Source organism: Drosophila pseudoobscura, chromosome X (assembly GCF_009870125.1).
Source record: "Drosophila pseudoobscura strain MV-25-SWS-2005 chromosome X, UCI_Dpse_MV25, whole genome shotgun sequence".
In the NCBI taxonomy this organism is placed as follows: domain Eukaryota; kingdom Metazoa; phylum Arthropoda; class Insecta; order Diptera; family Drosophilidae; genus Drosophila; species Drosophila pseudoobscura.
This window is the reverse complement of record NC_046683.1, coordinates 56,779,251-57,049,295: the sequence shown is the minus strand read 5'-3', so window position 1 is coordinate 57,049,295 and position 270,045 is coordinate 56,779,251. Positions and strand designations below refer to the sequence as shown.

Below are 270,045 nucleotides of genomic sequence, written 5' to 3'. Positions count from 1 at the left end.
CCCCAGCGCCAGCTCTCCTCTTTCGCCTTAGAACAGGATATACCATACTCCACATATTTCCAATACGATACTTTACGATACCTTTCATTCCATTTCCACAACTTTGGAGCCTTGACAGAGGCCTTTGCCACCGCTTTCGCAGAGAGACCTTAGAGGGAGCGTTTAGCAAAACAGAAAGAAACACAAAAAAAAAAAGAAAAAACAGTGGCAAGGGCAGTTGATATCCGTCCATCGCATAGCCTCAGCCCAGTGAAATCTGAAATCTGAAATCTGGCCTGAAATCAGCCTCAAAACTGAATGCTCGAAACCGCAGTCAGTTGAAGGTTTCCATATCTTGTAGATACGAGTATATGTTTTTTGTAGTTTTCGCATGCATACTCCGTTCGGGGATACGTACGAGCATGTACGTATTAATTGTAAATAATTTGCAAGCTTGTTATTTCTTGATAGTTTTCGGACGCGGATTATAATTTGATTGAGCTACCGAAAAATTAAACGAGGCACGAGTCCGGGGTCTCCACTTTGCCACTCTGCCACTCTTCAGTGCCACCGCTGTCTTTTCGAACAGTTTTGACAGCTGCACGTCACTCGACAGACACCATAATATATTATTTTTTTGTTTATGTTTTTTAATTTATATTATTTATTAAGTTATTCATGTTGAGCGTAGCCAATGGATTTGCCAAAATGTTTTGTTCGTTTAAGCGAAAAAGAATGCTAATAAACGTCTCGGCCTCTCGTTCAACGACCGATAAGCAATGCGACATTGGTCATCCCCCCCTACCCACCTACCCACCTACCCACCTATAGCCTCTAATTTTCCACTCTTTAGATCATTTAACACCTGCGATTATTGGTAATTAGAGTTGTCATAAAATCTAGCAAAGATTTATAGCATTTTTGGAATGTTAATTATGGAAAATTGGCAAGAAATCGAGTGGCTAAAAGGGTATAACAGTTGGACAGCAGGAGAGGCCAGGCCTATCATTTCTATGACTCACCTGTATTACACTTGGATATCTAGATAGTACCGTTTATTTTGCCATGATGCACGAGATCTCCATAGGTGGCGCTGCTTTGTTTACATTTTGTTCTCTTCACACACACACACAGTGATACCGACACCGCGAACCGAGCCGCAAACCACGTGCCAAAAAAGAAAACAAGGCAGCTCTTGGCATTAACGAGATCGAGGGCGTTCCGCTTCCGTTTTTTCGTGCTTTTTTCCACCGAAATAACTTCACTTCACCTTCGCACATTGAGACAGAGCTTTGCCCGCCATTTTCCTGTTTTCTATTATTTTCTGCCTTTGGGAACATATTTGCATGCCCAATACTTTTCACACGCCTGCGCGACCATTGCCCGATGTTTTTGCATCACTTTTCCGCTTTTCACGGGGAAAAAATCACAAAAGAACGCGGAGCTGATTTCCAAATGAACGCATCGATTGCGGGGGCGGAGAGAAAATGAAGTAATGTGCAAGAGCGGAAGCTCGGCCTAAAGCTTACTCTCTTTATGATGCTCTCTTTGGTACCCTTGTCATTTGTTCTCATTTGCTGCAGCGGGAGAGGATCTTTACTATATTGCTGTCCTTTTCTGTTTCTACTTCAGCGCTTGCATCGTGTGTGGATTGTTTATCCTTTCCGCTCCTCTCTCTCTCTCTCTCGCTATTATTGCTTAAGCAAAGAGCGCACGTTGCATTCCTGGATTTCTTCCAGTAGTCCACAGTTTCCCACAAATCCCTGCCACATTCCAAGGCATATTTTTTCCCTCTTGTCTAATCATGACTTTTGCACTTGGGTTTGGTTTTATCTTTTCTCCCCCGATCCCCCTGCGACCCATTCGATCCGTTCGAGCCATTCGAGCCATGCAAAATGTCAGCTTAGACACCGTTAGAGCGAGTAGTAACTGTAATTAAAGCCTGAGACAGAGCCCGAGCCAGAGCTTAAGAGCTGGACAGAAAACCCCTCAGCGACTAGCAGCCGCGCGGGTAAGTCGCTGCCAAGGCTGGCGGATGGCGAGGCGGCGGCTGGCCCGTGGTTTTGGCATTTGTCAAGCGATCAAATGCTGCCTCCTCCCCCACCCCTCCCACCTCGCCTGAGACCCCAGGCCTCGTCGGATCTGGCATTAATTCTGCCCACCGCCCCTCCCTCCTGCAAAGCGTAGGGGAAAATATTATTTTTAATTTGCATTTCAGCCAAGGTTCTTTTCTGAGCTCTGATCCACTTTCCTGTCTTTCTGTCCATTGTGTTGTGGCGGCCAGGCAGGGAGGCACTGACTGGTGGGGACTGGGGCTAAATACAACAATATTTTGGCTAGAAATTAACAGGCAATTCGCAGCTGAATGCTAAACAGAGCCGTTTAAGCCGGGTCTTAAGCTGCAAAGCGATGGCGGGGGCCGGGGTACGGGGGACGGGGGACGTGGCACAGCCGTTGGCCTGGAAAATCTGCCTCGTCATGGGGCAAACAAAAACAGAACTGACCATCGGCAATACAATACGAGTCTCGGCTATGCGATAATCAATAAAAAATAAAGGTTTCTTTTTTTTTGGATTTTTTGTGGCGAGATGTCGCAGGGCAGTGGCGGGGAGTGCAGGGGAGGGGGATACAGATAGCACAGCAGCGTTGATTCGATTCGTGGGGGAGTTCCCAATGTTTCGTATTTATCAGATGGTATTCCGAACGGAACGTTAATTCCCAGTTGATGAAATGTGAATTGATGCCTGGGGTGGTGCCATTGATTTATGGGTTATTTGTGGGCAGCGAGTGGGGGGGGGGAGTAGTATTAACTGTTATACAGATTTCGGAAATCGTATTAAATATTGTATCTTTTCCCCTATGGTATATCTATAATCGTTTAACATTGTATGGTTTTTATTATATATTTTTTCATCATTTCTCAGGGTGTGTTGTATCTGTTATTATTGGTATACTCCTCCTGCCTTCACTTACCCTTTTATTACGCCTTTTATATATGTTATACGAGGATTGTATAACAAGATCCCCTGCAATGGCATCTGCATTCGATAACTGAAGCATTTTCCATCGTTTAAACCATTTCAAACACATTCAAATCCCCATTGAAATCAAGTTCATTGCCCCAATACTCTCTCATACAGCCATCTCTCTCTAACTCATTGGCATACTCTTCCCCCCTCTCTCCTGCTCGTCGCTTTCTCATGCATGAGTCATTCATAAAAATCCAAGCTCCAACAACACGTTTTATCCCCCTCCCACCATTGGAACAGGTGTCGTTGACTTCAGCCGCCACCGAAATATGTGTCAAGGTCGCCACTCAAGCTCTCTCTCTCTCTCCCTCTCTCTCTTTTTAACTATCTATCTTTATCCATCTCTTCTCTTTTGTGTACGTGCTAAAAGGCAGCAGACTTACCGAAAAAAACCAAAAAAAAAAGAAACACCCAAACAAAAAAAAAACCTATTTCACAATTTCCAGCAAAAAGTTGATCAGACTTTTGGAGATATTTGTATATGTATGGCCCCCATGGCAGCCCCGCATGTGGGAGAGGAACAATTAAATGTGCATTACACAATTGGAGTTGGTTGGCGCCTAGATTCCAGCAAATGGGAACAGAAAAAGAGGGAGAGAAAAGGCCACGGAATGAAATGGAAACTATTGTGACCTTGATATTGAAACTGCAGCGCCTCTGCCGGCGTTGCAGCTGCGGCGCGGCCGTGGCTGTAGCTTTCGCAGCACAGCTGTTCCCACTCTCCTGTGCCTACTGTTCCCACTCTCCTGTGTCTACTGTTCCCACTCTCCTGTAGCTACTGTTCCCACTCTGCAGGAGTCGCTTGCTGCTCTACACAATCCATGGTGCCCACTTCTAGAACTGTTCCCCACTCTTGTTCTCACAGCACTGTTCCCACTTTCTCAACACTGCTGATCCCAGTCCTAGATTCACTCTGCACTGCTGATCGCTGCTCCTAGCACTCTCCGCTCTCCCTCTCTGCACTCCTGTTCCTCTCTTCTCACTACTGTACTCTCTCAGCCCAATCAAACTTTTGGCATTAACCGCAAAAGTTCAGCATCAAACTAAAGCACCAAAAAAAAAGCGCCATAGAAATTAAACACCTTTATACCCGCCGCCCGCCGCACACCGCTACACCCCTCTCCTTGTACGAGTATCTATCTATGCTCTCTGCAGCACTACTCTCTGTCTCTATCTCTGCCTGTGTGTCTCTGTGTGTGTGTGTGTGCAAACAATGTTTAATGTACAATTTTTTGTTTAATACTTGAGGCATGGGGCGGCCGCAGTCGCCGTCATTCACCGCACAGCCGCAACGGAGTGTGCACGCGTCAGCAGAGCAAAGAGCAGATCAGAGCAGAGCAAAGAGCAGATCAGAAAAAGCACTCAACAGTTGCGTTCAATTTGGCTCAGCCGTTCCACAGCAGCTACCTTATAGCTACCATATTTCCATTTCCATATCCAGTATATCCGCCAAAAGCTTCGAATCTGAATCCGAGTTTTCCGAACAAGTTTTCCAGTGAATGCGAAAATTGATCATTTCCAAAATTCAAGATTCAAGTTGTGGCAGAAGTTGAAAAATTGTCGAAATTCAAAATTTTTTTTGCATTGCGCGTGAAAGAAATCGAAAACACACCCAAAAAAAAAAGTGACACACTTCAAAAGTTACAAATAATTGTAAAATAACGAACGGAATATCCACTGATAACCTTCAAAACTAAGCCCAAAAAAAACTTGTAAATAAACGCAAAGTAGACTCAAAAGTGAAACAAAGACAAGACGAAAGACGAAAAGCGAAAGAGTGGAAGGAAAAAGTACTCTAATTGAAATTCGATCGAGTGGAACTATTGCCATCCCAGCCACCCACGTGTGTACTCCTTGTAGATAGTCATCTCCCTTACGCTCATTGGGTCAACCATGGATGCGCCCAAGCAGGTAAATGACAACAAATTTATATTTATAGTGCATACCCCTGCCTCCGAAAACCACATTCAATGGTTAAATGTTGTTGTAGTTGCTGCAACTACCACAACAACAAGCTAACTTGGCTAAAAGAGACAACCAAAACAAAATAGCAACAACAGCAACAAAAGTGCGTGACAAGTCGGTCTCTCTTTTAGCCACAAAAACACGAAAGAAATGCGAGTTCCGAGAGCCGCAGCTTTAGATACTCTTGAATATCGATCTTTGATTATTTTCGTGACTGATATTTATCGATTATCCTTTTTTATTTCTATCGACAAAACGAAAAAGCCCATGCCCATCCAAAATTAAGCTAAGAAGGCAAGTTTTGGGTTCCGTAGCTTGGGATAGTCTTTGATCTTTGATCGTTTTGAGACACATTTCCAAAGAGAATATAAAAAAGTACATAGAACTATGGTTTGATGACTATATGTCTACCACAAAGACTTCTTCTTTGGAGGAGAACTTTCTCTAATGCTACTCTTAAATTGTATTTTACCAGGTGTTGAGGGATCCCTCCATCTGTCCAAAATCAAAGTACTCCCAGCTCAAGAGTATAGCCAGTACATATTGCCACGCCCCTTGGCCCATTAATGCCATGCCACACACCGCAGCAACACAAACCCGAAACGTGTTTACAATCTTGAGTTGTTTTTGTTGTGTGCTGTGTCCCCTTTTTTTTTATTGAAGTTGGTTTTATTTTGCTGCTGTTGGATGTGTCGTACGACTTTGCCAATTGCAAATTTTCCCAACCCCCATCATTCATCATAATCATCGCCCACCTCCACCCCCCCCCCCTGCCGCCCCCGTGACATAAAGCACTAATCTTATAATATATATATATATATATAGTGGGGACAGCCGATTGATCAACAAATGAATTGGAATTTATTGCTGAAATCGCGATTTAAAGTCGGGATTTTCCTTTGATATGCCACAAAAAATACACAAAAAAAAACTGATTTGGTTTCATTTTGATTGCAGCAATGCGCAGACGCAGACGCACAGTTTTTTGGAGGAATTTGAACGGGAAAATAGTTTAAGAGTTTTTTGGGGGAGATAATTAGGGTTTTGTCTCAAGAATTTCAAAGGAAAAACAGTTGAACAAGTTTTCTGAATCATTTACAGTAGGGGGCTATAACTAGGGGGTTCTTTAAAGAATTTAGTGGAATTTATTTCAAAAACTATTTCCTCACCAGTCCAGACTTTATGGTTTTTTTTTTAACCAGAAATTAACTCAATGCCCGCGCAAAAAAAAAAAACGAAAACCACTTTGTTCTTTTGTTAAGATTGATTTTGTAACAAGTTGAGAGTCAAAGAGCTTTAATTTATGCCCTGCTAAATGTTATTGCACTTTGTTCAGCCAAAAACGTGCCAAAGAATTAAAATACACACACACACACACACACTGACACAGAGATACTCGTACACTTCAAACACTCACATAGATACAGAAATTGCATTCGGTTATTAAAATTGTTTAAGAGAACACATAACAATTTTTTGGTTTTGGTTTTGGTTTTTTCGGCGGCTGCCTTCAATGCAAACTTTAATTGCATTCAATTTTGTTTTGCTGTTTGATAACCTTGTGCACAAAAAAAGAAAAAAAAAGGCCAAAGTAAATGCTAAATGTTGGCCAATTTCTGTTCAGGCATGCAATTTGCTTTAATAGCAAATTGGATGACGTTTCAATGGGAAATTTGTTTGGGGGGGGAAAATTCCATAAGAGTTTCGGTGCGACACGTGTCGCCAGAAGTCGAAACTCAATCAGGTTGATCGCATTCCCAGAGCCAGGCCAGAGCCAGCGTCAGAGCCAGATCAGACACTTCTCCCTTCACTTTGTCGATCTGGCACTTGAGATTTGACAATATCATACACGACAGCCGACAGACAGAAGCAGAAGCAGCGACACAAAACACCCACGAGATTCCGAGCCTCAGAAGCAGAGCCTCATAAGAATGGGGAAGCAGCCGAAATGAAGCATCCAATTTGGTAGCGAATCCACAAAAATATATGTATACTAAATACACACAAATTTATTATTGTGTAACGAGATACACAAATAAACATTTTGAAGAGGCTGGCTCCTTTTTTGTGCGGCCTGATCTTTAAAGCGGATAATGACTGGAAACCGAAACGGATTTGGAATTGGCATTCGCTCACTCGCTCATTCGATTGCGCATACGACCCGTCTGCCGGTTCTTCTGGCTTTTCACTTTCGAAAAAGATCAATTAAAATATCATTTGAGGCAGGAGGATGAAACACGATGTAAACTTGCGGGGATACGATCTGCGATGATGAAAACATCCATGCCATCTACAATAAATATCATCCAAATGATGGATCAGTCTGTTCTGCTTATTTCCAAGAAGGTAAATGTGGAAATGATCTAAGAACGATCCGGAAAGATGCAAATAATCCTCACACTTGAAGCGCTTTATGGGAATATTGAAAGCAGTCTGAAGTTTAAGCCTTTTTAATTGGATCCCATTCACGAGAGAGGGAGATCTGCATATGGCACATGCCATGCCACACACGATACCGACACCCGTTAATTTCCCATGCAAATCCCTGTCGCAAGGTGTCCGCCAAGAATGTATTCCCATTCGATCCCAGCATGAAGGGGGGCGCAGCCATAGAGATATGTGCATATTTATGGGGGAGCGGTAATAAAAAGAAGAAAGAACAAAAAAAAAAAAACGCTTCCACGTGCCATCGATGAGTCGTTCTGCCTCTCCTTCATTAATGCGCGAAATGTGTTAACTAATTAATAATAGAAATTAAGAATTTAGCTTGGAAGGAAAAGCAAAAACAATGCCCAACAAAATTGATATTAATTAGAAGTTCATTGTGTTCAGAGGAGGATCGGTTATAGCTTTAACTTTTTTGTGGACCATCGGAGCAGCCAATTTGGCACCAAGCATGACTCAAAATTGGTCGGCGAGTTCCCCTTTGATCAAGATCCCATCAGCAAAAAGGTTTCGCCGCCGCTGATCGTGCGATCGGGTGACGGTGACCTGACCCAGGCCTGGGATCGCTTTGGATTGGATTCCCATCTGCACTGATTTATTAGAATTTCCAATGAGGCTGGTCTTCCTCCCCCCCCCCCATCGCATGCTACTCATCTCTGCTTGTGCAATCCCCGCACCCACACACCCTTTCAACGCCGCTTTCAAACAAAGTTCAGAGCATGCAATTCTCAGACTTGACTTCTTGGCTGTTAAATAAAAACCGTTTTCGTAAGCCACTTTTGGCCATGTGAATGCTGAATGCCGGTGGCGAACAACAGGCGATGTAGCGACGTGTAACGACGACGGCATACACTTGGAGAAAATCTGTAGAAAACCTGCAAGAGGCAAGTGTTAAAAAAAGTTTGAATTCAAATTTGAATTTGAAAAACGGTAAGTAATCGATTCGGGTGCAAATCGATACATAGAAAAAGAAATGAGAAGGAGTAGCTATTTGATAGGAACCATATCCTGTGGCGCTCTTCTAACATACACCGATCTCTGCTGATTTGAATTTAAATTTGAAAAAACGATAAGAAGACAATCGATAGGCAGCAAATGAGCATATTCGGAGGAGTAGCTGTATGATACCAGCCAGAGCGAGAGGACTGTAACTACAGCGGCATATCCTGTGGCACTTTTCTAACATGAATCGATCCTTATCGATCTCTAGCGCCTTTTTTTAAATTTCTCTCACTGCAAAAGCCGCAAAAAAGCGGAGATTTTGTTTTGTTGTTTAGTTGGCCCGCACTTGAGGTTGAGTTATTACACGGGTTTCTGTCTCCATCTCACCTGCGCACCCGGTGCCCCTCCCTTGCCGACTCTCTGTTGTTGTCTCTTTTATGTGTGTCGCCGCCGTCACACTCTGGCCCCCTCTGCTCTGCGCTCTGCTCTGCCTCCTCCCTCGCTCATTTGTTTGCTTTTCTGTTATGAAACGGAAATTGTGTCAAGGTCAAATTTGCATGAGCACGCTAAGCAGCAGCTGATGGGAAAGAGGGGAGGCAGACAGACAGTGACGGACAGTGGGGCCGGCCTCTCAGCTGTTCTTTGAGAGCGAGAGCGAGAGAGAGAGGGCGAGAGCGAGAGCGTTGCTTTGCAAATAAGTTAACCTCACTTTAGTGCTTGCTTTTTCTGCCGTCCCCATATGATATTCCAATCAGAGAAACTGTCTAAGTAAATGGAAATTAATGTACAAGTACTACAAGGGGTGAAAACTATGCAAATATCTCTAGAGAGAGGTATGGGTATGGGTATGGCCCCCTCTTTAGTGGGCTGATATACATGTAATATTTGCCGACTCCAAAAGTCGGACTCCGATCGAGGCGGGCATTTCCCATGTCAGCCTTAATGACACGTCGTTTAGTGTTGACTTTTTGTTTTATATATTTAGCCAGACGAATGTGTGAATAATTATGCAAGTGCACTGCGGGCACAGGCGCAGGGCGGGGGTACTGGAGGGAGGGCCCGAAAGCCTAACCATTAATTAGCTAATGAAAAGTAAATGATAATTAAAACAGCTAACGAATTGATGTAAGACCCCAGATAAAGACAGTTGTAAAGCGAAAAGATAAAAAACAAAAAACAATTAAATTTAAAAACAAAAAACCAAAAATAGTGGTGGAGATGGAGATTAGGGATCGTTAGGATTTGAGAGCTAAGCCCACCCATAGCATAGTCAGTAAAAATCCGGCAAGACTTATTAGGAAATCTGTGATGCATAGAATCCATTGATTCTCGACCTCCAGCTAAGAATCCACTCAACATTTCCCACTCGAATCTCTCTCTAAGACTTCCTCGTTGCTCAGTTTTTCTTATGAAGCCCCCCACTTCAAATTACATTCCCCAGTGATGGTGCACTTCCTGGAGAGCTGCACAGCTCTCTGCATATCAAATTATGCAATTCAAGTCTCAAGCCTTCTCTTGCTTATGGAATCTCCAATAAGAACTTCCTCTATGCCGAGGCTTGTTCAAGTGAAATCATTCTCTAATTATCCGATCTACTGCCATATGGATCTATGCAACGATGCATCATCATCTGCCTTTCACACACACACAACATTCCCGGATGATGAGCACCGCATAAAGAACAACAACAAATGATGAAATGTTTAACAAATGATACTCTTGTATTATTAATAATCTCTGATTATCCAACAACGGCCCGGTCCGGCCCGGCCCCTTCCCTCCCGTTTTTTTTTTGGTTTTTTTCGAAAGGCCTGTGTATAATTCTCGACCTCCCACGATCGTATCTCCAGCTGGACAAACAAATTGTTTGTTTTCGTCTTGTTGATATCATTAATTTTAGCAAACAAAACCCAAAAGGAAGTTGATGCTGAAACTGATTCATGGATTGAAATTCATATAACACCCATTAAATGGCGGCTACAAAAATAAATAGAATGGCCAGAGGTGCGTCATACAATGGGAATACTGTGTATTTTAAGGAGATCTTGTTACAATTTTCCAAAAAAGACTTTCCCAAGGCATAGGCATAGCCACAGCTATTCCATCCAGAACATTCCCCAGGTAGACAGACAGACAGACACTTCCACTCTGCCACTTTTGGGGGCTAATAAATTGTGTTGTCGCCCGCACTCTAAATACCATAAAATTAGTCATAATTCAGACAAAGCCGAAATCCGAAAGCTAAACAACAAAATGCCCAATTAATAGATCACTATCGGAGAGCGGTGAACGGTGGCAACAGCTGCTGTATAACGCTGGATGCCGGACGGAATGGCCAAGCGAATGTTTGGGGTCCCATAAAAAATTCGCTGTTGGCAACAAGAAATACATAAATACTCGTACATATGTAAAACAGAAGAAATTAGACACGAAATGGCAGTAGAATAGGTGAATGGTGGTTTTATAGAGTTCAGAACAAAGGATTTCAAGGCTTAAATCCTTAACAGCAGGCACTTTGCAGAGAACTGTAGAGCATATAACAGCTTATGTTCTGTTATACGTACAAATACCATTCTCAAAACAGTTGTACCCATAAATTGGTATCCCACCGAAAAACCCGCGCGCTAATAGCATCGATAAATCGCTCAATCCAGATATGCAAATGCAAAAATTCAGGCACCAGCCAGCAAGCAGGCAAACAAATTGTGCGATAGCCAAAAGCTAATTGGAAATTCCTGCAGGCAATGGGAGCCCAAAAAAGTGAAGGCAACAACTGCCACAAGCAGCAGGCAACCACAGAAAGAACTGCAACAGAAGCAGCGCCAGCACCAGCACCAGCAGCAGCAGTGGGCGACAACAAGTAGGCACCAGGTCCGGGAACGCAGCCGGATACACATACAATATGTATGTACGATTATACCATATATTGACAGGCCATACTTAGAACCCTGGAACCAACGACTGCCCGAATGGCTGATGAAATGCCAAACGGAATGGTCATAAGCCCCAGAGACACTATGACATTAATCTCTTGTGCAGACAGGCACATCTTTTGGGCCAGGCCAATACATTTGCATGGAATATCTCCGCATGCAGCGAATGGCAGGGCCCCAGACACACTCCTCCACTCCACAGTTCATTGGCGTCGTGTGACAAGCCCACCAAGCAGCTGCAGAGGCAGCGACGCCATCACCAGCAGCAGAAGGGGCCGATCAGAGCAGACCAAGACAAGACGGTGACACACAGACGAGGCCCAAGTCTGGTTTCGGGCCTCCATCACACACCCAATGCCAGAGGTACCGGCAGAAACACGAAAGGAGGGCTAGCTGAGGAGACGAAGCTTTTGATACCCTTTCAGATGGATTGTTCCTGTATAAAATGAAGAAATGACGGGAGCGACCTGGTTATGTTTGAATTTAAATTTGAATTTGAAAAACGATACAAAATCGATGATTACACTTGCAGATGCATATCGATATAGACACAAAGAGACAGCCAAAGCGTTGAAGCGGAGAAGCATGGCGAAAGGAGGGAGAGTGAGCGAGACCACTATAGAGAACACACAAACACACCATAGGGAATATCCTGTACTCTTGTAATGTTTACCAAGAATTATATATAGGGTCAATGTGTTACAAACAATCGCTGAAAATCGGAGTACCATTAGCGAAAAGTGCCCTCACTCTCTTTTCGACTTCTCTTTTGGCCTCCAGTCATTTACTGTTAACGCTGCCTCTGCTGCTGCGCTGCCGCTGCTCTGCTACTGCTGCAGCTTGACCTTCGAAATGAGATGCCAGACAAAAAGCTGCCTGATATGATGAAGGGAAAAAACTTTCCAGGGAATGAAATTTCAAAGCCAGTTCGTTGCCTAAATCTTTTGTTTGAATCAAAGTCGAAGTCTAGACAAATTTATGAGGCGAGACAATGCGATGGGAATTGGGACTGGGACTGGGGCTGAAGCTGGATCTGGAGATGGGGAAGGGGGCGTGACCCAGCATGACGCTGGCCTTTACAATAGAGTCATCAGCCCTGATCGGTGCTCGTACCCGTGCCCCACTCAACCTCTCCTGAGACAGAGACTTTCGACTGTTATACTTAATGGGCTGGACGCAAAAACCAGACAGAAATTTTTGCTAAAAATAACAAAATGGGCCGCAATTACCGGCAGAAAACAAAAACAAAAAAACCGATGATGTTAAAAAAAGAAATAACCCACGCGACCAGCAAACAATCAAGCAGGCAGCAGGCAGCAGGCATCAAGCATCAGCAAGCAGTAGAATGAACGAACGCCCCAGAGGCGGGGAGCAATTTGTGTTTGTGAGATGTGGGAAACACTCGAAATTACCAAAAATTTGAGGCGGCTGTCGAAATAATATAATAATACATACACAGAACAGAAGAGAACCCCAAGAACCCGGCACCCGGATTCATTATTTATGGCTTTTATTGCTGGCTCTTTCTTGTTTTTTGCTTGTGTATATTTAATATTTATTGATTTCGCTGCTGGAGACAGCCGCAGACGGGCATTCATCACGTGCGTCATTTAACAGTTCAATTGATTTGAATACTCCTCGTACGAGTGTTATTTATAGACTTTCGACTTTTAGGAATACTCTATCTATCTATAGATCCCCTCTGCAGTAATTATGCCCCAAGGGCTCGCCGTTCCCTGTACGTGGAAAGGTTTATCAATTAAAAAAAAAACCAAAACCACAGACTAAATCTATCTATCCTTGGCTCCGAAACATGACTCATGTTCTTGAATGCAGGAAATTTATGGGATTACTTAATAGCTCTCTATATTGGCTTTCTCTTTCCCTTTAGTGGTCTCTTTCTCTCTCTCGCTCTTTCTCTTTCTTTTTAACCGGTCTTCTAATTGGTCCGCGCAAAAACCGAAAAGCGGATATATGTATCTTTATAAACCGAAAGCATTTTGTACTTTCCAATTTATAACAAACAAAATTCCACATTTCAAACCTCGAAATCCGGTTCTACTTCAAGTTCTGTCTGGGGTATGTGTATGTGTCTGTTCGCTCCACCAGTAATTTGTTACAATTTATTCCGGACTCTTGGCTAGTAGCGGACGGGGACCGAGGACGGAACTCCCCCCCGTCGCACAGTGCGAATAATTTTTTGCACAATTTGTATTGTTCCGAAATGACAGTAATTTATGATATTAATTGGTAATTAATTAAGTAAAGCATAAGATCGCATGACATGCCCTGCCTCTAGTCACCCACCCACATACGATGTGTAGAAACGTTGATGATCTGATGATATGATGATATTTCTTATCCCCAAAGTCATCTTCCTTTGGCCTCCACCCCAAAAGCAACCATTCATTAATTAGTTTTAGGTTTTCAAACATTGTTCCACTCCCCCAACTCTTTTTTTTGTTTCTACGGTTTGTTAAACACTGACTCTTGAGATACGTTTTATCTAATTAATGACCCACGAGAATTAACAACTAAACGGGGGGTCTGTCAGATGTTTAGCTTTTGAACTAGAGATGGTCTCGCGAAATATTGAAACAAAACTCTTTACAAAATATACATTTATTCATAGAAAGAACTTACATTTTTGTTATAGATTTACGTCTGAATATCAACGAAAAAAAAAGACTAAGATAAATGCTTAAAGGTAATACTTGAGGCACTCACATTAGAAGAGATTTAAATCTTCCAAAATTTAAATTTTCGATAGAAATGGGAGCCGAAAGGTTCTCATTTAAGTGTCGTGCGTGTCACGCCCTCGTCTCACGCTTTCGTCTCTATCAGAAAACAGAGCAAAACAATAAAACACTGGCGCGTGGCAAATAAAACATTCGAGAACCCCAAAGGCAAGACAGCAAATTAGTGCCACAAATTAGTGGAGGGAAACCATTAAAGAATTGCTTAGCACTTTACAGATCCGAATCCTAGGCAATCCAACAATTTATGAGCCACTGATCGAAACGAGTTCGGCAAATTGAATCAGATCAATGACCCAGAGAAGAACTACTGGGAATCCAGAGACGAGACCACACCCGATAGTGCCCGGCCAGATGGGTGGGGAAATTCCAGAAAGATCCAACGATCCAACGATAATCCAGGGGGAGGGGAAAATGGTTAACAAATTAGCTCGAAAATCGAATCGAAGTAAATTTTGAATAATTACCTCAATCTTTTGACTGCAGATTGCTCCTTCGCCTGCCCCTTTTGATCAATTTCGTGTATCGCTTTCACTAAACAAATTGTTATTAACATATTGGAAATATTTAAAGTTGTGGGTTTTTTTTTGTGGTTTTTTCTTTTGTTGTATAAATGTTTTATGTTATACACATAATATTTATTTATTTCTCTGCGTTTGTTGATGGTTGTGTTGTGGTGTAGTTTTGTGTGTGTGTTTGTGTTTGTGTGGGTGTGTGTTTGAAGAATGAAGGAAAAGAGGAGCAGAAGCAATCGATCTTGTTGCAGAAGAATGTAGAGTGTTTGTGGAAGGAGTAGATGCAGTAGATGTTGTGGATTGAAGATGTAGAAGCAGTAAATGTGGTGGAATAGTGAAAGATTTACACATTTCAAGAGTGTGAATCATGCGAATATTACAACTAATTGAATTTGCACTTGGAAAAGTCCATCTCGGGATGCTGCAGTCGGAATCTGCGAATGAACAAACGAAACATCAATAAGAATAAACTAAACCATTATTTGAGTACACACTTTTCAAGGATATCCTGCTTCTTGCGATCTTCGCTGGTGGGCAGACCCATCTCCTTCTGGCGCTGATCGAACATCATCTTCTCGACCATGCTGCGCGTCTCCCCATCCAAGTCGGAGAGTTTCGATGGCTCTGGATTGATCTTGCGCGTGGATATCTCTGGATCGGTAGTGACCAGACGGTTCCACCAGTTCATCTTGTTGATTTTGTCCAGGGTGATGAGCACCGTTTTGCTGTCCTGCAGCACCCACAGGGACTCCTCCTGCTTCACCTCGCCGCTGAGCTCGCCATCGATGATCGGCTCCTGGCCCTTGAGGCCCACCTTTAGGGTCTTCTTGCCAATGCTGACCACCAGATCGCGGGCACGCAGAGCGAATGTCACGTTGAAGGGGATCTTGAGCTGTAATTCGAAAGAGATTGGAGATCGGTGAATGGGTGGGGGTTAATGATGCGGCACAAAGTGGAGTATACATTCAGATCTTTGCGTAACCCTGCTTCGAGTGTTTTTGTTTTTGTGGAGACAGAGATGGAGACAGAGTTGGAGATGGAGATGGAGATTAATGATCAGAGATTGGATCTGTGTGCACAGAGATTCTTTGCTTTGGTCAGTACTCAACCTTGGATGGGCTAATAATGCTCTATAAATAACTCTCGACTCGACTGCAGGCGGCAGAGGCACGTCTCTGCTGTATCGCAGCTGCAAGATCTGTTTTGTGCCCTTCACCAGATCCGAGTCTTGGGGCCAGAGGCTGCTGCTCTGCTCCCTTTGTCTCAAGGACTGTAACTGGAACGGGAATCTAGTTTAACGGCCAGTTTCAAGGACGTACAGCGGTTCTTACGAACAGGATCCGGTTGACGCTTGACGGCTGCCGAAGGAATGCCGTTCGACAGGTTGCATGGCATGGCATGGCATGGCTGTGCCTGCCCGCCTGCAGATGGATTTATGCCGCTTCTGGCCAAGTTCAAAGCAATTACACTGGCGTCTAGAATTATGTGCCACGGCTGGCAATTAATTATAACTCCCCCTCCGCCTCCCCCACCCCCTTGGTGCACACATACATACATATATTAACACCTTTCCCATTGGCCCCGCTCAGCCGCCGCTCGCAGCATAATTAAAGCCCAGAGTTATTATTCGACAACCACTGTGCAATCAATTAGCGATTCTCATGTGGCAGAAACAATGTGTGTGTAGTGGCCCCATCGGCTAAGGTAAACCTTTAATTTAAATCTCACGATGCGGCATTCAACCAAGGACGCATACGCTCCATCGCCATCGCCATCTGTCCGTCCGTCTGTGTGGGCAGTGGAGCCAAGGCAGCCACACAGCAACAGCACGCTGCCCGTGTCAACAGAAGCTCCACCAGCGACTCCGAATGTGGGTTGCATCTTCATCACAAATCATATACAAAAAATGTGTCAAAAGCTGAAACTGAAGCGGATGTCAATTGGAAAAAACTCTGAATTGTACACGGATGTGAGGCAGAACGAGCCAAGCCGAGCCAAGCCAAGCCAAGCCACCAAGAACCACATCTGGATGTGGAAGCCAGACGCGTGTGGGCATGACAAACACACACAGGGAGGGAGCCAGAGCAGCTGGCAACCAACTGTCGTGTCTAAATTTTGATTGATTTGCCCGCGAATTGGGGCACGAATGATCAACGTATTAGAAAAGGCATTGCACAACACTGAATCCAAACGATACAAGGAATCCTGAAGGCGACACTATCGATACATGGCAATCGATTGCAGCAGATCCTAGAACTTATTTGGAGGTAATTAAATTTATTCACATCTCGATGGCAATGGCATGGCTTTCTATTCTGCACAGCTGAAGGTTATGCAAATGGCAATTCATACAATTCTATGCTCGAAACTAGGAAATTTACACAAATCACCAGACAAGAGGGAGACACAGCCACGCCACGCCACGCCACACACACACATACATAATGGCGGCCATTAAATGCACAAAAACACACACATACATATGCAAATGCTGTTGATCTGTGAACATGATGCGGCTAAAAAACTAAAAGAAAAAAAAACCAACAATAGTCGTTAAAGAGGGGCACCGCAGAGGTAAGAATAGAGTTGAAGAGCCACAGGCTGGCACAGCCCCGTCAAAGTCAGAGTTCGGTTTTGAGTTCAGAAAAGGTGTCGTGAATGAATTAATGAATAATAACGAAATATTGATGACTGTCAATGCTGCGGAGACTGCTGTGTCTTGTCTTGTCTTGGCTTGTCTGCTGTGACGACGACACACGAGACATGGCACATGGCACACTTATGGCCCGGGCCAGGTGAGAGCGAAAGAGAGACGGCGAGCAGACGAAATGTCTGACAGTTGGCAATTTTATGCAAATTCTCCAGCACACACTCCCCCTCTCTCGCTCTCACTCTCTCTCTCTCTCTCTTGCTAATCAATCATTCACCATAAGCAGAGAAGCTGCACTAATTCGGTCTCTCTCTCTCTCTCTCTCTCTATCACTCCTCTTCCTCCTGTGTGTGTGTGTGTGTGTGCCTCTGTGTCTGTAAAGTGAAAGAGATCTGTCGGCTCGGCCTGCTGCCGTTTTAACTGTTTTTAACTTCTTCTTCTGCCATGCCATTGATTAATTCTATAAAATTTGCAAAACATTTCATTTTCTTTAAATAGTATACATCGATCTAGTCGAGAGTATAATTTATGCTAAAAGATGCGATGCGGTGCCAGGCACCACCGAAAAAAACGATCTCCAACAAAAGTAGCGTTCGAAACACACCATCAAAACCAATAGCGGCAGCACCAGCAACAGCAAAAAACAGAAAACCATTTAAGAAACAACAAGAAAGGAATCGGATGAGTGGTGACAACGATTTAGATACCCTTGCAGATGTGTCTTTTCTACGATATGATCTGGATTCATATAAAATTCGCTGGAATAAGTGCATATCAGATCGATCATTCGGTGGTGTTCTATTTCTGCCAGCGGGAACAGGAAAGGGGCCTGTCTGTGTCTCCTGCTGTGCTTTGCCAAAACATCGAATCCAAGAAATCCCAACTACCCCTCGGAAGGGTATACCAAACAAAACTAGCTTCAATAGAGTCAAGTATGCGGAGTGCCCATGCCCCATGCCATGATGTGTGTATGTGTTCGATTGGAGTGCTTTGTATTCGATAATGTTATCAGACAAAACAGCTGAGACGAGACTCAGGCCGCCGCTGCCGCCGCCGCCTCGAGGCGAGTCAAGCCCCAGTAGAAGGCCAGGGCATACCTCATTAAAAGCGGCTTAAACTTGAGCTTATTTGTGGGCCAGAAGTGGAGTAGATAGAGACACAGACAGCACAGCGTGGCAAATTATTGCTGGTTTGCTCCGAAGTCTGATTAGAACGTTCTCCAACAGACCCACGAAAACTACATATGTTGTTCCTATTGGGAACGCCACAAACTTTGATCCGCTCCCGTACCACCACGTCACCTCTCCATCCCTGCCCGCAATGAGAGCGGAGATCTCTTAAGAGTGTATACAATAGAATCCGTATTGACATTTGCATGGCACAGGCATCAGGTAGCCGTCTAAGCGGATTACAAAACAAAACGATGTTCGATATTCATCCGGTTAACCTAGTCCATTTTTGTTTGTTTGTGGGGGGGATATCCCAAAACAAACGATCATCATTGTCGATTAATTTAGATTCAAGATCTTAGATCTTGCTAGAACCGAAAGTCGCATCTTCATGAGCTAAATAAATTACAGAGAAGAAATCTTCTCCGCAACGCATCTAAAGGTCGACACAATTTATAGATCTTCCCAGATCTTAGAATAAATCAACAAAGGTGGTAGATTGCCTTTTGGAAAACTTCTAGATAATCCTGCCATCCCCTATACAATATATTGTGCAAGTTCTGGGAGTGATCCGATCTGCCTTATTGATAGATCTCTCTGGAACTTCCCTAACTTATACAAAACTGTCAAGATCTCTAATCAGGAAACCAAAAAAAGAAGAAAAAAAAAGCGAAAACGGATCTCTAAAGCGGTTCATTTACCCAGGGTTCTTTGTGAGGTTCTACTCTTTGTTCTGGGGCTTTGTTGTGTGGGGTCCGCCATTCTGTTTGAACCCCACCAAAGTTGACTCTTTTTTGTGTGTGTCTGTGTGTGATTTATAGGAGAAACCCATTAAAGCGTTTTATAAGCTAAACAGGTGTGAAACGGACAAATAAAAGATCACTTTTCGTTTATATAACCTGCAATTAGAGGCTGTGGCATCCAACACACACACAAATACAAATACAAATATATATGTGCACATATCTAAACTTATGGCCGATACGTAACGCGTGATGAGGTATCAATAAGACATTTAGAATTTCCGCCTGGTATGAGTCAGGCCTCTAGGAATTTTTGCATCCGAGCGAAGGAGCTAATCGGAGCCCCTGAAGGCAGAAGAATCACAAAAGAATCCGTGAAATTGTTTGCATTGTTAAAAGCGTTTTCCATACGAAGAATTATACTAAACATTTAATAGAGGCAATCAACAGATATAGTCAGAGAGACCGAACCCCGGAGGGCCCAACGAAAAAGTCATAAGCGTGGCATACGTCAACGGCAGCCATCCATGGCCCGAAGGGATTTCCCCGTTTTGAGCGATTCCCATCAATATTTTTAGATATTTCTCTAATCCCGATTGTTGTCACCCAAAATGGAACAGAAATCGCCATCGAAACGAATATCGAATCGCGTCGCGTCGCGCCGCGTCGCGTCGCCTCGTAAGATCCGTGCGAGCGTCACTTTGGAGTCCGGACTATTGCTATTTTGCATGCTTAATTATATGCATAAAAAGATCTTTGTTTATTTGTTTTTGGATCTTTTTTGGTTGCTTGGTTGGTTCGTTGGTTGGTTGGTTGGTTTTTTTCCTGATGCGATGTGAATGTTGTTGATTCTATTCAGGGGGAATGGTTCCGAATGGTTCTGCGATCTATAGCAAGTGTTTTTTTTTTGTTTGGGGTCTCACCAGCCTCTCGCTTTTGAGTGCCGCCCGTCCCTCAATCTTCCGTTCAAGTGATCTCCATCTCCATCTCCACATCTCCGTGAGCTTCTCCCGTAAGCGCTTCACCTCTATCGATTCTCGTTTAGTGGAGAGTACATTGGCCGCTCCAATGGTTCGCTGGTCTGATGGTCCGCTGGCAACCTGGTAACTGGCCGTGTCAGGTAATCTTTGTCAACGCGGCTGATTAAAGCGACAGACGGCAGCACTTCACTCATACACTCTCGCATCGCCTCGCACCGCATCGCACCGCAAAACCGAAAGCCCAATCAAAAAGCAAGCGTTTGGTTTGCTTTGGTTCGGGAACAGGCGGCAGGCCACTCACTTGTCTCACTTAAAAGGTGATAACAAGATGCTCGACAGAGCAAAAAAACCAAGCAACACAGCATACAAAAAAAAAAAAAAACAGCACACCATTTCGTAAAGATTCAGTAGAATCTGTTTTGCCTTTCGAGAAGCTCCCTCTCCCCAACAACAGATGACAGATGGGGTCTCGGATCTGGGATCTCGGTTCGGATCTTAAGTCAACAAAAGTGGCGTCAGGTCGGTGTAATGGGGATTTTTGGGGAATTTATTTGTTTGTTCAAGCAATTCTCCTAAGGGATTATTAGTTTAATGATATTATGACAACTAATTAGATATGGATCTAGAAAAATACACAAACTTTGAGGAGTTTTACGGGGGGAAACCAGGATTTCCTTTCAAAATTAAAACCTGGTTCCCAGCCATCTCTTAAAAGCCAGAAGAAGGAGAAAGATCGTATTACCCATAATTCATCGATAAAGATTTTTGCAGTTTTGGGAATGGGAATGGATTCCCATTACCAGAATCTTTGAATGCGTTGATATGCGGCTTTTGTTCTGTCCATTGACGTTAATACGCTCTTTCTGAGAATACAAAATTAGCCAAAAATAGACCCAGCTCATGAAATGTTGCTTAAATATGAAATAACCATATAAATAATAGCCATGATATTTATAAGACCATATCTGTCGTTGATTTAATAACACAAATGGTATCCAATATGGTGTCTGAGTATCCATCATACAGATATGATATGATAATGAGCCATGAACAAACGGTACTACAGCGAATGGGTGTGGTGGATCGTGTCGGTCAAGGTTTGCCCTTAATTAAGTTAACATTAAATTAGAATTATGAACATTTGTGTGTTTGGGGTCGGGGCTGGGGTTTTCCCATAATCAAAATTGGATTTCGGAACGGATCTAGAAAACGACGCCCACACACAGCCCAAAAACCCAAGAAGAGCCCTTCAAAAGAAGAACAAGGCAAAGGAGAATACAAAAACGGATTGCAGGTTAATGAGTATCAGCAAAACAACCACAAAACAAAAATAAAAACAAAAAGGGCAGAGGCAGATACCGATACAGAGAAATGAAAGTAGGCAAAGAACAACCTGATGAGCAGGCAGATCAAATGATCAAATGCTCAAACATTCAAACATCAAAGCCAAAACCCGAAACGAATCGAGAGGAAAGAGCTGCCAATCGACTAGAAATGTACGAAGTGTATGGGATGGATAAATATAGCCCCCCCCACAGAACGACAACGACGACGACATGTTATGACATGCAAAATCCGGCAAGAAAGTCGCCGGATACAGAGGCAGAGCCCAGAGCCCAGAGCCCGAGCCACAGTCAGAGCTTTGCGCAACGCCGACAGAAGCAGCGACAGAGACAGCGCCAGCGACAGCGACGCCAAAAGCTTTGCTTCGCTGCTGCGAGACGGCCAGGCCTGCCAAGTGGGACTTCATTTCGATTCTAAAAGCCGTTAAGATCGGTTCTGTTTGCGGTACGCGCGCCACGCCACAAACCCCAAAGAAGAAAAATAAGAAGAAGAAGGAGAATAAGAGGCAGAAGATCCGAGAAACGAGATCGTGACTGAGATAAGGAGAAGCGAACGAACAGCCAAACGGTTTCCCCAAACAGCAGCTGCTGCCGAATGTCAGCTGAGTGTTTCGCGAGCCTCACATCATCGTAAATTAAGCATTTAAAAATATCATAAAAGATATATTTAATTAGAGAACCAGACACCGCATACACACACTGCACCGCACCGCACCGCAGCGCAACGAAACGCAAAGCGAGAGACAGACTGACAATCAGAGCAAGACTCTGCTTAAAAATACCTGAGATTGTGATACTAATTAAATATTTTTTGTGGTGTGTGATAAATTGTTGTAACAATAAAACAAATAACCACAACTTAAAACACAACAAATTAATATAAAAAGTAAGTAAAGCAAAGCGTCCACAAAACGCAACACACAGCACATTGTGTGTGAACACAAATATCCCAATCACAACAATCCCAATACCAATCACAAACAAACAAAAAAACTGGCAAATCAAGTTGAATAAATAAATTGTGTGATAAGACTTCCGCATGCCTAAATAATATTTACAATAAATAAAACGCAAGAAGCATCGCCGAGACACAAATTTATGGAACTTCTGTTCTTTGTAAGCCCACAAAAGCACAGCACACACAAAAAACACACAAAACACAAGGCACACACACAAAAATTAAGCCCGTCAAACAAAAGACGCAGGCCACAAACTTGAATTGCAACTTTTGTGTGTTGGCAAATTGATTTTTGGATAACTTTTGCGCTCCACAGAATTAGAATTAATTGCAACAATTAAAGCAGAAACCATTTAAAGAGAAAGGCTGGAACAAAGGCAAACACCAAACTGTCCCCACCCGTCATCCCAAAAAAACAGCAACAACAACTAAAAGAATTAATACCTAATAAATAAATATAAAACCAGGCTTTTAAGCAAACCAGAGGTCCATAAATTTCAAACAAGTTGGTTGGCAAATGCAAACGAAGAGACGAAGACAACTCGAAAGTTCAGTTTTTGCTTTTTGTTTTTCGTAGTCGTCTTCTTTTATGTAAAGAGAGGAAGCGGCAAAGACTGACGAGAGGAGGAGAGCGTGTGTGCGTACGTTTGGGGAAGACTTAAAAGTGTAGCAGGCAAAAAAAGTTCTAGCGGTAAATTAAGTGCAAAGCCGAAGTAGTGCCGATGTCTTGGGGAGAGAGTGAAGGAGCAGAGATGAGTTTTCCTCTCAATGACAATCTCCTTCTCTCATTCACTCCCACCAAAGCACCTGTCATTCCACAAGGCACTCTCTGTTGTTTGTCTTTTTCATTCACTCCCATTCGAAGCTCACACAAATACTAAACCGATTCTATATTGCTCTCCCTTTCTTCCAGATGCAGGACTATTGGCACATTCCACGCGCCTCGCTGGCCTCCTCCAGCAGCTCGGCCATCAGTTCGGCCAGCTCCTCAAAGTCATCAAACAAATCGAATTCCAATCCCCCCACACTGGCAAACCGGAGTCAGCATCAGCAGCAGCAGCAGAACAGCAGCAGCAGCAGCGGGAAGACTACAAGTGCGACAAGTGCTGCCGTGACCGCTGCGGCGGCGGCAGCAGTGCTGGCAGCAGCCAAACGGGGATCGCGCAGCTCTCAGGGCTCCAGTGACAGCAACAACAGCACGCGGGTGAGTAAGAGGGTGCCCCCACGCAGGCGGATACACGAGCCGTGTGACTCACGTCGAAACATTCTCTTCTACATATAGAGCGCTGCTTCCGGCTCACTGCTGCTGACGGCAGCGAATCTGGAGCGCTTCGCGGAGATCCACAAGAAGCAGGAGCGGCACAACAAGATGTTGATGAACAGCACGTCGCCAACCTCCTCCTCATCGGCCAACTACAATGCGAATCTGGCTTTGGCCAGCAACGGCAGCACTCCTGGAAAGGATGCGGTGATTGCCATCGATGGCCACGATGGAGCAGAAGCGGATCCAAATTTGCATTATATTAAAACCAAAGACCTCGACACCGTGTCCATTGCCAGCTCCATGCACTTTACGATGGTCAATGGCGACAACGGACCTCCAAAGAAGCCCAAGCGGGGACTCTGCGATCGCGGACGCCAGGTCACAGTGCTGATTGTCAGCATGAGCACCATCTTTATGCTGCTCATCATGGGCATGGTCTATGCGCTAGAGAGTGAGTTCTATCTAAGGACTTCGACCTAAACTGGATGTTAATCTTTCCATTTCCCTTTGCAGTGCGCGCCCGAGACATGCCGAAGAGCTAATGGGGGGAAGGCGGGCTCTGTCTATCTACGAGAGTATCCAACTCCTCCACTGGCTAGCAAATTAGTTTATTATTTATTGTATTGTATTCTGCTATGTTTTGAGCCACCCCAATTATTTTTTTGTTATTGTGTCGTCTTTGAGCTAGTTGTGTAAGCTATTTATTAAACAATTTTTTTTTGGAGAGTCAGTTGAAGCTCGGAAAATCGTATCGGAAAATGTTTTACCCCTGTGGCACGCACACACACATACACGATGCTAGTATTAAGACAGAGAAATATGCAAACAAATGGAAGCATGGATGTAATTTTTTTTCTGGTTAGCAATTAAGCTATTTATCCCTGTGATATGTTTAATAAAGTGAATTTTCTAATTGTAAAACGGTTGGCCCTTTCACGCACCTGCCGCAAGAGGTCAATGACTGGAGAACCGAACGGTAGCCCCTAGCAACGCCTCAAACCATGACAACAGCCCGCACTGGGTCAACAACAGCGGAACAACGGAAGGGGGACGGGCGAAAATATTTTCTCGGACTCACCTCAACCTCCTGCAGGGTCTGTGTCCACATGTACTTTTCCAGGGTGCAGCCGTTGCCGGCGTTGGGCTGGAGTTTGCCCACCTCCGCCTTCTCCGATTCATCGTCCACTTTTTCTATGGGCTTGGAAATGTCGTCGAGATTCAAAGTGGCAGCACCGCCGGCAGAGTCCCCACTGGTTTTGTCGAGCAGCTGCTGGCGTTTTCTAGAAGACAAAACCATACACGATGTTAGTAGGAAATCTGAATCAGAAGCCAGAGGCAATCTCCGTACTTATCCTCCTCCTCTTTGATAATGGCAGCTGCTTCCTCATCGGAAATATCACAAATTTTGTTATCATCGATTTCCTTTTGACGTGCCTCGCGTTCCACGCGCTCTTTCTCGTCCTTGATGCGTTTGGTAGCCTCGCGGGCCTTGAGTTTTTGAGTGTGTTCCTCGATTGCGACTGACGACTCCTTGCGGAAAGTGTCCAGGAGGAGTTTCTCCCATTCCGACTGCTTGGCGCCTGTGAAGAAGTCGGTCTTGCGACGCAAAAAGCTGGCCAATGTATGGAGGAACTGCAAAAGAACAATGCCACAATGGTTAAAACAAAGAATAAAGCAAGTCACAAAGAGATGTTCCATGGGAGGAACTGTTCTTACATCGGGCACGCCGCCGCGATGCTTCTCTGCCACAGCCAGTAAAATGGTGTCAAAAGTTCCCTCTTCGGCAGACATTGCGCTAGTTATATTCTTTACTTTTGTAACAAGTTAAATTCGTTTGATTTCTAGATGTTTCGTATTTGCTTCTGCCGGCACATGTGTTTTTCTCGGACGTATCGATAAAATATACTGTCGACCCTCAGAAATATACCAAAATATACCATCTCAATTTAAAAATATACCGTAAGTAATAAAGCGTTTGTTCCTTCTTTTCTGGCTTAACTAACCATGCAGTTTATAGAATTCTCAATACAACGAATATGTTTCAAGCGAACTTTGTGCAAGCGGCCCCTCGGTCTTCAGCTCCGGGTTTTAATTCACTCGACTCTATGGGCAAAATAGCATTCAGCTTTTGACAGCGCAGTACTGTTTCACAGCATCGTGCTCGCAATATATACGAAATTACAAAGTTAGCAGCACTGTTCCTGTTCCGCATCACCCAGTTTCATGGCGGCCAGCTAAGCGGTAAGCGGAAACTTTAAATGATTTTTATTTTCTGTATCATTTGTTTTGATGAAATGTGAGGGTCCGGAAGGAATCCTCTTTTTACTTTAATAGAACCGGCCAAGCGAACTCGAACCTCGATTCGAACGGTATGGATTTCGAATGGTTTAGAAATTGCGGAAAATCAGCCCGGAAACCGTGTTTGATGAACTTAACAGTATAACAGGACAACAGTACATACCCAGGGGGGAGCTTTCAAGGTATAGTAGGCAAAAGGGCATTGATCAACCTAATCAAACCTAATTTTATAAACAATGCAATAAAAGGAGCCCCTTAAAATTAGCCAATCTTATAGAATTTTGATTCATCAATCGAATAAAACTATATGTTTGGCGCTGGGGATCCCAATTAGCTAGTAACATTAGACCGAATATCAAAATGGAGGAAACTGATTTTGATCAGTATATTTATGGTATATTTTGAAAATATTTATCGGTATATTTGACCGATAAGTCCGCGAAAAACTGCCCACCACCTCCCTCCATTCGAAAGCACGGCCTGGCCGCCCCAACGTATGCCTCACAAATGTATCCAAAATCTCACATAGTTCGGGTCCTTTGAAGTGAACGGAGCGAAAAAATAAATCAAATCCAGTCAAAGTTGAAGTTGAAGTGCTAAAAGCAAAAATCTAAAATTTCCAAACTTTTTTGTTGCGTGAAAAAGCACAAAGTTCTGATACCAGTGTAGTGTTGAAGGAGAAAAAATTAAAAACAGTTTTATCTGCAGTTAAAAGTAAATGAGAAAAGAGTTTTGTGTCTAATCTTTTTCGTGGCCGCGCTGTTGCAGAAAAAGAGTAATTTTTAACTAATTCACTCACACACACGCACACAGTAATATAATTGGGGAAGTGGAAAAACGCAATACGGAAAGAGAGATAAGCGTAGGAGTTGCTCTGCAAAAATCAATACATTTTACATACCTATAGACTCACACACACACACGCAGTCATACTCCTCTGCACGTATACTCAAAAGCTGGAGCGCGGGAAGAAGAAGAAGCAGAAGCACAAGAGCAGGAAGAAGTAAAAAAGCATGCTTACTCTCGCAAACAAGAACAATATATCTTAACAACAGTGGAGTGCAAAAAATTAGAAACGCTTCATGGCGATGCTTACAAGTTATGATACTTGATTGATTGATTAGGTTAACTTTATTGATTGGAAATCAATTTTATATTTATGGTGCTTCCATTCACAAATTGAAATCAGACTGCACTTATTCGAATGGCCGGCACTGTGGCTTTCTTCGCCGCCTGCCGCAAACTTCTCGCTCTTGTCGTTCTCGAAGTTCTACTGTGTATGTGAATGTGTATGTTTGCCGACACACACAAAGCTCTCCTACCCCTACCCCCGTCGCCTGGTTTGTCGATGACTATTTTATGGCCTGTGCTTCAGTCGGAATCTCGTTTCGCTATTTCCACTCCTCCTCCGCCCCTCTCCCAGCGCGCCCTCTATCTGGTGCTCCACTGCAGACCACAGCAGCTGCTTCTCTTGCTCCGCTTCAAGGTCAGTATAAGGTTAGGGCTCTGCTCTTCCTGCTCTCGTCAGAGCGAGATATTCGGTGATGAAGGAGATGGAGATGAAGGAAGGGACCATGGCAGTGATTTCTGTACAGTGGGCTCCATCTCCATGGCAAAAAAGTTGGCTACAAAAGAGAATGCCACAATAAGTGCACCAACAAAGTGCCACAAATTGCTTCCTTAATGGAGGTGGTATCAAATTTAATGACTGCCTCTATGTTTGCATTTCCTTTGCTCGGGATTTTAGTTCTAGCCAAGGTATATTCAATTGAAGGTCGGGCAGTCGGAGAAAGTGCTCTAGAGTGAAAGCGAGCCTGCCTTACCTTCACGTTAATATCCCTTTCGGTTTTGGCCGTCTACGTCACTGCCCTTTGACATTTACACATTGCTGCTCTCTGCGTCAGCTTCCGAGTGTGAGAGTGCTCTCTCCCACCCTCTTACATAACAGTTATGTAATCAGCAGCTTCCACACTTTTGCCACTCTGTGAGGGCCTTTTCTCTCGTCGATTGCCCTTCAATTTAAAGGATAACATGCTGTGCTTTGTCTTATTGTCCTTTTCTGTTATCCCAAGAGCTGGGCAAGCACCTCCAAAGGATTCTAGAAGGCTTAGCAGCAGACAATAGAGACGCGGGAGACTCAGGAGACTGACACTCGAAACGAGATGGCGGAAGATAGAGCTGGCAAAGAAAGTGTGAGCCTAAGCCTAAGCCCTCTCTTGCTGTTAAGTAAGAGCAAAGCTCTCCGTAAGCTCATCCGTCAGCGAAGCGAATGCACAACATTCTCCTTTCGTCGCATTCTTGGCACATTTTTCATGCCATTACATTCCTAATTGAAATCTGATACGAATTGTCGTGTGGTTCTCGGTGGCGCCGCAGGTTGTTGCGGTTTACCGGTTCAGTGATTTTCCAATTGCGTCGCAGTCCCAAAGAGAATGGGCGAGTGGGTGGGGCAGTAGGGCGGGTCGATCGTGGCAGCAATTACGATAACAAAATGTTGCTTCGGGGCCCAGACTTTGCTGATCAATTCCAGAATTGAAGTTACATTTTGATTGATTCTCTATCGCTAGGATTACCCATCGTTTGCCTGATAAGCCCCGATAGAGAGTCGAGTCCCGAGGTCTCTCCTACAAACAGGTAGCACTCAGACCTCGAGACCAGGTACCTGACTCAGACAGGCAGAAGGGGCTCCCCACAACCACTCCCCTTTCTAATTTACTTTGGATTGTTATTGCTATTGTTGCCCCGCGCACACACAACTGTATTTACATAAGGGAAGGTAGGGGCTATCCGAGGGTAGGGGCGGGGCATTCGCAATCTACCCCAAAAGTGCAACGCCAACGCGTTGTCTGTCTCCCTCTTGCACTCCGCCTCCCATCTGGAGGCAGCTTTCATTGGAAACTAATGCAAATTGCGACGTTGCTTGTTTATGGGCTGGCAACTGTACCTCGGCTCTTAATTGGCGGGGGGGAGCATGGCGCACCTTCTGCCGTAAATAGCAAACAGCTGCGATATCTAATATCGGAGCAAGGGTAGGGTATCATCAGGTATCATCATCACCATATGCCCTCCCCCATCCGTTTGTTTGGATGGATGCATGAGCCATGCATAAACCAGAAAAACAATGTTCCTCAAGTTTCTAAGTTTCAGTCTATCGTTAAGCAAACAGATCAATGAAAGATATAAATAAGCTATTTTATTTCATCACTGGAATGTGTGGATCTTGTATTTATCATCACTGAAACTCTAAGACTGTGAAACATAAGAGGTTAATGCTAATTGTTGGATTATTAGCACTTTTGTAGAAACATATAGAACTTTGGACCGAGCTTCAACCTTAATTAGCCAACAAACGTTTTCTCTACAGTGCGTTTCGGCATGCTAAGGCAACAAAAATGATTAAATTTCTATGATCTTTGAATACACTCCAGTATTCATTTCAAGATCCCTTTTAACATTCATCCCATCGCTGTGTGGGCCCACTGTGCGAGTAGTTCTAGATAAAAAAATATATTAAAAAATAGTTCAACGTGTAATTCCAAAGCGCAATAAAAAGCAAACCACAACGAGACCACAAGGCGATGAAGGGGGTACAGATTCCACAATTAAACAAACAACAAAAAATAGCCAACCCAATGGCGATAATGAACACAAATTGTTACTATTTTTAAACAACCTTTTTCCCTGGCTAATTGAGGCGGATTCCCTTGCGGATTTCCCCCCCTCGGTTGGCCATAAACAAAGTGATATGGGGACCCATAAAATAGGTCTCTCTCGGCCACTTGAAGCACCCCGAGTCCCGAGTCCGGTCCCCGATAAGCAGGAGAAGTAGAAGTCGGGTCAGATAGTGGCATTTCCCGGACGATAGCCGGCCCTAAATTAGATCATAAATCGCTGAAATACAACCTTTTAACAGCGGAAGGAGCTACTGGTTCTATTTATATGGGGCAGGGATTTCCATTCAGGGTCTAATGCTAATGGCTTTTATATTGGTTAGAGGCTGACACCCATTAGGACCGTTGATGATTATCCTTGAATAATTGCCCTTTGACATGCCCCAAACAAACATTAACCTACCGCACGCAATGTTTCTCTTTATTTACCTATTTCGGGGTTATTGAAACTTGTTGCCATTCTTGTTTACATTAATAATTTATATTATACGCATATCTCTGCATACAGATATCTATTCCATCCCCCGATGTAGAGATGTAGATGTGGGCCACACGCGGCTGCCGCGTTTTCGGACTTTGCACCAAACGCCATGGAAGTGGTGGCCTCTTCCTCTCTCTCTATATACCTATACATATATACATTTGTATATTCCCCTCTATCTGTGTGTATCTCTCTCTGTTCTCCGATATACATACATATTCTCAGGTTGAAAGTCTGCAGACTTGTTTGCCATATGTACAATATTGGATTTCTTTGCTTTATTTTCTCGCCGCTTCAGTGGAAGTCCAAATATTTATTTTGACTCTCGAGCTGAGTCTAGATTCTACAAATTCTGGATTTCTGAAGAACAGGGTGTCCGATGTCTTCTCTCTGAGAAGACTGCATTAAATAAACAAACTAAAATTCCTATGGGAATATATGCTCTTAACGTCATCTATAGATAAAGTGAAATATGTATAATATTCCGGTATGAAAATAGAACGGTTTTTGTGACGCACTTGGTAGAGTTATGCAAGGAGAACCGAACTGAGGCTGAATGAAGGAAAATATCAGTCCAAGTGATTGATAGAGGATTATACGAGTATGCATATGATGTGAAAAGATACTTTTGGGGGTTTCTGTATCCATCTGTTTATCCATCAAAAGATTCCGCTATGATCTTTCAGATTTATCTACTGTTTTTGGCTACTTTTCGCTACCCTTTACTAGCCCCTAAAAATCCACAAAGATATCTGGTTTTGTTCAAGTCACGATTATGATGCTATAAAGCTAACAAAAGTTGGTCTATTTTTTGGGAGGCATTGGTTATCTTTTCATAAATCTTGCTGCCAGGTTCCAGACACTTGAATTTTGGTCAAAACTTTCCACTGTGCCTGGGATTCGCGATCTCAATCTTTCGGCTACGTCACGTTCCATGTTTCCCATAGGAGAGTTCTTATCGGTGTTTCAGGAGGGAGGGCATCATTACGCATTCACCCAGAAATCGATGCGTATTTATAGCACTTTCCTCTCCCAATCACGCATGCAAATCGTGAATAATGCTCCCCCCAATGGAACACCGATAATCACTACGAATAAACCCCCACCCCACCCCCCTGGTATGGGATTGCATGAAAGTTCAGTGTGCCATTAGATTCTTGGCTGGGCCGCTCGTGTCGTGAATGAATCTTATCTAAGGTCTGGGTGAGTCGGTGCGGGGGGGCGCCAGCGGTGAGACGCCAAAGATTATTAACAAATAGAGAACACACAATATTGAAAGAGAATTTCGGCCTGCCCCTTGCCGCTGCCTCAGTTGCAGACACTCGTTCGGCACATGTTAAACGCCTGATACCGAAAGAGCCACCAAAAACAAGAAAAGAGTCTAACAAAAAGTCAAGAAACCGATTTAGAGAGAGAGAGAGAGATTGATCGACACTGGCGATATCTCTTACTTATTTGTATTGATAAGTATCGATTTACGGTAACTGAGTGATCGATAAGAATCGATTATGAAATTGAAAACGAAGTAAACGGACACACCTGTTTGTGGATTCCATTTCTAAGATCAAATCAGAAACCACCTGCTTCAACTGGTATTATTTGAGAAGTGGAGTGCTGAGTGCAGCCCAACTCTATCCTCTACCCCGACCGATTCCAGAAAGAGAGGACTACTGCCAGAGCAGGAATGTGTCACCGTCGAAGATCGAGATTGTGGCATGACGTCGCAGTCAACCGCCTGATAGATTCCATTCCCATCGCCTCTCCGCGCCGCTAGCGGGGACTTTGAACCAAACATATGTACATACATATATAACTCGTAGTAGTAGCCGTCGTCGTTTGCCGTCTGCGGAGCACAATAGAAAGTCTTTGATAAGGAGAGGGGAAGTGATTTCCTATGAGCCCGGCCTCGGTCCGGTCCCTCTGGTGGACCCCATGAACTTGGCCGCTTATCGCCGCGCACCTTTTGATTGATTAATTTATGTTCTCCAAATTAAAGCAATCGAACTATTAAATCGCCGGCCAGTGGTTCCTGGGAAAAAGATTGCAAGCAAAAATTTAATTATGCCACTGAAAAGAAAAAAAGAAAGCAAGATCTGAAGAATTGATGGAAAATTTCTGGCAGAAATCTGGCACAAATGATTTTATCTTTTCTAATGGAGATTCTATTTTAAGAAGAGCCCGCAAGGAGAACGGCGAGCATCTATATTCCAAAAATATATACATATGCATAGATCATTTCAAATGCATTTTTTTTTCTGGTCAACAGTTGAAGGACCCCATAGAGAGATATGTAAAGGAAAAACATTCTTCCATGGGCGACGACAACGGGTGACAGTGAATTATTGAAAGCAGATCTTTGGTTTAACCAAAAAAACACGAAATGCTGCACACAAAAAACAAGAATATCTAAAATTATAATCCTAAAACAAAGACGATTCTGGTGGCGATGCTGTGCTTCAGGGGTGTCGTTAAAATATTCTCGAAAAACAGAATTAATTTTGTTGTTCATTTCGAATATTTGAAATTGTTATTTCTCAATTGAATCTTGTTGTTGTTGTTGTTGTTGTTGTACTCGTATGCATATTGTAAATCGCATTTTAAAGCATACGATCGAGGGAAGGGAATTTGTTTATAACGACTCGTCGTTCTGTGACGCCATTCGATATGTATTCCCTACAATAATATACAAATATGACAAATATTTCCACAACTGCAATTGAAATTTGATAACGTAGAACGTTCAGCGATTGCGGCAGTCAGTGGCTCCCTTCGTTCCTTGCTCGATAAAACCGCCATGTAAATATCGAACGATTTTTCTCATTACGTTGTCGAGAGCATTTCAAGGTCTCACCCCTCTCCTCTGGAGGGGCAATCGATTGTTTAATCAATCTGTCAATCAATTGTAAAGACCGATCGTCGAACTGTCTATTTAGGAAGCAATTTAGCTAAGCCTTTCAGGTGGAGTGCCTCTTAGAGGGACAGAGACAGAGAGAGAGAGAAAGGGTTCGAGTGGTAGATTGTGTTTTAGTGGAAAATAAATATTTTTGTGATAAGAATTGCATTACATGCAACCGATTGGAAATTAAATCATGCTTTGATTTCTTAGGCCAGCGTCAGAGGAAGAGGAACGAATACAGCAAGAGCTGGAACAACCGTAGGAGAGAGCGATCAAGGTGTGTGTTGTTGCAGGGTGAGGTAATGCTGGCAAGGCGCTCTCCGCCACAAATGCACATACATTGGAGTGTCTATTGGGAGAGCGCTGCCTGCCAGGACCACTCCCCCACTCTCTCTTCTGCCTTGCGCTCTCTTTGCGTAGCGGACTTGGCGGAGAGCAAGTACATCTGCACTGAATCAGAGCTGTGCGTGAGAGTGGAGTCATCTCTCTCTCTTCATTTTGCACTCTTTCCTTGTCGCGCGTTCTTTAAATTGCCTCACCCCACAGCGCATGCACCTTGCACTGATCTGAGATGGGGGTTCGTTGGGGCGCTGCTGCTCGCTCCCCGTTTCATTCGCTTGTGAGCAGCCGTCAGTGTCGCGTGTGCCCCCCCAGAAAGCGTCTTGCGCGAAAAAGTCAAAAACTTACAAAACTTTGAGGCAAGAAAAAAAGACTACAACAGAACAAGAATCTCTGTGTTTGTGTGTGTGTGTGTGTGTGCGAAAATAGTGCAAAAGGGAGACGAGAACGCGCAAAAAGTGCAACACCAGCAGCGGCGGCGGCGGCAAAAAAAAAAAAGAAAACATCATTAAACAACATTTTTTTCTCTTTTTTTTACAGCAAAAAAACAGAAATAACTGTTTGTTCTCTAACTGTGAAATAAACACGAAACTATCTTAAACCAAAACAATAAATAAAAATAATAATAATAATAATAGTAATAATTAAACGCCAAGCGACAAGCAAGAAGAATTTTTAGCAAGTGCAAAGGGTATATAATCGTATAATGGCACCAATAACCACTGACAATTGCGAATTTGAATGTGAATCCTCTGTTGAAACATCCATCGGTACCACCATCGAGAACTCTGTTGCCGTGTCCGCTGGTAGTGGCAGTGGCAGCAACACTCACGCGTCGCGCACCAACGAACAATCGAATGAAGTGTATTTGAGCGAAGGTCAGGAGCACGAGCAGGAGCAGGAGGATGTCCCGCTGGAGCAGATGCCCTGGGAGGCACCTGGCAAACAGGGACTCTACGATCCCCAGAACGAGCACGAGGCCTGCGGCGTTGGCTTCATTGTGGCCATCGATGGCAAACGCTCTCACAAGGTGGGCAGCAGTCGACAGACCCCCCCCCGGACAAGGACCATCCACCATCTCTAATTGTTCTCCGATTTTGTACGATCCTCAGATTCTACGTGATGCCCAGACCCTCTCAGAACGGATGAATCATCGTGGGGCCTGCGCCTGCGACAATGACACTGGCGACGGTGCTGGCGTCTTGGCCTCCATTCCCCATGGACTCTATGCCAAGGCTTTGTAAGTTCCATATAGCACCTACCATTTATACAGTATGCATGCAGTATTTAGTATAGAATACATACATATGTATACATACATACATACATATATGCCGGTTTGTTCATCTATGGCGCCGCCTGATTGCCATTGATGAATGGCTTACACGATATCGCTGCGATCTCGTGCGCGAAATACGAAAATAGCTCAAAGCTGTCTCTCTCTTCCCCTCCCTCTCTCTCTCCCTCTCTCTCTCTCATGTCACTTGCCGCCGTCTGTCACAGGTAATACTCTTCATAGACAAGGGTATATCAGTGATTTTTGGGGTTCGGATAGAACTGACCTACAAAATAGGAAGAAAAGTATTCATTTGCTTTGGGCTAGCGCCCTCTAGTGCCACAGATTTAAAAAGTATTACCTGGTATCTTGGGGTCGAGTGACGTGTGCGCAATGGAAATGGCATTTTATGTAGGTCTTATCGTAGGGTTACATTTTTCCATTGTTGAGACTTAATCCTGGGTTGATCTTATCTTTATGCCGCAATTACTGCTCCCTATTCTATCTTTTATTACCTCTAATGCAGGATTATGGCTAGAAATAGTATGGAATTCTACCGACAGAATGCAACCATTTATTGGAGGCTTATGAAAGAGTCCACACATGACAGTTTTATGTGACTTATGACTGCCTTCAGCTACTGAATTTATAGAACTCTCGGATTCCCAAGAATTACACTCAATGAAGGGCATACAAGCTTCCCCTTTATCTTTCCCTTGAATATTTCCATTTCTTTACGGGTACATTGGCTTTCGATAGTACTGTAACGGACAGACAGACAGCATCAGTCGACAGTCGGCAGTCGGCAGTCGAGCACGTCAAAAATAGTTTGCTGAAACGATGTGGTTCCCCCCCAATGGACCCACAGAAAACAGAGACCGAGACCCAACCATGGTCATGTATGAGATATATGTATATACATACAGCAGTCATACATACATCTGCTCTCTGCTCCCTCTCTCATCCGATGTACATTCTGTTTTCTGATTTCTGTTTATTTTGTCAGCATTTTTGGCACGGTTTGTGTTTTCGTCACGCATTGCCCAGAATCCGGCATCTACATATACATATGTCGGTATATAACCCTACTATATATGTGTGTACATTGATGTGTCCGCAATATTTTGGATATAATGTTTTCTAGGCAATACAACAGTTGTGGGTGTGTGAGGGGAGGGGAGAGTCCAGAGGCCATTACTTCTGTCAAATTATTCCATTAAACTATTATATTTTATTATATTATTTGGAGGCAAGCAATGGAAAAGTACAACATGGTCCCCGAACCACTTATACGAGTGGAGGAGATGTTGTGCATAGTAATGAGAGAGAGAGAGAGAGTGAGAGGGGACGGGGGTTCTATAAGCAATTTGTGAATTTCAGCAGATCATTATACGGGTAATTTGCATAGAGGTTAATCTAATTGAAGGTACATACAAATACATACAAATATGTACACATTTAGGAAGGTAATTTAAATTGGTCATTATTCATTCATAAAATTAAATATCCAACCTGTTTTTAACTTCTTAACCATCCTAAGTACAGCAAACACCTTTTGCAAAAATCTATATCCAAGCTGGATTGAATTGAGTCGCGTCGCGTCGCTCCATAACCCCTCCTAATAAATATGACACTGTCCGAATGATTTACAAATGTGCTAATCTATTGAACAAATTCGCAACTATTTGCCATTAAATTAGTGATACAGCTGTCAGAACATACATATGTACATACATACATACATATATATAGATTATTATGTGTCCAGTCGATTAAATCGCGTAATGTCGCACGACAGGCCATAAATCTAGTTTAATTAGCGATCATTCTAGGGTATTCGGAGACTCTGAGAGGGGTTTTCGGGGCACGCAATTCCCTACAGACGGGCACGTGTTAAGTGATATGAGATTTGGTTTGAATTTCAAGTTCAAGGAACGCAGGCAGACTAATTGTGAAATTGTGAAATTATAAGCGGCATGTTCTCCCCTCCACCGCATCCGCTGGAAGAGTTGCTGCGTCTAAATGTTCTCCTATCTCGCTCCCCCCCCCCCAAGAGAGAGGAGCTCCGGCTGATTCTGAATGCTGCGACGTAATAAGAACGAGATCGAATCGAAGCCCCGTCTGTCTATCGGGGTCTACATACATATACGTAAACGCGATCTTTAAGTCTATAGAATGCATGTCTCTGAATGACAAACAGGTGGTGGGCAGGGGACTGGCAGACGGACGGGCTGACTGACTGACTGACAGCTAATGATGCTGAGATGATCGTCACTTAAAACTCAATGGATTGCATCAGGTATTGGTGGCATATGGCGCGATGAATGGAACGACGAACGACGACTGAACGACTGAACGAAAGCGCCTCAGATTCAATTACACGAATGGAAAATGGAAATCTGACTCTGGGGTGCACTTTTATGGCGCATGAAGCGACACTACAATCAAAATCATTTCTACCCCTTAATTGCGAACACATTTTCCTCTGGCTCATTTTCAGGTCCAAGGAGGGCATAACACTGCCCGATCTTGGGGACTATGCCACGGGTATTTTCTACTTGGACGAGGCCCAGCATTCGGCTGCCGAAAAGGAGTTCAATGACTTGGCCCAGAGCCTGGGTCTGGAGGTGATTGCCTGGCGCACGGTGCCGTCCAGTCAGCAGGCCATTGGCGTGGTGGCACGCAAATCGGAGCCACTGTCGCGGCAGGTTTTCGTCCGTCGTCCCGAGGGCAGTGATGAGAAGGACTTCCAGCGCAAGGTGTTTGTCCTGAGGAAGCGGGCCAGTCATGAGCTGGCCAAGCAGGGCAGACGCTTCTACATTTGTTCGCTGTCGGATCGCACGGTGGTCTACAAGGGTCTGTTCACCTCGGATCAGCTGTGGGACTACTACACTGACCTCAAGAATCCCGAGTTCGAGACCTATCTGGCGCTGGTGCACACGCGCTTCTCCACCAACACTTTTCCCAGCTGGGAGCGTGCCCATCCGCTGAGGGTGCTGGCCCACAACGGGGAGATCAACACGCTGCGCGGCAACGTGAATCTGATGAAGGCCCGCGAGGGTGTGATGGAGTCGGAGGCGTTCGGGGAACAGCTGAAGAAACTCTATCCGGTGGTGGAGCCCAATCTCTCGGACTCGGGCTCCTTTGACTGTGTCCTGGAGTTCATTACGATGGCCAGCGATAGATCGCTGCCAGAGTCCGTGATGACCATGGTCCCAGAGGCGTGGCAGAACGACAAGACGATGCCGCAGGAGAAGCGTGACTTCTACCAGTGGGCCGCCTGTGTGATGGAGCCCTGGGATGGACCCGCTCTCATCAGCTTCACCGATGGCCGCTACATTGGCGCCGTGCTGGACAGGAACGGGCTGCGTCCGTCGCGCTTCTATGTGACCAAAGAGAACGTCCTCGTGATGGCCTCTGAGGTGGGCGTCTACGATGTGGATCCCTCGCAGGTGACGCTGAAGAGCCGACTCAAGCCCGGCCGCATGCTGCTGGTGGACACCAAGGAGAAGAAGCTCATCCAGGACATTGAACTGAAGCAGCACATCTCCAAGTCGCGTCCCCACTCCGAATGGCTGCAGCAGAAGGTGAGTGAGGGCCACACGGCCACACACACACGCAAACAGGGTAGACTATCCAATCCACCTCTCCTCCCATGCACTCCTCCTCCCACTAATCATCTCCAGACGACACAAACATCGCCCAGACACGACACACGAAACTTTCGGCTCATCTAAAATTGTATTTTGTCTAAATTTGTCCTCATTTCTCTCTCACGCTTTCAATGTGAATATGAAATATCAATGAATGAATATCAACGAATATTCAATCCTCCCCCAAAATCTACTTACAAATGTTAAATGTATTTGTGTGGTGGGGACTAATACTAACGCAGATGGTGAGTCCACAAATGGTGTTTGCCCCTTGGTCCTAGTGCCCGTAGTTGTTGTCCTTAGGACTTTTCGTTGATTTTGTTGCTCTGTTGCTTTCTCGTTGTTTGAGTTTTCGATCACAGGACTATAAAATATACCAAGAACAAATAATGAATACCAAATAATGAATACAACGATTGCAGAACTCTTTTCTACTTATGATTTATGATACATTCAGGGTATTTCACACGCTACTTGCAGAAGATTTCATCGTTTCTTTCTGCATTGCGAAGAAACGAAGGAAAAAACGATCAAATCGAATGTAAATCCCGTGTAGAAAATAAAAAAAAAACGATGAAATCTATTGTATATTGCGTTTTATTGAACGTCTCGAAAAATCGATAAAGTCTGCTGCACATTGCGTGCGAAGTACTTGAATACTTCATGGATTTTGTACGCAATGCCTAAGATTCTTTCTAGTTTTGTTTTCTTGGAAATTTTATAGTCGTTGATTTTCATTCCATGCATGCGCCTAAGAGGACTCCTAAGACCCAACTCTAATTCGATTTCCTTCCTTCGAAAATAGATCACTTTGGACGAGATACGCAATGCCAATATGTTGAATGCTCTTCCAGTGGAGGATCTCTCCTTGTTGCCTGCTTCCCAGCGTGGGATCTTCGATCCACGGCTGTCGCTTTTCGGCTACACCACAGAGACGGTGAACATGCTACTGATTCCCATGTTTAAGAACAAGTAAGTAAAGGATATAACCACTTTTTCCACATCTAAACCCTCTTTCTCTCTCTCTCTCTCTCTCTCTCTATCTCTCTCGTGTATACAGAAAGGAGGCTCTTGGCTCTATGGGCAATGATTCCCCACTGGCCTGTCTCTCCAACTTCCAGCCCGTGGCCTATGAATACTTCAAGCAGTTGTTCGCCCAAGTGACCAATCCCCCGATCGATCCATTCCGCGAGAAGGTGGTCATGTCCATGCAGTGCCCCCTGGGGCCGGAGGCCAATCTCCTGCAGCCCTCCGCCCAGCAGGTGCATCGCATTTGGCTAACCAATCCCATACTGAGCATTCCAGACACCCAGCTCCTGAAGCGGAACACGCATCGCGGCTGGAAGACCAAGGTCCTGGACATTACATTCCAGTTCAGCGACGGCGTCCCGGGGTACCTCGAGTGCATCGAGCGCGTCTGTCGCGAGGGCTACAATGCCGCCCAAGCGGGCTACCAATTGATCGTGATCTCCGATCGAAATGCCGGCTCCAACGGCATGACTGCCGTCTCGGCTCTGCTCGCTCTGGGGGCACTGCACCATCATCTGATTGAGACGCTGCAGCGCATGAAGGTCGGCATTATAGTGGAGACAGCGGAGGCCCGTGAGGTGCATCACATTTGCGTGCTCCTCGGCTACGGCGCCGATGCCATTTGCCCCTATTTGGCCTTTGAGCTGGCGCAGGCTCTGCGCGATGATGGAGTCATCGGGCACGAGGTCACGGACAAACAGATCTACGCGGCCTATGCCCAGGCCATCGACACGGGCATCGCCAAGGTCATGGCCAAAATGGGCATCAGCACACTGCAATCGTACAAGAGCGCCCAGATCTTTGAGGCCGTGGGCTTGGGCATCGATCTGGTGGCCAAATGCTTCCGCGGCACTCAGTCCCGCATCGGTGGCGTCACCCTTGAGATCCTCGCCAAGGAGGGACTCGAACGCTATCAGCTGACGTACTGCAAGATCTCGCCGGACACACGGATCCTGCGTAATCCCGGACACTACCACTGGCGCCATGGCGGCGAGGCGCACATCAATGAGCCCTCGTCCATCGGAAGCCTCCAGGAGGCGGCTGTCAGCAAGAATCTGGATGCCTTTGAGGCCTTCAAGAAGACCACCCTGGACAGCGTGAAGAAGTGCGCCCTGCGCGGTCAGCTTGAGTTCGTCAGCGATCGCCAGAAGATTGATTTGTCGGAAGTGGAGCCCGCCAGCGAGATTGTGAAGCGGTAGGAAGGGGATAGGGAATAACTCTTAGAGCAGAAATCAATGGTGTATTCCTTTTTAGCTTTGCCACTGGTGCCATGAGCTTTGGCAGCATCTCTCTGGAGGCCCATCAGACCCTGGCCGTCACCATGAATCGCATAGGTGGCAAGAGCAACACGGGCGAGGGCGGCGAAGACTCTGATCGTTATTTGAGTAAGTATTTTCGGGGTGTCATTGCCCTGAAGCAGAGCTAATCTTTCCCTCCGATTAACCTGCAGACCAGGATCCCAATCATAGCCGCCGTTCGGCCATCAAGCAGGTGGCATCGGGACGCTTTGGTGTGACCGCCTCGTATCTGGCAAATGCCGATGATCTGCAGATCAAAATGGCCCAAGGCGCCAAGCCCGGCGAGGGCGGAGAGCTGCCTGGCTATAAGGTGACCAAAGATATAGCCAAGACCCGTAAATCGGTGCCAGGAGTGGGCTTGATCTCTCCACCGCCCCACCACGACATCTATTCGATTGAGGATCTGGCCGAGTTGATCTACGATCTAAAGTGTTCCAATCCGAATGCCAGAATCAGCGTGAAGCTCGTATCGGAGGTGGGCGTGGGCGTGGTGGCGTCGGGAGTTGCCAAAGTGAGTTGTAGCCCCACTGCTGGAAGAGATCTCTTCTATATCTTTCTTGTATTTTAGGGCAAAGCCGAACATATTGTAATCTCTGGCCACGATGGCGGCACTGGTGCCAGCTCCTGGACGGGCATTAAGAATGCAGGCATGCCCTGGGAACTGGGCATTGCAGAGACTCATCAAGTTCTGGTTTTGAATAATCTACGATCACGGTAAGTCATCGACCAGGAGAGCTGGCTACCGAGCAGATCTCTAGTGATCCCCTCCCGCCGCTCTCCCTCTGTTGCTATTCTACTAATCATGAAACAAAACCCATTACTGAAAGTGTGCCTGGTTTGGTGGTTATCCCCCCAGCGATGACAGCGTTGGAAACAGCGTAATCAGAATCAGAGCACATGCTCTTTACGAAGAGAAAGCAAGAAAGAGAGAGAGAGAGATATCCGATATGTACGAACGAGTATATGTGATCTAATGATCGATTGATTCCTCGTCAAATGTGGGCGATGAGGAGTACACGAATCATTGATAGAAAACAGAAACACTCCAGTAAACGGAAAAGATAGATTGAACTCTAAGCAAATCCAAAGAGAAATGGCAACCAAAAAAAGAGAAAAAGAAAACGCTGAGAGATGTATGTATGTTGATCTTTTAATTATTGAAATGGATATTGATCTGAAGAAGAAGCTCCTGGCGATAGATTGACGGAAAGCCTTTATTTTGATCCTCTTGAGTCTCTTTTGCTGGTTTTTCGCTGGAAATCGTTCGTTGAAAGAAATATACGATCCAATGCGTTCCAATTCACTCACTCACTCACTCACTCGTTCGCTCAATCGCTCACTTCGTGTCACGATCGTCGCTGTGTGCTCCATTCGTAATTTCTTCTCATTAAATTAAAACTTGCGCTGTTTTGTTTGCTAACATTGCGTTCCTTTTTATGTCGTGTCTTCCCTACTCTCAAACGGTCTGGTCTGGACTCCTTCCTGTGATCCTTCTGCTGTTGCTGCTGCTGCTGCTCCTTCTGCAGTGTGATTGTCCAAGCGGATGGACAGCTGCGCACAGGCTTTGATGTGGTCGTGGCCGCCCTTCTAGGTGCTGATGAATTCGGCTTCAGCACAGCGCCTTTGATTGTGATGGGTGAGTAGAACGGAAGGATCTAAATCCACCAATCCCCAACAAGAGACTAATCTATCGAATCTACATTTCCCCAAAGGTTGCACCATGATGCGTAAATGTCATTTGAATACCTGCCCCGTGGGCATTGCCACACAAGATCCAGAGCTGCGCAAGAAATTCACTGGCAAACCCGAACATGTCATCAACTTTTTCTTTATGCTGGCAGAAGATGTAAGCTCACGGATTGCGGAATCCCCTCCCATAGAAGGCTAATCTTTCTCTTTCGTAGATTCGCAAAATCATGGCCAATTTGGGCATAAGCAAGTTCCAAGATCTGATTGGACGTACAGATCTGTTGCGTATGGCTAGTCAGCGGGATGCCAAGGCCAGTAATTTGGATCTAAAGCTGCTCTTGCAGCCTGCGCTGCAGCTCCGTCCAGGCACCAACATTGTGGGTGGCTCTGTGAAGCAGGATTTCCAGCTGGAGAAACGCATGGACAACGAACTGATTGCCAAGGCGCAGCAGATCTTCAATGGATCCGATGACAACGTCACCGTCAAGATGCGCATCCACAACGAAGCTCGCGCATTTGGCTCCACTCTCAGCTATCATATTGCTTGGTGGGTACATCTTAGATCCCTTGACTAGATCTTGGATAATCCTAACACTTGTTTTTCCCTTCATTTTTAGCAAATATGGTGAAGCTGGCTTGCCAGCTGGCAAGAGCATTGACATCTTCCTCGAGGGCTCCGCTGGCCAGAGCTTCTGCGCCTTCCTCGCTCGCGGCGTGAATGTGACCCTGAAGGGCGATGCCAACGATTATGTGGGCAAGGGGCTGTGCGGTGGCAATGTGGTCATCTCCCCCCAGGACACGGCCACCTTTGAGTCCCACTTGAATGTGATTGTGGGCAATGTATGCCTCTATGGCGCCACCGAGGGCACAGCATTCTTCCGTGGCATTGCCGCCGAGCGTTTCTGTGTACGAAATTCGGGCGTCACCGCCGTCGTCGAGGGTGTGGGCGACCATGGATGCGAGTACATGACTGGTGGACTCGTGGTGATCTTGGGCCTCACCGGACGCAACTTTGCGGCTGGCATGTCGGGTGGCATTGCCTATGTCTATGATATTGATGGCTCCTTCAAGCCCAAGGTGAATCCGGAGAGTGTGGAGCTGCTGCCGCTGGAGATTGCAGAGGACGTGCAGATTGTGAAGAAACTGCTGGCGGATTTCATTGAGAAAACAGGATCCAAGGTGGCCAAGGAGTTGCTGGACAACTGGGCCGCATCGCAGGCAAAGTTCGTGAAGGTTTTCCCGTACGAATACCAGAAGGCTCTGCAGGACATGGCCGAGCAACAGGCGGTGGAGCAGCCCCTGAAGGCAGCGGTGGCCATCGAGAATGGCAATGGCAAGCACGAGCCGCACATCAAGGACATCGAGGAGGCCATTCAGGATGTGGCGCTGGAGCAGAAGCGTGCCGATCGTGTTCTGGACAAGACGCGCGGCTTTGTCAAGTACAAGCGGGAGACGGCACCGTATCGGGATGCCGCCGATCGACAGAAGGACTGGAACGAGGTCTATAACTTCCCGCATGTCCGCAAGAACCTCAAAGTGCAGGCCGCTCGCTGCATGGAGTGCGGCGTCCCCTTCTGTCAGTCCAACTCCACAGGCTGTCCCCTGGGCAACATCATACCCAAGTGGAACGACCTGATCTTCCATGGCGAGTGGCAGGAGGCACTGCGCCAGCTGCTGCAGACGAACAACTTCCCCGAATTTACGGGACGCGTCTGCCCGGCTCCCTGCGAGGGCTCCTGTGTCCTCGGAATCTCGGAGCCGGCGGTGACGATCAAGAACATCGAATGCGCCATCATCGATCATGCCTTCGAGCAGGGCTGGATCAAGGCGGAGATCCCAGAGGTGCGCACCGGCAAGCGGGTGGCCATCGTGGGCTCCGGTCCCTCGGGTCTGGCGGCCTCTCAGCAGCTGAATCGGGCGGGACACTTTGTGACCGTCTTCGAGCGCAACGATCGTGTGGGCGGCCTGCTCCAGTATGGCATTCCCACCATGAAGCTGTCCAAGGAGGTGGTGAAGCGTCGCGTGGACCTCATGGCCGACGAAGGCATCGAATTCCGCACCAATGTGCATGTGGGCAAGGACCTCAAGGCCGAGCAGCTGCTAAAGGAGTAAGTGATCCACCTGACAGCACATATAGGAATCCGCCTCTAATCTTTAATGGTTTCCTCTGTAGATACGATGCTGTCTTGTTAACCACTGGATCCACATGGCCCCGTGATCTGCCGCTGGCCAATCGTGACCTGAAGGGAATCCACTTTGCCATGGAGTTCCTCGAGGCGCAGCAGAAGAAACAGCTGGGCGGCAAGCAGGACATAATCTCTGCCGCCGGCAAGGATGTGATCATCATTGGCGGTGGCGATACTGGCTGCGATTGCATTGCCACATCGCTGCGGCAGGGCGCCAAGAGCATCACCAGCTTTGAGATTCTCCCAGAGCCGCCACTGAAGCGGGCCGAGGACAATCCCTGGCCCCAGTGGCCCAAAGTATTCCGCGTCGACTACGGCCACGAGGAGGTGAAGCTCAAGTGGGGCAAGGATCCGCGTCAGTATTGCACCACCACCAAGGAGTTTATCGGTGAGAACGGGCACATCAAGGGCGTCAACACCGTCGAGGTCGAGTGGACCAAGACGGAGACGGGCCAGTGGCGCATGCAGGAGGTGGCCGGCTCTGAGAAGTACTTTGCGGCCGATCTAATACTCCTGGCCATGGGCTTCCTGGGACCCGAGAAGACAGTGTCCTCCGAGCTGGGCCTCGAGCTGGATCCGCGTGGCAACATCAAGGCCTCCAATGGACAGTATGGTACCTCCAATGCCAAGGTCTTTGCTGCGGGCGGTATGTTCTCTGGGACTCTCAATGAAGGATGTTCTTTGATTTTCTACCTTTTTTTGTTTTATAGACTGCCGGCGTGGACAGTCGCTGGTCGTCTGGGCCATCACCGAGGGTCGCCAAGCAGCTCGCCAAGTGGATTCCTATCTAACCGGTCGCATCAGCGGACTGCCAGGAGCCGGCGGCGTCATCAGGACCTCCTAAGAAGGAGCTCCAGCACTGGCAGTCAATATCAAGTTTTGTGTGCGTGCATCGTCCCTTAGCCTAGAGAGAAATTCTATACCGATTGCAATTTGTGATTTTTATTTTCGCGATTTTAGTTTAGTTAACACTAAAAACAACAACAAAAAGACTTGAGTTTTTTACACACCAAACCAAAAAACGAAAACGATCGCCGTTTCGATTTAGTTTTATTTTTTGTAATTTTCTGGCTGGGGAAAAGGTAGAGTTTTCTTTTCTTTTCTTGTAATGAGAGAGAGAGAGAGAGAGAGATGTGCCCTCCATAGGACGATGATGCTAATGATGCGGCAGGAGTCAATTAAGCGTGCAAAACTATTGAAATGAAATGAGATTGAATGTCAATCGAAATCCAGAACCTACATATATCGAATATCCAACAAAAATATAAGGACAATAACTAGAAATTTACCGTTATCGTTATGAAAATGAGAAAAACTAAAAAAACAAAAATGTTAGAGAATGCATTATTTTTCAATGTTGTTTGAGTTATGTTGCCTGTTCGTAGAAATTGGTATGCTGATCTCCAACCTCCATCAATATAAAATATACAGACAGTCCGGACCGACAGAAAATTTCGATAAAAACAAGTGTATTAAGCCCGATATCGTGACGCATTTTTGTAGATGTTGTTTGTGCGTGTTTTGAACTACAACTACAACCCGAGACCCTTAAACGCAGAAGTACCTAAGTGGATCAAGTAAATGTTGAAAAGTGTCCTCTTTGGCAGTTATATGGAAATACCACTATTTATAAAAATATATACAAATATATATATATAACCCATCTTGTATACCCCCCATATATATACAGCTATATATGAATATATTTATGTGCAAGCATTTGAAGAAATAAATATTCAAACTATTGAAAGTATTCATTTTATTCATAAAAGTGATCAATTCAAACAATTACTACACGTTCAAATTTTCAAATTCAACTGTTTTTATTGGCATTTGCTAACCATACAGTATAATGAAGGTATATTTACGGTATTTTGGTATATAATAAGGAAATACATATACATAAAGTTCGTTTTTATTACAGTATATTTTGAAAAATAGAAGGTATAATTAATCGATAGCAGCGACGAAAAACTGAGTCGTGATTTTTAATGGGCTACCCTAAAAAGGGTATGGACAAAAACAGCCAAGGTAACCTGAAAAGTTCGTACGAACCCCACCTCTCGTGTGAGGACGGTCAGATGACAACATACCTCGAAGACAAAATCGGCAAGGTATATTGAGCAAGTGGGGTGTGTTTTAGCTTGCATACGTTTTCTGGGCCGTGGTGCCTGTTGTCCACACCCTCTTTTTCCTTCCATTAGGTAGCACATTTGTAGTAACTGTGTAGAGTGTTTATAAAAAAAACCAAAAAGATCAAGTATTTAAAATATGCCAGTTAAGTAGAAAATTGATTAATTAATCGAATAAAACTATGTGGGCAGGGCTGAAGGGCCTATCTAGCTAGTAATATTCGACGGAATATCAAAAACGAGGAATATTTATAATAGAACTGGAATTCGTCAGTATATTTAAGGTGTCTTTTGAAATGAGACGGTATATTTCTGAGGGTCGGACCGTATTTCATCGATAAATCCACGGTCACACTGAGCACTGCGCCTGCACGCGTGTTTTTCTTGTAATTTGCGTGGAAATTTTATTGTGAAAAAAGTCCAAAAACACCCACAATATGGCGAACTTTGATCTTACACGCATCAACTGTCAATACCTGGACAGGCATCTAACTTTCCCGCTGCTGGAATTCTTGTGTGGCAAGGAGGTTAGAAAATTTTTGCGGTGCCGTGTCACCAGCGCCGCAGCGCAGCGAACCGGCCGTACTGGGGTCGTGGATTGAATATGCATAACTAATGGATAATGTATTTTTGCAGATCTACAATCAGCAGGAACTGTTGGAGTACATCCTGGAGACGGTGAACAAGACGAACATGATTGATTACACGATGGACACGCGCAAGCGTCTCAATCTGAGCCAAGAGATGCCCGATGAGCTGGTGCAGCGGAAGGCAGAGGTACTGGCTACGCTCAAGCAGCTGCAGAACGAGGTGGCGCCCATCATGAAGGCCACCGACATTCTCAAGAACGGCGAGAGCATGAAGGACTCCAAGACCTTTGTGAATGCCCTGCAAAAGGACTACAACTTCAAGGTGGAGCATCTGGAGAGTGCCTACAAGCTGGCCAAGTACCTGTACGAGTGTGGCAACTACCAGGAGTCCACATCGTACTTGTACTTTTGTCTGATTGTGATGTCGCCCAATGACAAGGTGGATCAATCACTTGTAATATATCCAGCCGAAAATTCTAATTTAATCCATGTGTTTGCAGAACTACCTGAATGTGTTGTGGGGCAAGTTGGCGGCCGAGATTCTGACCCTCAACTGGAACACGGCTCTGGAGGATCTGACGCGCCTGCGCGACTACATTGACAGTGCCAATTTCTCCACCATCCAGGCCCTGCAGCAGCGCACCTGGTTGATCCACTGGTCCGTCCTGGTTTTCTTCAACCACCCGAAGGGCCGTGATCTGATTATCGAGATGTTTTTGTACAAGCCTCTGTATCTGAATGCTATTCAGACCATGTGCCCGCACATTATGCGCTATCTGGCTACCGCCGTTGTGATCAATCGCACCCGTCGCAACGCCCTCAAGGATCTGATCAAGGTTATCCAGCAGGAGTCGTACACATACCGTGACCCCATCACCGAGTTCCTCGAGTGTCTGTACGTAAACTTTGACTTCGAGGGCGCTCGCCTGAAGCTGCACGAGTGCCAGACAGTAATCCTCAACGATTTCTTCATTGTGGCCTGCCTAAATGAGTTTGTGGAGGATGCCCGTCTAATGATCTTCGAAACGTTCTGCCGCATCCACCAGTGCATCACCATCAGCATGCTGGCCGACAAGCTGAACATGAAGCCCAATGAGGCCGAGTGCTGGATTGTCAACCTTATACGCAACGCCCGTCTGAATGCCAAGATCGACTCGAAGCTGGGGCATGTGGTGATGGGGACACAGCCGCTGAGCCCCTACCAGCAGCTAGTGGAGAAGATTGACTCGCTGTCAATGCGGTCGGAGCATTTGGCCGGTCTGATTGAGAGGAAGAGCAAACAAAACAATAAAGAATCGATCGACTCTTGGAAGTACTACTAGAAACACATAAGCTAAGCAAAACTTTTGTATCCCCCTCCCTCCCCCCGCATAGATTACAATGATTTCGTGTAATCGAGCGAATAAACCAACATCTCCCCATTCGCAATTCTCACGCGGATTATCTTTTATGATCTTTCTATGCTTTGTACTCGACGTCGAATCTAATTTTATTTCCAATGGAATCTATTAAGTTATACGAAAACAATACCAAGGCGGGAATTTTCAATTTCACTAGCCTACACAGAATACAAACACTTTTTAGTCCTATAAATAATAGCTGGTTTGTACGGGCGAGGTGGCGTTGGCGGTTGCGGCAGCGGATCACACGATTAATTGCTACCGCGACTTATGTTTGACCACAAGCCACGACCGTACGGGCAGATCCTGCAGATAGACGATCCACTTGTGCACCACCAGTACCCAGATGATGCCATACACCACACAGAAGAACGACTCCAGATAGTAGCCATCGAAAGTAATCTCGCAATTGCCGTGTGACGATTCACAGCTCTATAAGGAGTGAGGGAGGGCACTAGATTAGTTGAAAAATACCACAGAAGGTGGGTAGAGTCTTCTCGTACCTGTTGCTCATCCTTATTGAGGCACGTATTATCCGTATTGGTGGTGCACTGTTTCCATGTGAGCACGTCCACCAGCCAGAGCACCACCGTGTTGGGCCAATTGCCGCCCAGATTGCACAGCGTGTTGAGGAATGTCATGTATGTGCCACCCACAGCGGGGTCCGAGATCTTTGCAAAGAATGCCATGGCCGCCACGAACATTGAGTACAGGAATACCTGATAGCAGGCATACAGGGCGATCAGAAGGACATAATAGTACACTGGGACATGCCCTTTCTGCACCATAAAAGGTGTGGCGTAGGCGAAAATTGTCGCCACGGCGGCCAGAAGAATTCGATATGGAATGGCCTTCAGATACACATCCATGGGACGCGGGCCGTTGGTGTAGCGACCCATCACCAGAGGCAGGACGAGCTGAAGGGGAATGAGGGGGATGGCCAGCAGAGCCAGCTGATCCTTGGGCACCCCGGCATCGATGAGCTTCAGACTGGTGACCGCATCCGATGCGGAGAAGGTTACCTTAACGGTGAGCAGAATGGCGGCTAGGATCTGCACTGGTCGCATCTTCACCATGTCCCAGAGGATCTTGTAGCTCTGACGAATGTTCAGCTCATGCTCCTCCGTGTAGCGAGATTCCGTATGGGCATCTTCAATGTCATTCTCCTTCTTGAAGATTGCCACCAGAGTGGTGGCCACCACAAAGACAATACCCCAGAACCAGAGGAAGCGTGGTAACGTGATCATGCCCTCGTTCAGGGGCACATCCCTCATGTACTTGTTGCAAAAGTCCTTCGATTCGAGGGCAATGAACACCACATATCCAAGGAAGTAGCCGGCTGTTTGGCCGACACTGTTGCAGGTGGAGGCGTAGCCTACATTGCAGCGCTTCAGCATAGTCAGAGCCCAGCCGTCCACAGCGATGTCCTGGGTGGCAGCCAGGAAATTGAGCAGGAAGAAGAGCAGCGACAGCAGCGCCACATTCGGCTCCACACCATCGCCGCCCAGCCAACGATCCACGTAGTAGGAAAGGAACATCATGAATCCGCCAAGCAGATACTGCACCGGCACCAGCCACGATTTGCGGCGCCCGAATCTCCGGACGTAAAGCGAGTCCACGATGGGGGCCCACAGTAGCTTCAAGCTGAACGGCCAGTAGGCGAAGGAGAACTCCGCCTGCTGCTTGTAGCTGGCTCCCCGGTTCTGCAGCAGCATGGGAATGGCGGCTATCAGGCCGATGGGTATGCCCTGCAGTATATACAGGAACAGCAGGATGGCTATGTTCCGTCTGTCGCCGCGTATGTCCGGCGTTCCCTCGTCCTTCTCCACCAGCCTTTCCTTCGGGTGGTAGCTCTGTACATCGCCCGCACTGCCACCCTGGGGCCGCCGCCGTGCTGTGGACATATTGGAAGTCTGCCAAAAGGTGTACCAAACTGATTTCAATCTAGATAATGCATGCACATGTCGCCTCACCTGTTTCTAATCTTTCAGGTCCACGTCAGTGCAATGCCGAAGCTCTCTAAATCACAAACAAGTAAGTATTTTTGCTTATGCCTTGCCTATGCTTCTAGCTAATAAATTTCGATTGATTCTCACTGAATTACTCATTCATTTTCGGTGTCAGTTAATTTAACAATTTTTATAGGTCGTGGCGTTTGTTGATGTTGCAGTGCTGCAGTCTGACCGCGTTAAAATATACCGTCCGACCCTTAGAAATATACCGTCTCATTTTAAAAATATACCTTAAATATACTGACGAATTCCAGTTCTATTTTACATATTCCTCGTTTTTGATATTCCGAGGAATATTATTAGCTAGATAGAACATTTGACCATGCCCACATAATTTTATACGATTGATGAATCAATTCTATACATGATTGGCCTATTCGAAATACTTGCTTTTATTGGATTTTGACTAAAACAAGGCATAAACAAAATAGTTCAACAAAAAAAAACAGTGTTAAGATAGCAAGGTGTATTAATATAAGGTAACGTGTACAAGGTGAACAGTGTGTGCACTCCAATGGTTATCCTTTTTTAGAGGATAATCGATTTTCGATAAAAACCTTTACTGGTCTTTTGAATATAGTTAATCACATAAATTTCGAACTCAAATCAAATTTGAATATATAAATTGCTAGTTAACTTTAAATTGTTGAACTTTATTTCTGTTGGCTTACAATATACATAATTCAAAATGTTTTAGGCCCACATACGAATGAAATGTGGGAAAATTGGTTTTACATGAATAGAATTCACCATTTTATAAATTCTTACAATGTTTGTGTTTTCTTTTTTGTTTTTTCTTCACTTAACCTTAACTGGAACCGAGAGCGAAAGTAGAAAAACATTCAATTTCTTAAACAGTAGCGATTTTTTGTTGTAGTTAAATATTCGTGTATGTCCCGCCTAGGAATTCTTCCGATATTATTAACTTTTTGAGAGAGATTTTGATCAAATAGTAGAACATACAGATACATATTAACCATATACATATATATTCCATATATGTATGTGTATATATAGTAGATGAGGCGACTTGGAGTCGCTCCAGGGGGAAGGAGGCTTACAGTTTAGGGATTTTCTTTATCTTATTAGCTTTCGTTTCAAATTTCATTTCATAATTGGGTTTTCCTTTCTTTAAACTGGTTGCTTGCATGCATGCATGCGTGTGTGGGAGTGGGTGTGTGTGTGTGTGTGTGGGAGCGAATATATATATGTGTGTGTGTGAGTGAGTGTGAGAGAGAGGGAAAATAAGTCATGACAATAATTGGAGTAACGGTGGAGCAAGGAGCCATCCAAATCCGATCCGATCCCATCCCGTCTCTGTCTACTACTCCTTGTATGTGGAAGTGTCCATGGGGCTGGCCGGTTGGATGAAGGCCGTGGCCGCAGCACTGGGCTGGTTGGTGGGCGTAAAGGCCGACAGCGAGGAGTTGCTGCTGCTGTTGACCAGATTGCCGCCGGACGAGTTATTCAAGCTGATATTCATCAAATTGGACGACGAGGACGAGGCACTGGACGCCATCTGGCTGTTCAACGACAGCAATCCTCCGCCGCCAGCCAGAAAGGTGGAGCTGACGCCCCCGCCGCCCCCTGATGATGGCTGGGCGCCCAAACTTAGTCGTTCACTGTTCGAGAGAAAGCCGCCAGCAGCGTTCCCGGCCGATGATGCATTTGGCCCCAGCATGCCCATCAGGGGATTTGTGGTGGTCAGCACATTGGGTGCGGAAGTGTTCAGGCCCAGCATGGGCGTTGGCAGTGCTGGCTTAATGAACCGCTCGCTGGCCCTTCGATTCTGCGAAAGAAAAGAGTCAGAGAATTAAAAAAATGAAATCCACTTCAAACTGTGTTGCACTTACCACTAGCTGGCCGCAGGCATAGCAACGGTTCTGACCCGCTGTGCCCGGACTAAGAGGCCGACTGCTCGAGGGGCTGTGGGAGACGGGACTGCTGATGGTGCGCTGTCGCTGGGCATTCACTGCCGAGGCCGCAGAGTTGCCGGCCATCAGGCTTTCGTTGTAGAAGCGCTCCTCATCCATTTCGAGCGAGGACTCCGACTCGGAGAGGTGCCGACAGAGGGCTTCACGGCGCTCCACCTCCTGCTTGAGCTTGCGCTGGAGACGGGCGTTCTCCTCACGTATAGACTTCTCCTCCTGGGCGAACTGCTGCATTTTGATTGTGGTCTCCTTCTGGGCGGCAGCGAAATTGTCGCGCAGACGCAGCACTTCCGATCGCAGCGCCTTGATGTGGGAGCTCAGATGGGTGGCGGTGTCCCCGCCATTGGCATTGATGGTGATATCACGTGGTGTGGTCGGATCCGACACCGGCTGATCGAGCTTGATCTGCAGCGAGCGCTTCTCGGTCTCCAGCTTGTCCATGCGCTTCCACAGCTTGTTGACAAGCGCCTCCTGCTCCTGCTCGAGGGTATTCTCCAGCTCGACCATTTCGCGGCGCAGCTGCTCCAGATTGGTCTGCTTGTTGTCCGTCTCCGCCTGGAGTTTCTCTATCTTGCGCATCAGCTTGTTTACGAGGCATTCCTGCTCCTGCTCGAGAGTCTGCTCCAGCTTGCACTTCTCCTGGCGCAGCTGGTCCAGTTTACGCGAGAGATCGTTGGTGAGGCACTCCTCCTCGCGCTCATAGTGATGGGCGAGGGTCTCCTTTTCCTTCTTTAGAGCTTGGATCTTCTTCAGCAGCGTGTTTGAGATGTACTCCTCCTCCTGCTCGGCTTTGGCTTGCTGCAGGAAAGGAAACATTTCATTAGCGATATATGTTGGGTAGTATGGGAGCGGTAAGGTACTAACAATTATGACCGAGGCTTGCTTCAGGCATCGATTCTCCTCCTGCACTACCTTGCACTTGGTCTTGAACGTGTCCAGCTCCGCTTTCAGCACTCTAAATGTGGTGATTAATCTGGGTAAACTGAGAAGGATTTATGGGGCTACTCACTTGTTCTGTTGGGTGAGCGACTCGATGCGCTTCTGGAGCTGCTCCCTCGAGACTGGGCTGGGAGGCAGCATGGTGCCGCCATCCAACGAGCTCTCCGACTCACAAGGACTCTCCATTTCCTGCAAAATATAGAGAACTGGCCAACCAGAGGCCAGGCCTGACGTCAGAGGTGGTGGCTAGCGTTCGGATCTCATTAAAAAATTAAGCATATGCAATTACAAGAAATAATGTATGCGTTTATTCAGTTCTGTTTCTTTTTGCTCTGATATATATTTCGCTTTTGTTCTTTATTCTCCTCGACGCTGTCGTTGTGGTCGTGGTTGTGGGTGCAAACAAAGAACTGGGGACGACGCTGCCACTGCCACTGCTACTGCCCATTGCCTCTGGCTGTTGGCCCTGATCGAAATTGTTTAACCTTCACTTGTGATTTGTGCATCTGCTGTGCGGATTGCCTCTCTTGATGCAACATTTCGGAAATCGATAGAAGGGCAAGGTCGGGCCATAGTTCAGGCAGCGTATGCGAGAATCTGCGGCAGCATGTGGGGCACCCCTCCTCTGCTACTGCTACTACTCTCCATAATCTATGCGACGCCGGCAGCAAAAAAAAGCATAAACGATCCTACCCCTATACGCTTTCGCTTTCATTTTGGATAGCTATGTATATTTGTTCTTGCGTTGTTTTTTTATTACCTGGCTTTTGTTGGGCGCTGCGCTGGTGACGCCGTTGCTTCGCTTTGCCTTAAAAGACTTTGCCGTCGTTGCCCCCTCCTGCTTCCCCTTCTGCTTCCACTGCTGCTGCTGCCGACTGCTGCTGCTGCCTCACGGTGGTGCCTGCCAGGGCGATGCGATTGTGGGGCCAGGGGTTTTTGCGGCTTTCAAACTCGGTGCGCAAAACTAATTTCAACCTTTACTCTCTCCGGAGTTGGAGCCGTTTATCTAGGGCTTGCACAGAACATAATTTAAAAAAAAAAGTGAATCAAAATTGCGAAAAATTGCTTCCACAGTGCAGAAATGTGACCGTATACGTGACAAATACCAACAACAACAAAAAGCGCTAGCATTGCAAAGCCGCGAATTCCGCCATATATGGAGCTGCCAACTGGGTCTTATTGTAAATCGTGACGGCGATTCGTGTGATTTTTGTTATAATATTGAATGAATTAAATTTAATGTGGAAGAGTCCCGGCAGTCACAACTATCTTTCATCAATGAATTAAATTTCATTATTAAAGGGATATTAAAGAAAATAAGGTGTAGAAACTTCCAGCGCAGGTTTTTATTGAGTATTCGGTGGATTGCATTCAATTCAATTCAATCTTGGCGCGCAATTTACAGTATACAATAAATATAGCCTTCGGTATATTTTTGGTGTATTTCATACATTTTTTGGTATAGAATGGTATATACATATCATATACATATGTATGTACGTATTTCTCGGAGGTATATTAATTCAAAACCAATATAAGAAATAGATCTAAGACTAAAAATATTTCAGGTCAAAGTCAATGAGAAAAAATCAGTTTCGATAATTTTGAGCGGGAAAACAATGCTCTTCCAAAATGCCCAGGAAAGTGCCCGAAGGAAAGAGTGACGACGATGCATGTAATGATTAGTGCAAATGATTATCTGTTTTATATTATTAAAAGCAAAAAGTGACAGCTTTGAAAGCAGAATTTTAATATTAATTTAAAAAAATAGGGTAGAAAAAATATCCATACGCCATAAATATGTAGTACAAATGTACCAATTACGTTGTTACCGTGTAGTTGCCATGTACAAATTGAAAATTTTTGAACCCTATTTTTTAAACCCTTTTTTTTAAACCATCCAATAAAAGGGAATACTTAGCCATTTCATACAATTGATTAGATTGTCGGTTGTGCTGAGGGTCTAGTAATAGCTGGTTATACTAAAGCGAATATCAAAATCAAAAAAATAACAATTATTCGATAATACGGTCACACTGTTCAACACGTGCAGCGCGTAAACAGCCAAATAATTACATTTTCTTTAGTTTAACCGCTGTAACAATGGCCGACGACGCCGGCCAGGACAAGCGCAAGCAGCACCGCGCCCGCCAATCCGGCGTGAAGGCGGACAAGAAGAAGGTAAAGGCCAAACTAGACTCAAATCAAAAGGAACCCGAGCTGACGGCCAGGCAGCGGAATCCCAAGGCTTTTGCCATCAATTCGGCTCAGCGTGCAGAGCGAAACTTTCGACGCAAGGAGGATCTTACCGCCAAGAAACAGCACATACCTGTGGTGGACCAGACGCCCGATGAGCCGCCGCCGGTGCTGATTGCCGTCGTGGGTCCCCCAAAGGTGGGCAAGACGACGGTGATCAAGGACCTAATCAAGACCTTCACCCGCACCAATGTGACCGAGATCAAGGGTCCAATCACCATTGTGACCTCGAAGAAGCGACGAATAACCCTGCTGGAGTGCAACAACGACGTGAACTCGATGATCGATGTGGCCAAGTGCGCGGATCTGGTGTTGCTCCTCTGCGACGCCAGCTACGGCTTCGAGATGGAGATCTTCGAGTTCCTCAACATATGCCAGGTGCACGGCATGCCCAAGATCATGGGCGTGCTCACCCACCTGGACATGATCAAGAATCCCAAGCAGCTGCGCAAGCGCAAGAAGGAGCTGAAGCACCGCTTCTGGACGGAGGTGTATGATGGGGCCAAGCTCTTCTACCTCTCCGGCTTGCTGCACGGCGAGTATCTGCGTAACGAGATTAAGAACCTGGGCCGCTTCATATCCGTAATGAAGTTCCGACCGCTGCAGTGGCGCGGGGCCCACAGCTACCTGCTGGTGGACCGCATGGAGGATGTCACCAATACGGATCAGGTGCGCCGCAATCCCAAATGCGACCGCGAGGTGGTGCTCTATGGCTATGTGCGCGGAGTGCCGCTGAAGCAGGAGCATATGGTGCACATTGCCGGGCTGGGGGATGCACGCATCGATGAGCTGAGCGTGATACCCGATCCCTGTCCCCTGCCTGGCACCGAAAAAAAACGCAGTCTACTGGAGAAGGAACGTCTCCTGTACGCACCCATGTCGGGTGTGGGTGGCATTGTCTACGACAAGGATGCCGTCTACATTGAGCTGCAGGGCTCGCATTCGCACTCGCACAAGGAGAAGAGTGCCGAGGCCACCGAGCAGGAGGAGCTGGTCAACAAGCTGATCGACAAGAAAGCCACCATGGACCAGCAGATGGAGCAGCAGGAATTCCGCCTCTTCTCCGATGGTGCACCCATCAAATCGAAGGATTTCCGCAGCGATGACGAAGCGGCAGAAAGCAGCGACAGCGAAGACGACGAGGGCGAAGATTCCGGCCTGGAGGCAGCTGCCTCTGATGATGAGGAGGAGGAAGAATTTGATTCCAATGATTGGCGCGGCGAGAACAGCGATGAAGATGAGGATGCGGACGGGCAGGCAGCAGACAGTGAAGATGGCTCCTCTGGCGATGAAGAGTATCAGAGCCTGGGCAATATCCCGACTGGCTCCGAAACGGAGGACGATGAGGAGGCCCGCGTTCTGGCCAGCAACATGAGCTGGAAAACGAATTTGGCCCAAAAGGCACGCGATGCCTTCCTGCAGCGTCACTCGGAGTCCAAGAATCTGATGCGCCTCGTCTATGGCGTCTACAATCAGAGCGAGAGGAGCAGAGAGGACCAGGGAGACCAGGAGGATGCTAACGACTCCGATGAAGAGCTGGGCGGACTGTTCCGAGTGGCCGCCAAGAAGCAAAGTGAACAGCTAAAGGACAAAGACATACGGGACAAGGAAGAGCGCTGCTTCTTTGAGTATCAGGGTGGTAAGGGGGTAGACATTATTCCACGTTGAAAACCTATTTAAATGGCAACTATTTCCCTTTTTTCAGATGCCACTCGGGATTGGCTGAGCGAGGACAACAAGCTGCTGATCAAGAACTGCTTCGTGACAGGCAAATGGAAGGCCTCCGAGGATGCAGAGAACCTGCTCAAGATGGACGACATGAGCGATGCCGACAGCGAGGTGTACGGTGACTTTGAGGATCTTGAAACCGGTGAGCAGCATAGCGGCAAGCCCAAGAGCAAGCCAGAGGATGCAGACGACTCCGATAAGGAGGAAGCCAAGCCACAGGAATCCTCGGCCAGCGGCAAGCGAAAGATGACTCGCGTGGAGGAGGAAAACCTAACAAAGGCTGATCTGATGGCCAAGAAACTGAAGCTGAAGGCAAAATTCGATGCGGAGTACGACAACACGGGGGAGAAGGGCGGCGAGGAGGAGACTGGCCGCATCACCGGCGATCACTCCTTTTACGAGGACCTCAAGGCGGATGCCCAGAAACAGAGCGAGCTAAACAAGAGCGAATTCGCGCACCTGGACAACGAGTTTCGCATCCAGATCGAGGGCTATCGGCCCGGGCTGTATGTCCGGCTGGGCTTTAAAACAATTCCAGCGGAATTTGTGGAGCACTTCGATGCCAGCTACCCGGTGTTGGTGGGTGCCCTCAACATGACCGAGGAGAATGTGGGCTATGTCAACTGTAAGGTGAAGAAGCATCGCTGGTACAAGAAGATTCTCAAGACGGGAGATCCGCTCATCGTTTCGATGGGTTGGCGCCGCTTCCAGACGGTCGCCATTTACGCCAAGGTGGAGGATAACTTCCGGCATCGCTATCTGAAGTACACGCCCAATCATGTCACCTGCAGCATGACCTTCTGGGGTCCGATCACGCCTCAGAATACGGGGTTCCTGGCCCTGCAGACGGTGCGTCAGGATCAGGATGAGATGAAGCGGTTGGGCTTCCGGATTGCCGCCACGGGGTGTGTCACCGAGCTGGACAAGTCCTCGCAGATCATGAAGAAGCTCAAGCTGGTGGGACATCCGTTCAAGATCTACAAGAAGACCGCTTTTGTCAAGGACATGTTCAATTCCTCGCTGGAAGTGGCCAAGTTCGAGGGAGCCAAAATCAAGACGGTCTCCGGCATTCGAGGACAGATCAAGAAGGCCCACCACACGCCCGAAGGCTCCTACAGAGCCACCTTTGAGGACAAGATCCTGCTGAGCGATATTGTGTTTTGCCGCACCTGGTTTCGGGTGGAGGTTCCTCGGTTCTATGCCCCCATCACGTCTCTGCTGCTGCCGCCGGAGCAGAAGAGCCACTGGCAGGGAATGAAGACCCTGGGAACACTAAAGCGTGAGCGCGCCCTACAGAACGAGGCCCAGCTGGACAGCATGTACAAAGAGATCACACGCAAGGAGAAGATCTTCCGTCCCCTGACTATACCTAAGGCACTGCAGCGCGCCCTTCCCTACAAGGACAAGCCCAAGATGGCGCCGGAACACGCTAAAAAGTCGCTGGAGCGAGTGGCGGTCATCAACTCGCCGTACGAGCAGAAGGTGGCCAAAATGATGAAAATGATCACGACGAACTACAAGGACAAGAAGAATAGGGATCGCCTGGAAACCCGGGAGCGAATGAAGAAGTTCCGCGAGAAGAAGAAATCCGAGGAGGCATCCAAGATGAAGCGCCAGAAGGAGCTGCGCAAGAAAGTCTCCAGGGCCATCAGTAAAGTGCGCGGCAAGCAGACAAAATGAGATCCAACAAAATATAAAGTTGTAAAGAACGAAACACAGAGACATTTGGTTCACAATTTACACTGGCCGACTGGAGCAGCTGCAGCAACTGGTGACTACGCCCAGAGGACTGTCTAGTACAGCGTCGGCTGCTGCAGCTGCTCCAGCGGCAGGCGCAATGCAAAAATTTATTCTAAAAAATATACATGTAACTCAACACCGCTTGGGTAACTAACTGGAACTCGAAACTAAATTAACTGAGGGGTATGTGTGTGTGTGGGTGTGTGTCTGTTGTTTTTTAATCTTGGCTCTTGTTATCGTCGATGGTCTTGAAGGCAGCGAGCAAGGCATGCTTGCGACTGCCGCTCAAGTGATTACTGGAGGCCGCCCCTGTAGCAATGCTGTTGCGCTTCTTCATCTGTGGATCGTCGCGCATATTGTTGCCCGAGGCCTGGCGGCAGAAGGTCTTCAGGAAGCTCTCGCGCTCCTTGTAGTCGTCCGATATCTGTTTGCGTAGGCTAGACACGCTCTCCTTGACGCGCGGTGCACGTGCACTTTCCTGAACAATAGATAGAGTTTGAGGATGAGAACTAGCTGGGATTAGCTTAGGGAGGGTTAGGGTTTATGCTCACATCATCTTCGCTGCCAATTGAATTCTTGCCCTCGGCGAACTCGTCCTCTTCCAGCATATCGTCCAACATGTCGTCGGGAGTGTCCTTCGGGTCCAAGTACGACCCGTACTCCACAAGACTAATCTCATTCGCATTCTCTTCGGCATCATTTTCAGGATCATTGTCGTCGTCATCTACTGCACATATCTTGGACATCATGGCGTAAGTATCTTCCTCCTCATCGTTCTCCAAGGCGTTCTCGAATTCATCATCATAGTCGAAATCCAAGGACTTCAATGGCGACTGCTTTCCCTTCTGCTGGCGTCCCTCGGCAGACGAGGTCTTGGACATGCTTCCAGCCTGCTCACGGCGCTTGATTGACGATCCGCCAGTTTTCATACTACCATTCTTGACACCCATTACAGCTCCTGTTCCCGCACCAGCTCCGGCTCGCAATCGATTGTTGGATGGTTTGCCTATCAGTGGAGACTTGCTCAGCGGAGACTTGCTCAGCGGAGACTTGCTCTGGGCCGACACCAGATGGCTCAGGGTGGAGCGAGTGCTCGATGTGGCGCCCAATTTGGATGGACTGGTTGCTGGGGGCAGCGTCAGTTTGGACAAGCCGACGCCAGCTTTAGCCCGCACTCCTGGAAATTTGATGGGTTGCTCCTTGGTAGGAGTCCCTGGCGCACTCTTGGGGCCAACCTCGTTGTCGTCCTTCTCAAAGTCGTACAGGGATTCCGACTCTAGGACATCTGTGAGGGCGTGGAATTCGCTGTGGTTGTTCTTCTCAATGGCCTTGTCCAGCATTTCCAGCGATTTCTCCAGCTTGTCAATCTTGTCCGGCTCCTCGACTACTCCACTTAATTTGGTGCGACGCCCGGAGGACATGGGATTGACCTTATCAGTGCCGAGCTGTGTGGGTGTGATCCCAGATGACCAGATGAGACAATGATCTATAGAAATGCTGAATTGTTGGACTCACTGTGTACTCCTCCAGCTTGCGGTAGCCACTGATCTCGAGCCTGGACTTCTCCAGTTTGAGCATCAGCTCCTTGGACTTTTTCTGTTCGTTGAGCAGCTGCTGGCGGAAGTTCTTCGATTCCAGCTGCACCTTGCGCGCCATTAGCTTAATGTCGTTGTCCTTTTCCTCTATGCGCTGCTCCAGGGAACGCACCTTCTCTTGCAGCTTCTGGCGTTCATCGAGGTTCCTTTAAGACACATGACACATAAATCAAAGATAGAAAAAAGTGCTCAAAGCGAAACAGACTCGCAGTGCACCCTACCTGTCCTTGTTGAGTTGGCTGTAGTGCTTGTTTTGGTCACTCAGCGTTAGTATGAGGGCCTCCTTCTGCTTTAACTTTTGCTCGAGATCCTTGTTGTTGGCCTGCAGATTGCGGTGCTTGGTCTGCCAGACACGCAGTTCCTCCGCATGCGAGTGCAGCAGCTGCGGCAGCTCTGCATTGTTTGATTCGTATTTGTTTAAAGCCGAGGTCTGCCTCTTGTGGAGTGTGCGCAGCATGCGATTCTCGTGTGCTAGATTGGCAATCTCTGTGTGGGCATCAGCTAGCTGATTTTGAAACGTCTTCGCTCGCAAATTACGCGCGGACATCACGCGCTGGTGGATCTCACTGTTGTTGGCCACCATCGAGGGCTGGCGGATGCCAGAGTTCTTCATACCCCCGCGTGGGTTCGGCTTGCGCTGGTAGACGTGGCTGGCCGACTCCCGGGAGCTGGCCGAGAACAAGCTCTCGCAGCTCTTTGCCGAAGAACTGCAACACCACGAAATAGAGGAGTGTGGAGGAGAGTGTAGGGTGTCGTCTTTACTCACGCCATCTGTTTTTCTGCCGACTGCCGGCGTGCTGATTTAACCGAAAATTCCGGCTTGCGCGGTGATACCATTTAATGCCTGTGCAGCACTCTCAAGAGATGTACCGATGGATTCAGCGATTGATGGTTCCTGTTGATTTATTTGTTTAATGCTATACGTATTTATTTTTTTGTGGGAAGTTGGCAAGCCGGTTCGAGACGATGTTTAAATGTTTCTGAAAACTGACCGCTTGCTGCTGTGGTTACGAATGTAATGATTGTTTATTGTTTGTTTCGAGTCTCGACGCCTAGATTGCTGTGCTGTTTGAGGGCCGGGCCTACTTTGGTCGGGCCTTGGAAGTGGTTGTCATGGCAAGGCAAGGCAAGGCAGGGTGGCTGCTTATCGATGGGCATCGATGAGTGAGTAGCCATCCCAGGATTTAAAGAATCATTTATCTAAAATTTTAAATTGAAAACAAACTCATTATATTTTGTGTTCCATTCAAATTGAAAACAAATTAAACATTTTCCGTTATTTTTCGAGTTATTTACAGGCAGGCGTGCTGCCAGCTCGCTAAAATACCAAATTAGTGCCACCATTTAAAAACGAGTTGGCAGTTCCACCGAATCGGAGGCGCTTTCTTTTTCAATGAATTTTCTTTAATTGCTCCATTTATTCGAGATTCAAGTGAAATCGATCAATGCAATTACTCGCATCCGGAAGTATTACGGCATATGCAACGTGCCCGCATTGAAGTGAGTGCCCGTACATTGCATCACCACCCAAAAAATGTCAATTAAGTGAACATCTGTGTCGTGATTCTCTTTTTAGTAGGCCCGAATCGAAAATTGGCTCTTGCTCGTAGGCGCCCCCACAAGGACGCAGACAGACAGATTGAGCACAAGCGCATTAGGGCGACCATCTGACGTCATTGTGCGGAAAATTCTTTGGCAAAATGATCCACGTCGGCGAAAACTCATGGAACCTGCGCATATTCATCACGGATCTATCGCTGGAGCGCACTATGCGCGTGCGCGGGGATCAGCATATCGGGGGCATAATGCTGCAGCTTGTGGACCCAGAGAATCCCAAGGACTGGTCCGACCATGCCCTGTGGTGGCCCGCCAGGAACATTTGGCTTAACCGGACACGCGCTACGCTGGATCAGTGCGGCGTCCAGGCGGACAGCCTGCTCCACTTCACCCCCATGCACAAGATTCTGCGGGTGCAGCTGCCGGACCTGCGGTATTTGGACTGTCGCGTGGACTATTCCGTGAAAACCTTTGCTGCTGTGGTTAATCTCTGCAAGCAGCTGGAGATCCGTTACCCGGAGGAGCTGTCGCTCTGTAAGCCCCTGGAGGCGGAGCATCTGAAAAAGAACTTCGCTCAGGTGCCGCATCAGAAGCGGGTGCCCATCGCTGAGCCAGATGGCACCACATATCTGCACCCTGCTGCGGACACCAACTCGTTTGTGCCCATCAATGCCGCCTTCCATGCGGATGGAGGAAGCACTGGCAGCCTGGACAAGCCCTCCGCACCGGGCATGTTCTTTTGCGCCCCACTATCGCCGCACAATCACAGCCGACGCTCGCCTATGGCCTCGCCATCGCCTGGAACATGGAAGCAGAGTCAGATTGGCTATGCCACGTACGATTCTTCCTCCTCAAGTTTGGGGGATTTCCAGGAGAACTTGGCCAGCTCTCCACCGACGCCCTGTGCCGATGTGCGAGCCCAATTACTGCGTCCCAAGTCGCTGGTGGAGAAGGCGCGCCTCAATGTCGGCTGGCTGGACTCTTCGCTGTCCATAATGGAGCAGGGCATACGCGAGTACGACACGCTGCGCCTGCGCTTCAAGTACTTTACCTTCTTTGACCTGAATCCCAAATACGATCAGGTGCGCATCAACCAGCTGTACGAGCAGGCCAAGTGGAGCATTCTGAACGAGGAGCTGGACTGCACCGAGGAGGAGAGTCTGATGTTTGCCGCCCTGCAGTTTCAGGTCAACCATCACGTGGATGCCTTGCCCACGAGTGCCGTCGACTCGGGCATAGAGACGTCCAGCCAGGAAAACGATGACGATGAAATAGATTCGGCCCTCAAGGAGCTGCAGATCACACTGGAGGGACCGAATGCCGGTGGCGACGCTCTAAATATCACTCGCATTCCGGAACTGTCGGATTATTTGCGTTATCTGAAGCCACAGCGCTTCACGCTGAGGGGTTTTAAGCGTTACTTCTTCACTTACCGGGATCTACATTTGCATCTTTACAAGAGTGCCGAGGAGTCCCGACGCCAGGCCCCAGCCATCAGCATCAATTTGAAGGGATGCGAGGTCACACCGGACGTCAACCTGTCACAGGGGAAGTATGCCATACGTCTGGAGGTTTCCCCGGAGGGCAGAAACGGTCCCAACACCGAGGTCTGGGTGCGCTGTGAGAACGAGCAGCAGTATGCGAAATGGATGGCTGCCTGTCGCCTGGCGGCCAAGGGCCGCTCGCTGGCCGACAGCTCATATGAGAGTGAGGTAGATAGCATACTCTCGCTGCTACAGATGCAGCGCCCGGTGCATGGCGTGCATGTGAACATTGATCCACGCTCCGTCGAGCCGGTGGACTATCTATCCCCCAAAATGAATCGGAAGCTGTCCGGCAAGGCTGTGCAGCGTATACTGGAGGCCCATGCCAATGTGAGGGAGCTGAATCTGCTCGAGTCGAAGCTGAAGTACATACAGGCCTGGCAGTCTCTGCCGGACTTTGGCGTCACTCTCTTTATCATCAAGTTTGACGGCCACAAGAAGGAGGAGCTGCTGGGAGTGGCCCAGAATCGAATTATGCGCATGGACCTGAGCTCTGGGGATCACATCAAGACCTGGCGCTACAACAACATGAAGGCCTGGAATGTCAACTGGAACATCAAGTGCATGATGATTCAGTTCCAAGACGAGAATGTGGTCTTCTCTTGTCACTCGGCGGACTGCAAGGTTGTCCATGAGTTTATTGGCGGCTACATTTTTATGTCGATGCGCTCCAAGGACAATAACCAAACCCTGAATGAGGAACTCTTCCACAAACTCACAGGTGGTTGGTCATAGACGAGTGTTGTGTTCATTGTTTGCTGGTGTTTTTTTTTTGTATAAAAAGCAAACTATTATTGTTGTCAAGTGGCCATATGGTGTGCCCTATTCTTAACGTTTAAGCTACTTTCGGTCCGCGCCTAAACAACTGATAGACTCACAATTTCAATGCAATACATGTATGTACGTTTTTCTTAATGTTTAATTCGTTTTAAACTAATCTTGTTGATGATTTTTAACCAAAAAATATCGCTTGCCAAAGGCTCTTTAGCCTTCCTAACTCTAAACAGACTTAACCGTGGCCTTAGCAATGTTTTTGTATAACTAACTTTTAAGAAAATAAATAAAATAAAACCTTATAATTTAAAAAAAATTTGGCGCTCATTGTGGTTAATCGATTACTTATCGAAAGGTACCTGCTGCCAGAGGTGCAATATTCTTAAAGTAGTCTGGCGCCATCTGTTGAAGGGCTCGCGACAATTTGTTGTTGTGGAAACGAATTTTGCCCGGTCGGAAAATATATTTTTACTCTCTATACTATAGTTTGATACATTTTACTAAATTGATAGTTGTCTTATTTACGTTTTAATGTTTGAATGTGCTCGATGCGCCACTGAGGTTCCATCAGCAAAGAATCAGAAGAGAAGCAAATGACGCGCTCGGCCTACGATGTGCAACGGGACTTTGGGCTAAGCAGCGCCCTGCGCTCGGAAATCATTTGGGACTCGTACGTACATAGGATTATGCAATTGCACAGAAAATCTTAATTACTCATGCTCTCCGCATTCCCCAAAGACTAGCCCCAGATCAGGCTGAAGTGCTAAAGCAGAAGATCGAAAATCTGATCCTAGATAATGAGGCAACAAACAGCAGGAAGGTGGCAAAGCAACGCGAGCAACTGTTCCGAAATGTGTGGCTACAGCGGAAGTACACGAACCGCAATCTGCTCTCGGCCATTATCTACGTGCTGGTCACGCCCGAAATGGATGCAGAGCTGGCCCTGCAGTCCACCACCTATAGCTGCCATCCTGTATTCCGCACCCGCAAGTGCATAAAGGGCGAAAACAGCGAGGAATGTTGCATGATCTTTATCGACGAACACGGCCGGGTCTATGCCAATTGGGAGAAGTATGTCTTCGGAAATACTCTGCCCAAGGGTATGATGATAGCTCCAAGTCGTGGCATTTATACCATCACCAACGACGAGGATGCCGAAGTTCAGCTAATGGTGTATCCCACGCCAGCGTCTGGAGCGCGGCACAGAATCCTCAATGTCGGCGACAAGGTAGCCACTGTTGGTAGCCTTGTAGCAAGTGTCCCCGTGGCTGCCGCCTTGGCGGTTCCCGTAGGCGGACCCATCATTCTGGCCGCCACTGCTGTGGGCGTTGCAACGGCAGCCTATAGTACCTTGCGCTCGGCCAACCGCCTTTACGATCGTGTGCGGCATGGTCAGTCCACTTCCATCACGGACAGTGAAGCTCGGGGCCAATGGCTAGGCGTGGCCGGGGGTGTGGTCGGCCTGGGAGCCACAGGAGCTACCCGACTTATGTCCAGAGTGGCCGCAGCGGGCACCGAAGTGAACTGTGCCGCTCAGTTCGCCGTGAAGGGCATCAATGTGTCTTCTATTGTCATATCCGGCACGGGTGTGGCCAACGGTGTGTACGACCTATATTTGGTGAGTTGCTTGCAGTCGCGATGCCATTGGATATTTAAGTGCAGTTTCTTGTTGCATTTTGCAGAAAGTTGGCGACGATCAGACCTTGTCTAAACTGGATATTCTGCAGATTGCCTCGAGCCTGGTTATATTCACGCATTCCATTAACAATCTCCGCATAGCTTCCAAGGTGAGCAATAGACCAACATTGATGCGCGCGCTGCGCAATCAAACCAGGTAAGAAATACAAACCACATCCTTTTTTGATCACTGTTATAGAGTTCGATTATCTTGCAGAAAAGTCGTTAGGCAAATCTCGCAAGAGTCCATAAAGCTGCATAACGGCTCCGACAGCGGAAAGTTTGACATTGTGCGCACCTTTAATGATATACCCTTTAAGGAGGCCTTGCTCAGCTTGCACAAGATCAATGCGCATCTTTCGCAAGGAGCTTCTATGGTCGGTGCCCTGGGCGCCACTGTGCTGCCCAATTTTGTGAGCCTGGGCAGTGGGGGACAGATGCGCCTGAATCTGGAAATGCTGGGCACTCAATTTGGCAGTAAGTTTGTGGAGCACATCAGCAGTCTGGGCAACCTCACGGACGTGCTAGACGCTTTGGCCCGATACTTTAGCGATAAGGCGGTGCAGCTTTTTATGGAAATGACGCGTACCTTTGTGGAACAGAATATCGACTCGATTGACCGCACTCTGAACACGTTCGTTTCCACGGAGACGGTGCTCTATCGGATATTAATGCACTGCGTGCACACCTATGATGATTTTGCTGTGGATTTCCTTGAGCGTCATCGCCAGGACATCTTGGACGTAATCTCCAAGTACTTTCACTCCCTGCAGCCGCTCGACGAGGGGAACTGCAGCAAATATGAATGTGCCGTCTGCAGGGGAACGTACTATATAAGTGCTTTGTGATTCCTTAAATTGTTCAGGTATTTGTCTGTCTGTAAATGGAAATGTGATCATTAGATGAGTTTCAAACTTATGGCGTTCACTGTACAAGTGCCTTGTGAGATGCGAATAATTGCATTAAAAATGGTGTCCTTTTTTTTAATGTCATTCTATATTTTGGTCTTAAAAATTAAATATAAATCTATTTAAATGTACAAATACTGTGGCAAGAATTTTGGCCCTTCCAACGGTGGGGAAGTATAAGGTACCGAACTCTATAAGAGTTAGCGCGTCTTGTAGTCGGGTGGGTGTATAATCTAATCTAGGCAATGGACGGAGTGAGGCCATGGAGAAGAAGAACTAGCAGAAGAACTCCTCGTTGCAGCTGTTTAAGCAGCAGTAGGAGATGTTGTTGTACGAGCTGCTGGCATGATCCCGCTTGAAGCGCTCCTTCTTTTCGTGATGGATCTTCTTGGGCTTGTAGCGTGGCACCACATCCAGCTCGCTGAGACGGCGGTAATGGTCACGATTCACTTTCAGATAGCCACCCATGGGATAGTTACTCCGGGTGATGTAATGATGCTTGTCGTGCAGTTTGCCGTCTGTGAACAGTGAACAAAAATGGGAAACATTGTGTGAGAAAAGTGATCTTGAACTTGTGCCTTGAAAACGGTTAAGTTTTGCATCGGAACTGCTTTATGCAAATGCCCGAGCATTGCCGACAGGCCGTCTACAAATTTAAACGTGTTTTTGCCAGTTCCGAATGCAATTGTCGGGTTGACTGACTCTCTGACCTTATTCAGTCAATAATCTGATTTATCTGACTTATACTTACATCCCAGGCGATTCAGATGGTGATGGCTGTACTCTATAGACCGCTTGTCCCGCCGTGCAGCTTCGTCCTGCTGAAATAGATGCTCGCAGGCCTCCATCGCGACCGTCTTCATCTTCTCCATGGAGCAAAAGCTGCCCGAGGACTCCTTCAGCAGACAGAATACGCTGATCACCAGCAGTGTCCACCGGCACAGATTGAACTGCAAGAGAAAAAGACACCTTTGAGTGTATGGTGCAAAATTAAATCCCAAACGGCCTCCGCCGCCTAATTATAAATCGGATGACGCTGCAGCTCCAGCCGCTCAGAGATTTGTTATTTAAGTGTTACAACATCTGTATCTGTATCTCTGGATCAGGGATCGGGGACCGCATCTGGATGAACCACTTTGGGCTGACGACAGCTGGGATGTGGTGACGTCTCACTGCTGCCGCCTCCCCTGCGACAGCTTATGCGACCCATAAAGTGGGTCAAAAGCTCGGCTCAGTCCTAAACATAAACTGGAGCGCATTTGCAAGTCGTCTCAGCCAAATGGTAAATTTTAATTGCCGCTTTTAATGACCGAAGCTTCCCTGATATTACAAAGAGATGAAATGGAAATTATGTAATACGTACGCCCCGTCAGGTAGGCATTTCCGCATTTTGCGGTGACAATTTGTTTATACCAATCGGAATCATCTGGCGCATTATGCTTGGAGGAACCCCGGGAGGGGCAGAACAAAAGCGCATTCGCGAATTTTGATATTTTTAGCTGAATTATTTACACATTTGCACACACCCACTTTTCTCGATAATTAAGATATGTGTTTAATAAATATGTGAGAAGGTTGGATTAGAAAAATTTAGGGACAGGACTCAAATTCAACGGTCACAACTAATTTAATTAAAATGTATTCTGGCTCTACAATCCCCCATTTTTTGAAAAAATTTCGCTTACCTTTGCATTCATGATTGGTTGATTTATAAATAGTTATTCCTTTTTTGATATATCACAGCCCTTCCTTCGGTAGGGGGCACAATACGTATACGTATTATTTGTCGAGCAAAGGAAAGATCGCACAACGAACTTTTTTTACTGGCGTGTTCTCTGATCGTACAAACCCGACCACCGACCGTCACCTGATAAGCAACGAGCTCACAATGCACGCTCGATCCGAAGCCGAGCGGCATTTATATATAAATACGAGTATAAATACGGACCCGCGCCCCCGGGGGGGGTTGAGGTTCTCGACGCTGCTCTTGAGTAAGGGTGAGAGTAAGAGCAGTCGGCTGCGGCTGCGGTTGCGGCTGCGCACTCGGATGCGCTCTTTACCGTGACTCCTCCATCTCTGCCATCACGCGAAGACCATCACTGCTCAACTTCTTCAGCATGTATTTTATTCCAACATAATTCGATAATTCGACGAAACCTCATCTACACACAATATGTGCCATAATTGGTCACATGCCGATAAAGATATAGGAAACAGCTTACTGTCTAATCTATCACCTTGAGTCTGTAATGGAGGGGGGAGGTAGCTGTTGTGACATGCAGGTGGTGGTGAAAGTTTCCCTCTGGCATATCTAAGGCCTTGTTGCTAGGGGATTTCCACTCGTCGCGCCTCTCAATTTTTGCGATTGTCCACACTTGGTTCATAGATTTACATTTAAAGATGTGGAAATCCATAAAATCCATATAAGAACTAATTTCGAATATTCTTGTTAATCTTTATCAAAGTTAAGTGCAGCTGCAGCTGCTGAAATCTTAAGTAATATAGATTATTACAAAATGATTTCATCTGTATGTAAATTTCAAAGAACTATTCTTCTGTGGAATTGAGGAACCAATATTCAAATATATTCATTCTGCAATTCCAAGAACTTCCCTCGACTGCGTAAAAATCAACATTCATTTTTTGCAGTGCATTCTGGAGATCATACTAGGTGAATGATCACTCGTGCTCATTCTCCTACAGTTACTTCATTGTAGAAAAGAAGCAAAGTAGCAGCCGAGCAGAGCGGAGCGAGAAGCACTTTCAATGTCACTCTCACTCTCGTACGCATGCGTAATGGCATGCACTTCAGATTTCGCTCAGCTGGCTTCGGCGCGCTCTCTTGCGCTGGTGCTCGTGCTCACTTTCCGTTGCCGTTGTAGCATCAATGGATTGACGTTATACTGACATTGATCATTTAACTGTTGTTCCCAGTCCGAGCGTCATCGGGAACGCATCGCGTCGCGCTTTCGTCGTCGTTTGACTTTATTTTAGGTCTTCACCTCACTTGCATCCAAATCGAGGGAGGGGTGCGTTCATAATTGCTGTTTCGTTATAATTTTTGGGTTCATTCTTTTGGTACTCGTATTTTTAGCTGGTCTCTCGGTCAATGTACACTTTCGGCCGAGTTTTTTATGGCGCTCGCCCGATCGATGCAGTCGTGCTCGTGTCCGTGTCCGTGCCTGTCGTTGCATTTCTCGCATGCGGAAACGTTCTCCGGCCCTCGCGTCGTATACGCAACGCTGAGTCGCAATTGCATTTCTCCGCCTAGCCTCACGTATGAATACGCTGCCGCGCCTCGCGCCGTGTCCTTCGGAATGTGCATTTTTTCCCGCTGTCTCTACTGTCACTTAATCGAGCTAACGGTAAAGGCACGTTCGTCTCGAAATTTTGAGGCTAGCCGAGAATGTGCAAAACTTGTGGAGGGAGGAATGTGGTCGAATAGTTTGGCCTTTGGCTAAAGTATGCATTTCATTAGTTTTATGTTGTTGTATTTTAAATCTGTCCAGCAGCTCTTCTCATTCATAAATACAATTTCACAACCTGATTTCAGAAGCCGCCAGAAAACGCCACCGGCACTTGCGCACCATGTCAACGATCTCCAAGCAGCCTACATGCTTGGGCATACCTGGGCACGCACCCCGCCTGTCTCCCCCCATCATCATTTGCCGTTGCCCAACAGCCGAAATTTAAGAATACGAATTCCAAAACTGGTTCTCGTTCTAATACTCGTAGAGATAGCCATCGCCGGTGCCGAATCTGATTCCGATATTCGTGCAGTCTAGACGAGCATTGGCTTGGTCCTTCCTTGGCAACAAGAAATGAAAAGGGAATGTCGCTTCGTATTCCGAGAAGGGGAAGCATCAGAGGTTCAGTTCAGGAATGGGGACTGGGACTGCGACCTGGAAGGGACAGAGCAGAGCAGAGAAGAGAAGACCCAAGCGTGTGAGCTAGTGTTTTTGTTTTGATGCTGATGGCCTGTTCTTTGAACTGAGGGCGAAAGTGGTGCGTCACGTCATCTTCAGTGTCGTGTCTGACTTTGCCGGCGGCTTTGGCTTTGGCTTCGGCTTCGCCTTCTTCGCAGAGATTGTCGTTCACCTTTGCTATCTTCCTTTTTTCCTTTTGTGTGGCATGCGAAGAAGGGTTTCTCAGTGCACATGAGTTCAAAAAACTTTGGCATTTCCTTAGGAAACGATCGTGTTTCAAATTAGAAACCCTTTCCAGGGATCGCAACCGATGGTGGGGGCTATTAAATACTCTTTCACAAACAAATCCACAAATATGGTCAACTGGGGCCTGAGTGTGGGGAGTCACTCTGAGTCAGCACGAATACTACGATTGGTTGAGTCATGACTAATGCCGAATTTATTAGCATAGCAACATAAATGAATAGGCCTCCAGCACAGCCTCAGTGACATTCTTCATTTGAAAGCGAAACGGATAAATACAGTGCTTTTTGTTCCCGCTAGGGACCGCAATAAACCCTGTAGCGCCACCTGTTCGGGCTGCAGCTGTAAACACAATCAGCTGTTTGCCTCATAATAAATAATTTTTGTACAAAATGTTAGCCGTAAGAAAAACACGAGTTTTCGGCAACCTAAGCTGGTCCCGTTGGAGGAGCGATGCAGCGAAAGCCACCACAGATTCCGCCTCAACATTGGGAGATGCAAATAAACGCCAGCAGCTCCTCAACGAGCTGGCAGAGCCAATGGACCAAAAACGCCGGCCGGCCATCGATCCCAAGGAGACAAGTGTGATGCTGTTCCCTGGCCAGGGAACCCAGTATGTGGGCATGGCCAAGGATCTGTTGCGGTTTCCGGGTGCACGGCATATATTTGAATTGGCCAACCAAGTGCTGAACTATGATCTGCTGAAGATCTGCTTGGAGGGACCACGTGAGAAGCTGAATCGCACGGAGCATGCACAGCTGGCTGTGATGGTGTCTTCACTGGCAGCGCTGGAGCAGCTGCGCGAAGAGCGACCCCATGCCATTGAGAACTGCGTAGCAGCTGCTGGCTTCAGTCTGGGCGAGATCACTGCCCTGGTCTACGCCGGAGCGATGCCTTTTGATAAGGCCGTGAAGCTTGTCCAAGTGCGGGCCACAGCAATGCAGGCTGCCTGTGATCGGGCAGCGGGAGCCATGGCCATGATCTTGTATGGACCGGATACGAATCTGGGCGAAGCCTGCGCCAAGGCCCAACAATGGTGTCTGGACCGAGGAGTGGAGTCGCCCTACTGCGGCATAGCCAACTACATGTACCCGCACTGCAAGGTCGTCGCCGGCAATGTGGAGGCTCTGGAGTTTCTCGAAAAGAATGCCAAGGCTCTGAAGATACGTCGCATGAAGCGCCTGGCTGTCAGCGGTGCATTCCACACTCCTCTCATGCAGACCGCTGTCGAACCGTTCACCAAGGCGCTTAAGTCGCTGAGTCTGCAGGATCCCATCATCCGAGTCTACTCGAATGTGGACGGCAAGCCATACCGGAATGCCAGGAACATTCTAGTCCAGCTGCCAAAGCAAATCGTCCGGCCCGTTAAGTGGGAGCAGACACTCCACGAGATGTACGAACGGAAGCAGGGCGCCGACTTTCCGCGCACCTTCGAGTGTGGTCCCGGCAAAGGTCTGCTCCAGGTGCTTGAGAAAGTCAATGCCAAGGCCGCACAGTCCTGCCTAAATGTTTCAGCATAAATAAGATTCGAATCATCTTTTTATAAAAATGTATTTTCTTTGCTAGCGGAAACAGAAAAAAAAAGTTTAAATAGATCTTAACTTTTGTCATCTCTGGTGCGCATTCGATGGGCAAATGCGGCACCCTTGTTCTTGCGGAAGCTCTCAAAGGGATCGTTCAGATTATTGCCGACACCCTGATGGAAACAGAAATCATTGATTAGTTATTCGAGGGTTTTTAGACGGTTAGCCAGGTTTCCCTTCTTTGTACCTTGTACATGTCGCGACGATCGCGCACTTCGCCGCCCGAGATGGGCGCATCTATACCCTGATTCTTTGAGCCCAAGCCAGTTCCGGTGCCCGCCCATCCCATTTTCATCAGCATTTGATGGCCTTTATTAGTCTCCTCAATGAACTCCTGCGGCTTGGGAAAGTTGCTTCCCCTGAAAGTCACAGAAGAATAAACTAAAAATAAGGAAATGCAACTAAGGATGGGAATCATCTTACAAGAAGCTCGGAGGTGTTGGGGATCTGTCCCTATCCACACGCCTTGAATTGTTGTTGCCATTGTTGCTATTGGAATTATTGCGTTCAGCACGATTCTCACGGTTGCTGCCGCTGCTATTGCTATTGCTGTTGTTTTCACGTTCATGCCGCGGAGATCGGTTGCGACCTTTCCGACCGCTGGCACCGTTTCCGCCCCCAGTACGATTGCGGTGCGGTGGTGGCGTTAACGTCCGCTCCACTGAGCGGGAGCTCGACCGTGAGCGGGTCCTTTCACGACGCGGAGGTGTATGCACTGGGGAGCGACTGCGACTCTGTGAACTAGATAAGAAAATTCAAGAGAATCGATCGTATTCTATAATGACTTAAATCTAGAGGTATATTTGCGAATAACCAACCGATAGCATCGCTTATTGCCTTTCTTGGGCTGTGGCTTCTCGAGCACAATGGGACTGGGCGAGCGTGACTTTTCCCTTATGCCTTCCTTGATGTCTTCTTCCTTCTTCTTGCGCGCCCCGTTTTTCACCTTGTAGTACTCGTACAGGCCTAGCTTCTCCCAACCCTCACTGGAAGACGAAAGCATAATGAATCCCATGTCTAAGAGTCTAAGTGTACAGCACTTACTTATCCCTTGGCCGATCGTGGGAAGGCGCCGCATAGAAAGCATTCAGTGCATTCGTCAGGCGCTCGCTTTGCGGCGCCGGTGCTGGAACCCGTATGTCCGCTGGATCCAGTGACTTGTAGTTGTAGTCCTCCAGCCGTATGAGGGGAACCATTAGAGCGGCGGGCAAGTCGTAATAAGGCGCTGTGGGTATCTGTGGCTCGGCCAGAACGGCAGGATCTATCATTTCACCTTCACCTTGCTGATGCTGCAGGAGTTGGCCATCTTCCAAATGGTGCTTTTGCTCCGCATGAATGTCATCCGGATGTTGTGTGATAACCGCTCGAATAGCTGCGTTTAGCGCATCCAAATCCACTGCATTTGGATCGACATTTCCTTGGGCTTGTCGCAAACTTTGTGGATATCCGGTTAGTTGTTGCTGCTGCTGCTGGAGCTGTGGGATTTGATGCTGAAGCTGTTGTGGTATTTGCTGCTGAAGTTGTTGTGGATTTTGCTGGGGCTCGTCGGGATGCCGCTGCTGTTGATGCTGCAGCTGCATCACAGCCTGAATGGCTGCATTGAGCACGCCCAGATCAACGGGAGGCTCATTATTAGCTCCCTGTCCGGGCATTTGTCCATACTGCTGTTGTTGTTGCTGCTGCTGCTGTTGCTGCTGTAGGGCCGCTGCCACCTGTCCATGCAAGTGCATAGGCCCTGCAAAGCCTGGCGGCGGCTTCGACATGTCCGGAATGAAAAAGTTTGGTCCCCGTGGATCTCCGAAATGATTACCCGACTGCTGGGGCAGTTGTTGTTGTTGCTGCTGCTGGTGGAAATTGGCACCTGCATATATGTTGTTACCAGCTTGAGGATGCGGTGCCTCATTCGGTGGTGGCGTATTCATGTGTTCATGCTCTCCGGGCATGATTAACCGATGGGACATTAACGATGGTATGTTCTTCTGTGGCGTTCCGGCGACCTGTTGTTGAAGGAGCTGATGTTGCTGTTGTACCTTTTGTGCTGCCATCAGTTGTTGTTCGAGCTGCTGCCTTTGTGGCTCAAATTGTGCAATTTGCTGGCTGGCATGTTGGATAAATATCTGATGCTGTTTTTGGTAGCTAAAAAGGAGACATCGAAAGGTTTGAAAATTACACTTCAAACCATTCTGGGGGATGTACTCACTTGTCAAGGGTGGCCTTGGTGTTTTGTGTGAACTTGGCTGCTATATCGTGATGGGAGTTCTGCAGATTTGTTTTGTACTCCTGCATGGACGAGTCTGGCGATTGCAGCTTCGAGATGACGCAAGCATCAAAAAACTTTGCCTTGGACTCCCACAGGGACAGCAGCTTGGCGAGCTTCTGGCGCTGATCCATGCTTGCGACTATAGGGGAAAAGGTGAAAGTTAATATTCAAATTAAAAACGAATAATCTTTATTATACATACTTAGATCTGCGCTGCAGAACATCGGTATGACGACGTTCTCTAGGCTGTTCTTCAAGTCGTTGATGTTTTTGCGCATGCTGTAAATATATCGTGACGCTTAAACAACATATATCCTGGCGATGACACACACACATGTCTCATGTCAACGGTCCAGTGGGTGTCTGTATCAGTATCTGTATATGTGTCTGCCGTCTGTCGTCTAGCCCCGTCCCTTTCGGTTCCGTCCTGTCCAGCCGCTGTGTAAGCTAAGTAACAAAGCTGAATTGTGGCTCTCTGTTGCTTGGCTCTCACAGTTTTGGGTGTGTTTAACATACTTAAGGTTGATTGGGCGAACTTACCAATGGTGGAGTATATCATTAACTAAATATATAAGATGCAATTTTTGCTGAAACGTTGAACCATTGACCAAAGCCCTAAAAATAAATTAACAAACGAAAAACATATTTTTCTAGTTTTCTGTATGCACAACAACATTTTCCAAAATGATTTTGTTGTGCATGTATTGTGAATATTGTTGTGTTAGTCTGGGTCCTTTTTTTTTGTATTATTTCTTCTTTTTTGGTTTTGTTTTCTCTTGTTTTACTGATGATTGGGGTCTGGTGTGTGTTAAAGATAAGCTTCCTTAAATAAAATGATATATGGGTGGGGAGGTTGGTTTGTTTTCTGTGTGTGCTATTGTGTGTGGTGTGTGTTGGCCTAACTATGGTCTAGAATTCCAGATCAGATCTCATAACTATCATCGAATCATAATCATAATCATAATCATAAGCAACGAATCAATCTCGAGGCTCTCTGGGGGAGTCTCTCGCAATCGCTCGCTCAATTGAATCGATCATCTTTTGTCTCGTTAATATTTTCACTCGTTGAAAGAAAGAAACACAATTTCATTAATACATGTGGAGGATCATTAATTATATAAACTGAGGCATACTTCTTTAAAAGATATTGTAAAACGACATTGATTTTTGCGCTGTCGGTTGAATGCTGTAAAATCCAGTTCTTGCCTAAAATTGCAATATCAAACAGGTTACTCATATTGTCATTGTCACTGGGCATTAATAAGTTAATAATTTATAAAAAACATACATATATCAAATATTTAAATTGATTAAAAATTTCTTTGTATGGATCATTAAGTGTGTGTCTGTGTGTACGTGTGTGCATATGGAGCATACATTTTCGCTAGCTTATCATCTATGAAAAATATCAGTAATGGAGAATCTAATTGCATGCGGGCCGAGCTGCCGGAGCCGCCTGGCCACCGCACACTCATATTTACCTGCGGAGATGCTGTCCTTGGTGCATGCATCGATGATCGGCTGCAGGACTCCATCGAAATCACGAAGAACAATCCCCTGCTCGCCGGCCAGCTGCTCCAGTTGTGCCGTCTGCGCAGTCGCGATTGCCTCCTCGATCTGCTTCGTCTTTTGTGACATCAGCGCCTATAGGGTTTCATTTGGTTGGTGGTGTTGCGATTTTAGTTCGAATTCGTAGGTTTGGTATCAGTTTGGACATATTTTTGTTTTGTTTTGTTTATTGTTTTTTTGGGCACACAAAGGTATATTTTTGCGGTTCGACAAGGAAACGATAGTTTCGTTTTAAACAAATTTGAATTTGGGTGTTTTTTTATATATTGTTTTTTTGTCAGTTGGTATGAAGAGTATTTTTTATTATTTTTTTTTTGTTTATGTTTCAAAAAATATACAATAAAGCAAAAATTAATGTAGCATTGTAGATTGTAGATTGTTAATTCAATAGTTAAATCAAAATGAAAACAATATAGAGAATGTATTTGAGTAAAGCTGAAAGAACACTGGAACGCATCCACACTTGCAGAATAAATACAGAGAGGGGAGATCGATAGAGACCGAAACAGTGACAGTAAAGGTATAAGAAAGTAAGCAGCCCACAAGTTGATGAAGTTCGCCGGAAAACGAAGGAAACATACGGACGGTATAGCCAAACACTTCACAGAGCTTCAAATGATCAAACGACTTTTCGGGCTATCCTTTACAAAAGTTAATAAAAACTTCGGAAACTTTACAAAAGAGACCGTCATATAAGTCATGCCATTGCCATACTCGTATGTTAGGAAGCAATATTGAGAGATCTCATCTCCAAAGAGGTAATAAATCATTTAATATTGAGGATCCGTATCTGGGACTCAGACTCAGACTTTTGAAAAACAAGTGAGATTGATTGGCTGTGAATTACAGTAGGGAAGCAGTGTACCCTTCCGTACACACTCTGTACGTTCTGATCTCTTTGAAAAATGCTTGCAACAATACATACATATATATATATATAGATCTCTGGCCCACTACCAGACCGCATTATCAATGTTAATTTACCGTATGCTGTGCAGAGAGATTCGCTTCAGATTGCTTGATTTGCTCCCGCAGTGTGTTCTGCTGCATCTTGATGGCATCCAGTTGGGCCGTCAGGTTCAGGGTAAGTGGCGGGCCGTTGGCTGGCTGATTTTTTGTCGGCGTTCCGGGTCCGGCATTGTTCGGCGGCCATAAATGCGGTGATTGTTGCTGCTGTTGTTGCATCTTGTCTTGTGCGTTCTCGTGCAGATTGTTTGGAGCGGGCGGGTGCTGTTGCTGGTTATTTGGTGGAGCGTAGTGGGAAGGTGGTTGTGCCTGCTGCATCGGCGGCGGATGTTGAAGATAGTGTCCGGACGCTGGGCCCCCTGGCAGTTGTAATGGAACGCCTTGTTGCTTCAGCACTGGGAAACGGCAATCGTCAGAACGTCGACTACTAAAAAAGAGGCTCTCTCCACTCACATGCTTGCTCGGCTGCTACACGAAATTGATAATAGTTTGCAAACTCGCCTCCGTACAGGAACTCAAATTTTGGGTTGTTTTGCTGCTTTTGTTTGGTGATTGCTTCGAACTCGGGCCCATTGCGCGCTACGAACTCGGCCAGTTTATCTATTATATTGCGTAAATTGGCATCTGAAAGAAGGCAATTTTGTATATAAAATGTGAGCTGAGCCCATAAATCACTAGACGGGCGTGTGTGTGTGTGTGTGCTAGAACTCGTCTGACTGGGCGCCGTGTGATCCCCCCATCCGACCGGCGAGCCTCTTCAGGCCAGTATTTACCTCTTGGCGGCTGTCCATCCATCTTGTTGCAGTTTTTACTATCAAACTTTCTTGCAAATGACTAAATTCATTACTTCTTGCGTTTTTTCAGCGGCACTTTTCACCTAGATCTTCTTCTTGTTTTGTTGCAATTTGCGACGCCATGTTTACAATCGATGGTCGACTATCGATACTATCGTACAGAAATATAGATATCACCACTACTTTTTTCTCAATGGAAACACTAAAAACAATGAAAGTATATCGATATATTGACCAGCTCTAGAATGGGACTCATGCTGTTGCTACCCATGCCCGATTCAAAGAGAGCGAAAAAGAGAGCCTTAACCGATTTGAAGAGAGCAGTTCTGCCATCGATACTATCGACTGGATGCATAGTAATATCGATATCACCACTACCTTTTTTGGGCAATAGAAACACTAAAAACAACGTAAACAAATGCCTCGAGTGTAAAATTAGTTGAAGAGTCTTTTTTCAATGTAGCGGAATCTGCACACTTGTGGGTAAATGATGTAACCTAAAGATCGGCATGTCAAATCAATCTTGTAAACGTGGAATCCCTCACATTGCGTGGCAGTAATCTACGCGGCAAGCGCAGCACATAACTCTGTGATACAGACACAATCTTCGACTGAACAGAATGGGTGACGGTCAAGCCGGAAGCGTTATCAACATCAACGGGAGTGCGAGTGGGCAGCAGGCTCCGACATCGAATTCTCCGACCTTGACGAGAAAGTCGTCATCATCGGAGCTTCCGCCGGAATTGCGGATCCTGTGCTTTGATCTGACACACTACAATCAAACAACGCAGTTTCTGCTAAGCTGTGCGGGCGTCTTTATACTCTACATCCTATATGGGTATCTGCAGGAACTCATTTTCACGGTAGAGGGATTCAAGCCTTTTGGCTGGTTCCTCACGCTCGTCCAGTTCGGCTACTACATTGGCTTCGGCTTGGTGGAACGCCGCCTGGAGGCCTACAGATCGGGTCGACGTTCATTGTGGAACGTTGAGCCGGCGCCACGTTGCATTCCCATGAAAACCTACCTAGTTCTGGCTGCTCTAACCCTGGGCACCATGGGCCTGTCCAACTCGAGCCTGGGCTACCTCAACTATCCCACCCAAGTGATCTTCAAGTGCTGCAAGCTAATTCCAGTGCTTGTGGGCAGCATCCTTATACAGGGCAAGCGATATGGCCCGCTGGACTTTGCGGCCGCCTCCTGCATGTGCATCGGTCTGGCATGGTTCACCCTGGCCGATTCCCAGATGACGCCCAACTTTAATCTTCTGGGAGTTGCTATGATTTCGGGAGCTCTGCTGTGTGATGCGGCGATCGGCAATGTCCAGGAGAAGGCCATGAAAGAGCACAAGGCTCCTAGCAGCGAGGTGGTCTTCTATTCGTACGGATTGGGTTTCGTTTATCTGTTTGTAATCATGCTGGTCACGGGAAACTTTTTCAGTGGATTCGCCTTCTGCTTGGAGGTCAGTATAAGGCGTCTTCACTACTACATCATATACTATTATTATATCAATCGTTTCAGCATCCCCTTCAAACCTTCGGTTACGGGTTCCTGTTCAGCCTGTCCGGCTACTTGGGCATACAATTTGTATTGGCGCTGGTAAGAAGCAGCGGTGCGCCTATAGCTGCCACCGTGACAACCGCACGAAAGGCTGTGACCATCGCTTTTTCCTTTGTGCTCTTCAGCAAACCCTTCACTGTGCAGTGAGTAGCATTGAATATTCTGGTTTTCTCCCTACTCATCATATTTCTTCATCCAGATATCTTTGGTCTGGTCTGATAGTTGTGCTCGGCATCTATCTTAACGTCTACAGCAAAAAGAACAAACTGACGTTTGCGGACATCCGTTCCAGGTTTAAGCAATTCGGCTTCAGGCTAGCACGGTCACCAAGTCGAAAATTCCTCGTCGAAGTATAATTTGAATACCAAAAATATGCACTAGTTTTTAGTCAAACCGGAACAACGGCTTTCTATAAGAAAGCTATGTACTACAATTACTTAATTATATACTATACAAATCAGCTTCTAGTTTAATTAATCTCTATCTATCCATGTCCAACTCCATTACGCGCTTGAACAGATCCTGCCGTTCCTTGGCAGATTCCACTTGTCCCATCACGCGATCCAGGAACTGCTTCTGATGCTTGATGATAAACTTGTTGCACTGTATGATTGTGGCGCCAATGTATAGAGTGCGGAACTTGGCTCGCACGTCGCCTATCTGAAACTTCAAAGTGTGGGGCCATGTTTCAAATAATTTGATTTTTTACTTACCAGAGTAATCAGCGGCAGCATGCTCGACACGAAACGCTGGCCACGATGCAGACAGCGTATAATGGCTATTTTGGTGCGTTCATTGCAATATTTTACACGAAATCCATGCTCTATAATGCCGAGTCCGTAGACGCCATAGTATTTCTCCACATTCTGCAGCAGGCACTTGGCTAGACTGTGATCGTTCAGACGGAGGGTCTGCGTGGGTGTATAGGGCACAATTTGCACCGCTATGTATCTGGTTGAGTAAAATACCTTTATTGAAAGCCATCTTTATTTGTTTAATACATTTATTTACCTATTTTTGATTCGAACCATGCCGTCTTGCCACTTATCGATAAAATATACCGTCCGACCCTCAGAAATATTCCGAAACATACCGTCTAATTTACAAAATATACCGTAAATATACTTACGAATTCAAGTTCTATTTTACATATTCCTCGTTTTTGATATTCCGAGGATTATTACTAACTTTATAGAACATTTAGCCATCCACATAATTTTACCCAATTAATGAATCTACTTTCTACTTACCGGTATTCTTAATACTTGCTTTTATTGGATTTCTATATAACGTTAAAAATGAAATTTAATAGATTGATGAAATGGCGCTGCCAGACATGCTAAAATACAAAGTATCGTTGCATACGAATAATTCGTAAACAAATATTTTTTAACTATCTCGACGACCTACCTATCTCCGGTGTTTGACTATGAACTAAATGCAGCCACTATCAAAGTAAAGTACGTCACCTATCTGTAAATCTCGTTTATCAACAAGTTTTTAACGTTATCAGTGGTAATATGTATACATATAGTATTAGTTGCTTTCTAGTGATTAACCTCACTGCAATCGTTCGATGCCCACAGGGTTTATTCTTCCGCCGATCTATTATTTTTTGTGAATAGATTTTTTTAAAATGCTCCGTTTGACGAGAGCTGCCAGACAGCTGAAAAACGATATTAATCGAGCATATGGAACTGCGATCTTCAGAGCGAGAGAGGAGGTTCGGTTACATTTAAATATTTGAATGAAAACTAGAGCCGCTGTTTCGATTGTTGTTTGTTGAAGAGTGACTTGTAAGGTGTGTTTCTGGGTTGTTGGGCCGACGCACACAACTTAACTAATTTGCATGTGTTGATAAACACACACCTTTGCGGAAGTAAAACAAGAGCAAAACACGACTTTAGCGTTGGCCTGTTTGGAAACAATCAGGTGTGCTTTTTAATACAAATCCGGCTTCAGATTGATATTTTTGTCAAAATGTTTTGCCAAAAGGGCTGGAAGGGTGGCAAAGGGCATCTCAGTCAAGTTTTCCAGCTGTTAAGCTTCTTTACTGTGCAAGATCTTTACAAACCGGTAAATGGTCCCGAGACGCGTCTCCATATAAACAACTACACAGACATCTTCCTACATTCATAAGTATAAACGATTTTGTAGCTTCCAGCGTTCGCATATCAAATTTGTTATCAGTTTGCGGTCGACTGTCGTCGGGTTCGGTTTTGTGCAATCCATTAATATAACATTTATTTGACCGCAAAGGTAATTGAAAGCAGCTGGAAAGGCAGCAAGAAAATGTCCAAACAGACGCAGTCGTCGTACTTTGTGGGTGTAGACGTGGGCACGGGCAGTGCAAGGGCGGCTCTGGTGGCAGCCAATGGCCGGGTGGTGGAACAGGCGGTGCAAGAGATCAAGACGTGGACGCCGGAGCCCGACTACTACGAGCAATCGACCGAAGACATTTGGTCTGCAATCTGTAAGGTTGTCAAGGTAATAAAGGCGCCTCATTTGATAACCTTTGGCAGAGATTAGATTAACCTAACCTATCCCGATTTTACAGCATGTCATTGCTGGTGTCAAAAAGTCACAAGTCAAGGGCATTGGCTTCGATGCCACCTGCTCCTTGGTCGTCCTGGGCCTGAACGGATTACCGCTGACAGTCAGCAAGTCTGGTGAGGAGGAGCGGAATGTCATTCTCTGGATGGATCATCGGGCCGATAAGGAGACGGCAGAGATCAATGCCAAGAAGCACCCTCTGCTGCAGTACGTTGGGGGCCAGGTCTCCCTCGAGATGGAGGTGCCAAAACTTCTGTGGCTAAAACGGAATCTGTCCAAGACTTTTGGCAGCATCTGGCGAGTCTTCGATCTGCCCGATTTTCTGACCTGGCGTGCTACTGGCGTGGACACCCGATCCCTCTGCTCGGTTGTCTGCAAGTGGAACTATGACGCTGCGGCCAATAGCTGGAATGAGGAGTTCCTCTGTGGCGCGGGACTGCAAGAGTTGACTTCAAATAATTTTGAAAAGCTCGGCAGCGATGTCCAGCCGCCTGGCAAGCGCGTGGGCAAGGGCCTCTCTGCCTGCGCTGCCGAGGATCTGGGCTTGTCTGTGGGAACTGTGGTCAGCACTTCGCTGATCGATGCCCATGCCGGAGCCCTGGGTATGTTTGGCTGCCGTGCTGGTAGCTCTGAAGATGCCGACGATGTGCAGGGGAAAATGGCCCTGATAGCTGGAACCTCCACCTGCCACATGAGCATCACTCGAGAGGCCTGCTTTGCCAAAGGCATTTGGGGTCCCTACCAGGACGCCATTATACCTGGATACTTCCTTAACGAAGGCGGCCAGAGCATTGCCGGTCATCTGCTGGATCATGTGCTGAAGTCTCACGAATCCTACGTCGAACTCAAGGAATCGCTGGGGGCAGATAAGTATGTATGAGTACATTATGTTAAAAGTTAATCAATTATAATTCCATGATATCTTGCAGAAATATTTACCAGCATCTGAATCAGCTTTTGCCTGAGCTGGCAGCTGCCCGTGGCCTTAGCGAAGTGGGTTGTCTCACCCAGGATGTGCACGTCTGGCCGGATCTGCACGGTAATCGTTCGCCCGTGGCCGATCCCACACTGCGAGGCATAGTAGGTGGCCTAGAATCTGGAGTTGATCATACAGTTAACACATCGTAATGCCAATTGGTTCTTCACAGATCACGGGCCTGGATATGACTCGTGGAATCGAATCTCTGGCCATAAAATATCTGTCCTACATTCAAGCCCTGGCTGTAAGTACTATCCGGTACGCGAAAAGCTTAATAATATTTTAGTTTTTTGGAGTGTGTAACAGCCAGAAGAAAGGATTTCCGACCCCATAAAATACACATATATATTCTTGATCAGCATCAATTGCCGAGTCGATATAGCTATCTTTGTCTGTCTGTCTTGTGTGATATCTAGATATCAGAGACTATAAGGGATAGATCAGTTAAATTTTGTGTGCAGACCCCTGTGATATTACACTGTTACAAGTTGGTGTCCAGATTTTGCAACGTCCTAAAGAGCGAAGTCTGTGGCACACACAATTTTGATGACACGAGAAAACCGATAGCGCAGAACCACAGAGAATGATCACACCTATCATATCATTATTAAAGCTAAAAGGATGTTGGTGTGAAAGAGATAGAAACAGATGTATTCAGGTGTTGGTGTGAAAAGTGAAACAGAGAGAGACAGATATAGCGGAATAAAAAACAGTGGAGGAAAAATGGAAACAGATAAAAAGTCATAATAAAATAATGCATTAGGTGAAGAGAGGATAAACGAAGTGCAAAAATTAGCATTAGAAAATAACCACTACTAGTTCCACTCTTTCTCTCTATGTTTTTCCCACCTCTTATTACAAAAGCGAGCAAAATTCAAAGAGTCCGCGATGAGATTCGAAAGTTTAAATTTGTCACTTTAAAGAACAGCGATACCAAAAGGGAGACATAGAGAGAGTTCCAGCGGAAACGTATAATTACGTATGCAAAATATTGTATAAGTTACGTAAATCAAAAGCTCACATATGTATATTCCGCCTAAGTACCGGGTATAAAAGTAGAGAGGCGGACCTTGCCGTGGCTCACAACGTTCCTGCTCTTCTAATACAATATTTTGTTTCAGTACGGAACGCGTCACATCATCGAAAACCTATACCAGCACAAGCGGGCACCGTTCCAAACGCTCCTGTTCTGTGGCGGTCTGGCCAAGAATCCGCTGTACGTGCAATGCCATGCCGACATCTGCAACTTGCCCGCTCTGATACCGGATGAACAGGAAATGGTTTTGGTGGGAGCTGCTGCCCTTGGAGCTGCAGCCGCTGGCCACTTTGATAGTGTCGAGGTGAGTGGCACAAATATCCTACCCAATGTGTCAACAAAATAAGGTTCTCCATTTCTACAGAGTGCCTCGAAAGCCATGGGTGGCACTGGGCAGTTAATGGAGCCTAATAGCCAGACTTTGGAGTTTCACAATCGCAAGTACAAGGTGTTTCTTCGACTGCTGGAGCATCAGCGGCAGTACAGGAGCATTATGAACGGAGAGGATCGTTAAAATTTGTCAACACTATAATAATTTGTAATATATGCTTTACATTGCATAGGTACACGTGATTTCTGATTTTTGTCTGTATGTCTAAGCGATGAAGGCCGCGGATCTGGACACGATTTTGCCGCGACACACGGGGCAGTGAGTGGCAATGTGGGGAGAGCAGTCCTCGCATAGACACACATGGCCACAGGGCAGTAAAATTATCTGAAAGACAATGTCGCAATGTTATTGATTATGATGTAAATGTTATTACAGAGTTTTCTGTATTGCATCCACGTACCTCTTTGGGATTTGTTACGCAGACAACGCATAGCTGATCTTCGGATAGTGTGAGGGGACGACTGCGGCTACGGCGTTCGCGACGCTCTGTTTCCAGGCGGTTGTGTATTCTTGCCTCCTCTTTCTGCTGCTTTTTCTTGCGATATATTTTCCTTGCTATGAGGCCGATTAGGAAAGCTGATACGGCGCCACAAAAAGCAATCTTTAATCTGAAGTGTGATTAAAGTGTGTGTTAAAGATGTAAGTCAATTGAGGTTGCGTTCGACTTACATCCATGTCCATTTGGCGTCCTCAAACCGCTTAATGAGGGAAGATTTTGTGGCGGTGGTCAGAAATAGTCCTCCTTCCGGTGAAGGTTGCATACGCAATGAGTTTCCATCCAGCTCTAGCTTTCCGATGGCTGTCAGGAAGCTGCCCTCGCGCAGAACTTCCTCCGTGGTCTGGATGCCTTTTTGTCGTACGCCACTGAAGAATCCGAAGATGTGGTCAAAGGCGGAGAGTGTAGAGGGCTCGTAGCTGTCGTAGACAACGTCCACATCAAGAACAGCTGCGTTCAGGACATCCAAAATCTCCACGCCATGCTCTTGACTGCGCAACTCGAAGGGCATCTCGTTGGTAGATTTATGCAGAAGCTTGCACTGTTCCATCCACAAGCCGGAAAAGCCACGGGATATCCGGTGCTCGTGGAGCTTCACAATCTGCAGCACTCCGCTGACACTGGGAACCAGCGAGCTGCGCAGGGGCACGCCAATGGGCGTGACAGTACCCCGGATCACCGCATATGGTATACTTTTGGTCTGTTGCCGTTCAACAATGGATTTGAGATCTCCATCGATGTTGTATTGCGGTGCAGTCTACGTAATACCAATGAAAACAGCTGTTTCTGATGACAAAAACGTGCTCCTACCTTTAATAGTCCTGCAACCCTCTTGTTGTACATATATTCACGTACGCAGATGCCTAAAATAATTAAATCGACGCCGAGAGCAACAGATTCGTTTAGAATATCCATTTTTGGATATATTTTTTACTTGACTTTAATATTCGGTGTAATACTACTAGCTAGCTAAGATCCAAGCACTGAACACATAATTTGATAAGATAAATGAATCAATTTTTTACAATATTCTGATATTTTGACTTATTCTTTATTGGATAATTTATTTGATATGGTTTTGTCAACAAAAATGCATAAAATTAATATTACCAACCAGATGCTACACGTTTTGTTACATGGCAACTACATATTTTTGTAATTATCCACAGAGTAGCTTGAAAAATATATCGGTATTTTTGTGTGATAATGGCCACATGACATTAAACTCTGCAAACTAATTATCTGCAAAAACGGAGATATTTTGGAAAGCATATTTTAGGAAAGCAATTTTGCTGCCAGCCAGTACAATATAACGGTATTCTTTGGCTTGCCTTTTGCCGAAGTAGGTTTCTCTCGCTTCGTTTTCCGGTCGTCTGGTTATTTGCCAAATCATCAGTTGAAGAACTGAGCTACTTTGAGCCTAGTACTCCGATCCGAAAAAAAAGTTTGCTAGCAGGAAAGTGTCACCAGGTGTGAATTCTGTATGGTTACACTGTTGAGTCTTCTGTGTTTTGTTAATAAATTGACCTGAAGTCTACAGTCTAATGTCATGTTACCATTATCAACAGTATTTTGAAAAAATATCAGTATTTTTTTGTGATAGGCGGAATGATTTTTGCCGTTGCTTACCTTTTTTTAAAGTAATAGAAATTATGGAAAATATAAACAAAAAAGAACCCACTAGAAGAAATACATGACAAAACATTACATTTATTATTAAAAATAACCTTACTTGATATATCGATTTTTCGATACATGCAATCGACTTGATCAGCTGAGAAGAGTAGTGAGCGCCCATTTCCAAACCAAACCACATTGTAGGCTATGACAACTAAACTCTACCAATTTTCTTCAGAAAAGGAGAACTTTTCTCAAGTTTTGTAAAAATAAAGTACGAAGACTAGCAACTGTAACTCATATCAGTTTTAATCATTGCACGGTGATAATGGATTGGATTACGTGTAAGTACTTAATGCTATGCTATTCTTAACAACCATATTCCACCATTCAGGGCTTGCCAATAATATTGTCGATTGTGAATAACGTCGTCTTTGATCGGCTGTTGGCTGCTGTTGTTCCGGTGCCAGGTGCTGGAGCTGTATTGCTGGGCATCAGATGTTGGAGCCCCTTAAATGCATCGCTTAGTCCTGGGAGCCGGTGGTTGTGGGTCGGCGTGAAGGCGCTCGGGGAATGTAATTCATCGTGCAGGGCCGATGCACTATCCGGGATGTTCTGAGCTGTCTTGCTGGAGCTGGAGCACGGACTGTCCGTGGATGCATCGCCATCCACCTCGGCGTCGACGTCTGCGTTGGATTCTCTAACCACCGTGGAAGCGCCTGGAAGTTGGCGCACCCCACTTGCCTCGCCATTAAACAGGCTATTGAAGCCAAGGGATACGGATAAGTACTGACGGTGCAGATCCGTGATGCGATCCGAGTAGTTCGGCCTCTCGTTGCAGAAGATATCAAAGTCGTTCAGCGAGTCGCTGGGCGATCTGATTTCCGCCGTACTGCTGCCATCCGTAGCATCCTGACGGAATCAATAAATCAATTTGATTACTTTATCCAGCATCTTCTGCAGCTTCTCCTCTTACCTTGCCCGCATCCCGTTCATAGCGACTGGCGTTGGTGCAATGCCTCTGCCTCCGGGTCCGACGTCGACGGTAGTTACCCTGCTCGAACATGTCCGAGGCGGAGGCATCCAGCATCCAGTAGCTGCCCTTTCCGGCGCTATCATTGTCATCGATGGTGTTCTTGTCTCGCGGCACCTTCACAAAGCAGTCGTTCAGCGATAGATTATGTCGGATGGAGTTCTGCCAGCCCTGTTTGTTATCCCGATAGTAGGGGAATCTAAAAGAATCGAAAATAAAGATAAATAATCAATAATTAATAGTCAATCTATGCAAAACAGCCTTCAAGTTAATAAAATTTAATTTAAATAAGAAATTTAAACTGAAAACTAGATAAAATTCTTAGTAATCTTGATTAAGTTATCCAAAATTGACAATAAATATTGGGAAACCGATCTTTACTGCTCTGTTCTGATATGACGCGATTTATTTTGACTTTTGCGAGCATGTTTTAATTCGGAACCCTTATTTTTAATGTACCAGATTTCTTATAAGAAATAATTATTTTATGGCAAAGATCACACAGAGATAATTTAAATAAATATCTACGTTAATTTTACGTGTAATCCTTTCAGATATTTACCCAATTTTGAACATGATATAGTAGGCTAATGAATGTATGGCTGTTCTTAATTAAACTCGGAAAATTATGTTCAATATTTCACCGCTAAAGTCCCAGATTATGCCAATGCTTTTTCAACTGTTTTGAAATGCGTTTTAACATACAAATGTACATTTTATTTTTATACAGACTATATATTTGTCTATTTAAATTATATATAAAACTGGAATGCTGGCATTGTTTATTTTCGCATTATTGACTTAGACGACTGCCAACTAAAAGATTTCGAATGTTCATGATAAAGGAACTTGAACTCTTTTATAAATGAAACATTTAGTATAGCCAAGGAATTTGGGCAAAGAAATCAATCTTTCCCACAAATGTAGTAACTTAAGCAGTTTAAAAAAGAACAGATCGATGGGACTGCTTTTTATAGATATCCTAAAGTACATTGTTTGAACTTACTTATCCACTAAAGTACATTGTTTGAACTTACTTATCCATGATAAACTTGTAGATGCCGCTGAGGGTCAAACGCTGATTGGGTGCACTGCTAATGGCCATCGCGATGAGAGCAATGTAGGAGAACGGTGGCTTTTCCGGCCGATGGGTGTTGTGCAGGAAGGATATGGGCAGAGTCCAGATATTATTGTGCAGAGCTAGGAAGTTGTCGATGCCCTGGTAGTAAAAGGCCGATGGGAACGAGCTACACATGAGACTATCCATCCCGACGGCACTTGTGCCAAGTGGATTGGCACTGGTCCGAAGATACTCGGGATTGGCCAGCAGAGAGTTGACCAGGTCCTCGTTATCAGGCAAAACCGAACCATTCGAATAGCATGATGGTAACATTTTTGAAGGAACTCCTTATAACTTTGGCTTAGTAAAAAAAAAAAACTTTCTTTACTTCACTATTAGTACTTTTATTGGATCACTATGAGGACTTTCTTTGCGTCCTTTGGACAACGACCACACTTCACTTTTGTATTGATTTTGTCTAGGATCTTTGTCCCGCTTTTCAGCCCCATACAAAAAAAAATCCAAGTTTTATGCGATGCGATGCGAGCGCGACTATTCGTTGCGTCAGCCAAGAAGTCCGATCGACAAATGAATGGACTTTGTGGGCTGGCTACGGATACGTAGAGCTACGTAGATCTCACTTGTAATTCCTCAGCGAGAGTCTGTCGGTGTGTGTGTTTGGGGAACACCGTATTGGACTATAAATACGTACTATATCCACACATGTTCGAGTTCCTAGAAAGAACGAGGGAGAGAGAAGAAGTCTCGGGTCGAGCAGCAGTTGGGGGTGTTCAATCATGACTTAAGGGAAGACTTTATGAGACCAAAGTTCGTTCACTGCCCATTTACACATTTTATTGCATTCCCGTTTTAGCAGTATTCCATTGATAGATTTTTACCATTAGTTAGACCTAGCGATGGTTATTACTAACAGTTATTATTAACAGTTATATATTTTTCAGCTACTATCTCTTTCATATCCATGGCCTGCTGCAGTCATCTGTTTGGCTGATCTTCGGATGTGGGCGGTTCTCACAGCGATTCTCCTGCTCGTTCCATGTTTATTTATGGAGAGATATTCACAGCGAGATTCGTTTCTCATTTGCCTGAATTTTCCGCTGTGGGAGGAGCCAAGATCTCATTCAGTGTGTGTGTGTGTGTCTGAATGTTTTCAATGTGTTTACAATTATATGGAAAATATGATTTTTCAACAAATGAAAATTCAGCACGCTCACACACATGACGAAGTGCGTTTTTATTGGATTTGTTAAGGCGACTAGATGAAGGGCTACCTCTACAAAATGTTAGCCAATATCAAGACATATGTTGTGCAATTTTTGACGTTTACATTAAAGGATATTAAAATATCTTCAAACGTGCAATAAAGGAAGGAGAATTTTATGTTTTCTTTAAGCTATGAGGTCTTCTATGAGTCATCTATCAATGACTTGCATCAAAACTATCAGACATCCGTAAAGTTTTCTGTAGAGTAAGAGATTTTCTACCACTTTGCAACCATCCAATATGCTTAAGCTTCTTTAAGTTCCATTTAAAACAAACATATGAAGTATCTCAAAGAGTGCCCAAACTCAATTGGTTTGTAAACATTAAACTGGAAATCATGGCAAACATTATTCTAATCAAAATATTTCCTAAGAAGTACTTTAAATACTACACCCGATTACAGCTGCTGTCTCGCGGAAGAACCAGATAATGACAGGAGAGAGATTGGTTTATCTCCACACAGCCTCCTGACATTGCTATCTGGTAGAATTTCCTTTCCAATTTTTACGACTTCTCAGAGAGAGAAAGCAAAGAGGAGAGTAAACGCAGTGTAGTCAAGTACGCAATTTTTGAAACGAAAGTCTTGGTCTATATCTTGAAAGGTCGTAAAATAATTGTGTATACATTTCAAACAGGACTACGATCGATTTTTACGATTGTTCTGTTCTCAAGTAGAAAGCAGAGATCATTTGAAAGAAATAAAAACAAAATACTCGTACCACATACGGAATACTGAAAGACCAATTGAAGTTGTAGCAGCAACAGTTCCGTTCCCACATGTGTGGAAGATGCCACAAAGGATTTTTCACGCTCTCTCTCGCTTTATTCAAATTTTACGATCGCTTACCGCTGGAAAAATGGGTCATAAAACAATGGGTTATCCTACGAGTATGCCCCCGACTGATCCTCCTCCCAGTCACCGGGCCAGAGTCGCTAGACAACCCACTCCTCCGCCCTGAGGGCCACACATTGGAGAGATGTCGCTGGTCCCGGCTCGGATCGGATCGGCTCGGTTCGGCTCGACTATGTTTTGGTTGATTATTTTTAGATCTATGCTGGGAATAGTATTGGAAACAAATATTGTTTTTTATGGCTCAGCTCAGATCGTTTCTGAATCAGTGTGGAACGCGAAAAACCAAAGACAAAACAACAAGAGTCTGAAATAACAGTGTTTTCGTTTTCGTTTTCGTTTTGGTTTTCCATTTTCCTTTTGACGGATCGGTCGTGTTAAGCCATAAAACACCGCTAGTCTTGTTTGTTTAGTTCCCGTGGCCCAACCGCAACTTAATCGTTATAGTTATAGTTTAGTGCGTGACTACTTCTGCTCTGTGGGTCTCTTGATTTATGGGGTGACTCCCCCGGATCACATCGCATCACATCACATCTGCATAGGATATACATATGTCGGGGGGCAATCAACACCTTGTCAAAATTTGATTTGCTCACTCGACACTCGCGGTCGGAGCACATCTCATCTTATCCCATCTCATTCCATCTCCGTTTCCATCTCCAGATCAAAGACAACAAATCATCGATCAGCACGGATTTGTGGCTGTGCTCAACAACAGGCGATTTGTCAAAATTGAATGGGGTCCCGTGCCACGGTCCCCATCCAGCGCATCCTCTCTCTCCCCCATCGACACGAACATTAACATCTAGTAGAGCCTATTTATAAGCGCCGTAAAATGCAGCACCGGGTCCGGGCTATTAGGTGCGTGTTGTTGTTTGACAACAAATACAAGGACCGCACCGAACCGCTCTCGTCGCCAGCGCTTTTCTCATCTCCGCTGTGCGTTCGTTACACATCATTGACAGCAAATTATCCACATTACCTGAATTGTCAGACCGGTCGCCCATTAGCCATTACGGCGGTGTGAACGTGACCTTTGGTGGCCATTAAATGGCACACTTTGAGTCCAATGGAGCAGCGCAACGCAGCGCATTCGGTTGTACCCGGACTGCGTCCCGGAATCGGAAATTTATGCGATTCTTGACACTAGTTGCGTGGCACCATAGTCCCAGTCTCAGTCTTGGCTACTGCCGCTGCTGCCCCTGCCGCATGGATGATGTTTAGTTTCGAGCTGGAAGCCGAGACGATTCCGAGACGATTTCTATATCGTATGGCAAATGAAATGCGTGAGCAATAATGTGGTTGTTGACCTGTGAAGCGGGAGGGTTTTCTTCCCCACCAAGTTATTTGTTGGTAACAGGTGCTGGACTCTGAGGCAATCAGAGGAGCAATGTTTACCGAGCAGTAAGTTTGTGCAACCAATATAATATTGTGGGGGCAGTGGTGCCCCGTAAAGTATGCAGCGGGGCTTAGTTATTCTTGAGACTCCACCCAAACACCTAAGAAAAGGTAGCCACAGGCTCTGGAGCAGGAGCAGTTTTATAATGACTTCCAGGACTTTCTGAGGTAGCCATTTCCAAGACCGTTTTGATTTGTTTTCATTTTTGCCATACCCCTTTACTGATTTTATCGTTTCCTAGGTTCAGGGCTGATCGATAATCAGCGATAATTAGCACGCAGTAAGCTTGAAAATTATTTATCGGTTCGCGCAGCCGGCAGCTCATTTGCACTTGAAGAAAAAAGCGTATAAATTCAGTAATAATTCCATCTTTCTTGTTATATTCCCACTTCAAAGAGAGCAATGTGTGCAGTACTCAAAAGTATAAACTTTCGTGTGGCCCCCAAACTGCGGGAATCTCATAGATTATTGCTTCGTATTACTCATATTGATTTCCAGCCCAAAAACAAAAAGAAAGAAAAGGAGGAAAAAAGAGCATTGCAGGCCACTCGCAGGGCATCCGAAGGGCAGCGGATGTGTTCACCCTCTCTCCGGGGCGGATCATCCATACATACGTACAAAATACTCGTAAACCAGGCACTCACCGTGATTGCTTTCGTAGCCGGCGATGCCGAATGAATCAAGTGAAAATGTGAATGAATTTCGCACGTTTTAAGTGCCAAATTATCGGGTGCTCAGGGGCGGAAAGGAATATCAAACAGTTTTGCTGCACAGGTTTAAAAACAATAAACTTTCAACAATCGGCAGCAAGGCAGCAAGGCAGAAATCCAGAGGCAATCGTGTATTTGTTGCGGGTATGTTTGTTTATTTGTTTAAATTTAGAATATCGACCACATTAAAATAGCAACAGCTTCAAAAGCCTCTCAAGTGGCACCCCGGCCCCCGTTAGAGGAAGAGAGCCATTAAACAGATTTTCAAGATGTATTATGGCCAAGAAGCATTGTTAACTCTGTACCGCATCCATCCCATCCGCATCCACCTTTGCCACACAGCAACGCAGCCAACACAACCAACACTCCCGTCCAGGCCAGGCCACGCCAGGCCAGGCCACAATGCTCGGTTGACCCCGCGGGTAATTTGCACTTCAAAGAGAGAGCGAGCCATGCAATCTGTTTATGCCATCAAGTGGGCCAGCTGGTGGGCCCCTGAAGATCTATGGCATTTATGAGTAACGGAGTAACGCGAGCGGTGGGGAGGGGAGCGAAGCAGGGGGCCAGAATGGGCCCTGGGAATACAAGAGTGCCATGTGCTAATGAGGCGGTAATTCGGTTCGACTCGATTCGAATTCCCCCAATGTCTGCCACTGTTACTGCCCCAATGGCTGCCTCCCGCACCTAATTATCGCACATTATTGGCGCAGTAAGTGAAATAATCTGTGGCGAGAAGTCATGGCAACTCCTCTGGTGGCCGGAGTAGTAGTCAGGACTGTCGTGTCTGTCTACGCTCCTGACATGCCATCATCGATCCTTGTCGTAAGCTAAAGCAGCTGTCAAATCTCCAGTTGACAGCCACTTTCATTTCGATGCATTATTAAAATACGGCAGCGGCAACATCCAGACACCATCCTCCACAACGTCCTTGTCCCCAAGCGACCCAACTCACCTCAACCCAACCCCCATCCCCCAACAGACCACGCCACGCCACATCCATGCCACATTCATCCCACACTGACACCGCAGAGCAGCGCAGCGTAGCCCAGGTGAGCCGTGGCAAAAGCCAAAGCCCGTCGCAGACATCTTGGCGACTGTCGGAGAGAACTCTTGTTTATTTTCCATGGGAAAGTCAGACATGGGGCCATGGCGGCTTCTGCCGCTACTGTTGCTGCTGTTGCTGCTGCTGCTGCTGTTGCACTTGGCAATCGACTGCTTCTGCTGCTTCTGTTTATGTGTGTTGTGTGTTTGTATGTAAATACCAAGTACGCAAAACTTCATGCAGTGCCCCATGCTCCATGCCCCAGAGTCTTCTACATGCCCAAGTCCGGAACACACGCATCGCGTCAGCAGCGGCGCAACAAAGGCACGTGTAAACAACCGGAGCTAGGCCCCCCGCTCCACCCCACTGGAAGGCAACTTCTTCCCTCTCTCCCTTCCCATAAGTGACGATATAACAAGAATGCGATGCAGAGGCACTTGTTGCCACATCGAAGTTTCGATACCCTCCAGGCGATCGAAAAGCAGAAACCAGAAAAGAACAAAGATTAACTCTCTTGAGAGAAGATTCAATTTGGTGGCAAAACTTGTGGTTAAACCGATAAGCCCCTCCCGTTGTTGCTGTCCCTTTCAGGCACTCTCTCTCCTTGCATAGTGTTTATCTTTCATCTCTCATCCTTTTAACAGTTCAATGGTGAGAAGCAGCAGGAGCTAAGCTCAAAGGAAACCAAAGGGAGAGCGCATGCTACGGCATTTACTGTTGCTATCCCTTACTGGCGCTCTCTTACGTAAACTCCTCTCTGATTAAGCAAAGCTGGAGAGCACAGGCACAGGTGGAGAGTAGGATCGTGAGAAAATTAACTGTTAGAGCTGTTTAAGTGCTATTTAGCTATCCCTTTCACACTTCAATAGCACTTACCTGCAGTTGTAGAGCGAGGTAGCAGATCTCCTACGCTAAATGTCAGAGCTCACCACAATCTCTCCACGCCCGCTTTGGTGCAGAGTGCATTATAAAAAGGGCATGTACGTATGAATATTTTTTATACGGAATGCAGGCCGTCAAGGCGTGGCGCGGCAGACAGAGTGGCGTCAAAAGTTGCCCGAGTCGGGGGCTGGGTGTCGGAAGGCTGTGCCTGCGCCCCTATATGTATGTGTGTGAGTGTATTTGTGTGTGCCTGTGCCTGCCCCGGGAGGCTGGCTGTTATGAAAACAACGGCAGCCAAAAACCACTTGGCACGGACCGCACCTCGTTGTAGGACCCGACCCAATGGTAAATGCTCGACAGTTTGATATGCGGTTTGGCAGAGCCAGCAAAATATCAGTTTTCCATTGCAGAACAGGACCACTAGCAGCAGGAACACCAGCAAGGAGCTTTTCACTTGCTGATTTAATTTTCCATGGCCGACTTTTGGCCAGGCCCCGGCTTTGGCTCAGGTTGGTAGCATGCGGAGGCGTGCGGAGGCGTGGGTGGTCCAGTGGCCAGAGGAAAAACTCGTCAAATGTTTACAAGCAAATATGCCACATCATCAGAGGCAAAGAGAGACGCAGAGGGGGAGAGGGGAACTACCGTTGGATGCAGTAGGGGTGGTGTGCTCTTTAACTGCGCTTCTCTGGGAATTTGTAGTTTCCCCTCTCTCAGTCGCACTCTCTCTCTAGTCAGAATCTTGTTAAGCCACGACCTGCGGGGGAGTGAGCAGGAGGATTGGGTTTTGGGAGGCCAGAGAGAAAGAGAGGGAGAGAGAGCGAGACAATAAGTTGGAATTCGCTTTGATCTTTTCGCACTTTTAAATGTTTGAGAAATCTTTGTAAAAGGCATGAATCGGATTTCGGAGAACCAATAAAAAATTAATGGCAGGCAGTCTGTTACTGTTGCGGCTGCCACTGTGGCAGAAACAGCAGCAGCAGCAGCAGTAGCGGCTGCGGCTGTTATTTGTTTTTTAAATTTTCTGTTTGATAAAGCGCACCACAAACAAAATGGGTGGCAAAAAGCGAATTTCCCCCCAAAATCGAGAAAAGAAATAAATATATGTACGGCTGTGCAACTAGTTCAATGGAAACGCTGCTGCTGCTGCGGCCGCGGCTGCTGCCATCTCCTTCTGCTTCTCTCTCCCGCCCCCTCGCGCTGTCTCTTTCGCTCCCTGATTTACATTTGATTCGATTGGAAGGCGGAAATCTTTGGCAATTGCAGATTAATGCCCTGACAGCTGCCTGGCTGCCTGACTGCCTGGCTCCTGGATCGGGGCCCAGCTCCCGTTGCCTTCTCAGGTGTCAGGATACTTTGCGCTGATTAGATAAACATTTTGGGGAAATGTGTTAAGCCTTGTTTGGCTTTTGTTTTTGCCCCATCCCACGGGGGAGGCGGAGTGGGGCTATGTGCGGGCTGCCTTTAAAGCCAACTTTCTGCGGGCCAAGACAGCGGCCCAGCGCAAATGGCATTTTTATTGAGCCATTAAAATTTTCGTTTCGTTTCGTTTCGTTTCTTGGATTCGATGCCTAGTCGGAGTCGTGGGGGGATGTCTTCGTGTACGTAGATGGCGATATCTGGCGGCCAGGACATCGTTGTACCCCCGCTGATGCTGCTGCTGCTGCTATTCCCCTCTAACATTTTGATTAACGTGCTCCTGATGCTCGTTATACCCGGTACTTGAAGAGCATAAAGGGTATGTGCTCTGCATGGATGGGAGCTGGAACTTTGAAGGTATGGGAGTACCATTTGGCAAGCATATAGCCAGGATCATTATCTATATGTCCAACAAAAAACACTGCAATCGGTTAGTTAATACAGCCACTGTAAGACTTATGTATGTATGTAAAACTTATTAGCGGGTATCCCATAGTCGAAGTCTCGACCATAGCTTTCTTACTTGTTTTTTTATGGGGATGGTTTCTTTTTTCCTTTTTGCGTGCCCGCAAATATCCCACCTAAGGGGATAAAGTTGTGAAATATTTTGGGATTTGCGCGACTTAGGAGCTGTCCCATTCCCATTGCCACTTCAGGGCCCCGTCCCCAATACCTTTCGCGTGGCTAAAACGCTGTAGGTGATTAGGCAACAATCCATATTTCTTGCGGCCAGCGATCGTTCCCGTTCCACACCAGAAATAGCCAACAACTGCGACCATTTTTTCGGTCACTGGCGCTAAAGATTTATGTACATATTTGTTCTTGGGTTTTTGGGAATTTGCCTCATTAGCTGCATCCCTTGTCTTGGCCCCCAGACCTAAATCTAAACCCCATACCACACCACACCACACCACACCAAACAGCCGCACCCCCTCGCCCAAACACCCATCACACCTGGGGGCGTGTGCGTGTGCTTATCACATGAATGTCATTACGCACCTCTACCTTCGGCCCCCCATCTCCAACTCCATCTCCATCTCCAGCTATAACTTTGTGCCCCCACCCCCATCCGCGTCCCTGCATAAAAGTGCGAATGTGAATCCGAATGGGAATACGTGAGTTCTGCAAGTTATGTGCGCGTAAGTGAATGAAATTACCGTAAGGCATTTAACCAATGCAAGAAAGACTCTCGGAATAGATACATAAATGACAATGCCACGAGCAGGGAGTACGGACTACGGACTACGGACTGCGGAATACAGGGAACGGGAGCAGGGAGAGCTGAAGCTGAATTCGAGGCTGAAGGGATATATCTCCAGCCACAAAACGTTTAAAGACGAGCGTCTCCTCAGCACTTGGTATAAAAATTGTGCTGCTGCCTCCTCCTCCTCCACCTCCACCTCTACCACCTCCTACTCCTCTTATTCTAGACGCCATCCAAAACCTTGACTGGTTGTCTCTCTCTCTATATCTCTCCATCTCTCCCTCACTCTTTCCCATCCCCTTCCCCTTCCCCGTCTCTCCCTCTCTCTCTTGCTATACGGCGTAAGGCGCGCTTATCGTTTTGACAGGAATATCTGCGCTTTCTAAATGCCGACGCCGTCGTTTATGACGCTGACTGCTGCGCTTACGATTGAGTCTGCCACAGCCGCAGCCACAGCCACACCAGAGCCGCACATCTCTGCCATCGCCTGCTCTCCATCTGAGGAACGAACCTTCTTTTGTCGCAGCATTTGCCGTGCGCCGTAAAAACGTGCTGTGCCTGGTTGTTACTTTAATGGCTTTTACTCCCCACGAATCCCGGAGTCGTCAGGCGAATTATGGAAGCTGCCGTCGCCGTCGCCACTGCCACTGCCAGCGCCATCGCCACCGCCACCGCCGTCGCCGACTGGGATCCCTGGCTTCGTCCTGGCTTTGTTTTTCAGCACTTTCGCGTGCCTGCGTGTGTATTTAATAGTCTGTGGTTTGACATTGACTGCCTGGCCCTACTATATACTCGTACACACGGCTATACGGGTATATACAGATATGCCCGGAATTATATACACATAAAGTGCTCTGCATTAATGCGCCGCTCAAGTTGTAAGCCGTGCGAAAGGGCTGAAAGGCTGGCGATGATTTCGTGCCCAGCGAGATCCACCTGCCTCCGTACCCCCGTACCCCCGTGCCCCCGTGCCGCCTACCCCCACCATATCCACACAGCCAGCGATTCGATTATCGTGTCAAATTTTAATTACTCAAATTACAGCGCGGCTCTTTATGCCCCCGATTTACTTTCTCTAATGCTCTCAGACTCTCACCTCCCCCACCCTCCCCGTTAATGTATATCTCTCAGAGAGTTGTCAACGCTGTCAGAGAATGTCTTTTGGTCATTAAACATCCGGACTGGTCGAGGCGGGGATTTGTGGGGACATTTTAAAGCCTGCTAAATAAGTGAAACAATTGACCCGAGGGTGAATATTTGCCCCTCCAGGGATGCCAGGCAGCTCCCGACTGGAGAAGCTGGGAAGTTCCTTAGATTTCGATGGAAATTGTAAACCATGTTGTGGGAAGTGGTTACGGCACCCGCAGCTTTAAGGTTTATTCTGCTATAAAAGCGGGTTGTATTATTAATATATCCATAATTATGCAAAATATCTTGTTATTTAGTTTTATGTATAACCCGAAAAGTTATCACTCAAGCAAAATACCTGCAGAGATAACAAACAGTAGTCTTAGGAATAGAACACACACAAATTTTGGAAAGATAAATTCTAATTTAAGCTAAAGAATTCACAAAAACTACAAAAATCTTTGAAGAAGTGGAGTATTTTCCACTAAATCCCCGTTTTATTCGGGCCCACTTTATATAACGGAATTTATATCAGATCCATTGATCAGCTTTCGAATAGATGTGTAGGGGTAATATACTTTAAGATCATATTTTACATAGAATCGACAGTAATCGACCATAAATATTAAGTTTAATCAAATTTAAAGACATTTGTTTAACCATTTCTTATCATTTTTATAAATATGGCACTTCTCTTATCTTTTTCGCTAATGCATTTTGTGGGTGGAGAGGAAGAGGACCTTTCCTTTTTCTGCCAAGTTCATCAATTCGCCGGCAATTTGACACGCAGCTCGGGGTCTATTAACCAAAGCGAGCCATGGCAAAAAGGATTTGCCCGGCAAGGCAACCAGTAGCCAAAAAATATCTCTGTCTATCCATCTTTGGTTTAAAATCTGGTGGAAAAAAACGAGAGGATGAGGCTAAAGCGGACGAGCCTGAGGAGGTGGCTGGGGGAAGGGGGGATGGGATGGATGGCAGTAGAAGCGACGACTTAGGCCGCGTTAGTCCTTTAATATGCCAAGATTGACGTCGATTATGCATTAATAGGACACGCACTATAAATAACGCGCCTCTGGGCGTCTCCTTCCCTCTCTCGCCCTCTCTCTCTCTCTATGCATTGTCGTGCCGTGACGTCTGAGGGGCCTAATGAACGGTTTTTTGAGCATACGTTCCACGTTGCCGCCGCCCCAGGGAGTGAGCGGGAGCGTGACAGATAGAGAGTGCCGTTGGTGGCGCTTCGAATTCCGCATCCCGCTTCGAATTTTGCGCTGACATTGATTGATTATAAATCGGCATACATTGCAAATCCAAAGAGAACACAATAACTGCTCTGCTTATCCTTTGTGTGGTGTGGTTCTTGTGCTGCTCCTGCCTCTCCTGCTGCTGCTGCTGCTGCTTTTGCGGTTGCCTTTGTTTGGTCTGTGACAGCTTTTAATCTAGCACGAGGCGACGGAAACATCACCACGCCACACCACCAACAACAATGATATAGGGCTGCTAAAGTGCCTGGGACTCGAGCATATTTGAAAATCACTTTAGTTCATATTTCGGACACACACATTGAGCCAGGGACCCTGAAAGCCTGTGAGCCTGAGACCTTAGCCAGTTGTCATTCGAGAGAGAAGTCCAATCCAGTCCGTTTCTGATGCTGGTGCTGATGCTGATGCTGATGCTGGTCCAGGGCGTTAATGATGCGGTTTTTGGTCAGCCGCAGTCTCTATCTATTCCATCCTCAGACCTTCATTGACTGCCGTACACGCAATTTACATAATGGCCATCGCCTCCTAGATGTGGAATGCAGGAGTGGGATTGGGATTGGTAGTGGGAGTGGAGCGGAACGTAGGAGGCTTTCAACAACAACAACAAAAACAAAAATAACAACAGCAATGAAGCCCCCAGTTGATGGCACGTTTTTGATTTCAATTGCTATTGCCAGTAGTTTCACTTGACTTTATGTCCACTCCTGCTCCTCCTCCTGCTCCTGCTCCCGCTTCCGCTCCTGTCCTCTGCGCTCGGGTGCTCCTTTTTGGATGTCTGGCCTATATAGGTTGCTTGGCGCCATTTTATGTACGTAGCAAAACAAAAGTTATGGCCCGATTTTCCCTATCTATCGCCTATGTCTTCCTCTCACATTCCCCACTCCCACACTCCCACACAGAGTGCCACAATGCCACATTGTTTTTGGGTTGGGGGCGTTCTGGTAACAAGTGGGACATTTGCCAGTTTGTCTTGTTGTTGATGTTGTTGGCAGCAATAAAACTGAGAAAGAATCGTTGACGCCACCCTTTTTTTTTGGTTGCGTTGGTCCTTTGCCTGGTCTAAAAGTTACGTTACGCATCTACGAGTAATAGGAAATCGGCATAAGTAGATGTGTACACAATCCAATTCGTAGTTTCTCTTATCCAGCCCGTCCCCTTGGCTCTATGATAATTTTAAGCAAGCGAAAGCGAAGCAGGATCCGCAAACAGAGACAATTACGTGGCGCTTTCCCGGCCAGGACAATCCTGATGATGGGAAATGTAGAGGTCTAAGAGGATATACACGCACGCAGCTCAGGACTCAGGACTCAGCTCCTCAGCTATGGCAAATTAATAGCGAATACACACACACACCACACACACACACATGTGCTCGTAAAATGTAATGTCATAAGTGCTGCGCTGAACCTAAAACATTCCGCTTAACGCGGGTCCCCATCCCCACCCACTCAGCATCCTAGCAATAGGCAAGAAATACAGTGATACAGCGCAGAGATTCGACCAAAAGATACCCGCTGTGTAGTCTATGTCATGAAGATAGCACTTTTCTTCTGTTGATTCCTCTCATGAAGTGTACTTAAAGCTGGTATTTTTTCTATATCGGGATAAATACATAACTCTACCGAGTTTTCTTTCTGCCAACTAGCTGGGTGGATAGAAAATACCCCTGGTACCCCTTTCTAGAACATACCCCTGGTACTCCAGGACTTACGAGGTACAAAATGTTGCTTCCACTTTGGCTTCTACTCGTATCTTGAGGATTTGCCATTTTCCGGGGCGGGGGTAAAATATTCGGATTAGTTATGCTGTTGGTCTGCCCCGGGCAGTGTCTGCCCGGCTTCCTCTTCCTCCAAACGGGGGAGGGTGGCTCTTGTTCCCTTTGTGACCAAGATGAAGACCAGAAGAAGGACCAGGACCAGGACCAGGACTATAACTAATTCCATGGTTATGTATTGTAGTTTTCCTGGCCTTTCCTGGCGCTTAACTGCAGCATTCATTGCTCACAAATTGGCAGGGAGAGCCGGCGGCTTCTATTCTGCAGTTCTCCTTGAATAACTGTTGCTTGCTGGGGAGGATGGCAGGATTCCAGGTTGCGTAGGAGGATTCCCCGGTTGTTCAGTCAGTTAGTGGCTTATTTGCTAGCGAAAAATATCCTGTTCCAGCTTCCGTAGCGCACAAGGAGCACGCTTGGAGGGAGGCTCAGTGGCAGGGACTAGGGATCCATCTAGTTCATAGATTTATCTAAAATAAGTGAACCATCTAATTGTTCAATAAGTTCATCGTTGGCCCCCGGCTCTCAAGGAGAAGGCGGAAGGCCCTGCGAATCCTGGGGACACGAAGACCCACAATTCTTGTTGCTTGTTTAGAATATCCAGGGAATGAATAGCCAGCTTAGGCAAATGGAATCTGCACCTCACCCCAGCCCCAGCCCAAGCCCAAGCCCAAGCCCCAGCGACAGCCACAGCCCCAGTCCTACTGCCAGCAGCAGCCGCAGGCTCCATCCTCCAGTGGTGCTTAAACCCAAAATTAGGGGTGGTTCCAAGGAGTGTGTTTCGGTGTGTGGGTGAGTGGGGAGCGAGTGTGTCTGGGCCTTCTTACGGGCCATAAAATTTAAAAGCGAGCAAAGCATTTTAGCTCTGGTGCAATTTATTAGGCCGGCTCATCGCGGCGCATTTTGTGCCTTTGCGTAACAATTGCCTTCATCTGTTGATAAATCCTTGGCCTGGCACCAAGTAAATTGAAAATATACCCCCGCCCTAGGACCTCGTCCCATTTCTAGACCCAATCCGATACCAATCCCACATCTCCACCATCACCACCACCCTCCAAAGGTGGACTCTGGTGTTGGATGTGCAGCGACCTGTGTCGCAGTTCTAATTATCCACGCACATGTCTCTGGCAACCATCGCATCGGCCGCCGTTGAGCCTCAGACCGAATCAGAGTATGGGCTTTAAGCGAACCTTAAGGACATGGCAAGGACAAAGAGCTGGAGCTGTAAATGAAGCTGGTAACGGTAGCGCTTCCGTTTCTGCTGCTGCTTTTGCCTTTTATGCAACTGCATTGGCCACCCGCTGGCTGCCGGAGCGGCACTGGCATTCAAAACAGCAGCCAACTCTGCCCACCAGCTGTGCCGCTGCTGCCTCCGTATCCGAAAGTGGCGTGAAAGTTATGAATTTTAAACATTTTCTGCCAAGGAACTGAAACCAGGAGCCGAACGGTGCAGAGGAGAACGCCCCTGCAGCAGCAGCAGCCACATCCATATATCAGCTCCGTGTCTTCGTGGCGACTGCAGATTTATAGCGTACCCAGAATCACCAATTGTCGGTGAATCCTCCTTCTGTACTCCACATTGAAGGCGCAGTTCGCAAAAAATTGAAAGATATATTTATCAAAATTAAGTGTTGTATGAAAAATCTGTCTTGTCTTTGTCTTTTAAAATGGAATGACATTCCCTAGGATGCTGCGCTATTGTTGCGCCATACGTCCACATCTGTTTGGAGGCACTTGCGGTACTTGTAGTTGACCAGGCCAATGGAATACATGGGATTGGCCGCCTTGTAAAAGTGCAATCCGCGTCCGATTTTAATTATATAGCCGTTGCTCAGACTGTAAGCACAGGAAAAATATTATTAATAGAAAGATTAGATAGCTGCAATATATTGATGACGCAAGGGACTCGTATCGGTTAACGGAGACTCACTAAATTCTTCGATCGTGCAACGTGTCTTCATATTTTATGGAGACAACGATGTACCTTCGCTCCAGGTCGGCTCTTATCTGTCCCAGGTTAGTCTTTTGCTGATCGGGATTCTTTGGATCCGAGTACTCTTTGGTAATCAAACGGAAATACTTCAAGTTTTTGCAGTTTGTGATGGCCAGCTCCAGGAAGCGTATGAGGTTTTGATACTGTCAAAGATCAATCGAATTAATCTCTGTCCTCCCTGGGTGAATAGTTTGGTTACCTGATAGTTTTGCGTCATGTAGGGCTCCTCGAGCAGGATCTCAATGGTCTTGTCGTCCATGTATTTGCCAAAGATCTGATCGTAGTCGTAGCCCGTGTCGTTCTCCTCGATCGATATGTGGTCCACCACCTGGCCCAGCATGAGCTTGCCATTGACGCGGGCCTTGATGGCGTCCGCCCGATCTATGTACTCCTTGATGCGGAGCACGAACGCCTTGCGCTTATTCTCATCTGGTTCAGTCTCCACGAACGACATGAGCTGCGTGATGCCATCTTGGTAAAGCGTCTGCGCCTCCAGTATTCGTCCGATCTGATCGCATTCCACAGCGCGTATCAGTTGTTCTTTGGCTTTCAGTGCGCCGCTCATCTTTGCACTTCACGTGGGGAAGGTTCTTTTAAGTGGATATTGGTTCACCGGTGGCTTAAAATTCAAATTAGTATAAAAGTACACAGCCGCGAAATAGAACATATAAACAAAAAAAGATGCAACAGGCAAGTACCAGCTGTTCGAGCAGGGTTGCTAAGTCAGCGACGGACTAGGGCTGTCAGATGCGTCGCTGCCGCTTGACCGTTGGCGTTTGAATTTGTCCGGGCGTGGTCTTTCGTTCGCCCATAAATATTTAGTTTTTTCGGTTTATGCTGATGTGGCTTACGAGCAATTTACCTGAAAGCGAAAGCGAATGCGTTTATCGCCAAATGCCAGACATGGCAGGCACATCGAACCAAACCAAATTCAATTTCACTAAGCCAAATATTAATTTATTTGTGTTTTCGTTTCTAGCTCTTTCTTCCCTTCTCCCTTTCTCTCTTCATCAAAGGTGACCAATCGAATCGTAACCAAGGAAAGAACCGAAAACGTTTCGTGTAATTTGGAGTGGTTGGGTTGCCGGAGCTGGAGGTGGAGGTGGAGTGGCCCGGGGGGTTGGGTGTTGGCTCGGGATGGATGGCTTTTGGGTATCCTGGCTGCGGCAGACCCATCCTTATTCCCGTATTTTTATTTATGTCATAAATTTTAAGCCATTGGGAGCTGTGCGAACGAGAGCGTGACGTCAGCTTATAGTTCACATTTTTGGGGCTTAAATTTTTCGCATTTTGAATGCGAATTAAGCAGAAAGTAAAGTCATTTTAGGTGATTCGACATAAAACTTTCCCCGACCCGACCCGACCTGACCCGACCTCACCCCGCAGCATATTCAATGATTTGTTTGTTTTATGTGCTATTAATACTTGGTTCGGTTCCTACTGGTTCACGGAACTGATCTTGTCGAGAAGGCATTGCATACTTTCGGGCTCCCCGTTGAAATACCAGCAAGCGATTTAAATTTAAATTGAAATTCAAGCTCCCATCCCCCCTTGAAACACTTCAGAAAATCGTGTTTAATTTGTAAATTAGAGCACTTTAAGTGAAACGAAAGTGACCTTGCTGGGGCGAAATAAGTCCTGCCAGAGAGCTTTTCAAGTGCCACGCTGGACTAACTTTTTGTTTGGAATTAGTGGAATTGTATCTTGTAAAACACCAACTCAAGTGGGCTAAGGCTCAAAGCCGTTCTCAAGCAGCAAGCAGCTTCAGGCCTAAGAGCGGAGCTCTTCCACATGTCACCCAATAATGCGCTGTGATGTGCGAAGCCACTTGCCATCGGAGAGTGGCCAGGGATTGGGATGGTGATGGTGATGGTCCACTGAATGGATGGGGAATATGTGTGTCGGTGGAAGATGTGGAATGGCATCCGAATCGGTTGCTGGGGGCAGTGGTTAGCTCATATTACGGGTATCTTGGCGCCAGCTTTTTATCGACGATTATTTTCTTTAACTGTGTGAGTGCGTGTGTGTTTGATTGTTGTTCTTGTTGGTATTTTGCCTTTTCGTTCAATATTTGCTTGCTGTTGCTATTACTGCTGCTGCTTCTTTTGTACTCTTTTCGGAGGGTAATACGATTTTCCAGTTGCTGTTTGTCATGCACAAACTTTAGCATATTCTACTCTTTAAACGAAACGTTTCGTTTGGAATATCATATCGTTAGGCCTGCTAGGCGTTGTAGGCAAAAACTTGTATAATTTTAGAATGTAATTAAGACAAGTCTAAGAAACTGCCGTCTTTTTTTGCTTCTAGACTAACTATATTATATAGTTATCGTATCTATGATTGATCGAAAAGCAATCTGGTGATGAGCGCTCGACCTTCAAGGATATCTATTGCTTCGGCCATGAAGCTATCCCATAATTCTTGTTGTTTTTCTACTTCTTGGGCTTCTGGTTCTTCTCCAGCTCCTGCTCGTTGGTTCATTCTGCTTTCTGACTCTCTCTGTGTTGCTTCCTTTTTTTCCGCCACTTTTGCAGCCTTTCTCGTTGATTTTTATTTGTTTCTCTTTCAATTTATTTTGCCATTTCGTTTTCCTTTCTGCTGTCATTGCTGTTGCTGTTTCTCCTGTTTGTTGCTGTTGCCATTTTCATCGCTTTTATTACAAACACACACACATAGACACATAGACACATGTGGAGCAGCTCCCCAACATTGTGTGTCCTTCACAGTGCGTGTTTGTCAGTCTATGCTACTGTTCGTGTGGCTGTGTGTGTGTGTGTCTGGTTGTGGGTGGAGATGTGGGGGAGAATCTGTTTGTTTGCTGCTAAATGTGCGCTCAGCCCGCCACTCATTTATGTCGTCGATGTGCCACAGCCGCTGTCACCCTCTGCACCCATCAGAACCAAACCGAACCGAACCGAACCCAACCCAACCCCCTGCTGATGCCACTGCCACAACACATCGTAGTCCCATACCGTCCCGTCCCATCCCATCCCATCCCCACCCAGCGGCACGTTCGTTAACGTTCAGTTTTCCACTTGATGCTATTTATGTTTGCTTCCATTTTTCAAGAAGGATCAAAATTTATATTGGCTAAAAAGTCCCTCGAGAGCTTTCAGCGCGCTTTCAGCTCCGCGCACACATTTACAGATGTAACAAATTGTAACACAATCGTAACTGTTTGCTCTGGGGTCGGGTCTGGTCTGGGTTCCGGGGCCGGGGCCGGGGCCGGGGCCGGGGTCCGGGGTCGTCCGATGGGTTGCCTCAAATCATAACCTCATGAACTTTTCGCCTCGTACGGTAAGTGGCCGCCATGCCACTGCCACTGCCTGTCCGCTGTCCCCCCGTTCTATATATGTATGTGTCCCCTGTATATAGCCTCTCCATTCTTATCCACAGAATTGAGAGATGCCAAGCAATTGAATTGAGCTGCAATTGTTTTGATTTCTGGCCCAGGGCTTTCCGTTTCATCTTCCCCAACCTCCCCTTTCCCCACCCCCCAGCCACTTTTCCTATGAGTATGAGTATATATGTATTATGACTTTTCGTATTTATCGCCTGGTGCTCCATATACGTCCAGCCTCCTGCCTCCTGCCTCATAGCTCCTGCCCCTTCGTGCTCTCGTCAAGTGTGGCAAAAATGTAATAAACAATTCGAGATGCTTTATTGCTGCAGCAACTCAATTTATATGGCTGGCCTGGTCCTAGTCCTAGTCCTGCTCCCGGCTTCTAGTCTTTTGGTTCCTTGATCCTGTTTCCACCTCCAGGCTGTCCTGCCAGCCAGCCAGCTCTATTCTTCTCCTGCCTCCTGCCGCCTGTCTGCTATTGTTGTGCGTCAGTTTCCATATTAAGCACACAAATTGATGATGTTAACAATGACGATACAAGAATGGACTGCTCTGCTCTGCTCTGCTCTGCTCTACTCTACTCTGCTCCATGACATGACTGGCCAAAAGTTGAAGTTTTTGGCGTTTTGGCGGCCAACCGGAACAGCGCATGGGCCAACTGAAATGGAAACTGCCAGCGAAATGGGGGAAACCAACTATCGTTAGCCATAATTCCCAAACACACGCGAATATTGGATGCCTAAGGCATCGTCAAGGAATTGAACACAGTTTAATGGCGGGGCCTACTATAACCAAGAAGAATATCCTCGAAAAATACCCCTCAAATTGTTAAGTAACATCCACAAGACATATTTTCATTTCTTAGAACAAAGAAATATATTTATTTTTTTATATACATATATATTTCCAGCATAGACCTGAAGGCCTTGTTGCTTTGTGCTGTAGGAAAAATCTTGGGCTACCATTTTATAAATAAATAAATAGAACCAAAAATGTCCCATCTTAAAGATATTTGTTATCTTGTAAAAATATTCAATGATTAGCACTAAGGCCAAATTACTTTCCTCCCAAACAACTTTCACAGGATATTGGCTTCAAATAAGTTGTTGTGTCCGTCAAATGAAGATGTCCAACATTTAGGGCTAGTCGCCACTGTCTTCCTCTGTCCGGCACTGCACGAATATACTATATGAACATATCTACATATATAGATATATGCACACGAAAGCGTGGCCAAAAATGGCTTTAATGTTTTCACATTTGCTTTGTTGGCTTTGATGGAAGCGAAATTCAGAGCCACCCAGTCAATCCCCCAGGCTCTGAGAGCCTTTCCCCTGCCACTGGCTCGACAAATCAATTGAAAACTGACAGTTGTGACTAAACGGCGCATATTTCCCTGACATCTGTGTGGGGGACTGTGTCTGTCTCTCAATCCATGCCATACCATACCATATCTTCTCCATATGTGCGGGCGAGTATCCTTGCTACTCTGCTCTTCTCCAGTCTCCAGTCTCCCCACTCCTGTCTCATACATATTTCTGTATTGGATTTCAGTCCATTACGCGTCGTTCGAGTTTCGGGAATTGGATATCGGCTTTTATACTATATATATTCGTATTGTATGAATGGGGGCCCTGTTGCCTGTTCTGTTCTGTTCTGTTTCTGGTTCTGGTTCTGGCTCTGCTTCTGTGTGGCTCCTCTGTTTGTGTTCCGTTTGTGCATTAACGAAACTCACGCACGCCAGCAGAAGGCAGAAGGCAGGGAAAATGTCAGGGGCTTGATTTATCCTGTCCAACTCCAGTGCTGCGTGTTTGGCCACAATCAATCGATTGCCGCCATCGCCATAGCCCATCCATGGCCCATCACCGCTTGGCTGTTTGTAACTGTCGCTCAGGGCGTGCCTATGCTCGGAACAGGACGGGATGGGACCGACTACGGACTACGTTCTATGGACTACGTTCTATGGACTACAGACTACCGACTGCCGACTGGCGACTGACTAACTGACTGACAGACCCGGCCCCAGAATGCGGCAAAGGCAACAGCTGAGCGAGCGCACAGGGCGATAATTAAAATCGGGTGCTACGCGCCCCGTAATTAGTTGCACAGGTCGAAAAACGCTAAACGTTCAACGCTCCATTCCCCATTCGCCACAGAAGCCTGCCCCGAGGCGGCGTCCACTTCCTATCTCTATCTGTATCTCCCTGTCTGTCCATTTTTATGGACATGTGCGTAAGCGATCCGTGCGAAAAATGGGCGCTTCGCAGCAATTACCTTCAATGCGATGAAGAAGAAGGTAGCTCCAACCGAATATGTAGATGCCACACTGGCGATAAGCCGCACTTCCAGCTCCACTTCCGACTGTGCACGCCTACGCACCTTTTGCTGTCATGCAAATCAGTTTGCGGGGAGTCCAATCCAATCCAATCCAAGTCCTATCCCCGACCTCATCCCCATCCCCATTCCCACCCACATTTCTAGCACGCTCTAGCACACGTATGCGTGGCACCCGCTAAATAACGAGAATTCAGACAGCACCGGCAGCGATACCTATCTGTTAGAGATGAGCAGCCCTTGGAGTGGTATCGATAGTTGCTCCTCAAGCCAGAGTTGGAGAAGAATGGCAAAGAAAGATGACGTATGAGTGTCATTCTTGAGCTAGTCAAAGATCCCTAAATATTCTTTATGTTGGCCAAGCGCTAGTACTTAGACTGATTAAAATCAAGCACTATATCTTTGTAAGAGTGTCCTTGTACCTGCCATTCCTATATGTATATGTAGGTAGCTTCGTCTAATTGATTGCATTTCTTACTAATTATCATCATTTGGAACGAACCCTTTGGTACTTTCAAAGTTAACAAATTCCATTAGACCACCAGGTCTTTTATCTTCCGTCACGGGTATTCGTATTTCGTGTGATATTTGGCGCCAGCTCTCTGCGAATGTAGCCCCGGACCAGGTCCAGGTCCAGGTCTTGGTCCTGGTCAGGTGGTGTGGTGTGGTGTGGTGCAGTGGGGTGCGGTGCGGTGGGGTGCGGTGGTGCCGGAACCGGTCGAAGTTTATCATTGCGTTGCGAAATGCGAATCGGAACATCCGTTTCTAAATGCCAGGCATTTGCCGTGCACTCTCTTTGTGTGGGCCCCCGTCATGGCTTTTTAATGGGGTTAGGACCTGCAATTGTCCATACATATGACGATGGACGGGGTTCGCCGCTAAATTGAAATTGACCAGAGCCGTGAAGATAGAGAAAGAATGAGAAGAGTGCCAGGGACACGGCTCGCCTTCGCTTCGCCTGCGCCATTGCCATCGCCGTAGCCATCGCCTTCGAGCTTATATAACGTCCGGGGCTTATGTAATTTCAGCGTCACTTTCGAGATTTATAAATTTTCGTTGGTTTCTCTTTTCTGGTTCTGGTTCTGGTTTTTTTTGCGGGCTGCCTTTCTTTTTTCCCCCGTTTTGTATCTCATTCCCAGAGAGAGAGAGCTGCTTTCGCATTAAGCCAGCTGGACGACGTTTCATTACCAAAAGTGGGGGCGAGGCGGCAGAAAGCAGCAGAAAGCCCGAATGGAGCTGCGAAAGTATGCAATGTGAACAAATGGATAGGAAGAAATCAACGTTAAAATAAATGACACTAAAACTGGAGACACTCACTTTGTTTCCCTGTCGCTCCTCTATCTGGTGGCCCTGTGCCTCTGCCTCTGCCTCTTCCTCTCGTTCTGGCCATGTCTCTCTTTCCTTTCTGCTCATTTAGCCTGTTGTTGGGTGTTTTTCTTTTTTTGTTTTTCCTGCTCTTCAATTGGCTATTAAGCAAATTGATTCAGTTAAATTTATCTTAATGCAATCTTCACTCGCCCCCACAAAATCCTCAACATTCCAGCTCCCAGCTCCCAACTCCCACACTCCCTGTACAGATAGTGCATAATTTGAAGGGCATAGTAAACAAGCCAACAATTCACGCGCAACAACGGCTCGAGATACTCGCACTCGTACTCGTAGTCGTAGTCGTACACTTGTAGATACAGATACATCTGGAGGCTCACAGTCCGACACATGACAGCGATGGCAGAGAAAAAAAAGGAAAGGAAAGGAATGGAATGGAAGGGAAGGGAAAGGCAAGCAAAGTAGCGGAAAGGAAAGAATCCAGGCTGAAAACCCAATCCCATTGTCATTGCCCGAACCCTATTCCCATTCAAGAGACCCCCAATTGAGAGCCAGCCCGTCATGGAGAAGGAGAAGGGGAAGGGGAAGGGGAAGGAGGAGAACGTGGAGGACGTCGGACGACCACCAGGACTCCCATAAAGCGCTCGAAGCGTGAAGAACAAGGGTGAATGTGGAAAGTTACAGAAAAAAAGCATTAGAAAATATATCTGGCATGGCTTAAAAAGCGCGCTGTTGATTGTTTTGCTGGATAACGGCCACGACTCTGCCATGCTACTACTCCGTGGTATTCCTTCTCCCATCACCATTCCCCATTCCCCATTCTCCACTCCCACTCCCGAAAACAAACCCTGTTGCCCTGTTTTGGCCGCTTGTGGGTCGGGGGGGCTATTTTGATTTCGTTGTCGCCGTCATCCGCCTATGATGGAATCGCCCCGAAGGGCTGCTCTGTCTTCCATCCACCTACTCCCACACTGCCAATGCGACTGCCACTGCCACTGCCACTGCCACTAGGGGGCGAAAACTATCTCGACTCGCGTTGCGTATGTGTGCTACTGGGCAATCTCTAAGCCGTATAAATATGCCATCGTCTGAGGACAATCTACTAAAACCATCAGATTCGACTCGGCCCGGCCCGGCCCCAGCCCGGCCCAACCCAACCCAGGCCCCACACCAGAATCAAGGCCCAAATCCAGGCCTCGCCTTCGTGCCATTGATCGGCCTATAAACAGAATTTTTTCCACTGCTTTGTTATTGCCCCATAGGCAAATCATATAAATTATGCTCAATTTTTTCCTTTTGGCTTTTAATAAGCATAAAAACTTATGATATGTGAAAATATGCGCAACAAACAACAACAGCGAAGCAGCAGAAGCAGCAGCAGCAGTGGGAAAGAAGAGCTGTGGGGAGCTGTGGGGAGCATGAGGAGGAGCATGGGGTATATCATCCATGAGGCTGTTTATGTTTGAAAATTGTTTACTCTCTTGTTTTTGGCTCCCGGTTACAGCCACAGTTGGGCATGGAACTTACGTATTTGGCTGACAACAGCTTGCCAGAAGGGGTTCTATCGCATCCACACATCCACACATCCATACTCGTACATCTAACCTCCAACGTGTCACATTTCCCCCGGGGAGTGTTTTTCCCCGGTTCAAAGTGTACTCAAAGTTGAATTTAACTTTGATTTGAGGGGCTCTTCAGATTTGTTTGTAGTTATTGTTGAGAAATGATTTTGAAGGTAAACTGAAACCTTTACCAATCTAATAGCGATCTGAAGGCAGTTGTCGCCGTTTCTGAAGTATCTGTTGGCATCACTGGCTGAAGAAAATGTACCTCTTCCGTCGGCAGCGATTAGGCGATAACTTTCGCAGAGACCGCGAGGAGACGCTGCAGCTAAAGAAAAAGGAAATCCTTTGGCTGCAGTGCAGCTTCAGTTATTGCTGCTTTCAGTTGATTGTCAATGGAATGTTAAAAATACACACCCACAGCCACGCCCACTCCCACTCCCACTCCCACTTGCACTCCCTTTCGTTACGTGGAAGTGTAACTCCAATTACTTTTTGCCGGGGAAAATACTGAGCTTCCGTTCCGTTGATTCGCACAAACGAAATTGCATTGAATGGAGCCCGCAGAGTCTGCAGCTGACAGTGGTCCCTGTCCCCTGTCCCCTGTCCCGTGTCCTGTCGGAGAAGTCCCTGCCCCCAACCAATTGAAATCAAACGCACTTTCGTATAAGTTTTTTTTTTGTCAGATTTTTATTTTTTTATTCACTATGTTTGTTTTTTCATTTACTACGCAAGTTGTTTGCATCGTCGCACTTTTCATTTGGTTTTTCTTTTTCTTCGTTTTTTCTTCGTTTTTTCTTTTATTTTTGTTTTGGTTTTTGTTTTTTGTCATGTATAAATTTGTCATGTGTTATGAAAATATAATATACTTATGTACGTTTATGTTAGATGTTTTACAGAATGCTTGGCTCCATTGTTGTTTTTGTTTGTGTGTCGTATGTGTATGGGGGTTTTTTTCATTTTTTCGTTAGTAACTATGCATTGATTAGCCATTTCGCCTGGTATTTCGAGTGCTTCGATTGTTTCCAGTGTTTGGGTGTGTGGGTGTGCTGTGTGTGTGTGGGTGTGGGTGTGTGGATTATACAAATCAATTGGTTAAGTACAAAATATATCGTATATAAGGTGTTTATATGCATATATAGTATGTACCTATGTGTATGTATCGTATATTGTACGCACTTGTCGAGTACTTGTCGCACTTGAATGGAAACCACGCAATCAAACTGAAGACTTTTTGGTAAATTCTAGATTCCACTCTCATCGTTTATCGATCATCGATCATTCTTCCTCGATCACCTTCTCCGGTTAATTAGCTGCTCGATTTTTTCAACAACTTATCATAAAAACTACTGAAAAACATGAAACGATTCGCTTTCTTTGTAATTGGAAATTGACCATTTGGTAAAATTGACTTTCGAGGGCAGAGGCCCCTGGCAAATGTCGTAACCGATTCGACAGTGACGGACAGTGCCAGGACCTCCTATGTTATGTGTGTGTCTGTGTTGTGTGTTCTTTGTGTGTCTGCATGATGCACATGAATGTCATATACATTATGCATGTCATTTATAATTTAGAATGTATTGTATATATCGCATAATAAACGCATTTTTGCTCATGTGTGTATGATGTATAGTATTGTATATACTTGTATTGATAGCTTTATATATATATCAATGTATATATTCGATTATTAATCGATACAATGCAATAAAATACATAATTATGTGTGTGTGTGTTTCTTGTGTGTTCGTTTGTGTCTGTCTGCTGTTGTAGTTCTAGGTACAGAATTCTTTGCTTGCTCTCTAATGTGCTGTGTTCTTGTTTTAGTCATAGTCTAATCGTAAGCTTAAATTTATGTCTCGCTTTTGTCTCATTTTAATAATAATTTGCAACTCTACTTTTCTACAATTCTACAGTTGTCTGTCTGTCTGTGTGTGTGTGTGTGTGTGTTTAGTGCTCTAAATACAGGATAAAATGATTTATTTTCTACGCAGTAACTCTTTCAACTATGTATCGTATCGACTGTGTCTGCGTCTGTGTCTGCGTCTGTATCTGTATCTGCATCTGTGTGGTGTGTATTTCTGCAGTATAGTCGATCAAAATAGGTTTTGTATATACGTATCTATCGCAACAATGCACCTATGCAAAAACATAAGATGAGTTTTTGTTCATTGGTTTTTCGGTTTTTCATTCAGTTTTTTTCGGTTTTTTGGGTTTTCATTTTCATTTTCGTTTTCGTTGTATAAAGTACATCAATTGGTCTCGTCAAGCAGCACAAAAGTTGCGATAACAATATATGCAAAAAACAACTCTACCGTTAATATATGTATCTGTATATCGATAACTAATAATCGTTAAATCGTTCAATTCATCGTATGCCAGCTAAATCCAAAATCCCTACGGCTTTTAATTAATTCTTAGTAATTGTTTATTTTTCCCTTCTTCTTCTTCTTATTTTTTTTTTGGTTTGCTCTCTTGCATATTTTCATTCGTTTTCTCTGTAAACTAGGTATATACTCGTATATATATATATAAGTATATATATATAGATTCTTTATTATGCTATAGTGTATAGTGCCATAAATGTTCGGGGTTTCGCTTACTTATCGCAATAATATAACGAATTCCAAATATTTACTCATAGATACATGCGATTTAATACTTTTGAGTTACCTTAATGCTCTATTGCTTCTGCTTTTGCTTTTGTTGCTGTTTCTGTTGTATTGCTTTTATCGTTAATTCTGTTTTTTTTTGTTTTTGTTTTTTTTATTCGTTTCGCCTTCTCTATTATTATACCATACCATATACAATAGCTGTAAATAAGTTTTGCTTCCTCGTATTGCTCTCCATTTCCGATTCATAATATATGCTATATATTTTCAAAGTGTTAAGTCTTTCATTTTTGTTCTTGCTGTTTATTCGTTGTTTCTGCTTTTGGTTGTTTGATTTTTCAATTTTTCGAATAGTCGATTTTTCGAATTTCTTATTAGTTTATGTTCAATTCTTGAATTATTAGTGTTAACGTGCCAAGTCTTTTTAATTTGTTTTGCTTTTGTTTTTGCTAATAGTTAATCATTGTTTTTGGTTGCCCAATTATTTATACATTGCTTTTTTTTTGTGTGAGCGAGTGTGTGGGTGTGTGTATGTGTGTGTTCGAGTATTGGATAAATAAATAAATAAATCACGCGGAATGCAAATTAAATTTTCGAATCAAATGCTCACTGCATCACCCTAACGTTAGTGATTTCCCCCTGCTCCCGCCGCCCACCGCCCGCCGCCCACCGCCCATTGCCTTCTTCGCTTCTGTGTGGAATGAGTTGTGGACCCTGTGGACACAGTGTGGGCCACGTGCTGACTGACGCAGTGCTGGACCAGTGTTGGCATGGCAATGGCACCGCTCCTCTCTCCTCTCCTCTCGCGTTCCTCTTCTCTTTCCCCTTACCATTCTCTCGTGCTCTCTCATTCATGGTGCTGTTCCTCTTTTTATTACATTTCCCCTTTGTTCGAGTACGCCTAACGAGCGCTCGTTAAACTGCATTGACACAAAAAAGGACAGCACAACATTGTGTTGCTGCCGCCCAGCGTGGCAGAGGCAGAGCCAGCAGCAGCAGCAGAGGCAGAGGCAGAGGCGGAGGCGGAATGGGGCGTAGGGTTGTCAGCAACAGTAACAGCAACAGCAATAGCAACAGATAATGGAAACAATGGATCATGAACCTAATGCCACAAATACTGAACAATTTCAACAATTGCATTTCCAGGTTGCGCTCTGGTTCCGATTACGTACGAGTATGTACAGTTGTGCCTGATGTCTCAGTGGGTGTGTGGTGTGGTGTTCTGTGTCTGTGTGTGTGCTAAATACTATGCTAAAAATGTATCAACTTTAACAATTTCCTTTTGTATAACAGTACATCATGATCCTGGAGAGAACCCATAACATGCGTTTGTGTGTGTGTGTGTGTGTGTGTGCGTATGTGCGTGATTGGACAACTGAAACGGGTTTCGCTTTCATTCTTCTCCATACTCCCCCATACTCGATAGCCAAAATTTGGATTAAAGCTTTTCCAAATGGATGTGTATTCGTAAATACCTATGTATATTTATACTCGTATTTTGTATGTATTTGTATTTTGTATACTATTTAGCTTTAGTTAAAAATCCCAAAATATTCCTCTTCTGCTCCCCGGCTTGCACTCGACTCCCCTAAGTGTTATACTCTATGTATGTATATCTTTTACCACTACGTTTTATTGCTTTTCGATACACGTTATGCTATGTATAGTTTCTGGATCTCAATATGAATTTGATTTCTCGTTATTTTCCAATATCCTTTGAGCAAAATTAATGAATCTCGTGTGTGTGTGTCTGTCAGTTGTGTGGGTGTGTGTGTGGGCTATCACAATATTCGAATTGCTTTGGGTTCATCTTTCATCTTCTCTTCTTACGGCTGTATTTCCATCTAAAATCACTCAGCACAATAATTGTTGAAGAAATAATCAAAATGCACAAGAAACAAATACACACAGAGTCCAGAAAAATCAGGGAAACTATATTCAAAGCATATTGAGAATTAGTTTATAAATAAAAAACATTGTTTTGCATGTAAAGTGTAAGCATATAATATGTATTGTATATTTCTTTAACTTTATATTTTTGTTTTAATCTTTTGTATATTCGTGGTTTTGGGTTTTGGGTTTACCTTTCGTTTATAGTACAAGTGTGTGCTGCGATTGCTAATTGTAAGTAGTTTCAACCTTACAGTATATGTACTAAGACTAATAATCGATTAACTCGTTTGCTTGTTAAGCTAAGTTATTGCTTTCCTTTCATTTCCTTTCCTTCAATTTCCATTTCCGTTTCTTTTCTTTTCTCGACTCGCGCTCTATACAATTGTTATACAAAATTTTTAAAATTTAATATTATTGCCGGACTTCAATTCAATTTCAATTCAACATTCTCATAATGCAAATTTCATAAATATTCATTATATTGTTTCCATTTCAATTTCGATTTCAATTTCAACTTCAATTTTTGCTTTTCATTTTCATCGATTACCAAAAAAAAAAAAATAAATAGATCATAAATAATAGGCTACTATTCCTAAGTAACTAGGTATATGTATATTAAATATAGTTAATTGTAATTTTAATTGAAATAATTGTAGTTTGTTTTGCGTTTTGCATGGGGTTCGTTTTTGAGTATTGCTTTGGTACTTTAGCCGATTTCGATTTCGATTCGATTCGATTAATATTATTGCTTAAAAGGGTTGTTGCCACCTCTCGCATCTCCCTCGTCTTTGTCCTCCTCCTCCTCCTCCTCCACCTCCTCCTAATCATTCTCCACCTTCTTCGTATTCCTCGTCCAATCAACAGTATAAAAATAATTTCGTGATTATATACTAGTTTAACTTACGCGTACATATCTGAATACTATACCCTATAAGTGTATATATGTATGTATATGTATATGCTTTGTAAATATTACGCAACTACATACGTATTCTAGATGTATGTATATATATATATATATGTATATATATATAGATTTCTATCGTCCTCCTTCCCCGCTTAGACATACCAACAACTGGGTTTGGTTTGTTTTCGGCTCTGGGTCGCTCTAAACTTGGCTACAACTATGGCTACAAAATGTTCGTTGCACTTCGTTATTCCCCCACTTCGTCTTCATCATTGAGATCGGTTGCTGAAGCTGATTTCAGTTGATTATATAATGTGTGTGTGTGTGTGTGTGTATATAAATGTATGAATGTAAAATGTAAATGAATTAAGTTCTAATATTTACAGAATTTGTGCAGCGATTTGTTATTCGTTATTTATGATGTGTGTGTGTGTGTGTGTGTGTGTGTATAAGTGTGTTTGTGTGGGTGAGCTTGTGTGGGTATGAGTGTATGTATGAACGAATGAATAAGTGATGGAATGGAATGGAATGATGGAATGATCGAATGAAACGTATATTGAGTTACAGTTACATAATGTTGGGTTAAGTAATATCGTACTAGGTCGGTTAAGTTGTTGAAAAGTGCAAAGTATTATTCACGCATGGACGAAGTGTACTGTTAAATGCTTGAGATTGAGACTAGATCACACTCGATACTCGGTATTCGATACTCGATATATTCGCTTCTGTTATTGAGAGGGGCGCTCTTAATGCGATCGAATACGATACGATTCTTTGGTCTTGGTCGCTGGCTGTACTCCTAATTGGGCCTCTAACTGAATGCAATGTTCTTTACTTTTATAACTTGGTTCGAAAACAGGGAACTGGGAACTGGAAACTGGCTTTGGTTTTGGTTTCGTTTTTTTGGTTCGTTCAATCGATATAATCAATCGATAGAAATGATAGGTTTTTGGTTTTGCTGTTGGACAGCGACTAGATGTTCACTTAAATCGTGAGTATTCTCTATAATAAATAATTGTGTTCCCCCCTGTTTCTCCTTGTGGGGTCTTGGAATGCTAATTGACTAAAACGTATGCTCGTTGGATATAAATGGAGCCTTTCCGGGCAACTGGGAAACTGTGGGAACCCCTTAAACTGGGGAAAATGAAAAGTCAGCCCAAAAGTCAGAAATCCCCTCCTCTGCCATGCTCTTCTAGCCTTAAATGAGATCGCAATGAACTAATGGGTTCGGGGGACAGGGGACGGGGAGGGACGTTACCTATATGTATATTTATGTGTTAACGTGATGATGCTTTCTACAAGGGTTAATATGAGGGTGACGGAGCCGGCTCGCATTCGGAAAACCCTAATGTCGAACCGATTCCAATACCTGGCTAATATTGCTTTGCGTTTCGTTAGTTTTGTATTCAATTTTTGATTAATTTGTTTGTAAGTTGTTTTGTGTCGTTGTTAATATCGAATCTAAAAATCTTTGAGTGCTTAAATGTCCGGCTACTGCCCGTTCAGTTGCTCTTAGTTTTGGTGACTTAGTTTAAAATTGTTTGTTTGGTAGGTAGCCCCCCACCGAGTGGGGCCACCACTCGTAATATCTGCTTATAGATAGGCTGCCCTTAAGACCTAATTCGTTGTTTGAGAAACATTGCATTTGCTTTTGTAATTCGTTGCATTAATTTTAATCACTTCGTCTTCGTCACGTTGTCGATTAAGGAGTTAGAGTTAGTGTTTAGCTTTAGAGTTAGAGTTAGATTTAGATTTAGAGAGATAGAGAGATATTTTCCTCGAGCTATAGCTACAGTTAGATTTAGGGTTAGGGCTAGGGCTAGGGTTAGGGTTTGGGCTAGGGAGTGTTCTTGGAGAGTTATAGACTTAGAGAGAGAGAGAGAGAGAGAGAGAGTGTGAGAGAGAGAGAGAGAGTTTTGGAGATTAAAAACTTGCTTTTGCATCAGCTACAGATTATATAGTACACTCTATATAGTATATAGATATATCAGTATATACCAGTATATATGTATGCTTTGGTAAGTAGTAGTTTGGATAGATTAGATAGCTGCGCTCTGGCATAGAATTACTTAGTTTTGTTCAGGTTTACGGAATGCATTCGGTATAGCACCTCATACACAAGGCTCTCTGTGTGTGTGTGTGTATTCGTGTGTGTGTATTCGTGTGTGTCGTGTATATATATATATATATTTGTATATATATATGGAATGTGGGGCTAGGAATGTTCAACTCTTCAATGCTTTACTTTCTAAGAAGAACCAGATTGGATTGGTTAGGTGTTTGCTTTTGTTTGTTTTTGTTTGTTTGTTTGTTGGTTTTTTTGTTCGATTTCTTGTCGTTTTGCTGCCTAACGTGTCTAATGCGATTTTCTACAGTCTCTGTGTTACTCTACTACACTTTGCTTTTGGACGTATTGTGATGTATGCATCGTATTCGTATTCTATAAAAAAAACTGCTATCGGTTAGCCTAGTTGTAAATGGTAACGGTAACTTTAACATTAACGGTAAATTAACTAACCAGCACTGCAGCCCTGCAGTCCTGCAGTCCTGCAATCCTGCAATCCTGCAGCTCTGCCATCCTGCAGCCATTACTGCAACTTACTCAACATTACATTCCCGCATTACATGGCGTAGGTGTTGCCACCCAGTCCCGATCCTGCCCCGCCATTGGGGCACTCCACTTTGACGCGCTCGAGGAACTCGTGCGGGGGCGAGGAGGCCATGCTGGCGCCACTCTCGCTGTTGCTGTCGCCGCCGTGGCCGTGCAGCGACATGGCCATCATCAGCTCTTCCTCGTCCTTGAGGCAGGCCGACTCCAGGTGCTTGTTGAGGTACGACTTGAGCGCAAACGTCTTGTGGCAGCGCTTGCACTCGAAGTTCTTGTCGACGGAGTGCGTCTGCATGTGGGCGCGGAGGTTGGAGCGATCCGCGAAGGCCTTGCCGCAGTGCGCACAGCCGTACGGCTTCTCGCCGGTGTGGGAGCGCAGATGGCCCTGGAGCAGCCAGGGGCGCGAGAAGAGCTTGCCGCAGACGCCGCAGCTGTGCGAGAGCTTGTGCGTCAGCACGTGCATGGCCAGGGCCGGCATGGACACGTACGCCTTGCCGCAAGTGTGGCACTTCTTGGCCGACTGCGAGTCCAGGGAGCGGTGCGTCTGCTTGTGGCGCGACAGGTTGCTTGATGTGGCGTACTGCTTGCCGCACTCGGAGCAGGTGTACTTGGTCTTCTGCTGGTCCTGCACCACCACGGCGGCCGGATCTGCCACATGCTTCCGCTTGGAGCGGCCGTCGCTCACGAAGAAGGCCTCGTAGGTGTAGGCCACCGTCTTGGCCGCCTGCGTGCCGCCCGCCTCCCCGTCCACCGACCCGCCGTCGCAGTCCTGGTTCGTGTTGGTCGTGTTGCTGTTCTCGTTTTGCACGCTGCTGCCACTGCCACTGCCGCTGCAGCTGAGGATGCTCCCGTGGCTGCTGCTGGCCGGGCTGCTGGGCATCGCGTGCTGGGAGCTGGCACTCGAGGCGTTGCTCGAGGGGCGTTGTTCGTTCACCGCGCTGGCTGCAGCAGCCAATTCGGCAATCGATGACGTGCTCCGTAGATGCGCATGCGCCTCGAAGGACGCGGAGTGGGAGTGGTTGTGGACCAGAGCGTGCTGCTGCTGCTGCTGCTGCTGCAGGGGCAAGTGATGCGAATGCTGTTGATGATGCTGTTGATGCTGTTGATGCTGCTGCTGTTGCTGTTGCTGCTGCTGCAGCTGGTGTGGCTGCGTGGGCGGATGGAAGGCGGTCGAGGCGCTCAGGTCCAATATGGCATGGGCCGCGTGCAGGTCCTCCTCGGCCGGGATCCGCTTGCGGTAGCCATGCGTCGGCTTGTCGTCCAGCGAGTACGGCCGGTAAATGTCCTTCTTCTTGGGGGGCAGCGACAGTGTGGCTCCCGTGCTGCTGAAGCACTTGCGCTCACTCGATGTCTGGCCGGTTTCCATCTTGATGTGCGGACTGTAGCGGTCCACCATCCGATCGCCAGCGCCGCTGGGCGAGCACGAGGGCGACGATGTGGTGGACGACGGCGGTGTCTGGTACGAGGCCAGATGCTGATCTCCGGCGGGACTGCTTCCGTTGCCGGAGGCGGCTGCCACCAGGGCTGTGGCCGCGGCACGGATGACGGTGATCTCGCTCTCCATTCGGGGCAGGTACGCGGTGTAGTGCAGCGGGGACAGTTCGCGGGTGTAGCCTGCAAAACGCGAGACGAAAGAGAGATGGATGTGGGTTAGTCTTCTGTGGGGTGTGCTAGAAATGTGCAACAGTTAGACAGAAAGAGAAGCTCACTGTTAGGGTGATCGGGTATCGGGTCCCCAAAGGTATGCTATAAATATTGCTATTAATCAAAGGACGGTTTTCTTGGATTTTTCTACTATTTCTTCTTCCATCAATGGAATTCTGGATGGAATTCGAATAATTCTGTACTATTTTGTGGCGTTGTGTTTGTTTTGAATACATTTTTGAAGGATTCTATGATGTAGAAACGACTCTCGTTCTTTACTCATTTGAAATCACATAATTTATCTTTGTTTTACTCTCATGACCTTTCTCCAATTGCCGAGTGGCGAAAGTTAAGCCCGAAAAGGAACGTGAATTACCTTGGGCTCCCCTTGAAGTGTGGCCTGCCGCCCGGACGGGAATGGGAATCACAAACAGCATTGAGTGACAACAAAGGCAATTAAATGGATTCTGAATTGTTTCGCAATCGAACAATGGTCGCATCAATGACAGCGATTACGTGCTTTCCCCGTGGCATGCTACGCCCGCACCCCGCACCGAGCAACCCACAGGCCACCCATCGGTCGCTCACTCTCTTTTATTTGGGAGAAAGTTTCCTGCGGCAAACTTACCGTTGTAAACATTGCTGGCCACTCGCGTCGCCGCCTCCGGCGAGTGGGGTGGCGGACTCGGCGCCGTGGTGCCCGCCGTGGGGGAGCTTGGACCCCAGCACTTGGCCGATGTCGTGGTTGTTGCTGTCACTGTTGCTGTTGTGCTCTCGTTGCTGTTGTTGCTATTGCTGCTGTTGCTGCTGTTGCTGTTATTTGTGGCTTCTGCGGCGGTGGCTCCTGCTGCTGTTGCTGCTACTGAGGCAATGGTTGTGCGTTGTTTTTCCAACTTGGTCAGAAATTTATCGCCTACAACATCGATCTCCTCGTCATCGTCGAGGGTGGAGCGACGCGATTTGAGATGCGACAGATCTTCATCTCTGGAAGTAGTCGATGTATTTGTGGCATTTTGCTGCTGCTGCTGCTGATGCTGCTGCTGCTGCTGTTGCTGCGGCTGTTGTGTATTGTCCTCGGACCGATCCAGCCAGGGATAGGCCTTCCATTTCTTCGCTATCAGGCAACGCGGCATCTTGGCTAACGGAAGCGGTAGGGGTAAAGCTGAAGGCAGGGGCAGGGGCAGAAGCAGAGGCAGCGGCAAAGGCAGCTGTGAGGCTGAGGCTTGGTGTAGGCTGCTGGAGGAGCGTTGGATGTCGGATCAGGTCGATCCAGAGCGGTAGTAAAGTGCTGAAGCGAGATTCGATTTTCGAACGAGCAAAGACCGTCTGAGGGGTATTCGTTTGTGGCAAAGCGGAAAGGAAACGTTGCTGATTTTATTTCGCAAGAACTGATGACGCATGTGAAAATAGATTTGGCTCGCCGAAAGTATCTTAGAGATTTACTTGTACAGGTTGTCGGGACTGGGCATACTGCCGTCTCTCGTCTCTTCTCCCGTTTGTTCCTCCTTTTAGTGGGTTCGCATTTTATGGATTGCTTTTCTGCTTTCTGTTTCGTTTCTTTAGATTTGGTTCACGTTTTACGGGTTCGCTTGGGTTTCTTGGGTTTGGTTTTGCAGTTGCTTTTGTTTCTGTTTCTGTTGGTTAGGATTCCTCGGATTTCACAGCCTCTTTACATATTTCTGCGCTTGATTTGTTGCCAGACCTGGGACCCAGACCCGTATCCGTCATTAAGTTGGAGTTGAAGTTGAAGTTGGAGCCACGTTTTGGGTCAATCCTCGGCACTGCTGCTCTCCTATACACGGACCCGGGGACACAGACACTTTCACGTACACGGACACGTACACGGACACGGACACGGACACGTTCGCGTTGGCTGCGTGTGGCTTATCGATTTTTACATTTGCGTTTACGTTTACGTTTGTTTTTACACGAAATGGACTCAAAACATAACGGTTTCGTATGGCTGCGGGGTGGTGTCCTCTCTTTTGTGGGGAATATTCTCCGATTTGGGTCTGACCTGCGAGTATATATCCTTCGGATATGGCTTATTTGTAGCTCTTTTGTGGCTCGCTTGTTGGTTGTTTGGTTTTTTTTTGTTGTTGGGAAACAATTTGAAAAAAAAACTTTATCGAGTCAAAAAAAATGTTTATACAGAAAGTATAGCTTTAGTTGTAGTTGTAGTTTTAGTTGCAGTTGTAGTTGTAGGCTTAGTGGTAAAGGTTAAGTGAGGTTGACGCGAGTTGAGAATAGTTAAGTTTTTATTATTGTTGTTGTTGTTGGTAGTGAAAAAATTGATTTAGGAGAAAATATAATATTATATAAGATAGAGAAGAAATGCGAACGAACCGAATGCTTGAATGCTTATGAGCACCAACTGAACGAAACCGCGCTTATAAGGGTTGTCCGAATGGGGCGGCAAGGCCGTTTTCAGCTACACCCGCCGCAAATGTTGCCGTGTTGCCGACTTAATGTTGCTGCAAATCGTCCAGATGTTGCTGGCAGCATACACTGAACGAAGGCCCGAAGCGCCGCTTCTAAGGGTGCCGAACGACACGAAGCCGCAGCGAGAGAGCGGAACGGAATGGCAGAGCAGTGGAACACAAAAACACAGCCCCTAAAATGCCAACCCCCAAGAATGGAACCGTAGCTGTTGCTATTGCTGTTGCTTGTCGGCAGGGCAGTGGCACACGTTGGAAATTATTCAATTTCTGTAAAATCTATATGAAATGTACTGAAATTTCATTGAAGCACTACCATCAAGGCGTGCTGTCATCCTCTATGGGTCTTGGAGCTACATTTTCAATGAAAATCAGAGTCTTTAAGCTCGTTATATTCGGCATATTTGACGGTGTAGAGCCTCCCTGGGCGACACGGCAACAATCAGGAAGTGTTTCATTGACCAAACGTTCCCCATTTCGTTTCCATTTCGTAATTGTTGCGCCTCTCTCTGGCGCTCCTTGTCTCAGGACATACCTGAATTGGCTCATGGCTCTTTTGGCTCGGGGCTCGGGCCTCTTGCCCCTCCCCTCCTGCTCCTGCTGCTGCTGCTGCTCCCTTTTGTTATTGAGCATTACAGGGTGGATTTTCGCAACAGCCTGCCCCGCCGTCTCGTCGCGTCGCTCACAGAATGTGGCAGTTGTGCCGAGTTAATTGCTGTTGCATTGCATTTGTTGCTCCGTTCTGATTTTCAACAAATTGCCAGCGACGGCGACGCCTGGGGAGGGGGAAGCAACAGTCCTGGGTCCTTGGTCGTTGGTCCTTGGCTCTAACTCAGTTAGTACAAGATAAACAGCAAACTAACTCCTGTCGCTCTATGTCCCTGCAACGCCCTGCTGCCATGCCCTTCCCCCCCGTGTCCTCCACATCCTCCATATCCTCCATGCCCTCTATGTCAGCTTGGCTCTCCACTGGGCATGAATAAGTGGTTTACTTTCTGGATCAAAGGTCGGGATGTGGACTCAAATCGGTCTATGATTAATTGCAGACCGGACAGAGTCCGTTTTGATTGACAGCTGGATGTGTCATATGTCACACTCAGAAAAATGAATGCTTTCCAATTTCGAGCCACGATTCCTGTCCAAATATTTACAGTAAAAGTTTTTAAAGATTTCGGTCAAGTAAAAAACAGGACATACCCGTATGCATATAAGTGGGAGATTCGATAGAGTAAAATACGGCAGTCCCGTCGTTATACGGCATATAACTTCCATATACGTATCCATAGCCATATCTGAAGAATGTAAATATGTACATACTATATACATACGCGTACTCGTATGTATGTATTGGTACATAATCTGTTCAACCTCGTAGTAAGACTCCACACACAACAACAGACTAATTAATTAAAGTGGAGTTTTGGATTGGCAGAAGGGCTATGAGGGCCATGAGGGGCGTAAGGGGCGCAAGGGGAGTCGCACAAGCGGGTCTGCATAATTAGACACTTAAATTACAAAGTTCTTAACCTTTTAATTAGCCAGAGACAACAGACAATTTGTCTGCTCCGACTAACTTTCGCAGCGTAACAGAAATATCCAACAGACAGCTTCTGCAGTGTGGATGAGGTTTCAGGACTTTAAATTCCATATTTTTTTATGGGAATTTCGTTTGGGTTTTCTATGGTATCCCCGCTCCGAGGGGCCTTCCGTTTGCTGCTCCCCTTCCCGGAATCGTGACAGATGCAACCTCTTTTATACGGTTTCGCTGTTTAAACAGTTTCGAATTTGGAATTTTGAATTTGGAGGAAAGCCAAGAAGTGCCCTGCAACCAATCTATCTACGAGTATCTACGAGTATATCTATCCATCCATCTAGCGGACATGACAGTCGACTGGTGGACTGGTCGACTGGTCGACTGTAGGGTCAGGGCCATAAGGACCTCTTCGGGCATTCCTTGAAAATTAATGTCTGTATGTAAATATGAATGCTAATGTAACGTATAGGCCATCTGTGGAATTCGACTGCACTAATTACAACAAAGAATGGGGTTCGGCACCTCCCCTCCCCCCCTAGAAATGGAAATGGAAGCCCTACGTATGCGCTTGGGCGTTCAGGCCCTGCGCCCTGGGTAGGTCCTTGTCACTTTGAGAAAACCACTCGCACGGCACACGGCCTCCTTCTAAATGGTAATCTGCTTTCCCTGCCAACGGCCAACAGACTTGAAGGCGAATGTGGAACAAGATGCGCTTTACACAACCCACAACGAAATTGTTGCGCTTCGTTAGCCGCACTCCTCCACCCAGGACCCAGAACCCAGAACCCAGGACCCAGGGCCGATCCTTAGATCGCCGTTGGCCACGCGCACTCGCTGCCGCTGCGACTGCCGCTGCCACTGCCGCTGCTGGCGTTGCAGATGTGGAGGCAGTGAGGCGATTCAAGCTCTGGCCATAGAGCATTCCATATAGCGTATAGCATATGGCTTTGGCTGCCGAATTGGAACTTACTCGTAGACACGCGTCACGACAGGAAAGCAACGACCAAATTATGCAGCCGGCAGCAGCAGCAGCAGGAGCAGGAGCAGGAGCAGGGCCGCATGGGCGGACAGAGGGAGGCGCTCACCTGGAACAAGGACAATATGGTTAATGCAGCGACAGCGCCTTTCCTGTTTCATGTTTTACGAGTAGTTCTGCATACTATGTGGTGTGTACTACCCAGCGTAGCTATTAGTCTTTGTTTATACCTTTTTTATACCCTTCCCGGGGGTGCTATAGCTGCGCCCAGAGTTTAACGACATTAAAGAGCAAAGTACCGCCCACGGTAGAGAGGACTTTTCTTCTTGATCAGTATTAATCCAAGCGATAGACATAGGTACATATATCTCCACAAAATCCATCAGTGAATATTCATTAATATCTGATATTCCCTTAAAAATTAATAAAAAACACAAGGGCTACAAGGGCATTTGGGGTTTCGGTCTGTTAAAGCTGGTCGGTCCTCACGGGGTAGTGCTTTTTTTGTTAGTTTATTTTGCTTTTAGGGGGGTGCACCGGGGGGAGCACTAAGAGGCTAAGCAAAGGTGCACCGCAGCCCCGTTGCGGGGATGCAGTTGAGCGCGTTTGCGAGCGTGCAAAAAGCAGCAGCCGCACCAGGACCAGGACGAGGAGCTGTAGCAGGAGCAGGAGCAGGAAATGCTCTACAAGTGCTGCAGCTGGCCCAGCTGTTGGCTGTTATGGCTTTTCCTTGGTGATTTTGGGGTGCACCATGCCATACCCCACACCCCCACACTCCCATACTCCCACTCCCACTCCCATCACACTCCCATACGTACAGACATGCATGCAGTCCCTATTTGGCTTGTCAGCTTGCCAAAGGCTATTTGGCGTTGCCTAGCGCTGGCTCAAACTACGACTATTACGGGCTCCCACTCTCCGTTGGCTCTCTGTCCGTCTCTTTCTATATAACTCACTCCATCTCTCTCTCACATGAAGTGTGACGCTCGCGTGGCACGGAAGTGACGGCGGCAGCTGTAGCCGAACTATAACCAGAAACTGTTGATCCTTTCCTCTGCCTCGCCCTGCCGCCTGCCCAACAGCACCCAACAGAACAGAACAGAACAGAACTCAAAGGCAAAGGCAGGAGGCAGGAGGCATTAGGCATGAGGCATGAGGCATGCGGCAGAGCCCAAGCGAGCCAGGTGTCGGTGTCTGGCATGCTCATTCCGTTTTCCATTCATTCAATGATGTATTAAAGTGGAAACAGCACGGGTGTACGGGTGTACGGGTGCACGAGTACCAGACAGAGTCTGGGTCCGAGTCTGATTCTGAATTGTAGCTGTACTCTCTGCCCGAGAGCATACGGAACATCCTGTGAAGTCTGCAGATCCAGAGATTAAGGGTTAAATTTGGGAATATACTCGCATCGAGCTGGGGAAATATGAAGCATAGAACTATCTACGGATGTACAACTATTCAAACAGAATCTGGGAAAGATGGACCATGAAATATTGAATCACTTTAATTGAATTAGAGCAATCCTTAGCAATCCTGCCCCATGTCCTGCAGTATGTTCGGCTGTAGTTTATGGCAACATAAACCAATCAGCTTCTGCCCTACAAAGGAGAGTATTCACGCTTCGTTGGCTCTGCAATTGACTTCGCTTTCATCTTTATTGTATTCGCGTTGTCTGTCTGTGGGTCGGTTTTTGGTCCCTGTACAATTCGTACCTCTGAGCGTGGTCTCGGTCTCGCCTCCCGGACGCTGTCGAGTTTTTCCCAAATGCTATTTATTCCTGTTTCTGCTGTAATTTCATTGTTACTCCTTTTTGAATGGCTTTGCAACCACCCCATCCTGGTAGTAGTAGTCGTCGTAGTCGTCGTCGTCATCATCATCATCATCATCAGAGCAACAGCGGCAGCAGCAACACCACCACCACCACCACCTCTCACTGCCTCGACAGCAACAGCAACAGCAACATTACCGCCGAACCACCCATCCGCCCAACCACCCCGTTTTGGCATTTTTTGGCGTCTGCATAGAAACAGCAGCTAACAGGTAAAGCAATTGGGAATAAAAAGAACAACGGGCGAAATAAAGGTGGGTTTACGTCATCGCCCGAAATTGCACTTTGCTCAGTTTTGATGGGCAAACTTATTAGCATATCCTGCAACAGGATATAGAAGCTCCTGCCTCCTGACTGCTGCTGACTGCTGCCGACTGCTGCCGACTGCCGCTTGCTAGCTGCTAGCTGCCTGCCACTCACTCCTGCCACCGCCACAACTTGTGCGGCTTCCACAGCCAGCCCAAAAACTGGACACACGCGTCCGAGTTGAGCTGAGTTCAGTTACCATTCCGGTAATTTGAAACTTTGTATTTTTAATTACATTTGTTTGGGCTTTCGGCCGAATCGGTTGTTGAGTCGGGGAAATCTCACTGCCGGGATAGGGATTCTCTCTTCGGGGATCCTCTGTCCTGCCTGGCTCCCTCTCCCTCCATGCCACCATGCCATCATCGACATCGACATCGACTCCTTCCTCCTGCAGCAGGCAGCTGTTGCAGTCGGACAACAAAAGCGAGTGGAAACCCACAAATCGTTAGACGAGACGCGAACGAGACTCTGGGTTCAAAGACCTCTCCTCATGCGAGTAAGAGTATGTGCTGAAGGAGCAGCAACAGAAGGAGTAGGGGGCACGAAAAAGAGCACGAACCCCGGTCCGGGCTGAGGTGCGGTCCAGGTAGAAAAGGACCAAATATTTCGGCCCTCTGCCTGTGGGATGGGCTCGCCCTCTGATCCTTCGACGGGACATCGTTTGACGATCTACATAAACACAACAACGGCATCAAGGATGATAATGATGATTGTGCTGCCAGTAGACTGTTCTGCTTCTCTAAAAAACTGCCAAAGGGCGAACCTATCCGATACGATACGATCCCATCCGAGCCGAGCCGATCCGAACCGAAGCGAACCCCAGCGAGAGAAGAGCCGCTTTTCATTCGCCTTTCAACAATTTTCCCGACAGCTGTCCACATTGGCATTATTTCATTTTTCCTCATTTTCCTCATCGATGCAACAGCAGCTGATTCCTGACCCTGGCTCTTGCCTCCTGCCTCCTGCCTCCCGGCGGCTGGCTCTGGTTGAGGCTCTGGTTCTGGTTCTGGTTTTCTGCATTCTGGCCCTACACTGACGGCTGCACCCAGTTCTTGAATTTCAATTCGGGATTGGGCTCAGGCTTGGGTCCAGGTCTGGGCCTCGGCCTGGGTCTGGGTCTGGGTCTGGGTTAGTGCCCTCTGGCATTTGTTTTGTTTGCCAGCCATAAACTAATGGCTGTCAGGCAGCAGAGAGGCAGCAGAATAAACCATAGAATAAGCAGCAGAAGCAGGATAGAATGTATGGGAGAATGGGATAAGTATTTTGAATATGGGAGGTTGCGTTGATTCTGGCTGCTGTTGATTCAATTAATCGCCCAAAAGAAGTCAAAGCTGTGGAGGGAGGGACGCCTATTGAGTGTCAATCAGAGAAGAGCTGCCATTGAAGTAGAATCTTCAATTTGTGGGAATTACGGGGACGCTACTGAAAGGAACCATTCTGCAATTGTTTTTGTGCAAATTAGAAATGCCAAATTTGACAGATACTTCATAAATTCACATTCCCCTTGAACATTTGCGAGCTGAAGGGATCAAATATACCTACTAGTAAGCCAACGATTGTGGAAAGACAATACTACTATTAAGAGATGTCTAAAGAGTCCGGAAGTGTTTTATTATATCAGTTACACATTGAACATTGTATCTTTTGTGCACCACAGCATTATGTGTGAATTACAGCTGTGATATTACGCACAAGAAATAGCTCTGTTTCAAATTGAAGTAAACACATGTTTAGAAACGGATTGTATGCATATAAAATAATATATTATAGTCAATGAATCGCTGCGGAGTGTAATAACGCTGATATGGTACTTCATTCGAAGCTGCCAGGATGGCCTACGAAGTGGATTTCCACCAGTTACAAGGTAGCTTTCCGTAAGATTTCCTTAACTTCATTGTTGCTCACATCCACAGTAGTCGATATATCGCCCAAAACTGCATCAAGGAGCTGTCTAATATCCTGGATAGGATGGGTCAACCGAAGACTTTATCTCTCGTAATTGCCAAATCCCATTGGAGATCAGAATCGGATGAATCGACTACTTATACTCGTCGGAGTCCATCAGCAAAATAATTGTGCAAATATCACAGGCAATATGTCGTCACTGATCGAGGTGTAAAACTCTTAATCTGAGGAGTAATCATCTCAAGAAACTGCTCAATGAGATCTCTTTAAGTTCTGGTATACATACATTCATGACCTTTCTTTAATAGATAATTAGATTAGGCAGATATGGCAATAAACGCAACTGTGTCCTTCATTGAGAATTGCCAGGATGGATGCTCTATGCAATGGATTTTCCCCAGTGTAAGCTGCAGTGCACGAAAGTTCGTATTCCCCAATGTTATATTATTCCATTGTTGCCCACATCCCAAGTTGTCACTCAATGTCTAAATGTGGCTCTCAATCGCAATAAACCATTTGGAATGAGTTCGAAACTACTGCCAGATATGTTCAGTTCTTCAGGTCACAAAGTGTCTTCAGGCCCAAATGAGTTTGTAGTAATTCAGAACCTGATCGACTACGAAATTCTTCAGGCGGCTCACAGATGAATAACACTTTCAGCTGATTCTGAAAGCTGTCACGACATTTCGGGAAATCAGCACAGAATGCTTGTTCCCTGCTTAAAGATATGTAAGATATGTATATCCGGGAGTTAGCTCCAGTTGGATGCCACATTATACATTGAAGGAACTGATGGCCCTGGCTTTAGCATTGGAAAGTTTTCTCAGAACCAGTCGAAGTCTGTTGCAGTGGCCTCAAAAGCCCCCCGTCCTCAGGATTTCTAATTTCTTGAGTTTTCCAAGCTACGTTGTGGTTGTGGATCTCATCAGGCAGTGGGTTTGGAAGCTGATTATCCCAGCAGACTTTGAATATTCGACATCTTCGATAAGCGATTTCATACTCTATTGCTTATGGCCTTCAGCAATCGGTTCCTCCGATTCGGGTTTTCGATTCGATAGCCCCACGGGGGCTTCCGAGGTCCAACGTTTCCGATTCGCACATATTTTTCACAGACAATTGATATCATTTTGGGGCAACATACGTTCTAGCAATAAGGTACATGAGCCCCTACAAACGCATGATACCCGGAATCAGTTCTCTGACAGTCCATCTGGCATTTGATGGAGTCGACCCCTCCCCCATGTGTGTCTCTCTGTCTGTGTGTCTACATATGTGTGCATGCTTGTGCACATGTGTGTGTTGTGTGCAAATACATGCCAGATCCAAGAGATGTTTAATTTCATTTCGAAAACTATGGCTTTAAGGCATGTTTCATTTAAAAGATACAGCCTTCACGCATTATCCAAGCACAGGAAACAGCTTTCACACATTTTCCTTAGAAAATATACAGTTTAAAGCCAGACAAAGAAAGCAGGCAAGGATGGATGTTGTTTGTCTGTGGACTCGTGTATCTATCCATCTGTATCTATGTATGTACATACATACATGCTGTGTGTGTTTGTTTATATGTATATGTATATGTATGTGTATGTGTATGTATCTATATTGAGTCACTAATCTTAATTACTTGTTCGAGTCGGTGCTCAGTGCTCAGTGCTCGGTGCTCGGTGCTCGGTGCTTGTGCAGCATGCAACAAGAGCACTTAGCGATGATATCCTGCCAGTGGTCTCATGTATCTGCCCACAGACATACGAGCACTCGCACTCGCACTCGTACTCGTATGCACAGACGTGATTATAGTTTCCGATGGCCTTTAGTGCTGCTTCTGCTGCTGCTGCTGCTTCTGTTCGTCTACCTCATCCCCCTCATCCACCTCTGCGGTACATATAGTTTCCTTTCTCTTATTGAAATAAATTCTCAATGAAGGCGCCCATTCGATGGGCCTTTCATTTTCATGCGTGCCATTTGCAGCAGCTGGCGATGGTCCCTGTCCTTGCAGCTTGTTGCTGATGTTGCTGGCACTGGTGTTGTTGCTATTGCTGCTTGTATTTATGAAACGCTTGCAAATCTTTGGCCAGAAGCAGCAGCAGATGCTTTATAGTATATACATGATTGTATATCATATTTGGTTTGCGCATTAGCCCGTCCCGTCCCGTCCTCATCTCGTTCCTTCCTCGTCCCGTCTGTCCATCCAGGCAAGGCTAAGCGACACATGGAGCTCATCCACGAGTTCGTTTGTAGATGGATACACACTGGATACTGGATGTGCACATATTTGCCTTGTAGATGTTTAGGGGGTGGCATGAGGGGTTGAACGAACCACCTCTTTTAGAGCCCATCCCCCATGCCCTGGCATGCCATGTTATCCTCATGTCCTTGTGCTTCAACTCGACAAATATTCAACACGTATTCATTTCCTGCGGACGCTCAGTTGCCAAATGGCAACATTCTGTGTCGAGTGAGAGAGTGCTGGAGATGGAAGTGACGGCGATGGTGGAGCGGCGCGGGGCATGCGGATAGGGCATGGAGACGACGCTCGAGATGGAGATGCTGCACAAGTGCAGCCAGCAACGCCGAGGACATGGATACTTGCACTTGATGCCGTTGCCGTTGCCGTCGTTGTCGCCGTCGCCGTTGCCACTCCCGTTGCTTGCTGATGAAGTAGCGACAATGCGGCAATGCGTCGCAAACTCACTTTGAGTGCTACTTGGCAGCAAGACAACGACGCCAGACTGCGATGTAGAAGACACCGGCGATGATGGCGTGAATCACGCAAAACACCGATGATTGGGGAGGAAATGTGTAAAGAATTGTAAGACCCACTGGGATAAAATAAGCTTTTCTCTCAGGTGGCGATAGTATAAGGACAAAAGGTGGAACAAAAACACTACCATCATTTTGGTTGGATAGACGTACTCAAACCATCTAAACACTGACAACATCAGATGCCACAAGAATATGCTAGAGAGTCTCTCTCCAGGAAAAAAGTAACAGGAATAGGAATAATCGAGAAGAGGATGAGAATATCCGTCTAATCTATATGCCAATTTACTTGGGAGTACATGGAAAAGTCGGAGGACTCAGACGGAGTCTGAAATCATTCTATCATTATCTCTCCATCGATTGCAGACGATTCATTCTAGAACCCAAAGTAACTTTTCTCTTAGGAGTTCTAGGGTCTCTCATTGAGTTGTATTGCAGAAGCTTTCCTTTAGATTAATGGATTCTCCTGGATTGCCTGGAACCCTCCAAGGGGTACGTCTCAAGGGGTACGTCTACGTGTCTCCCACGTCTTGCGGAAGTATCTCGTGACAAATTTCCCTCACGAACCTGTGGCCCCATCTCGAAATGAACCGAATATGTTGATCCTTTGACGATTGCACAACACATGCAGTCGTCCGCCCAGTTCCCAGTCGCATCTCCATTCCCATCCTTCGTCTTCCATCTTCCATCTTCCAGCATCACACCCCCCTTGAGGTATCTCGTCAAGTGACCCTCTCGATGGCTGTGGCTGTGCTCCCGGGCCAGGAGGAAGCCGTGAACGCTTAACGCCCGCTCATTCCCACCGAGGGCGAGTCACACGTATCCACGAAATCATTTTTCACCACTTAGTCACGTCGCTTTGACAGCACATATCCCATGGAGGCTGAGTTCTGTATATTCTGGGGAATATGGACTATGGACTGGGGGTCTTGCTTGGTTACGGGTTAGGGATAGTCTCAGTCTCAGCCTCAGCCTCAGCCGCAGCCGCAGCCTCAGAAGCCGCAGCATCCTCTGTTATCTGCGGTTTAGTTGCTTATAATTGGCAGACATGTGAGTTGTCTGTCTGTCGTTCCGTCCGGGTATGTGTGTGCGTTGTAGATGGTGTGGATGAGAGTTGAGAGCTTTTCCCAGCAGCCCCGACCCCATGAATAGGGGTTCTCCTTCTAGTTCCCTCCTGAAAAACCAAAACCCCAGACCGGATGCGAATGCCTGGCGACTGTTAATAGTTAAGCGATGCCAGGCAGTGCACACGGCAGTATCCTTCAGTGGCGGTGGCAGTGGCAGGATATCTGTATATCAGTAATTATACAACGGTAACTTCCATAGAGCACAGCACGTTCCCACGCAGGACGAACGACGAAGGACTGCCAGGACATTGCGTGATGTTGTTATTAGTTTGTGCTCTGCAATTACAATTGTATTTCTGTCGATCGTTAGTGGGACGCGAAACTTTTCCGTCCCACTGTGTGCGGGAGGGTGGGAGTGCAGGGCAGTGCAGGGGTGGGGAGGTGAGTGGATGGTGTGGCCTTTGGGCCACAGGACATATGGCATCAATCAAGTGGAAACCACTAAGTATAATGCACCAATGTTGCCCAGTTTCTGGTTCCCAACAGATACTCGTACTCGTACTTGGACTCGGACTCGGACTTGCAGTTGCAGCAGTCCGAAATCTTGTTCCAAGCAATCCCAATCCCCCTCCCCCTCCCTCGCTGTGCGAGAGTATTCCTGCCGCAGCAACTACAACTACAACAAGTGCTTGTGGTACGTGTTGTCCTGCTATTTGGTTACCTTGTATGGTTGCACTTCCTCCGCTCCTGCTCCTACTCCTGCCCCTGCCCCTGCGCTGTGGCACGAATCAAAGTATTGAATTTCTATATCCGTTTTTTTTTCGGTTCGGTTCGTTTCGTTTCGTTTTATTTTCGTGTATTGTTCGCCTGGCGGCAGAGGGCGTGCGAGGAGCTGCCACTGCTGCTGCTGCCACTGCTGCTTACATAAGGACAACGGCAACAAGAGCTCAGCAGGACTAAATGAGTGCACAGGAAGTTTTTACATTGCTCACCTTGAATGGGGTGTGTGGGGTGTGAGGGGTGTGGGTAGGGGTACGTGTATCGGTAGGGGTTTTGGGCGGATGGCGAGGGTTTGTTGGGTATCGTTATGGGAATGGGAATGGGAATGGAACTGTGGCTCTTACTGCTTGCCGGGGCAATTAGGCTCTGTCTGTGGCACTGTGTGTGCTGTGGCACAACGGAAACTGTCGCAAGTGATCGGCGTGTTGATAAGTTCAGCAGCAACATCGGAAGGAACAACAGCAGAAACATCAGAAACATGAGCTACATGAGCTACAACAGCAACAAGAAGGTAAGGGCTAGCTTCAAAGGACGAAACTTTAAATACCCTTCAAGATCCAATGGATCCTTTCAATGGCAGCTCTTTATCGCCGGATTATTCCTATGGAATCCTATCGAATGTTATAGTAGTAAGCGATTTATATATTGAAACATTTTATTGGAGTCCGATCTTACTATATAAAGACAGCAGTTAGATATCTTTTAAGCAAAAAGATTAAGAATAGTTTGCACAGAAAATGATGGCTATAGGGAATCATCTCTTGGTGCTGATCAGTGAAATATTCCTACTTTATGGATTCGAAATTGCTGGCGTTGCAATCATTTGATGATAATCATAATACCCTCGGCATAAAAGCTAAGCCCAAAATCTGTAACACATTTTGGGCATTTCGAAAATTGCCAAAGCCAAAAGTTTCGAATGCGTTTTCGAGGGGTGTACTGGCTCTGACAAAAATCCATTTGTTTCGTTGGATTCGCACTCATTTTCTGTGTGGGCTTCTGGTTTTGGCTTGGGTTCAGGTTCCACTCGGAAACAAAGTGCTATAAAAGTCACGCCCGAGGGCGAAATGAGTTTTCCGTTGTGGGGGACTCCTTTCCTTTCCTTTCGTTTCGTTTCGTTTCGTTTTTTTCCGGCTCTGGCTCTGGTTTTGGTTTTGGTTCAGCATCAGGTAAGGGCAGAGCAGGGGTGGCAGGGGGGCAAGGGGCAGAGTAACCTTTTGTGCCGCCCATTAGAAACATGCACGCAGTCGGCTTACTTAAGCATACAAATTGTGTGTATGGAGCCAAATGCAAATGCGACTGCGAGTCTGGCAATGTGGAAATGTGGAAATGCGGATACGTGCGGGGATTTGAGGTAGCTCCAAAGCGGAGCGGAGCAGAGCAGAGCAGAGCAGAGCTCCTGGCCGCAGGATGAAAACTTTGCCATGCGTGCCGCCATTTGAGTCGCAAGATTGACACGCTGCCAGACAAGCTGTAAAGGGAGGCGAAGAGGACACGAGGGGAGACGGAGGGGCGGCTGCGGATGCGGATTTTCCCTACAGCTAAGGAAAACTGTGCAGATGTGTCCAATTTAGTGGAACACTGGACCAACGCCCCCGGCCAGATGCTGACGGTCGGCGGTGTATTCCTTGAATCCTTACGGATTGCAACCCCCCGAAACTGAAGCTGGGGGAAAGCGCTCTGGCAATTTGCTTTCCTCGAGGAAATTAATACAGTAATTGCGGTAAGTGCTGTTGATTCATAATCGCATGTATTCAATTAAGGAGATTAATTATTTCGTCCAGGAGATTGTTTCCATCTGAAGGATTTAAGTCCTATAGGATGTCAGCGTCGGCTTTGGCAGCTTCTGGCTTTAAGGCTGTGAGGCTTTAAGGGAAACTCTTTGGTTGGGCAGCGGTCAGCGAGAGGTCACGTGCGGACCATAAATATGTTTGATATCGATTCTACCTGACCAGTCCCAAGAACTATTCATCTTCTATGAGAGATGTCAGGCGCAGTGAGACCGCAGCGGGGCGAGCGAGGTCTTATGCAAAGTTCTCCCGGCCCCACATCCTGTTTCGAAAAATCTGGGGGGATTCTTATGCGTTTGCCACACCCACAAACGCCTCCGTCTGCTGGAATGTGTCCTGGCAATAATCAGCAGCTGAAGCGTCTCTGTTGGGTGTCAAAAGTGTCCTGTTCTGTTCTGCTCTGTTCTGTCCGGGCCATACCATCCCCTTTTGGAGGGTGGTTTTCCCCCTACCCCTCCACCACCGCCACCGTCCTCCTATTGAAGCCAATTCCCGTTCTTCGGGACCGTGGGCCTTGGTCCTTGGCCCTTTCTCGATAGTCCTGCCGAAATAAATTAGGCAGCAAAAAATTGACATTCCTGCCGAGGAGGCCAAGGAGGCCGGGACATCGCCACTGATTAGAACAATATGCGTAAATATGTTGGGCAATCTATATACTTATGTATATAGACAATACATATGACTACACACACATTTATATATATATTTATTTATATGGTTATTTATATAACGCATTTGTAGATGGCCGAACCGAAGAAAAAAAAAAAAAAAAGATGTGTTCAAAATAAATATGCGTGCGTGTTGCTTCCCCACACCAATGCCAACACACTCACACACACCCGCCACACCAACACCAACACCAACACCCATTGCGATACACTCGTACGTACACCCACCCACACAGAAGCCCAAATGAGTATAGATTTGTTTGTTTGTATGTCGTTAGCATTGTTTTTTCCCCTCAGTGCGTGCGTGCATGTGCCTCCTCTAAATGGATCTGTGTGTGTGTCCTCTCATTCTCTATGGGTTTGTGTCTGTGTATGTGTGTATTTTTGCCTTTCGTTGACACTTTCACAATTTATGGCAAATGCTGTCTTTCACCCGGCTCCCCATGCCACACGAAAGGCGCCAGCGAACGAGGCAACCCAACAGCCCAACGGGCCACCAACCCCCTGAAAGTTACTTTCGCCACCCACCGAAAAAAAACGAATTCCCCGAAAAACAAAAAAAAAACAAGTCAATTGGGAAAATACTGCGGATGCGACCAGGAGGTACCTAAGAGGAAGAACTTTAGAGCTAAAGGAATGGAGAATGATAGCTAGCATCGAGCATTTACATTTCTCTCGTTTCTTCGTCAAATTATGAACATTCCGCTCATCCGAAATTGCTGATTGGTGCTAGGGACCAAGAATGCCCGAGGAACATAGCAACTACCAGAAATTGACACACCACCAGAACCATTGAACGGATCCAGATTCAAGCCTGTTCCTGAAGTCCATTCGCATGATTAAAGTGAACTTATCCAATGATATAATAGATGAAATATAGAAGATATTTATGGAGTTTATGAAGCACCTTCTCTATGTATGCTCAGATCCCGATACTACACAAAGTTGTTCACTCCCAATACCCTGCATACCCGTACTCTCCACCTTACAGGGTATCATCACTGGTTGTCTGGGGGCGTGGCTGGGCGTTGGGCAGAGCACAGCAGAGCAGAGTAGAGCAGAGCAGGGGAGGGCATTCTGTTTACCAGTTTCCGCAGTCGCACATCCCATCCCATCGCCATGCCACCATCCCACATCCCACATCCTACATCCTACATCCCGGAACGATCCCCAGTTGTACGCGTACGCGTACGCGTACACAGGACTCATTTGAAATAAATATTTTTGTGTTTTTACTTGAAGCGACAATAACGCAAAACATGAAACATACTACACTAACGGGAAAAGACAAATGTGCTAGTGTGCTAGTGTGCGTGTGTGTGTTAGAGAGTGGTGTGCGTGTGTGGCTGTGGCTGTAGGCAAAACCACGCGCGGCGTTGCGGCGTCAAAGTCGAATTACTCATACGCCACGTTGGCCAATGCCGCTGCCACAGAGCTGCCATTGTTGTTGCTACTGCTGCCACCGTCGTCGTAGCCATCGTCGTTGTTGGCGTCTGACACACAATCCGTGCCTACTATGCGCGTTGACGTTAAAAGCTACAGAGCAATTAATCATTAGCTTTTACAGGATTTATTGCAAATACTTTTATCGGATATATTAAATGAACTCCACTCCAGCCCTACTTCAGCGCTGGGCCCCCGACGACGACGAAGACGCCTCGACAGAGGCCACACCCCCGCAGGCAGAGTAGGAATTATGGCAGCATTAATCCAGTGAAGACTATCTGCCGGCAACATCTTACTACTCTACTGCCATTGTTGCTGCCACTGGCGCTGCCGCTGCCACTGCTGCTTTAAGATTTGCGTCATCGTGGAGTGTCAGTCATGTGGGTCACGGGGAAAATTAAACTGTCGCCTGCACAGCGAATGACAGTGGCAGTGGCAGTGGCAGGGGTGTGAGCAAAAAGGGAAAGCTGGGCCAAACTGGGGAAAAACTTTTTCGCTGCTGTCATTCCCGGAGACATATGCACACGCGATGCCGGAGCAGGCTTAGCAACAGTTTACATCGCATTCTGTTGTTTGCTTTCGGTGACAAAATGAGTTACAGGTTTCATTCATTGCCCTAATGCAGCTTGATAAATTTGCGAGCATTAATTACGCTCACTTTGAGCCGGGAATGCTCCTACTCCTGCTCATGCTCCTGCTCCTGCTCCTTTGTCAGCCAGTGATTCCTTCGATGCCTGAAGAGTTCTGCTCCTTTGTCAGTCGGCGATTCCCGCGTGTTTCATGCTTCCAGCGATTCCTGGAGTGTGCACCACTCTGCTCTGTTGTTCAGTTTCATGTGCCATTAACTTCCACAAGCCGCTGCGATTGATCTTGGCCGTAAGTTGGGTTTATTGCTGCTTTACTCCTTCCTAGACACTTCCTCCTTGGGTCTGTCTGAAAGGAGAGATTCCACATTCTGCACATGCAAATTTATAACAATTTTACGTTCTCACATGCATGGGGTCGTAAATCGTATTCGGAAAAGGTGCGAACTGCTGCTCCAAGGGAGGCGGCGACGCAAGGGAGAGGGACCCTCTCCAGCCAAGTGGCTGTGCATAAAAAATCGTTTATGGCTTTCCAGCGCTCAAATAGAACAAAGCATAAATCCTAATTTACTTATGTGTAGCTGCAGCAGTTGCCGCTTGCCACTTGCTACTTGCTGCTTGCCACGTGTGTCCCTCTGCTCATGTGTGTGTGTGTGTGTGTCGCACGACGGTAAACATATATCAACAACATCTTAAACTCATGACGCCAAATAAATACAAATGTTGTAAAATGTTCCTGCGCGAAAAGTGCAAGGGATGGATGGCCTGGATACTGGATGGAACCCGACCCAAAGGATTCCTCTCTGCTCTGCTATGCTCTCCGTCTCCGTCTCCATCTCCGTCTCCGCCAGACTCGTAAATCGCTTGGAAAGTGAACAGCTAACCGGAGTAAAGCACCTTGTGAGCTTAGTGGGATCGCGATTGAATAGGTCTTTGAATAAATTTCCACCTTAGCAACTGCTGGGCCTGGTCTGGGCCTGGGCCTGGGTCTGGGTCTGGGTCTGGGTCTGGGCCTTGGATTGGGGGGGAAATTGTTTATATTTTACTCAACTTTTGCTGTATTAAAATGGGATTTGATGGGATATGGATTACGCAGGTTGTTGGGAGCTCATTTTGAATGGATTTTGATGTGATATCTCAGAGAAATATAGAGTTCAATTTATGGTTTTACTTCTGTGTGCGAGTGTCTTGAAGTATATCTATTCATATGAATCCAATCCAATCCAAATACGTGCAGGACTTCTTTCTACCTTTTAAACTTCGCAAACAGTCATAGTTTATTCCTGAAGGAATCTTCAGACTGTAAACTTTTTAAAGCCTTATAATTGGGGAATCGTAGCTCAATATTCAAAGATAGTACACTTGATGATTGACTTATGAATAGTAAGACTCCAAACAGGATATCCTTGAGGGTTGAATAATGTTTGAGTCACGTCTAGCCTCCATTCAATCAGTAAAACTTTTGGAAAAAACTTCAAGTGCAATCGAAACCACAGCCAGCACAGAATGCATACCACTGCTCCGCTGCTCCAAGGCCATGGACCGCAGTCTGTGCAATAAATGTAACCAGAATATAGCCAGAGCTGGACATACCTCTTGATCAAACTAATCAACTTGAGTAGCCGCCATTGGAGTGGTGTTGTTTACTCCAAGTTCTCTGCTCAGAAATTGATATAATTGATGGCGAGCCATTACACACAACATTAGAAATGCCGAGCAAATGTCAGTGCTCGGAGATTTTCCACAGCATATGGGCATGCTCCTTGTCTCCTCTGTGTCTGTGTGTGTCTCTGTGTGTGTGGCTGTGTCTCTGTCCGAGTCCGTCTCTGTGTTTGTCTCCATCTGGTAAGAAGCTTGACTTTTGCAATCCGAAATCTAACAGCTTCGCAGAGCGAAGAAGTAAAAAAAACTAAAGCGTCAGCGGCATGTTAAGTAAACTTTATGACCAGAGCAAGAGCTCCACAAAAAGAAGGATATGGCTGTGGATGTGAAGGAGCTGGATCAGGAGGAAGGAAAATTGCGGCGCGCAAATAAAACCAGAACCAGGATCAGGACCAGACCCAGGACTCAGACCCAGGCCCAGGCCCAGGCCCAGGCCCAGAAGTAGACTCCCAATCAGACCCCAAAGCAGAACCAGAACCAGCACCAGCAACAGAAACAGAGTGAGGCATCAAAAAGTAAGAGCAACAACGACAGCGCCAAATGCAAAAGCAACAACTATAAAAACCTGCAACGATAGTAAAATGCAAATTGGGCAGCAGGCGGATGATGGTGGGTGGTGGATGGAGGATGGTGGATGGTGGATGGCGGATGGCGGATGGAGGCAGCAGAACAGCCAGGACACGCCAGGACTCCTTTGGTCCGTCAACCAGCGTTGGCCAGGACGGCAAAAAACTGAGGGAACAAGCAAAAATGGAAAGAAGAAAGCTCTGGCATTCGCACTCGTAAAATAAAAGTAAAGTGCAACAGCAATTTGTTTGCACAATTGCTGAATGCGGCCATTGCTTTTGTTGCTGCCTCAGATGTTGTTGCTGTTGCTGTTGTTGCTGCTGTTGCTGTTGCCTCTGATGTTGCTGTTGGCACTCGTCGCATTGTTTGCTTTGTAGCCAGTTGTTGTACATTTTTATGACAGCTCAAATTGGCCCCCATCGCCGCGACTGACTGCCCGCGAGCAACACTGTCAGCATATGGCAATAAATGCGATGGCCAGGACCGGCAACAGGACCCACGATTGCCAGGAATAGACTCCACTTTGCTCCCACACCATTTTCCGTCCCACACCACGTCCTGTCCACTCCTTCCGTTGGCTGTCGACGATTCGCGTCTGATTTGTGATGGGCAGAGCTCTGTTGATTTGATGCCTTGTTCGGAGCCTTTTTGATGGGTCCGCAGCCCACCTCCACCGCCGGGTCCTATTCAGGGACTCTCTTCCCCCCCGCCTGTCTCCTGCTCCGTTTCATTTTCTATTTTGTCACTTTGAAATTAAAATATAAATCCCGCGCCGCTTTGACAACTTTTTAAGCTCCATTAGCGTTGACGAAAGAAAAGCCTATGGCCGTGGAAAAAGGGTCAATGTAACCGCGAAGGCAGCCGTCGCGCGGCAGGACATCAGGACAGCAGGACCTCAGGACAACGGCAATGGCAAAGGCAACAACAGCAACAGCAACCCCTTTTCGGCTGGGGGTAACCTTGCGGTTGTTTCCATTCCCAACACCATAACCCCATCTCCGTCCCCGTTGCCGTCCCCTTCCCCGTCCCCGTCCCGATCCATTCCCCGTCTCTTCCGGTCTGGTTTTGGTGGGTTCGTTGCCGGGTTCGTTGGTGTTGCACTTCCGTGGCTCGAACAACAGAGGCACCACAAAATACGAAATGGAAAAAAAAGCATTTAACTGTTTCGCTGTTTGGCATTCATTGCGAATTTAAAGGGCGGCTTAGTGACAGGAATAATAAGGAAGCCCGCAGCGGAAGCGCTGATGTCAACGCAGCAGCAGAGTCAACAGTGGCAGCAACAGCACAGCAGAGGCAGAGGCACACAAAAAAAAAAAGATGTAACCGCAAGGGACTTGGCCGAAGGGGGGCAATAATGGGCCACGGGCCATGAAGTCCTTGTTGCTGTGTCCCCCTTTTCGATTCGGTTTTTGGGGCTGTGCAAACAAACCCCAGAACGAGTCCTCAGTCCTCATTCGAACCAAAACCAAAGGAAACCAAACGAAACGAAATAAACCCAAAACCTCAAAACGTTAAAAAGGACAACAAGGAGCAAGTTTCGTTGTCAGTTCTCTGGTCAGCCCCAACTATGCTAAGGGGACATTCCCCAGAAATAGTTCCTCAAATAACCAAAACCAAGGAATGAAAACAATACCAAATTAAACGCCTACGACTTGAGCGGCGCTTAGTTGAGGCTCATAATTTATAACGAAATCCTTGTCCCGGACCTGGACATGGACCCCGCTCCCATGCAGATTTGCAGGCCCAGGATCCGTTTGGTATTTTTAGCCCAGCGCCGTGCCAATTGTGGCGGCCAGGCGGCCAGGCGGACAAGCGGCCGGGGCAGCAGTCGGGCAGCCAAGTGGCAGACATCAAAACACACCCCCGGCTTCGACGGGCTTCCTTCTTCCTTCGCAATCGGCCGGCGTTCCAACCCCCACAGTGTGGTCCTGCTTCTGGCTCTACTTCTGGTCCCGCTTCCACTTCCACTTCGACCACCACTCATGCTCCTGCTCCTGCTCCTGCCACAGCTCCTGGCGGTGCTGTTGCATAATTTTCGGCAATCCACAAGTGTGTGTGGATTTGCCTGGCACGAGTCCGTGCCAGCCTCTGTCCCTGTCTCTCTGTGCGTGTGTGTGAGTGGGCTACTCGTTTGTTTTCGAAGAGAAACAAGAGTGCGATGGCCAAAACGAGAGCAGCAGCGCAGGCGCAGATCGCATACCTCATATATATATATACCTATCTCTCTCCGATTTAGGGTTGTTGAATGTGGGCGCCCGAATGGGGGCTGGCTGGCTACTTGTTGTTTCTCAATGTGTGGGGCAATCATCCATCAAATGACACTACCTATCGATCGGTATCTAATAAATCAGAGCAGTCATATCAATAACTGAAAGTAAAGACCCATCTTCCTCTGAACTATAGAGCTGAACACCCCCCCACCCACGGTCAACCCTTCGGTGGGATCATAGTTACGAGCAACAAACAACCCCGTCCCACCAACAGGGTGGTGCGTTGGTGTTGGATTTGCTGCTGTTGCTGTTGCTGCCACTGCCACTGCCACTGCTGCTGACCCGAAATCACGCACACTCGCTGTAAATTACACACACACACAGATACACACACACACACACGCAGTAGTGATGTGACGGGAGCGGCAACGGTAACGGCAACGGCGAAACAACCGAAAGCTGCGAATACGAAGCGCACAGTAGAAGGGAGTGGTACGTCAAAAACTGACGCACAGCGGCAGCCACACTGCGCAAGAGGAAACAAGTCCATAGTTTAATAGTACTCATAATAATAATAATATAAACTGTAAAATACATAAAACTTAACGTGAAACCAAGTCCAGGCCGAGCAAAACAAATTACGTGACAAAGTGCAAAAAATCTATAAGAGAAAAGCGAGGAAAAACTGTGAAACGGAACTGGGCTGAGGAAAACAAGCCAAGGAAAATAGCAGGGCAACAAATCAGAGCGAGTACGAGAGTTCATATAGTATACCACCATTCCACACATAACTAGATTCCCCTATGATATATCCCCACATAGACCCAAGCATGTGTATGGGCCAAAAAGTAGTATTTATCCCGATACCATTAATTTATGCATGAATTGATTTGGCAATCCTCAGATGTTTCGTGTTGCATGTGATTGTGATGTATGCAACAAAGTGATGTTTCTGTGTTAGTGCTGTTTGTTCTGTGTGTGTGTGCCTCGAGATTGGGTATTTTTTTTTTCGGTGCCCGTGCGCTTGTGTGTGTATATAAACTGCGATGTCGACACGACACTCGTTGCAGTGGCAGCGGTTGCTGCAAAGTATGCAATAAAATCTCGCATTGTTTATGTGCATGGCTAAAAAGAGAGAGGCAGAGCGGGAGCGAAAGAGACAGAGAAAGAGAGTGTGAGAGAGTGTACGGCATAGGGGTGTGCTGGTGGAGACGACAGTGAGGTAGGCTAAGGCAACCAACAGTTGACTATTTGTTGCATGTACTCGCACCACTCGCCACTCGCCGCGAGAGTGCCAGCGAGTGCGCTCTCTCCCGAGCCGACCTATTCCTATCTATCTCTCCTTCTCTCGCTGCGCTCGCTCGTCTCTCAGTCGATTTCAATTCACAAAACATTCGACAAGTGCAGAGTGAAACAAGTTGTTGTTGCTGAAGCGAGCAGCAAACAACGAACAGGCGAAAAAATTAAGGCATATATTCAATAACCCGCTACAAAATCAATCCAAGTCGGTGGAAAATAACAATTTTCCAACATGTGATAGCTGCGACAGAAAAGTGAGCTCGAAAAAAGTGTGTTCGATATAGCGGAAGGAGCAAGAGCGGAACAAGCCAAGCATCGCAGCCCATGAATGGGATTCCCAGTCGGAGTCGTGGTCGGAGTCGGAATTTGAATCGGAATCAGGATCCGAGTCGAATCCGAATCCGAGTCCGAGTCCGAGTCCCAGTCGGAATTGCAATTGTCGTCTCTGCATTTCCTAAACAATGGCAACGAGTGTATGCGCCATTTTTAAAAGTGGGATAGGGATAGATAGTTTCGTGTCCGTGTCCGTGTCCGTATCCCCGTACTCGTACTCGTGTCCGTGTCCGTGCCCGTGCGTGAGTGTGCGCCTTCCATTGGATGTAAAAGTGACAGGGAGTCCTTCCTACATATCTCTTCTCTCGCTCCTTTCTGTGTGGAAAACGTACTGCCAACCCATGTATAACCCATGCAATTTAGTGCAAAAAGTATAACAATTTATCAATTAAGTGTAATCAAGTGTTGCAAATCGCCGACCCCTCTGGCCCATCCCCTCGTGGCACACCACCACAGCGCCTGCAGTATCTCCCTGCCGCGTCCGTGTGGTGTCTTGTGCGTCGGTTTGGGTTGACGCTGATTGCACGGCGGTTTCTGCATTTATAATGTAAATATTATGGCTGCCAACCACCGCAGGAACTTGTTTACAATTTTCACTCGCAAATCGGCATTTGAATTATGCAATTTTACGAGGAGTGCACTTTTTTTAGCTTTTTGTTTGGTGGCAAGTACGGCGGAGTGTACACCGCATAGTGTACAGAGTATTTACCTTAAATTTAAGTGGGATTCCAGTGTGTGGTGGTTTAAAGAGTAGTAGAGTCAAAGGCAACAAATAATCGGCAAATTTGCATATATGGATTATTCTACCACAGAAAACCTGTAAGATAAAAACCCACATGCTCCCTCTTCCCGAGATGCATATGGGACTTAATAAATGGTTTACTTTCCCCTTAATTTATCCATATTCCCTTTTGTTTTTATAAAGAGCTTTGCAGAGCCCTTTGGTCAAAACTTCTATCCATTTACTTGTAGGGTTTTTTTAATCTAAGAAAACTGTCCGCCGTTATAGATGTTGCATGATGCTCAAACACGTATTTTTTTATGTATGTATATATACATATGTATATTAAATAAATATCTTATGAAGATATGTTCTTCTTTATTATATTAGATGAAAATATTTCCATGCGTTTCCCCGTTTCTTATTTGTCTGTTTGGGGAATCTGCAACGAATATTCGTACTTATATTTGTATGTAAATGGTACTGCGTCTTTGTCTAGAGTCCTGCCAGTGAGTAAATCCAATATAATTTACTTTCATGTCTACTCCTTGCAGAACCTTGATTGTAACGGCAACGGCAACGGCAACGCAACAACGAACGCAAAATACCTTCAATTGTGGCAAAGTGAGCTTCGGCCAGGCCAGCGAGCGCTCAGAGCCAAGCCGACACAAGTTATATAAGTTGCGCAGAAGGGTATAGAGGAGGAAAGGAGGCTGTCGAGGATGCCCGCCAGTCGCAGCCGGCACGCTAAAGGGCACGCTTCCAAAAACACCAAAGAGCAAGCAGAGCCAGCAGAGGCATCAGGAGCAAGAGCAGAAGCCGGAGCAGGAGCAGGAGCAGGTCCTGCAACCGGAGCTAGAACTGAAGCTGGAGCAGCCGTACTCTCAAGGCAACTCATGTCAATGTCAAAGTTGAAGTAAAACTAGTTGGAGGAGTTGGAAGAGGAGAACAAGGAGCAAAGCTAAAGCATTTTACTGCAGACGACGCTGGAGTCGATGTCAAAGAAGGTTGTGCTATATCTACATAGTAAATACAAAACAAATTTAAAACATAAGAAACAGAAACGGGATTCAAGAGCAGCAGGCGTAGGAGGTGCCCCACAACCCCCACAAAGGATTCCGAAACCCGAATCGAAGGCCAGAACCAAACCAAACACAATATAAGAGCAGACCGACCCCGAGGTGTGGGGTGTGGACAACGCGGGGTCTGTTGAACAGGCAATTTATAAGATTTGATCCGCCAGGCGGCCAAACTGGCAACTGCCGGCAGACTCGGGGAGCGGACACGGCAACGGAGACGAAGACGGTGACGGAGACGGCGACGGAGTCAGAGTCGGATTCGGCCCACAAGGAAAGAGCAGAACCGAGCAGGAACCATGTCTGTGGACTTTATACTGCCCAATCGGAACAAGATACAAACGATTGCCTACGCGAGTGCCAGCAGGAAGTATGCCGCGGCGGCATCCCCTGGCTCGACCGGATCCGGAAGCAGCAGCAGCGAGCTGCAGAGCTGGCGGCGACCGAAGCCGAGGAACGGCAGCAAACTAAGGCTGGAGGACAGGTCCTCATCCTCGGTGCTGCGCAATGCCAATGGGAATGTACATGCCAGTGGAAATGGAAATGGGAACGGCAGCAAGTCATCGCTCAAGTCGCTGACCAAACGCTCCTCCAGATCCCTGCTGAAGCGTGAGGTAATCGAGCTGGACGACGAGGCTGACCGGGAGGAGGGACCCGCCGGCGAGGAGCAGCTGTGCGAGCACTTGGAATGGTCCGCCGCCCAATCCCTAGTGCAGATGACCTCCTCCAAGCAGGAGAAGCAGCGTCGCCTGGGAGGGGGATCATCGGGCGGTGCTAGTGGCACCACAGGAACCGCAGCGGCAGCCACAGTCTCCGCCTCAGGTATGTGTGCAACAGTTGACCACTTTTCGGTTTCCGTTTCCGTGTTCCTTTAGTCCTTTCAGCCACGGTCCCATGCCCCTGGCCCTGCCTCTGCCCCTGCTCCCGCCACGGTCCTGCCAATGGTTGCCCCACCGTTGCCACTTTACCTTTCCTTCCTCCGTCTAGCGGTCGCCAAGCCATTCATTGTTCCATTTATGGACTTCCCCTAGTGGCGGCTTCCCATCCCTTGCCCCTTATTCTGGTGCCTGCGTTTCTTTCTTCTGGTGGCAGCCTGCCCTTTCTATTTCCTTCCCCACCGCCCCCTTGGAAAGTTGCGTCACAACAATGTGAACAGGTGGCTGCGACAATTTGTGTACTCGTATTTTTTTTAGTAGCCAGGTTTTGCCTCACTCCCTCTCTCGCTCTGGCTCACACTGGGCTCCAACCAAGAAGCACTTTCGACCATTTTATGACCCCCCACTTTGGCCACTGGCCGTCGCTCCTCCTTGTCCTTCAGTGTGCCCGGTGCCTGGTGCCTGGTGCCCTATGCCCTATGCCCTTTTCCCCTTCACCCCCAGCTCCCCCTTCGATATGCGCTCGTGTTTGACATTGTCGCCGTTAGCTAATCTTTTTAGCGTATGTTGGCATTTTCCATGTTTGCGTTCGCTTTTGCCCCCTCTCTTTCCCCTCCCTTCTTCCTGCTGCCTTCTGCCTTCGCCTTTGCCTACTTGTCGATGTGTAGTTGCTGCCGCTGCTGCTGCTTGTTGCTCTTGACAAAGGCAAAGCCAAGAAGAAGAAGAAGGAGAACAGAAGAAAAAGAAGAAGCAAATGCAAACACGAAAGCGAACAAGCGTCGGCATTGACTGCCAGTACTGGGGAGGGGGAAGGGAGTGGGAGTGGGTGAAGGAGGGCGGCTAGAAGAGGTCGCGTCGTCGTCTTATCGATTGAGAAACTGTAAACGTAACAGGTCAACCGCTGCCGCATCCGCAGCGTAATGTGAAAATATTGCGTCAGCGTCAGTGGGCTCATAAAATACCAAAATGTGCAGTTATTTATGTGCGCACATACATACATATGTACACATGGGGATGACATGGCTGATCAGCGTAGGGTCTCTCTGTCTTTATACTCAAAGCCATACATACGATGTGCTTTACCAATTCATTCACTATTATATGATGCCTTGTGTGTGCCACTATTCTTCTTTATATTCTTCTTCAAGTTTTGCACAAGACACGCACTCGCACACGCACACGCACAGAAGAAATCTGATGAGGGACAGAGAGAGATTCACCATTTCTTCGTATTCCATTGATTCCATGTCGCCCTAAAACTTGGCTATTAGAACCTTTAACATTGTTTTGTTTGGCTCAATCATGATGCAATTATACAAAGGTGGTCTCGTCGGCAAAAGTCAGTCCCTTAACGTATGCTAGCAATAAATGCGAATGAAAGGCACATAGTATAGTGAGTGTGAGTGAGACGGCATATGTCGATGTTGATTAACCCTAAACAGGCCCGTGGGGTTTAAAATTTCCTACTATAATAGAAAAAGACTTGAAGTTTTTTTTATAGTTTTATTTTTAACAATTTTGAATTTGTAAGCAAACGTTGCTTCTGACTTTGCATGCATATTTTTTTGTTAAGGTTCTTAACTCTAAAATAAATTCTAATTTTAAAATAATTGAAGTGACTATCGCAAATTTTGGAATTAGCGCCAAGGCTGCACCCGGGACTTTGCTCCCACAACTTCCGCTTCAATGCACATTTCGGAACATGAATAAATTTTACTCCCGGAACATGAATTCGGCAAAAAGTGCAATACGTCATTTTTTGTTGGTGGCTCGTAAGGGTTAAAACTTTATACAAAAATTCGTCCGCAAACGGACGAAATTCGTCGTCAAGCGAAAACGCACTGACGATAAGGGACAACACGAACGAGCTTCGGCTCCCGACGAGACCACCTTGTATAATTACATCATGGGCAATCAATTAAGTGCAATTTAGTGTTGAGAAATTCTTTTCCCAACACTGAGTGTTAACTGTCAGGCCGGAAGCAGCCAATGAAATGTCATGCCATTTCTCGGAAAAAAGCCTTTCTCCGTATAACCTGTTTTGTGCATCGTGCTTCCCAGCCCCAAATTCCTTTAAATATCTTTCCTGGAGCATCTATGGCATCGAAGAAGTCCCAAAGTGATCCCTTGGATTGTTGGTTGCGATGTTCGGTAAATTTACGGTGCGGCCTGCTGCAATAACAAACTTTCCATAATCCACAGTGTCGGTGCGCCGTCCAGTGGCCGCCGGGCGGGCCCCGGCCGAGGACGGAAAGGTGATCTTCTATGCACCGCCAGCCAGTGCCTGCGGGGCTGCCCGTCAGCCGGAGCCGATGTCCGTGAAGCGCCAGCGCGAGCAACAAGTGGCCGCAAATGCCTCCGCAGCGGCTTCGGCCACATCGATCTACCGCGGACGCAGCGCAGAAGAGACGGAGGCCGCCCACGATCTGCTGTCGCTGTCCCAGAGCCTGCCACCGCTCATACCGCCCTGCGTGGTGACTATCATGAAGCAGGAGCAGGAGCACCTCAAGTCGTCGGCGGAGCACTTGCCGATTATGCAGGAGATCTCGAACGCTTCCAACAAGTCGCAGTCGAACATCCGGTTCATCGGCAGCAGTTCGTACGACATGATGAATGGCACGCCCGAGGCCTCGAACAACTGCTCGCCACTGACGCCGCCCAACTCCGATCACAGCTCGGATGTGGACATTGACATGTCTTCCTCGTCCGAATCCGGCCAGATGCACTGGGGCAAGCAGCCGCACCAGCCGCCGCAGCAGCAGCGGGCCTCGACCCTGAAGATGTGCCTAAACATGATGGACGGGCGCACCAAGGCCAGCAAGGCAGCGGCTGGCAAGGACCGGGAGCAGCTGCACCAGCGTCCAAAGAGCTCCAGCAGCAACGCCTCAGGGGGCGCAGGAAGTGGTGTCGCAGACGGACGTGCAGCGGCTGTGGCCGGTGCCGCAGCTGCAGCCGGAGCCGGACCCAGTGGCAATGGGGAAAACTACGCCAAGCGAAAGCGCGGATGCTACAAGTGCTCCGAGTGTGGCAAGCAGTACGCCACCTCCAGCAACCTGTCGCGCCACAAGCAGACGCACCGCTCCCTGGACTCGCAATCGGCCAAGAAGTGCAATACCTGCGGCAAGGCCTACGTGTCCATGCCGGCCCTGGCCATGCACCTACTAACGCACAAACTCTCGCACAGCTGCGACATCTGCGGCAAGCTCTTCTCGCGCCCCTGGCTGCTCCAAGGCCATCTGCGCTCCCACACCGGCGAGAAGCCCTATGCCTGTGTCCATTGCGGCAAGGCCTTCGCGGACCGCTCCAACCTCCGCGCCCACATGCAGACGCACTCTGGCGACAAGAACTTCAAGTGCCACCGCTGCAACAAGACGTTCGCGCTCAAGTCGTATCTGAACAAGCACCTGGAGTCGGCCTGCCTCAGGGATGCGGGAGCCATAGGGCAGGGCAAGGGCGACGACTACGATTGTGACTTGGACGACGACGATGAGATGATGGGAAAGCTTGAGCACGATCAGGACGAGTTCGACGGCGATGAGATGGATAGTGATGAGACTAGTCAGGATATTGAGGTGGCTTAGGTGGATCTCAATGCGGCGATGCGATCGAAGTGTAGTTGGAGATGGAGATAGAGATAGACAGTGATGAGACTAGTCACAGGATATTGTGGTGACCTAGGCAGCCGCCGAAGTCTGCCACAGTACTCCTCGTTTACCTTAATATTAGATACTTTATACCAGAACCCTATAAGCAATATTCGAGCACCCTTATCAAATTAAAAACGATAAAAACCAAAAAGGAAGAAGTAATCGAAGGTTATAATTCAAATCGGTCAACTAGCAGCTTACTAGCAGAGTAGTTCGGACGGTAGACGGAAGACGAAGGACGAAAGATAAAAGATGGAAGATAGAAGAAAGATCTCAACTCAATAGAATTTTTTTCAACAGTTATATACATATACATATATATCTACTTACTTATTATCTGACCTTTTCCGGGCTACTAGTATAGCGGGACGAGCGAGAAAGAGAACACGGAGGAGTCTTTCCAAGTTGTAACTTTTACTAAATTGCAATTGAAACAACCAACAAAACCAAAAGCAACACCGACAAAAGACAAAAGAGAGCAAAACGGAAGAGAGACAAGGGATGAGAGATGAGAGAACAAACAAACGGAAACAAAAAGGAAAAAACAAAAGGTTTAAGAAAGAAATCCAAAACGTAACTTATAGTAAAAATCTGACACAACGAATATTATGGAACATAAGTAGAAATTCTATATATACACAGATCAAATAAGCATATATACAGAATGGAAGGGAGGAAAGGAGAAAGGGCAAATTATATATATATACATATACATACATATGATCTATATGAACTACGAGTATAATACATAGCGAGCAGAACCAATTTGCATGTTTTTGGTAATATCTACTTTAAGGCATCGTTTTAGGGCTCTAGAGTTTATATACACACCCTTACCGCATCCATACATAACTAGATGTACGAGTATTACGAGTATTAGTCTGTATTCAAAGAGAACTCTCTCTCCAACCACACCCCCACACGCCATTCGAGGAGGACATATGGACAGATAGACAGATGAACAAATGAACAAATGAACAGATGGACGGCTCACTTCAAGTCTAGAAAACTAATCAATTAGTGAACTTATAGCACTTCCTGTAACTCCCTATATCTCTCTCGCTCTTAGGCTCTTTTTAAATATTGTACTCAACGATCAAGATTAGCGATTGGAAATTGGATATACTCTCAGCAAGATGTAGGCGGACGAAGGCTAAGACAAGGCAAAGAAGAACCATTTTAAAACGGCTAAGGCAACTTTACACTCTAACCCAGTTTAAGATGGGTATTACTTCCATATTATGCTCTAACTCGATAAACAAAAACTACTTCAATTACTTAGAAATGATTAAAATTAATGAGAAAACAATTTAGAAACATATCACAAGGACAATACTTAAACATAACTAAAAACAAGTACATTCAAAATATAATATACATAAATACAAAAATGCAAAAAAAAAACGATAAGAAAAGCAAAGAAAAGAAGATTATGAAAGAAGCAACCCCCATTAAGGCATTCTCATACACAGCAGCAACAAAGTACTTACGGAATAGTTATTTTATTACTAGAATTAGAACCAACTCGTGTATATACATGCAAGAATATATTAACAATTTTATACAAAACTCCCAGTCCCCGCCCCCCCTTCCCAGTCCCCCGCAAAAGCAACCCCAACTTTGGCCCAGCCAAAGGTTTCTTATAGACAAGAACAATCCTCCCCCAATCGCAAGGGATATCCATGGGGATAGCGAGATAGCCCTCACAAGTTTTGGGCAGTCGAGGCCAGGTCGAGATAGCGATGATTATGATGATTATGATGATGATAGAAGTAGAAGACGCACTTGTAAAACAAATGATAACTAAAAGCAATTCCAAAGTTAAGTGACATAGTTTTTAATGAGTAAAACATAAGGAAACCAAAAAATAAGAAAAAAAAAACAAAACAAATTTGTAATTCTATAACAAAATCGAGAAGTATTGATATATACACAAAAACATGTATTTATTTTACGCGTAGATTTTATTCTGAAACCAAAAAAGGAAAATGGGCAACAGACCGAAACCGAAACCAAAACCAAAAACAAAAAGCCCATGTAAACAATTTCATTAAATTGTCAATTAAAATTATTTCTTAATTTAAGAAACGAAGAATGAAGCGGACGCGATAGACGTTATTTTTTAAAGCATATATATACACATATATATACATACATATATATAAAAAAATATATTTAAAAAAGAGGCAGTTTTATATCGAAAATTAATAATAGTAAAGGCAGAATAGCAACAAAATATTGAAAACCATTCGAACTTAATTATACAACGAGCAAGAAAACATTAATTATAAATCCAAGCCCACACAAATAAAACAACTTCAGAGATACATGGACAGGCACACACACACATACAAACTCTGAGTACACATACAAACACACACACACACACTGACAGGACACCTCCAGTTTATAAATAGAAGAAAAAAAAACTTGAAGGAAAATGATTATTACATCGTATCTACATACGTGCATGTCGAAAGTAGCATGTCGCATGTCGTATGTCGCAGTCTACACAGCCGCGTAAAATCGGAGAAGCATTAGATTTAGACCAGAGAGTGCTATGTGCATTGTTTATAGGGCCATAGTTAGAGATCGTGTTTATGCATGGCTTTATTGATGATTATTGATAGCGTTTTAAATAGCATTAAATGCCTATATACACATAAGCAAACCAAAACAACAAAAACCAAAATAAAAAACCAAAAAAAGTATAAGAAATTCCATTGAACAGTAGTGGTAACAATTATGTGATTTGCAATTTTACATTCAAAATATATATATGAAATAATTACGAGTATATATAGATTATATATTGAGGCAAGCGTTTAATTGATTTATTTATGAGTAAGATTTATTTATACACATTATACACCACAAAACGAGAAACAAACAAATGAGAAAAACTCACAAAAAACAACAAAAAAATGTGTACGAAGACGAGGAGAAACAAAAGTATTTTTACACCGAAACTTTGTTTTTTTTCTTTTTTGTAAATGCGGCAAGTTGAACCCCTAAAACCCTAGATGCCCCCACATACCCCTGACACTCCTGCAATATTCATTTAGATACCCCCAAAAGCACACAAAACACTGACACACACAACCACACACACACACACACACACACACAAGTGAATAATTTCAAGATCAAAGACACCAATTCAATTCGGATTATTATACAATAAAGGGAAGCTAATCGAACCACAGGAAGATGGTAGGGGAGAGATATTTTATAAAATGACAGACAACACTGAGGAGAGACGAAGTGAAGTGAAAAAGAAGAAAAGTGAAGCGAAAGAATAACGTAAAGATATTAATTTATATATTCATATATTAGAGATGCAAAAAGACTTGAACAGTTATATATACATTTAAAATTGCAATATATTGTATACTTCATTAAAATATATATACATACATACATACATACCATACATACACATATATTGTATACACGAAACGTATATATAGTACTTAACTTATTTATAGTATATATATATATTGTATATGCTTACAGCGAACCATAAACTTAACATAAACCGAATCGAATCCCCATAGGAATCCCTCAAGTATCAGTAACTCGAGATCAATTCAATGATATTGTACCCAATGACCACTTGGCAGGTGCGAGCATATCGATCGCCCTGTCGTACAGGAATACTCGTATATAGTAATACATACATATATAGAATGCATGCCAGATACCAACACACACACATACACTCGAGAACACACACGAGAACACACAACCCATGGGGCAGCGACTTTAACGCGTTGCACGCATCCACAGTTTTTCCTTTTGATACTTAGCATTTGTTCTTGTTCTACTTTTAGTTAGGGAAAGCAGCCAGCAGCCAGCAAGCATTAAATAGTTTCAGCTTTCGTAGGAGTTAAATAATCGACTTTACCTAGATGAACCGGGACTAGCCAACAATGCTCGCTAAACTTACTTGTAAAACCTATACCTATACCTAAACCTATACCTAAACAGTTACACCCATACCCACACCCACACTGACACCTACACCCACCCCCTAGACACTGACACAGACTCTCTGAACACAGTTTAAACAAAACACTAACCGACATGCATAACCATACGATTTTATGGCTAATATGTAGCGTATATAACCTATTATATCCCAAAGAAAGCTTATCCACTCTTAAATTAATATACACAAGAATAACAAAGCGAAACGATACGATACGAAACGAAAAGAAACGAAGCGAAGCGAAAGAATCACGGATTCCACTATGGAAAGATATACGGGAGTACGCATATGACAAAGAATAAACGCCACACGAGTAAAAAAAACCACACCCAGAGTCCCCAAAAGATTCAAACCAAACAAACAAGAAATGTATGACACGACACGGATATACTATTGAAGATGGTATATAAATTAGATACATAGTTATAAAAGCTACACCCACACACTAGTGCAGCCATGTAACTATTTTTAGAGCCTCGGAAATAAACATACATAATATACATATAAATATTAAATAAACGACAGAGAAAACAGAGCGATTGCAAGATGTTTTTTTTCCTTTCCTCTTGTTGGAATATTAAACACGAAATAAAGTAAGTATTTTTAGTGGATTTTCATTATGTGTACGTACATTTATGTATATTGTATATTCAGGCCTGCACTGAATCCTAACCAGCTTTCCTGTTCTAATTTGTACTATTGGCCAATTCAGATGGAACGGGATCCCATTATTATCTGGGCAGAGTCCACTCTGCTCTACGATTGACCATTCCTGATGGATTCAATCAACTGAATTGGGATTAAACGCGATAGTTGCCTAAAATTGGTCGGTAAAAGTGCACTTAAAAGCTGCCATCGACAAATGTTTTACACTTTCCGCCCTCGGCCGAGTGGCGGCCACTCGTTGTTTTGGGGGCAAGTTACTCTACAACTAATAAACTATGCATCGCTGCTTTAATTCGATTGGGGCTCAGGCAGAATGGGGCACACAGGCACACAGACACACAGGCACACACACAGCCACAGGCACAGGCACAGGCAAATATGAAGCTTAGTCAACAATCCGCCGTCAGCAGTTGGGGCACCTACAATACATACAATACATTATCGAAATTTGTATGGGGGCCAAGTACATACAGATAGAGTCGTGCTCGTACTCGTGCTCGTACGAGTATTCACAGACAAGTGCCTGGGCATGTGGAGTGTGTTTAAATGAAATTGCTTGATTCGGCATAAACATATTTACTCTGTTGAATATTTGCTCAACAATTTGATTCGCTGTTGAATCCGCTGTTGTAGGGCCCTGCCCTTACATGTACTCGCACTCGCCCTCGCACTCGCCCTCGCCCTCACCCTCACCCTCGCACTCGCACAAAATCCCAAAATCAAAATGGAACTGTATCAAGGACGCGCTCCAAACGGAACAATCGAAGCAGGCAAACAAGTTCAGGCCTGCTCTACTCGTACCCATACCCATACCCATACCAATACCCATTCCCAAACCCATTTCCGTTTCCCTGCCAAGGCTCCCCGCCACTTGCATTCAATAGTAGCAAGTAATCGTAGTCAGATACATAGATGTACTGGTACACTCGTGCTCGTACTTCCTCGTTATATGCCGCATTCTGACGGTGCACCCACCCGCGGCATTCATCTACAGATGTCAGCAATTTCTCGATTTGAATACTCAACAAAAACGAAAGTGGGCAAACAATTCCAGCGAGCGAGAGAGAGATGCGTGGGGTGGGGAGTGAAAAAAAGACGAGCCGTCGCAAATGGCTTCTCTAACGACCCAATTAATTTGAAACAAGAAAAAAAAACATGTTTGAATTTGGAGAGCAGCAGCAAAGGAAGTGGCAGAAGTTGCAAGGGTGGTGGAACGCCGCAGGCCACTAAATGTTAGGTTAGAACCCACGCCCACGCCCCCACCTCCGGCCCCGCTCACCCCACGGAACCTGGCAATTGCCGCTGCTCCAAAAGCTTTTTATGCCCCGCCACAGCTTGAAAAGTTCGCCGCCACCGCCGACAGCTTCATTACCAGCCATCATCGGAGCCATCATCATTCTGGCTCTTACTCTGACTCTGCCTCTGCCTCTGCCTCTCACGCTGCCTCACACTCTCACTCTGCTCACTCTGTTCCCACGATTCTGATGCTGCCCCTGAAGCTTTAGCTGCCTCTGCTGATGCTACCCATGAGTAATTTGCCAAGCAAAAGTTGATTGCGGCTGGAGTCGAGTCGGATTTAAGCCCAGCTGCTGACCGATCTATCTTGAGTCGAGAGTCTGGAGTCACGTTGATCGCATGCCAAATACACAGCCGCAAAGAGTCAACAAAAGCTAGCCATGGCCAAGAACACCCATATCGCTGCAGCTGTCGCACTGCTACTGCTGGCCCTCTGCACTTTCATTCAGGGTAAGTAAACGTAAGCTTAATGCATTTGGACAATATATTAGCACTAAATGTGATTAAACAGATTTATGGGACATCTGTTTTGAGAATCACATTTCTATTGTTTGTGGGGCGAGTCGAAACAGGTTTTCGATGACTTACCGTCCCCCCCAGAAAGCGTAAGAATCGGCTATGGCTCAGGGGCGTAGTTTGCGCAGGGATCGGGTAACACTCCTAAGTTTGCTGAGACCCCACAGAGCTCTCGGCTCGTTAGTCATAATTACGCTTTGCCGTGATTCAAGGCTTCCGGGTGTATGTCATAGCCAAGGCAAGAGATTAGCCAACTGATAAAAAGACCAGCAACAGCGACAGGCAAAAGCGAAATAATTTAATGTGTAATTTAATTGTAATTAAATTTTTCTTAGCGGCGCCCTATCAGGAGCTGGAGCCCCGCAAAGGTCATGTGCCCGTCTACATTCGCCACGGTAATGAACCTTTGAGCGAAATCCATCCCGGTCTGGCCGAGGCCTTTAAGGAGGGTCAGTCCAAGGCACTCGTGGCCGAGGTAAGATACAACCATACCTCTTTATCATGATTTACTCAATGACGGCCTACAACCCTCCACTCAGAGCCTGGTCACCGAGATCCCCGAAGCGGAAACTTCACGCCCAGCAAGCGGTGACGCCCCATCCACAACACTTGCGCCTTCCAATGAGAAGAGCTCCACAGAGTCGGATATAGCCAGCTTTAAGACCATCAAAGCAACGGAACCGGCAATGGAGTAATGCAATTGAATAAATACAAAATTGTTGCTAAACTTCTTTAGTTTACAAGTTAATTCCATCAAATAAAACCCCATAGACAAGGCGTAGTTCTAGGCCTAGTGCCGAAAGCAGTGCCAAGAAAGCTGAACAAAAACAGTGACAAAAGTGGACACATAATGAGAGAGCATCTTTCAATCCTAGATGGATCCAGAATCGAAGTAAGTCTGTTGATATGTTTACTACGAGTATATAGAAAATCTGCATCTGAGCATCTGGCAGAGTTTGTGCCGAGGTTTTCAGCACTATTCCCACCCAGTGTGGGTGCCGTGTTTAAATGAATTTCCGACTCGAAGTCGAGTCGAGTCCCAAGCTCGTTAAGAGCTGCACAAGTTTCACACATTCAATGGAAATTATTTCGGTCCCTTCGCCTCCGTCTCCAATTCCGTCGCCGAAATCGCCTTAGAGCTTTGTGTGTGATTTACTTGTTGGGCCCATTAGGGAGCGGACAGGGTCAGACGGGGGCCCAATGGACAGGAGCGGACAGGAGCGGACAGGAAGTGGATGCTGGATGCTGGATGCTAGATGCTGGGAGCTGTGGCGCAAACGTTTGTAATTAATATAATGGCAACGGCTGTGTGGCAATGACGATGGCAAAGTAAAACTCCAAAATGGCCTACACACGTTGCGGTCTCCGTCTCTGTCTCCGTGTCCCCGCAGATGTGGTAGCTGGAGGATGGGGGGATGGGGGGCAGATGGGTTGGTTTGGTGCTTGGGGCTGGTTACGAGGCGGACTGGGTGATTGGGGGCGATCACAAATTGTTGTTTCATTGTCTCTGTGTCGGCGCGAAGGCTGTCTAACGAGCAATAAAACTAAATACATACACATAAAGTTAATTATAAAAGGGCAACGGAAATGGGAGCACCCAGACTATTGAGCTGTGGATGCAAGTGATGGATTAACCAAGATGGAGCTGCCCTAGCAGTCCGGAGCAGTCTGGAGCACTCCGGAGCGGACTATCTTCAGACGAAATCAGCGCAAAAGAGACCCCAACGAGGGCTGCAATCAAGGGGGCATTAAAAGCAAAATGGAAGCGAAATGGAAAAAGAAGAGCAGCAGAAAAAAGCGATGGAAACTATGCGTAGTAAAAGCGAGTTTTATGGGGCATCCTCGTTTAAGGAACTGCTGCTGAATTTAAATTTTCCTTTGCGCTTGCTGCACTCCCACACAGACACGCACACACACACACACACACACGCACAAGTATGGATACGGACACACATACATACATATACGCAGACGCACACGTACACGTACACGTACACCGACATAAAGAGAAAGACGGTTAAAGGACGGACAGAAGGACAGAAGGATGCCAGGTCCGTGTGCTTGTATCATTGTGTGCGTTCGAGCGCATTCAACCTCAAAATGAATAATTGCATATGCTTCAATGATTTGCGACTTTATTCGAACGCCAGCAAGCTCCACCTACAAGCTGCTCGCTCGCTGCCAATACTTTAAAGACCACTAGAGTCGGTGGTCTCGGCTGCCTCGCCTTCGGTTAAAGGCCAAGAGTTCAATTGCAGAAAATAGACAGAAAGAGGACAGGACAGGGGACCGTTCCATCCCCATCCTGGCTAATTTGAAAATTGCTCGCTTAATTGCGATGCTGCTCAAACGAGCGCTTAAACAATAATCGAGTTAACGATTATGTGAACGATTATCGCCATTTTTACACCAATGCCAATATTAAGGATTATTGGCTGGCCATTAACAGGAGCTCCAATTCCAATCCCAATCCCAATTCCAATCCCAAACCCACTCGCAATACCCCAAACACCCACAACTCCCAATGATACTCGGGGGTCGTCCGACTGAGCTGGGTTCCACTTTATTGGGTATAATGTGCACACATTTCCAGCTGCTTGTGGTATCAACCCAGCAAACTGCCCAATATGCCGCCACCGGTGCCGCCTCCGGTGCCGCCGCCGGTGAGTCCGGGCAGGGAAATGAGATTGCCCAGCAAGGGGTTTCCATTTAAGTTGAGGAGGCAGCTGTCAAAGCATTGCAACGTATAGTACATGATGCGAATGCCACTAGCCAGGGACTGGCGGCAAAACGGATGTTACCACTTACCGCAGATCCAGCCGAATGACGTACTGACAGGCCCACTCTCGGAGGCACTGGAAATGCCCACAGCAAACTCGATTTAAGCTCGATTCACCAATGGATTGGGTTAATCTGCACTTACCCGTAGAGTTTCAGGAGATGGCTTGGGGCAAGTGCCTCCGCCACCACCACCGCCACCACCACCACCGCCTCCGACACCACCTCCGCCTCCGCCACCGCCACCATGTTCCGGAGTCTTTACGGGAACAGGAACTGGTACAGGCACAGGTACAGGTACAGGTACAGGAACTGGTACCTTCTGGATTGGAGCCGGAGACTGCTCCCAGGGATTCTAATTATTCAGATATTACTGGTTCGAAGATAACGCTTCGTTCTGTTGTTCGACAGATTTCACTTACCGTGTGAGCCGATACCAGGGCGATGAAGCCCAGGACAGCCAAGGAAAGCAGGAATTTCCTCATATCAGCTTATACAGGAACGAATAGGAACTATCCACTGATATCGATGCCATGCCTGCCAGCCCATTATATAGTAGTAGTCGACATCCCACAGTCCCATCCCACAGGTGTTTCGATGACCCACATGCGACAGATACACTCGCGGCAGAGAACCATTGTTGGAGCTATCAATACAACAGTGGTTTCACGACCTATATCTGAATGACTCAAGAATGACTACGGAAAAAAAAGATTTTTGCTTTAGTTAATACTCGTATACAATACATTTATTTTTGGTGAATACTCTTCGGCTGAACGATATTAATGAAGAACATTTGCTAAATCTACTTAATCTACTGGCCATAAAGCAGTCTGGTTCTGATAAATACGAAGACGAAGGCGAAGGCGGCATAGGATCTTCCACCAGATCCTTGGGCTTGATAAAGTCCTCGTTGGCGACCAATGCTCCTAATCACGGCATTGGCCGTGTCCCTGTCGTAGATATTATTTCAAATCTTGTCATAGTCCAAGGATCCTTGAAGGGGATGACAGTACCGCCAGTAATCTCAACTTCATCCTTACTGAAGTCCCCGATGTCGCCGAAAGCACTGTCAATGGCCGCCAAACGACAAATTTGATCATCTCTATGCAGCCAGTGCTACAGCTAAGACAATATTCCAATCAGAAATCAAAACCCAACAAAATAAGACTCAGGCAAGTTTAATTAATTTTCTATATATTTCAATTAATTTGATAATCATAAATATTTTATTTATTCGTAATGCAAACCATGTACAATTACATAAATAGGTAGGTTCATTTCAATTTCAATTTCAATTGTTCTGTGTGGTTTTTTGTGGTTTGTTTGGCAACTAGTTATACAATATATATGGCATGTATACACATGCACATTACAATAACTAATTGTACAATAATTCATCTAATAATACCATTGTGTATAAGAGTAATATGAACGATCGGTTGCTATTTGATTACGAGTAGTAGTACAATGTCAATATAAATATCAATATCTTTATCAGTATCAATATCAATATCAATGTCAATATAAATTTAAATATGAATATCAATGGTGTAATTGATCTGCAATTGATGCAGCAAAGGAGGAGAAACGCACATCCATAATCGTAACTCTTAATTCTGAACTCTGAACTCTGAATTCCGTTTACGTTTCTATTTCCGTTTCCGTTGTACAGGTAGGTGATTCTAATCATGCTATTACACTTGAACTTGAACTTGACTTGACTTTTGAGCCGTGTATACATATACACATATTGATATATGCATTATTTTAGTATATATTACTATATAGTTGTGTATATATTGTATGCGGTTGTATCGGGGTACTTGCAAGAGACAAAATACTCGCTAAGAATCAATCTTGGAAGTGCTCTTCTATCAGTGCAGATGGGCGGCCACCTTCTTGCAGTTGCATAGCCATTTGATGATCCGCGCATTCCGCTCCACGATCGAGGGCGGTTCCGAGGGGCGATAGGTCTGTGTGGTCTGCGGCTGGGTCTCGGTGCTGTCGGGCAGTCGCATCGAGTCCACGGTGCTCACGTCCGAGAAAAACACCGTGCTGGAGTCGTCGGAGTCGGTCTCCGGATTGTGCTGCCTGCGCGGCTGGCTATAGATCTCGTGGAAGGCCTCGTCATTGAGACCGAGCCGATCGAAGAACTTCTCCAGCTCCGAGATGCTGGCATTCAGAGCCTCGCGCTCCATCTCCATGCTGTGAGCGCTGGCATAGCTGGCATCTGCCGAGAAACCTTTGGGGAAGAACACATTGTCGTGATCCACGCTTCCCCGGTGCTGCTTGTAGGCAGCCAATACACCGGCACTAGGTCCTCCACCACCTCCCATCTCCACGCCGCTGCTGTTGATGGGCGATGTACGCGGCTGGGGCTGCACCGGCAGTCGGTTGCGGTTCTTGAAGCGGATGCAGCGCTGCCGCTTGAACTGTATGGGCGGTGGACTAATGTCGTCCACGGAGGGTGCCGACCCGGGACTCTGCACCAAGGAGCTCTGCGAGTGATTGATGCTCGTGTAGCCCTGCGAGCTAGTGTGCAGCTGCTGGCTGGAGGAGCTCGAGTAGCGTGGCGTCTGCGTCTTCATCCTTGGTGACGGTGGCGTGGGCGTGTAGTCATCCTGGAAGGCCTCCGGCACCTCTGGCGTAGGCGTGAAGTTGAGCAAATAGTCAGAGGCCGCCGCATTGTCATAGCCGCTCAAAGCAGCCGTATCCTGCTTGCAACGACAGTCGATGCAGTCGGTATTGCGCCCGTTCAGCGACGGATAGTCCGCGCCCGGCGTCACATATCCGCAGTAGGAGTTTGCACTGTGCTGGGTCGAGGAGCCGCTATCCCGTCTCGTGGCCGCCACCAGGGTGCAGCAGTTCTTGATGGTGCCACTCGCTGTGCCCACATTGGGCTCCCGCTGCCGCTCCCGCTTGTAGCAGGGCTCGCTGCGGTGCGTGTAGTGGCCGGAACTGCCTCCTGAATCGCGATTAATGGAGGACTCGCCGGCAGACTTGATGGAGCGGTTGCCGCGGCTGCAGCAGCTCAGGATCTCGCTATGCGGCGAGTGCCGACTGATCTGGGTGTGCAGATCCGGCAGTGACTTGTGGCTGTTGATGTTGAAGTCCCCGCCAGAGTACGGAGTCCGCTCCTCCGGCGCATGGGGTACCTCGTGCGAGTGCGAGTAGGAACGCTGGTAGTTGTACCTGAGAAGGGAGCAAATCTCAATCCCAATTCAATATATATGATGGCTGACGACTCACCTGTAGCGATCATTGTTGGCCTGTCCCGACTTGGCGGCATACTCGGCCGGCGGACTGATTGGTCTGTAGTTCTCGGTTAGCACGAGCGGCTCCTCGCCGCCGCTGTTGTAGGCGGAGGAGTCCCTTCCATAACCATGCGATGGCATGTACAGGGGTGGGGGGATCCTCAGGGCTCCACCTGGGCCGGCTCCCCCCTCGTCCTCCCCATAGTCTGTAGGCAGCAGTTCGGAACTGCCGTCGTTCAGTTCGTGGCGACGCAAGGTACCGCCATTCCTCTCCTTGACGGCCTCCGAGCCGAGCAACATGCGCAACTTCTGCTGCAGCAGATTGTTGTTGACAGCGGCGCCCCCAGCACGACCTTGGGCTTGGCCATGACCGTGTCCGTGCCGATGCTGGTGGTGCTGATGCGGATGATGGTTGTGCATGTACTGCTGGGCCTGCTGGAGCTGCTGTTGCTGGTGCTGCTGCTGTCGGGACAAGCTCATGTAGCGGCGATCCTCCAGATCATCGTAACCCTGGGAGTTGTAGTGACCGCTGCCGCCATGGCCGTGACCGCCATGGCCACCGTGTGCCTCCTCCGGGCGTCGACCCCGCTTAGAGCCGGCTCCATTGTTGCCACCGTTCCGATAGCCCGACTGCTGCAGCCGCTCGAAAACCGCATCCGACTTGATGTAGAACGGCTTGGACTCGGCCAACAGTTCCACCGCAGACTTGCGCTTGCTGTAGTGCCTGCCGCCGTGGTAGAAGGCGGCATGATGGCCCCAATAGCTCCGACTCGCCGCTGCCGTCTCCGGCAGAGCAGATGCTGACAGCGGACGCTGACCGGATGACATGTAGATCGGCCCGTTGCCATACGCACCGTCGCTGGGCATGCTTACACCCATGCCGCTGCCAAATATCTGCTGGCTGGTCGCGTAAAGCGTCTGGCTGGCCGTCCGCGAATACTTAGGCATGGTGGTGTACATAGCAGGCCCCGACGAGGGCGTGGACCCGTGATGGGCGCCCGGCGAGCTACTGCCATTGCAGGAGCGCTGTCGCGGACTGCTGCAGCCATGAACCACGGCGGCCATTCCCAGCAAACGGAGCAATCCGAGTGGCCTCCACTGGCAGCCTTGAGGTTTCACAAGGTGTCACTGTTGCTGTCACCTGCTGCTGTCTCTTCTTCAGCTTCTGCTTTTGCTTCTGCTGCGTCTCGGCCTCGACTGGGTTGAGACTCCGACGGGGGCTGGGGCATGCGCAGTTGTAGGCGTGATGCGTATACTGAAATTACAATACATTAATTTTCAGCTCTGCCCTAGACTTGCACTGCTCTCAGACACAACCAGACCAAGCCAAAATGAGGACTCGGCATGCACTTGGAGACAAGGGCTGGCTGTCTATCTACCTGGCGTGACTTGGTGTATTTACCTTCGGGGTATTTATAGATACCCCAGATGCCGTTTTATCCTTAGCAGACTTTTCCTTCTGCAAAGCAATTCGAAGTGTTTTGGGTGCCACCAATCTCACAAAACTCACATTTAACCCACACTTTATCAACACTCTATTAAGCTAAGCTTCGAATTCTTCAAAGAAAACTCGAAAAACTCACCAGACAATACAAAAATTCCTTCAGTCTCGGCCGCGACGGTTGCAAGGTCTACTAAATTGTGCCTCTTTGAATAACAGATGTTGTACCACTTCCATTCGTTCCGTTTCCGCAGCTAAAGCTCAATCATGCGCCCCAGCGACAGAACAGAAGCTTATGATTGAAGCTAGTTCATGTGGTAAGCTTCTTTCTATGCGGTATTCGCGGGGTAAATGGAGACATTATGTTCCTTTGGATGTACATATCTAACAGGCAGAAGAAAGCGTTTCCGAGGAGTCCTGCGTATCAAAAGCTGAGATATAGCCGTCGCTACGGACTCTGGAATTTCAGAAGTTAATGCCACACGATTTTACATTAAGGACTATGTAAATTTTAGTTCAAAAACACTTACATACTTACTTTTTCTTAAATTTGCAGAAATCCGAATTGCGATAATCGTATGGCGAGTCGCTTTAAAAGCATACCTGTTGAAAATATAATGAGACAGTTCTTTAGTAGCCGTTAAAAAGCTTATTCAAAGCTACCTGGTGCTTTTGAAAGCCCAAGAGCTTTCGCCAAAACTTTTTCAACTTAAGCACGAACACGCTCGTTCTAAAGCAAGATGTGGAAGCAATCATTCCGATTCTAACGCTGCTTCCGAAATGTCTGCTGGAAAAATCCCGTACGTTAAGCACAACAACGGCACCCAGATCCAAGCAATTGGTCTGGGAACCTACACGGTAAGTGGAAACGACAGCCCAGCCCACGTCAACGGATCACGTCTCGCTATCGATCAGGGCAATAATTATGCTTATCGGTCGAAAGGCGGCTCAAATGCCAGACGCGTACAGTTTTTGTTGTATATCTCACTTTAAAATTACTTTCCAATTGTCCGGCAGTCGTTGGGAGGCGATTGCGAGCGGGCTACGCTGCATGCCATAGATGTGGGCTACCGACACATAGACACCGCCTTCTTCTATGAGAACGAGAATGAGGTGGGCGCGGCCGTCAGCAAGAAGATAGCCGAGGGGGTCATCAAGCGCGAGGACATACACATCACCACAAAAGTAGGTATCCTTTGCATATGGGTGGGTGCAGTGCAGTGATGCCAACTGACGCTGACGTTTTCTCTAGCTGTGGTGCCACTTCCATGAGCCGGAGAGGGTGGAGTATGCTTGCCGCAAGACCCTGCAGAACTTTGGGCTAGAGTACGTGGACCTGTACCTGATGCACTGGCCCTACTCCTACGTCTACCGCGGCGACAGTGAAATGATGCCCACAGATGCCAAGGGCGAGGTCGAACTCAAGTGAGATATCGTTATCAGATGTAGTCCAGAGGTAGGCACTTATCTGGAATTTTCTTATTACAGCGACATTGATTATCTGGACACCTGGCGTGCCATGGAAAAGCTGGTCGAGCTGGGCCTCACCAAAAGTATCGGCGTTTCCAATTTCAATTCCGAGCAGCTGACGCGCCTGCTGGCCAATTGCAAAATCAAACCAATCCACAATCAGGTGAGTCGCTTGCGGTTGGGCGTTGGATAACACTTGCATCAACACATATGTACTCCTGGACAGATCGAATGTCACCCCGCACTGAACCAGAAGAAACTGATTGCCTTGTGCAAGCAGCACGACATTGTGGTCACCGCCTACTGTCCGCTGGGCAGGCCCGATCCGGCCAAGAAGACGCCCAACTACATCTACGACGCCAAGGTGCAGGCCATTGGGGACAAGTACAAGAAGTCAACTGCCCAGGTGGTGCTCCGCTATCTGGTACGTACTGTTGTAGCCAGCAGTGTCACAGTTGATTCTGACTCTTTGCCTTCCACAGATTGAAATTGGAGCTGTGCCGCTTCCCAAGTCCTCTAATCCGAAGCGCATTGAGGAGAACTTCAAGGTCTTCGATTTCAAATTGGATGCCGCTGACCATGCCATCCTGGACACGTACAACACTGGCGAGCGTCTCATTCCCATGGAGCATGCCATTAAGAACAAGAATTATCCCTTTAATATTGAGTTTTGAGCTTGAATATTGAATGAATATTGTTGATATTAAAATTTTTAAAGATTGATATAATAACCAATAACTTACATACATATATACACACGCTATAGTCTTATCATTTTAAAATGATCTTTTTAAACTTGCGAGAGAGAGATAGAGAGAGAGCTTTTCTCATACCACACTACTTTATTACTCTGGAAATAAACCAAAACGGAATGGAAAATTCCGTTCTATCAGACACACTGGCACATGTCCACACACATGCTTGCATTCATTTAAGAGCAGGAAATCTGATTGGTTTGGTGAATAACAAATACACCGCACCAGCATCTTGATTATGTATTCTATTTAGGCAAAACATTTCTGGTTTAATTTTCACATACTTGGCGCCTGCAATCAGCTGATGTGCTACCATTCATCAGTCGGTGGCTTTCACTGCGCTGCCAGACTGGTGGATAAAGGTAAAAGCAGCTGTTCGAAACAACAAGCAACAACAATTCAAAACCTAAAGAAAACAACAGCAAAAGCAATTTTTAATCGGCTATAAAAAGGGGTATGGACAACAGGAAGAAACAGCCAAGGCAAGTTGCAGTGCTCGTACGCACCTCACCTCGCAGTGTTTTTTGAAGACTTTGTCTTCAAGCTATATATATTTGGCTAATTAGTCATTATTCCAATGGATTCCATTTAAATCCTTGTCGCTCATTCACTTTCAAACAATGTCGATTTGGCGCTCAAGTTTGGTGGGACTTGGTCTCTTTTTTTTCACTGATGGCCATTTTCCTCGCTACAATGTCGCCTTTTTCAGCCCAACAATGTCACTACATTCCATACTCACCTACGTTTTCTTACGTTTTATTAGTTTGACCTTTTTGGCTAAAACCTTTTTTTAGACAAAATCCAATAAAAGCAAGTATTTTAAATACGCCAGTCAAGTAGAAAATTGATTCATTAATCGAACGAAATTATGTGTGTGGGGCTAAATGTTCTATCCAGCTAATAATATTCGACGGAATATCAAAATTGAGGAATATGTATAAATTCGTCAGTATATTTACGGTATATTTTTAAAATGAGATGGTATATTTTGGTATATTTCTGAGGGTCGGACTGTATATTTGATCGATAAATCCGATAAATAAATCAATAGGGCCAGGCAAGAGGTAAACACGATTTTTGGACGGTTTTGGTAACTGCTGGCCTGCTTGGCAAAATAAAATGGCATTTGTACGCGATTTCGTTTGCTGACTGATGACTGCTGTACTTGGTCCTTGCCAAACACCAGACACGCGGCGGACAAAAAGAAAGTCCTGTGCAGCGGGGAACCGCTGGCTCTGACGTGCTCACATTCAACCAGGAGACGAGAAGCGTCTACTGGATGGCAAGAAGCGACAGATACTGATTGTACTGGAGAGACTGGAACACCGGGCACATAGATCAAGACGGCGGGTCAGAGCCGCAGCCTCGTTCGGGCACTCGTGCGTACATTCGCTGCTGGTGCTCTAGATCCAAAGCAGAAGTCACAGCATCAAGCGTTCGCGGGCAAATGACACAAAGGTGAGCCTCTTGGCCAACTCTGGACAGCCATAGCGTAGCCATTGACACAGCGGGGAGGGTAGGCGGAGAGTAGTGATATGAAAAAGGCTGTATATTGTTTCTCAGTGGACAGGCAGATAGTCATTTATTTATTTATTTATTATTATTAATTAATTATTATGACGCTTTTAATGTAAATCTAATGTAATCGAAAAACATCGATGTTCCAGAAAAAATACTTGTAGACAGAGCCTTCCATTCAATCCGTCCAACAGCCTCCTCCCAAAAACGCAAAATCAAAGTAGAGCAACGACTCCCGGCTGCGGCTACAACAGAAACAACTCCAAAAATCGATGCCCCACTGCCACATAATGGTCTATATGCGAATTGTGCTGACAACCTTGGTGACCGTAACGTGCCTGTTGGGGGACAACTTCGTGGAGCTTACGCAGCATCCGCTGCTGAAGGCCCTGGCGGACAATGCTACGCACGCCGCCATCGGCGCCCTTACCGGCATCGCCTTTTCGATGCAATTCTACGAGCGAACCACGCAACTATTTGGCTGGATATTGATTTTCACATGTTTCGTAGTGTCATCGTTCATTGACTTGGATCACTTTGTGGAGGCCCGTTCGCTGTACCTGGAGGTGAGTAGACGTTCGAAGGGGATACTCTTTGATTGATTGATTGTCTTTGTTCATTGCAGGATGCCACCAATCTATCGCGTCGTCCGTTCCTGCACTGTTCCAGCATCATCCTGGTCATGTTGCTGTTCTACATATGCACCGCGTGCCTGAACTACTTCCGCACCAGCCTACTGCTGGGCGCCCTGCTCTGTGCCTTCATCACACATCACACGCGTGACGCTGTGCGTCGCGGCTACTGGTTGTGTCCCATGGGACACACGGATCGAGTGCCGCAGCTTGCCTACATCATAATCACGATCATGACGCCTCATCTGTTGGGCTGTCTGCACGCCCTCTGTCGCAGTGTCCTGGTGCTAAACTTTTTGGGGCAATACGTGAAATTAAGCGAATGCAATTACCGCGGTGGATCCGGGTCAGGGCCAGGGTCGGTCTGTTTGAACGCAAACTATCGTTATATGCAGGTGTAAGGGGATTAACGATTTACCTTGTGATACGAGAACGTACTGCAAAATCATCAAATGGTGAATGCAAATGCTTTTTAGGCTTCAAGCGCATTAGATTAGCTTTAACATTGGATCAGCTAGAAACCAATTACTTCCACACTACAGGACACAATTTTAGATACTACAATTAGTTTTATTCGAGTACCTTTTGGGAACTGTGATTCCCGTCCAATCGATATGATAGTTTTGTCCATTAACTAGCGTAGGTTTTTACTAGACTCTAAATACAGATAATATCCGAATTGTGATATGTAGTTGATAGTGAAACTAGTGTAACGAGCATAGCGCACAACAAATCAGTTTTTCAACTTCCAACTTTGACTCAATATCGTAGGCAGGCCTTACTTATAGTAAATAGTATTATGTATTAAGCCATTTTAATCTATCCTAGCCGAAAGTATAATAAATCCAAATAATTGCCTTAAACTGAAGTGCTGTCTCAACAGCCTTCGAATCACGGCCAACATGCCAACATACAAATACAATCTACCATTAATCCTATTGATTTCTGCTCACCTCATAGTTTTTTCTTTTTTGTTTCTCGCGGGCCAAATTAGTTGCCATTTACAAATTGGCCCGTGCCCAGTGCAAAAGGTCTAATGGATGGCCTTCTCTCCCAAGGAATACCATCATAAATAGCACTGATTTAATTTTTCCTAAAACTGCTGGGAATCAACTGCGTTGATTCTTCCACATCGCGGTGGCTATTTTTAAAAAGTTTCATTTTAAATGTTCTCCATTCCAAATAAGTCACAATTCGATTGAAAAACTTCCCATTAGGCATACAAAAGAGGGGGGTTTTCGAAATATTCCTACGCCGTTCAGTATAAAACATGGGCGATAAATAAGTGATTAAATTGACATGACATGTGTGTACGCGTGTACATTAAGACAATGACCAGAGCGGATGCACGGCACTGCCAGACCCAAATCCCACGCAACGGTAATTTCGGAATATCAGTGGCAATAGCAGTAGCAGAAACAATAGAATTCTGGCACCCACATCACAGATTTGTTTGACATGCAAATCATCTCGTTTAGGATCGTGTCGTTTGTGGACTTTTATTTATGTGCTTTGGCGTGGCGTGGCGTGGTGTGGCGTGGCGTACATATGAACATATATGATGGAGAGAGACAAGCCGAAGAGACAACCGCAAATCTGTGAGCAGTACAAAAAGTGTCTGCGAGGCGGCAACACACGGGAAAAGCTCAGAAAAGGGGTCGCGTGTCTAGCTGTCCCTCTCTCAAACTCGAGCTCTCAATCTCCCTTTCTCGCTCTACCTCGTGTGTGGACTGTGCGTTGGTCAAAATTGCGGAACAAGAGGATAACAGTGCAAATCCGCTCGCTGTAAGTGTGCGTTACTGTAGAAGTAGACTGCAGATATAGCCATCAGCCATTGCCAGAACCGTTATAGCCCCCATGTATATTGCTTTGTTATACCGCAACGCTCCTCCAGCTGCCTTTTGACCTTGAATGCTTTTCATGCTTCGCTTGGCAGCAACAGCGATTCGTTTGAATTTCGTACATCTCTCTATGGGGCTGCTCCGGTGATATCACTACCCCGCCATTAAGGCCAGAATAAAGTGTGACATTTCCAGCTTGCTAAACATCGCTCAAGCGTTCCCAGAGCCATTAACAGCCCGTTAAATCTCAAAATCAATGTAATGGTTCCCAGGAAAATCACGAGTTCTATTGGATCTGAAATATTGCGTTTGTGAACTGGCAAAGTTTCATAATACTTGTCTGGCACGATCATAGCTTGTACGGGGTATAGAAAGATATACATACCTACATATGTATACGATATATGGTTTAAAAATAAACACTGTAAATATTTACATTGGAAATCTAAAGAGCAAAACGATTTCTCATCATAATTTGCTTGCTTCATTTTTATGCGGGAAATTCACTTTCCTCAGATCAACGCGTGGCAAATTTAATACACATAGTACATACATACATATATGCTTGTATTTGCCGAAAAATGTTTATTAAATAAATAAGCTATTCGAAAATCCTGGAATGAGTTCTGCCCGATGATTTGATGAACTGATAATGGGATGTTAAACCCTCTAACCGAATCGGGTTCTGGTTTTCTCCGGTTAGATGCCATCGAAACTGCTCTTGCAACTGGAGGAAGTGTCATTCCATTGAGGGAAAGTCATTCACTGATAGCCCCAATGATCGATAACGAACAATATTTTGTAGCCGAGCAAAAGCCCAGAAAAATACAGCGTACAAAAATAAATCACCAATGAAACACGGAGGGGTGGGCTCCTCATGATTGATGCTGCTTTGGCTTTTAACATCACACAAAGGCCTGGCATTCGCGCCGATTGAGCTGTACTTCATGGTGTTGGAGGTCCCTGCAATTTCAGCTTCTATGCAAGAGAAGAACCCCACCAGCCCCAACCCTGCGTGTGAGCAATGTGTAATTTTTAGACGCCTTACCTGCATCGCCTGAACGGTCCACGACAGCTGCCTAATTAAAATTATCAAAGATTCTCTGGGACTGTGTTGCTGATGCCAAGTTTCTTGGGGAGGCAGCCTACATGCCCACACACCACCATACCCCCACCGGGCGGGGTGTGTGTCAATCGTTAAAAATAACACATACGCAGTGTGGCACACTAACGCACTTGCAATTCTGCTGCCTCTGTTCTGTGCAACCGGGTTGAATGACTCGAGTCTGTGCGTCTGACTAAATATAAACTTTGTCGTCTGCCTGCCTACTTGCCTCCTGCCTTCCCCGTTTATAAAATGCTCTTCTGATTTTCAATATACATAACTAGATTTATGCTCGCCAAATTCTGCTCCATGGAACAAATATAAGTAAACATGTTTGCCAATACATTTTTTAGAAATCTGCAATATCTGATGGAACATGTATTTCTTTAGATTCACAAACGAACACAAAATTCGCCTCGTCACAAGATCTAAATGCGATGCCGGCTAAGCTTGTTGACAAAGAGCGAGAACAGGCTAAGAAATCGGCGAAAATAAATCAAAAAATTAAAATTAACAAAATGGCAATGCCAGAACGAGGCGAGATTTCTTAATTCCTGTGCCGTAAGATCTCCGAGAGAGGCAGAGAGATCTCCGGCTCTCTCCAAACTGCTGTTTCGACAACATTTTGGTTTTCGCTGTTCACTTTTTGGCAGCTTTTCGAGCAAACTGTTCAATATTGTTTGGGATTCCGTGCCGAGACGATCGTCGACAGATCGCGCGCGCACCGAAACCGAAAAATTCTATAGCGACAATATCCATTTATTGAGCAAAAACCAAACCATATATAATAGAAAAAGAATTTAATTTATCTACTATTCGTACTATAAATGCTCCAGTTATCAGACATTCTTGGGATTCAGTTTCAAAGTAAATCAGAATACGTAAAAAAGTGTAAAAGTGCCGTCAATCGAACATATACATACAATATTTAAAGTCCATTTAAGTGTTTGTAAATATAGCGATAAATAACCAACACAGAAACTAGGCCAAAAGCGGCCCCCTTTCTACCCCACCGGCACCAAGCAATCACTTGTTGAGGCATCTCCTCATTTGCTGTACGCTTTGCTTATCCTCATCTCCGGTATCATCAATATTGAATATTAAATGAGCCCAATGAGTGGACTACGTCATCAGCTGAAGGTGAGTGCTGCACCCAGGGAGAGAGACCCTTGAACCTTGGAGACATATTCATTCATTCTGATACTTCACACCACACCACACCGAACCGATCTCCACTCAACCCAATTTGACTCGCATTTGTCTAAATATTTGCTTAAGCGCTATTCCATGAAGGCAAAACACTTTCGCTCTCCGTCTGGTAGGCGTTAAATCCGCCTCCTCTGGCATACACAATCTGTTTATTTCTTTTGTTATGGGCAAATATTAATATTTGTTGCTCTCTTCCGGCCGTCGTCAGCATTTTCCAGTGCAGCAGTCAGAATTTTGCTCTGTTTTCATTAATTCGTCGGTGACCTCCTCCTGGAAGTCGACATTTCTCTGTGCTTCTAAATTGGCATTTATGTAACTCCTCTGTTCTTTCTCTTTGTTTCTAAATTGGATAATAGTTCATCTGCGGCCTTCCTTTTCTAAATTGGCTCTTCATTCTTCTGATCCCACTCCCTCTTTTACACGAATTCCAAGAACCATAGAGTACAAAGTTTCCCCAAAACGATCACAGAATGCGACATACGAGTATTTGCCCATTTGATCAGGAGGGGCGTTCATAGTTTTCATAGCCGGAGTACATATCTTAGTCAATCTTTAATCCTTTCTCTTCCACTCTGGGGTCTCCCTCCGTCGTACATGAATAGTCTTCTACGACAAGACTTCGTAATTGGCCAAATGACGGCAATGACGGCATAAATCGCAAATAAGTTTCCGTGGCGACGGAGCCCGTCAATTAACATCCTTAAATTTATACAAAAAAAATGTATATATATAGAATCAAGAGATGAAGGGACTGTGACAGTACTTACCTAATAATTCTACAGTAGCTCTGTCGTAGCTCATGGCGACCAACACAGTACCGCCCACTATGTCACTTGCCAGTTCCCAGGGGTCCCAGTGAAGATTATAATTCTATTCTACACCCTCCTCGAAGCAGGAGGAGCAGGAGTATGCCAGCAATGATTAGGTATAATCCAATAATAAATAACCAATCACGGATTACAGTTTTCTTGGCAACAAAGCACGCACGCACGCTCTACTCCTACTTACATGTTTTCCTGCGATTCTTCACAAGAGCTTAAACGCTGATATACAACCCTTTTATGTAGACCCTCATTGATTGCATCTGATATGCTGATGGTCAACTGGTGCAGATCTAAACTCTGATCTACTTCCAATGACTTCAGCGCTTCTGCATTGTCATCCTTGTCATCTCCTAAACATACTTTGACTTTTTGGAAGATGGCCTATTGCTTTTTGGTAAGTGTAAATCGTTTGCCGAGCTTTAGGGGCACTGTCTCTTCCCTTTCCCAGCCAGACCTTCGAGCTGTGTCCGACTGAGGTGGAGTATCGACAGTATTCGTTGCACTGGCGCTGGCTGATTCCCTCACCCTCTTCTAGGTGCTACAGGTGCTCCAAATTCGCTCACAGTTAGTCCAGTGTGAGGATTAGCTTAGTTAGGCTCAGAAAACATTTCCTAATCGATGCCTGAGAAATTTCCTGAGACTGACTCCATCGTCCCAGTCAATTGTGTAAGGGATCCCAGGTAAATAAGGAGCCAGGGAGATCAGGTGGATTGCTCTTTGGGCGAATTTGCGAATTGTCGCCAAAGTGTATTTAGTCGACTTGCAAAAATCCCCCTAATCTCTTAGTCACTATCCACTATCTTAGTCCGCATGATGCCTCCTTTTGAAATGACATTTAGAGACTCACCTGGAAAAAGAGCTTAAATTTGTTGAGAACTGATGGCTGGGAATGACTGGGAAGTTAATTTTATTGCCTTATTTATTTGACAGCCAAATTGGATCTGAAAAGTGTAAAAAACGATCATTTCTCGTGCTGCGCTGTTCCCAGCTTCACCGGAAACCCAAGCTGAAGCATGTAACCCTCTCGCTCTCACTGCGTGCTTTTCCCATAAGACTCCCTTTTTGCACTCAGTCAGTAAAATCAGTCATAAGGCTATTAAGCGCAGCCAACTTCACATGGTGTGATGCCAATTCTGAGATCTGCCAGATAGTTCAGGTTATATCAGATTAGCGGTACTCATGTATACTGTCAGAAAATACTAGAAGTAATTGATTAATTTAATTCATTTACTTGTCCCAGTTTCAAAAGTCTAAACTAAATAAGTAAAGGTTTAACAAAAACCCCAGTTAAGCAATGTCTATTTAAGGCGAACTTGCGGGCTGCCTTGCTACAACTTTCCAGCTTCTGAAATGTTTTCTAAGATACACAGTATTTATAATTGGTTTGCTTACCGTACTTTCCTTCCTTCGTACCTCTTTCTTCCTGGTTCTCTCTTTGCATCTTTTCTGAAATCCCCAGAACGAGGCGAGATTTCTTAGTTCCTGCGCCGTAAGATCTCCGAGAGAGGCAGAGAGATCTCCGGCTCTCTCCAAACTGCTGTTTCGACAACATTTTGGTTTTCGCTGTTCACTTTTTGGCAGCTTTTCGAGCAAACTGTTCAATATTGTTTGGGATTCCGTGGCGAGACGATCGTCGACAGATCGCGCGCGCACCGAAACCGAAAAATTCTATAGCGACAATATCCATTTATTGAGCAAAAAACAAACCATTAATAAGAGAAAAAGAATTTGATTTATCTACTATTATTCATACTGTAAATGCTCCAGTTTTCAGACATTCTTGGGATTCAGTTGCAAAGTAAATCAGAATACGTAAAAAAGTGTAAAAGTGCCGTCAATCGAACATATACATACAATATTTAAAGTCCATTTAAGTGTTTGTAAATATAGCGATAAATAACCAACACAGAAACTAGGCCAAAAGCGGCCCCCTTTCTACCCCACCGGCACCAAGCAATCACTTGTTGAGGCATCTCCTCATTTGCTGTACGCTTTGCTTATCCTCATCTCCGGTATCATCAATATTGAATATTAAATGAGCCCAATGAGTGGACTACGTCATCAGCTGAAGGTGAGTGCTGCACCCAGGGAGAGAGACCCTTGAACCTTGGAGACACATTCATTCATTCTGATACTCCATACCACACACCACACCGAACCGATCTCCACTCAACCCAATTTGACTCGCATTTGTCTAAATATTTGCTTAATCGCTATTCCATGAAGGCAACAAACTTTCGTTCTCCGTCTGGCAGGCACTAAAGCTGCCTCCCCTGGCATACACAATCTGTTTTTTTTTTTTGTTATGGGCAAATATTAATATTTGTTGCTCTCCCCCCATCACCCAATCTTCGCGGTATCTATAAATACATTTTAAAAACAATATTTGTACTACAATTCGTTAATTTGTTTATCAGGGTCATTTGTTATTTTTTGATTGAGTTGCTCATTAAATTATATTTATTATTAAATATGCACTTTAAGTATCATCTTCAGGTATCTTAGTACCTCTCAGCCCATTCTGGGGACAAAGCTCAAGTTTCAAGCCAACAAAGTTGCACCTTTCTCCGTAATAGTCAATTGTTTTAAATGTGAGCAACCATTAAATGGGGAAAACTAAAATCTTGCCAGCGATAAACGCCGCTCAAGTCGTTCGACAGCATTACAGACCATTTCCCCCAAGGAGGCCGGGCCATAAAACGCGTCTCTGTCGCAGCCAATAACATTGTAGCGAGAACACATCATTAAAGTGCACAGACAGCCATACATCTATGAGATAAACTCGTACGTATATGTCTATATATATATATGAATATATCTACATGTGCCGTTGGCAAATTGGCTTTTCGTGTTCGTGTCGTGGCGGAGTCTAGAGTCCGGGATTCATTATGACATAGAAAATGGCCCATAATTGCTTCTTGATGTGCAAGTCTCTAGGCATCCAAAATGCGTTTCGGTGCTGTTTTGCGGCATTAAAAAGTCCATTGTTTATCGGATTCTATATATGTATATACGTAATCTAAACACTGGCGATTATTAACTTTTCTTTACTCTGGCGATTTGTATATTTGAAATTCATCCAACAAATTATGATGTGCGCACTAAGCGTGGAAATATTTATAAGTAGATATGTATTTGATATGTATTTTCATTCAGGGCTACCAAGTCTATCAAAATTCCATAATATATTTTGACAAACCAGACGAAAATTTATGCTTTTGGCAAGGCATAATATTCGCATAAAAAAACTGTTTATACTCGCAGAATCGTACATCTTGAATACGATCAAATTAAAGCAGGTACATTTTAGTGGAAAAGTGTCAACGAAAAATGCTATTAAACTTAAGCGAGCATTAAACATGTCAGTCTTTGTGTAAATTTATTAATTTGTTTTCATTTTATGCCACTTGGCACGTGAGCAATGCCTGGATCGGTCTTTGACCAACTGATTGGTCTCTCGGAGATAACTAACCTGGGCCAAGACCTCACAGAACTGCCGAGCGAGCCATGAGAGCATCTGCTGCATTACAATTACCATGTATGTATGTACCATAGGTACATATGTAGGTCTGAATTAGATTTATTTAATTATAATAAGGGTATTCTTCTCATTGTTCAGACAATTCAATTTTAATACCGCACGATAAAAGGAAATATTTTCATACCCATAGAGAAGTAGGCAGAAATACCACTTCCATTTTCCCCCAAAATGACTTACTAATTGATATTTCTGCACCTTAAATTCTCTTGAAATAAACACAAAATTGAAAACAAAATAAAACGTGACACAAAATAAACAAATTCGGACATGATTGAATTAAGCGCTAATCGATTTTCTTCTCATTTCACTGGGGCAAAAAGAAATGCGAATTTTCAATGTACCGTGGATGAAACTCTTTCATATTTAAATCTGATATTGAATTATATACTTAGTATTTTCGTAAATGTATATGTATGTATATTTTTAGCACTCTCGTTGTGCAATTTCGTAATTAATCAAAAATTGCTGAAATACTTTCAACTGACGACGTAATTGGATTTGGTTTTGCGCGAGGAAAAACAATGGAAAATCACAAAAACATTCCCCTCAATTAATTAACTTATAAATATCTAATCCCATCAAGGAATCTTCGCTTCGAGATTGTTATTTGAGGTGACAATTGACTGCATTTTCACTTCTCTGGGGTCTTTGTTGCCCGAATGCTGGGAATACCTCGATCCCAAATCGAATTAAAATAGAATGGGTGCTAAAATAACAGCGTAATAGACAAAATGTCAAAAATAAAACGTCAGTCGGGCCAGACATTAGTCTATTAAGACAAGATGTAAATCAAAAATACAATTGTGTATCTGCCTTCATCGTCATCTGCCCCATTCCGTACCTCCCCCATCGTCCATCAACGGCGATGCTTCAGCTCAAAAATATGCAATGCTTTTTCTGCACACCCCGACTAACATTTTCTCTTGACTGTATTTTATATGTACCTAGTATGTATATTTAATCTGTATTCTTTTATGTCTATTTTTTCAGATGCTGGGAACAGCTCTGCTGGGCAAACGAGCCACCAAGGTAAATACAACAAAAACCCGAAAATTCTGCTAAATTCAGGTTTTAATCTATTTGATTTTCACTCTCGTTTTGCAGTCTGTCAAAAAGAAACCATTTACAGAGGTGGAAATAACAGGTAAGTCACAAAAATCAACAAAATGAAATATTTGTGTGAAAACAAAGAGAGTAGAGCAGTGACCTCTGTCTGATATTCAGGTGAGCTGTTGAGCAGAATTGAGGTTTAACCAGATTATAATTGATCTGTTCTGTGGATAAATACAGCAAGTGTACGAGTATTATCTGGGAGGAAGCCGTCTTCTGTTCGACCCTCAAGGGGACTACACATTTCGGGATAGGCCCACTCCGCGTATACGCAATCTTCTTAGAGTACATCGGACTGCAATGTTCTGTTCAAATTTAGACTGGCCAAAATGCTGACCGCCTTTTTCATGTTTTGTGTTTTGCTAAAAATATAATTTTAAGTGTGCAGCCAACTAATTTTAGCTGCCGCTCGGACAGGTCCACTGACACTTTAAGATAGATGGATATTACGAGTATACTGGGGCGCTGTTTGAGGTATTTTTATTACTTGTCCGCTTTCAGCAAACAACAAAACAATGACTGTAGAAATGCGGCTATAATCTAATCACGATAGCCATAATCGAGTTGAAATTTAATTAACGCGCCTCCTTCTTTTTGGGCCAGATACGAGTACGAATGGTGGTAGCCACAAATACCAATGAAGGTGAGGCAGAAGGCGAGGCAGAGCAAGAGATAGCTGACACCCACAAATCACGTGCCCAATTAGCGGGGAAATAAAAATCGACTATCATGAATATATGTAGAGAGCAGAGATGCAGATACTTGCCACACAGCCACAACTAACAACATTATGCGAAATGAACCACGCTCTCATGGCTATGGAGATTTACCTCGAAAAGTGTTTGGATCAGATAAGACGCTCTTGATTTCTGGCCAACTGTGGGATCAGCATCAGCCCATCCATCAGCCAAGTGACACATTTCTTGGCTGACAGGCAAATGTGTCTTGAGCAGAACTTATCATATTGAAATCTCTTCGGACACTTTCACATGACATGGCCCTGTCAGACTGTTAATATCCAGCAAATATTTGCGCGAAAGAGGTAACCGATGGCTGGAGTGACTCACTGAAGTGCTGGGTATTATGGGTTTTATTCTATTCAAAATTTAGATATGGTATGGAAACTAAGATTAAAAGTTCTAAGCGCCTTTCTATGCGATTCTCAAAGTACGCAGCTTAGGAGAAGTGGTTTTGCGATTTGGCAACATTTGACAATTCAAATGAGTTCAGTCCATTCTTACTAGTATATATGTACAATGTATCATGTTATCTCTATAAACTCCAGCATAGCCCCTTCATATCCGTTTGGTAGTAAATATTATCACCTGTTCATTAATATTCATTTATCAATCATACTATGAAATGTTTTATTGATATTTTAGTACCCATTGGAAAATTCGAGGGAATCTTTTGGAAAGCAAAAGATACAAACATATGTAAAGGCAGAATAAATCAGAAGTACTCATCTACTGTCTCCTCTAAAGCCCAAGACAAGCCCATTCAAAGCTATTTTTTGAGGCTAAGGCCCCACTCAAAGTGTTGTCTGCCTTTCAACAATCTGACAACACAGAAATCGCGATAAGAACACAAATAAGAACAGTAATAATAATAATAACTGAGAGCAAATAGTGTACATATTAGTGGATTACGCCATATAGAGTTGTACTTAATGAACAGTCAGACAACTGCTTGGCCCATCCCCATCCCCATTCCAGAACCCATCCCAGACCCCATCTCAACGAGGCCCCCTGCCCAGATTTGGGTGCTGCCATCAGCTGATAACTGATAACCGAGTTATCTGAAATGAAATATAATACAATATAGTACCACAGACACAGGGGCCAGGCCAACCCACACCCAGATATAAAGAGAGGAGGGAACCCTAGCAAAAGTGGTTCATTTCAGTCATTATCTTGGAGTTTTCGTAGATAAATCGTGCGGCAAGCGTTGGCGTTCGTGCAGCATTTCGGGCCCTAACAGAATATTCCCAGCCTATGTAGCGGTTAGAAGTGTCCGTTCCGCGTGTCTCTCCACTCTCCAGCCTTGATTGATCGCAGCCGTCCCATCCATCAAATCTCCATTGGAAACACGATCACTGAACGCTGCCAAATTAGCGTCTATTGGAAATATGAGCAAAGATGATAAGTGTGAGTATTGTCCAAAAGCATTTCGGGACGTGTGCCGAGGGCCGTGTCCCGTGCCCGTGTCCGGTGTGCCGCATGCCGTAAATCTGAAAGCGAACTTTAGACATGTTATCGGTGGCGTGCTATCGATACCATACCCCCGATTGTGTTGATTACAGCACAGCCGAAAATTGCTAATTTGTCAAAAGAGTGACAACAAATCCACTTTGAGAGACAGAGGCCGTGCCAATTTGTCGACACACTTGTAAAACTAATTAAACGTTTGTCACCAGCCACGTATGTATGTATGTTTCTCTCCCTCTATTGCCCTGGCACTTATCGCTCGACAATCTATCTCTGTTCGCGTGCGTGTTTGTGCGTGTCTGTGCATGTGTGTTTGGCAAGTGGGCGGTGGGCGGTGGGCGCTGGGCCTGGCAGTTAATTTGTTGCCACTTTCCCCGCTGATGAAAGCTGACAGACAGGGGCCGCTACAATATTCAACGTTTTTTTTTTATTTCTTTGTTTTTGTTTTTTTTTTTTGGATGCGACACGCCTGCATCTTGATTTATGGTTGCGCCACGCTGGCGGTTTTTTATTCCTATGCCACAAAATTCTCAGCTTGACACTCGAGCGGCGTTATGAACGGCACCGCAATTAGCCGGAAAAAGAAAACAGAGAATAGAGAAGCGGGAAAAACGAAAAAGTGAAAAATGAGACCGTTCAGTGGTTGGAAAGTTTCCATCTCACTTTAAATTTCACGCGTTACCAGGAAACGTGGATCCTGCTGTCCCAAGCTAAAAGCTTCCGATCGATCGTGAAGGGGAACACCTTCTCCATAAAAGAGCTTTCGTTCAGCAATTTCCATTAGAAGTTAATGTTTAAACAAGTGGGCTAATTTGGTCACGTAAATGGAGTCAATATTAAAACGAAACGAAGCCAGTAATTCCGTTTGAAGTCTGCTTATGAGTGGGTACATGCATACATATGTGCGTGACTATGCAGTACTCCGAATATCCTGGTCCTTTGCAGTCTCGCTCCATTGCACTCCTGCTATATATTGCGTATATTGCAACCAATCCCGCTTTTTTGGCATCGTATATTCCACTCGGCACGTTTTGGACTTGAAATATTTTGATGATGGCAGCGGCGGCCCTCGGATTGATTTCTGAATATTAATGATGGTCCTTGTAGCAGCAGCTGCACTCCCATTAAGTCGAATCTCTCTGTGCACATGGGTAGCGCCGAGGCTCTTGACAGCCCCATAAAAAAATGGTTAAGTGAAAACGCATCTCTAAATGGCCATCGCATCGTAAAAATCAAATTTATGGTGCATTTTTGCACACTTAAAGCCTGAAAATCGAAGAGCAAGGCGAACGATAGAGAGAGTTAAGGATTGTGACTGTTATTAAGCATTAAAATCCGGCAGCCGAACCGATATTAGACTGCTGGCGACCGCCGTGGGTGGCGTGCCCTCTGGTCTCGGCACGTGACCTCATTATTCGGGTGTCGTAGGCGTTCGTGGTTTATGTTTGGTGTGGGAGCCCTCTACCGTACTTTATTCCAAATACGATTTACGCCTTAATCTGGTCTGGGAAAGTTTTTTTGCGTCGTAGTTCGTGTTTGACCCTGAAACAGAGCTTCACATATTGAGAACTCTGTGCGGAAATGGTTGATTGTTTGTTATGTTCTCAAACTTTAGGCAATTCATTTTCATTAAAAAGTTGGTTTGCATTGGGGATTGGGGTTGAACGAACTAAGGATGCGCTCAATCAAGGATGCAACAAAGATATGGGCGGACAGGAGTCTGTTAACGAATTACAGCTCATTTTTTCCAAAGGGTAGGCAAACCCTAAGCACGTTTCTTTCTGAATCCACCATTGTAGAGGCGCGCGGGAACTCTTTTAATTAGCCGATAATTGGAATCGAATCCCGCGTAAATCCATTTGGAATCTCGAATTAATTGTGAATTACGTAAAACCCAATGAAATCGTTGCATAAACGACTTACGTATTCGTATTTTGCGCCTTGCTGTCCTCCCTCCCGCTCTTCCGCTCTCCCGCTCTCAGATGCCGCCTCCGATAGCACAACACACAAACACTTACGCCCGGGCAAAGAGCCGTGCCGTTTTTCGTCAATTTGTTTTGTTCCACATATTCGCTGAGCCAAACAAACGGTTTTTATTCCGCCTGTGTGAGGAAGGGAGATAGATGGTAATGCAAGAGAGACTTTAGCGGTTCCAGTCGTTCCAGAGAGAGCTTTGCTTACCCCTCCAACATAGAGAGAGAGAGAGAGAGAGAATGAGAAGGAGAGGCGAGGAGAATCGTGCCTGCTTCCCGTTGCATGCTGCACAAAATGCATTCCTGTTCTTCTTGTTTTTGTTTTTTCTGCCAAGGTTACGTGAAGGCCTTTTCCTTGTAGGATGTTGTGCAAGGGGCTTAACTATGTACAGGGTGTCTGTGGTAGTCTTTTAGAGGCAATGATTTGGGCGATGTGTGTGTGTGTGTGGAAAGGTTTAACATTTATTTGGATGCAAATAATGTGTACGTTTACAGACAAATGATATATATATATATATATGTCTGTACATTTTGAATAATATCCCCAATTTATTTACGTTCTGTTGTCATCACAAAAACCACAATTAATGTGCCTTTGAACACTTATGATACTCGCATTTCATCCACAAAAAGCCCCGAAAAGTCCTTCAGAAATAGCGCGCAAAAAAAAACGCCAAAAAATAGGCGAAACTTATCACGTGAATGCGCTTTACTTTCGCACTGGTGTTGCTGTGAGGAGGGGAGGAGGACCTGAGGGGAAAGAGTGCAGTGCAAGAGACTCTCGCTCTCCGTCTCCGTCTGTGTGGCTCTCTTCGTGCGAAGAAGAACGTTATGAAAACAGAAGCAGCAACAAAAACAAAACAGATTTGTTGAATGAAATTGCGACGAAGCCACAAACCGAACCGACCTGAACCGAACTGAACCGAACCCGAAGCCATACGAACACGAGGCGCCATCTAACGGCACCAGAACCGAATGGGGGGCCTATCATGGAGCCAACCACCACCCACCCGAAGCTGCTGCCAATGTTGCCCTGTCTGCCTGCCTGCCTGCCATTCATGAGGTTCCGCTGGGTGCCGTTCAGTTCAGTTTCGAAGTCGACGCGATTGCCAACAGAAGACGCGACGGAAAGTCCGAGTCCCCACTCTGTGGTCTAGTCCCCAACTAACAACCAACCTATCGCTATCTCCACTATCCGGCTATCAGTTCCGAAGTTTAGATTCCGGGCAGTGAACCTCTTGGCAGAGCGGCGTAATTTCACAAGTTATATGGTAATCGGAGAGATAATGTTAGCCAAAGTTTTGATTGGTTTCACACTGTCCTGTGTCTGAATGGGCTTAAAGTCCAAGCCCTACTCTGTGTCTGTGCCAGTGCCTGTGTCTGTGTCTGGGTCCGGTTCGAAAGGACTGCTGCAAGACCCCAGACGGAGTCTGTTATGTCACTTGTGGTAACAATAGTTGCAACTGCAAAAGACTTTCCTTTTGCAATTGGCATTCTATTGGGACAGGACAGATATGAGTCAGGTCAGAGCTATTCGCTTGGAAATTTGATAAGACAAATGAGTTTCCCCATCTGATAAACATTTCAAAGCTGTTAAAGCTGTTTAGCCAAAAGAATGTTGAGCATTCATTCTCACCACCAAACTATAGAATGCTAATATTCCACGCCATATTTATTGGCCTTAAGAGAAATTGGCAGCAAGGCAATACACATATCAAGTGCGAGGAAACTCCACAAATGACATTTGATGAAAGCCGTCAAGTGTGTGACGCGGAGAGGTCAAAGAAGGAGAAACCTGACCCTGAGGCCAAACAACACATTGGCATTTGACCTCAATCAGTCATCAGACCTCAGTTGTGTAATTAATTTCAATTAATACTACGAGTACTACGAGATGGGGGTTTTGATTGGAGGATTTCCAAAAAGAAATCCATGCCGAATCGGGTTAATTATAATCGTTTATAGGCTGCTCTGCCAAGATCAACAATAATCATACCCATTATTTGCTATTTTTGAAGTGAAATCTTTGAGAACTTTTGAAAGTGGATAAACAAATCGCGAACATTACTCATACCCTCCATGCCCCATTGAAAGGCAGGGAAAAGACACACAACAAAAAGTACACAAACATCCGCAAAAAGTAAAAGTAATAATTGCCAAAGAGCAAAACGAGAGAACATCTTAACAGCCAGATAATCGCACAAATAAACGGGCGTCCAGAGGCACGCTAAATCTATAAATACCATATAGAACTGCTATATAAAACGGAAAGAAGAACCTAGATCTACAGAAATGGATCACAAAGAAATCGCAAGTCAAGTGCGAGGTGAGCTAAGTATGGACATCCGTTTCGATTCTTTAATACCTACTTCAATATTTGTTATTTGTTAAATGCACACCGTAAATGTTTTATTCCTAAAAATACTTTCAATACATTTTAAGATATTTTCACACTTCAAAGTTGTTAAATATTTAAATATTTTTTTGATCGTATGTGTACTTTTATGGGTATTTAAATGCTATACGTGGGGGAGCTCGGTACTTCGCTACTTATCTGTCAGCACTAATCAATAGCACAAGTCTATAATATATAATACGGTGATGCAATCGTCCTGCAGCAGATCGCATATTCCCAGTTTTTGCCCGTTAGCTACTCCAGTTTTTTGCTAATGCAATTATCTCCGGGCCGTGTGTTCGCACATTTCTATGGAAGTGCTAACAGAGCACATGATGTTGTGGACATGCCAAAAAATTATCACTGGAAATCTATACTATGTATATGCATGTGCACAATGTTTAAACAAATTGGAGCAGGCGAGCAGACGAGCAGACGAGCAGGGAGCAGGGCAACAAAGAGTCGTGTGTCATGCCAAATCACCGTCGCCCGTCCGTCCGCCCACACACAAAGACAAAGACAAACTCAAATACAAATACAAACACAAATACAAAAAAAAAACACGAATGGCATTGCCAATCTAATCAACACGATAATTTTGTGTGTTTGTTATTGCGATACGCTCCAAGAAGGTGTTATAATTATGACCTGAAGTTTGTAACTTTAAGAATGAAGTATCTTTTGTTACGTACGCTAACTAATTGCTTAATTAATCCTATCGATCCCCATAACATATACAAATGTTCTTCAATGCTCTGTATAGTCTGTACTCTCAAGTGCCTTGCTAGAGCTTAATCGTATCTAAAAATCAAATCAATCGTCGATCTGCCAGGGTATCAAAGTATTCGACCACCGAATCTGTACTTTTTTCTTCTTCATATTTGTTTGGTGTTTTTTTTGTGGTGATTTGTTGGGAATTACCATAGAATATCTTATCGCTGGGACACAGCAACCAAGTCTATTATTGTTTTATATGTTCATTACATTTTCTTATGATTCGGCAGGGAGCCCCCTTCTTCATATTTCTCGCGACTGTTGTTCTCCGGGCGGAAGAACACATTAATGATGGCGGTCAGTGCCTGTGTGTCTTCTGTGCCCAACTTTACAATATACTACCCATAGTATGTATATTCCCAACATTCAGGGCTCTGTTCGGCTCTTTAACACCCTCAAGTACACACGCTACCCCATTCTGGAGGAGGGGAATGTTCGCCTGTGTGTGTGCGTGTGTGTGACAAATAGAGGCACTCGAACACCTACATATGTACGTCCTCTTCAAATTGACACGTTTGAAGTGTTGGAAAGCGCGCGCGAAATGTTCAAGCATGGCCCATTGTTTCGAATAATTTAATTCTTGTGCCGACATGAAAGGGGATTAACAGGGTTTACTGTCAGGCAGGGCAGGCTATAAATAGATATGGAAATTCGCAATGCAAGATGAAAATCCAGACCATAAACCAGAGCAAATGTAGGCAAAAAGCAAAAAAGAAAACTTCCGCTTCTGCAGAGATTCAATCAAGGTCAAGGCCCCACAGTTTGGTAGCACTGAACCAGAAAGCTTCCAAAGGTTATTTGGGCTATAATCTGAAAGGTTACATGGCAATAAATTACATATAATATCTGTATGAACCATAACCATGAACAATTTCCAAGATGAGACCACCATCAGCGGCATTTCCGCCGAATAAACGGCTTTCCAGCCACTATAAGCCACAATTCATGGCCACTCTGGTTTATGCATACAGTCAGATACCCATACGCACACCCATGCCAGCCCAGCTCCTGGAAAATCTTCTGCCAATATTCGTATGTGTGGGTGGATTGGTAAAGTTTCTGCGAGAACTTTTAACTTTTAAGCGTTATTTACGACTACAGCACAACCAGTGTGCAGTGGAAGGTGCAATTTAGGGTCCCATGTCCTACATGTCGTGTGTGGGCTTGGCTTGTGGAAGTGTTGGCAAGTAAGTTTGTTTTTCCAACTCAATTACACTCCACTCCCCAAATGAGACCCGTGGGAAGCGAATGGGAAACCCCCAAAGAGCCCCCAGAGGGCAATGCAATGCAATTATCAAGTTCATTGACAACGGACAACGGACCGAAAACCCAAACAGACAACAAGGAGCTAGACAAACAAGAAGTGTTTTAAGGACAAAGTTTGATGGCTTAAATGCAGCAGCAAGCAGGGGAAAACGACTCAAATTTCAGTCTCCCAGGGACATCGGGATGCTGGTCCTGGCGCTGTCCCTTCAATTAGTTCCGTGCGACACTTACAGATTGCAAACTTTCTGCCTGAGCGCACTTTCACTTTGCCTTGAAATGAGGGACACGCAGCACGGAGCATGGAGCATGGAGCACGATGCAGAGAGCAGGGAGCTCTAAGCGAGAGGAAAGGTCTTTGTCCTAAGCTAATATTGCAATTAAAAACTTTTCTTAATTCTGTGCCAGAATCATACATACATATATATATATCTAGTGAATGTAGGATATAGGGATAGGGATAGGGATAGCTTGACATTTGCTCCACGTTGCCATCACTAATTTGCGATTACATTTTGTTGGCTCAGAAATCGATAAACGCATCACATTCACAAGTGACACAACAGCAAATTCGAATTTATTTGACTACAACTTAACTAGATGTCAATCACATGTGTGCCTCAATATGGGGGCAACCTCAATATGTTCCACTTCTCTGACACCTGTCAGCAGTGCTACCAGACGCAGCAACGTAAAATATTGTGTCAATGTGTCAATATTTGAAGAATAAACACGTGTGCAATTACAAACTATACAAGTGCACACACACACAGGTGCAGGCATCACCACAGGCACACCCACCGGCTGCGGCAGGGGTACAGGCACACATCGGGCCACTCGACAAAGCCAAGGCAACGGAAGTGCTCCACATTCCGTAAGAGCGAGGAAAAGCGGCGGCAGGTAGGTGGAAGAGACATGGCCCAAAGCAATTTACATGCAATTTTCGCATATCTTCTTCCCTTCTTCTTTTCATGCCACCGGAAGCCGCCAAGGAACGGGTTGGTTGGCAGCTCAGGGTGGTACGAATTTTAAGATGTTTTCCAGTGCCTCAGCCTTAAGCTCTTTTCCTAGCCTTGCGTTTCCCTATCACAATATTCATGACCCAAATTGCATAGAATTTATCCAAATTACGAACCAAATTGCGCAGAAAGTTAAGCGCGATTGGAAAAATTATCAGTTTTAGCTGAACGTCCATATTTATTGGGATTTGCAGCCAGCCAACTGCAAGTTTGATCGATTTGGCATTGGGGCCAAAAGTGAGACGCAGATGGCAGCAGTAGCAAAGGCAGGGGCGCGGAGACAGCAACTTTTTATGGCCGCAAAGCATCGACTAAGCTCTTGTCTTGGCATGCCACAGAGAAGGCCGCGACAAGGCCTTAATTATTGTACAAGGCCCCGCCCAGAATGAGAGTTTAAGCCAGTTCATGGAACGATTATTTCCCCACACACATTTCAAATGGGAGGAGCTGCTCCCCCATTGAGCTACATATGCTTTTCCAACATTTTATGACATTTAACAGCTGCAATAACAAACCAAAAGAGGGTTTCCTCCCAAATCTCTGTTTTCTGTGTCGCATTTCCACAGCAAACACTCTTTTCTGATACATTTCCATTTCAGGGTAACACTTTCGACGCAATTTGTTGCCCTTTAATATGCATATAAATACTCACTTAAGGCTTGCTTATAGTTTTGTTCGCCCACACGACGCATACGTAATATTGTTCGCGGGAAAAACCGAACTTCCGGCGGCAAAATTTTAATGAAATATTATGAACCACTGCTCAATTGCTGTTTCCGACAAATTCTACGGAAAATTTACATATATTCTATTATTATTGAATAAATAATTCTCTAATAGTTCTCTAATATGAAATTTCTTTTCAGATCTACGCACAGCATTCGATCTATTAGACAGAAACCGTGACGGACGCGTCACCGCCAACGAGCTTCAGTTTATGCTCAAGAACCTGGGCATAAATGTGCGTGATGAAATCATACACGATCTCATCCGTGAGGCGAGCCATTCAGGTAAGTGCCACTCAACAGCAACAGCAACGGCAACAGCAAAGAGCAACAGCAACAAAGTGCTTGCTTGCCACTTCAGGCCCTTCTTCTCTGTGACAAAAAGCCCACCTGTGGACACTGAGTGCAACAGTTAGTCCCTTCCTATGAGAGCTGGTAGAGCTAGTCTGCCGGGCTCTTTAATAATTCAAGCTGCGCTGAAAGGCAGTGCGAAGGCGGACTGGAAACCGTAATTAAGACCCGCCGAGCATGTCAAGTGGTTTTGCTGTCATTTAATCAAGTTTAGACTTGGCCGAGCGTCCCTCTGCAGGTGAAATGTGGTTGCTTTTGTTCTCGTGGAACTCTCCAGGCCTGACATTTCCCTTGGGCATCAGGAATATCAAATAAGAGCAAAGTTTAATCTAAGAATAACAGGAAGAAATAACTTTATTGCATGCGGCCCCAATAAGTATGCTAGGAAATATTCGAGTACCCTCTCCTTGTGGCGCACTGTCGTATATTGAGCTTGGGGTAATTTATGTCACAGTTTTAAGATATATTCGGTGTAGGCGATAGCCAAATTCGAGTAATTTGGTTACTGATTCCTTTGATTTGTATCCGCAAAATTATATCAGAGGGTATCTTTTAGTGGGATAAACTAAACTACACCGTCTTGTATTATTTGTATATTTCTAGACCGGATAAGTCGCAAGACTTGGTCCATCCGCCTTAAGCCGATTTGTTGCAGTGCCACGCCGGTCCGGAAGTTTTCTTATTTTATTTACTTGTTAGAAAAATGCTATTTTCCATGGACATGAATATGAGTAGCACTCTGTGGGAGTGCGGCAGTGTGGGTGCTGCTATCTTGTTGCATTCTTGGCCGGCCTGTGGAAAGTGTACCCTATTTACTCTACATGTCAGCTCTTCGTTTTGTTCGTAGCATATGTTTTGTATATTTTTCAATCAAATTAGAGCAACCTGTCAGAAAATTAAATTTGCATTAAAATGCTTGTTTGTTGTCTAGACGAATATTTATTCATGTCAGTTATGGACGCATCCTTATGTACATCAAAATGTATCCTTCCCATATACATATACGTATACATATACCAGTATTGGCGAGTGCATGATGAGGGCGTGGCCTTCAGGCTCGTTTGTGTCAAGTGTGTCGGCAGCAAATTGAATTCCATTCAAGCGCCTTTTGGTCCAGGTAACTTCAATATTTGCCCGATGCATTAGGAGCCTTATCGATGGAGACTTTCCAGCAAATTCTGTTAATTTAAAGGAGGTCACGTACACTGATAAGGCGGTGGAGCAGCGGAGCTATGGAGCAGATGTCACGGACATTTATCATATAAAAGCAGGCAACTGTTGCTGACAGCCACTGCCCACACCGAGGCATATATAGCAGCCAGGGAGATAGAGAGAGAGAGAGATAAATCGTGGGGAGAGACCTGTTTTGATGACTGCCACCGGCAGACAAATGTTGCGGCACTAACGCCCCGAGTTTCGTATAGGCACATGTGCCTTGTCTATAGATATCCTGCAAGCTTACAGAAATCCAGAACGCGAACACAGGCATCGACACGTGCGCGACAGACAGTACGGAAAAACGGTTGGAAATCTGTACTGTTGCCTATAATGAAAGACAACAACAGAGCTGTGGTATTAACTGTGTCAAAAGCAGACTTGGCAACACTTTCGCTTGCCATTTCTGATCTGCTTATCAACACTGGTAGCCCTGCTTAACACTGGTTTTTTCTCCTAGTGTGCAATAATAATAGAGAATTAGATTTCTAGAAAATTCTGTCAATAGAATGCTATTAGAGAGGCTTATTCTGTTGAGCGAGGATAGCATATTAGAATTCTCTAACAAGTTTCTGTATCGGAAAATGTAAATTTTTTAAAATCGTATTTTAAAACGGCCTTTGAACCGCATCTCATAAGTAACCAAAGAACATAACCGGCTACCAATAACCCGAGAAGTGGCGAAAAAACTGCTGATGTGTCCTGAGTTTGGCCCCAAGACAAAGACACACTTGCCTTTGTCTCCCCATGAAGTTTTTTGTTTGTCTTTTTGATTTCGATTAAGGCCAAAAGCTGTTGAATGCGCACTTTACGGCTTCATTAACATTCCTTAGGTTTCTGTGACACCCTACCTATCTCCCTACCTCCCGCCCTCAAAGGGCGATAGGCCATGGCCGGCTTGACTGTGATTTGGAAGTTCTGACGCTGGCAAATGGACACCTGGCTGCGGTCCTTATTTATGCGTGTCTTTATGGGGCTGGGTCCGGCCAGGAGCATTCAACAGTTTTCCTTTTTCTGCTTTCTACCCCTGACTAGGGTCAATTGTGGGGTCAGGTCAGGTCAGGTTGGGCAACACCATTGATAATTTATGTGCGCCGAGACTAAGCCTGGACACTGGTCGGCGTTTAAAAGTAATTGTCGATGCTTTCAGGCTACAATGAAATTAATTTCAGGCTCTATTCGAGAGATAGAGGGCCAGCTGATTTTCTCGTGTTGTTGGCACAGATGCGGCAGCGATTTGGTGGTGGACATAAAGCCATAAACGACAGCCGCGAGCCATTAAATTTCCGATTTGCCAGTGGTTAAGTGTCAAAGGCAGGCCCATGGGGAGAGGCCATGTCATGTTAAATTAGTTTGCCCCTGGCCATTGGACAGCAGTGTGTGGAGTGGAGACCGCAGTTCGAAAGCAGAACAGAACGTTTTTCCCATTAGCAACAACTGTCGGACAACCACCACCAGCCACCCACCACCCACCACCTACCACCCGCCACCCTTTCAAGGCCGATTTCATATGGAAATGAAGCTCTAATCGAATCACAATGAAGAGGCCACCGGGAAATCTGCACAAATGGCAGCCCCCAATTGGAGGGCAGCACTTGGAAAGGGCCCAAATTAAATACAGCTTAAAATACCAAGGAAAAGCCGAGAAATTCCCCCAACGTTTGGCCGAATATTGCAGACCAAGTGAAATGGAAATGGGAAATGGCTGCCTCAGTAAAAAAGAAATCCCCCAAAATGGGCAACCGACAGAAAGTGAGTTTTCCAAACGAAATGCTCGTAAAGAAGGGCTGGGGCCAGAGGGAAAAGAGAGGAGCAGCTTTGGGGCTGCAGCTAAGTTCAAAGTTCAGTTTGAGCCTTGAACTGCATTCCTGGCAGACAGCAGACAGCAGATAGCAGCCAGCAGCAAATCAGAAGGAATTCCTTTCAAAACAAAACATTGCGCATACGCTACGTTGGTCAGGGACAAGTGGACAGAAACATTGGAGAATGCTTTGGGCCAGATTTAATTAATGGCTAAACTGCAAGGTAATTTATTTGCCATCACAGACAGCCATTGGCTTGTCTGGAAATGGGTGTGTGTGTGCCTGTGTGTGTTAGCCAACTTTTATTGCATGTTTTACTACCAGCCCAAATGTGTCCAAATTACACATACCCGGAGGGTGGAAGGGCCTTCCAATCCACAAAGCAACAATCAAACAGGAGCCACACACAGACATGCCAACCACCTTCCTCCCCCCCACCCCGCTCCTCTGTGCCGTGCCGTTCTGACTTCCGTTTCCGCTGGCATGAGGTCAGCCGTGGCAAACAGGAATGGGACCAGCAACAGCAAAGCAAAGCCACAGTCACAGCAACAGAAGCATCAGCCAGCCAGCAGCAGGTACATTTTGCCAATAATTGATTACATTTTGGCATGAAGTTGGTGCCACACAACAACACCTGCTCCTACGTGGCACTCCCCTGTGGCATTGATTTGTGCCCCGACGAGATGCACTGCCACAACCGCAGTTGCAAGTTGTCGTTGCCTGGCAGACTCTAAATGGGATGAGATGGGTTGAGATGGGTTGATAGGTAATGAACAGCAAATGGATCTGTGATTGGCAAAAGGGTAATTGAAAATGAGAGCCAGGACTTAGCTAAGCATACCTACTAATTCTTCGAGCCGGAGATGATGCGGCCTGAGATGGCAGTCCTGTAGACAATTAGAGTGTTAGTCGAGTAATGGTGTCGATAAGATACACACTTATCGATCATCTCGAACATATCTAGCTCCTTTTGCCGTTTCCAGCCATCGATCAATGACAAGCTTCTAGAAATATTCGTTTTTCTGCTTAACGACTCAACCAAGCGACGACATCTGAATGCAGAGAAGAGACATGGACACACATGGAAGGATGGGACATTGCTTATGCAGGATACATTTTGGTGGCGCTGCCAAGATGTGCCACAGAAATAGTGCCGCTGTTGGAGACGTCCTCGCCCTCACTGGCAATGCCGTAGAATGTCCTTATTGCAGATGGAACGAAAAACGACGACAATGGCGGCAGCATCAGCATCTACACAACAGCGCCATTTTCATTATCCTTGGACTTGTCCTTTTTTGTCCTTTTTTGCAGGCAGTACAGAAAGAGACGCAGCCATGAGACACAGAGGCAGACACAGAGGCAGAGATAATGTGCATGGGGCGAACAAACATTTAGTTTTGTATTTAAAAAAAAAAAAAGATACGAGGAAAAGGAAAATATCTCAAGGATAAAGGATAGGCATCTCTGAAAGAAGATGAATCTTCCGCCACGAGCACGAACACGGACACGGACACACAGACACGCAGATGCAGACTTGATCAAGAATGCGGAGCATACCGGCTGGCATACCCGTTTTCCCCTGGCAAATGACAACCAAAGCCTAGGGCTCAGAGGTTGAGGGGTTGTATGCCGGCCGCTAAGCACAAATGAAAATATTTTTCATGCAACCAACACAAAAATGTCACACAGATGTCAGAGGAAACAACAGCAGAAAGACCAGCAGCAGAGCAGCAGACTGAGCACCAGGAAAATGGCAAACAATGAGCTCTGCGAACTAGGACGATGACGGGGATGATGGGGATGATGATGGGGAGCGGGAGCATGGGCTTGAGCCAAGTCATGTACGAGTATGACCATTCATGGCTGTGCGGGTATGTGTATGCCGACATATGAACAAATACTCCAAGCAATCATCATGGCCTGATGGAATAATATTTGTCCCTAGTCCGGAGTTGAGTGGGGACGTCGTTATGTACGTTTCCACGGGCCGAAGGCACTGGCTGTGATGGCACTGCATTGTCTAATTGATGCGAGTGTCCGGGCATCGGGTTTTATGACCTTTAATGCTTTTTTGATGCCAAACCAACAACCAAATGCCACTCAACGGCTCAAAGCCAGCAGTCCGTTTCGTAATTACCCACATTCCAACATTTTCCAGTTTTGGCCTTCATCTGCTCTCTCTCTCTCTTGGTTTTTTCTTCTTTTGTTGGCAAGGCAACGGAGCCAGAGATTGGGTTTTCCTAACAAGCCAAGAAGAACCATGGAGTACAACTGAAAAGTCCCCAAAGAACGGGTGAAAATATATCCAACTGCAGTGTGCTTGAAAAGCATAGAACGGAGGATGGAAATACATGTAATTGGATATCCTTCTGGATGCAGGATACTCTTTGAAGCACTTCAAAGCTGCCTCAAGGATAGCTCATTAAACTAATCCCCACTCTCTGCTGCGATTCGTATTTCAGATATAATTAAATCACTTTTGCCTAATTCTGAGGTTTTATTTCATTTTTGTTCACGACAAACATATTAGCAATTCAAATTTCGGATACGCTGGCCCAAGAGAACAAATTGCAATTAGAAATGGGAATTTTCTCTAGCCCCGAATGTGAATGATATACGGAACGTCACAGCACCCAGCCATCGGCTATCCGCCATCCGCCATAGTTGCCACACTTGCCACTTTCCATTCTTGCCACAGACCAACCGCTCGGCGATTGCCCCAGAGAGATTATCGCAGATTTCAACTTCGTTTTCATTTCCATTTACACCAACTGTTTCTAGTCCCTTTTCGACATTTCTTTTCTGTATTTTTTTCTGCTCTGTTTTTTTTTTGTTTCTGCGCCGAAGGTCAAGGTCGAAGACGTGGCTTCAAAGGTTTTCCGGACGCCATATCTTTTGCTCTTAATTGTAAAAGTTTCGAAAGAAGTCCCCAAAAAAGTTGTCTTCCCTTTTTCCTTGGCTGTGAATTAAGTTTGGGATTTGGCTTTAGCTTGTTAGTGCTTCTACAAATCTGTCCGGAAAATGCTTTTCACAATGCCAGCACCTGGACACACTGCACTTTCTGAGCGGGGGACTGTACTTTCCGGCGACTGTACTGCCCCGACAATCCCATGTTGTCCGGGCAACAATGGAAGGACATCTCTTGGAGCGTGTAAACATTTTCAGCTGGCAGGCAAACAAATGAACAAACAAAGAAATGCACTCAATCTTTTCTTTTTTCTCGGAAAAGCTTAGAATTCTCCCTTTCTCCTTGCTGTCCAATGGCTGTCTCCATCTCCATCTCACGCACAAGCACACGCATACTCACTCTATCCCGTTTATTGGTTCACTTACAGGAAACGGCTTAATCAACGAGGCCGAGTTCCTGCAATGGGTGGGCAGGATCCAGGCGCTGCGCGATGAGCAGCAGCAGCACGATGATAACCCCAGTAACAGCAAACCCCTGGACGAGGCCGATGATGTCACCGAGGACTTGATAGCCGCATTTAGGTGAGTGTATGCGTACGCATACCGCCCCCCATGCTCCTTTCTGTCCATCCTTGGCGGAAATCCGCTCTACAAAGAATATGTAAATCTCCTTTTAGAGTATTCGATCGGGATGGGAACGGATTCATAACGCGCGACGAGCTCCAGACCGCCATGGAAATGATTGGCGAGCCCTTGAACGAGCAGCAGCTGGAGCAGTTGCTAGCCATAGCCGATTTGGATCAGGATGGTCGCATCAATTACGAGGGTAAGTCAGTGCAGCCGATAAAGGACATTGCTGACGCTGTCACCCAGTCCGAAGGACACACACATCTAAAAGCCACAAAACAGCTCCATTTACTGCTCTGCCTCTGGCTCCTGTTGCTGCTGCAGCTGTGGCTATGGCTGTGGCTTTGACTCTGTCTGTGGATATGGCAGTGGCAGAGGCAGTGACTTTCTCTGGGCCCTAATCAAGTCTTGCCATAAAATACATACATATAACCTTGAGCCAATATTTATCCAGCCCCCAACCCCAAACCCACCGACAGCCGAAAATTATTCGCTCATAAATCAGCTAGACAAACGACAAAGTTTATTAACCCCCACAGAAGCTCTTTAATGTGAGTGCATGTTTACTGAATAAGTTTTTATGCCCCTTTCTTGTTGTTGGAACTTTTCGTTTACTGACGCCACTAAGCCACTACCGTAATCCAATCAGACATTACGAATTTTACGAATTTAATTTCGCTTTACATAACTCTTATAGATATTTTCGAGTACATTTCTTTGGATATTGCCTATGCCTTGTAGTTTTAGTTAGAGACATCAGCGTTATGTTCGCCCTTTGATCCAGTGTCAGATGGCCATTAGGAAGCCTTAGGAAACCACCTTACGTTAGGCCCTCTCCCTCCCCCATCTCCACCCATCTCCAACATCTGCAGCAAGAGCGAAAAGGGCAGTACAGCATTCCCTTGGGTGGCATTAAATTGGTTTAATAAACTTAAACTAATACTGCCACATGCACTGACACGCACAAACAACTAGCTCGGGCTCGGGCTCGAGTGTCCTCAAAGAGTGCGCGTGTGTGCATTGTTTTTATTTTATGAGTATGTAAGTGTGTGTGTTGTCTGTGCCTCCATCGGTTTGGGATTCCCTTGTATTGTGTTGTATCATTAGGTTCATATGCCATCGCTTTGCTAGTTGATACTTTGGCCTTGTAACGCATTGACATGCATGTCGCCACACCCAGTCCAGTAAACGGTAACGTCCAGTAAACCCACAACCGCACTAGCACCCGCACCCGCCAGCCATTTGTTTGCTGGCATCTGCAATTTATTTACTCATTTTGTCTTTACCCTATTTACTTTACACCGGCCTCATCTGCCTGTGATAAGCACTCAAAGAATTTGTACATGGTACTGTTACTGCTACTGATTTCCGTAGACTATTATTGGTCTGGATCAATTGCCAAGTCAATCAGCACAGAAACCTCAGTAGATATCTTTCCTCTCTATATACCCTCTATTGAGGGTATTCCATATTCGGAGTACCGACCATGGATAGTAGCTCCCTTACTCACATTTTGTTTGGCATTGTTTTCTGTTCGTTCTGCTGAGACTGCAATGTGCTGGAGGATTGGCCAGAGGAACACGTATACGTACACCCCTGGTGGACCCTACTTGGTGTCAAGCTCGTAAAAGTGTGGCTTGTCGAAGGTGGGAGGAGGCGTAATCACCAGCTGGAGGCGACGTTTTGTGCAGTTTCGATGTGTCCTCTATTAAAGGATTTAGGTAGAATGGGTGATTGGGAGAAGTTGTCAAGGGAAATGATTTCCAGTGATAAATATTTGTGGGAGGAATCCTTTGAGAGCTCCTGAGCTCGCTAGAGATCATTGCTAGACCCCAGCTTTCATCCAACTTTGTAATAAAAGAATGAGATTACGAGTATGTGGGTGCTTGACATACTTTTTTCCACTCATTCATTTTTCAGGAAAACTTGACCATTGTTTGCACAGCTTCACAGCAATTAGAATTAATGGACTTCTAACGCCTATTTTGTTCTTGATTTAATTACAGAATTTACGAGACTTCTGCTGTAAACATTTTCAGCCCGGAAAGGATGGTCAGCAAACAACTACAAAAATTAGAAATGGAAAATAACGGGAAAGGTTAACCATTTAACATACACAAGTGTTAAGCTATTATGGATATACTCAGTCAACCGGAAAATTATTATCAAAAAGAAATTTGCAGAGTGAAAAATTGCAAGCAAAAATTACTTAATATTTTATACAAAACTAAAGGAAGAATTATATTTATACAAACAGCGTGGGAGAAAGTGCAAGGCAGGCCATACACACACACACTCACACCTACACTTAAACACATTTTACATTTTACACACGCACACACACACATATTACAAAAATTAGCTTTGAAAGTTTTTTCGATTGTAAAGAGTAATATATTCGTTTAAGTACATGAAGCCAGAACCACCCAAAATTAAGTGGAAAACTTAGGATTATAAGTTGTTTTTTTTTTTTTTGTAAAATTTTTTATAGATTATACACACACACTCACACAGCATACACACAAAACAACCAAAACAAAAAACAAACAAAAAAGAACATATATATTCATATTCGGATAAGTCTGAGAGCGTGAGTGATATTGTGTTTAGGGTGATGGATGCAACAAGGGGCATACATAATAAAATATATATGTAAAACAAGAAATTATGAAGAAAATCCCTAGGTGGATTCATATATTTGTATCTTATTAAATGTAGTTATGCTGCTTTCAACGTATGCGTGTTTCAAAATCCCCCAAAACAGTTGTTTTCAAAAAGTTGTTAGAATAAGAAAATAAATGTTAACAATTTATATAAGAAAAAGTCCAAACGGAAACCTATTTCAGTTGGAAATAGTACTTGGAAATGAAACGAATGGAAACGAATAAAGAAAAAACTAAAGAAGAATATATGTATGAACTATACTCGTATAATATTGTATTGTATTAATGAAACAGCCCAATTTGCGGATCCAAATCAATTGATCCAGTTCAAAATCTAGTCAAATTAATTTGGAATAATTTCTTTAGGTTTCTGTTTTTTGATTCCTAGCCAAAATTCAAAGTCCATTACATATTGCCGTCCCGGCTTAGCCATAGTTCAAAAAAACTACAAGTAATACCTTTTTTTTACAAAGATTTCCACTAATCCATAGGACATGAAGGTTTCAAATTAGTTTTTTATTCATTTGCATTTTTCATTTCCTTTTTGATAAAAAAAACATTTAGGAGAAGACAAAGAAATGGAGAGGAAAACTCAAAAAATGTGCTCTTTTGAAACATCAGTAAAGTGAAAATTAAAAATATATATGTATTTATATTTAAATCATTGTACATATGAATCGTACGAGAGAGGCGGGATAAGTGCACAGACAGCAAATAAGTTTATAAATCAGGTCAAAGGTACAAATAGTCAAATGGGAATCACAAGGAAAGCTAACCACAAATTATTGTAGGGTATTTACAAAAACTGGACAACTTCAAGAGCAGGAAAATGAAAACCAAATAAACCGAAAACAAAATCAAACAATACAATTTTCAAGTTATTCAAAACTGTTCTATATAAAAGATCTTTATGCATATACAATGTATGTATGTTTGTATACCATACCATACCCGATCCATGTCTTTAATTCAAGTAGTTTTTTATGACATCTAAATGTGCTTGAATACCTAATGCAGAATACCTTATGTAACCCAACAATTTACGACTACTACTTAAATAAACATTTGCTGTTTACGTTTAATGTCAAACTATCTAATATTATATGTATACTACTATATTATACTATATACTGGACAACGCAGAACACATGAATTAAGACACTATCTATATGCATATGAGTACTTAAAGCGGTAGGAGTTTCGTTAAATTATGCTTTCATAATTTATAACTACGAATGCAAGATGACGAGCGATCAAGATACGATATAATAAACTCCGGTACACCAACGCTCAAAAAATGTTTTATTTCTCTAAATAAATGGATCCGGGTAGGCCCTGTCAAATTCAGAAATTCATTCATTCATATTCTCTTCTTCGCAGAACTGACAACAGTTATCAATATATTTTACAGAAAAAAATCGCAAATAAACTTTACGATACACAATAAGTGGCAGAGAAAAAATGGTGAGTTACGAAGGGAAAAGCTCGTTTGTTTTTGTGGATTGTGATGTCAGAGAGTCGATATATGATCGATTTCTATGTAAATTCAATGCATATGCAAACAGCAAAATTCAGCTCGTTGAAAGTTATGGTTTTTTAAATTTTAACTTGAATGGTCCTCAAATGCATTAGTAGATTATTCACATCAGAGTGCTTTTGGCTTTCTCTTAAAGCCTAGTAATCAGATCGAGCAAAGGTGTACGCGGCAAAATCAGGGCTGATACTCGTATTCGTATAAAACCGATAAGAAACAAAATGACAATACAAATTTTTGTTGTTGAACTTTTTTGTTTAAACCTTGTTTTGGTCAAAATACAATAAATGGGATAACTTAAAAGTAATTAATCTTTTAGAAAATTTATTCGTCAATGGGATTAGACTATGTGGGCGGGGTTGGCTTAGATATCTATCTAGCAAGTAATATTCCACGGAATATCAAAATCGAGGAATATGGTGTCCAATCGTTGACGGCGAACGATTAACTCATTTTAATAATTTTAGCGCAGTTCAGGTGAAAGTTAGCATTGTTATTTTTAAGTTCAAATGAGAGATGGCACGAATCTAGAAAAAGAATTTACAATCGTTCATATTTTCAGCCATTAACCTCAATTAGTTGAACTATTTCAATAGAGGGGGCTGAAGTGGGCTAAGTTCGTTTTTTCATCATAACGAGATGCTATATTGTTGTTGAAGAGCAAAAACAGCAATCGCCGTAGCAAAAAAAAACAAGTCAAGTTTTTACAAACCAGTCAAGTACAAAATGCCCGATTGACAAAAATGAGTCTCATTCCATGCACACATACCCTGGGGTGAATGGATGTTATCAAATTGTGAACATGTTTGTCATCCCAGGCAAAAACAATTTATTTTCAATATATTTTAATATTATTCAATACTATTTAATATTATTTTCAATATTTCAACGATATTTTAAAGCTTATTGTCTTCTTGCAGAGACCAAGAATAGGTATCAGGATCGAGATCATATACTCATCACTCATCATATACATGAATATGTCTAAAAAATGTCAATTTGAGAAAAGGTCTTTATTAGTTACGTTTTATCTTCATATCAATATATATACTTTCATATAAAATGAACAAAACCGGGTATACAAAGGCATATATGTACATATGTTTGTACTACGGCTTACACGCAATATAGCGACACTTTTATTTTTGAACTTTTTCGTTTAAACCTTTTTTTACAATAAAAACAATAAAAGAAAGGATTAGAAACTATCAAATCTTGTAGAAAATGTATTTATCAATGGGATAAAACTATGTGGGCTTTGCTGAGAGATTTAGTTAGTCAGCATTATTCCATGGAATATCAAAATTGAGCAATATGAACGAATTTCCTTTTTCGTTTGTTTTGATTGACCTATTTCGCTACTTGTTTTTTGTTTGACTTATTTCGCTAAAACCTCTTTTTACGCAAAATGCAATAAAAGCAAGTGTTTAAAATAAGCCAGTCAAGTTGAGAATAGTTAAATTAATCGGATATAATTATGTGGGCATTGCTAAATGTTCTATCTAGCCAGTAATATTCAGCGGAATATCAAAATCGAGAATATGGTTTCCAATCCTTGACGGAGAACGATTAACCTATTATAAGCCAAGGGGGTATTTCAATTTTCCACTGAAAATAATGAAAATTTAATCATTTTAGTGCATTTCAGCTGAAAAATATCGTGGTTTTTTTAAGTTCATCGTAGAGATGGCATGAATCCTCAAGAAGAATTTACAATCAGTAATATTTTCCGCCATTTACCTCAAGTAGTTGAACTATTTAAATAGAGGGGGATTTAGTGGGCTAAAACGCTTCCACGGTTATTCTGTGCTTCCCACTATCGCCCACTATCGAATTATTGAACCATCGATAGTTTAGTAGCGCAATAGTGCCCTACAATCGATAGTTCTCCACCTCAACACTGTTCACGAGGCCCATAAAATCAATTTTTTTTACGAACACCGAACGAAAAATTTGTGTCGAAGCTCAATTAAATGCAAGTGAATACTGCATTTAACGTCCGTTGTCTGCGTTAAAGTCTCCCTGTCCAGTGTGCATCATATTTAAACGGGTTACGATTACGTTACCCAACGATTTCTTAACGTGTGTTAAAATAAAGCCGCAAAGTGGATACCGAAACTGTGAAAATCGAGGATTTGATGGACTCTGATCCTGAAATTGAGTTCATTGAAAAGGATAGTGGCATGTCGTCGTTAGGCGGCAGCAAAGATGAGACGCCAGAACGTCGCACAGTGGCCACTGTAAGTAAAAACGTGGTTCCCATTGCCTTCACACTCCCCTCCGTCTTATCGTGCTCACGTAATGGCCGCACCGACCGACCTGCTTACCAGCAGCTATCACAGCTGGTACTCGTAGAACGTTTGCCCCAGCTAGCTATACATGGATACTAATTACAAGAATACTGGTACACACTTTCTAATGACTTTCATCTCCTTGCAGGCATCCGCTGAGCAGCCAGCACGCGATGAGGAGAACTACGATGATGTAAGTTGGCGCATGGCGCACGGCGAGATGTTTGTAAACATGCAGCTCGACTATGGAAGAATACAAATTGGAGCGTGCTATAACCTCAAACTTTCTATTTATCCCTCATCCTCAAGGAACCCGACGAGACGCTAAGCGAGCGCTTTATTGGACTGACGGAGATGCTCCCCGGGCCGGTGCGCACTGCGGCGTGCACCGTCGCCGACACAAGCGTGAAGACCTGCAAGGGCCTCTTCTCGTTTTCGCGCAACGCTGCTTGGATCTTTTTCACTACATCTATCATTATGTTCGCGCCGATCGTCTTTGAGACTGAACGCGCCACTATGGAGGAGCTGCACAAGTCGCAGCAGAAGCAGGTGCTCCTAGGGCCGAGCAGTGCAATGGCTTCCACTCCATCTGGGCCTACGCCCCATCTGCCATTGGTTCGTTAAGCCATTAACATTAGCTCTATAACCAGCTAGAGTCCGTGTTTGGGACACGTTATCTTAAGTTTGTCCAATATCAATTAATCCCAGTTGAAGGCAAAACGGAGGTCACGCCCCTCCATACCACACCACACCACAACCACAGACAAAACAGACACACAGCAAGCGCCTTAAGCATTTACGCTGCAACCCCCATATCCCCGACACTGCAGAGTGGGATGGAATGGCCCCCAAATTTGTCCACAATAAAAACTCATCTCCGGCATTCTCTTCAAACAGTTGCGAAACTTCTGATAGGTTTTAGTTTTGTAGTTTGTATAGGAAAAAAGGAACAACTACAATTTAAACAAATTAATAAAACTATGTTTATGTTAAACGACAGACTCCCACTTTTCTCCCCGTTCAGGGACTACCGAGGTATTCGCGCGGTATGGGATGATTGGTGAAATAGCGCCGAAACTCTCCGGCGTACTTGTTCCTCAACGTCCGTTCGCCAAACTCGTTGAATCGCTGCGCCAGGAAGACGTACACATCCAGCACTTTGGAATGGGCTTGCAGTTTCTTAAAGGATTTAGCAGCTCGCTCCAGGAGGTCCAGCGATTTCATCAGTTGGCCCTTGCGAGCCTCCACATTGTTGGGCGTGATGGCTAGGAGGCAGCGAACAAACACAAAATCCGTCCTGGCCCGCTCGAAGATCCCGCCGTTGGTGTGAATGTCCTGCATAGCACGCTTGATAGCCTGATAGGCCTTCTGGGGCAAGCCCAGGAGCAGGAGCTGCTGGGCCAGCAGCATGTCGACCAAGGCCAGCTCGTAGTCCATCTGTGCTTCGGCCATTTCCTCGGCCACACTCATCAGAAGCATGGTTGTTTCGCTGGAGAAGCGACCCTCGGCCAGACCGCAGTATCCCAGCATCACCTTGATGCGCATACGCAATAGGAAGGGCAGTTGGGTCTGCGTGGCCAGATTATCCAGCAGGCGACGCGCGTTGAAGAACTCCCTTTTGGCAACATAGATGGAAGCCCTCTGCATCAGGGCATCCGATATATCCAGAAGATACAGCTGGTCGCAGGCCTTCAGGGCATCGTGCCAGCGACACTGATAGATGCCCGCCTGGATGATCACATGGCACTGGCTTATCATCCAGCCCTCGGCGCTGGGCAAGCGCGGAAAACGGCACCTGCCGCGATCCAGCAGCACCCGCGACATCTGGGGCTGACCCTGCAGCTGCAGCCACAGCGCATAGCTGGCCAAGGCACTGCCCAATCCGGCCGAGCCGTTGCTAAAGCGATCCCGAGCAGTGAGTAGCAGTTGGGAGTAAAGGGCCGACAGCTCGTGCCGGCCATAGGCTGCCCAGACGGCGCTCCTCAGCGCTAGGGCCTCGGAGGCGTGGTCCACGAAATTGTTGCGGTTGGTGAGATTATCGCTGTGATGGAGCAGGTCGAACAGGCGCAGCGGTTTGTAGCCGGCGACTGTACCCAGCTTGACGGCAAAATGCAGCGCCAGTGTGTAGTTCTGCAGCAGCGAGCCGTCCACTTCATTGGCTTCGGACACACTGCGCCGGACTGTGGACAGCGGCAGCTCGTCGCGCAGTAGACAATACCAGGTGTTTGCGAGATTGAGGCTTCTTTTGTCCCCGTGTTCTTGTGCCAGCATGATGCTCTCCCTGAGGGCTGACAGCGCCTCATCGCGGTGCCCGAAAGTGGCATGCAGCACGGCCAGATTAATGCAGAAATACTGATATCCCTTCTCCTGGCTCATCAGACGTACGGGGCTGCGGTCCAAGGCGCGATGTAAGGCAGACAGCGAGTTGTAGAAGTCCCTCACCCGCAACTGGTTCATGTAGCCGAGAAAGTAGGGGGTCGTCGTCAGCGGAAGATCCTGTATCATTTCTTGCACCTTTCGCTGAAGCTCCACGGGCGACAAGGAGTGCCTTTCATTGCTCTCCAGCAGCTCGGACTGTTTGTTGATGAAGTATTTGGCCTGCTTGGGTGCCCACTTGCTTAAGAGATTGCGCCCGTCCGCACAGCGCCCCACTGCATCATCGTTTTTCTTCTCTTCCTCGGTGGACTTCTCCTTGGCGAGTGGGGGAGGCGTCTCCTCCCTGTGCAGCACTCCGCCGGCAACTGCCTTACGTGGCCCTGGGCCCGATGCCATGGCACACACTCCACGCTCATAGAACGAACAAATGCTGCGATACATGTCCATCATGTCGGAAAAGCTGAGCCGTTCCAGGACCACACCTACGCGACGCACATAGACGCCCACCATGCTAAACTGGCTGATGCCATAGTTCTCGTTCAGTATCTCGTCTATGTTCTGGATCTCTGCAAAGTCGAACAAGGCCTCTATGCTGCCCGCGCAGAACTCGGACATGGCCTTTTCAAACGCTTCCAGCATCAATTTGTCCAATTTGTAGCGGCCTGTGGTGAGCAGGGCGTGCAGCTCGTCGTAGCTCTTGTCTGCCTCCTGGATTAGTTTGAAGATGAGCATGTAAAACATGCGGCGCTTCTGGGGACGCATTGAGATACCTGTGTCCAAGCATTCCTTCTTGTTCTGCAAAATTAAGACACAAACATAAGTCAAGAATTGTAACTTTGTGGCGGGAACAAACCAACAAATAAGCAAACCTACAATTACATACTGCTTGAGTAGAACTAGGACCACTATCTTGTGAGCAGTGGGAGATTCTATGCGCGCCGGCACAAGCTTCGAAGTGGGATCCAAGGTGTCCAGTTCATCATTTAGCTCCGTTGCCATTTTGCTTGGAGGTCTTCGATGATTTGTTTACCGGCAAAATAAACACAAAATAACTACGTATGCATGTGTGTATGTATGTCAATAGAGGTGGGTGCATGTCGATTTGTATCGAATTATATACGATACTATCGTGTTGACTGGCGCGGCCATATATGCACACATAGAGTATGAGCTGAGCTGGATTTGAAACTCAAGTTGCTGCCTCTTCTTGATATAACTGCCGCCCCCTTGAAGCAAAGCATTCAAGCAAAGAAGTTACAGCCCGACTCGTGGCGCTTGGAACGTGCTGGCCACATGCACTTCGAACGCTCTTTCGAAGAAACCAAATCATCAATACTGATATTGCCCTACCCGAATTTCCCACTTGATCAAAGTCCAAGGGAAACTTACGAAAATTACACACAGGGTAAACATACTCTTCCCCAATATGTATTTCTGCTTTGAACGAATGAAAGCACAAAGTTCATTAGTCATTAGTCAACTACCCTTTAAATGCTAACCAAATTAATCAAATGGAATAGGTAATACAGCGACGAGAACTGCAACGGCAATGTTTTATGAGGCCATTTACAGGACAAATGGGAAGATGGAGCGGCGCTGCCGGGGATAATCTTTGAACTCCTTTTTGTAGTTGCGATGCTTGGCCAAGGCCCAGACCGTCATCTGGAACGCGCCAGCAAAAGCAAACAGATAGGCGGCCAGGCACGAGGTCATCACCGAGTAGGAGACCCAGGCCCCAATCTCGTAGGTGTAGTTCGGGCAAGACACAAAGCTGCAAACAAGGCAATTAGCTTAAAACACAAACTGTGGGGAAGAGTATAAATACTCACTTGAACAACTTGGTCAACGGATTGGCGTCGGCAACTGGAATCCTGCGCACCTTAGTGCCAGGTGGACGCAAATTGCGCAATGCAATGTGTACGGAGAAATTGCCTAATTCGCACAGCTGCAAGGGAAAGATAATTATTAATCTCCTTGGGGAGACACCATCGCCACCACTACGGCTACGACTACGGCTACTCACAGCAAAGGCTCCAAGGGCGGCCCAGACGGTGCACATGCAGGGCGATGTGTACAAAGGATGGTTGACGTGGTACGACACATACGCGGTGAATCCCCAGTAGTAGGTGCAATTTTTGAATAGATTGCGCAACGGCATTGTGGCGTGCGAGAAGCGGTGCACAAAGATCGTCTCCAGCAAACGCTTCACATAGTGGACAGTGTAGCAACCGGCGGCGATACTGCAGAAGATTGGACAAAAGGGAAACGAACGAAAACGGGTTAGTAATTATGCATTCGGGTAAAAGCCAGCCAATGCTTGCTTGCGTTTTAGTCACTCATCGCTTTGCATAAGCGGCCCTAGTCGCTGTTGGGTCAATCAGGTCGTATTCAAAAAAATACAAATCGAAAGATGTGCGGCGAAAGTCGCGCCGACACACTCAAAGACACACACACACGGGCCGGTCTACTTACTGGGTGGTGAGGGAGATCGGTGTGCTGGCTGCCTTGCCGTAGATTAGTTCCGGGCGGAAATAGAAAATCAGATACACAATCAGGGGCCCGGCATACTCAGCCAAGAACACCGTCTTCCATCCAATCTGGGGTCCCAGGTCCTTCACAAAGATTTTGTCCCCATTGCGTAGCGACAGCGACTCCACGGTGTCCGTATCCTTCAGGCTCTTGCCACGCGCATCCAGGCGCAGTGACTGGCGGTTGGCGTCCGGAGCCTGCTTCAGGCTTTTCTGAATCAGGGCGCGCAAGTCTCCAATTGGAGTGGCGACCGAGGGCACCTTTACCTTGCCATAGGGCTTGCTGGTCTTGGCACTGAGTATTTCGAGCTCCATTTTTTTTTGCGGCCGTTTGCGAAGTGACTAGAAAATTTGTGTGACCGCGGACTTATCGGTAAGATATACGGTCCGCCCCTCGGAAATATTCCAAAACATACCGTCTCATTTAAAAAATATATCGTAAGTATACTGACGAATTTATAAATATTCCTCAATTTTGATATTCCGTCGAATTTTATCAGCTAGATAGAGCATTTAGCCATGCCCACATAATTTTATACGATTCGTGAATAATTTTTCTACTTAACTGGCATATTCTAAATACTTGCTTTTATTGCATTTTGCGTAAAATAAGGTTTTAGCGAAAATGTCTAGAAAGTTTTAGGTTGTTAAAGGCCAGTCACAGTGAAACGTACGATACACTACACAAAATATTTAAAAATATTCAACGCAGTAGTCGTTATTTTTTTATTCAATAGAACATCAATAGATTTACAATAGCCCTTTCCCCCCCAATTTTCTAGTCGAGCAATTTTCATTGACTGCTAACCTGAAAAAAAATTAGCAGACATTCGAAATTGTCCAAAAAGTGTAAAAGTCTCTAGAGAGCATTATTGGTAAGTAAACCCCCATACGTGACGTGTATAAGGTTTGTTAGTTTTCCTGGAATTCGCGTATTAATTCACAACCATTTCCATACAGTATGGGTTTTCATAAAGTTGCATTAGTTTTTTTTGTGAAGATCGTATATCAGCTCTGTCATTAAGTGTTGTTGAAAGGCTTATATCTTACGGAAAGTGTTATCATCACAGGCCTTGACCTAACTGTCAAGGATTAGTACAAAGTTTTCATATATTTTATTTAGTCGTTATCCAGGTCTTGTCTTAAAGTTGTCTGAAAATATTTTAATTTTTTTATTTTGGTGAGTTAAAAATAAAAAAAAATACGTCCCATAAAATTCTATTTTTACGTGGCGTTGAATTTAGTGTCAACGAAAACGGTTTGATAATAGAACAAATTTCTGAATCGGTCAGTACGGTCAGGTTTTCCGCTCGTCTCACAGCTTCAAAAATAGTTTACAAAAGTAAATTTTTATTTTAATCAGAGCGGGCTCTGAATTTTTGTCAAGCTAAATTTGTTTGATATATGTATATTTAGTTATTTTCAGTCAGTCAGTACGGTCCTGTTGTCTCGAAGTGTTTGAAAATATTTTAGCAAGTTTATTCTGTGGTGAGTTGAATTTGTAAAAAATATTTTTGTTTTGAATTGTTAAAAAAGTTTAGCAGCAGTGGCAATTCAAATCATTGTACGACCATTGTGGGTCGTATATTTCATCGTTAAAGACTGCCACCTTGCAAATTTAATACATTTCATGGTATTATCCAGTATTTTTTAAGACGCGTTATAGTTTCACACTCCTGTGCAATGCACCAATGTAGAAATCGTGTAGAAATGCCATTTAGAGCCAAGGACCAGGCCATACCAATTAGTGATCATCATAAAATTCTTGACCGTTAGCCATATTTTGAATTATTACGGAAAAAAGGCATATCAAAAAGTGTATGACGTAGGTTTTTCACACTGGCGCTTCCATGGGGCAAACGGGCAAAAATGTTTGACAATTACACATTTCCCCTTCAGGTGTCGCTTTTGATAATTACATAAAGCTGTAGGTTACATCAATAACCATACATTATACAGTATACAGTATACTGTATGGTTAGTGGTTACATGTATCCAATGTGTAGTTAGCGTATAGTTATCATGTACCAAAGAAATTTCGGTATATTTCTGGGGTATATTTTATCGATAAGCAGAACACCCAAATTTAGCGAGAAGAAGAGTTCCAGACTGGCCATTTACGGTATTTTTAATACTATAGGAATTTTTTTTAAGGTCAAAAATGAACTGACGGTATATTTACGGTATGTCGGTATATAATATAATATATTTTGTCAATTTCATCAATTTTTTTTTTTCAACGGTATATAGAAATCCAATAAAAGAATAAAAATTCGTCAGTATATTTACGGTATATTTTTAAAGTGAATCGGTATATTTCTGTAAGTCGCATGGTATATTTTAACGATAAGTCCGCGGTCACACTGCACAGTTCGTTTGTGCCCATTGCAAAATTAGCAGAAAATATTTTTGTGTGTAAAAAGATTAGAAGATTAGTTTAAGAAAATCTAGAGTTTGCTGACAAAAGTAAGTTCTAAATGATATTTAAGCAGATATATATAGGGGTAGGAAACGAGCTGCAACTTTGCAATCCGTGACAATGCAAGGCCTTGTAACAAGGGTCTTTGCAGTCATTTTTTGCTTGTTTCTTATTCAATCTCTTATGCACTTGCATATTTTAAACTTGGAATTTTGCTGCAACGCATTAGTTTTGGTAAGGAGTTTCCTTGAAAACAGCCAATTTAGCCAATTTCTTGTGAAATGGGGTTGTGACGCCAACTGAAAATTCGAGAAGCCTCAACTTCATATGCATGCATGTATGTATATGCATGACACATGCATCCCCCTTTGTGAGCATGCGTATGAGCACTAACCATACAGTATATACTGTATGGTTAGTGGCGTCAGGCTATACTGGTTCGTGCTTGCGAAACTCTATACGTGTCCATCTCTAATAAAAGCCACGACTAACCAAGCAGAACAAAGGTTTCCAATTTTTTCCTTTGTGTCTTTGCTTTGTCGAATTGAACAAGTAACAACCTTTCACCCCGGAAACAAAGCAAGCCAAGAGATATCCTATACAAATATCTTACTTTTTTCGTCTGTCTAAAATCCTAATATAGTTTCTTCTGTCATTTCCACTACACTCGGCTGTTACTAATCCATGCATTATTGCATTTTCCTTTGCAGAATAATACAAAATGCAGATCTTTGTGAAAACCTTGACTGGAAAAACCATCACCCTGGAGGTGGAGCCATCCGACACCATTGAGAACGTGAAGGCCAAGATCCAGGACAAGGAGGGAATCCCCCCAGACCAGCAGCGTCTCATCTTCGCCGGCAAGCAACTGGAGGATGGCCGCACTCTTTCGGACTACAACATCCAGAAGGAGTCGACTCTCCATTTGGTGCTGCGTCTCCGCGGTGGTATGCAAATCTTTGTGAAAACCTTGACCGGAAAAACCATCACCCTGGAGGTGGAGCCATCCGACACCATTGAGAACGTGAAGGCCAAGATCCAGGACAAGGAGGGAATCCCTCCAGACCAGCAGCGTCTCATCTTCGCCGGCAAGCAGCTGGAGGATGGCCGCACTCTTTCTGACTACAACATCCAGAAGGAGTCGACTCTCCATTTGGTGCTGCGTCTCCGCGGTGGTATGCAAATCTTTGTGAAAACCTTGACCGGAAAAACCATCACCCTGGAGGTGGAGCCATCCGACACCATTGAGAACGTGAAGGCCAAGATCCAGGACAAGGAGGGAATCCCCCCTGACCAGCAGCGTCTCATCTTCGCCGGCAAGCAGCTGGAGGATGGCCGCACTCTTTCGGACTACAACATCCAGAAGGAGTCGACTCTCCATTTGGTGCTGCGTCTCCGCGGTGGTATGCAGATCTTCGTGAAGACTCTGACTGGAAAAACCATCACCCTGGAGGTGGAGCCATCCGACACCATTGAGAACGTGAAGGCCAAGATCCAGGACAAGGAGGGAATCCCCCCTGACCAGCAGCGTCTCATCTTCGCCGGCAAGCAGCTGGAGGATGGCCGAACTCTTTCGGACTACAACATCCAGAAGGAGTCGACTCTCCATTTGGTGCTGCGTCTCCGCGGTGGTATGCAAATTTTTGTGAAAACCTTGACCGGAAAAACCATCACCCTGGAGGTGGAGCCATCCGACACCATTGAGAACGTGAAGGCCAAGATCCAGGACAAGGAGGGAATCCCCCCTGACCAGCAGCGTCTCATCTTCGCCGGCAAGCAGCTGGAGGATGGCCGCACTCTTTCGGACTACAACATCCAGAAGGAGTCGACTCTGCATTTGGTGCTTCGTCTCCGCGGTGGTATGCAAATCTTTGTGAAAACCTTGACCGGAAAAACCATCACCCTGGAGGTGGAGCCATCCGACACCATTGAGAACGTGAAGGCCAAGATCCAGGACAAGGAGGGAATCCCCCCAGACCAGCAGCGTCTCATCTTCGCCGGAAAGCAGCTGGAGGATGGCCGCACTCTTTCGGACTACAACATCCAGAAGGAGTCGACTCTGCATTTGGTGCTTCGTCTCCGCGGTGGTATGCAAATTTTTGTGAAAACCTTGACCGGAAAAACCATCACCCTGGAGGTGGAGCCATCCGACACCATTGAGAACGTGAAGGCCAAGATCCAGGACAAGGAGGGAATCCCCCCAGACCAGCAGCGTCTCATCTTCGCCGGCAAGCAGCTGGAGGATGGCCGCACTCTTTCGGACTACAACATCCAGAAGGAGTCGACTCTGCATTTGGTGCTTCGTCTCCGCGGTGGTATGCAAATCTTTGTGAAAACCTTGACCGGAAAAACCATCACCCTGGAGGTGGAGCCATCCGACACCATTGAGAACGTGAAGGCCAAGATCCAGGACAAGGAGGGAATCCCCCCTGACCAGCAGCGTCTCATCTTCGCCGGCAAGCAGCTGGAGGATGGCCGCACTCTTTCGGACTACAACATCCAGAAGGAGTCGACTCTGCATTTGGTGCTGCGTCTCCGCGGTGGTATGCAAATTTTCGTGAAGACTCTGACTGGAAAAACTATTACCCTGGAGGTCGAACCTTCTGACACCATTGAGAACGTGAAAGCCAAGATTCAGGACAAGGAGGGAATCCCCCCAGACCAGCAGCGTCTCATCTTCGCTGGCAAGCAGCTGGAAGATGGCCGCACTCTTTCGGACTACAACATCCAGAAGGAGTCGACTCTCCATTTGGTGCTGCGTCTCCGTGGCGGAGTCTGCGCCTAATCTTACTACATTTCCACATACCCCCACACACACCGAACTAGTTACATCAAGGCCAAACATTCAAAAATTTTTTGCACTAAACGACTGTCAAATTTATTTTAAATTCAGGCCTCAGTACCAAGACCGATATTTGTTGACAACACTTTTCCCGCTAAAATTCGAGACATAAATTACCCATTGAAATTCAAAATACACAGGTTAATAAATTCAATTGTTCAATAATTTATGCTGTTTTATTTTATTCAAATTATTGAAAGAATATTTAATAAATGTATATGTTTAGTATATTTTGTATTAAGGAACGCAGTGTGGATTTTCTAGTGACAAATGGCGGTATTTTGATCAGAAACGCGTTAGGGAATTTAGCAATATTTAAAACAAAATAAACATTTTTAATAAAATTGAGCAAATATGACGAAATTATTGCAACGTCTGGAGGTGACTCTTCGTAGTTTTTACGTGTTCAACTCCAGCTTTGGCGAGAAAGAAGGCGAGGTGAGTTATAATGAGCTGAGTCGCAAGCAACGCCCACGAATGAGTAACATCCGCAGGAACACAAGAAAGTCTTGTACTATCATCCGAACGACATCGAGCTGAACACGAAAATAAAAGATGTGGGCCTCAGCGAAGCTATCATCAGATTTACTGGGTATTTTCCACTATAGAAGTAGCTCCGTTAGCCATATAACCGCTGTCTTTTTCAGCACCTTCACCACCGAGGACGACTGCAAGGCGCTGCATACGCAAAAGACCACGCAGCTTTTCCACCAGCCAGAGCTGGGCTTCTGGTTGGTCCTGGTGCTGAACGTGCCCAAGGAAATACGGCTCAAGGAGGGCGTGGAGGTGGCCGATTACCGGGGCGGCGAGATTTCCGACCGCATATATAGGGCCGTCCTCCGCCAATGCTACCAAATGTATCGTTTCCAGCATGGAGCACTGGCATCGCTTGGAGCTGGGTTGGATAATGCCGATCAGCGCCGCGAAATGCTCTCCGAAAAACTGCTGCAGTTTTTCGATACATATTTGATCAGCCTGAAGGATCTGGCTCACTGTGATATCATTGACATGCTCCATTCCATCCAGTACCTGCCCCTGGACAGGGCGCTATTCCTGCGAGCGCACAACTTTGGCATGCTGTGCGCCACCTTTCCGGTGATCAAGGAGAGCATTATGCTATACAACGAGCAGATCGTCTGCGGTGGCAAGATGGGCGCGAGCGATCTCTACAGTCTTCATGCGTACATTGTCCAAAATGTCCTGCCAATGGACTCGAACGCCTCATCTGCCAACACTCCTGTGATAAAGCGCAGCATCAGCGAGTGCCAAGCCAAAGGCTTCGTGCGCTGCCATCCCAGCGATGCCAGTGAAGGCCAGGACGAAGCACTACCGCTTACGGTCTACCTATCAGTTGAAAATCAAGTTACGCCACATTATTTGCTCATCTACCGCGCTCTTCAAATAACCCTTTGTCTTTTCCTTGATGGTATGTCAAAATCACATGACATCTTCACTTTTTTCTGTATTTTGAATTCCCTTCTCTCGCTGCAGCGAAACAGCCTGCTCCAAAGCAGGAACTGTACGACGAACTCCATGCCTACATTGCGCCCCAGCTGACGTGCCTGGCTCGTGACATTGCCAGCGAAGTGTCAAAGGAAGCCCTGGCCCATCCTGGACAGGACAGCAGCAGTGGTGGCGGCCCAGCGTCCAACGATACCACACCCAAATATCTGTTCATCAACGAACAGAGTCTGCAGCACCACACGAATATCCACAGGAATGGTATTCCACGTAATGTTATGAGCGTGATTGCGGATCTCGCCAATCCCGGCGAGCGTTCGAATGTGGCGGCTGCCGCGGCCACCGAAGAGCTACAGGTGAAGACCACCAATGACTATTGGATTGTGAAGCGGTGCTGCAACTGGCGGCAGTACTATGTGATTCTCTGCAACAGCAAGGCGACCCTTTTGGACGTGACCCAAGAGGCGAAGCGTATATTTGAACAGGAGCTCACAGATGATGTATTCTTTGACAAATAAATAGCAGTATGAGGTAAACGAAGGGCGTTCGCCAATTGTAGTGCCGCTGCCCCGATCCTGGCCGGCGCTCCTCGTATCTCCGGCAGAACCTGCACGTGGAATGGGCATTGGTCGGTAGTTTTCAAGCCAGCACCGTGGAGCTGCTAATGTTGTTGCCCTCGGCGGCGTCGTTGTAGGACGTGGAAGACGACGAGCTCGTGGTGGCTCCATTCTGCGTGTGCGTCTTGCTTAGCTTTACGACGTAGATGCGCCGATTGGACATGCATATACTGTAGTAGTGCTGGTCGTAGTCGATGGTGATCCTCTCGCAGCTACTGTTGGGCATAAAGTCCTCATCGATGCTGTAAACATGCAAGATCAAGGGGAAAATCAAGATTATGTGGAGATTTTGATGCTCCTACCTGTCCGTCAGATTCAGAAGCCCCATTATCACATTCGCACTACGGTCGTCGTTCTTCAGGTCACCCCCCGAATCCAGAAGGTTGCCATCGTCCTTCAGGATCAGGTATCCCATCTGATTGGGAGCAATTAGCTTTTCTTTATCCATTTCAAAATATATTTTACTCCCACACCCCAAATAAACGAAACAAAGCTATTTCAGTGTTGTTAAATATTGTTTAACCCCTTAAGGGCCAATGAGTATTTAAATACCCACGAATATTATGAAACTTGACGAATTTTAGCGCCGAGCTGGTGAAAGATGTGCCAATAATTATTCTTCTTAAGTAAAAATGAAAAGGGAATCTACAAGTAAAATTTTCAAATATCATAATCATAATCGGGATTTACCTAAAACATGTTCCCTGTGAATATATAGGTTTGTTGGTGGTCTGATATATGGAAATCATGCAATTGTTTTGTGTAGTTACGGGTGTCATTTATGCAATAGAAAAGAATTAACAGCGGTATATTACCATACTTGGCCGCAAACTTAGTCAACTTAAAATTGTTAATTTAATACCAAATGGGTTTTTGTGTGCACTGAAAATGCAATGCATATTGCAACTTTTTATCCTTATCAACTACGATCCGCTTAGGAGCGCGTCGTAATGGGTTAACTTGTATCTGTTTTTTGTTTTCTTCGCCTATGGGCTATCGATATCGCAGTGTACTATCGATTTAACATTTTTACCGTGCGGTTCGCGTGAAATTCAGGCGCTGCGAAAAACTACAAAAAACCATTTAAAATCAGTAATTGTATTAATGAAACAACTGTGAAACATTACATTAGATATCAAAGTGTAAGTTTTCATTAATTTTATAATGGTAGCACATGAATTTATAGCTATAAGTTGCAATTTAAAGTTTTTTAGTGAGCAAAGTGAAAATTTTTCGGGTCAACGCCACACCCTCTCATAGAGACAGTCTAAATCCAATTAAACATGGGGAAAATTTGAGCGAAAAGTGCTAAAAATTATTAAATAGATGAATGGGGCAATACCGGGAGCTCAATTATCCTGAAATCGTTCATATTTTGTACAAACTCCGTATTCCAATTGAAGTTGAAAAAAAGTATCTATGCATGTAGTAGCTTCATTTTTGTTTGTGTGTGTGCATGCGTGCAGGAGTTTTGTGTTTGTGTGCGTGTGTGTACGTCATCGGCTGGTGGTGCGGCAACTTCAGCCGGGAGAAAGCGTGAGAGAGAGAGCCTGTCATGGGATTGTTTTTGTGTATGTGAGAGCGTCCGAGTACGAAGAGTAATGTTTTGCCATACATTTGCCAAAAACCTGTTTTAATGACAATGTCCTTGACTTTGCTTGAAGGCTAATTCGTGTAGGATATTTCAGCCCCTTTGCGAGTGTGTGTTTGGCTATAGTACAACACAGCCTATGCGTTCTTTTGACTTCTATATTTCATGCTTGGCAATCATTGCTCATAATTCCAAACTGCGAGGGTTACGTCATCCACAGCTATTTTCTGATAGACACTTCAATTAATGTACACACACAGGCATGGGTTTGTAGGCATACATATGTGTGTTTTCTCTTGCTCTCTTTTCAAGGGGGTTCGTTCTCTCGCACTTGCTGTTTTTTGTTGTTATTTGTATTTTGTACCGCGATAAACAGTTAAATTGCCTTCAATGATATTTGTGTGTGTGTGAAGTGTTTGGTCATACTTTTGTATGGCTGCTTTTAGGAGAGAGACAAAAAATGCCCGAGCCTAGCCTAGGGTATTTTTTTTTGTACTTCTCTTCTGTTGTTTCCTGCCCTGCTCTCTGGCGTCGACCCACCCTCTTGATGTGTGACTGTTTTGTCCACGGGGAAATGATGTCACTGGTTTTAATTAATTAAGGCAGATTGTTGCTATTTTGACCTCTTCTCGTCCATTCATATTCTGGAAATGTTAAGTAATCCAGCAGTAATCAATTCCCTGAAATATCTTATATATGTATGCTTATCAACATTTAACAAAAGGGGAATTTGTGTACAGTAGAGGGTCGTTGCATGAGGAAACATTTTAAAGCTAAATTTAAATTTGGTTTGATGTTGTGCATTGTCTGTGTGTCTATATGTTCTCTATTATTTACTTTACTGGAAATTGCATTTTCTATACCCTATTTATCTCTTTACCATGTATCCTAACCTTACATACCCTATTATATAGTATCAATGAAATATGTTGCCATATTTTGATACCTCGTAGTTTCTTTCGTGACTTAGTTCCTTAGCTCCTCCTCCTCTTCCTCGTCCTTCTGCGCGTCCTACTGTGTCTGAGGGAAGTGATTTAAAAAGCTATCAAAATCCTCAAGGAAACAAAATCCTTCAGCCTTTCCAAAAAAAATAAACAAAAAAAATATCCAAAAATAGAAACGAAAACCAAACAAAAGCCGAGAGTGTACAAGAAAACATTTCTCTTCTCCCCTCTTCCGTTGCAGGAAAAGAGAGAGAGAGAGAGAGAAATATTTAGAGCTGATAAAAATAGCTCGAGCCTGCCTCCGTAATAAGGAGGCTATGTCCCTAACGTCACTGTAAACGACAGAAAATACAAGGAATAAAAATGAACAGATTGGAAGAGAATCAGCTCCAGCGTTTGCTGACGAATCTGGAAAACGTTCCCCGTGTACAGTTGCCTTTCAAGTTCGTGTCGCTCTTCAAAAAAGGAAAGACCTGCAGCTTGGAGGACTTTGCCGTGTACTTTCTGGCTGCCGTGCGCCAACATACAGAGCAGCATTTCCGCGGCAGCGAGACCGAGACGACTCCCAAGTGTCTAACACCTGTACGACAGCCCAAGCCACTGCTGCCGTCTGAGGACTTGTTCAACGCATCTCCCCACAACCAGAGTGCAGCCGGTGCCACATCCTCGATGTCTACTCCGGTCCGGCCGCAGTCGCAAGGCCGAAGGTCCGCTGGAGGTGCTCCAGGCAGCCGTCAGTTCTGCAGCACTCCCCAAAGCGCCAATCGCAGCGGAGGAGGAGGCGCATCTGGTGACCGTGGCCACAGCTTTTGTCTAGGCGACTTTCTGGTTACTACACCGACCCAAGGTCACCAGCGATCCACCAAGAAGAAGACCACTCCCCAGCAGCAGCAACAACAGCAGACAGCCCAGGGAGTGGCCCAGGCCAAACCCAGACGTCGGGTTCTCCCGATGACCATCAGCAAGAACGTGTCGGCCAGCTCTTCGTTTGGTGACACCAGCTCCTTTAGCAACGAGAACAATCTGTGGCGCCTCTCGCAGAGCAGCGAACTGTTCGATCGCAGCCAGGGCGCTGCCCTGGATATGGAGGCGCGCAAATCCCTACTCCTCCACAAGCAGGAGATCAAAAGTGAGGCCCCCGTCAGTGTGGTCCCAGAGAGGGGACAAGAAGATGAGGTCTCCAGCATGCAGGAGCCCGTCCCCGTCAAACTGGAAGATGTGAAAAGTCCCGGCCAGCTGCAGGGGCTCTCGGCCATCTATGGCCAGCTAATGGATCTCAATATGGTGCCGAATGTGCTCGGGGAGCTGAGCTTTGTGATGCAGCTGCTCAACGTCCACGACTCGGATGTGACTCCGAGTCAAGCGGTGAAGGAGCTGGATCTGGGGACTCCCCTGCAGCGTCTGGGTCTCTACAAGAATTGCATTTACTTTGCCCTCCAACTGTTGGAGCATCAGCAGTATCTTCTTCTCCAGCTGGACAGGAAATCGCTCGGCATACTCCTGCAACACGAGCGCCTGGGCCTGCTGCCTCAGCCCCTGGTGCAGCAGTTGGAGGAGTCGTGCCACCGTAAGCAGGAACTGGCCAAAAAGGAGACCTCCAGCGCCTCCTCCTCCCTGACTTTGGCCTCGCCTGGCAGCCAGCAGAACGTCTACTACCACGAGGAGAAGGACTCGCGCGATAACTTTCCAAACCAGAATGAGTTCGGGGCCTTCAAGTCGCAGCGGGATCTCTTCTACAAGGCCTTCAAGCTGTGGGAGGCCACCCACCTCAATCGGGGGTTCTGCTTCAATCGAGAACTCAAGCCGCATGTGCGGGCCATCTTTAAGATTTCGGAGCATGCCGTGAACATGGCCCACTTTGCCAAGCTGTTTGTCAGCCAGCTCCTCATCTCTGGCAGCGAGACAACCGAATCTCCGGAAGAGCTGGGTCTCAAGCTGGACCAGCTGCGACTGAACCGCCTGGCCCAGCGATTGGTGACCTCCAGCTCCAGCGTCGAGGATCAGTTCCCCCGCTCGCAGGCTTTCTTCCGCGACTTTATCAGCGACTGCTCCTCTATGGCCTTTCTAGTGCAGCTGAAGCTCGCCCTATATGTCCAATTGGTGCGTCAAAATGATTCCACATTCGAGCTGAAGCAGCTGGCCGAGGATGTGGTGGAGGAGGAACGCCCCTCGCAGCAGGGCGGGCCCTTCATTGTGCGTGCCCAGACCATGGCCAATATGCTGATTCTGGCAAAGTTCCTCGGATATGTGACGGCCCTACCCTACAATCGTTGTTCCGGCCAGCCACAATCGCAGGTCTGCCAGCAGCAGCTTCAGCTGCGCAGCCACTTCCAGCCGGACTTTAATCTTCGCGAGCTCCTCGAACGATCGATGGTGAATGGCAAGCTGCTGATCACCCTGCCCTGGCTGGTGCAGTATCTGGTGATGCTGGACCTCATCGCGCTCCAGTTGCCCAACACTCTGGCCACTCTGGAGCTCCTCTATGCCCTGTACGCCGCCATGCCTGCAGAAAAACTGCAGCCCGGTGCCGTGTTCGTTGCCAGGAGCTGCCTGGGCTGGTTATTGGAGGCACAGCCGCATCTGGTCAGCGGATACTACAGCTACAGGGCCCTGGAAATGGGTGGAAATGCCGCCGTGGTGGAGAGCTGCCTGAGCTCGTTTCGTTCGTTGGAGACATCCCATGTGCCGCAGATGGAGGAGCTTCTGCCGGTGGCCTGCCCCTATCTCCATGAATTCCGAGTGAACATCACGCCCTCCCGGCAATCCCAAAGCACTGGACGAAGCGGCCGATTCCGGTACATAACCACGCGGCTGGAGCAGCTTAATCAGAGTGGTGCCACAACCTCTGCAACGGCCCAATCGGTGGTGGCTTGCGTGGAGCTCAGTCCGGCGGAGCAGCAGCAGCGGAAACTTGGCGATGCCTTCCTCCACTCGCAGAACGCCTCGACCAGACGCCTCATAGAGTTTGTGACTGAGCGCAGCTTCAAATGCGTGGTGAAGGATGCCCAGCAGCAGATTCTGCTGCCGTCCAAGGCGGCGGCCGATGGCCGTGTCAACGAGATCGATTCCACGCAGTATCAGGATGTGTTTGGCGACATCCAGCAGATCTACCAAGAGGCCAAATCGCAGGCCTGCCAGCGATGGGCGGACCAAGTGCCACGGATGCTAACGGAGCGCATTGAGCAGTCCCTGGGGGCCCTGCTACCCGACAGCACCAACGAGGTGCTGCGAGCCACGTACGCCCAACTGATCCGGGGACAGGCTCAGACTCAGCTGCAGCATTGGCTGCAGGCGAACGTGATGCAGTCCAGCTTCTACCAAGGGGATCTTCAGGAGCTGGCCGCCAAGGTGTGCCGCGCCAACAAAAACAAACTGGAGACCACTGGCGGCGGCAGCTCCAACGAGATGCATTTGACCCTGGACGTGGGCTTCAGTCTCTCCGACATGCTCTTCCAGCTGCAGCAGTGGCTTCATTGCGTCAGCCTGCGTCCGGAGAGCGTGGGTAGTGCGCCAGAGCTGTGGGCGCTGCTCCAGCAGATCCAACACGCCGTTCTGCTGACCCAGCTGCCCACCGTCTTCTATCATTTGATTGGCTCCGGCCTGGTGCGACTTGTCCAGCTGCTGATCATCCGCCAGCCGCAGCTCCTGACACCACAGATCCTCTCTGCCAGCTGCACAGTATGGCGCACACCTCAGCTCTCGGCCAGTGAGCCAGCTTTACCGGGAATCTTTGATGGTTTGCTCAGTGTGAGCTTTATCCAGGAGCTGGGAAACCATCTGGAGTGCTTCCGCCTGCTGGAGAAGCTCCTCCTCACCATGCTGGAAGCAGGCGTATTGAATGCTGATCAGTTTAACGAGCTCTTCATGCCGCTCTTTAAGGAGAACTGGTCACCGCCCGTCTGGAATGCCCTTTCCCAAATGCTGCAGCAACTGTCGCAGGGGAATCGTTTTGGCGGCGGTGATAGCAATGATAGCAAGGAAGACATCAATAGCCCCGAGGACGACGCTAAATCGCATCTGTTCATGGAGATGCTGGCCGACTTGTCACGTGATTTGGATAGTTTCTAAAACTCCTAACAAAAATACAGCCCTTATGTCATGTAACGTACTCTTTGGCTCCCTAAATAAAAGGGACACTAGCAAATAACTCGGAGGGGAAAAGCGGGATTGTCTTTATTGGGGTGGACATGTTGTCGATAAGATAACAATTGGCTGTGAACGAGTGCGTCACTGTCACCTCTTTTAGTTTTAGTTTATTCTTGAACGGCAAGCGGAGCGGGGCCGCATTCTGAAACGATTCGATCATCGACCTGAGCAGTTGGCAACGCGATAAGCGATAAGCGGCGATTGCAACTCTATTCTGTGTCATTTGTATTTGTATTTGCGAGTAAAGTGAATACATATATTCATTATTTTGCATAGCTAACGATTATGCAATCGCTGCAGTCGTAGATGTACCGGTTCGATCATATTTAAATTGTTCGTTTAGAGTCGTGAGCGCGATAAGCGGCGATTGCAATTATATTCTGTGACGATAGGCCAGGGTTGGGATGCAGACAAGAGTTCAATATTTACAATATATCTTCTTTTTATTTTTGTATGTGTGTGCAAGTTAGAATACAAATTTAACTATTCTTGGCCTGTTTAAACTGGAGCAGAGGCAATATATTGTTCATATAGTTCATATCCAGCGAGGTTTTCGGATTCGTCGAAATCCGCGCCCTCTCGTTCGCACGAAGTCGAGAAAGCTCACAGATCTAAAAATAGAATGAGCTTGCATGTGTGTGTGTGTACTTGTGCAAGACTTGGGCCGGAGACACTGCTGGATACCGTTTTCATGGCGTGCGACAGAACACCCACAAAACTCTACAAGGAAGTCTCCTTCCTTCATTTTCCGGTCGTTTTCCCAACTTTTTTGACTAACAAAATCGAAATTCAAACCCAAATCAGCCATTCTCGGTATCAGTAGTCTAAAAAGTCTATTAATATGATGCATTATTTTATATTTACATACATACATATATTTTACCTTTTACAAATGCAAATGAAAACATAATAATTACATACTTATTTTACAGTTGTGCACGGTCAAACATTTGATGAAGAAGCAGCAGCAGGTACCAGCAGCAGTATTAATTTAAACCCAGTTGGCAGCGCCTAGAGCCTGGATCTTACGGTAAATTGGAACAACAATAGCGAATGTAAACAAAACGAAAGGAAATGGAAATTGATTGATAGAAAATTTGTGTGTTTGTATTTTGCAGCTCTTTACGAAGCCACGAGACGAACGAATATTTTCAAGAATAGAAGACAAGCAAACGAAATAACGATATGGAGAATTTTACACCGAAGGAGGTGAAAATCCTCGAGACCGTCGAGGACATCCAGGAGCGTCGTGAGCAGGTTCTCTCGCGCTACAACGAGTTCAAGATCGAGACCCGTCAGAAGCGCGAGAAGCTCGAGGATTCGCGGCGCTTTCAGTACTTTAAGCGCGATGCCGACGAGCTGGAGTCCTGGATCCATGAGAAGCTGCAAGCGGCCAGCGAGGAGAGCTATCGCGATCCCACCAATCTGCAGGCCAAGATCCAGAAGCATCAGGCGTTCGAGGCCGAGGTCTCGGCGCATAGCAATGCCATCGTGTCGCTGGACAACACCGGCCAGGAGATGATCAATCAGCAGCACTTTGCCTCCGAGACTATTCAGCGGCGACTGGATGAGCTCCATCAGCTGTGGGAGCTGCTGCTCAGCCGCCTGGCTGAGAAGGGTCTGAAGCTGCAGCAGGCGCTGGTTCTAGTGCAGTTCCTGCGCCAGTGCGAGGAGGTCATGTTCTGGATCAAAGACAAGGAGACCTTTGTTACGGCCGATGAGTTCGGCCAGGATCTGGAGCACGTGGAGGTCTTGCAGCGTAAGTTCGACGAATTCCAGAAGGACATGGCCTCGCAGGAGTACCGTGTAACCGAAGTGAACCAGCTGGCCGACAAACTCATCCAGGATGGCCACCCCGAGCGCGACACCATCACCAAGCGCAAGGAGGAGCTCAACGAGGCCTGGCAGCGGCTCAAGCAGCTGGCCATCGTGCGCCAGGAGAAGCTCTTCGGTGCCCACGAGATCCAGCGGTTCAACCGAGATGCCGATGAGACTGTCGCCTGGATCGCCGAGAAGGATGTGGTTCTCTCCTCCGACGACTATGGCCGCGACTTGGCCAGCGTTCAGGCCCTGCAGCGCAAGCACGAGGGCGTAGAGCGCGATCTGGCTGCCCTCGAGGACAAGGTGTCAACCCTGGGCGCTGAAGCCCAGCGTCTGTGCTCCATTCATGCGGATCACAGCGATCAGATCCGCGACAAGCAATCGGAGATCGCCAACTACTGGCAGAGTCTGACGGCCAAGGCCCGCGAACGCAAGCAGAAGCTCGACGAGTCCTACTATCTGCATCGCTTCCTCGCCGATTTCCGCGACCTGGTGTCGTGGATCAACGGCATGAAGGCCATTATCTCGGCCGATGAGCTGGCCAAGGATGTGGCTGGGGCCGAGGCCCTGCTGGAGCGTCACCAAGAGCACAAGGGCGAAATCGATGCCCGCGAGGACAGCTTCAAGCTAACCACCGAGTCCGGCCAAAAGCTGCTGGAGCGCGAGCACTACGCCGCCGCCGAGATTCAAGAGAAGCTGGGCGCCCTGGAGAACGACAAGAGCTCGCTGCTGTCCCTGTGGGAGGATCGCCGCATCCTGTACGAGCAGTGCATGGATCTGCAGCTCTTCTACCGCGACACCGAGCAGGCAGACACCTGGATGGCCAAGCAGGAGGCATTCCTGGCCAATGAGGATCTGGGCGACTCGCTCGACTCGGTGGAGGCTCTGATCAAGAAGCATGAGGACTTTGAAAAGAGTCTGGCCGCCCAAGAGGAGAAGATCAAGGCCCTGGACATTTTCGCCACCAAACTGATCGATGGCCAGCACTATGCTGCCGACGATGTGGCCCAGCGTCGCCAGATGCTGTTGGCCCGCCGTGCCGCCCTCCAGGAAAAGTCGGCAAAGAGGCGCCAGCTGCTGGAGGACTCGAACAGATACCAGCAATTCGAGCGGGACTGCGACGAGACCAAGGGCTGGATCAGCGAGAAGCTGAAGTTTGCCACAGATGACAGCTACCTGGACCCCACCAATCTGAACGGAAAGATGCAGAAGCATCAGAATTTCGAGCACGAGCTGAACGCCAACAAGTCGCGCATCGAGGACATCACCAATGTGGGCACGGAACTGATCGAGAAGCAGCACTATGCCGCCGATCAGATCAACACGCGCATGCAGGAGATTGTGGTGCTCTGGGAGACGCTCGTTCAGGCCTCCGACAAGAAGGGATGCAAGTTGAACGAGGCCTGCCAGCAGCAGCAGTTCAATCGCACCATCGAGGACATTGAGCTCTGGCTGAGCGAGATCGAGGGCCAGCTGCTGTCGGAGGATCACGGCAAGGACCTAACCTCTGTGCAGAATCTCCAGAAGAAGCACGCCCTCCTCGAGGCCGATGTCATGGCTCATCAGGATCGCATAGAAAGCATCAAGGTGGCTGCCAATAAGTTTATCGAATCCGGGCACTTTGATGCAGACAATATCCGCAACAAGGAGGGCAATCTGTCGGCCCGCTATGCTGCCCTCGCCGCGCCCATGAGCGAGCGCAAGCAGCATTTGTCGGACTCGCTGCACGTGCAGCAGCTGTTCCGTGACCTGGAGGACGAGGCGGCCTGGATAAGGGAGAAGGAGCCCATCGCCGCCTCAACCAATCGGGGACGTGATCTGATTGGAGTGCAGAACCTGATCAAGAAGCATCAGGCCGTGCTCGCGGAGATCAACAACCACGAGGCCAGGCTGCTGAATGTTATCAGTTCAGGCGATAATATGCTGAAAGACCAGCCGTTCGCAAGCGACGACATCCGGCAGCGATTGGAGGCCCTGCAGGAGCAGTGGAACAACCTCAAGGAGAGGTCCAATCAGCGCAAGCAGGATCTCGATGACTCGCTGCAGGCCCATCAATACTTTGCGGATGCCAACGAGGCCGAGTCGTGGATGCGCGAGAAGGAGCCGATCGCCACCGGCAGCGATTACGGCAAGGATGAGGACTCTTCGGAGGCGCTGCTGAAGAAACACGAGGCGCTTGTCTCCGATCTGGAGGCCTTCGGCAACACCATCCAGGCCCTGCAGGAGCAGGCCAAGAACTGCCGGCAACAGGAGACACCCGTGGTGGATATCACTGGCAAAGAGTGCGTCGTGGCCCTCTACGACTACACGGAGAAGTCACCCCGCGAGGTGTCCATGAAGAAGGGCGATGTCCTCACTCTCCTGAACTCAAACAACAAGGACTGGTGGAAGGTGGAGGTCAACGATCGACAGGGCTTCGTCCCAGCTGCCTACATCAAGAAGATCGAGGCCGGGCTCAGTGCCTCGCAGCAGAACCTTGTGGACAATCATTCGATTGCCAAGCGCCAGAACCAGATCAACTCGCAGTACGACAATCTGCTGGCCCTGGCTCGCGAGCGCCAGAACAAGCTGAACGAGACGGTGAAGGCGTACGTGCTGGTGCGCGAGGCTGCCGATCTGGCCCAGTGGATCCGCGACAAGGAGAACCATGCCCAGATCGCAGATGTGGTCGGTGAGGATCTGGAGGAGGTGGAGGTGCTACAGAAGAAGTTCGACGACTTCAATGACGACCTGAAGGCCAACGAAGTGCGTCTGGCCAACATGAACGAAATCGCCGTCCAATTGACGTCGCTAGGACAGACGGAGGCCGCCCTCAAGATCCAGACCCAGATGCAGGATCTAAACGAGAAATGGAACAACCTGCAGACGCTCACCACCGAAAAGGCCAGCCAGCTGGGCTCCGCCCACGAGGTGCAGCGCTTCCATCGCGACATTGACGAGACCAAGGACTGGATCGCCGAGAAGGCCAATGCCCTGAACAATGACGATCTGGGCAAGGATCTGCGTAGCGTGCAGACACTCCAGCGCAAGCACGAGGGCGTTGAGCGTGATCTCGCCGCACTGCGCGACAAGATCCGTCAGCTGGACGAGACGGCCAACCGTTTGATGCAATCTCATCCGGACACCGCCGAACAGACGTATGCCAAGCAGAAGGAGATCAACGAGATGTGGGACCAGATCATCACCAAGTCCACCGCCCGCAAGGAGAAGCTGCTCGACTCGTACGACCTGCAACGCTTCCTCAGCGACTATCGCGATCTGCTCGCCTGGATCAACTCGATGATGAGCCTGGTCACCTCCGATGAGCTGGCCAATGATGTCACCGGCGCTGAGGCGCTCATTGAACGTCATCAGGTAAGAGATGGAATCCAGTGGACCCCAGAGACCTTTGCAGTGCAGATGTAGCAGAGTATCTTTAAGGATTATCTGCAAGGTATCTGCAAGGGTATTCAGAGCTTCGGTCATGCCGAAGGTGTTGTTTTCTTCCAGTTTAAACTGTGGCCAGATCTATTGATGGAGCATTTTATTAACTCTTGTATCCCTCTCTATTGATTCTTTCGTTTTGGTTTTTCGGTTCGTTTCCACGTCATAAACCAATCGCAAACTCGATTTATCGACGACCTACAAAACAATCAATCAATCAATCAACAATCAAACTACAACAATGGTTCATGGTTCCATGGTTCATGACAAACAACATCCAAACAAACAAACAAACTCCCATCATGGTTATGTTTCTGCATTACAAACATCACAACCCAAACAAAATCCGAATCGGTATCCTGTATCCTGGATCCTGGATCTAGGCACAACGTGCTGAGATTGAGTTCACTCTGGGCAGCTCCGTCCCTGCAGTTACAGGCACAGCCACAGCCACTGGGGCTTCGACCGCAAGCATCGCATCACCCGCATCTGGCGACGAGGTAGATCCTTCGGCTAACCCATTATCATCAGCAGTGATTCCGTTGTATCTTTGTGTGTTTTTTCTCTCTCTCTGTGTTCTGTTCATCTGTGTGCCATGCCATCCATTTCATTTTGTTGCTCTTCGAATCATCTGAATATTCCGAATATTTGTTGGATGGATTTCTTATTTCCAGATAAATTTATTGTTCTTGGAAAGTTTTATGAAACCCACCCAAAAAAGAACAGCATGCAACCAAAGACATTTAAATAATAAGATGCCGAACACCAGAACTTCTTCCTGTATACCCTGTATATACATACATATGTATGTATATGATTTATACAATATATTTTATGGGGCAGCCAACGCAGAACGCAGACCACGATCTCTCTCTTGGGAAACTATTTGATTCGAGTTTTGAGAATATTGTATCCGTTTCCATTTTTCTTGTACTGTTTTTTATTCCATTCGCTACATCTGTCACTCTCTCTCTCTGAGCGACTCTCTCTTTCACTTCTCACACCAATAGCAGCGGTGTGGCTATTCCGCTCTATTTCGCTACAGGGCGCACACTGCACTATTAAGAGTGAGAAGGGGAGAGAGAGAGTGAGATAGAAAGAATGAGTAAGCGAGTGGAGAGCGTAGCATAGCCACTGAAATTTCATTTCTTCCTTTTGGATATAAAAATGATCCAATTTGGCAAACTGGTTTTGATGCAGAAACGAGGTCGGAAACGCTTTCTTCTGGCTGTTACACACACATCCACATATATCCCAAAACTCTTTGAAAACCGGGTATACAAATTCTGAGCCGGACGCTCTTTGGTTCCTGAGATACTTTTTGAATGCACGACTATGTGTGCACTAGAGCTTAAGAACTAAAAAACCTCGATTTTGGTTGAACCTTTTTTTCGAATTTTTCGAAAATCATAAATCATAAATCATTAATCGAGTTGTCGATAATTTTGAAACTAGGACTTCATAGCTGAATTTTCGATTATATTATTATTTTATTGTCTTTTGGTGAAACTTTTTATGAATTATCAGGCATCACCTTTTGAGTGTACAAATAGCGAAATTCAAGCATATTCCTTGGCTTTTGCTTAACCATACCCACACACATAGTCATACACAGACTGACAGACACTATTATTTGTTGGTTGAATAACCCCAAGAATTGTATTGTTATATCATCTAATACTGGGATATCCATCCACATCAGCATCCATACTCTGATATCACTCTCACTCCGACACACACACACTCAGTTCACAGGCAAAAAGGAAGAGCCGCAAAGAAAAGTGTAATCTGGATACGCTTAAAATATCGGCTATAGCTTCTCAAAATTCTCTACATCGTGTAAAAAGAAACCTCAACCTTATACATTGTACATTTCTGTTCAACAAATTCGATCTTTCCTGGGGCAGTCATTAAATCGTATCCGCACACATCGATCATCTTCCAATACTGTCAGACACACAGACTCTACTCTGATCTTATCTGATCATCATCTACATCGAATTCTTTCCTTAACCCTATTTCGTTCCACGTTTGTTTGTTGGTTTTTGACTAATTTGAAGCTTGAAGCTGCAGCAAATAAATAAACCAAGCCCAGGCAGCCAGCCACAGTTGCATATTGTTGTTCTAACCCCCACCAGGCGTTGATATCTTTTTGGGAATTATAGAATTTAGGAACTAATCGTTTGCTATTCGGAATACCCTTAGGAACACCGAACGGAGATTGATGCTCGCGCTGGAACCTTTGGCGCCTTCGAGCAGTTTGGCAACGAGTTGCTGCAGGCCAACCATTACGCCTCGCCGGAGATCAAGGAGCAGATCGAGGATCTGGCCAAGGCCAGGGAGGATCTGGAGAAGGCCTGGACCGAGCGCCGTCTGCAGCTGGAGCAGAACTTGGATCTGCAGCTGTACATGCGAGACTGCGAGCTGGCCGAGTCCTGGATGTCGGCCCGCGAGGCCTTCCTCAATGCGGACGATGACGCCAATGCCGGCGGCAATGTGGAGGCGCTGATCAAGAAGCACGAGGACTTTGACAAGGCAATCAACGGGCACGAGCAGAAGATAGCCGCCCTACAGACGGTGGCCGATCAGTTGATCGCCCAGAACCACTACGCCTCCACTGCGGTGGACGAGAAGCGCAAGCAGGTGCTGGAGCGCTGGCGCCATCTCAAGGAAGGTCTCATCGAGAAGCGCTCCCGCCTGGGCGATGAGCAGACGCTGCAGCAGTTCTCACGCGATGCCGACGAGATCGAGAACTGGATTGCCGAGAAGCTGCAGCTGGCCACCGAGGAGAGCTACAAGGATCCGGCCAACATCCAGTCGAAACATCAGAAGCATCAGGCCTTCGAGGCAGAGCTGGCGGCCAATGCTGATCGCATACAGAGCGTGCTGGCGATGGGCGGCAATCTGATTGACAAGAAACAGTGCAGCGGCTCGGAGGATGCGGTGCAGAAGCGGCTGACACAGATCGCCGATCAGTGGGAATACCTGACGCACAAGACGACTGAGAAGTCGCTGAAGCTGAAGGAGGCCAACAAGCAGCGCACTTATATCGCTGCTGTCAAGGATTTGGACTTCTGGTTGGGCGAAGTCGAGAGTCTGTTGACCACTGAGGATTCTGGTAAGGATTTGGCCTCTGTCCAAAACCTCATGAAGAAGCATCAGTTGGTCGAGGCGGATATCGTGGCGCACGAAGACCGCATCAAGGACATGAACAACCAGGCCGATTCCTTGGTCGAGAGCGGTCAGTTTGACACTGCTGGCATCCAGGAGAAGCGTCAGAGCATCAATGAGCGATACGAGCGCATTTGCAACTTGGCCGCCCACCGTCAGGCCCGCCTCAACGAGGCTCTCACCCTGCACCAATTCTTCCGCGACATTGCCGACGAGGAGAGCTGGATTAAGGAGAAGAAGCTGCTCGTCGGCTCCGATGACTACGGTCGCGATTTGACCGGTGTCCAGAACCTCAAGAAGAAGCACAAGCGTCTCGAGGCCGAGCTGGCGAGCCACGAGCCAGCTATCCAGGCTGTCCAGGAGGCCGGCGAGAAGTTGATGGACGTCTCCAATTTGGGAGTTCCCGAAATCGAGCAGCGTCTAAAGGCCCTCAATCAGGCCTGGGCCGAGCTCAAGAATCTGGCTGCCACGCGTGGCCAGAAGCTCGATGAGTCGCTGACCTATCAGCAGTTCTTGGCCCAGGTCGAGGAGGAGGAGGCCTGGATCACCGAGAAGCAGCAGCTGCTCTCCGTGGAGGACTACGGTGACTCTATGGCCGCTGTCCAGGGTCTGCTGAAGAAGCACGATGCCTTTGAGACGGACTTCACGGCGCACAAGGACCGCTGCTCGCTGATCTGCGACCAGGGCAGCGAGCTGGTGGAGGCCAAGAACCACCACGGTGACTCCATTGCCCAGCGCTGCCAGCAGCTGCGCAACAAGCTGGAGAACCTCAATGCCCTGGCTGCCCGTCGCAAGGGAGCCCTGCTGGACAACTCCGCCTATCTGCAGTTCATGTGGAAGGCCGATGTGGTTGAGAGCTGGATTGATGACAAGGAGAACTATGTGCGCTCCGATGAGTTTGGACGTGATCTGTCCACGGTGCAAACGCTGTTGACCAAACAAGAGACATTCGACGCAGGTAAGTGGGATCTTTAGGTGCTCTCTATTGAGAATTTGGACTTATTTTTGTGTTCGGTTCTTTCGTTTAGGTCTCAATGCCTTCGAACAGGAGGGCATCCACAACATCACGGCACTGAAGGACCAACTGATCAATGCTAGTCACGCCCAATCGCCGGCCATACTGAAGCGTCACGGGGATGTGATCGCCCGCTGGCAGAGTCTGCGCGACGCCTCCGATACGCGCAAGCAGCGGCTGTTGGCCATGCAGGAGCAGTTCCGCCAAATCGAGGAACTCTACTTGACATTTGCCAAGAAAGCTTCGGCCTTCAATTCTTGGTTCGAAAATGCCGAAGAGGATCTCACAGATCCTGTTCGCTGCAATTCGATCGAAGAAATACGCGCGTTGCGCGACGCCCACGCACAATTCCAAGCGTCTCTGTCCTCGGCCGAAGCTGACTTTAAGGCATTGGCAGCACTCGACCAGAAGATCAAGAGCTTTAATGTTGGACCGAATCCATACACTTGGTTCACCATGGAAGCTCTTGAGGAGACCTGGCGTAATCTGCAAAAGATCATAGAGGAACGCGATGGGGAACTTGCCAAGGAGGCCAAGCGCCAGGAGGAGAACGACAAGCTGCGCAAGGAGTTTGCCAAGCATGCCAATCTCTTCCACCAATGGCTGACAGAAACAAGGTGAGTGTGTAATCGTATAATAGAGAAGCCACGACACGCCATATCCCGGCTGTGCGCGATTGTGTGTTGGTTTTTCCATAATCCATGGTATCCTTGCCCTGCCCCTCAATCCACAATCCCTCCCTCCCCACACACACACACGGAATCCATTTCAACGAAAACAAACTCTTGGTGGTCTCAATCTCAATCTATTCGAACCATGAAAAGCGTAACTGAAACGTTCAATTCTATTTTTCTAGATATTATATGCTGGGTTATAACCGTCAAGGGTAATTAAGAAGGCGTCCTCAGTCTTGTTTCTGCGTTTGAAACTATTTTCTTTTGTGAATTTTGATTTGATTATTTGTAATCCTTCGTGTGTGGTTTGTTCGTTCGTTCGTTCGAGAAGCCGGCTGGTCTGTCCAGCAGAAAGGCCTCCCCTAACAGCTGCGCCTCCACTAACCAAGCGCCAAACGCCTCCTCTTTTGGGAAATAACTTTTGCTATTGCGCTTCGTGCCCGAACTCTTTGTAAATATCCTCTATCTAAGATCGAGCAGCGATAGCGACTACAACAACAACAACAGCAGCAGCAGCAGTTTTCAAATTTAACAGCTTAGATTTTTAGTACTATTCGGCCACTCTGTATCATAGTGCATATCAGTATAAATAGATGGTCGCTAACAGGCCGATCTGCTGCCGAGCTGCAGTTGCAGCATTGCGACTTCATTTCTTTACGGTCACACTTGAAACTTATTCTCAAAACTCTTTTCGAAATTACTTGAAAACTAATTCTTGAGCATGTGACAAAATATAATAAATGCTATGCATAATAAATAATGTTTTAGCGTACAGAAATACATATGTAGAAATTTCAATTATTACGTTCGTTGACTACAACTTTAGTAGATTTTTTTGTTTGTTTCAAAATACAAACTTGGAAATTCCTTTGGCGCTTTTCTTATTTTTAACTCGCTTTATAGCCATTAGACAATTATTGTCCTTATTAGTTGCTGAATTCCATGAACCAAAAAAACAAAAAGAAAACCATTTATATGATTCTAAAACTACACTAACCTCTCTACTCTGCTCGAGTGTTCCGATACTCGTGAATCCCGATGAAATTCCCATAAAAAGAACAAAATTCCGACACCTGTAAATACGAACATGAAGGGACGACAAGTTAGTTGTGAGAGCCCCCACAAACAAAAAACAAGAATTTATTCGCTGCCCGTAACAGACCTCTAACAAGATTTGCTTTTCTTATGCATTATATCATTGTAACGTTCTAATTTCTTTTGAGAACTAAACTCAATCTAAACGCTGACCTTTCGTCGTGCTGTACTAACGAAATCTATTTTATTTTTGCAAACCTCTCAACCCACTCCAATCCAATTCAATTCCATGCACAGAACATCGATGATGGAAGGCTCCGGTTCCCTGGAACAGCAACTGGATGCGCTTCGCGTCAAGGCCACAGAGGTGCGAGCCCGTCGCGTCGATCTGAAGAAGATCGAGGAGCTGGGCGCTCTGCTCGAGGAACATCTGATCTTGGACAATCGCTACACGGAACATTCGACTGTCGGTCTGGCCCAGCAATGGGATCAATTGGATCAGCTGTCGATGCGAATGCAGCATAACTTGGAGCAACAGATCCAGGCACGCAATCACTCTGGTGTCTCCGAGGACTCACTCAAGGAGTTCTCGATGATGTTCAAGCACTTCGACAAGGACAAGAGCGGAAAGCTAAACCACCAGGAGTTCAAGTCATGCCTGCGCGCCCTCGGCTACGATTTGCCTATGGTTGAGGAGGGACAACCCGACCCAGAGTTCGAGGCCATTCTCGATGTGGTCGATCCCAACCGCGACGGCTACGTTTCCCTGCAGGAGTACATTGCGTTTATGATTTCCAAGGAAACCGAGAATGTGCAATCCTACGAAGAAATCGAGAATGCCTTCCGCGCTATCACTGCCGCTGACCGCCCCTACGTCACCAAGGAGGAGCTCTACTGCGTAAGTTTTGTCAGCTGTCCTGTCTTTTGGTCGATTACATTACTCATCTGACTTTGTGCATTTCCAGAACCTCACCAAGGACATGGCGGACTATTGTGTGCAACGGATGAAGCCCTTCTCGGAACCGCGCTCCGGCCAGCCCATCAAGGATGCCCTGGACTATATCGATTTCACGCGAACGCTATTCCAGAACTAGAGGGCTTTCGGTCTTGTTCAGTGGCGCCTGAGAATATGTCTTACAATCTAAAACAAAACAAAACAAAATTATATATTTACACAATTTTTTGTCAATATTTTTAGTCTCTAAGTCGAAACAATTTAAAGCTTATTTTAGAAATTATGCCACAATGAACCTAAAATCAACAGTAATAGCACCCTGCAATACATACATACATATTTATCAAAATGACTATAAACCAGTTTGAAGTTTTTGCATTTTTATTTTTACCAGCCACCTCCCGTAAAGTATCTTAAATTTGGACATTTCTGTTTGAGGATTTACCACCGCCTGAAATAATAGTTACATTCTGTACACTCTGTATTCAAACTAATCTCTGAGCCACGCCTACGATCTAGAAAATAAATACGAGTATTTACAACGTAATTGCATATGAAGCGCCATTAAACGCTTAGCTTCCAGTAAAGTAAAGTAAACAAGCATTATACACTTTCTATAGTCGTTTCGTCGAATGTCTGTAATCGAAATATCAAAAAGTTTAAGATACTATTGCTATACTATCCGAATCAAATACATAATGATCCAGCCTTTTCCTGTTTTATGTTTGTCCAGTTTCTACGTGTATTCGAAACGAAAGAGTTTTGAGATATCTTGAGCAAATAAAATATTTTATAAAAAATACAAAAAGAGAAAAAAGCTTAACAAACAATAAATATTGCCTCCTGTATTGAACACATATTTACAATCCGTGAATTGCAAATAAATACATATATTGCTGCATGTCTAAAAATGTTAAATATAACGAGGTTTACTTCTGAATGCCTGTTGCTGGGGACTGGGAGGGATTCGGTTTCAATCCAGGAGTCGAACAGAAATCTCATCTCTTTATTTATTTTCGATTTATTCTTTAGAAAACATTAATATTTACAATTATAACAAAAACTTTTTTATGCTATCCGCGTATGCGACATTCGTTAGCTTCCCGTCGAGGGCATCCTTGGGCAGCCACTCGTACTTGGGACCCGGCGTCTTCTTGTCACCCACATTGCCAGTGCGGAGGGAGGCGCGATAGAAGAACACCTTGGCCCCGACGCTCTCGGCCCGCTGATTGCTGGGGTACTTATACTTGTGGAAGCCCACGGGTGCGTTTCCGTAGAAGAGCACCTGCAGATCGTCTCCGCACTGTTCGCGTAGCACACGCTCCGCCGTCTGGCGCATGGACTCACCGTCTTGGCGCTTTCCCTGCGGCAGGATCATGTGCTGCTGCTGGCCGAGCTTTTGTTGCACCAGCAAATAGAGCGTGTCCTCCAGACACCGGTCCGTTGAGCTGGTCTTTTTAGCCGCATCATCGGGAGTCGTGCGGGAGCCCAATTGGAATTTCTTCAGCTCCTCGACGTATGCATCTTTCAGGTCTTGGGCGGTCTGCTTGGTCATGCTGTCGTCCAGATCCACCTGCACTTTTCCCTGCTTGATGAGCTTGGCCTGGGCCAATTCCCGTTCGTTCTTGAGCTCATGGTCGGACTTCAGGCTGTTCTCGTACTCGACACGCCACAGCAAGTCTTGGAACTGCTGCTCCACAGGGCTTAGTGACTTGGAGACCACGGGCAGTCGTTCCACGAGAACGCCGGCGTAAAGATCCCATTTCTCCTGGGCGGCTGCTGTGGACTGGGCGCGAGTCGCTTGCCTGGCCCCAACCTGCACAAAGCGTCGTAGCATTGTTCAGTTTTTAATTTAAAAGTTTATGGCAAAAAATCCAAAAAAACGAGCCCCGATTACATGAGCAGCAGGGCAGTCGGGCGAACATATGTATGTTCGCGAGTTGCATTTGCCACCTATCGCTATCGGTATCGGAAAGCGCGTCGCTAGCGTTTTACCGTATCCGTATTTTCCTTTTTCTGACAAATAAAACGAAATAAGGTGAAAAATGTCCGGCCTGGAATCCTATATCAACCACACCGTGTCCATAATTACTGCGGATGGACGGAACTTCATCGGGACACTGAAGGGCTTCGACCAGACCATCAACATCATCATCGACGAGTGTCATGAGCGGGTTTTCTCAACGTCGTCCGGCATCGAGCAGATTGTGCTGGGACTACATATCATTCGCGGCGACAACATTGCAGTAATTGGATTGATTGACGAGAGCATCGACTCCCGCCTGGACTTCGCCAACATCCGTGGGGAGCCTCTGGGGCCCGTTGTGCACTAATGAATAGCGAATAAAACAAGACTCTTTATATTTACTAAAATGCATGTAATTTATTTCAATATGACTTTATATTTCATTCAGATTCTACGCTAAAGCTTATCTGCCTACAGGAGAGCGTGTCCAGATCTACCACGGCGACGCTCTTCGTCTTGCCGAAGTTGGGCACGCAGACTAAGCATGTGCGTTTCCCCTCGGAGGTAACATGAAGTGCCGTTTCGAAAGCTTCGCAGTTGCCTGCAAAGTAGACGTGGGGACACTCCCGCATGATGAATGGATCGTTTTCGATGTACGGATAGCAGGCCAGAGTGTCTGGGGCTGTGGGGGCCACATGGCCCCATGTTAGGGTGCAGCGTAGGGCCTCTAGAGAAGACTCCATCGAAGTACTGCGGAGGAGGTCTGCCACATTCTGACCTGCAGTGCCCACAATGAGAGCATCATCCAGGCGACAATTGTACGGATTGGTCACGGCCTGGAACGATGTGAGTTGTGCCGCTTGTGGAAACATGCATTTGTGGAACGGCTGTTGCGGCAGCATAAAGTTGGCCGGATCGTAGGCGCCCGGCATCACATCGATGGGCAGGCATTGCGCCCACGAGGCGAACCAACTGTCCAGCTGGGTGACCGCCTGGACAGTGTCGTTGGCGTTCGCTTGTGAGCGTGCTACCTGCAGGGTCGGAACATGCGCCACTGCACTGCCGCGCACCGAGTTTCCGGCTATGATCAATCGGACCAAGGATTTGGCGTCTTTCCCATTGCCCAGACTGCCGCTAAGCCAGTACTGAAACAGGTTCAGGGCTTCTACATAGGTGTGGGCCTGCAGCTGATCCAAGCCAGATACGAGCACCAGCAGACGGTTCCGTATGGTAGACAAAGGCTTCTGTGGCCCACTTTCATAGTACATCACATCGTCGACGTTGAAAAAGCCTTCGTTATCTGTTCCGCCCAGGACGGCGCACACGATGCCGGTGGCCATGAGCTGGGTCTGCAGCATCTTACCCTGTAAACGCACCCGCTGCAATTCATCCTCTAGGATCACCTTGTCTTCAGGCTCCGAGTAATTCTGTCGCGGGGGCTGGGGTGCCAATTGATTCTCCTCGGATATGTCCCTTAGGATGCTGGGCTTGTGGGCCTGGTGCTTGTAGATGGTGCCAATCAGGATGCAGTGCACATCCTGTTCGCCACGCAGCTCGCACAGCTTCTTAATTGGCTCCGTTTTTCCCCACTTCTTCTGGGCAAGCGGCGTCAGGAGGCGCGTCATCTCGGCCAGGCGGTGAGCGTACAGGTGACAGAACTGCTTCTGGTAATTGTACTCCTTCAGCAGATATTGGCTGCTTAAGTTCTCGTAGGAGCTCTCAAACCGAAGAGTCATTATTTACGCTTTTATGGATGTTCTTTAATACTTTTAAAGTGTGCGTCCGTCCACCGATCTATCGATAACAACGATCACTAGTCACCGTGTTGCTCTCGTTATCGCATAGATTGATTCCAAAAATTGCGCCAGACCTGCTCAACAGAATTCCCGTCGACAAACAGCTGTTTTTTTTACGATGATACCGGTTGATTAAAAATAAAATTTAAAATTTCAAGTTGATTTCAACTATTTTAAAAAATGTATTGTTCTTGGCTACAAAATTAACGTTAAGCGTAAAAAATTGTAGTTGAGGGAAGAGGAGTAAATATACGTATAAGCATTAAAACAAATACTATCAATGGATATACATTTTACAAAAATTTGGTTAATTCTAAATTAAGTTCAAATCAAAAGTTGATTTTATATACCCGTCCTCCTCAGATTCGTGCTCAGTCTCTCGTGATGGCCTATGAGCTTTAGCAGCGCGCGCCTTGGCCCTGGTGTGCTTTAAAATTTCTATCACTTTCAGTTTGCTTGATTCCGTTGACGGAAGGCTAAATATTTCGCTGTATTTACTGTATTCGGCCCCATTGACAACGGACAAAAGGCTGCTGGCTGCACTTGAAGGTACGCGGCTAGACCGGTCGGAACCCTGTTGGCGTAAAAACTGATTTTTGGAAAATACATTCGCGTCGTTGTGGCTACTCATGGAGTACATGGGCGCGTTCAGCACAGTGCATACAGTGCGGATTGCATACGATAGTGCGGACTATAATCGGCTTAGTAATTTTCATGCACCAGATGGAGTAAAAAAATAGTAAAAAAATAGCTTTTATTACTTTTGGATTATATCGATAAAACGATGAACTTATTCCGTCCGTTCACGTCAGTGAATAGTTCGTTTTTTTCGTTCATGAACCACCCAACACTAAAGAAGAGAGCAACTGAAATTCAGCGAAAAAGTGGATTTTGAAAAAAAGAGTTTTGGATGTGTTAATGCAATGCATTTAGTGAATAAAGGCACAAACGAGATGGGGAACAATGTGATAGCGTGAATGGAGTGCCTCATGCCTCCTGCTCAGTTGCCAGTGCTGATTTGGCGAATGTTTAACAGAGCGTATTGATTTTTACGGCTGCGGGGACTGCTACGCATTTTGTTGTTTATTGTTTTCCACAGCAGGTCACAACAAAAACTGCGTCGCAGGACGGTGAAGCATGAAAGTGGGGTTTTAGCTGGATTAAAGAACGAGAAGCCAGCGAGCGAAGCGACATGGGTGGTTCCGTGAGCCAAGTGTTCCGTTCTGGGTCGGCACTGCTCTCACATCGCGATGGCCACAAAGTGTCGAAGGCAACGGAGGAGAAGATCCAGACGCTGTTCGAAATACTGCGTGCCAATCCCAAAATCTCGCTGCAAACACTCGAAAGCCTTCTGATTCAGATACCGAAGAACGAGAATATCCTGGTCATATACGATGATTGCGGATACAACATCCTGCAGCGCAGCGTCGGCCTAAATCACATTGATCTCACCAAGTGGCTCTTGCACCGCCACCGGCCCGATGTGAACCGTTCCCCCTGCTCCCTGCCGTTGCACATAGCTACCCTCCGAGGCTACGAAGAATGCGTGGAACTTCTCCTGCGCCACGGTGCCCGTATCGACGTGGATACCCGGATGTGCTTCCCCGGCGCCCATACGCACAACTGCGAGGAAAGCGGCAAGTGGCACAACAATGTAGACGACGTCAGCGAGCGATTGAACAACAAGCTTCAAAATGCTCTGTGCTATGCGATCGATGGCGACCAGTACAATGTTCTGAGCCTGCTCACACAGAAGATGGAAGAGCCTTGGATACCGTTTCGAGCTAAAAAGCCGCTCTTGCACTTGGCCTGCGAGCGCGGTGCATGGAATTGTGTCCAGCAGCTGGTCCTGACGCGATCGGAAGAGATAAATCTTATCATGGATGAGTACTATCCGATACACCATGCCGTGCTGCATGATGGCCGCTTTCTCGAGCTACTTATACAGCAGGGAGCCGTGACCACAGTACGTACCTGTACCCAGCAGATGACCTTGCTCCATGTCGGTGAGTTCAAGATGGAATTAATCTCTCAACGTGATAGCAGAATGTTATGAAAACAACATTCCCCATGCAGTTATATTTGCTGCCCGTAAACCGGCCGAGGACACGCTGGCCACTCTTCGCATCCTACTGGAACGCGGCTGCAAGGAGCTGATCAATGCCCCCGACTCGCTGGGGAACACGCCACTGCATGCACTCATCGTGCGCTATGCTTTGGAGGAAGCTCGTTACGGCTACGACAAATGGAGCAAGTGGGACGTCTTGTATTTGGTGCGGTTCCTGCTGCAGAACGGCGCTAAGCAGTCCATCAATCAGGCGGGCAACAGTGCCATGGCCTGTGTATTTCGCCACCTGCGCGACTGGGAGGTCTGCTACGAGCTACTCAATATGCTCATCAAGGAGGATGGTAAGGGGAGAAAACTCCTGTGCATTGAATCGTTATTGGGATATGGTATACTGGATATAATCTTGCAGGTGATCCCAACATTGTGGGCAGGGATGGGTCCGTGCCCATAATGGTACTGTTAGTGCCGCTAATCAACAAGGACCATCTTCATCATTTTACGCATTCAATGAAGGTGAGTCCAAGCAAAAATATATCCTGGCAGAACGTATAGTAACCTGTAGTTTTAGGTCTGCTATCTGAACTGCATACGCATTTTGCTACAGCATGGCGCGAATCCGAACTGTTCGTATCGCGCCAATCTTAAGCCGCTGCACGTTCTCGTGTTCACGGTTAGCGAGAACTTTACCCTCAATTGTGATGCACAGAAGCGCACAAACTTTGACTTTATCAAGAACATTCTGCTGCTGCTGCTGCAGCATGGCCTGGACTGCAACAAGACATATCAGCACATTCTGCAGGCTGTCATGGATATGGTGCAGAATGTGCGCACTTGCCACGACATGGAGTGCATATACGAGCTGACGCTGACGCTCATTCAGTACGGGGCCGATCCGAATATTGTACTGAGCAGCAAGACTACGCCGGGCATAGCGATCTTCTCGAGCGAAATTGCCAGCTACGGCGAGGCTCTGGGCGGCGGTGGGGCCGCCGCTGCTTTGGGGGGCGATAACACGTTCCGCAACTCTTTCCGCACAAACTCTCGATATCTGCTTTTTTACTATATTATACTGATAACGAAGAAGGAATTTATACTCAACGATCCGCATTTGACGTTTACGCGTATCATCCATCTCTTTTACCTGACCATGGAGCACGAGCCGCTCTACAATTGCCTCAAGTCGCTGCACAACTTCTACGTTGCCCAAGTTCCCAGCAAGAAGACCGAACAACTGATTGCCCTGATATCCTCGCTCTACCGCAAGCCGCGCAGCCTCAAGCAACTGGCTCGCTGGGCTATATACGAGGCGCTGAACCGCAAACTGGCCCCAAATGTCAATCGCTTGAACCTGCCCAGCCCGCTCAAGGACTATGTGCTGCAGTTCGAGAGATAACAAGTGGGCGTCGTCGATGTTAACCCTTAACGACCAATGAAACCCAACCACAAAAAACTAAAATCAATCATTACTGCAATTGTTATGTTGCCCCTAAGCTGTATACTGATTAATATGCATATTTACCGCATACTAATACACCTACGACGAGGTATCGTATGTGGGTAACCAATAATTACAAATTATACATACATACTCGTGTGTATTTGATATATGAAAACGCTTAAACGTATGTACCTAGAGAACTAAAACAACACAACTAAAATATTGGCAAAATCAAATGTGTGCAATTTCTTTGATACGAATCTATTATTGGAAAGGAAAAGAAAGCTCATCTACTCGTATGTTTTGTATTTATATTGTATACGTATTCAGATTGTATAGCTATTGTATAATGTATTGCGCTTTATTGTAAACTGTAAGCACGTCCCGAATTCGGTGCCCAGCTGCCGACAGGTGACGTCTATTCCTATCTGCACCGATCCTATCCCCTGATACTATCTCATGCCGTAACCGTATATCGGAATCGGAGATCAGCATTAACTTGAGGCTTTTGAACTGATGAATATTGGGTGTTTTAGAATATTGTATTGTATTTGCAATTGACGAGATGTTATATAATAAATATTGTCATTATTGTTGCTAAAAAGTTGTTAATCTCTGTATCTGCAATGTAATTTCAATCGAATGAATAACGATCAATCAATAAATAATGAAATTTTTCGCCATCGTAATTTGGATACAAACCGAACAAAAGATTTATGACAAGAACGTTTTTAGTTGAGTCACTGATATTATCGGATAATGCCACCGCTAGGCGTCGGTATCATCCCTTCATTTGCACAGGCCAGACAAAGTAACGGGACCGAGCAAAGAAAACAGCCAACTTCAAACCGTTCTCTGCGCTTCCCATAAGTTAAGGGTAATACGAGTTGCACGCTGCTTCAACTCTTTGGATTAAGAGTGTCAACTGAAATAAAATTTCTTAATGGCGTCGTTGTGCGCCACACATGAGCACTCACGGAATGCAGCCTACAGGCTCCTGGCGGCAGGATCAGACAGGCTGAGTACACCAGAGGCGGTGAAATTTACTGATCGCGATGGGCTGGAGTGTGACGGTTGGCTTCATCACTCAAGGCCGACATCCGACCGGAACGTGGAGCCGGTTGGCCAGACTGGAAGTTGAACGTCCCTTTCAGCCCACAGAAAGGGTCGAGTACCGGGTATAAAAAACAAACACAATAAGTTGCCTTAGCAACAACTATAAATACGGAATACGGAAAGTTGTCAGGCATTGAGAGTGGAAAACCCTTCCATGAAAAGATTCCCTTTGCATGATACCGCATTGAATTTTGGATTCGATTGAAACAAGAGTCACTCACCATGTACAGCCGCAAGCTGAGCCGCATGCATCGGCCGCCCTCGGACACCAGGAAATACGATAATGAGCCGTACTTGAAGAATCCCCTGCTCAAGTTCCACATCTCTGAGGTCCACGAGCGTCGACACTATCAGTTCCTTAAGCAAAAGGCGGCTGACGTGAAGGTGAGAATTGCCCGCCAGTCTTGGCATCCCGAACCGGACATCCGGCCGCTGCCTCAGTCCCATTACGTGGACAACCTGCGGCGCGAGGTGCGCAAGATAATCGTACCGCCAATGCTGCGCAAGACAGAGGCCAAGATATTGAGCTTCGCCTCGGAACGGTTGCGGCGCAGATACCCAGAGATGGTGGACTCGTACATGAAGGATGTGCATGAGGAGTTCAACCGCCTGATGAAGATCTACAGCATGAAGAACATACTGCGCCACCCCGAGTTCTCCGACGAAGACCCATCCAACTTTGAGTTGCCCCACGCAGACATCCATTTCAAGCGTCCCGGTCGCACAGGCAACTACAGCGTTTACCTGGAGAACCGCCGAAAGATTGGCCTGAAGCTGCTCATCCTGCAGCTGCCCATGCGCGCCGTACTGAACATATCGGTGTCGGATCTGCCAAACGTCGTCTGTATCTTCAAGTACGTAAGCGCCACGGGCGCCCAGCAGCAGCAGATGGGGCTGTGCGGACGCGAAGCACTCTCCTACAAGTTCTACCGCAAGTACATCCAAAACCAGCTGGACAAGGTGAACACCTTTCTTCGGTGGACTTGGTATCCCAAGCTGGTTATTGTGTTGCGGAAGATGCTGCGCAAGCGGGTGATGCCTCCGGCCTTGTGGAAGCGTGCTTGGAGCGGGTTGGAGGGACTGATGAACCGGGAGCTAAACAACATGAAGATGCGAACATTTATTGAAATGTTTCGCATCTGTAGCGATCCACGTACGATGCCCATGTTCCGTATGTCCTTGGAGTGGACCGAGTCCTCCGGCGACCTGGACACTCGGCCCAACCTCTTTAGCATTCTACGCACCTTTGCTGAGATCGCCACGGAGATCTCGATGGTCGGCTATCGCATGGAGCCGCTGCAACCTCAGGTGGAAACCCTCACCACAATGGCCGCGTACGCCAAGGTCAGTGACTACCTCAAGATCGAGATGAACGACAACTCCCTGAAGGATGTTATTGACAAGGTTCAAAAGATCATTATTGCCACCTACGACGAGGTCACACAGTTCATAGAGAACTTTAGAAGCAAGTACCATGCCCTGTTCTCGTGGGAGGAGCGTGAGGCTCTGAACATCTTTCTGGCCGAGCCGCATGAGTTCGAGGAGTACTTTGCTCGGATCGACATCTACTACGAGTTTATCAATATGCTCCGCAGCGAGCCAGCGACCGAGTACTTTGTGATGGCCGTCATCCACAACGAGCCTGCGATCCAGGGCCTCCGCAATTTGGCAGAGAATTTGATTGCCGAAATCACCGTCATCATCATACAAGAGCACATCAAGGCCGAGGAGGAGATTTGCGAGGAGTTCGAGAAGATTAAATACCGCGCTCTAGAGATACCAAAGTCCACGGAGGAGCTACTTGAGAGCGCCGACTATATGATCCATGTAAAGACGGTGAAGCTTGCCGAGCTGACGGATCGCATCCATTACTGCCTCCAGGTGGGCACCAACATTGTCGAGCTGAGGGAAATGTCCAAGTATCATTTCGATCTGACTATCAAGACCATCACCTGGATCAAGGTCATCAACGAGATATGCGAGTACAACGCCTCCCAGCAGGAACAGTTCAAGTTCCTCTTCGAGGAGCATCTGCAGGAGGTGGTGAAAAAGCTTAATACTGATATTGAGGAAATGCTGCCCAAGTTGGCCATCATCGACGACATGAGCAGGCCGGAGAAGTTTCGCGACAGCTATATAATCCTGCAGAACTTTATTGATCAGCTGAAAACATTTGACGACTACGTCGCCTGGATTAACAAGGAGGAGAAGCTATTTAAGGTGGCCCAAACCGAATATCCCACGCTGGAGGTGATCAAGTCCTTTGTCTATCCATTTGCAGAGCTAATGAAGTGAGTACTGTCACACATAGACACACATATATAGCACCAAAGACCATCAATTAAATTGTTGCAAACAAAGCCCATCCCATCCCCGTTGTCATTGGAGAATTTTGATGGTTTATGTTCCCTTTTGATATCCACAGATGTTGCATTGATTGGCAGCGCTATTTGAACGTGTGGCGGGATGGACCCTTTGAGTATTTGGAGCCCAAGTTTGTTGAATCGACAACCGACAATTATTTGAAGGAGTTCCAGAAGAACCAGAAATACTACCGCGTCAAGATCAAACAGGATCTCATTGACAATCCCGTTTGCAAATTTAAGGTGGGTCAAAAATTGCAACATATGTGTGCAAAAGATCGCTAAATCGTATAATTGCAGGGTCAAACTGAAGATCCCGATCCGGCTAAGCATCCAGTGCCGTTGCGGCTGTGCACTTCGATGATTCAGTCCATCAAAGACTTCACCACTGGTGTCTTTGTGGTCAACATCATGTGCAATCCGGCTCTGAGGAAGCGCCACTGGAAGGAGATGTCTGAAATTGCCGGCTTTGATGTCACACCGGATGCGGGCACTACCCTGAGGAAGATTCTCGACTCTGGACTGGATAGCATTCTGGATCAGTTTGAGATCATCAGCATCAGTGCAAACAAGGAGCTCCAGCTGTGGAACGCCCTTCAGGCAATGATCAAGGAATGGGAGAACAAGGTCTTCCCCACGGGCCCATACAAAGAGACGGGTGTGACGATCCTTAATAGCCTGGACGACATCCAGGCGCTGCTCGACGACCACATCCTCAAGACGCTGACAATGCGCGGCTCGGCGTTCATGAAGCCCTGCGAGGAGGAGGTGCGCGCCTGGTACGAGAAGATAATGCGGGTCAACGAGACGCTTGACCAGTGGGGCAAAGTGCAGGCCAACTACCTGTACCTGCTGCCCATTTTCTCCTCCAAGGACATCGTGGCTCAGATGCCGGAGGAGGGTCGCCTGTTCACCATTGTGGAGCAGACCTACACCCGCAACATGGGCCTGGTGCTGCGTCAGCCGCTGGTGATGGAGACGGCACCAGCATCTGGGCTGCTGGAATCCTTGCAGAAGGCCAACGAACTGCTCGAGGATATATCGACGGGTGTGAGCAATTACCTTGAGAAGAAGCGCCTCTTCTTCCCGCGATTCTTCTTTCTGGCCAACGACGAGATGTTGGAGATCCTTTCGGAGACGAAAGATCCGCTGCGCGTGCTGCCGCATCTGAGCAAATGTTTCGAGGGCATTAACAGCCTGGAGTTCGACTCGAGCAAGAATGTCCTGGCAATGATCAGCAGCGACAAGGAGCACATCGAGTTCATAGAGCCTGTCTCCACGATGGCTGCCGGCGGTAGCGTGGAAAAGTGGCTCATCGGAGTGGAGGACGAGATGCTGAAGGCGGTTCGCAACCAGAACGAGCTCTCCTTCGGCCACTATCCCAAGGTGAAGCGGCATGAGTGGGTGCTGGAGTGGCCCCAAATGGTGGTGCTGGCCATCTCGCAGGTATACTGGGCCGCCAAAATGCACGGCTGCCTGCGTCGCACTTTCGGCACCAATCAGGCCGTTATGGCCAACTTCTTTCAGGAGCTGTCCAAGGAGTTGAACGACATTGTGGCCCTCGTGCGTTCGCCCGTGATCAGCAACCTCAACAGGATCACCATCAAGTCCCTGATAGTCATCGATGTGCACGCCAAGGACGTCACCGAGGAGCTCATTCGGCTGAAAATCAACAGTGAATACGATTTCCAGTGGCTAGCCCAGATGCGCTACTACTGGGAGGATGAAAAGACTCTGGTGAGGATCATAAACGCCACCGTACCTTTCGCCAACGAGTATTTGGGTAACTCGGATCGGCTGGTGATCACCCCGCTGACGGACCGCTGCTACCGCACCCTGGTTGGCGCCTACCAGCTCCATCTGAACGGAGCTCCAGAGGGTCCTGCGGGCACCGGCAAGACGGAGACCACCAAGGACCTGGCCAAAGCCCTGGCCGTCCAGTGCAAGGTCTTCAACTGCTCCGACGGACTGGACTACAAGGCCATGGGCAAGTTCTTCAAGGGCCTGGCCTCGTGTGGCGCCTGGGCCTGCTTTGACGAGTTCAACCGCATTGAGCTAGAGGTATTGTCGGTGGTGGCCCAGCAAATTCTTCTCATTATCCAGGCGGTGCGGGCCAATGTGAGCAAGTTCATGTTTGAGGGCACAGAGCTGATGCTTAATCCCGCCGTCTACGTCTGCATCACCATGAATCCCGGCTACGCGGGTCGCTCGGAGTTGCCCGACAACCTAAAGGTCCTGTTCCGATCCGTAGCCATGATGGTGCCGGACTACGCCATGATCGGTGAGATATCCCTCTACTCGTACGGATTTGTGGACGCCCGCAAGCTGGCCGTCAAGATCGTGACCACCTACCGGCTTTGCTCGGAGCAGCTGTCCAGCCAGAACCACTACGACTACGGCATGCGGGCGGTGAAGACAGTGCTCTCTGCCTGCGGCAACATCAAGAAGCAGTATCCGGACGAGCTGGAGGACATCCTGCTGCTGCGCAGCCTGATCGACGTGAATCTGCCGAAGTTCCTGTCATTCGATGTGCCGCTCTTCGAGGGTATAATCTCGGACATCTTCCCGGGCATCAGTCTGCCGCACATCGACTACAGTCTCTTCGAGACCGAATTCAAGCGTGTCTGCCTGGAGGAGGTGCTGGAACCAGCCCCATCATTCCTCACCAAGGTCATCCAAACGTACGAGATGATCATTGTCCGGCACGGCTTCATGTTGGTGGGCGAACCGCTGGCAGGCAAGTCCAAGACGCTGCAGGTCCTGTCCAAGGTCATGTCTGCGCTGAAGATCAAGGCTCCGCAAAAGAGCAGCTACTTCCAGCATGTACTGATGGGCATCATGAACCCTAAGTCAATCACCATGAACCAGCTATACGGCTCCTTTGATCCCATATCCTACGAGTGGACCGACGGCCTGGTGGCCAAGATTTTCCGCGAGTTTGCCATGACACCCACGCCAGACCGCAAATGGGTGATCTTCGATGGTCCCGTGGATGCTGTGTGGATTGAGAACATGAACACGGTGCTGGACGACAACAAGAAGCTGTGCTTGACCAGCGGCGAGGTGATCACTATGTCGCACGAAATGTCCATGATCTTTGAGGTGATGGATCTGGCCCAGGCTTCGCCTGCCACCGTCTCCCGCTGTGGAATGATCTACATGGAGCCCTCGACGCTGGGCTGGCGTGCCTTCGCTAACAGCTGGCTGAAGAAAGCAGATCCGCGGTGGGCCGACGAGGAGGGCGTCGAGTATGTGTCGGCCATGCTGCAGTGGCTCCTGCCACAATGCCAGACGTTTGTCCGTCGTAATTGCAGCCAGTTCGTCCGGTCGGGGGAGTTCAACTGCATGCTGACGACCTTTGACCTGATCGACATGCTGCTGGACGAGGCCATCGAAGAGAACCCGGAAGATTACCAGAAGTACATGGTGGGCTACTTCCAGGCCGCCATTTTGTTCGCCCTGTCCTGGGGCGTTGGCGGAATTCTGGACACGGCCTCGCGAGACAAATTTGATGCGTTTTTGAGAAAGGTAAGGAGTTGAATAACACCGATCCACAGTGGTTTTCTACTTTGCACAAGACTAAGTTTTAGGCTGTACATCTGATTGGTAAGATCTCATGATCATCTTTAGCTTGCTATGTATCCACCTCTGTTTTAAAAATTCATAAACCGCATGTAGGCGCCTTTCTGCACTTTAATAATTACCACTCGGTATCTACAAGGCTTTGTGTTGTGAAAAGTACAAAGCCAATGTAGTGCAGTATACATATGTATCTTGGGAGATGTACAGATTCACTCCTTTACATTCCTTGGCAGATCTATGACGGTGAGGAGGCAAACCCACCAGAGTTTCTTGGCAAAATGGAGGTGACTCCGCCCGTGGAGGGTCTGCTCGTGGAGTACGTATACGTGTTCAAGCAGCGCGGGACGTGGCGCTACTGGCCGGAGCTGGCCAAACGCATGGATGTGGAGGAGACAAAGACGGGCGTTATTGTACCGACTGTGGACACGGGCCGCTATGTGCACCTCCTCAAGATGCACGTGAAGCACAAGAAGCGGATGCTGCTAGTGGGCCCCACGGGCACCGGCAAGAGCGTCTATGTGCAAAACTATCTGATGAACAAGCTGAACCAGGAGGAGTACGAGTCGGGTTTCATCACCTTCACGGTGATGATCACGGCCAACCAGTGTCAGGAACTACTCATCTCGAAGCTGCAGAAGTGGAAGCGTGGCATCTACGGACCGCCCAAGGGTATGCAGAGCGTCCTCTTCGTCGACGACATGAACATGCCCGTGAAGGAGGTGTACGGGGCACAGCCGCCGTTGGAGCTGCTGCGCCAGTACTTTGACTACGGGCACGTGTACGATCTGAAGGACGCCTCCAAGCTGTACATCCACGATGTCCTGATCATGGCCGCCTGCGGCTTACCGGGTGGCAGTCGCCAGGACGTCTATGCCCGCTTCCTCAACCACTTCAATGTGTTCTCTATCAACACCTTCAGCGACGACAGCATGTTCCGCATCTTCCTAAATGTGGCGCTCAGCGGCTTCCGGCGCTCCGGCCACGGCCAGGACGTATTCTTGGTCACCAATCAGATCGTCAGTGCCACCCAGAGCATATATAAGAGCGTCCAGTCCGAGGTACGGGCTACTCCGGCCAAGAGCCACTACGTCTTTAATCTGCGAGACATCTCGCGCGTCGTCACCGGCTGCACCCTGGTGCGCAAGGAATCCGTCAATGACAAGAAGGTGCTTGTGCGCGTGTGGTACCACGAGGCAATGCGAGTTTTCTTCGACCGTCTTGTGGACGATACAGACCGCAAGTGGATGTTCGACAAGCTGAACGACTGCCTGAAGGCCAACTTCAAGGACAAGGTTGAGAATATCTTCGACAAGTACTGCGTCCAGGTGGGAGACGAACAGGTGTTTAGCATGGAGACCGCCAACAACGTGTTCTTTGGCGTCTACTTCGACGAAGACAGTGTGCCGGACGAGCGGCGCTACGAGGAGGTGCCCAGCGGGGAGGTGTTCCTAAAGGTGGCTCTGGACAGCCTCGATGACTACAACTCGACACGCCGCTCCAAAATGGACATCACCCTGTTTACCTTCGCCCTGCAGCACTTGAATCGCATCTGCCGCATCATCTCCATCCAGGGAGCGAGCGCATTACTAATTGGTTTGGGGGGATCGGGCCGCCAGTCGCTTACGAAGCTGGCCACCAACATGGTACAGACTTCGTTCTTCCAGCCCGAAATCACCAAGAATTACGGGGCCAATGACTGGCATGACGACATCAAGGTGATCCTCAAGGAAGCGGGGGGAATGAATAAGCACACAACCTTCCTGATAACCGAGAACCAGATCAAGATGGAGCTCTTCCTGCAGGACATCGATTGTCTGCTGAATCAGGGCGAGGTGCCCAACATCTTTCCCATCGACGAGAAGCAGGAGGTTCTGGAGATGGTACGTCTGGCCGCCCAGGGCGGCAACCGCAACATTGACGTGTCGCCACTGCAGGTCTTCTCGTTTTTCGTGAACCGCTGCAAGCAGAAGCTGCACATCGTCCTCAGCTTCTCGCCCATCGGGGATGCCCTGCGTACGCGTGTCCGCCTGTATCCATCACTGGTCAACTGCTGCACCATCGACTGGTACGATAGCTGGCCGGAGGAGGCGCTCCAGATGATCGCCAGAATGTCTCTGGTGGACGTGAACGTGCCCTCCGAGGAGATTAAAATGGCCATTGTCGACACCTGCCAGTACTTCCACACGACAGCTGCCCGGGCCACGCGCGCCTTCTGCCAGTTAAGCGGGCGCCACATCTACCAGACAAACGCCTCCTTCATCGAGCTCATCCGCTCCTTCCAGACTCTCATCGACCTGAAGCAGAGCGAGACGATGTTCGCCAAGATGCGATACATCGGGGGCCTGGACACGCTTGCCAATGCAGCTGCCGCCATCTCCATTATGCAACGCGACCTGAACGCCCTGCAGCCGAAGCTGGTGGCCCTGGCGGAGGCCTCCCGCAAGATGATGCTCGAGATCAACAAGGAGACCCTGGCGGCAAGTGCAGCCGCCGAGCAGGTGAAACGGGACGAGGAGGTGGCCTCCGTGCAGGCCGTAGCGGCGCAGGTGCTGAAGAACGAGTGCGAAAAGGATCTGGCCAAGGCCATTCCCGTCCTGGAGGATGCCCTGGCCGCCCTCAACACACTGAAGCCCGCGGATATCACGCTCGTAAAGTCGATGAAGAACCCACCGTCGGTCATCAAGTTGGTTATGGCGGCGGTGTGCGTGATCAAGGCTATACCGGCGGATCGTGTACCCGATCCCTCGTCGGGCAAGATGGTGCAGGACTACTGGGGGCCCAGCAAGCGGCTGCTGGGCGAGATGAACTTCCTGCCCGCTCTTAAGGAGTTCGATAAAGACAACATTCCGGTGGAGATCATGAAGCGCATCCGCAAAGAGTTCATCCCGAACAAGGACTTTGATCCCAAGGTGGTGGCCAAGGCCTCCAGTGCGGCCAAGGGTCTCTGCCAGTGGATCATCGCCATGGATATGTACGACGACGTGGCCAAAGTGGTGGCTCCCAAAAAGGCCAAGTTGGCCGGCGCAGAGAAGGAGTACGCGGACACAATGAGCTTTCTGGCCGAGAAGCGTGCTCTGGCCGCCGCCCTCGAGGAGAAGGTGGCTCTGCTCAACATAGAGCTGGACAAGGCCAACGAGGAGATGAAGAAGACCGAGGAGCATGCCGAGAACTGTCGCAACAAGCTGCTGCGTGCCGAGGCCCTCATTGGAGGCCTGGGTGGTGAAAAGTCGCGCTGGAACAAAGCGGCCGACGACCTGCAGGAGCTATACGACCATCTGCCCGGCGATGTGCTCCTCTCGTGCGGCATCATTGCCTACTTATCGGCAGTGAATCTGCAGTCGAGGACAGAGTGCGTGAACGACTGGTTCCAGAAGGTGACGAAGCTAAAAATTCCCTGCTCCAAAAAGTACTCCATCACGGAGGTGCTCGGGCTGGAGGTGACAATCCAGAACTGGCAGCTAGATGGCCTGCCCAACGACGAGTTCTCCAGCGAAAATGCCATCATAGTGTCCAGCTCCAGTCGCTACAGCCTCTTCATCGATCCCCAGGGGCAGGCCAACAACTGGCTGAAGAACATGGAGCGCAAGAACCGCCTGAACTGCGTCAAGTTCAATCAGGGCAACTACATGCGTATCATTGCAGAGGCCATGGAGTACGGCACTCCTGTGATCATCGAGAACGTGCAAGAGGAACTAGAGGTGCCTCTGGACCCCATTCTGATGCACCAGACCTTCATCCAGGGCGGCGTCAAGCACATCAGCCTTGGTGAGGCGGTGGTGCCACTGTCACCCAACTTCCGGCTCTATATGACCTGCAATCTGCGTAATCCGCACTTCCTGCCGGAGACCTTCAACAAAGTGACGGTGATTAACTTTGCCCTCACCCAGAACGCACTGATGGACCAGCTGCTGAGCATTGTGGTGGCCAAGGAGCGGCCGGATCTGCAGGAGCTGCGCATCACCCTCACCACAGAGGCGGCGACCAACAAGGGGGCACTGCGGGATGCCGAGAACCTGATCCTGAAGACGCTATCTGCCAGCGAGGGGGACATTCTAGAGAACGAAGCGGCCATCCAGATTCTGGGCGAGTCCAAGGGCCTATCCAAAGACATCCAGGAGAAGCAGGAGGCTGCTAAAGAGACGTCCGCGAAGATTGAGGCCTTCCGGCTGAACTACAAGCCGGTGGCAGTGCATTCCTCTATTCTGTACTACTCCATCACTGATCTGCCCAACATCGATCCCATGTACCAGTTCTCTCTGAATTGGTATATCAACCTGTACATGTACTCCATCGACACCGCCAACAAGTCCAAAGATCTGCCACGACGCATCAAGTTCCTGGTGGATGGGTTCACCAAGAACTTGTACAACAACGTTTGCCGGTCCATCTTCGAAAAGGACAAGCTCCTGTTCTCATTCATCCTCACCGCTCGCGTCTTGTTGGGCACGGGCCAAGTGGAGATGCGTCATCTAGCACACCTGGTCACCAATGCGAAAGAATCCAGCCACATGCCGCCCAATCCCGATCACAGCTGGATCACAGAGACCGTCTGGCTGAATGTGCTGCGGCTGGAGGAGCTCAAGGAGCTGCGTGGGATTGTGGACGCGTTTCGGAAGAACCTGTCCGCCTGGCAGGCCATCTACGACCACGCCTCGCCGGAGCTGCAACCTTTGCCTGCACCCTGGAATGACAAGACCACTGCCTTTGAGAAGATCATCGTGCTGAAGGCCCTGCGACCGGACTCTGTCTTCCTGGCAGTTCGCAACTTCATCGCCCTCACCATCGGGGATCAGTTCGTGTCGCCGCCAGAGTTTGACATTTCCAAGTCTTATGCCGATTCGACGGCCCTGACTCCACTCGTGTTCATTCTCTCGCCGGGTGCTGATCCGCTGGGCTCCCTGCTGGCATTCGCCGAGAAAATGGGCCAGGAGGAGACCTTTCAGAGCATCTCGCTGGGCCAGGGCCAGGGCCCGATTGCCACAGCCCTTATCAAGAGCGCCCAGGAGATGGGCTACTGGGTGTGCTTGCAGAACTGCCACCTGGCCGCTTCTTGGATGCCCGCCCTGGAGTACATGTGGGAGAACATGGACACCTTCAACACCGTTCGTAAGTGAGAGAAAGTCTTTTCCCAATCCTCATATAACTTTATTTTCCATAGCCAACTTCCGCCTTTGGCTGACTGCCTACCCCACGCCTCAGTTTCCTGTGACTATTCTGCAAAACGGCGTAAAGATGACAAATGAACCACCGACTGGGCTGAGGGAGAACCTGATGCGCTCCTACAACTCGGAGCCAATCAACGAGTACGAGTTTTATGCGGGCTGTGCCAAGCAGGATCGCGCCTTCACTCGGTTGCTGTACGGCATCTGCTTCTTCCATGCGGTGGTGCAGGAGAGACGCAAATACGGACCGCTCGGCTGGAACATCGCCTACGGATTCAACGAGTCTGATCTCCAGATCTCTGTGCTGCAGTTGAGCGTAAGTTTGTATCGATTACACCGTGCGACAGTGGTTTCGTATTTTGCACGAGACAAACCCTAAACAATTGATGGGTTGAAGTGATTTTTGTATGACCCTTCAAAGGATTTATCACACACTGTCGCACAGTGCTATCATTCATCATGGTTCGCGATACATTTATGGTTAATTTCTTCCACATTCCAGATGCTTCTCAACCAATATGAGCACGTCCCGTACGATGCCATCTCGTATCTGACCAGCGAATGCAATTATGGCGGCCGTGTGACGGACAACTGGGATCGACGCGCGATCGTCACGATTCTGGCGGACTTTTGTAATCCCCAGGTGGTGGCCGACAACCGGTACAGGTTCGCCACAGACGACCGCTACATACTGCCCCGCAAGATGGAGCACCGCGAGATGCTGCGCTACCTGGAGGACAACATACCATCTCTGGCGCCGCCCGAGGTGTACGGTCTTCACGCAAACTCGGGTATAACGCGAGACCTGCAGACCACAAAGACACTGCTGGACTCGATGATCCTGCTGTTGGGCAGCGAGGCGGCGGGCACTGCAGGCGCCGGAGTCAGTGTGGAGCAGATAATTCTGAACACCATAAAGCAGATTGGAGAAGATATGCCGGCGGACATGGACATTGAGGCGGCAGCCGAGAAATATCCCGTGGACTACAATGAGTCTATGAACACGGTGGTGGTGCAGGAAATGGAGCGCTTCCTTAAGCTGCAGAAGGAGATACGGGCTTCCTGCAGGGACCTGGCCATGGGAATCAAGGGCATAATTGTCATGACCCCCGATCTGGAGAATGTCATGACGGCCATGAAATTCAATCGCATACCGCTCAAGTGGATGTCCAAGTCGTATCCCAGCCTCAAGCCGCTGGGATCCTATGTCCAGGATCTGTACAAGCGCCTCAACTGGCTGTTCCACTGGTACATGCACGGCAAGCCGCCCACCTTCTGGCTATCCGGTTTCTTTTTCACGCAGGCCTTCCTCACGGGTGCCATGCAGAACTTTGCCCGCAAGTACAAGATACCCATCGACACGCTGACCTTCGACTATGATGTGCTCAAGGTGGAGACGAAGGCGACGCCCCCAGACGATGGCGTCTACTGCAACGGTCTGTTTGTGGAGGGGGCGCGCTGGGATTGGGAGCATAACATGCTGGTGGAACAATACCCTAAGATACTCATCTATATTATGCCCGTCATCTTTTTCCGGCCCGTGCTCATTTTGGACCTAGTTGAGGGAACACGCTATAAGTGTCCCCTGTACAAGACGGGCGAGCGCAAGGGCACGCTCTCCACGACGGGACACTCGACTAACTATGTGGTGCCGCTTCTGCTCAATACCCAGGCGAAACCATCGCACTGGGTGAAGCGGAGCGTGGCCCTCATCTGCCAGACAAACGACTGAGAGAATGGTATTCTCAATACATGTGTGTGTTTATTAAACATTGTTCAAAATTAATAAAATAGGTATATGCTTGCTTATTCTTTACAAGTACAGATTCACAGCATTAAAAACGCGTTTAAAAACAAAGGAGACCACGGCCACGGCCCGCACCACATCTCGAATATATCTATCTGCAAATGCGAGCCCCGAACTTTAAAAGTGCAGCCCCGCACTAGCTCTACTCGAGATGATAAATATTGTAACTATGCTTTGGATGGTGGTGGTGTGGAGTGTGGGTGTCTGCCATGGGCCTATTGCGGGTTGCAGCCCATGGGGTCTGTGCGAGGATATCCTTCCCCACTGGTGTCCGAGCTGTTGCTGTCACGACGCCGATACATGGAACTGGTGTCGCTGGCGGAGCTCGTGGCGCTGCTAAAACTCTGTTCGTGCTGTGGCACCGATCCTGGTGGGGCATCTGCGGCACCCTCATTGCGACGACTATGGCGACGAACACGCCAGCGAGCCCTGGTGGAGGGATCCCCTATGACTTGACGAAAAAACATTTCGCTGGTGAAATCGTCACCAACGGTCTCCAAAATGCTGCGACGAAAGTTATTATAGAGCGTATCCCTCAGACCCTCCGGTTTTGGCACGTGCTGCAAACAAAATAATATACTTTACTGAATTCTACCAATTCTGGCTGTGAGCTGAACACTTACTTTTCCGGGAACATCGGGGGTCCAGATTTTGACATTATGCTCTAACCCAGACGTGGCCAGCACTGGCATCCAGGGATGCGGTTCCAGGCAGTTAATCACCCCCGCAATATCACCCTTCATGTAGTTGATGATGGACTCTGTGTTCCTGTCCCAAAAGAAGATGTGGCCGCAGTCGCTGCCACTGATCACGTACTCGGATCGTGGTCCAAAGAAGTTAACGCCCTTGATGGTGCGATGGTTTCTGTATGCCAGGCGGCGGTGAACAGGAGAACAGAGCAAAATAATCTAGGGGGTGAGCTCTCTGAGAGATGAACTGTCACTTACACGTGCCCTTCGTAACAGTGAAGAGTATCGCCTTCCTTGTAGTTGCGGCTGTCATAGAGAAATATTCCGGCATCGCTGTAGGAAGCTAGGATTTCGCTTCCGCTGTGATTGTAGACGGCGCAAGTGATGTGCGTCATCTTTGTCTGGGAACGAGAAGAGGACACAAATGAAAAGGCTCACGTTTTGGCGGTAGAAGTACTAACCTCCCGAACGCCTCGGGGGGTCATCTCGTGAATGGGACTTGGTAGCTTGCGTTTGTCGTAGACACGAAGATTGTCATCAGTGCCGCTGACACAAAACTCCGGCGCAAACGGATGATGGGAAATGCTAAAAAGACGTACGCGGCTCCGTTGCCCCCGTCTGTTGTGATCATTGTGGGTGCAGTGCAGCATGGTGGTTGCAGATGTACTGGTGCGGAGATCAAAGTGCTTAACAGTCCCATCCTCGCCGGCGCTCATCACCTCGTGCTTGGTGTGCGGAACCACCACGATCTTATGCACTGCATCGGTGTGCGCGTAGAGTCTCGTGGGCTTAGTGTCGCCCCCGGATGGAGGGATGACGGCGCGTCGCACCTGGCCATCGCGACTGGTGGACACAATATCTAAGCATCCGGCACTGTCAATGAACTTTGTCTGGAAAATGTTCGCGTGGTGGCCCGATTTGAAGATATGCAATGGCTTGTTGTTGGCCCAGTCCCAGACTATGATTCGTGTATCGTCGGAGCCAGAGCAGAGCAGGTCCCCGGCCCGATTGAAGTTAAGGCAGTTCACACAGCCCTTGTGTTTGATCATCGTATTCCAGAGCGACATCTGCTCCACGACATGCCTGGACCCGTAGAAGCCCCGCCCGAAGCTATCGACAGAGGTGTGGCCGCCGCGCCACCCAATTCGATTGATGATGTTGTGCTCGCGCTGCATCAACTCATGGGCCGAGTTCCAGGTGTATGGCGGTTTATCCTTGTACATGATTTCGTTCACGGCGAAGTCAATGTTCTCCCAGTCAGCCGCATTTGGCTCCGGTTCAATCCAATCACTATGATCAGCCTAGTGCCCCATGAAAAAGAGAGTTCAGCGAATAAAACAGAAAAAAAAGAACTTTTTATCGAACTTACCATTCCTCCATCACTGGAGGTGTTGCTTGTGGAACTGTCGTAATGATTCCAAAAGTCATCCTCCATGCGACTGTTAGTATCGCCATCACTCGATGTCGGTTCGTCGTTGGGGTTGGGGACTACCGCCTCTGCGGTTTCCTCGGTTTCTTCATCTACACTGGGAAGCACTGGAGCGACAGCCGCCTCACTATCGCTGCTGCTCTCTAATGTGGCCACAAGTTCCACGGTTATGCGGCGATATGAACGTGTGGATGGTATGTTCCGCTGGTTGAATGTGGGCGAAGTGTCTGCATTGGAAGTTCCGGGATTCACTTCAACGTCTGATGGATCATCGTCGCTGTCGATGTAGTCACTGGTATTGGGCACAATATCTGAGGCAAGCACGGCACTGGCTGCCGCTGGAGACAGCGCACCCTGCACGAGTGAAATCTTTTCGGCCTCCTCCTCTGGCGGACTCATCGATTCGTCGTTGCCCTCTGCTTCCTCCCCCTGTAGCAATATCTGTTTGCTGCTCATGCCTCCCTCTTTGTTGCTATCGTCGTCGTCATCGACGTCGTTGTTATAATTCGTTTTGCTGGTGTTGGTGCTGCTGTAGGTTCCTATTTCAGTCTCGCTTATGACTGCAGTTTTCTCTTCGCTGCGTTTTGCCCAAGCCCAAACAAAAATCAATCAATAGCTACGCACTTGTTGGAAGGTAACCTCATCTACTCACCAAATTGGTGCTGTGGAGGCCTCCATGTCCATGGTCGCATCTCCTGCAGCGGAGCGGCTGCTGGAGCTCTCATCTTCGTCTCCTGAATCATGGCGCTTCTGGCGCTTGCGCGCGGATGCCGATTTGGCAATGGTATCCTCATCCGGATCCATCGTTGCAGCGTCAAAATTTTTCAATTGTTCTCTCGCTCTGAAAAGTAACCTTTTTCAACTTAACGATTTTGGGATTTCTTTATTTTTGTTTATGTCCGATAAGTATATATTTCATGATGATTGAAATAACTTAACCCACTTATCCCCCCTATATCTAAGTAGGGGAACAACTTGAGTTAAAATAATACCGTATGTACATTGTTCTTGTAGATACATTCTTTGCCCTTGCTTAAACAAAAATGATCGCAATATCTTTTACCTGTGCTAAAGTGCAGGTTTAATTATTTTCTTGGCCTGTTCATTGATTAATCAATTCTTTACAAGGTTGGCCAACTCTAAGTACCTCTTTTTATTGTATTGTGTCTAAAATAAGGTTTAAACAAGAAAGGTCAACAAAAATGTCCAGTTTGTACATGATAACTACACGCTATCTACTTAGTAGGTACACGTACAATCAGACGTGGTTGGTAAAGAAATTTTTTTATAAGCAAATTTGTTTTTCCAACATTCCATAATTTTTTCCCCAATTTTAATAGGTTTTAGAGATAAGGAACCAATCACCTATTGCATACGATCAATTGCATTTTTTTACACGACCTATTCTACACGGTTTTGCTGAAAACAATCTACCGTGTAAAAACAGAATAAGTTGAAGACGTACATTCAAGGTACATTAGGCGAGAAGGGTGTGTTTTACCTTGCATACGTTGCGTTTTTGGGGCCGTTTTGCCTGTTGTCCACACCCTCTTTTTCCTCCCACTATGTAGCAAAGGTGTAGTAACCGTGTAGAGTTGACAACATGTAATAAATTGAGCAAAATGTAAGCACGTTGCCACCAAAATACAAGTGCCACGCAAAATCGCTGCAAAAATATATATTTTTTTGATTCAAAAGGTGAGATATAACATTTGAATATGGCTTCTACTTAAACTACGGAGTTTTGCAGCTATGGGAAAGAAACTGCAGCGGAGTGACGTTTGCCGGGTGCCGGAAAATATAAATTTCACGGCCGAAGAGGAGAATGTACTTCAGCAATGGCGTGACGAGAAGATCTTTGAAAAGTGCAGCCAGCTGTCAAAGGGAAAGCCCAAGTAAGTATTTCCGACTATTACATCAGCCGCACTTTTTCAATATACTTACTAAATATGCACATTTATGATGTAGGTACACATTTTACGATGGTCCGCCTTTTGCTACCGGTTTGCCCCACTACGGGCATATCCTAGCCGGCACAATAAAGGATATTGTAACACGCTACGCCTATCAGCAGGGATACCATGTAGATCGGCGCTTCGGCTGGGATTGCCATGGCCTTCCTGTGGAGTTCGAGATCGACAAGCTGCTGAACATCCGCGGGCCTGAGGACGTGGCCAAAATGGGCATCACTGCCTACAACGCCGAGTGCCGCAAGATTGTCATGAGATATGCGGATGAGTGGGAGAACGTTGTCACTCGTGTGGGTCGGTGGATAGACTTCAAGAACGATTACAAGACTTTGTATCCTTGGTACATGGAGTCCATTTGGTGGATCTTCAAGCAGCTCTTCGACAAAGGCCTGGTATATCAGGGAGTTAAGGTCATGCCCTATTCGACCGCCTGCACAACGTCACTCTCTAACTTCGAGGCAAACCAGAACTACAAGGAGGTGGTGGATCCTTGTGTGGTGATCGCCTTAGAGGCATTGGCACTGCCAAACACCTTTTTCCTGGTGTGGACCACAACGCCCTGGACTCTGCCGTCGAACTTTGCCTGTTGTGTACATCCCACCATGACCTATGTGAAGGTATGTTAACAGCGCAACTGATGTAAATTATGTAAATTACTGATTCAAATTATATTTCCTTGCCTATTCAGGTACGTGACGTGAAGAGCGATCGGCTGTTTATACTCGCGGAGTCACGGCTGTCCTATGTCTTCAAAACGGAGGCGGAGTATGAAGTGAAGGAGAAGTTTGCTGGCAAAACTCTCAAGGATCTGCACTACAAGCCGCTGTTTCCGTACTTTACCAAACGCGGCGCCGAAGTGAAGGCCTACCGCGTCCTGGTCGATGAGTACGTTACGGAAGATTCGGGTACAGGAATTGTCCACAATGCTCCATACTTTGGCGAGGACGATTACCGCGTCTGTTTGGCGGCCGGAATCATCACAAAGTCTAGCGAGGTGATTTGCCCCGTTGACGATGCGGGTCGATTCACAAAAGAGGCCAGCGACTTTGAGGGCCAATATGTGAAGGATGCGGACAAGCACATCATGGCCAATTTGAAGGCGAGCGGCAATCTGGTATCCAGTGGTCAGGTGAAGCATAGCTACCCCTTCTGTTGGCGATCAGATACTCCGCTGATCTACAAGGCAGTGCCCTCGTGGTTTGTGCGCGTCGAGCACATGTCCAAGAATTTGCTGGACTGCAGCTCCCAGACTTATTGGGTGCCCGACTTTGTAAAAGAGAAACGATTTGGAAACTGGCTGAAGGATGCCAGGGATTGGGCTGTGAGTACAATATTCTTTCTACATATCTAATTTCTTAATCGAGCTGCATCAATCCCTTCGTTTAAGATCTCCCGCAATCGCTACTGGGGTACTCCAATTCCTATCTGGCGGTCGCCCAATGGGGAAGAAACCGTGGTTATCGGCAGCATCAAACAATTGGCGGAACTTTCTGGAGTTCTCGTAGAGGATCTTCACCGTGAGACCATTGACAATATTGAGATACCATCGGCTGTTCCCGGAAATCCTCCACTGCGACGCATTGCCCCCGTTTTCGACTGTTGGTTCGAGTCCGGGTCGATGCCGTTTGCTCAGCAGCATTTCCCGTTCGAGAACGAAAAGGACTTCATGAACAATTTCCCTGCTGACTTCATAGCGGAGGGTATTGATCAGACCCGCGGCTGGTTCTATACGCTCCTTGTGATCTCGACGGCGCTGTTCAATAAGGCACCGTTCAAGAACCTCATCGCAAGCGGTTTGGTACTAGCTGCCGACGGTCAGAAGATGTCCAAGCGCAAGAAGAACTATCCCGATCCCATGGAGGTCGTCCACAAATATGGAGCCGATGCTCTGCGGCTGTACCTTATTAATTCTCCAGTGGTGCGAGCAGAGAGTCTGCGCTTCAAGGAGGAGGGTGTGCGCGACGTTATCAAGGATGTGTTCCTTCCTTGGTACAATGCCTACCGTTTCCTACTGCAAAACATCGTGCGTTACGAGAAGGAGGATTTGGCGGGCAAGGGCCAGTACAGCTATCAGCGGGACCGCCATTTGAAAAATATGGATCAGGCTTCAGTTATCGATGTGTGGATACTGTCATTCAAGGAATCTCTTCTTGAGTTCTTTGCCACCGAAATGAAGATGTATCGTCTGTACACAGTCGTGCCCAGACTTACGAAGTTCATTGATCAACTAACCAACTGGTGAGATCTGTTATTTCTTTTTGACTAGACTGGCGCATAATCCAATAAGGATTCTTCGTTTTAAGGTATGTGCGTCTCAATCGTCGTCGCATCAAAGGAGAGCTTGGATCAGAGCAGTGTATCCAGTCGCTGGACACGCTCTATGATGTTCTCTACACGATGGTCAAAATGATGGCCCCTTTCACGCCCTACCTTACGGAGTATATATTCCAGCGGCTGGTCTTGTTCCAGCCACCTGGCTCCTTGGAGCATGGCGATTCAGTCCACTATCAAATGATGCCCGTTAGTCAAAAAAAATTCATTCGGAACGACATCGAGCGCTCTGTGGCCCTAATGCAGTCCGTCGTGGAGTTAGGTCGCGTTATGCGTGATCGACGCACTCTACCAGTTAAGTATCCCGTTTCGGAGATTATCGTCATACACAAAGACGAGCAAACCTTGGCGGCTATCAAGAGTCTGCAAGACTTTATTCTTAGCGAACTCAACGTTCGAAAACTGACACTGAGCTCTGATAAGGAGAAGTATGGAGTGACTTTGAGAGCCGAGCCCGATCACAAGGTAAGATATTGACTACCTTTTACATAATGAATCATTCTCTGAGTGCGTATCTCTTTTTAGACGCTCGGCCAGCGGCTTAAAGGCAACTTCAAGGCTGTTATGGCTGCTATTAAGTCGCTTAAGGACGATGAGATTCAGAAGCAGGTTGCGCAGGGGTACTTCAACATTCTGGATCAGCGCATAGAGCTGGAGGAAGTTCGGATCATTTACTGCACATCCGAGCAGGTGGGAGGAAACTTTGAAGCCCATAGCGACAATGAGGTTTTGGTCCTCTTAGACATGACGCCCAACGAAGAGCTACTGGAAGAAGGCTTAGCCCGCGAAGTCATCAACCGAGTACAAAAGCTCAAGAAGAAGGCTCAACTGATACCGACCGATCCCGTACTTATCTATCATGAGCTTACTCCCAACACCAATGGCAAAAAGGAAACTTTAGAGGCCGAAGGTCAGCTAAAGAAGGTTTTGGCAAGCTATGCATCCATGATCAAGACGGCCGTCAAGTCGGAATTCGCTCCGTATTCAGCTAATCAGGCAGCTAAAAAACGTCTTATCGCTAGTGAGCTGGTGGATCTGAAAGGCGTTCCTTTGAAGCTCACTATTTGCTCTACCGAAGAGTTGGAGCTGCCTAGTCTACCTTGGCTGAACGTTACCTTGGTCGAGGAATTGAAGCCACGCTTTGGCAAAAGCAATAGAGCTTCCCTGTTGCTCCAGCACAACGTTACTAAAGAGCTCATTACCTTGCCTACGTTACGAAACGAGCTGGAGCTATTATTTGGCCTGTACGGCGTCAATTATAATATCTATGTCATCGATCAGCAGAAGAAGCTCAGCGAGCTAAAGTCCATCGACATTGGCCTCAGTGGCAAGCTTTTGGTTTTAGCACGCAGCGCGGAAGCGATCCTGACGACATCAGGGTATGAAGTGGCCGCAGCGCCTTACTCGAAATTTGTTAACCAGCCAGCAGGCAGTACCACATTCACCGAGAATCCTACAGGACATGCTCTAGCTTAAATTCGTTGCTATTTGCTTATTGCACCCTGTTGTAAACGAAAATTAAATAAACCATTTGGTGTGATAAGGTCGAGACACACGTGCCCCGGTAATCAAATAGACGGTACAAATTACTTTTATATCCGATATTAAAGACAACTGGAAAAAATCCCTGATCCTTGATAAGGATTCAATCTATGGTGTTCCCCCTGATAACACGATCGAGCAAGAAGTGGCAGAGTTATGGCGATGAAATTGAAAAGAACATTAGAAAGTCAATATCCTTGCCACACTGACTAAAAAAAAGGAGCCTCCCGATCACGACAAAGCGTGGTACATCAAGATCGAATAAGAAATTGCAGAGTTGTCCAGTAAGTAAGTACAATGTATTGGCATCAGAAAATAGGATATAAAATCATCAGTTACCGATGTGTGATACTGTCATTCAAGAAATATCTTCTAGAGTTCTTTGCCACCGAACGACAGTCTGGATCCCCACGATCTTCAGAAAGTAGGTCCTTTAGAGGTCTGGTCCCATTTCCCCGAGATATAGTCTCCCGAACTTTTGGTTGGGAAACTAATTAAATTACTGTTTTTGTCTTGTTTCTCTACGATGTATCTCGGCTATACAGTGTCGGCCTCATTTTCGTAGTCGAGATTTTGATGCCGAACGACAGGCTGGATCTCCTCGGTCCTGGGTAAGTAAGTCCTTCGCGGATCTGGCCCTATTTGCCAGAGATATAGCCGTCTGAAAATTTGGATTTGCATATCCCTAGAATACAGGTTTCTTCTACACGCTATATCTCTGCAATACGGCAGCCGATCGGGGTGCGGTATGTCTTTTCACGATCGGGTGAGTCCTGCCAATTGACTGCAATCCGAAAAAAGGACATCCATTTTTTCACGATTTTCGCAAAAAATCATGATGGTTGTTACATCATTAAATTTTCAAAAAATCGGCCTCATTTTCAAAGTCGAGATTCTGATGCCGAACGACAGGCTGGATCCTCCCGATCCTGGAAGAGTAGGTCTCTCACCGATCTGGCCCTATTTGCCTGAGATATAGCCCTCCTAGGAGTTGGTATTGCATATCCCTAGAATACAGGTTTCTTCTGCACGCTATATCTCTGCAATACGGCAGCCGATCGGGGTGCGGTATGTCTTTTCACGATCGGGTGAGTCCTGCCAATTGACTGCAATCCGAAAAAAGGACATCCATTTTTTCACGATTTTCGCAAAAAATCATGATGGTTGTTACATCATTAAATTTTCAAAAAATCGGCCTCATTTTCAAAGTCGAGATTCTGATGCCGAACGACAGGCTGGATCCTCCCGATCCTGGAAGAGTAGGTCTCTCACCGATCTGGCCCTATTTGCCTGAGATATAGCCCTCCTAGGAGTTGGTATTGCATATCCCTAGAATACAGGTTTCTTCTGCACGCTATATCTCTGCAATACGGCAGCCGATCGGGGTGCGGTATGTCTTTTCACGATCGGGTGAGTCCTGCCAATTGACTGCAATCCGAAAAAAGGACATCCATTTTTTCACGATTTTCGCAAAAAATCATGATGGTTGTTACATCATTAAATTTTCAAAAAATCGGCCTCATTTTCAAAGTCGAGATTCTGATGCCGAACGACAGGCTGGATCCTCCCGATCCTGGGAGAGTTGGTCTCTCACCGATCTGGCCCTATTTGCCTGAGATATAGCCCTCCTAGGAGTTGGTATTGCATATCCCTAGAATACAGGTTTCTTCTGCACGCTATATCTCTGCAATACGGCAGCCGATCGGGATGCGGTATGTCTTATCGTGACCAGGCGAGTCCTGCCAATCGATTGCAATCGGAAAAAAAGGACATCCATTTTTTCACGATTTTCGCAAAAAATCATGATGGTTACATCATTAAATTTTCAAAAAATCGGCCTCAGTTTCAAAGTCGAAATTCTGATGCGGTTCGAAAGTCTGGATCCTCCCGATCCTGGGAGAGTAGGTCTTTCACCGATCTGGCCCTATTTGCCTGAGATATAGCCCTCCTAGGAGTTGGTATTGCATATCCTTAGAATACAGGTTTCTTCTGCACGCTATATCTCTGCAATACGGCAGCCGATCGGGATGCGGTATGTCTTTTCGTGACCAGGCGAGTCCTGCCAATCGATTGCAATCGGAAAAAAGGACATCCATTTTTTCACGATTTTCGCAAAAAATCATGATGGTTACATCATTAAATTTTCAAAAAATCGGCCTCATTTTCAAAGTCGAGATTCTGATGCCGAACGACAGGCTGGATCCTCCCGATCCTGGGAGAGTTAGTCTCTCACCGATCTGGCCCTATTTGCCTGAGATATAGCCCTCCTAGGAGTTGGTATTGCATATCCCTAGAATACAGGTTTCTTCTGCACGCTATATCTCTGCAATACGGCAGCCGATCGGGGTGCGGTATGTCTTTTCACGATCGGGCGAGTCCTGCCAATCGATTGCAATCGGAAAAAAGGACATCCATTTTTTCACGATTTTCGCAAAAAATCATGATGGTTACATCATTAAATTTTCAAAACATCGGCCTCATTTTCAAAGTCGAAATTCTGATGCTGTTCGAAAATCTGGATCCTCCCGATCCTGGGAGAGTTGGTCTCTCACCGATCTGGCCCTATTTGCCTGAGATATAGCCCTCCTAGGAGTTGGTATTGCATATCTCTAGAATACAGGTTTCTTCTGAACGCTATATCTCTGCAATACGGCAGCCGATCGGGGTGCGGTATGTCTTTTCGTGACCAGGCGAGTCCTGCCAATCGATTGCAATCGGAAAAAAGGACATCCATTTTTTCACGATTTTCGCAAAAAATCATGATGGTTACATCATTAAATTTTCAAAAAATCGGCCTCATTTTCAAAGTCGAAATTCTGATGCTGTTCGAAAATCTGGATCCTCCCGATCCTGGGAGAGTTGGTCTCTCACCGATCTGGCCCTATTTGCCTGAGATATAGCCCTCCTAGGAGTTGGTATTGCATATCTCTAGAATACAGGTTTCTTCTGAACGCTATATCTCTGCAATACGGCAGCCGATCGGGGTGCGGTATGTCTTTTCGTGACCAGGCGAGTCCTGCCAATCGATTGCAATCGGAAAAAAGGACATCCATTTTTTCACGATTTTCGCAAAAAATCATGATGGTTACATCATTAAATTTTCAAAAAATCGGCCTCATTTTCAAAGTCGAAATTCTGATGCTGTTCGAAAATCTGGATCCTCCCGATCCTGGGAGAGTTGGTCTCTCACCGATCTGGCCCTATTTGCCTGAGATATAGCCCTCCTAGGAGTTGGTATTGCATATCTCTAGAATACAGGTTTCTTCTGAACGCTATATCTCTGCAATACGGCAGCCGATCGGGGTGCGGTATGTCTTTTCGTGACTAGGCGAGTCCTGCCAATCGATTGCAATCGGAAAAAAGGACATCCATTTTTTCACGATTTTCGCAAAAAATCATGATGGTTACATCATTAAATTTTCAAAAAATCGGCCTCGTTTTCAAAGTCGAAATTCTGATGCTGTTCGAAAATCTGGATCCTCCCGATCCTGGGAGAGTTGGTCTCTCACCGATCTGGCCCTATTTGCCTGAGATATAGCCCTCCTAGGAGTTGGTATTGCATATCTCTAGAATACAGGTTTCTTCTGAACGCTATATCTCTGCAATACGGCAGCCGATCTGGATGCGGTATGTCTTTTCGTGACCAGGCGAGTCCTGCCAATCGATTGCAATCGGAAAAAAGGACATCCATTTTTTCACGATTTTCGCAAAAAATCATGATGGTTACATCATTAAATTTTCAAAAAATCGGCCTCATTTTCAAAGTCGAGATTCTGATGCCGAACGACAGGCTGGATCCTCCCGATCCTGGGAGAGTTGGTCTCTCACCGATCTGGCCCTATTTGCCTGAGATATAGCCCTCCTAGGAGTTGGTATTGCATATCTCTAGAATACAGGTTTCATCTACACGCTATATCTCTGCAATACGGCAGCCGATCGGGGTGCGGTATGTCTTTTCGTGACCAGGCGAGTCCTGCCAATCGATTGCAATCGGAAAAAAGGACATCCATTTTTTCACGATTTTCGCAAAAAATCATGATGGTTACATCATTAAATTTTCAAAAAATCGGCCTCATTTTCAAAGTCGAGATTCTGATGCCGAACGACAGGCTGGATCCTCCCGATCCTGGGAGAGTTGGTCTCTCACCGATCTGGCCCTATTTGCCTGAGATATAGCCCTCCTAGGAGTTGGTATTGCATATCTCTAGAATACAGGTTTCTTCTGAACGCTATATCTCTGCAATACGGCAGCCGATCGGGGTGCGGTATGTCTTTTCGTGACTAGGCGAGTCCTGCCAATCGATTGCAATCGGAAAAAAGGACATCCATTTTTTCACGATTTTCGCAAAAAATCATGATGGTTACATCATTAAATTTTCAAAAAATCGGCCTCATTTTCAAAGTCGAGATTCTGATGCCGAACGACAGGCTGGATCCTCCCGATCCTGGGAGAGTTGGTCTCTCACCGATCTGGCCCTATTGGCCTGAGATATAGCCCTCCTAGGAGTTGGTATTGCATATCCCTAGAATACAGGTTTCTTCTGCACGCTATATCTCTGCAATACGGCAGCCGATCGGGGTGCGGTATGTCTTTTCGTGACCAGGCGAGTCCTGCCAATCGATTGCAATCGGAAAAAAGGACATCCATTTTTTCACGATTTTCGCAAAAAATCATGATGGTTACATCATTAAATTTTCAAAAAATCGGCCTCATTTTCAAAGTCGAGATTCTGATGCCGCACGACAGGCTGGATCCTCCCGATCCTGGGAGAGTAGGTCTTTCACTGATCTGGCCCTATTTGCCTGAGATATAGCCCTCCTAGGAGTTGGTATTGCATATCCCTAGAATACAGGTTTCTTCTGCACGCTATATCTCTGCAATACGGCAGCTGATCGGGGTGCGGTATGTCTTTTCGTGACCAGGCGAGTCCTGCCAATCGATTGCAATCGGAAAAAAGGACATCCATTTTTTCACGATTTTCGCAAAAAATCATGATGGTTACATCATTAAATTTTCAAAACATCGGCCTCATTTTCAAAGTCGAAATTCTGATGCTGTTCGAAAATCTGGATCCTCCCGATCCTGGGAGAGTTGG

The 270,045-nt window shown here is 46.6% G+C and overlaps 42 protein-coding genes and 3 long non-coding RNA genes across 72 annotated transcripts; 23 read left to right on the top strand and 22 right to left on the bottom strand.

Annotated features, from left to right (window-relative positions):
* Window positions 1-4,818: 4,818 nt before the first annotated feature.
* LOC4812518 (vitellogenin-2) lies at window positions 4,819-24,592 on the top strand. 2 transcript variants are annotated; one of them, XM_015188081.2, is made up of 4 exons: window positions 4,819-4,919; window positions 23,321-23,611; window positions 23,690-24,122; window positions 24,185-24,592. In XM_015188081.2, exons 1-4 carry the CDS (start codon window positions 4,902-4,904, stop codon window positions 24,211-24,213), a joined length of 771 nt encoding a protein of 256 aa, XP_015043567.1. In that variant the 5' UTR covers window positions 4,819-4,901; the 3' UTR covers window positions 24,214-24,592. The 2 variants fall into 2 exon arrangements, with proteins under 2 accessions (XP_015043567.1, XP_001352444.2); XM_001352408.4 differs by lacking the exon at window positions 4,819-4,919 and adding an exon at window positions 21,836-22,335.
* On the bottom strand, window positions 14,529-25,572 carry nudC (nuclear distribution C, dynein complex regulator). The gene is made up of 5 exons (XM_033382783.1): window positions 25,388-25,572; window positions 25,020-25,303; window positions 24,750-24,951; window positions 15,059-15,456; window positions 14,529-14,998 (listed from the first exon to the last, which is right to left on the bottom strand). Exons 1-5 carry the CDS (start codon window positions 25,460-25,462, stop codon window positions 14,947-14,949), a joined length of 1,011 nt encoding a protein of 336 aa, XP_033238674.1. The 5' UTR covers window positions 25,463-25,572; the 3' UTR covers window positions 14,529-14,946.
* An 876-nt stretch (window positions 25,573-26,448) lies between these two features.
* LOC4812304 (glutamate synthase [NADH], amyloplastic) lies at window positions 26,449-46,146 on the top strand. 3 transcript variants are annotated; one of them, XM_033384951.1, is made up of 16 exons: window positions 26,457-26,683; window positions 33,897-34,386; window positions 34,469-34,596; window positions 37,133-38,219; window positions 38,528-38,530; window positions 39,091-39,257; window positions 39,346-40,509; window positions 40,569-40,699; window positions 40,765-41,123; window positions 41,181-41,326; window positions 42,139-42,248; window positions 42,325-42,458; window positions 42,517-42,848; window positions 42,919-44,409; window positions 44,475-45,133; window positions 45,198-46,146. In XM_033384951.1, the coding sequence occupies exons 2-16, from the start codon at window positions 34,063-34,065 to the stop codon at window positions 45,329-45,331; spliced, it is 6,369 nt and encodes a 2,122-aa protein (XP_033240842.1). In that variant the 5' UTR covers window positions 26,457-26,683; window positions 33,897-34,062; the 3' UTR covers window positions 45,332-46,146. The 3 variants fall into 3 exon arrangements, with proteins under 3 accessions (XP_033240844.1, XP_033240842.1, XP_033240843.1); XM_033384952.1 differs by lacking the exon at window positions 38,528-38,530; XM_033384953.1 differs by lacking the exons at window positions 42,139-42,248; window positions 42,325-42,458; window positions 42,517-42,848; ... (1 more) ...; window positions 44,475-45,133; window positions 45,198-46,146 and adding an exon at window positions 41,440-41,985 and having other exon boundaries at window positions 26,449-26,683.
* LOC117185104 (uncharacterized) lies at window positions 27,082-28,262 on the bottom strand. Its single transcript, XR_004470616.1, has 2 exons — window positions 27,793-28,262; window positions 27,082-27,594 (listed from the first exon to the last, which is right to left on the bottom strand). It is a non-coding gene; the product is annotated as an uncharacterized lncRNA (long non-coding RNA).
* Window positions 46,147-46,945: 799 nt separating the features above from the next.
* On the top strand, window positions 46,946-48,637 carry eIF3e (eukaryotic translation initiation factor 3 subunit e). The gene is made up of 3 exons (XM_001352405.4): window positions 46,946-47,146; window positions 47,256-47,648; window positions 47,710-48,637. The coding sequence occupies exons 1-3, from the start codon at window positions 47,057-47,059 to the stop codon at window positions 48,529-48,531; spliced, it is 1,305 nt and encodes a 434-aa protein (XP_001352441.1). The 5' UTR covers window positions 46,946-47,056; the 3' UTR covers window positions 48,532-48,637.
* Window positions 48,638-48,673: 36 nt separating this feature from the next.
* On the bottom strand, window positions 48,674-50,808 carry LOC4812293 (acetyl-coenzyme A transporter 1). The gene is made up of 3 exons (XM_001352404.4): window positions 50,583-50,808; window positions 49,113-50,522; window positions 48,674-49,041 (listed from the first exon to the last, which is right to left on the bottom strand). The coding sequence occupies exons 2-3, from the start codon at window positions 50,511-50,513 to the stop codon at window positions 48,868-48,870; spliced, it is 1,575 nt and encodes a 524-aa protein (XP_001352440.1). The 5' UTR covers window positions 50,514-50,522; window positions 50,583-50,808; the 3' UTR covers window positions 48,674-48,867.
* Window positions 50,809-51,258: 450 nt separating this feature from the next.
* Window positions 51,259-54,617, bottom strand: LOC4812584 (coiled-coil domain-containing protein 6). 2 transcript variants are annotated; one of them, XM_033382966.1, is made up of 5 exons: window positions 54,252-54,617; window positions 53,562-53,680; window positions 53,417-53,507; window positions 52,475-53,350; window positions 51,259-52,410 (listed from the first exon to the last, which is right to left on the bottom strand). In XM_033382966.1, the coding sequence occupies exons 2-5, from the start codon at window positions 53,675-53,677 to the stop codon at window positions 51,946-51,948; spliced, it is 1,548 nt and encodes a 515-aa protein (XP_033238857.1). In that variant the 5' UTR covers window positions 53,678-53,680; window positions 54,252-54,617; the 3' UTR covers window positions 51,259-51,945. The 2 variants fall into 2 exon arrangements, with proteins under 2 accessions (XP_033238857.1, XP_015043564.2); XM_015188078.2 differs by having other exon boundaries at window positions 53,562-53,697; window positions 54,252-54,616.
* Window positions 54,618-55,486: 869 nt separating this feature from the next.
* LOC4812479 (ribosome biogenesis protein BMS1 homolog) lies at window positions 55,487-59,375 on the top strand. Its single transcript, XM_001352402.4, has 2 exons — window positions 55,487-57,386; window positions 57,453-59,375. The coding sequence occupies exons 1-2, from the start codon at window positions 55,595-55,597 to the stop codon at window positions 59,153-59,155; spliced, it is 3,495 nt and encodes a 1,164-aa protein (XP_001352438.2). The 5' UTR covers window positions 55,487-55,594; the 3' UTR covers window positions 59,156-59,375.
* On the bottom strand, window positions 59,200-61,920 carry LOC4812053 (uncharacterized). The gene is made up of 5 exons (XM_001352401.4): window positions 61,577-61,920; window positions 61,032-61,517; window positions 60,731-60,956; window positions 59,767-60,660; window positions 59,200-59,693 (listed from the first exon to the last, which is right to left on the bottom strand). Exons 1-5 carry the CDS (start codon window positions 61,645-61,647, stop codon window positions 59,433-59,435), a joined length of 1,938 nt encoding a protein of 645 aa, XP_001352437.4. The 5' UTR covers window positions 61,648-61,920; the 3' UTR covers window positions 59,200-59,432.
* A 206-nt stretch (window positions 61,921-62,126) lies between these two features.
* Window positions 62,127-64,695, top strand: Fit2 (Fermitin 2). Of its 2 annotated transcripts, none has more exons than XM_001352400.4 (2): window positions 62,127-62,310; window positions 62,390-64,695. In XM_001352400.4, the coding sequence occupies exon 2, from the start codon at window positions 62,511-62,513 to the stop codon at window positions 64,644-64,646; it is 2,136 nt and encodes a 711-aa protein (XP_001352436.2). In that variant the 5' UTR covers window positions 62,127-62,310; window positions 62,390-62,510; the 3' UTR covers window positions 64,647-64,695. The 2 variants fall into 2 exon arrangements, with proteins under 2 accessions (XP_001352436.2, XP_015043563.2); XM_015188077.2 differs by having other exon boundaries at window positions 62,387-64,695.
* A 375-nt stretch (window positions 64,696-65,070) lies between these two features.
* LOC6899938 (uncharacterized) lies at window positions 65,071-67,401 on the top strand. Of its 2 annotated transcripts, none has more exons than XM_033382965.1 (4): window positions 65,071-65,355; window positions 65,429-66,303; window positions 66,368-66,519; window positions 66,580-67,401. In XM_033382965.1, the coding sequence occupies exons 2-4, from the start codon at window positions 65,611-65,613 to the stop codon at window positions 67,208-67,210; spliced, it is 1,476 nt and encodes a 491-aa protein (XP_033238856.1). In that variant the 5' UTR covers window positions 65,071-65,355; window positions 65,429-65,610; the 3' UTR covers window positions 67,211-67,401. The 2 variants fall into 2 exon arrangements, with proteins under 2 accessions (XP_033238856.1, XP_002135306.2); XM_002135270.3 differs by having other exon boundaries at window positions 65,424-66,303.
* On the bottom strand, window positions 67,325-69,170 carry Ilp8 (Insulin-like peptide 8). Its single transcript, XM_001352399.4, has 3 exons — window positions 68,956-69,170; window positions 68,022-68,220; window positions 67,325-67,788 (listed from the first exon to the last, which is right to left on the bottom strand). The coding sequence occupies exons 1-3, from the start codon at window positions 68,965-68,967 to the stop codon at window positions 67,547-67,549; spliced, it is 453 nt and encodes a 150-aa protein (XP_001352435.3). The 5' UTR covers window positions 68,968-69,170; the 3' UTR covers window positions 67,325-67,546.
* Window positions 69,171-69,853: 683 nt separating this feature from the next.
* Window positions 69,854-73,034, top strand: beg (malonyl-CoA-acyl carrier protein transacylase beg). The gene is made up of 2 exons (XM_001352398.4): window positions 69,854-70,732; window positions 70,824-73,034. Exon 2 carries the CDS (start codon window positions 71,832-71,834, stop codon window positions 72,957-72,959), a length of 1,128 nt encoding a protein of 375 aa, XP_001352434.2. The 5' UTR covers window positions 69,854-70,732; window positions 70,824-71,831; the 3' UTR covers window positions 72,960-73,034.
* Window positions 72,972-78,768, bottom strand: scaf6 (SR-related CTD associated factor 6). Of its 3 annotated transcripts, XM_002135269.3 has the most exons (13): window positions 78,591-78,768; window positions 78,271-78,441; window positions 77,836-78,212; window positions 76,764-76,926; window positions 76,416-76,488; window positions 75,823-75,897; window positions 75,485-75,561; window positions 75,223-75,421; window positions 74,067-75,158; window positions 73,841-74,008; window positions 73,446-73,763; window positions 73,210-73,381; window positions 72,972-73,135 (listed from the first exon to the last, which is right to left on the bottom strand). In XM_002135269.3, the coding sequence occupies exons 1-13, from the start codon at window positions 78,610-78,612 to the stop codon at window positions 73,037-73,039; spliced, it is 3,006 nt and encodes a 1,001-aa protein (XP_002135305.2). In that variant the 5' UTR covers window positions 78,613-78,768; the 3' UTR covers window positions 72,972-73,036. The 3 variants fall into 3 exon arrangements, 2 of the variants coding, with proteins under 2 accessions (XP_002135305.2, XP_015043562.1); XM_015188076.2 differs by lacking the exons at window positions 76,416-76,488; window positions 77,836-78,212; window positions 78,271-78,441; window positions 78,591-78,768 and having other exon boundaries at window positions 72,997-73,135; window positions 76,764-76,918; XR_004470004.1 differs by lacking the exons at window positions 72,972-73,135; window positions 73,210-73,381; window positions 73,446-73,763; ... (1 more) ...; window positions 74,067-75,158; window positions 76,416-76,488 and having other exon boundaries at window positions 75,369-75,421.
* Window positions 78,769-78,959: 191 nt separating this feature from the next.
* On the top strand, window positions 78,960-80,630 carry Papst2 (PAPS transporter 2). Its single transcript, XM_015188074.2, has 4 exons — window positions 78,960-79,094; window positions 79,169-80,071; window positions 80,131-80,312; window positions 80,369-80,630. The coding sequence occupies exons 2-4, from the start codon at window positions 79,232-79,234 to the stop codon at window positions 80,523-80,525; spliced, it is 1,179 nt and encodes a 392-aa protein (XP_015043560.1). The 5' UTR covers window positions 78,960-79,094; window positions 79,169-79,231; the 3' UTR covers window positions 80,526-80,630.
* Pop5 (POP5 ribonuclease P/MRP subunit) lies at window positions 80,521-81,284 on the bottom strand. The gene is made up of 3 exons (XM_001352394.4): window positions 81,181-81,284; window positions 80,883-81,120; window positions 80,521-80,829 (listed from the first exon to the last, which is right to left on the bottom strand). The coding sequence occupies exons 1-3, from the start codon at window positions 81,258-81,260 to the stop codon at window positions 80,650-80,652; spliced, it is 498 nt and encodes a 165-aa protein (XP_001352430.2). The 5' UTR covers window positions 81,261-81,284; the 3' UTR covers window positions 80,521-80,649.
* Window positions 81,285-82,121: 837 nt separating this feature from the next.
* On the top strand, window positions 82,122-85,299 carry LOC4812107 (FGGY carbohydrate kinase domain-containing protein). The gene is made up of 7 exons (XM_001352393.4): window positions 82,122-82,245; window positions 82,429-82,656; window positions 82,727-83,592; window positions 83,652-83,802; window positions 83,871-83,945; window positions 84,823-85,041; window positions 85,102-85,299. The coding sequence occupies exons 1-7, from the start codon at window positions 82,150-82,152 to the stop codon at window positions 85,249-85,251; spliced, it is 1,785 nt and encodes a 594-aa protein (XP_001352429.3). The 5' UTR covers window positions 82,122-82,149; the 3' UTR covers window positions 85,252-85,299.
* Mul1 (Mitochondrial E3 ubiquitin protein ligase 1) lies at window positions 85,248-86,694 on the bottom strand. Its single transcript, XM_001352392.3, has 4 exons — window positions 86,435-86,694; window positions 85,798-86,381; window positions 85,529-85,736; window positions 85,248-85,452 (listed from the first exon to the last, which is right to left on the bottom strand). The coding sequence occupies exons 1-4, from the start codon at window positions 86,537-86,539 to the stop codon at window positions 85,333-85,335; spliced, it is 1,017 nt and encodes a 338-aa protein (XP_001352428.2). The 5' UTR covers window positions 86,540-86,694; the 3' UTR covers window positions 85,248-85,332.
* An 838-nt stretch (window positions 86,695-87,532) lies between these two features.
* FoxL1 (Forkhead box L1) lies at window positions 87,533-90,225 on the bottom strand. 2 transcript variants are annotated; one of them, XM_001352391.4, is made up of 3 exons: window positions 89,312-90,225; window positions 88,218-88,473; window positions 87,533-88,153 (listed from the first exon to the last, which is right to left on the bottom strand). In XM_001352391.4, exons 1-3 carry the CDS (start codon window positions 89,665-89,667, stop codon window positions 87,632-87,634), a joined length of 1,134 nt encoding a protein of 377 aa, XP_001352427.1. In that variant the 5' UTR covers window positions 89,668-90,225; the 3' UTR covers window positions 87,533-87,631. The 2 variants fall into 2 exon arrangements, with proteins under 2 accessions (XP_001352427.1, XP_015043558.1); XM_015188072.2 differs by lacking the exon at window positions 89,312-90,225 and adding an exon at window positions 88,837-89,078.
* A 13,683-nt stretch (window positions 90,226-103,908) lies between these two features.
* LOC4812510 (MIT domain-containing protein 1) lies at window positions 103,909-104,982 on the bottom strand. The gene is made up of 3 exons (XM_001352390.4): window positions 104,472-104,982; window positions 104,210-104,415; window positions 103,909-104,115 (listed from the first exon to the last, which is right to left on the bottom strand). The coding sequence occupies exons 1-3, from the start codon at window positions 104,835-104,837 to the stop codon at window positions 103,962-103,964; spliced, it is 726 nt and encodes a 241-aa protein (XP_001352426.3). The 5' UTR covers window positions 104,838-104,982; the 3' UTR covers window positions 103,909-103,961.
* Window positions 104,983-115,004: 10,022 nt separating this feature from the next.
* scrt (scratch) lies at window positions 115,005-124,928 on the bottom strand. Of its 2 annotated transcripts, none has more exons than XM_033382675.1 (2): window positions 123,130-124,928; window positions 115,005-122,471 (listed from the first exon to the last, which is right to left on the bottom strand). In XM_033382675.1, the coding sequence occupies exons 1-2, from the start codon at window positions 123,632-123,634 to the stop codon at window positions 120,871-120,873; spliced, it is 2,106 nt and encodes a 701-aa protein (XP_033238566.1). In that variant the 5' UTR covers window positions 123,635-124,928; the 3' UTR covers window positions 115,005-120,870. The 2 variants fall into 2 exon arrangements, with proteins under 2 accessions (XP_033238566.1, XP_033238567.1); XM_033382676.1 differs by lacking the exon at window positions 123,130-124,928 and adding an exon at window positions 122,567-122,729.
* Window positions 124,929-145,459: 20,531 nt separating this feature from the next.
* Window positions 145,460-157,502, top strand: LOC4812011 (zinc finger and BTB domain-containing protein 49). 3 transcript variants are annotated; one of them, XM_015188071.2, is made up of 3 exons: window positions 145,460-145,776; window positions 147,933-149,276; window positions 151,532-157,502. In XM_015188071.2, the coding sequence occupies exons 2-3, from the start codon at window positions 148,754-148,756 to the stop codon at window positions 152,908-152,910; spliced, it is 1,902 nt and encodes a 633-aa protein (XP_015043557.2). In that variant the 5' UTR covers window positions 145,460-145,776; window positions 147,933-148,753; the 3' UTR covers window positions 152,911-157,502. The 3 variants fall into 3 exon arrangements, with proteins under 3 accessions (XP_015043557.2, XP_015043556.2, XP_015043555.1); XM_015188070.2 differs by lacking the exon at window positions 145,460-145,776 and adding an exon at window positions 146,393-146,578; XM_015188069.2 differs by lacking the exons at window positions 145,460-145,776; window positions 147,933-149,276 and adding an exon at window positions 151,003-151,463.
* A 1,722-nt stretch (window positions 157,503-159,224) lies between these two features.
* Window positions 159,225-160,226, top strand: LOC4812622 (uncharacterized). Its single transcript, XM_001352388.4, has 3 exons — window positions 159,225-159,379; window positions 159,781-159,920; window positions 159,985-160,226. Exons 1-3 carry the CDS (start codon window positions 159,310-159,312, stop codon window positions 160,138-160,140), a joined length of 366 nt encoding a protein of 121 aa, XP_001352424.2. The 5' UTR covers window positions 159,225-159,309; the 3' UTR covers window positions 160,141-160,226.
* A 1,760-nt stretch (window positions 160,227-161,986) lies between these two features.
* Window positions 161,987-162,755, bottom strand: LOC6899935 (RNA-binding protein cabeza). The gene is made up of 4 exons (XM_002135267.2): window positions 162,646-162,755; window positions 162,369-162,578; window positions 162,254-162,300; window positions 161,987-162,171 (listed from the first exon to the last, which is right to left on the bottom strand). Exons 1-4 carry the CDS (start codon window positions 162,706-162,708, stop codon window positions 162,051-162,053), a joined length of 441 nt encoding a protein of 146 aa, XP_002135303.2. The 5' UTR covers window positions 162,709-162,755; the 3' UTR covers window positions 161,987-162,050.
* Window positions 162,756-163,982: 1,227 nt separating this feature from the next.
* LOC4812087 (filaggrin) lies at window positions 163,983-167,608 on the bottom strand. 3 transcript variants are annotated; one of them, XM_015188068.2, is made up of 5 exons: window positions 167,460-167,608; window positions 167,064-167,378; window positions 166,883-166,939; window positions 165,476-166,735; window positions 163,983-165,418 (listed from the first exon to the last, which is right to left on the bottom strand). In XM_015188068.2, exons 4-5 carry the CDS (start codon window positions 166,543-166,545, stop codon window positions 164,101-164,103), a joined length of 2,388 nt encoding a protein of 795 aa, XP_015043554.2. In that variant the 5' UTR covers window positions 166,546-166,735; window positions 166,883-166,939; window positions 167,064-167,378; window positions 167,460-167,608; the 3' UTR covers window positions 163,983-164,100. The 3 variants fall into 3 exon arrangements, with proteins under 3 accessions (XP_015043554.2, XP_001352423.2, XP_033239018.1); XM_001352387.3 differs by lacking the exon at window positions 166,883-166,939; XM_033383127.1 differs by having other exon boundaries at window positions 166,883-167,378; window positions 167,452-167,535.
* A 31-nt stretch (window positions 167,609-167,639) lies between these two features.
* Window positions 167,640-169,126, top strand: LOC4812082 (aldo-keto reductase family 1 member B1). The gene is made up of 6 exons (XM_001352386.4): window positions 167,640-167,779; window positions 167,939-168,106; window positions 168,174-168,346; window positions 168,410-168,554; window positions 168,618-168,815; window positions 168,874-169,126. The coding sequence occupies exons 1-6, from the start codon at window positions 167,702-167,704 to the stop codon at window positions 169,063-169,065; spliced, it is 954 nt and encodes a 317-aa protein (XP_001352422.2). The 5' UTR covers window positions 167,640-167,701; the 3' UTR covers window positions 169,066-169,126.
* A 1,046-nt stretch (window positions 169,127-170,172) lies between these two features.
* Window positions 170,173-172,238, top strand: LOC4812227 (transmembrane protein 267). 2 transcript variants are annotated; one of them, XM_001352385.4, is made up of 3 exons: window positions 170,173-170,604; window positions 170,814-171,230; window positions 171,290-172,238. In XM_001352385.4, the coding sequence occupies exons 2-3, from the start codon at window positions 170,937-170,939 to the stop codon at window positions 171,695-171,697; spliced, it is 702 nt and encodes a 233-aa protein (XP_001352421.3). In that variant the 5' UTR covers window positions 170,173-170,604; window positions 170,814-170,936; the 3' UTR covers window positions 171,698-172,238. The 2 variants fall into 2 exon arrangements, with proteins under 2 accessions (XP_001352421.3, XP_033239295.1); XM_033383404.1 differs by having other exon boundaries at window positions 170,192-170,210.
* A 686-nt stretch (window positions 172,239-172,924) lies between these two features.
* Window positions 172,925-201,677, top strand: Eip63F-1 (Ecdysone-induced protein 63F 1). Of its 6 annotated transcripts, none has more exons than XM_015188064.2 (7): window positions 172,925-173,081; window positions 180,807-180,845; window positions 180,921-180,960; window positions 191,424-191,567; window positions 197,986-198,139; window positions 198,235-198,383; window positions 200,191-201,677. In XM_015188064.2, the coding sequence occupies exons 2-7, from the start codon at window positions 180,807-180,809 to the stop codon at window positions 200,211-200,213; spliced, it is 549 nt and encodes a 182-aa protein (XP_015043550.1). In that variant the 5' UTR covers window positions 172,925-173,081; the 3' UTR covers window positions 200,214-201,677. The 6 variants fall into 6 exon arrangements, with proteins under 6 accessions (XP_015043550.1, XP_015043553.1, XP_002135302.2 ...); XM_015188067.2 differs by lacking the exon at window positions 172,925-173,081 and adding an exon at window positions 174,947-175,382; XM_002135266.3 differs by lacking the exon at window positions 172,925-173,081 and adding an exon at window positions 177,877-178,346.
* Window positions 201,678-202,229: 552 nt separating this feature from the next.
* On the top strand, window positions 202,230-205,671 carry mge (translocase of outer mitochondrial membrane 22 homolog mge). 2 transcript variants are annotated; one of them, XM_015188062.2, is made up of 3 exons: window positions 202,230-202,311; window positions 204,821-204,865; window positions 204,982-205,666. In XM_015188062.2, exons 1-3 carry the CDS (start codon window positions 202,309-202,311, stop codon window positions 205,294-205,296), a joined length of 363 nt encoding a protein of 120 aa, XP_015043548.1. In that variant the 5' UTR covers window positions 202,230-202,308; the 3' UTR covers window positions 205,297-205,666. The 2 variants fall into 2 exon arrangements, with proteins under 2 accessions (XP_015043548.1, XP_001352420.1); XM_001352384.4 differs by lacking the exon at window positions 202,230-202,311 and adding an exon at window positions 204,254-204,621 and having other exon boundaries at window positions 204,982-205,671.
* ida (anaphase promoting complex subunit 5 ida) lies at window positions 205,556-208,149 on the bottom strand. Its single transcript, XM_002135265.3, has 2 exons — window positions 207,922-208,149; window positions 205,556-207,843 (listed from the first exon to the last, which is right to left on the bottom strand). Exons 1-2 carry the CDS (start codon window positions 208,045-208,047, stop codon window positions 205,693-205,695), a joined length of 2,277 nt encoding a protein of 758 aa, XP_002135301.1. The 5' UTR covers window positions 208,048-208,149; the 3' UTR covers window positions 205,556-205,692.
* A 311-nt stretch (window positions 208,150-208,460) lies between these two features.
* Sc2 (trans-2,3-enoyl-CoA reductase Sc2) lies at window positions 208,461-209,958 on the bottom strand. The gene is made up of 4 exons (XM_001352383.4): window positions 209,521-209,958; window positions 209,072-209,288; window positions 208,878-208,993; window positions 208,461-208,819 (listed from the first exon to the last, which is right to left on the bottom strand). The coding sequence occupies exons 1-4, from the start codon at window positions 209,889-209,891 to the stop codon at window positions 208,615-208,617; spliced, it is 909 nt and encodes a 302-aa protein (XP_001352419.1). The 5' UTR covers window positions 209,892-209,958; the 3' UTR covers window positions 208,461-208,614.
* Window positions 209,959-210,435: 477 nt separating this feature from the next.
* Window positions 210,436-214,991, top strand: Ubi-p63E (Polyubiquitin-63E). Of its 3 annotated transcripts, none has more exons than XM_033383403.1 (2): window positions 210,436-210,451; window positions 212,706-214,991. In XM_033383403.1, the coding sequence occupies exon 2, from the start codon at window positions 212,717-212,719 to the stop codon at window positions 214,778-214,780; it is 2,064 nt and encodes a 687-aa protein (XP_033239294.1). In that variant the 5' UTR covers window positions 210,436-210,451; window positions 212,706-212,716; the 3' UTR covers window positions 214,781-214,991. The 3 variants fall into 3 exon arrangements, with proteins under 3 accessions (XP_033239294.1, XP_015043547.1, XP_003736175.1); XM_015188061.2 differs by lacking the exon at window positions 210,436-210,451 and adding an exon at window positions 210,899-211,064; XM_003736127.3 differs by lacking the exon at window positions 210,436-210,451 and adding an exon at window positions 211,912-212,042.
* Window positions 214,992-215,074: 83 nt separating this feature from the next.
* On the top strand, window positions 215,075-216,838 carry Ccz1 (vacuolar fusion protein CCZ1). The gene is made up of 4 exons (XM_001352382.4): window positions 215,075-215,275; window positions 215,332-215,429; window positions 215,485-216,263; window positions 216,329-216,838. Exons 1-4 carry the CDS (start codon window positions 215,192-215,194, stop codon window positions 216,814-216,816), a joined length of 1,449 nt encoding a protein of 482 aa, XP_001352418.1. The 5' UTR covers window positions 215,075-215,191; the 3' UTR covers window positions 216,817-216,838.
* Window positions 216,743-217,437, bottom strand: Lamtor4 (Late endosomal/lysosomal adaptor, MAPK and MTOR activator 4). The gene is given in 2 exon segments (XM_001352381.3): window positions 216,743-217,157; window positions 217,218-217,437. Coding segments are annotated over 2 exon segments (516 nt in total). The 5' UTR covers window positions 217,364-217,437; the 3' UTR covers window positions 216,743-216,787.
* A 485-nt stretch (window positions 217,438-217,922) lies between these two features.
* On the top strand, window positions 217,923-223,611 carry dlt (codanin-1 like protein dlt). The gene is made up of 2 exons (XM_001352380.4): window positions 217,923-218,057; window positions 219,692-223,611. Exon 2 carries the CDS (start codon window positions 219,814-219,816, stop codon window positions 223,516-223,518), a length of 3,705 nt encoding a protein of 1,234 aa, XP_001352416.3. The 5' UTR covers window positions 217,923-218,057; window positions 219,692-219,813; the 3' UTR covers window positions 223,519-223,611.
* On the top strand, window positions 217,932-236,490 carry alpha-Spec (alpha spectrin). Of its 5 annotated transcripts, none has more exons than XM_015188059.2 (9): window positions 217,932-218,057; window positions 224,529-224,626; window positions 224,715-228,771; window positions 229,224-229,340; window positions 231,046-232,969; window positions 233,040-233,643; window positions 233,883-233,912; window positions 235,033-235,633; window positions 235,701-236,490. In XM_015188059.2, the coding sequence occupies exons 3-9, from the start codon at window positions 224,782-224,784 to the stop codon at window positions 235,827-235,829; spliced, it is 7,395 nt and encodes a 2,464-aa protein (XP_015043545.1). In that variant the 5' UTR covers window positions 217,932-218,057; window positions 224,529-224,626; window positions 224,715-224,781; the 3' UTR covers window positions 235,830-236,490. The 5 variants fall into 5 exon arrangements, with proteins under 5 accessions (XP_015043545.1, XP_033239292.1, XP_015043544.1 ...); XM_033383401.1 differs by having other exon boundaries at window positions 224,529-224,651; window positions 235,701-236,049; XM_015188058.2 differs by lacking the exon at window positions 229,224-229,340 and having other exon boundaries at window positions 235,701-236,049.
* Window positions 224,021-224,559, bottom strand: LOC117184713 (uncharacterized). Its single transcript, XR_004470141.1, has 2 exons — window positions 224,480-224,559; window positions 224,021-224,429 (listed from the first exon to the last, which is right to left on the bottom strand). It is a non-coding gene; the product is annotated as an uncharacterized lncRNA (long non-coding RNA).
* Window positions 236,491-236,686: 196 nt separating the features above from the next.
* mRpL46 (mitochondrial ribosomal protein L46) lies at window positions 236,687-237,548 on the bottom strand. The gene has a single exon (XM_001352378.4). The coding sequence runs from the start codon at window positions 237,525-237,527 to the stop codon at window positions 236,742-236,744; it is 786 nt and encodes a 261-aa protein (XP_001352414.2). The 5' UTR covers window positions 237,528-237,548; the 3' UTR covers window positions 236,687-236,741.
* Window positions 237,549-237,708: 160 nt separating this feature from the next.
* On the top strand, window positions 237,709-238,063 carry LOC4812260 (U6 snRNA-associated Sm-like protein LSm8). Its single transcript, XM_001352377.4, has one exon. It carries the CDS (start codon window positions 237,736-237,738, stop codon window positions 238,021-238,023), a length of 288 nt encoding a protein of 95 aa, XP_001352413.1. The 5' UTR covers window positions 237,709-237,735; the 3' UTR covers window positions 238,024-238,063.
* PolD2 (DNA polymerase delta subunit 2) lies at window positions 238,048-239,583 on the bottom strand. The gene has a single exon (XM_001352376.4). The coding sequence runs from the start codon at window positions 239,390-239,392 to the stop codon at window positions 238,097-238,099; it is 1,296 nt and encodes a 431-aa protein (XP_001352412.1). The 5' UTR covers window positions 239,393-239,583; the 3' UTR covers window positions 238,048-238,096.
* A 668-nt stretch (window positions 239,584-240,251) lies between these two features.
* LOC4812618 (ankyrin-1) lies at window positions 240,252-243,643 on the top strand. The gene is made up of 4 exons (XM_001352375.4): window positions 240,252-241,458; window positions 241,529-241,861; window positions 241,930-242,033; window positions 242,089-243,643. The coding sequence occupies exons 1-4, from the start codon at window positions 240,645-240,647 to the stop codon at window positions 242,911-242,913; spliced, it is 2,076 nt and encodes a 691-aa protein (XP_001352411.1). The 5' UTR covers window positions 240,252-240,644; the 3' UTR covers window positions 242,914-243,643.
* On the bottom strand, window positions 242,917-244,075 carry LOC117184712 (uncharacterized). The gene is made up of 2 exons (XR_004470140.1): window positions 243,936-244,075; window positions 242,917-243,883 (listed from the first exon to the last, which is right to left on the bottom strand). It is a non-coding gene; the product is annotated as an uncharacterized lncRNA (long non-coding RNA).
* A 98-nt stretch (window positions 244,076-244,173) lies between these two features.
* Dhc62B (Dynein heavy chain at 62B) lies at window positions 244,174-257,000 on the top strand. Its single transcript, XM_002135264.3, has 6 exons — window positions 244,174-246,365; window positions 246,500-246,680; window positions 246,738-249,965; window positions 250,253-255,125; window positions 255,178-255,497; window positions 255,684-257,000. Exons 1-6 carry the CDS (start codon window positions 244,297-244,299, stop codon window positions 256,911-256,913), a joined length of 11,901 nt encoding a protein of 3,966 aa, XP_002135300.3. The 5' UTR covers window positions 244,174-244,296; the 3' UTR covers window positions 256,914-257,000.
* On the bottom strand, window positions 256,963-260,083 carry LOC4812274 (DDB1- and CUL4-associated factor 8). Its single transcript, XM_033383402.1, has 6 exons — window positions 259,759-260,083; window positions 259,047-259,683; window positions 258,139-258,978; window positions 257,936-258,078; window positions 257,612-257,852; window positions 256,963-257,548 (listed from the first exon to the last, which is right to left on the bottom strand). The coding sequence occupies exons 1-6, from the start codon at window positions 259,908-259,910 to the stop codon at window positions 257,204-257,206; spliced, it is 2,358 nt and encodes a 785-aa protein (XP_033239293.1). The 5' UTR covers window positions 259,911-260,083; the 3' UTR covers window positions 256,963-257,203.
* Window positions 260,084-260,664: 581 nt separating this feature from the next.
* Window positions 260,665-264,984, top strand: IleRS (Isoleucyl-tRNA synthetase). Its single transcript, XM_001352372.4, has 7 exons — window positions 260,665-260,804; window positions 260,857-261,001; window positions 261,075-261,693; window positions 261,765-262,397; window positions 262,464-263,314; window positions 263,380-263,872; window positions 263,933-264,984. Exons 2-7 carry the CDS (start codon window positions 260,859-260,861, stop codon window positions 264,881-264,883), a joined length of 3,690 nt encoding a protein of 1,229 aa, XP_001352408.2. The 5' UTR covers window positions 260,665-260,804; window positions 260,857-260,858; the 3' UTR covers window positions 264,884-264,984.
* The last annotated feature ends 5,061 nt before the right edge of the window (window positions 264,985-270,045 follow it).

Coding starts and splice junctions, on each gene's coding strand:
- Sc2 (XM_001352383.4), bottom strand. CDS start 209,891: ATGGAGCTCGAAATACTCAGTGCCAAGACCAGCAAGCCCTATGGCAAG. Junction 209,289..209,520: donor CCGATCTCCCTCACCACCCA/GTAAGTAGACCG, acceptor AATCTTCTGCAG/TATCGCCGCCGGTTGCTACA. Junction 208,994..209,071: donor CCGCCCTTGGAGCCTTTGCT/GTGAGTAGCCGT, acceptor TTTCCCTTGCAG/CTGTGCGAATTAGGCAATTT.
- PolD2 (XM_001352376.4), bottom strand. CDS start 239,392: ATGACTCTTCGGTTTGAGAGCTCCTACGAGAACTTAAGCAGCCAATAT.
- LOC4812011 (XM_015188071.2), top strand. CDS start 148,754: ATGTCTGTGGACTTTATACTGCCCAATCGGAACAAGATACAAACGATT. Junction 149,277..151,531: donor AGCCACAGTCTCCGCCTCAG/GTATGTGTGCAA, acceptor CATAATCCACAG/TGTCGGTGCGCCGTCCAGTG.
- Papst2 (XM_015188074.2), top strand. CDS start 79,232: ATGGGTGACGGTCAAGCCGGAAGCGTTATCAACATCAACGGGAGTGCG. Junction 80,072..80,130: donor GATTCGCCTTCTGCTTGGAG/GTCAGTATAAGG, acceptor CAATCGTTTCAG/CATCCCCTTCAAACCTTCGG. Junction 80,313..80,368: donor AGCAAACCCTTCACTGTGCA/GTGAGTAGCATT, acceptor TTCTTCATCCAG/ATATCTTTGGTCTGGTCTGA.
- LOC4812518 (XM_015188081.2), top strand. Junction 23,612..23,689: donor ACAGCAACAACAGCACGCGG/GTGAGTAAGAGG, acceptor TTCTACATATAG/AGCGCTGCTTCCGGCTCACT. Junction 24,123..24,184: donor CATGGTCTATGCGCTAGAGA/GTGAGTTCTATC, acceptor TTCCCTTTGCAG/TGCGCGCCCGAGACATGCCG.
- LOC6899935 (XM_002135267.2), bottom strand. CDS start 162,708: ATGAGGAAATTCCTGCTTTCCTTGGCTGTCCTGGGCTTCATCGCCCTG. Junction 162,579..162,645: donor CCCTGGTATCGGCTCACACG/GTAAGTGAAATC, acceptor CTGAATAATTAG/AATCCCTGGGAGCAGTCTCC. Junction 162,172..162,253: donor GTCATTCGGCTGGATCTGCG/GTAAGTGGTAAC, acceptor ATGCTTTGACAG/CTGCCTCCTCAACTTAAATG.
- dlt (XM_001352380.4), top strand. CDS start 219,814: ATGAACAGATTGGAAGAGAATCAGCTCCAGCGTTTGCTGACGAATCTG.
- alpha-Spec (XM_015188059.2), top strand. CDS start 224,782: ATGGAGAATTTTACACCGAAGGAGGTGAAAATCCTCGAGACCGTCGAG. Junction 229,341..231,045: donor CACCCGCATCTGGCGACGAG/GTAGATCCTTCG, acceptor GAATACCCTTAG/GAACACCGAACGGAGATTGA. Junction 232,970..233,039: donor ACAAGAGACATTCGACGCAG/GTAAGTGGGATC, acceptor TCTTTCGTTTAG/GTCTCAATGCCTTCGAACAG.
- LOC4812274 (XM_033383402.1), bottom strand. CDS start 259,910: ATGGATCCGGATGAGGATACCATTGCCAAATCGGCATCCGCGCGCAAG. Junction 258,079..258,138: donor CCCCCCGAGGCGTTCGGGAG/GTTAGTACTTCT, acceptor TCTCGTTCCCAG/ACAAAGATGACGCACATCAC. Junction 257,549..257,611: donor CCCCCGATGTTCCCGGAAAA/GTAAGTGTTCAG, acceptor TTTTGTTTGCAG/CACGTGCCAAAACCGGAGGG.
- Ilp8 (XM_001352399.4), bottom strand. Junction 67,789..68,021: donor CCATCTGAATCGCCTGGGAT/GTAAGTATAAGT, acceptor CACTGTTCACAG/ACGGCAAACTGCACGACAAG.
- Ubi-p63E (XM_033383403.1), top strand. CDS start 212,717: ATGCAGATCTTTGTGAAAACCTTGACTGGAAAAACCATCACCCTGGAG.
- Mul1 (XM_001352392.3), bottom strand. CDS start 86,539: ATGGATATTCTAAACGAATCTGTTGCTCTCGGCGTCGATTTAATTATT. Junction 85,737..85,797: donor GACGCCAAATGGACATGGAT/GTAAGTCGAACG, acceptor ATCACACTTCAG/ATTAAAGATTGCTTTTTGTG. Junction 85,453..85,528: donor GCGTAACAAATCCCAAAGAG/GTACGTGGATGC, acceptor ATTGTCTTTCAG/ATAATTTTACTGCCCTGTGG.
- LOC4812260 (XM_001352377.4), top strand. CDS start 237,736: ATGTCCGGCCTGGAATCCTATATCAACCACACCGTGTCCATAATTACT.
- LOC4812622 (XM_001352388.4), top strand. CDS start 159,310: ATGGCCAAGAACACCCATATCGCTGCAGCTGTCGCACTGCTACTGCTG. Junction 159,380..159,780: donor CCTCTGCACTTTCATTCAGG/GTAAGTAAACGT, acceptor AATTTTTCTTAG/CGGCGCCCTATCAGGAGCTG. Junction 159,921..159,984: donor CCAAGGCACTCGTGGCCGAG/GTAAGATACAAC, acceptor CCCTCCACTCAG/AGCCTGGTCACCGAGATCCC.
- LOC4812293 (XM_001352404.4), bottom strand. CDS start 50,513: ATGTCCACAGCACGGCGGCGGCCCCAGGGTGGCAGTGCGGGCGATGTA. Junction 49,042..49,112: donor TCAATAAGGATGAGCAACAG/GTACGAGAAGAC, acceptor CACTCCTTATAG/AGCTGTGAATCGTCACACGG.
- Fit2 (XM_001352400.4), top strand. CDS start 62,511: ATGATCCACGTCGGCGAAAACTCATGGAACCTGCGCATATTCATCACG.
- scaf6 (XM_002135269.3), bottom strand. CDS start 78,612: ATGGATGGACAGCCGCCAAGAG. Junction 75,159..75,222: donor ACCAAGGCCACCCTTGACAA/GTGAGTACATCC, acceptor TCTCCTTTTTAG/CTACCAAAAACAGCATCAGA. Junction 74,009..74,066: donor CACGATCGGCCAAGGGATAA/GTAAGTGCTGTA, acceptor TTCGTCTTCCAG/TGAGGGTTGGGAGAAGCTAG.
- LOC4812107 (XM_001352393.4), top strand. CDS start 82,150: ATGTTTTGCCAAAAGGGCTGGAAGGGTGGCAAAGGGCATCTCAGTCAA. Junction 82,246..82,428: donor TGCAAGATCTTTACAAACCG/GTAAATGGTCCC, acceptor TTGACCGCAAAG/GTAATTGAAAGCAGCTGGAA. Junction 85,042..85,101: donor GCCACTTTGATAGTGTCGAG/GTGAGTGGCACA, acceptor CCATTTCTACAG/AGTGCCTCGAAAGCCATGGG.
- eIF3e (XM_001352405.4), top strand. CDS start 47,057: ATGGCGAACTTTGATCTTACACGCATCAACTGTCAATACCTGGACAGG. Junction 47,147..47,255: donor AATTCTTGTGTGGCAAGGAG/GTTAGAAAATTT, acceptor GTATTTTTGCAG/ATCTACAATCAGCAGGAACT. Junction 47,649..47,709: donor TGATGTCGCCCAATGACAAG/GTGGATCAATCA, acceptor ATGTGTTTGCAG/AACTACCTGAATGTGTTGTG.
- LOC4812304 (XM_033384951.1), top strand. CDS start 34,063: ATGGCACCAATAACCACTGACAATTGCGAATTTGAATGTGAATCCTCT. Junction 40,510..40,568: donor GCCAGCGAGATTGTGAAGCG/GTAGGAAGGGGA, acceptor ATTCCTTTTTAG/CTTTGCCACTGGTGCCATGA. Junction 45,134..45,197: donor CAAGGTCTTTGCTGCGGGCG/GTATGTTCTCTG, acceptor TTTGTTTTATAG/ACTGCCGGCGTGGACAGTCG.
- Dhc62B (XM_002135264.3), top strand. CDS start 244,297: ATGTACAGCCGCAAGCTGAGCCGCATGCATCGGCCGCCCTCGGACACC. Junction 246,366..246,499: donor CCATTTGCAGAGCTAATGAA/GTGAGTACTGTC, acceptor TGATATCCACAG/ATGTTGCATTGATTGGCAGC. Junction 255,498..255,683: donor TCTCTGTGCTGCAGTTGAGC/GTAAGTTTGTAT, acceptor TCCACATTCCAG/ATGCTTCTCAACCAATATGA.
- IleRS (XM_001352372.4), top strand. CDS start 260,859: ATGGGAAAGAAACTGCAGCGGAGTGACGTTTGCCGGGTGCCGGAAAAT. Junction 262,398..262,463: donor AGGATGCCAGGGATTGGGCT/GTGAGTACAATA, acceptor CCTTCGTTTAAG/ATCTCCCGCAATCGCTACTG. Junction 263,873..263,932: donor GAGCCGAGCCCGATCACAAG/GTAAGATATTGA, acceptor ATCTCTTTTTAG/ACGCTCGGCCAGCGGCTTAA.
- ida (XM_002135265.3), bottom strand. CDS start 208,047: ATGGCAACGGAGCTAAATGATGAACTGGACACCTTGGATCCCACTTCG. Junction 207,844..207,921: donor TACTCAAGCAGTATGTAATT/GTAGGTTTGCTT, acceptor TTAATTTTGCAG/AACAAGAAGGAATGCTTGGA.
- scrt (XM_033382675.1), bottom strand. CDS start 123,634: ATGCCGCGTTGCCTGATAGCGAAGAAATGGAAGGCCTATCCCTGGCTG. Junction 122,472..123,129: donor GGCCAGCAATGTTTACAACG/GTAAGTTTGCCG, acceptor CGCGTTTTGCAG/GCTACACCCGCGAACTGTCC.
- Ccz1 (XM_001352382.4), top strand. CDS start 215,192: ATGACGAAATTATTGCAACGTCTGGAGGTGACTCTTCGTAGTTTTTAC. Junction 215,430..215,484: donor GCTATCATCAGATTTACTGG/GTATTTTCCACT, acceptor TGTCTTTTTCAG/CACCTTCACCACCGAGGACG. Junction 216,264..216,328: donor CCTTTGTCTTTTCCTTGATG/GTATGTCAAAAT, acceptor CTCTCGCTGCAG/CGAAACAGCCTGCTCCAAAG.
- LOC4812618 (XM_001352375.4), top strand. CDS start 240,645: ATGGGTGGTTCCGTGAGCCAAGTGTTCCGTTCTGGGTCGGCACTGCTC. Junction 241,459..241,528: donor GATGACCTTGCTCCATGTCG/GTGAGTTCAAGA, acceptor TTCCCCATGCAG/TTATATTTGCTGCCCGTAAA. Junction 242,034..242,088: donor ATTTTACGCATTCAATGAAG/GTGAGTCCAAGC, acceptor CTGTAGTTTTAG/GTCTGCTATCTGAACTGCAT.
- LOC6899938 (XM_002135270.3), top strand. CDS start 65,279: ATGACGCGCTCGGCCTACGATGTGCAACGGGACTTTGGGCTAAGCAGC. Junction 65,356..65,423: donor TCGGAAATCATTTGGGACTC/GTACGTACATAG, acceptor CATTCCCCAAAG/ACTAGCCCCAGATCAGGCTG. Junction 66,520..66,579: donor GCGCTGCGCAATCAAACCAG/GTAAGAAATACA, acceptor ATTATCTTGCAG/AAAAGTCGTTAGGCAAATCT.
- FoxL1 (XM_001352391.4), bottom strand. CDS start 89,667: ATGTTACCATCATGCTATTCGAATGGTTCGGTTTTGCCTGATAACGAG. Junction 88,474..89,311: donor TACAAGTTTATCATGGATAA/GTAAGTTCAAAC, acceptor CGATTCTTTTAG/ATTCCCCTACTATCGGGATA. Junction 88,154..88,217: donor ATGAACGGGATGCGGGCAAG/GTAAGAGGAGAA, acceptor TGATTCCGTCAG/GATGCTACGGATGGCAGCAG.
- mge (XM_001352384.4), top strand. CDS start 204,520: ATGGACTCTGATCCTGAAATTGAGTTCATTGAAAAGGATAGTGGCATG. Junction 204,622..204,820: donor AACGTCGCACAGTGGCCACT/GTAAGTAAAAAC, acceptor ATCTCCTTGCAG/GCATCCGCTGAGCAGCCAGC. Junction 204,866..204,981: donor ATGAGGAGAACTACGATGAT/GTAAGTTGGCGC, acceptor CTCATCCTCAAG/GAACCCGACGAGACGCTAAG.
- mRpL46 (XM_001352378.4), bottom strand. CDS start 237,527: ATGCTACGACGCTTTGTGCAGGTTGGGGCCAGGCAAGCGACTCGCGCC.
- Eip63F-1 (XM_015188067.2), top strand. CDS start 175,347: ATGAGCCCAATGAGTGGACTACGTCATCAGCTGAAG. Junction 180,846..180,920: donor TGGGCAAACGAGCCACCAAG/GTAAATACAACA, acceptor CTCGTTTTGCAG/TCTGTCAAAAAGAAACCATT. Junction 198,384..200,190: donor TGGTCGCATCAATTACGAGG/GTAAGTCAGTGC, acceptor ATTTAATTACAG/AATTTACGAGACTTCTGCTG.
- LOC4812053 (XM_001352401.4), bottom strand. CDS start 61,647: ATGGTATCACCGCGCAAGCCGGAATTTTCGGTTAAATCAGCACGCCGG. Junction 61,518..61,576: donor TCGGCAGAAAAACAGATGGC/GTGAGTAAAGAC, acceptor GTGGTGTTGCAG/TTCTTCGGCAAAGAGCTGCG. Junction 59,694..59,766: donor CAATTGGCAGCGAAGATGAT/GTGAGCATAAAC, acceptor TCTATTGTTCAG/GAAAGTGCACGTGCACCGCG.
- LOC4812510 (XM_001352390.4), bottom strand. CDS start 104,837: ATGAGCGGCGCACTGAAAGCCAAAGAACAACTGATACGCGCTGTGGAA. Junction 104,416..104,471: donor ACATGACGCAAAACTATCAG/GTAACCAAACTA, acceptor GATCTTTGACAG/TATCAAAACCTCATACGCTT. Junction 104,116..104,209: donor TTGCACGATCGAAGAATTTA/GTGAGTCTCCGT, acceptor CTGTGCTTACAG/TCTGAGCAACGGCTATATAA.
- LOC4812227 (XM_001352385.4), top strand. CDS start 170,937: ATGCCCCACTGCCACATAATGGTCTATATGCGAATTGTGCTGACAACC. Junction 171,231..171,289: donor CCCGTTCGCTGTACCTGGAG/GTGAGTAGACGT, acceptor TGTTCATTGCAG/GATGCCACCAATCTATCGCG.
- nudC (XM_033382783.1), bottom strand. CDS start 25,462: ATGTCTGCCGAAGAGGGAACTTTTGACACCATTTTACTGGCTGTGGCA. Junction 25,304..25,387: donor ATCGCGGCGGCGTGCCCGAT/GTAAGAACAGTT, acceptor GTTCTTTTGCAG/TTCCTCCATACATTGGCCAG. Junction 15,457..24,749: donor AGACCCTGCAGGAGGTTGAG/GTGAGTCCGAGA, acceptor TTCGAATTACAG/CTCAAGATCCCCTTCAACGT.
- LOC4812082 (XM_001352386.4), top strand. CDS start 167,702: ATGTCTGCTGGAAAAATCCCGTACGTTAAGCACAACAACGGCACCCAG. Junction 167,780..167,938: donor TTGGTCTGGGAACCTACACG/GTAAGTGGAAAC, acceptor ATTGTCCGGCAG/TCGTTGGGAGGCGATTGCGA. Junction 168,555..168,617: donor TCAAACCAATCCACAATCAG/GTGAGTCGCTTG, acceptor ACTCCTGGACAG/ATCGAATGTCACCCCGCACT.
- Pop5 (XM_001352394.4), bottom strand. CDS start 81,260: ATGTTTCGGAATATTTCTGAGGGTCGGACGGTATATTTTATCGATAAG. Junction 81,121..81,180: donor ATGGTTCGAATCAAAAATAG/GTAAATAAATGT, acceptor TTACTCAACCAG/ATACATAGCGGTGCAAATTG. Junction 80,830..80,882: donor TGCTGCCGCTGATTACTCTG/GTAAGTAAAAAA, acceptor TTGAAGTTTCAG/ATAGGCGACGTGCGAGCCAA.
- LOC4812087 (XM_015188068.2), bottom strand. CDS start 166,545: ATGGCCGCCGTGGTTCATGGCTGCAGCAGTCCGCGACAGCGCTCCTGC. Junction 165,419..165,475: donor GCCAACAATGATCGCTACAG/GTGAGTCGTCAG, acceptor CTCCCTTCTCAG/GTACAACTACCAGCGTTCCT.
- beg (XM_001352398.4), top strand. CDS start 71,832: ATGTTAGCCGTAAGAAAAACACGAGTTTTCGGCAACCTAAGCTGGTCC.
- LOC4812584 (XM_033382966.1), bottom strand. CDS start 53,677: ATGGAGAGTCCTTGTGAGTCGGAGAGCTCGTTGGATGGCGGCACCATG. Junction 53,351..53,416: donor AGCAAGCCTCGGTCATAATT/GTTAGTACCTTA, acceptor CCTTTCCTGCAG/CAAGCCAAAGCCGAGCAGGA. Junction 52,411..52,474: donor ATGCCTGCGGCCAGCTAGTG/GTAAGTGCAACA, acceptor TTTCTTTCGCAG/AATCGAAGGGCCAGCGAGCG.
- LOC4812479 (XM_001352402.4), top strand. CDS start 55,595: ATGGCCGACGACGCCGGCCAGGACAAGCGCAAGCAGCACCGCGCCCGC. Junction 57,387..57,452: donor CTTCTTTGAGTATCAGGGTG/GTAAGGGGGTAG, acceptor CCCTTTTTTCAG/ATGCCACTCGGGATTGGCTG.